Here is a 285,745-nt window from a genome sequence, read left to right on the forward strand (position 1 = left end):
ACTCTGTGTTCTGCCTCACCAAAGTCCCTCTAAACCAGCTAGAGAAAAATGGAAGGAAACCCTTCCTGATAGCATAATTCCAGCTACCTTCTGAACGAGAAGGGCAAGCTGAGCTGTTCTTTGCATGGAGAAAATGGAAGGTGGAAGAGAAGGAGGGAAATATCTGGAACTGCAAAGAAAAACATCATTAATTGAGTCTCAGCATGTGAGTTATACAGCCTCTCTGTGCTCCCTTGCTGTGTGGGTCAGTCTGGATAACACAGGAATCATTCCCTTTTTAAGGCTTTATTAATTACTCTTCTGTGTTTTTTTTGATGTGACAGAATACTTCTGGAGACAAACACCATGAGCATTGGTGTGGTATCACACCGTGCTCTGCCTTGTTCATCTGTGCCCCTTTTCCCTGGCAAGCCTCTCACGATTCATTCACTTTTATTTAAAGCCGAAAAAAAAAGTTCAGAAAACTAGCTCATATGGAATAGAAAAATCAGGTCACTCAGACTGGTCTGCAGATTCAGGTCATATTCAGTGATGAGTTTAAATGGAAAAACTATGGGAGAAGCAGTAAAATGAGGAGTAATTTTCCTATTTTGTCAATGTGAAACCTCCCTGTTCTTTTGTTTCAAAATTATTGGAAAGACATTTTGAGTCCAAAATACTAAACAGGGATTAAACAGAGAAGGAAATATGCCAGAAGCAAACTGAATGCAATCTTTTAACAAGTAAAATGTCCTATTAACCCTCAAATGGCCTTTTGATTTGGGGAGATGAAAGAGATTTTATATTTTTTTGGTTAAAATACAGAACCAGAAGGCAACTATTAGAAATTCTGTCTAAAACTATGGCTGGTTTTAATATGTTTATTAGTTAAATACATTAGACAGGTAATGTTATTCAAATCCTCCTTGTGACTTTTCTTCCTGTATGCATGAATTCCCTTCTGGCACATGAAGCGAACAGGTGTGAGCCAGTGCAAGGTGTCCCACAGGCCATAACCAACAAGTGACTAATTGGCATCTTTGTTGCAATAGGGCAAAGATCCAGCCAAATTATGATGAGGCACTGTGCCATCCTAATAGACTCACATGAAAAAGGATGCCAAGATTCCATAAATTTACATTATTTACATTTAGTTAGAGCAGGATTCCCAGCTGGGAAGTTCCACATGGTTGTCCATCCCTATCATATACAATTATGAGGGAAAAAGATCTCTGTAACTAATCCAGCATCCAGAAATAGTTCTGAGCAAGCATTTAAATAGCCTTAATAATGACTTAATAAAGCTCTTACTCTTTTCCCTCAATAAATTGTTGGGAATTGTATTTTTATTGCCTGTGTCTGTACAAAATTAATAAAAAATTTATAGATCAGATTTTCTGGTTGAAGATGCATAAGCCTTTTCAGCTTTGTAAAAAGGGAGAAGGAGTTGTTTTTTCTTCAGGAGCAGCAAGGTTCCTGACTATGTAGTGGTAAAAAAAAGACAACTTTGAAGTTGCTTTTCTGAAAAATGAATGCAGAAACTGGTAACTTAAACCCTCAGGAAATAATTTGCAAAGACAAAAATGCCAAGAGGGTGTGAATTATTGAGATGAAACACAAGATGATGATATATGCTCTGATTACTCCTCAGGGTAATGAATCTCTGAAGATGTGTCTTTTCTACTGAGAAGATGGTGACCCACATCTGAATCCACCCCTTAATGAGTGCGCTGTGGTGTTGGTGGCACAGCCGGTGACTCTTTCCCTGCAGCTCTCGGAGTTCTGCGGAGGATCTGCCCTGGGATGCTCCACCCGGGCACTGCAGGGCCTGGGGCTTGGATCCCACCGCGCCCTCCTGTAGGAACAGTGTGGCATTTTTCCGATGCTGCCGACTACAGGTGACACCGCCAGCAAGGTCCTGTGCCCACCTGATGTTCTCAGGAGCAATTAAGAGATTATTGATATTGAGTTTGAATGCTGCTGGACAGCTGAGCTGATCCCGGATCACGATGGTGGGGACAGGATGACGCACAGAAGTTCCACCTGAACATGAGGAAGAACTTCTTTGTGCAGGTGACCATTCACAGAATCACAGGACAGAATTGCAGAGCCACAGAGTGACAGGACGGGTCAGGTTGGAAGTGACCACAGCGGGCCATCTGGTCCCATCTCCCCGCTCAGGCAGGACTGTCTCAGAGCACGTGGCACGGGATTGCGTCCAGACGGTTCTGGAACGTCTCCAGTGAGGGAGTCTGACATTCTGTGGGACACAAACGCTGCCCTCACGCTGGGGTGACACCCCCTCACGATGCATCCTCAGCCCACACCTCCGAGGCTCCTCCTGTGAGGCAGCCCAGGCGCGGGCAGGGAGCCTGTGCTTTCCGGAGGCGCCCCTGCCCTGGGCAGCCGGGGGCCGGCGGGCTGTCTGACCCTCGCTGTGCCCGTGGGGTGTGCCCGGCTGTGCCCGCGGGGTGTCCCCGCTGTGCGGCGGCTCCGAGCCCTCCCCGCCCTCCCCGCGTCTCCACCGCCCTCCCCGCGTCTCCACCGCCGTCCTCCCTCCCTCCCTGAGCGCCAAGTCTCGCTCCTCCTCCCGCCGCTCTCGCGATGGCGGCGGGGGCGGTGCCGCGGTGGCGGCGCGCGCTGACAGGCGGCGGGAGCGGGAGCGCGCGGCATGTCCGTGCCCGCGCCCCGCGCGCAGGTGCCCGCGGCCGCCGCGCCGCTCCGGCGCTCCGTGACCGCCGCCCGCCCCGCCATGGGCGCCCCGCCGGGCCGCCGCCGCTGAGCGGGACCTGCGGCAGCAACAACAGCAGTAGCAGCAGCAGCAGCGGGAGAAGCCGCCGCGATGAGGAAGGGCCGCTCTAGGGGGGACAAAGCAGCGCCGCCGCCGCCGGCGGCGCGGAGGGAGCCCGGCCGGGCGGTGTCCGGCAGCGCGGCGGAGCGCAGAGCCGCCCTGCTGGGGGGCGGCGGCAGGAAGGAACCGGAGGATTCCCGGGCCGCTGGGGCACTGGAGCGGGTAAAGCCGGGGCACGGGGCTGGGGGCGCGTTGTTATGGAGACGCGCCCGCGTGGCGGGGCCGCTCTCCCGGGCCGGGGTCCCGGCGGGCGCGGGGCGGGCGCGGCATCCCCCGAGCATCCTCGTGCGCTCCCGCAGGTAGGAGCCCCCGCAGCACGGGGCGGTGGCGTGTCGGTGCTGCCGGCGTGGCGGGAGCGAGCGGTGCGGGAGCCGCCGCGCCGGGAGTCCGGGAAGGAGCGAGAGAGGATGCGGTGAAATCGAGCCTGTGTTACATGCCTGCTGGTGTTAATAATCACAGAATACATCTTGCTGGTTACCCTCTGTAGGTCACTCCTGTTCGTGGCGATAATTACGATGCGTTTTCCAACATTTTTTAGGTCTTAGATTCCAGAAGTGGATTATTTAGGCAACATACCATACCTTTGCAGGTACTTGAAAATGAGTAGGTTGTTAAATGTGACAGTGTGTAAATTCAACATATCCTCTTTTGTGTTTTATGCCCCCAGAAATAAAATCCACTGATTACCGCTTCGGGCTATAAGGGGGAGAGCCTGAAGAGTTCCTGAACCAAAGTTTAGGATCATCAATGCTTTATTTTGATGTGTTTTGATATTCCTAGTTTTACAAGACAAAAATGGGGGATGACACTTAGCAATTTTAAAATATGAGTGACAGCCAATGCTGGTTTTTGGTATTTGAGGAGTAGGAGAAAGTATCACAGGTGTGAATATTCCCAGGATGCAGTAATTCATTGCTTTATTTTGCCATTTTTTGGGCAAAAGCAAAAAAATGGGTTCTTTGTCAAAAAAGTGTTTTATGTCGTTGCAGATGCACAGGTTCATGCTATTTTAAAAATAATTTATTCGGTTTCTTTTCTGGAAATGCTGCATTACATTGCCTTAAATTATAGGAGACTTGTATTTTGGCTTTGAGTAGTATATCTCTTGAATACAGTTTTCTCAGACTGGGCCCTGGAAGAGGAGAGATCTCTTATTTTATTCTCTAGTGCCTTGCTAATCCAGGTGCTTGAGAGGTGCTACTGCTTTTGATGTTTACCCCTTCCTGAAACAATTAATGCTAAGATCCTTATTCAAGAAAAAAAAATCTAAAATCAGAAGAGGTGACTTAGTACCTTCCCAGCTGTCCATTAAATGAAGAGATTTGTAGAACTATTGCTAAATGCAATAGCAAGGTGTTTGTTGTATTGTTGTGCTGCTTTGACATACTGTATATGATATTGACATGGATATTGGCGGAAATTTATTACCATTCTTGGTAGTTGTGAGCTAAACTTCTTAAGAAGTCTTCATAAAGAAGATGCTGGGTATCTTGCAGTGCGCTGAACCCTTGGGAAGCTTCAGCAAAACAGCATCAACATTGCATACAAGGGGAGGCTTCAAATTCAGAAATGTCAGGTTTTGAGATGCACAAGGCTTTTTAATGGGAGATAGTACCAGTTTGTTTTAAGGTTGGGTGCTCTGACTGGCACCTGATGTGCCTTGTAGAAGCACATCTCTCCTTGCTGGCCCGTATTTGGTGTGATGGAGTCTTTGAGGAGTTTTTCAGCAAAAGTTAAGAAAACTTCTACTCAACCTGTGTGACATGCCCTCCAAGCTTTGAGGAGAACCTCCTCATCCACTCTCCCCTTTTTGTCTTTAATTTGAAGGTTTGTAAATATGGTAAAAAACTGGAAATAAAAGAGTATGTTGAACAAATGTAATAAACAGGACAAACTCACAATGCTTCTGTCTTTATTATCAATAATACAGTATTTATTTAATCATCAGTAGTTGGTAGTGTGGATGTGGTAAAAAGGGCCTTCTGAGATGCAAAAGACAGTGTGATACTCCATCTCCACTGATCCAGCTTGTAGCTTGACAAGTGTTTCCTTTGGGGCCACTTCTGATTTAAGTAGCCCAGTTGTTTCCAAGCCTGCCCTCGTCTGTGCCAGTGCAACAGTGTGCACAGCTGCAGGGAACATTCTGAATTAAATCCACATTTCTTTGTTTGCCACACATTTGCACAGGTTTGTGGTTGGGAGAGGCTAAGCTACTGTAGTGTTGGAAAAAAGTCCTTATCAAACTGTGACTGCAGCAGTTAATCGCTCTACTGGCCTTTAGGCCTTTGACAATCTGGTCCTTTGCTGTGCTGTGCTTGTAGGACCAACATACATACAATTTATGTTTTCACTTTTTTATGAGTTACGTAAGAATATAAAAAGTACTGTACTTGGTCACAGTAAAGATCCCTCTCACCCAGTATCCTGCCTGTCTGAGCTGCCAAAAGCAGATGCTTGGAGAAGAGTATAGTGTGTATTGAGGAAATGCCTCTCCCAGCCTCCAGTAATTTGTGGCTCATAGGTTTCCGGAACCAGAGGTGATATTTGTTTTTAGAGCCCCCAGTGTGTTTTTTCTTCTATGAATTTGTCCAATCAGTATTTGAAGCCATGTATACTTGTAGCATCCACAACATCCTGTGGCTGAGTTGCAAGGTTTAAACACATTTTGTGTGGAAAACCCACTTATTTTTGTTTGTTTTTAAATTTTCTGCCTGCTTGGTTTCATGTCTTGTTTGTTATTTCTTGTATCAGAAAAGGCAGTGAAAGAGGGAATCCATGTTATTCTGCATGGCTTGTAGGTGGATGACTTTTTCTTTCATTTGCTATCCCTTGTTTGTTACTATTTCAGAGGTGTTTTAGAAAGAAGTGGTCCTATGCCTTTCATTGCCCTTGCCGTGTTCTTTGCATTTTCTGCAGGTGTGTTCCTGATTAGAGACAGTGATACAGGAATTGGAGGAACAGGGTTGGGTTACAATAACCAGGACTGGCTACAGTATTTCAGGGTATGCTACCCTCTAAACTTATACAGTATAGTAGGTTTTATTCTTTGATTTTCTGCCTGCTTTTTCTTGATGGTCTTTAAGCATTGAGTTGGTACTTCTGTGTAACTGTGGTAACTCCATAATCACTCCTCTAAGTGGTAATAACTAGTTCAGAATTTGTCATGGTTTTTTTGTAGTTGTTCCTCATTTTATATTTATCTACATTTAATCTTATCTGCTATTTTACAGCCCACTTAAACATTATCATTAAGGTCTTCTTCAGATCTTTAGCCATCACTTTTGCAGTCTTGAGTAACTTTAAGCATTGTCAGTTACCTCTGTCACGTAAGTGTTGGGCTTCATTGCTAGATTTTGCTTTAAAACATGCAAGGTATTGATCCCAGAAGATATCCTTGTGGAACTCTACTGGTGAACTTTCTTTTTTGGGAAAAAGGCCTATTGTTATGACTTATTTTCTGTTAATCAATTATTAATTTATAGTTGAATTGTCCTTATCTCGTGACAGTTCAGTGTCATTGAGTTGAGAGCGTCTTTGCCAAACACAGCCCACTTGGATTTCTGCAGGAGATCAGCTTAATCATCAAATGTTTGCTGACTGCATTGAAGGAGGAAAATGGGAAGTTGAGGTGAAAGTGATCATTGCTTATGAATATCACCCTCATCCAGAGGCACATTTGAAGCATTAGGCTGTTTCCAGATTATGCTTACATAATTAGTTTTAGACATTGTGATATTTATAGTGAAAGATTTCACATGGATCATAGCCAGTATTTGTCAGGTGTGCTTTTCTTAGCATTTTTGACTTCAAGTAGAAGAAAAAGTTCTCATAGAAAGGATTCTTCAGTGTCTAGAAGAGATGACTATAAGGGGTTATCATGGAAGTATACAAGACCATGGTTGGTGTATAGAGGGTAGACAGCAAACAGCAACTGAATGTTTCCTCTACTATCAAGTGACAACTCAGGCTGTAAAAGAGGTAGATCTTCGTGCAAAAGGCATACATGTTGTATGTTTGGTTTTGTTTGTTTTGGTTTCGTTTTGTTTTTGTTTTTCCCCCAAAGGGATGTAATAGGCGCAAAAATCAGAGGGGGAGATTAGGACTGAAGATAATTAAATAGGCAGACTGAATCCACCTGAGGAAAACATCTGAATTTAACTACCAGCTAGGAGAACACTGGAATTGGGCAAATGCATGATGCTTCCCTTTACTTGTCTGTAGGGAATGTCTTTGTTATTTTTATAAGTTATTTCCATGAGGAGTGGTTGTTAACCTGTCTATAGCAAATCTAAATCCTGTCTTCCTCTGAGAGCAGGGGAAGGATAAACAGATGCAAGAAGAGCTGAAGTATTGTAGCAGGACAAGGGGTATGGAGGTTGAGAGTAAAAAAGTCAAAATAGCAAATACTGAGCACTGAATATCCCTGAACGTCATTTTCTGCTCTAAAGGCATGCAGGGAGCTGGGGAGTGCTACCCAGGAGTGCCTTGCTCAGAGATGTGGCAGGGTGAGGAAACAGAAACAGACCCCATGCCTGTCAGCATTTTGCCCTCACTTTTGACAAGCTTCCTGCTCCCCTTGCTATGAATGGCGGGGAATGGATTTACGAATAGATTCCATGATTGTGTGGTTTTGTTGGTTAATAAGAGGTGAAGGGGAAAACAGTATCAGAATCTCAACAAGCAGTCCAAAGGGCTGGTAGAGGGACTGCAAGTTACAGAGACCTGAGTTTGGGGTGGATGGACCATTTGTTGTGTATAAAGTTTAGCTCAGCTGCTGCTGCTGAAGAGCTGGATGGAAATCTTGCCAAACCTGGAGGCTCCCCTGCTGCATGTCTGTTTGTTCTATGGGAAATGTCCGGCTGATGCCAACAGACTGTCTCTGGCTGTAAGTTTTGACGTGGCTGAAGAAGGGAGATCTTGTGTGTTCCCCAGATAGTACATCTAGTCATTTCTGCACTGGATAGAAAGTACTTCCTGAGCTTTGAACAAAGTAACTGAGAGTGAGTAACAATCGAATCATTTAACAATTACAGTTCCTTGGAACTGTAGTGCTACAGATTTTCTGAGGGTAGCAAAAGTATTCCTTTTTCTCCACCTGTCTTTGAAACTTTGTAGATCTCTGTGTCCCAAACCAAAATGCAATCCTGAGGTTGAGCCGTGTCATTTCCCTATGTGTGCAGTCTGTGGTGCTTTTGTGAAAAAGAAATTAAAATTATCTCTCTTAGAAACTGATCTTATCTTAGCCTTAGATCATGGTGTGTCTGTCACCTCTTATGAAAGCTCTGCCAATGTTTAATTCTTCCTGAAGTTAGAAAACTAAATGACATCTTATTTCAACACTTGCTTTGTCTAATGTCCAACTTCAGCTGTGGAATATGCCTATGCTAGCACAGGCAGTAAAAATCTTCTACGATCTGATCTCTTTTCCATGTAGAGCTATTTGTATTGTAAAATCGAGCTTCGATTGAAACAGAAGACTCAGAGTCCTTTTGCTTCTAGAACTTTGTGCTTTCCCCCCTGATTGTTCTTGGAGCATGTGCCAAAAATAGGTAGTATTCTGACAGCAACCTGGAATAGTGTGATTGCAGACAAAGTTGCTTCTGCAGTACTGTTTGATACTTGTCTTTTTCCAGTTTTGGGGATTGCATTGCCACAGTTGGGTGTGTCGTACAAGAGAGAGTTTTGTAACATTATGTATATGGGTACATTTCTACTCCACGTATGAGTAAAATCATGCAAATTGGTCCAAGAGTACTTATAAACGATAGGTTAGAAAGCTTATTCCTTCTTTCAAGTTGTCATTATATTTTGATTTTTATTTTTTTATTCTTGGAAGGAATGGCAGAGTATCTTTTCCACTGACTTCTCACCCTATTCCCTTTTTTTTTGGAAACCAGTCAGTGACCAGCAGGGAGAACTGGCCAAACCCCAGAGTGCTTCTCAGATTTATTTTGTCTCCACAGCTGCAAAGAAGCTGTTACCATGCTTTCCTTGCTGCGTGGCAAGTCAGGAAACTGAAGAGATCTTTCTTTTTTCCTAATCAGAACTTCTGAACCTGAGGTGTAATAAGTATTTTCTCCTTTCTCTAGGTGCCATCAGTGCTAATAAAGGCAGTACCACTGGCTTGGTAAGCCCTGTATGTAAACTGCAGAATAGTTTGGTGTTCTCTGGTTATTTCTACCATGAGTCTTCCCTTTTGTTTGATAGTTGAAGAGGAAAGCTTTTGGATTTCAGTTGGCACTTTGCTTCTGGGTTTTCTCTATAGCTCTGTCTCTCAGCTTGCTGAGCAGGGCTGTGTTGCAGCTCCCCCAGCCATGGACCCTGCGAGTCCTGCAACACTCAAAGCTGTTTCTTATAACTTCATATCAAAACCTACAAGCTGGAATGAAACTTAATCTGAAGAAGATGGAAGTTTATTTTCAAAATTCAAGCAAATAAACGGAATCAGATGGACTTACTGCTGGTAATTCAGATTGCATTTGCAATCAAATGTAGTTTTTACTATTCACATTATAGAGTCCATAAAAGCAAGTATAGATTATTCATAGCCACATACATTCTGTAAACATCATTGCCCCTTCTTATTGAAGGAGGGGTGGAGTGCTGCTGCCTTCTTGAAGATCAGGAACCATCTGTTTATGTAGATGCTTCTGGCTGCCTGTGCTGTTGTTGTTTAGGGCTGATTTTAGGGTAATTCTGTCCTGTGCCTATTTTGTCAAAGGAGCTAAAGAACATCTGACTTCTTCATTAGCTCTAGTTCTGCGTTTCTGTATCCTGATCGGGCAGTTATGGCCTGTCTCTGAGTTCACTTGTGTCTTTATACTAATGTTTAAAAGTGTGGGGGACTGAAAAAGTGACCAGGGGAAGTCATCTAAAAGCAGGCAACGGAAAGTAGAGTCAGGTGATCAATTCTGCAGTGTGCTTATTAGATAATAACAGAATTGAGCCAAAAGATTAGTCTAGAAGCAGACAAAAGGGATTTGGAGTCAAATCATGGATTCTGCAATGGGCTTGTTAGATAAGAGCAAAGTGGCACCAAAGGGCTGATGGCATTTCTCTGGCCTGATAGAACAGGAGCATTACTTCTCTCAAAGTTGAATATTAATGGACAAACCTCTTTTGTGTAGATCAATAAGTAGGTGGGCATTGCATCAGCAGCTTATTCAGTTTGCCCATGTGAGATTTTGTTTTCCTGCCACAAATGAAGAGCAAGAGCAAATATTTTGTGTTAGTCACATTCATTTCATATCTTGCATATTAGAATAGCTAAGCAGGCAGTGGAGAGATGCGGTGCACTGCATTTCTTGTCCTAAAAGAGTGTAGAAGTGAAGGAGCTAAGAGAAGTCTTCTATCAGCTTTGGTGCTTATAAGAAATGCAGTGGATTATTGTAGATATGATAATAGGCATTTATTTAAAACAAAAGTTTTTTTTTTTAAGTCTTCTTTAATTGTTATTCATAGAAGCTGAGTAGCTGAAGATAAGGAAGCAGTGAAGACCACCAAGTTAGTGAACACTCTGAGACTAAAACAAAATGCTTTCATCACTCAACAAGACCACAATAGATAAATGGACAGGTCATATGGTCTCAGTGATTTCATTTCCACATCAGATATTGATGTGCTGTGGTTAGTGTATTTTGTAGTGCTGTAGTACTGTTTGAAGCCTGGTCAAAATCGCTCTCTTTGGAAGGAGAACCTGAGTTCATGGACACTCAAAAAACTTCTGTATTTTTGCACCTGTTTCAGATGAGGAAAATGCACTTTTTTTTTTTTCATCTTACATGGATGTCACTCTTGGCCATAGTAGAAAAGTCTGAAGGCTTTGACTGGTGCATAGTGAAGTACCTCTGTTTTGAAATCAGCTTTAAAAATACTCTTTCTTTTTTCACTTGCTCTTCCTCTAAGCTGTGTTTTTGGTGAGTTTTTTAGCTAACTTACAACTTAGCTCCCTGGCAATCTGTCAGAAATTATTTTCTAATGTTTTCTTATAAATACACATTACAGTGCAGTGAGGGAAAGAGGATTCAGGACTGAAACCCTAGCAATAATTTGAAAATGTAGATATCTAGCTTGTCATTTTTTTCCTGTTTGAAATTGCTCTGGTGTTAATGGAGGTCCATTATGTACATGGAAAATAGGATGGTGCTGTTTCTTTCCAGGAAAAAAATCATGTCTTTGCTATTGGAACTGCATCGTAAATATTTTCACTTTTTGTTATACATATAGTAAACACTCTTTAACAATAAAACTTGTTTTAAAACCTTTTAGTTGGTCTGGATTTTCATGAATGTAAAAGCAAGGCAGCACTTCAAAACATTCCATTTACCTATTCAAATGTCCAGAAGCAGATGACAGTGTTGAGGTTGGACTTTGGGGAGTGTAAGAATTTTTGAAATATAATTTGTTATTCAGTTTCAGTTCCCACAGGTTTTTATGAGCTGTCTGTATAGGAAGTTTAGTGTTTTTTGTTATGTGGTGTGACAAATAGTCCATCATAAACATTTTCAGCAGTGTTGGTGTGCACAAATTTCTGTATTGGACTCTACAAATGGTTTAAGCATGTTCTGTGTTTCCTTTGCGTGTTGATTTCTTATAGCAGAGACTTTTGGAGTAGGACAATGGGAAATGGTTTAAACTGAAGGAGGGTTGATTTATATTAGACATAAGAAAGAAATTTTTTACAATGAGGATGCTCACACAGTGCTACTCAGAGAGATGGCTGATGCCCCGTCCCTGGAATTGTTCAGGGTCAGGCTGGATGGGGCTCTGAGCAACCTGATTCAGTTAAAGGGACATTGGATGAGAGGACCTTTAAAGACTATTCCAACCCAAACCATTCTATGATTGCATTATTTCAAGTTATTCCAGGTATTAAACTTGTGGTTTGCTTCTCTTTGCCTTGAAGAGAACCATCAAATTGCATTTCTCTGCATTCTTTCTTAAAATACAGTTTGTCCTTATGAAGCAAGTACAAAAGTGGACAAAACTGCAGAGATACCTTTGTCCTCTATGTGACTTTCACAGAATTCAGCTTCACTATGCAAGCAAAGCGTTAAACTCTAGGAAAGGCAAAACTGAAAAAGAGTTTGTAGTGCAGACTTGTGGCATTACTTAGGGAAAAAATGCACTGGTGGGGAGCGAAATAATTTCATGTCTTGCATTTTTTTATTTTTATGTTGTTCTGTTATCTGGTAGTTGCACTTCCTCTGCTCACTGAGTACGAGCTGAGAGGATGAGGACCAGCTTTTCTTATGACTGTATCCTTTGTCCAGTGTTATTGTAAAGAAGCTTTTGTAATGCCCCAGAGCAGGGAAATGTCATCTCAAAAACTGAAGGACTAGTAATTGAAATGGGTTTATTAATTGCTAAAATCACACCATTCAATTTACAGTGTATTTACAAGTGCTTTATTATAATAAAAATCACACTTTAATGTGGTGTCTTAGAAAAGACCTTTAAAAGGAAATGAGGTGGTCAGAACTGATGTCAATTGTTCTGGACAGCACCCGAAGATCAGAGAACAAATGAATAAATTATAATCACTCTTTTAGAGAAAGCTTATAAATGAGTCATGGGGTTACTGCAGGGACTGTAGGCATTTTGATGTCTAAACATCAGGCATAGATGGATGCAGTGACATATTAGTAGCAACTATGACTTTCTCTGTTTTATTAATTGACTTAAATTGGACCTGTGCAGTGTGAAGATGGCAAAAATACAGGAAAGTTAAATTACACATTTCAGTTGTTTTTATGTTCTTTGACATTTGCATTTATCCCTGGTGTTAGGACAGAGAATCTGTGTACAGTGATGTATTTGTTGAGTTTTCAAAGATTGACTTAACTTTGTTTAGGTCTAAAGCCATTGGTACTTTTATTTACAGTTTTAAAATCAAATGATAAGTTTTTTCCTGTTCCTTATATGCAGCCCTGCTGTTGAGTTTGAGTGAAAATTTGTTCTCAGGAAAACTTCAGTTAAGTGCTTCTTATTTTTTGCTCTGAATCGATCTGCTGATCTCATTTGTGGTAGGAAGGAAGAAAGCTGCAGATGGTTCATGGAAACAAAAATATTGATGCCAAAGGATCTGAACTTTCACAAACAAAAAAATTTTTTTTTCATGCTGCAAATAAAGATCTTCCTCAGTGATTTTTAACCCTGGATTAAGTTGTATCTTGGTTTTTGTCATGTAGATGATCAGTGTTCTAACTCGTAGCAGTCCATTGTGTTTTGTTATATTTTGTTTTGCCACTAATATCTGTCTAGCTACAGATGGTTCCACTACTGCTACTATTCAGGTCATAGCTGTGATACATAAAAGCTTCTGGGAAAAAAGAATTAGTGTGGCTAAAGCAGATTCCTGTAATGTTTTCTGGTTTCATACTTTGTGAAATGTGTGCTATTCAAGTGAGCTTTAAAAATTACAATCAAGCCTTAAACTTGTATTATGTGTCAATAAGTAGTCATTCAATTAGAAAATCCCCTTGAACTCACCTGAATAGTTCTTCACCAAAGTGGAGGTGCCTTTTTCTTTTCTTTGTAGGCAGTTTTATTTGAACCAAAGCCTTGGAACAGCAGTTAGTCTTGGGACCATTTTTAAAGGGCTGTATCTGATCCTGGACCAATAGAGACTTTTATTTTGGATAGTACTTCAAACTTAATTACTCTTTACACTTTTCTTTGGAAAGTGCTTTTTTCCAAACAAGATTAGAACTCTGCCTTATTAGGCTATACATAATTTTTATACAGTATGCAAATTTTAATACATTGTTATTGTTCACTTGCCAAACTTGTATTTTCAGCTAGTATTTTAATTTTAAATATGTTTTACTTGTGCCTTAGACATAGAGAATTCTGTATTGTTTTGGATTGAAAATCAAATGATAATACTTCTCAATTTTTGTAATTTGACCCAGAGATTCCTGTCTGTAATGGGTAAAATCAGGTGAAACTCCTTTCCAGGTCCTATTGCTATGAAGCAATTGTTGGTATGAATTGAATGAGCTTTTAACTTATCACTAGGTCTTGCTCGTTTCTCTCCCTAGGAAAAAAAACTGAGGGGGTTTACATTCCTAATGAAAATGAGTTGCTTGTAACTTTATTTATGGGCATTAAACAGAATTTACACAGGTTTAAGTAGGTATTTTATTTATGTTGTTTTGCTCTTTCTCTGAACGACACAGGCAATGATTGTAAGGTGCACAAAAATAAATACAGTTCGAGATCTGAAAGCTCAGTCAGTGGAAAAAAAAAGGTAAGGATCAGTGTTGCAGGGAATCAAGGTGCCCTGCAGAATGCTCTGGGAACTCTCCTTTTTGTAACCAATGTGAACTCATGGGTGTCTTTGCCTGCGCAGCTCAGAATGCAGCTGTTCCTGCTGGTTCCTGGTTCCAGGTTCCAGAAGCAGCTCCCATTCTAGTCTGTCTCACAGCATAATTGTAATAAAAGGTGTTAAGGTCAGTGTTCTCTGAGTAATAAATATCTCAATAAATTTGGTAGAAAATTAGAAATGAGAAAAGTTAATATTTGCTGATACTGTGAATGACAGTTTTTAGCAAATAAAACTTGTACCTCTATTTAGTTGTAAAATATAATAGACTTGAATAGAGAAGATAAATTAGTATTTGATAGTGGACAGAATGTTCAAGAGAACTTGCAGGAATACTCCTCAGTGGTGTTGGAACACATCACATGCTTGCTACATCTTTTGAGTTTATTGAAAGAAAATCTTCAAAGAGAAGGTGTTATTGATGTCTTATAAACCCAAATTTTATTACAAATCATGTTTTTTGGGTTATATTTCTTTTAATCCTTACAGAATATAAGTAAGGATGATGAATTATAGGGTTGTTCATGTTTTGTTTTATCTGGCCAAGAGTTAATTTCCAGCTCTGTACAACCTTTTAATGTTTGCAGTGCTGATGGTAGAAGAGCAAAGATAAAGGAGTGATATGGCCTTTAATGTGCAGTGTCTTTGTTCAGACGGGTTTTGTTGTCAGTGCAACTGCTGAGCACAGTGTGGGGTTTTGTCTCTTGATACATTGATAGTGGTTTTTTTGAGCTTCTGAGAATTTTGATACAGATTTTAGAGGCTCTGTTGCTCTTTCTTCTCCTGATGAAATTCATTTGGCTTTAGGCATTTACAAGCTGAATTCAGGAACTACTCCACCCTTTTGTCTGTTGGGGAGATTCTGAATTATGATTGAATACTTTGTTTAAGCCATTAGGGTGTTATTTGTGTTTTCATATAAGGACCAAACATTCAAGCTGATATAATTTAATCATCAGTTACCTTGTCTTCTGGACTGTGGTTGCATTAGGAATAAAACGATTCTGCATCTCAGTGGCCCTCAGAAGGGGACTAATAATGTACACAATTGTAAATATTTACTTTTTCTTTTTAATGAACTTTTTAATGCGTTCCTGCAGCTGGGACACTTCACAACAAAGTTAACAAGATGAACTTCCCTGGTGAAACATTAAATTTTCTAAGTGATTACTTACAATCAAGCATGCCTTGGAGTTGTTTCCTGAAGAGTTTAGATGTATAAAATAATCTTCCCTTTGGAAGAACAATATAATGAAGGTGTATCAGATTGTATAAGCTTCTGATATTGGGTCTTCTGGGAAACATTTCTTTTTTTCTTGTTTGTTTGGTGTTAACTGTGGGATTTTTTTGTTTTATGTGAAAGTTTTAAACTTGTAACTTTTCTGTCATCTGTGTTATAACTGCAGATGAAGCCATAGGTGTGCATGTGTGTGCATCTTGTGTTGAAAAATATCACTGTGGCAAATGACACTTGGCTTTGCAGTCATTTTAAAAACTTAATATCGACACTATGTTAAGTTTATATATTTACCTTTGTAGGAATGTTGGGATTTATTGCAAAGTTCTTCAAATTAATCTCTTGAAAAGAAAAATACTGTACAACTCTTCTGTCTTTGAAATGCTGACACTTTTATGTAATGTAATGTTAAGCTTTTCTCTCTTGTTGATATCGCAAACCAATATATTACAGCCCCTAAGAGGCTCTGTTGATTTAATGTAATTTTCCTGCATTCTGCTGTCTCTGACATTTTTCAAGGTGCTGTTGGCAAGTACATGAGTTAAGTAGTACAGTTAAAAAGAGACTTAGTTGCAGATACTTATTTAGCCTCCAATTTTGGTCGCATTTGGGTTCACCTCAACTTCCTGGTAAACTGCTGGCCCTTTTCCCTAAATATGTAACATCCACTCTAGAAAGTTAAAGCAAATTTCAGTGCTAAATACTAAACACTGTGATTCCTTTGCACTAATTGCAGCTTATATAGATAGATACTTGGTTTGTGATCTGTTCTCTAGGCCTTTAATTTTCTTTTTTTTCAGTGTCTTTTAAAGTATATTAGAGCAAACCTAATGACAGGATCAGATTTATGTCTTACTGAGGGTATGCACACGTTATATAAAGTGATGAGGAAAGGTTGAGAAGAAAAAGGATGCTTCTCAGATATGCACACAGCACTGACACAACAAGCTTTCATCTTTTAAAGGACAAACAGTACTGTGTTAAAAAATAGAAATTCAGCTTTCAGTGTTGACTGTTTTTATTCCTTTCAAAAAATTGAGGAAGTAGCAGGTTACCCTGAAGTTACATTGCTCATTGGTTATCTTCCTTACAAGGTGGGCCAATAATAGTGAATCCTTCGTCTATTTATTGTAGTTAAATTGTCATTCCTTCAAACAGTTTGCTAGAATTTATTTCCAGATGATCTGATGTTATTGTACTCATTAGGCTTAAAAAAAAGATTTTTTCTAATTAATGGATTACTTGTTCATAGAAAACTTTTGTGTAGATTCCCCACCCCCTGGCTAACACTTTAACATGTTTTGACCTGTGGACTTGAATATTTGTTAGGTCACAGTTGAGTATTTTTCCTTGTTGTAGAGATTGCTAGGAACTATATGTTTTTAAGTTAGTTATAACACAATTACATGGAAGGAAGTGTCCTTGGGATGGTATTACATCTCAAATATTGACAACAAAGACAGGGCTTAACAAGTTTTTTCCTGACATTGATGTGTTGCTGATGTATCAGACCCACTAACGGGCAGTCCAAGGAAAACACATATCCACATTTGCAGTGTTCACCTGCCATTTGTAGATTAGGGACCTGTGCTGTGCTGCTCTCCTGCAGGACCATTAAATGAACAAGGAAACAAAAGAGCTTCTGAAGATCATTGCCATGGTATATGTGCTTGTTCTTTTATTTCCTGCTCAATTGCTTGGAAGACTCCTTGTGCAATGGAGTGGAAAAAATGACTGGGAAGGGTCCATGGAGCTGTATTTTGAAATTACCAGATGAGGAATTTAACATGGGACACTACTGTGATCTTGCACATCAGGAACCATGTTTGGTTTCTTGTCTTTTAGTCTGCAGCTGTTGTTGCAATCTGTCTGGTTCTCCATCTGGCTGGGTATGATAACCCCAATGGGAGATTTCAGGCAAGAGAGACACATTTGTGTGTTATTCTAGTACTGCAGCTTTTTAAACACTTTTTCTGTGCAAGTGTGGTAAGTGACCAAGCTGAAAAATGCAGAGTCTCTCACTGTTCAAGAAAAGCTTTGGCCATTTTTCTTCATATCCTGCTCTTTCATGTTACATAAGCAAACTTCTGTGTACCTTTGTAGGGACTGATAGGAATAATCTTTGCCTACCAAATCAAGACTGTGATGCTTTTATCTTCAGCCCTAAGCTTTGCAGGATTCAGCTGGCTGTTTGAACCTGATTATTAACTTATAGCCAAAGCCACAAGCCCAAAGTAAATTAAATTCTTTATCACCTTGGAAAAGACATTAATGGAGTGAGGCTCATACTCCTTTTCTCATGATGTGAGCAAAGTGTTTGTTACATGCTTACTCATGCTTTCATCTCTAAAGCTGAAAGAATTTTTACTTTTGAGAAGTGGAAGTGAGTCCTTAAAATTATGTCAGTTTGTGCTATGTAATCTGTTCTTCAATCACTTGCTCTGGTAGTCTAATTTAATAGTTTGAAAGCATGTAAGCAAGATTCTATCAGTGCAAAGGATTTCTTTATTCATCAATTTGCAATGTGTAAGATTTTTGTATTCTTTGTATGCATTGCTTTGGGGCAAGAACAAGGAAAAAAATCTCTTGCTCTAGGTTTTTTTCCTTCCTTGTTTAAGAGTGGTAATGTAATCCACTGCTATTTCTCTGCAATTCATCCATGAACTGCAATATCAAAGCTGAGTTTTGATGGATGAGTGAAATTGCAGTCTTACGAAAGACAACTCTATTGTTGTCAAGCTAAAACTTTCCCTCTTCATTGTTTCGCTGACACAATATGGTCACAGCTCTTAGAAAATGGAATTTTAAACTGGCTGTGATGGACTTAGCATTTTTTAAAACATACCAGACTGTCTCAGAACAGTGCACTGTTTTTTTGTTCTTAATATGTATTTGAAAAGTGAGTTTAACACTATATAAACCTACACAGTGTGGTTGAGTCCTTTTCTTCAACACATTCATCCCGTGTGTAGTTTTTTGAATGTTGCCCAAGTGTTTCATGTGCTTAACAAAGAAAAGGAAATTCCCATATGTAATATTTACCAATTCTATCTTGTGTAGAAGGCAGCCTGGATCCTTTAGTGAGTGTGGGAAGCTGTTACCTTTCTACTGTTCCTTTACTATCTTTGTAGTACAAGTCCTGGTGGGAAGGAGTTGCCTAAGCTGGGGACAGCTGTTGGAAGGAATTCCTTTTGAATGGTTTTTTGAGAAGTAGCATTTGCCATTGGAGGGTGTGTGGTCAGGGTGTTGTAGCTGAGCAGATACTCTGGTGGGAGTAGGTGTGCCCTTCAGTGTTGGTGCTCCATGTGCACCTCCAGTTGGAGAACTTCTGACTTAGGTATTATCACATCCCCAGAACTTATGTACTGTAACTCAAGAAGACATATTAAGAATTTGTAATTATTTTTACCAATCGAAAGACTCTGCATAGAAGGGAAAGGGGAGGGAGCTGGGTACATTCTTTGGCTGGTAGGGGTTATGTGAATGTCTATGTGTTGGGTGGAGAGAGATGTTGAATACAGAAGTTGCTTGTAACATGACTTAGAGTACTTTTGCTTCTGACTTTAGTGCCTTTCTTTACTCTAGTGCCCCAAATGACTGAATGTTCTTATTTAGTTGCAGTTCACTGCTGAGGACTGAGGAGATGTATAAATGTGTGTGTTTGTGGGTGTGTTCAAGGGCAGGTGAATGTGCACCTGAGGGGGACAGGCCAAACCAATGAAACAAATAAAATAACAAATACCCCCAAAACCTTGAACAAAGAAGTCCTAGTTTGAACACTTATTTTCAAATAAATATTGAAATTTTAATTTTAACTGTTGATGGCTATTCCTGTTAATACAATAAACTCAAAATTGTTTTTATACAGTCTTCTTGGGTGCAGATGTATTTTGGGAGTGATGGGCAGCAGCCAGGTGGGCAGATGCCATTTCTAGTGGCACCAGCTCCTACATATTCAGCCCCTGTCCTCTTCCTCCCCCTGCCCCAACTCAGCTGAACAAGGTGGAAGAGCAGCTATGGTTGCTGCATCCCCCTGACTACAGGACTGTGATCCCCCTTCCTCAAGGAACCTACACAAACTGGTGAAGACAAGATAATCATGGCAGTGGCCTGTTCAGGTTGAGAATGGGTGAAAGAGCTGCCTTTGTAGGGATTTATGTAGAACAGGCAGTACTTGGACTGTGGGATGACCAGTAACAGCTTGTGTGTGGAACTTCTTGACCAATGACTAGTTTCAGGGAAGTGACTGGATACTGAAGGATGCTGGGAACATTTGTTAGAATTGAAACATAAAGAGTGTGAGAGGGTAGCTGGATGATGTTTTAAAGTAATTTTTTAGTAACCTGGAGTGCCCATGGTTTTATTTTATTTTTTTTTAGGTACGATTTCAAACTGTCACAGGTGGGAAATGTGCCAGATTTTAGACAGCGTAAGCATTTAGGACATTCTATATTAAAAGTGTGTATATTTCTGTATGTCAGCTTACAGATACGTGTACCTGTGTAACTGTTCTGCCATCCTGGATAGAAACAGCAAAGACTTTCTGCCCTTGCCCTCTGCAGCTTATAGAGGGGTGCTGGGGGACTGCTAATATTGCAATTTAAAATTACTGAGCTTACTCTCAAGTTCAGTCAGAAAGACAGGTCTATGCCCTTTCAGCTCTCCAAATGACAGAAAAGCAGAAGTGCAGGCTGCTGGGAATGAAGGACTTCAGTGCCTTTGTGGGAAAGGTCAGAGGCGTATGAAAATGTGAGGCTCTTTGCTCCAAGATGTGGGTGAGGAACCATAAGATGTAAACAGTTTTCAGCTCGAGCAGTTTTCTCTACCCCAGGTCACTTGTTTCTGAGCTTCTCCCCACTCTTGCACCAACACAACTGTTGGCAGCTGTGTGGTGAACTGGGTAAGTGGACTGACCTATTTTGTTACCCAGGTGTCTCTCTTGGTCTGGTTTAGACACTGTGGCGACTGAAAGTCTGACTGTAACCAGAGGAAGAAATTGTATCCAGAACAGCTTGGGAAAGATGCCCCATTGAAGCCGATGGAGAGCAGAGTTGCTGTCCCTCAAACAAATAACAAAGTTTCTTACTATTTGAGGTGCCAAAAGATTTCCTGATTAGAAGGAGATGAGCTCTAAGAAAGGTTGAGAATGAGTGACTCAGAGCTAAGTGAGAGTTCTGTTTCAAATCCCAAATCTGGTGGGGTTTTTTTTCTTTAAAATCACTTTATTAATCTCCTTCCTTTCCCATCCCCTTCAGGTTTTTAAAGTGTGTACTCCTGGTCTGGATTTTAGAGTGTGAAGCAGAACACTGTAGACTGCATAAATTTGAATTAATGACTTTAGAAAAAGATTTAAACTGGAATCTGCAAAATTTAATTGAAAACTACCACTAGTTTTTGATTTAAACAAGTTTTAAAATTATATTAAACCGTGTGGTGATGTATCATGCAGGGGAAGTTTATTTTCTGCCTCAGATGAGATTTTACGAGGATAAGCATGGCTTGAAGTGCTGTAGGGCTAATGAGAGGCATTTGAAGGGAAATGGAGCAGTCCATTAAGACACGAGGAATGTTTTACTCTACTGCAGAGAAGGGAGAACTTGTGGTTTGCCTGTGTGGGCTGTAGTGGAAAGTGTCACATCTTCAAATCCATGTCTGATAGCAATGCTCGTAATTCTTTGGGTGTGGAATGAGAGTTTGACACCTCCAGAACAATGAAATGCAGGAGGAAAGCACTGTGGTTGTGCTTCACACTGTTCTGCCTACGCTCTTTTGATGGAAATTTTGCTTTATGCTGTGAAAGGAATTCACGTGTGTGGGAGTGTTTCAGACAAATACATGTCTAATTTTGTTTGTAGTAATAACAAAGACACTGCACAAAAGGATGATCTCTATCCTAATTATTATTTAGTTATACATATGGTCTTCATAGAGCTGTAACTTCTAATAGGAGTTTTGGATTGCAGTAGACATTGCAACAGTTTCTTTATAGGTATATTACTCACAGACTGGATGGAAAAAGTATTCAAGAAAATTTGAGAAAGGACTTTTTGCTTTAGCAGGAAATAGCTTTAATCAAAGCTGAGCCTGTTTTTTCAGTAGTCTTTTTTCATACATACTGGAAGAGAAGAGAACTGCTGTGGCATAATTGCCTTTTTCTAACTATTATTAATGATACTCCTTGCAGCTGTAGTGTTCAAGGACCACAACTGACTGGGATCTTGTGATGTGTATTGCACACAGATATGGGGCACAAAAGAGGGCGGTTTACAGTGTTGATTTTTAATTTTTTTTGTTGTTATGTGGGATGGGGTTTGTTTGTGGTTTTTTAAACAGTCTCCTTTATGCTTTGAAGATTGTATGTTTCAGACAAGAGATACTCAGCTGTCACTAACAAACTTCCCCTTGGTTTTTTTTCTACAGGAGATGGTAACAGAGTCCACTCCTCTCCGCTGCAGGAAGCTCAGCAATCCTGACATCTTTTCATCTGCTGGGAAAACCAAGCTCCATCGCCAGCTAAGCCAGGATGACTGCAAGCTACGAAGAGGTAGTTTGGCAAGTTCTTTATCAGGTATGCCATTTTGTACAGACAATATTTGTTAGTATTAAAGATGCAGCATTACGTGTTGGCATAACAATTGTAATAAAAGGTAATGGTAAGTCACTTCTTAAAACTAGAGGTAACCTCTTGCTGGGAGGGCATACAACATTTTATATAAGAGAAAGATGCAAAAAATAAAATAAGTAGAAAAGAGGGGAAAAAGGAGGCCTGGATTTGCACTGAAATTCTGTATATTGCCCAGTGAAATGTTATAAGCTAAGATTTAATGGGAAAATTTTAAAGAATGGAGTGGTGAAACTTTAGGCAATGCATTCTTGCACCTTTTAACATCAGCACTGAGTGTAAGCTTACCTAAGCTTGGCTACTTTGCCATATTGTTTCTTACTGGAAAGCTGACTTTTACATCAGATTCAAATTATTATTTAGTTTCTTTTTAGCTTCAAAAGCACTGTGATTCAAAGTAAAAACCTTGCTTACTAACTAGATGTGTTTGCAGTTTGCAAATACAATATTCAGCCCTGTCAGAGATTTTAGTTTGTCAAGTCTAGAACCATGGAGCAAGCATAGGCAAGTAACTAGAAAAAAAAAATGGACCAAGCTCAGTAGTTTTCTTATCAAAGGCTTTATCTATGGGCTAGAGAATGGTTTTATAGTTGCTTAAAGCTGATAACAAAGTCTGTGATGCTGGAATTAGAGCATAGAGAGTGCATGATTGGTCTAGAATGAAATGGCTGATATGCCTGAATGCCACTGGTTTTGTGTAGGGTGAACTTGCAGCCCATTTCCTCCCTAATTAGGCCTACTGTTTGCTTATTTGCAAGAACTACAAGAGTTAAAAACTCTCAGGTGGTAGGGGAAAGAGGAAGAGGCTAAAACCACCCTTTTTTGCATCAGCATGGACTTACATGATTGTGAAAACACATCTAGTCCTGGTCCTTCTTTTATCAGAGGAAGATAAGTATTTTCATATTTGAGGTGTTAGGTGTAATAGAATTAAATAAGCAGTAAAGTATGTGTGTTCTATTTTAGCTTGGCCTTGGCTTAGTGTTTTATTTGTAATAAGTGGCAGGTTTCTGAAAAAATGGAAACATTCATAATGTTTTGTATTCGTGTAAATTTGCTCTCCAAGGTAGGTTATTCACTAGGGGAAAACAGAAGTTTATGAACTACACAGCTGTTGACTGAATTCAATGGCCCAAGTTAGTACCATAGTTTGCTTTTTTTTATCCTTTGAGTAGAGGAAAGCAAAGTAAATAGCAGAAAGCAGGAAAACTAGAAGTCCTGTTTTTTTTTTAATTAATTTTTCTGTTTGGAGATTCTCATTTCAGAACAAAAAATTCACAAGAATTCTGTATTCTCCAGAACTTGTTGCTTCATCTTAATGACTTCTCAATCTACTACAGCATGATTCAGGACAGGGTAAAGAGCCCCAACAAGATTGATCTGACCCAACTGGATAAAGGGAATGTACATGTTTAGATGTAATGATTCCACCTTATTTTTGCAATAGAATTGAAAAAGTTTAAAGAGTGTAGGTGATTGTGCATGCAAACTTGTTGGCTGAGATTTGTCTTTTGATGGAATTCTGTCCTCCTGAATTCAGGTTTTGTGGAACTGAAAGGAGAGATATTGGTAACTATTATCTTATGGAGTCTTAAATAAAGTTGGTTTTGCCCTCAGGCACAGGCGTTTTGAACTGTTAGATAATTATATTATTTGACTTGCTATTTTAGGATATTTTTGTTAGTGCTGTAGAGAAAAAATACAGCAATGTACATTTCTGTAGCTTTAGAACTCTGTTTTTACAACATTATATTTGGACATTATCTTGAAAATGAACAAACCATGAAAATCATGTTCACAGCTGTACAGCAGGTTGAGTGGGACTAGGAATGTGCTAATATGCTGTGTCTCTGTTTATTAGCCAAAGTTGAGCCTGCACGTCTGTCATACACTTTGAGTCATTCTGTTGGTGTGTATTTGGCCCACTGCTCATAACTGTCACACAAAATTAATGTAAACAAGTTAAAAAAGAAAAAAAACCAAAGCATGACTTCCACTCCCTGTCCCCCTCATCACAGCTAGTCGCATCATATGACAGTCTTCCAAATATTGCAGCCACTTTTATGAAATGAACATAATAATTCACATTTAATTCTAAGGTGAAGATGAATTTGTAACATAGCTTTCTGCCTCTGAGAAAATAAGTGTTTTTCTACAGTACATGTGTGATTAAAGGTGTGGACTTCTTCCTGATACTTATTGCAATAAGTGTCTTAGTACCCTGTGATTTCTGAGCATTTAATAATCCACTGAATGCAACTATCTTTACCATGCTTGGAAGGGGGTGTGTTATTTAGTCCCACAGTCCTAATTTTAAGGAAATGTGGTATTATCCACTCTCATTTTGCAGATGGTGAAACTGAAGTAAAGAGGTTGACTGACCAAGGTTACAGGGCAAGTCATCTGGAAGCCAATAACTGAACCCAAATTCACAGACTTCTTCACTTATGTGTTTTTAACCACAAAAATATCTTTCTTCTCTTTTTTCTTTGTGAATGACATTGTACATAAAAGGAAACTGTCAAGCTCCATGGATTCAAAATATGACCTACTTTGGCTTTGGTTCTTTGTGGAAATTTACAGCTTGGCATTTTTGAAAATGGAGTGTTATATTGACTAGAAAAAATGCATTGAGCAGAAAGTATCCACCCAAGGTTCAAAGCAAGACAAAATTTAAACATACGCTGTATTATGATTACAGCTGCATGAAATGTAGTGCTGGATGTTCCAGTGGTAGGAGAAGGTGGGGATGTCCCAAGGACTAAGCTGTTTAGAGGGGATGATATTTTAGAATTAGGAATGCATTTTCATAAGAATTTTTAAAATGATACTAAAGAGATTTTACCTCTGTGTAAGGCAGGAAATATTGTTTCCTTTTTTAAGCCGTGTAAAATATGGAAAGGTATAAAGCAGTAGAAGTCTGCTTTTACAAGGTTTTTGGATTTTCCCATTATCTCATGATGTAAAGTAGATCTTTTGGAAATCATTAGTTGTCAAACATAAGGAATTTACTAGTAGGGTGTTCTTACAAGTTCTAACCCACCAAAATCTTGATATTGGTTTTGTTGTTAAATGCTTTTCCTTCACATGCAGTATTTGTTCTTAGCTTTGTACTTGAAACTTGCAAACTTGTTTAAAAACAAGCTGATGGTATTTTGATTTTATTTTGAAAGGAAAACAGCTACTTCCCTTATCCAATAGTGTCCACAGTGGAGTGGGACAGCCGATATGGCAACCTCCTGGAGATACCTCAAACCTGGTCCGCATGAGAAATCAGTCTCTGGGACAATCTGCTCCTTCACTTACTGCTGGTTTGGTGAGTCAGTCTGGGAACACTCGTGGTGATTTTGTGCTGTGCAAAGTAATGTGATCCTATGCTTTCTTTGTTTTCCTTGCTCATGCTTATTGAATGCAGCATTTTGTTCCTGTGGGACATTCTATGAAAGAGGGTGAATTAGTGTGAGAATATGTTCATTCCGCTTTTGACAGAAAGCAGGAAAACATGTGTGTGTGAAGAATGATTTCTTCTTGGGGACTCTTTTCAATGCTACTTAAGCTGCCTGATACTTGAAGGAAACATCACTGGAAGTTTAGGGAGACAGGAGCATGAGAACCCAGCTGTTTAAAACAAGTTCAGTTGTAAAGCAGCTTTCTGACTTGCCTGTTTCCCTAGGGAACAGCAAGGGGGATGAATCTGAAAGGGATAACTGTCCCAAGGAATTGAAGATCTAGAAACGACATCTGCTCTTCTACATGGTTTCAGTGAAAAGGTTTTGTTGAAGTGAATGTGTTTTTGAAAAATATTGCATCTGTTAAATTAGAATTTTCTAAGAAGATAGTATCCTGTGTGGGGAGACACACACTCAGATGACTACAGTCAAGCCTGAATTGCACACCGAAAGGAACATACATTTTGTTTGCATACGTTCCTCATTATCTCTAAATATCTAAAATAACTGAAGTGTGAGAAGAAAAATAGAAGAGTAGGAAAAGACAGTTGTGAGCTGACAGAAATTGCTGGTAAAGAGTAGATTAAAAGCAAAGGTAAAATCTTTTTGTCAAACTTTTAGAGAGTTGCTCGAGGAATAAGTTTTACTCAAATGAGGAAATTCTGGTGTGTGCTACTTATAGAGCTACAAGTAAATGGATAAATTTATATTACATTGTAAGACTGTTTAGAAGCAATGACCCCTTAAGTAAAAAGGTGTACCTTGGATATAACCTATAGAATTTTTCTGGGGGACCCTAGAGAGTTTGACACCACCAGGCTATGAAAGGAAGCTTAGATCTTTAAAGTTCAAAAAACCACGTGTTTGCATTACAACTAATTTTGATTTCTCAATGAAGTACTTGTAGTTGTGGCATTTCGGACACGTTACTTTATTGAAATTCTTATGATTTTATTTAATGTTATTGTGCCTTACTTGATGCCTGCTCTGCATTTGCCTTAAATTTATGTTCTTATCAGTGGTTCTAAATTCAGTTGTATCAACAAAAAGAGAAAATGCCCTCATGAACTTGGCATATAATTATTTATCTGATGGAGATTAAAAGAAGGAGTGTGTTAAAATACAAGCCTCTTCTCTAGAGGTAGGCAAATGCCTTGAAGCTTCATGGCTTAAGTTAATGAAAGTAACTGTGCTTTGAAACAAAGCATTAATTCTCAGATATTTAATTGGGCGTGCCAGGTTGTTGCTTAACAGCTGTTTGCTGCTCAGCAAGCTGCAGATGTTTGCATGTTACAATTCTGCATATTACTAATATGATGTGCTTTCAGTTTGTCATGGCAGTGCTTGTGCTGCCTATCAAATGTTTGAATATGAAACACAATACCAATAAGTTATTTTAAAACAACAAAACAGAGTTTTAGATAAGTAAAGCAGAGAAATTAATTGATAAATCTTGTCCCTCTGTGATGATGTTTAGGTGCTGAACTGTCCAGTCACTGTACTATCTCTGTATATTCTATGGTGGACTGTATGTTCATTAAAATTGCAGTTAATTAAGCCCAGAAATGAAAAATTTTTCTACAAAGTGGGCTTCAAAAGCAATGACTAAAGAGCTGGTCACAAGATGAACACCTAATTAAATGCAGTAAGTCCTGGGATTTTGGAGCTAGTTACACATTTGCAGCTGTTTTAATATGCTTGTGGTATTGAAATACATTTCACAAATTAGAATAGCAAAAGGTCTCTTGCCAGGATAATTAATCTTCTTTGAAGAACAGCTCTATTAAGAGATGAGTAGGTTCAGTAATACAGAGTGTCATTTTAATATGCCAGCCTTGACTGCTAGAGAATTTAATTCTTTTATTATTTGTTATAATACAGTAGTTGAATAGCTAGAGAGAAGTGGAGTGTGGTATGGGAAAACCAGAATCCTCAAAGCTCTGTAGCTTGTTTCCATCTTTATGGCACTGCAAGTATCAGTGGATTTCCTTTGCTAAATTGCTTTGCTGGCATTAAGTACTGTGGTTTTTTATTTTCTAAGCTCTACTCATCCTGCAGATTGTTTACTGTGCTTAAATTGCATTATTTTCCACTTTGAAAGTGTTTGCAAAGCAAAAAGGTAAGTTAACAATAGCAAATCTTCAGAATTAGTTTGCAACTTCTGAAACAAGACTGATTTCCGGGCTGCTTATCAACAACAACTCCAGAACTGGAAATACATCAAATTCTATCTTGCTAAACTGTATAAACACAGTTTATTGTTGGGTAGAATCTTTCAGTTCGTACCTGTGTGGTAGTGTGGATTAACATGTCTGCACAGCAGCTGCTGTGAGATCCTTGACTTGAGAAGGAAGCCAGGGCAGAGCGAATGTTGTCTTTGTGGAAGGAGAGGTGTTGATCTCCTCTGTGCGCCTTCTAAATATATGTGAGGATTTCAGAGCATGACCTTCAGCTCATCATCTACCCTTAAGATGAATGGCTCTGATCCAAGGAGATTGAATTCTGGTGGGGAGTGTCCTATTTAAGACTTTTAAATCCCTAAGATAGTGGAGGAAGTAATCAGAGAAAAAGACATAAAGCATCACGGTGGGCACCTCAGTGGTGTTTCCTGCTCTCAAGACCCAAATGTAGTAAAAAAATGTGGGTGAAGGGAATGTATGTAGAGTTTCTGTTTAAGAAATAGAAGGGTAATTTTGTGGAAAATCTTTTGTGGCTTAGTTTGGGGGTTTGTACATATGAAATCTTACCCTGTTCTGAAAAGAGTTAGAACATGCACTGTGTTTTGAAGGGAGCTGATGTGAAAGATCAGGAATATGGATGCATTGTCTTATGAAAAAGGCACAAAGAGCATTAGGGTTTGTAAACTTTAAAAACAAAGAGAAGGTTGTGATTGTTGTGGAGGATGTAGATGGGGAGTGTCTTTCTTGAAACTATTCATTTTGGCAAAACTCTGCAAATGAAATTGATTTCCAGAAGTGATGCTGTGAGCTGTTAGTTATTCCAGAGCTGGAGTATTTATGGGTGGGCAAGGGATGATTTTTCCTTCATGTTTATTAAGGACAAGTAGCTCAACCAGAGCACTTTACTAGTGCTGAATATGTATCTACATTTGTGGATAGAGATGAGAGGTTTTGGTTTTCTTTGTTCGTGTGTGTCCCACCACCTGGGCCCTCACAGAGAGCATTTCAAGCAATGTCTTCAGGGTTTTGTGAAAGAAACATCTGACAGTGTGCAACCCATTAATTAGGACTGTACCTTACATGCATTGCTCACCATCTAATGCCTGGAAAAGCTTGAGATGTTCCAGGAATAAGAAGCCATGCATCTTCCTTCTGCCAACTGTGGCGATAGGATAACATTTGAAGAAGCCTGTCAGTGGAAACTTAGATATGTTTGTGAAAGTGATTTTGAAACCTTTTTTAAAAAATCCTCACGAGCTTCAGTTTTTTGAAGTGCTCCCCATACTGACCTGAAACTTGTGGTACTCCCTGAACTGAAAAACTGAACGTAATTTTTGAAAATGAGGTTGAGGATTCCATCTGGGTGGTTGCAGTTCTCTTTAGTGTAAACTTTCTTCCTTATATTCTGTACCACATGAGATGTGGGCACAGCCATTTCTTCATCTTCAGAGATGAAGGCTGCTGACTAAGCAGTTGGTGCTCCATTAATCCTCTGATGTCAGACTTGCAAGATTTCCTTGTACAGTCAGTCTCATCTCAGAGAATAATTTCAAATGACTTAAGGTTTTACATTTGCTTTCTAAGGTAACAGTTTAAACAAAATGAAACAATTGCATATTCACTCTGGTTGTGCAGAGTGCCAGATGGTTCTCTGGTCTTGTTCTAGAAGAAATGGTTAAAAACTGAAGCCTCTTAGATTTTGAATAATGATCTGGAAGGTTGAAAGGCTCTCATGTGAAGATTTGACATTTCTAACAAGCTGGAGAACTTCCTATGTTGAATAACACTGAGCCAGTTACGCTGCCCGTTCAGTTCAACTGATTTATTGTGCACATTTAGTTCCCCAGAGCTGTGTGGATGAGGCAATACCGAGTGGAATGGGGAGAATGGGTCGTCCTTGTGATGTTGGGTCCTTGGCTTGGCAAGGAACCTGGTAGCTTTGACAGACATCACACAGTGGCAATTTACCTTTGATGTCCAAATTGGGATATGCTTTTTATATGAAAGAGATAATATTGACTATTTATTTTTCCAAACTTTTCCCCCTTTGCTTTTAAAATTTCATATTAGATATATTAGGAATAGAATTCCCCTAATACCATATTTCCCCTGTGCAGGATAGTCTTCATTAAAAAGAAAATTCGAATCTGTGTTGTTCCTGGCTGTGAGGAGGAGTGGCTAGTTGGCTACAGATTTGAGTTGGTGGGCGAGACAATGCCGGTAATTCCCTTTGAATTCACGTGGAAGTGGAATCACGTGTTTTTAATCGAGCCTGCGGATGGGTCTGTGGAGCTGGGTTGCCCTCTGCTGGTGTGCCAGTGGCTGGGGACAGGAATCATGAACTCCACGACCCAAGAGAGCTTTTTTTCAAACGTTTTTAGAGATCCTGGCAGTCGTTAGTAATTTTACAGCATGAACATGTTATTTCTGGGACTGTATCCCACAGGATTCATTTGCTAAGAATTGCCTGACTGCCTTTAGCTGGACTGTGAATTCGCTGTGTATTGTGATGCTGTACCGTGGTTTGCAGCATCATTTTCCTGGCACCAGAGAGGTGACGGTTAGGATAGTTATGAATAAAATGAAATTTATTAAAAAAACCCCAGATTATTTGGAGCCGATTCTGTAAGTGGTTTGCAATTGCCGGGTCGGAAGCTGTGCTGTGTTTCCGCCTCTGGCCTGGCGGTGGCGCTGCAGCCCCGGCGGTGCCCGCTCGGAACGGCACCGGCTCCGGGGCCACCCGGGCTGCGGCCAAGGCTGTTCTGTAGCCACGGGAGACCCCGAGTCTCTGCTGTGCGTCAGTTCAGCACGGGATTAATAATTCAAAAGGTTGCTGAAGTGCAGTGGAACTGGAAGTTCCAGCTTTATGCTCTGATTCAAACCCCCTCCTTTTTATAAAAGCAAATTCTGTGTCTCCTGCTTGGTCCCCAGTGCTTTAATTGATTTACTGTCTCTTACTTAGGATCTCTGCTTTGCTCAGACACCTGAGCAGGGCTGAGGTCTTGGAAGGAATAGAGTTTGTAGGGACCAGCAGGTACCAGGTATGTGACTTGCAAATTAAATATTCATTTACAAGCCACAATATCTGTTCTTCCACCACACTCTCCACCTCCCTCTCTATATGTGTGCTGGCAGTGAGGTGAGCACACAGAGCTTCGATTTCTACCTCCTCACGAAAGAATTAGATGTAATCTCTGTCTTTTTATCGAAAAATACAATACTAGTTGGGGGACAAATCATTAATGCCAGTTGTGCATAGCACTACCTCCTGCTGGTTGCCTGGATACTTACTGTGGAAGCAGACATTTGAATCTGATGGGAAAACTTGGTTTACATTTGTGCCTTCTGAAACCAAAAGCTGCTTTTTTCTCAAAATGTTTTGTCATAGATAACATTACTTTTAGTTTGCATTTTAAGTAGTAGCATGTTGACTGTTCAAATGTTGCTCAATACAGCTGAAAATATTTTTGTTTAAGAATAATGATAGAAGTTATAATTGATAAAGGCCATCAATTGTTTCAGAAAGTAAAAAACTTTCAGTACTTGATTATACAATTAGGATTTCATACTTTTATATTGTTAGAAGGCAGCAGGAACTATGGCTGCATGAATGAATGGATTTTATTACTGTATGAAAGCATGGAAATTGCATTTTAAATTATCAGTTGTAATTGTAATAACCTGAGATGGGAAGTAAGTGGATTTCCAAGGTAAGACCCTGTGTGAAGTCTAAGTTTATGCATACTAATTAGATATTTGCATTTACTTATGCTGCAGAGTCTATTGGTGAATCTTTCAGAGCATGAGTATATTATCAATTTTGGAATTTGGACAGGGCTTGATGAAGAAATAGGGAACAAGTTCTAATCACTGGGCAGTGTTTAGAGTGCTTACAGGGGCTTCCTTTGTCAGAGCTTTTAAGGTGTCTCTGGTAGGAAAACACAAATACATGTGCTACAATCATGTGTTTCCATGATAGACTCAGGACAGATGCTTCACAAGGGCATCCAAAACTGATAGTCTGAATTGGTTTTTCACTAGGAAACTTCATTGTGAATAATTCATGTAAAGAACAAGAAATAATTGTGATAAATTCTGTGCTAAAGTTATATTCACTATATAATGCATATTACTTAAACATAGTCAGCATCTTGCTCTGAAGAAACTTCAGCATATTCCTTAAACACAGTCAGCATCTTTTTACTCACTTCAGTTAAGTGAATTCCATTTTGGAGTGGACTCATTGGCTTAAAGGAGATTTTCATATTTGAAAGAAAATTTGAACACCCTTCTGTGTAACCTGAGGCTTGTCATTGTAGGAAATATGAATTCATAAAGCCTTGTGATAATTGCTAGGGACTAGACTGTCAGTTTGAATGATTGCAGTTCTCATTATCTTCAGATGCTTCATGTTATTTTTTTTTGTCTGTGAATATGTTGAATTGATTTTTGGCACATGCAGTCAGTTCTCTTCCTGTCAGCAGCACTATTGTAGGTGTAAAGTTAGAAATTGCTTCAGTGTGCATGGAAAATTAGTTTTTTTGCTTGGAAAGCTGCAGGGAACTTAAAATATAGTTATTCAGACTGTCTTGCACACACATTGTTGCTGAGTGAGGCTTTGTTTCATGGGTGTTCTGTGGTTCTTAATGATCTGTATATAAAAACATACTGATTTAGACAATAAAAGTTTTGGGTTTTAATTTAAAGCAGTTGAAAATGGACTGTTTTATTTTGGTGATTTTTGTCAGATATTTCCGTAGAAAGGCATTGGGAGATGTCTGTATTTAGTATTTTAGTATGACTGCCTTCTGTGTCTGGTAATACTTCTAGAAAATGTTTCCTAGGATGTGATAATAGAAGGATTGGTCTTAAAACATGAAATAATTTGTTGCCTAAGTTTCAGACTGCTTTCTTCCAGAAATGCAAACTGTTTTGAGCTTAGGACATCTATGATAATCCCCCATAGCATTTTGACTAAACAAAAGCCTTGGAGGTGCTCTGTAAATTAGTAATCCTCTGTATATGGCTTCTGTTTTTTGCTTGGTATGTTTTCCTGTACTGGGTCATTTTGGTTTCTCCATGGCATGCAATGTGTTTTTCCACCCAACCAGTTCCAGCCCCAGAGACAAAGTGATGCTCATTTCCCCACTTGGAGGACAGTGGGAATACATTGGTTTATGTGCATCACCTCTGAAGAGCTGCAGCTCAGAATCTTTCCTAAGAGTTAATCTAAAATCCTTATTACTTTGAGGTTACTAGAGGGGGAGAGGTGAAACCTCTTGGCAGAGATAAGGGAAGCCTTGTAATTGAAACACAGTACTAAAGCCTGAAACTTATGCAACAGTCCTGATATCTGAACTTTGATAAACTAAGATACAGAGAGATTAAGTCCCTTGGTCATCAGTAGAACCAAAAGTAAAGCACAATGCACAGATTTTCTGTAAAAGCTTAGTTTACTAATGTTTGGCAAATGGTTGGAGCTCAAATGGATGGTGCCGTGGAATAACTTGCTGTTGCAGTTGCTGTTTATAGTGTGCTGGTATAATTTTCTTATTTCTGATTGTATTCAAGATATTTAGATTTTCAAGTCAATTTTCAAAAACCTGGGCATACTGTGATCTCTTACCCAGCTTGGCTGTGTTTTATTGCTAACCCAAGCATTTCTGCATTAATTACAATTTTCGAAATCTTCCCTGGTGGGAGCTGCAGACTCTTTGTGCTGTGAGAACATGAGGTATGAAGTCAGAATAAACATTACTTTAGCAAGATTAATTTAGAGTCAATATCTGTTCTCTTTGTGAACAGAAACTGGGATAAATAATGGCCAGGTGTTTTACTTTTTCAAATCATGTGTTGTAAGAATAGATGGGGAGAATTCCTGTATTGTAGCATTTTTGATTGATCAGAAGTTTTTTTACTGAAAGTGCTCACGGCCACCTAAGTACATCTAATGCACAGTTTGCTGAGAGGGGGCTGCATGTTTTCAAAATAAACCAGCTTACCTGAGCTGCTTTATTAGCAAATAGTGTGGAACAATGGAGGGGGTTTTGCTTTTGCTATTTATTGCAATGGCCAAGTTTCCATTAAAAAAAAAAAGATTCTGTGTTCATCATGAATATAAAACACTGTCATGTTGAGACTATAGTGTGAGTATGCAAAAATATGTGTCAGTATGAACTCTGTTATTGGCAAGGAGGAATGTTTATAACAGAGGATTGAAAGATGTGCAGGGTTTCAGATCTGTCATAAAAGGATGTGAAATGTAATTAACCTAAAATAACCTTTAAAATATTTTTTGAGCCTGATAAATTAAATGAACTGTTGAGATAACTTAATAAAAGACTTTAATTTTATACCTTAAATAATATCCTATTAAAATCCTCAAGATTTTGCTTTGTGATGGAATCCACCGAGATTTACATTTTCACAATGACCTCATGATAGAGTAACATTCTTAATATATTTGGTGCTTATTTGAGGGGTAAGGTCTAGGTTAATGGTGACATTTATTCTTTAAGTGCTTGAAGTCACAAAGCCCTAATTGAAGATAGGAATGTTCAAACCTCATTATTTTAATGTGGTCATACAGCATAGTGACACTAAAAGTAGTTATATGATAAACTCCTATGGCAGGGTTCATAATTTGTCCATGAAAACAAATTATTATGTGAAACTTTGAATTAAAATTCTCTGCTTTGGAGTTTAAATAAAACATGAAACTTCAGGTCTAACACGGTTTCTGTACTTGTCCTCACTCAAAATTAGCAATAAGTATTTGCATACCTTTAACACAGAGAATACTGCTGTGAACTGTTTACAAAAAGTTACAATGGATGCACAAAGTCTCTCACACAAACCCATCTTATTGGATACTGTGACCTGTGTTTCTGCAGTGAAGGCTGCAGAGGTACTTTTGGCAAATATACATCTCTAATTTTCTAAATATTGGTAATTGAACTAATTTAATGGATGAGCTGTTGTGAATGAAAATACTTGCAGTGCTTATCACAGTGTCAAGGATCCAAGGGCTGAAGACAAAGGTTGGAGTGTTCATTACTGCTTGCATTTCAGCAGTTGCTGCTAACCTTGGTTGTTTGTTTCAGATTTGCACCCTGTGCTGTCTCTAACATGAGCTGGAATCCCTTTTAGTACCCCTCCTGTCTGTTCGAGGTTCCTAAGCTGTCCTTTCCCTCCTGTGTTTTCACAGAAGTGTTTATTTTTCTCCATGTCTTCCCCTACCCCTAGGAAAACACCTCACCATTTTATTACTTGATGATAGCCAGAAAATTCTGGCTAACTGTGCACAAAGTAGCCTGTTTTCACAAGGGTACTCCTACTGTGACCTCCTTAATCCTTCTCCACTGCCAGTCCTTGGGGCTATGGACTACTGGTCTGGGAATCTTAGTGTGAAAGATCCCTTGCAGTTTTACTGCTGCCCAAAATTTGCACATCTCTTACTGTACAGTTACTAGTTCTGGGACTACCTTTATTTCTTCAGTTTCTTGTTGCTAAATGAATGGTGTTCTGGATCATGGGCTTTTGATCCACAATCTCTTTGACTCTGCTTAAATGACAGATATGGAATGTAAAAAGTCAAATTTGTGGGTATTATTAAATGTATCAATAACTATTAGTTTCATTTTAGGTACGTTTTGCCCTAAAGTTCACATTTCAAATGCTGTCTTTCAAAACAAAGTACAAATGTAGAGTGTTATAAGTTTAAAATGCACGCATTTCTTATTGAAGTTGATTCTTAAATCTTAGAACAAAGATAGCTAATTAGATAGAGAAATTTGGCAAGATAAACTGATGAGGTCTTTGAAAGAAAAGAGGAACAACGTGTTCTGTCACGAACATGCAGAACTATCTCAGTTGGGAGGAAAAATACTTTGTCAGCATTGTCAAACTATATTGATCAGGCATCAACATCAATCCTGATTAAATAGGCAGCTGTTTAAAGTGGTATATTTGACAATGACATCTTTTATTTTCTATATGATTACTTGCCTGCTGACATGTTTACTTTCTTGATATAATTTACATATTGTGTTTAAAATGTTGCTGACTGAGAAACAGTTGAATTATATGAGACAGAGTAGAAAGAAAATCAGACTTTCTGATGGCTGGTATGAACATGTGTGAATATCAGTAACATCTACAAACAAACCAGCTGATTTATGTGCCAACGTAATTCCAAGGGAGCACTCTAATAAATTGAATGGCTTGCTTATCTTCTTACTTTTTATGATAAAAGTTTTTTAGAAATCAGTTTACTATATACATGTGTGTGTCTATGTATATAGATTTAAAAAATGGCAACAAGTCTCTGTAAAAATGAGAGGTGCTGAAGCTGTTGGGAGACCCTGTTCCTTGTGGTTTATTGTCAGACAAATCTGTGGTATCAACTTCCCTGGGAAAGTGTCAAGAATGTATTAAAACCTGTTTAATTGGAAGGGTACTTGGCAATTAAACTTGGCTCTTCAATGAACTGATAGATATCCTTTACCATTCTAATTGCTGATTTTCTCTGTTTTTCTATAAGCAAAAGGTGAACTGCTCCTCTTCCCCCTGGCTTACTATAAATTGCAATAATTTCAAAGGAAAGGTATGGTGGTGCTTGGCTTCTTCAGTGGAGTACATTAATGATGCATGGCCTTCCACCTGATATTGGATTTCTTTTTTGTCCCAAAAGCACAAGGCTTTTTTTGCCTGCATTGTATGAAATCTCCATCAGACAATAGTCATGGACAGCTGCTAGTAATTATTTGTTCCATTTTTCCTTGTATATCAGGAAACTTCCTGAGGTTCAGAAGTAGGGAACCATAATTTCTGACTCTCGACCAAGCGGTGAAAGTTTGGTTAAATTGTGTATTGTTTTATATAAAATGGGTAAAACTGATTTAACTCCATTTCACCTCAGCTACAGGATTGAGCTCATTTTTTTTGCTATAAGCTTCTGTTCTCTGTTGAATCCTTTAGCTCAGAGTAGTGGAAAGCATATAATAATGTTCACTACCCCTAAGTATAATTATTATACTATCTACTGTATGTTTTACAAATAATTACTTTAATCCCACAAAATGCTCAATTTCTGAAATTGCAGTGCTTGAGGAGTGCCTGTCTCATTGATATGCATTTCTGTGTCCCAATACTGTGTCCTCAAATAATATGGTGAAGGGTCAAGAGGCTGGGATTGTGTCTGGGCCGTGCAGCGTGTTTAAAGACCCTCCTCCCTGTTCTCCTTGAAACAGACAAAGCACCATCGAGTAGCACAGACCACCTGAGTGTTGAAGGTTGGATCTAATTAAGAAATGGGTGTGGGGCCTGTATTACCCACTGCATGACAGTGATGCTGACTGCAGTGTGCTGAGGAAGATTGGATCCTGTGGAACGAAATTTTATTGAGAGACTTCAGTTATGTGTAGACGGACACATGCCATGCTGGGACGTGATGAGAGTAGACTTTACATGTTCAGTGACTGTTTCAGAAGGCAGATCAAGCTCCAGCAAAGATCCCATGGGAGGAGAAGTAACATTGTTTGTATCCTTATCAGTGATCTGTCTGGTTGGAAGTGTAAGTCAAAAACCACCCTAAAGGCTGAAACAGAAATTGAGGTACACAGAGGTAAAAATAGTCAAAAACCTGGTAAAGTTTCTTTCAGTTTCAAAAAGAACTAATTTAGAAAGAGTAGGCTTGTTGAAGAGCAAGGAACATCAGCAAAGAGACTTGCATCTTTATAGTCTCCACAGGACCGAGCTGAGTCAGAATGACAGAATGTTCTGAGTTGGAAGGGACCCACAAGGATCAAGTCCAGCTCTTAAGTGAATGGCCCATGCAGGGATCAAACATATGACCTTGGTTAAGGATCTCTTCAAGTAGAGAAATGCAGTGTTTCCCACTCCTACCCTATTAAGAATTACAAGTGGTTAAAAGGTAAGCAGAGTGGTTAGGAACAGAATAAAAGACGTTGATTCTGCGAGTAAAAGGAGATAACGACACAGCTTGAAAATAATTCGAGGATGAAACGTGAACTACTATTTGTGGTGTGTAGCCAATTGCTTAAAACAGTTTGAGGACTGGGAAGAGGCAAATGTGGCACCAATATTTAAAAAAGGGATCCATGAGGATTCTTGTTACAGAATTGCTGATGTTCCCTTCATGCTGTAGTTGCCTGAATCCTAATTCCTATGAATGTAATTTACCAGTTGGTTGCATTAGCATGTATGTACATAGAGCAAGTCATTCAGATCCTCCTGACAGTGCTGACCTCATTGTTTTTACTGTGCTATTACAGGACATTTGTGAATAGTTGTTTTACATTTATTTGTAGGTTACTGGTTAAAATCATGGAATCTTTGAATGGTTTGGATGGGAAGGGATCTTAAAGCTCAAAGCTTCATCCAACCTGGCCTTGAGCTCTTTCAGGGATGTGGCATCTGCAGCCTCTGTGGGCAACCTATTCCAGTGCCTCACCACCCTCACAGTGAATAATTTCTTCCTTATATCTAATGTTATATGCATGGCTGTTCTGTTGACACAGAAAGGTCATAGTCACTAAAAATCCTTCCGACAGCTACTTTTAAAATTGATTGGCAAGTTCTTAACCCAGAAAGTTCTGCTTTCTTGTAGAGATACATTTTCTTTTTGAAATGTAGCTGCGGTCAAGTTAAAATCTCTAAGCACTTTTAATTTTGATGTCTATATGTTTACTTGGTCAGCAGAAGCAGTAATTTAAACACCTCAATCTCTGTCTCCCATCCAAAAGCACAGAGGAACTCTTCTCAGAAACCATAATGATTTATTTGCAATATTTCCTCCCCCCCATAAAAGTCTCAACAGCTGATGTTACTTCTTGTTTTTTGGAGAAGCTGATACAGGACTAAAATAATTATTTTCCCTGGCATTGACATAGCCTTCTCTGAAACCTCCTTGATAATCTGCTTACTTGCTTGGCTAGGTAGGAATGGACTTTGGCTTTTCCCCTGCTTCCTGTTGCAAAAGCAGCTTTGAAGGCAGTACTGAGAAGGAAAGGGAGCTGTTAGTGTGGGAAACTCTGGAGCAGAGGACAGAGAGCAAACTGCTGCAATCAACTGTTAATGCTGATGTCTGAGAACTTTGAGGTATATTTAGAATGCTGCTGTTGTTTGTTTTGTCCATTTTAGCTCACACTTAGATTTAGCTGCTTTCTACTTCAGTGACTTCAGAAGAAAACCTAAGGAGACAGGAGTTTCTTCAGCTTCATTACTTATTCTGCAAAGAGCTTCTTCCCTTGAATTCCACCGTGGCTGTACAGATTCGTGTTCTGCTATGAGATCATTCTGTCAATATAGGCTTGTTTACTTCACAACTTCAGCAATTTTGGAGGGCTCCTTTCAATATTAAAACATCCACTTTTGCATTAGCAGATCTTTTTCATCATGGACCTGTGAATTGCTACTGATGATTGTCAGTGTTTCTTCTGTGAAGACCTAATGTTCTGGTAGAATTGCATTCTCTCTTTTCTAATGTGGTTTCCTGTGTTAATTGATTTCTTGCTGGATCCTCTCACAGTCAGTCTGATACTGGCCTTCTGTAAAGCTTATTTGGTTGATGCATTTAGAAAAGTCTCTACTTCTTTCATGGAAAGAATTTTCTCTAGGTATGCTACCAAGGCTCAGAAGACCAAGAAATCTTAAGACTTTGAGTGTAATCAAACTGGCACTCATCATCATTTTCTCTCTTTCAAGATTTCTAGAACAGATCTGTAGATGAATATGTATTTTTGGCATTGGCTTTAACCAAAAATGAAAGTAATTGTATAAATCATCATGACTGCCAGAAACACTGAGTAGCAGTAGGGAATCAGTTTCTGCAATTGTTCCTTCTTTCCTGCTAACTTCCAAGCCACTAGCCAATTTCATCCAGGCTTGAAAAGAAGAAGAAATGTAAAAAATAACTATAATTGCAATATTGTAAGAATTGGAACCGAGTAGGAGACACCCCCTCACATTCTCTGGGGGACAGTCAGTTCATGGTTTATTTTGGTTTGGCAGGACTGGTTGACACTCGGATAGGACAGTGCTCCGTTAGCTGGGCGGGGGGGGGGCGTGGTGTCCCCAGATGGGTGGAAGTAAAATAGGAGAGCCAGAGTTACCCCTGTCAGGACTATGAGAGAGAGCAAGAGACTAAAAGCCAAACTCAAGTCTGCAAGAAACTGTGTGTCTTTAATTCTCATTGCTTGAGAAGCAGCTTGTTTATATTGCAGTACTGAAAGAATCTGGCATCCTTCTGTTTTCAAAAACATTGGTGTTAGTGACCTAACTCTGGGCAAGGTTGGAAGGGCAGATTTTGAAACGATGCTTGAAATGCTTCCTTGCTATCAGTTTGTCATGTTTCTTTTGCTGCTGGAGGAATGGCAGGATGTTACTCCAGCAAACTGAAGATCTTTCCATGTGGTGCCTTTGCATCTTCCTGTGGCTGTCCCAAGCTGGGACTGCACTGCAGGGTCAGCACAAGCAAGTGATGGATTTCTTCCCTGGACTGCAAATCTGACCTTCCAGAAAAGACAGAGGGGAGCCCTCACATTTCTCTTGTGCATATTGGAGCTGAGCATACTTGTGGCATCATCTGCAGTTTATTTCTTTGCTTTTTGCTACTAAAGACATTAAAAAAATTAGTATTCTACAAGCTTGAAAGACAGACTATTATCTAATTGGCTTTTGGTTAGGAGGATACTGATTTCTAGGTCAATGTAAAACAAATGAGCATTTAAATTGAAGAGGAGCAGCTGTTCCAAAGCCCCTTTCCACAGTGCCTGGTTTTGTTAAGGATAATTATGTCTAATTTTAAATTATGATAGCTTTGAGTATTGAGCTTTGCCTTGTTACATCCACTATCTCATTCTCCTTCATCAGTAAGTATGTTCCATCTTGGAGCTGAGTTTCTGATTGGATTTATTTTTCTGGGCCTTTTGAATTATGAAGAGAAATAAGTCTTTAAAGAGAGTGTGTTCAACACTTTCATGCCAATGTTACCACTCTCCCATTTTATTTTTCAAGGTCTCAAAACTGATATAGTGTGTCTGATTCCTGTGGAAGGATACTGCTGGGAAAATACATATTTATGTAAACGTGTAAGATTTTTGTTCATATTTTTAGCTTGGAAATGGAAATGTCAGACTCTAGTGCTGAAAAATCCAAGAAAGCTCTTGTCAGCCCTTGGAAAGAAACATATGCTAAAGATGTCCTGTGGATTACATACTGCTTGTTTCAATTAACACATTGATATTCTCTGTCAGTTCTAGAGACAAAAGCCCAGGTGACAATCCAAATGATGCATGAAAATCATATTTCAATTTTTTTCTGTTCAGCTCAGGTTTTATTTTTTAAACAGAGAGCAAAAGATTTGAACTGCTTTGGTCAATGTGATATTAGTAATTCAGTAGTATGTCAGAATGCTTTAAAGAGCATATATTGTGAATATATTGCTGCTGCAATGAAGTATGTTTGTTTTTAGGAAATGTTTGTTGCTGGACATGACAGTAATGTAGTGTCATGCATAAGAATTTTGTGTTTGAATTGAAATTGGAGTAAAGTGTAACTGTATCAGGAAATGTAGAATATATATATATTTGCATAATAATTTGAAATCCAAGTGGTTTTTTTACCTGCTAGTTTTATTGAAAGAGGTTGTTTTCATGTGCCTTTTAAAATACTTGAATGTCATAATTTTCCTCTGAGAAATATTCTTAGAGCCTTTAAGTCAACAATTTTACTGTCTTTTGTTTCTTCTCTTGAGTGAATGTAATTGGGTCTGTTAAACAAAACCAAGAAAAGTTTGACAAATTATTATTATGCCTCTACTTTTTTAAAATGAAAAATAGCTTTTAAAGAAAAAAACCTCACATAACAAGAATACTTATAAAAATGTGAGGGTCTGATGAAGATTCTGGGGAGAGGAAGAATTGAAAAAAATATTTATCATTCCACTGTAAATCTTTGAAATCGTGAAAGAATTTATTCTTTTATCTTTCTTACAGTTTTTGTTCTAGTTTAGTGGATAAATGTTGGGAAAAGGGATATCTATAAAAAATGGACAGCTTTTAACTTGTCCAACATTGTGAAGGGATGACAAAATTGTGAGAAATCAATAGCAAAGAGGGAGGAGAAGAATGAAAATCTGTCAGAATCCATCAGTAAAATCTGCTGTGAGATGTCTCCCTAGATATCAGTGTAGATTTAGTCAGGTATAAACAAGGAGAGTAGGGGAGAGTAAAGTCCTCTGGACTCCAAATGTTTTGGCTTATCTTCAATATTTATTTCATAGGCAGTGTTTGAATGTGTGTCATGTGGATCTTAGGCCAGCAAAACCTTATTTAAGCACTTTAATGTCAGCTAGAAATCAAGGTAAAATTCATGGTGTACTGATATGAATTGCATGTGGTAGAAACTGGAAAAATTATTCAGTGCTGTGGACTCTGTTCTGAGCAGAATAATTGATGAAAAATCACTTCTTGACTTTCATGGCATTTTTCTTCATTTTTTTTTTTCTTAATGAGTGTGTATGACAGTGTGAATTGTTATTTGTAAATGTTATGCTGGTGGAATAGAAGAGGTTCCATGTTCTGTGAAGCATCAAGTGTTTGTTCTGAAGAAGTGACTGTCCAAAATGACAAATATTCTACAGATACAAGTGAGAGGAAGATACAGTGAAATACAGCTTGGTAGAGTTTCACACCTTTGCAACTTGTCCTCAAAACTTGTTAACTGTGCAAAGGAAGTGCTGTGTCTATATAAAAATTGTCTAGCTTGTACTTCAAAGTCAAAAGTGACTTTATTGGTGAAGAATCAAGAGCAGAAAAGTTTGGCAAGAGTTACAGGAAAGGGAAGTGTGTATATGCAACGCACTGCTCCGTGGTGAGGCTGCAGGAAGAGTGCTGCTAGCCAAGAGTGTGGACAGTGGAGGAAATGTTTTGCAAATAGTCAAATTTTGGGGGTATTTCTTAGAATGTGCTTGCATTAGATATGAGATCCATCTCTAATTTGTAGCCTTTATCAAACCAGTAAGAGAATCCTAAGATTTTGGTAGTGTCATCAAAATATTTAGGAAACAGAAATTATATTTTCTTCAGGTTTAAATTTACAGCAAAGCTTGTAAGAGGCTTTTCTGCCCATCAAAAGAAATGTTTCTTTTAAGAATGGTATTGTATTTGAAATGTAGCAACAAAGAAGCTGGTTTCTATTGTGTTCCAATGGCAGTTCAGCTCTAGAACTCTATGAATGTTTGTGTAGTGAATTCAACATTTTCTGTAAATATTAAAGTTGAATTGGAGATTCCTTTCTGAAGGTGTCAGCTTTCTGAGGGGCTTGAGCCAAGGAACGTGTTCCTGCCTGGAAGCTGGGCTGGTGTCTCTTCCGAATACCTTCTGTGGTACAGCGTGAAAACAGTCGGTCTGTAGATGAATGAACTCTTCCCTCCACCCTTGCTGGCAGCAAATTTACATTTGCATGGAAGATGAGTGGGAGTGCCGCCTTTCATAAGGCATTGAATGTGGGGGATGGGGCAGTCTGGCCCAGGAACCTAAACCTAACAAACTGGAAACAGAAAATGCATTGTGAAAGCCTGAGGATCGTGTAAACCTTGAGTATTTTAGACATTTTTTCAGCATTTTTTCTTTCTGGGACCAAGCCTCCTAAGTGGTGGTTCAGGATGAGTTCCTGCTATGGTTCATTGCTAATGCACAGCTTTGCCTCAAAGGTCTTAGTTTATCAAACTGAATCTTGTAAATAGGCAAGAAATGCAGAAGAAATTCAGACAAGCTGTCAGGCGAGTTTCCTTAGGTTGGCTGCCAAGTTGTTTTATTTATTTATTTTTTTAAAGGAAGTTACTTCCTCATCCTTCCTTGTTTCAGTAGTCTGTCAGTGTATCTCAAGGAGACACATTTTTAAATCTCCATATAAACATAGCTTGATCAAAATAAATAAAAAAACCCCAAGAACTTAAGTTTCAGATTGACAGGGAAACATTTGGCTCATTGTTTTGGCACAGACTTAGAAAATTTCCTCTGAAAGTGATCTTTTTTCCCAGCTGACAATATGTTATGGAAGGAAGTGTTATATCTTTAAGGTTTGACACAGCTTGATGTTTTGTTGCTTTTAGTTTTGACTAAATAGAATAAGAACTACAATGCATTTTGAATTACGAAAGATGTGAATTTGGAACCTCAGTATTTTAGATCAGGGAAATGGTTCAAAAAGTGCCTTGATAATAAAATATGTAATAGAAAGCAGATGACTGAAAAGCTGTTGGGTTTTTAGCCTGATTTTTACATGGCAGTACTCTTTGTATGGCAAAGCATGAATGGGTTTCTTTACAGGGTCATCCAGTTGTGTAGTGTTGATGTCCTTCACAGCACATGTTCAGTGATGTAGTCCCAGTTGTGTGAGAGACTTACTGGTGTTTTTGTAGTTTAATATGGAATATCAAAAGTTTCTGAGTGGTCAGTGTGAGTGGACTTAGACCCCCAGTGTTATGAGTTTAAGCTATGCAGTTGTTGGATTCACTTAAGCTCTGCTGGAGGGGATACACATTTATTACCCACAGTGTGATGATTTGATTGCTAAGATAACCTTTACTGGTTTTGCTTCTATGGTGATGGTAAGTTTCCATTCTGATGCAACAGTATAAACCACAAAAGATGGCAGGATGCAGTGCCAAAAACCTGAAAGGACTAGGAAATCATAGCAAAATGAATTTCTCCCTTCGTATTTTAGTTAATTCTTAATTTTTTTCATGACTGTTGAGTGATTTCTGAAATACACCTCAAATTTCAATTAGAATTTAAGATGCATAGAAGGTATTTTGTATTCAGCATAGATAGTACAAAAAGCAAACTGAACGCAGCTCAGAGATGAGACATGTGATTCCACACAGATATGTCTTTGTGCATATGTAAATGCACTCTCTAATATAGTAGATTTAGACTCCTTTCTTATTTATCCCACTTTGCAGTTGCTTTGGTGAGTAGGAAATGTGAGTAATAGCATAATAGCTTATTCACAATTTCTCAATTATATTTTAGTAAAACGTATTGAATGCAGGAACAATTGCCCGACTTCACAGAGACTTCCTGTGGTCATTGCTCTCCTAACTGTGAAATTGGTCCGCCCTTGGTCATCTTCCACTGATGCTATTTGAAAACCTGTGGGCTACAGAACAACTGAAAGGCTTGTTGTTTTGGGTATGCTGAAGTTAATGGATGGAAAACTCCAGTCATCTTCAGACTGGAAATGTTCTAACCTCTCAGGAGGTTACAAGACAGACAAGTAATAGATTTTGGTAGCAGGCAGTGGAATGAGGTCTGAATCAGCACGAACAAGAAGAGATTTCTTCTTATAAAAAGAAATGAAATGCTGACTGCAATCTAAGTACAGACCCCTCCTAGAGTTTTGCTCTGAGAGGGAGGGTTTGTTGCTCTCTAGTGTGTAGGGACTAAAATTCCAGGTCCTCTTAATATTCTTCAGTGTCTTGTCATACTTGTGGTCTTTCCTATGATAATTAAAGGAGGTTGAGTTCCTGAAGTCGTTTAACCCCAGTGTTTTTCTACCCTGAAAACATTTATTTTTGATCTCTCATTTTATCAAATTTCATCTTGTAAGATAGGTGACAGACATGATTTTCCAATGATGTCATCAATGTCATGTCCAGAGACAATGCCACTCATTTATGACACATAATTTCTTTTGGTCTATTACTTGAACTCTCATAGGTACTCACTATTTTTAGAATTGTTTTTCAGTTTACAAATTCACTGTTATACCTTGTTCCTTTTTGGAGTTGATGCCTTTTTGGGATGCAAGACACTGTAGTCTTCAACAAACACTACCTTTTGTAATTTCTACTTAGATAAAAACATAGAATGGTTACACTGCCTGAGCCCAGCAGCTTATCTCTGATAACAGCTGATAGCAGGTGTGGAAGGCAGAGTCTTTTCCCAGAACACTTGCAGCTGTTTGTGAATCTGGGTCTTCCTCAGTGTATTTTCTTCTTTTAAGAGTTCTTGGCAGGTTCTTCACTGAGTGTGTCCAAATGCTTTTAGCCATGCTCGTGATTTCCACCCCGCCAGCTTCTTACAGCAAGAAATAGCCCAATGTGACTGTTGTGTGAAGCAGTACCTCCTTTGGTTTCTTTGGAAATTGCTCTTAGCCTCATTTAATTCATCCCAGTATCGGCAAACTGATAAGCTGTCCTTCCCTACTTATCCAGCTAACCCTGGCAGGAACATACTGGAAGATCACAGCTCTTTCCATTTCCCAATGTCTTCAGATCAGGATTGAATAAATAGCTCTTTCAGAACACTGCAGCCAAACAGGGACCTGTTGGATTATGTCCAAGTGATCCAACTACTACACTACCCTTTCTCTTTCCTTGTTACTGCAGAGAAAAGCAAAATTTTCTCCAGATTTGTTAATTTAATGGAGGAAAGAAGGATTGAGTTTAGGAGCATGCTGAAGTTAGTGCTGAACCAACTTTGAATTCTTTTTTTTTCACCTCCCTTCCCATTTTTTAGGGAAGTTGAGTGCTAAGATAGGCACTGTAATTCTTAAAGGATTCAAATATTACACAACCTCTTTATTTTGTATTTTTTCTTCTGATAACCAGGTATTTTATTAGACCTCCTCTAAACACTGACTGCATCTGAAAACTGTGTGAGGAGTTTGTTTTGAATAAGTAAGGATGGCATAATCTCTTGGTAAAATGACGGATAAATTTCTAAAGGTAATATTTTGCAAGAAAAATTTTCCATGTCAGAGAGTTGCTTTTACATTCCATTTGTCCTTTGCTTTATTCGGTTTGCTGCTGAGTGTTTTCTCCCACCCTCTTACATCATGTCTTTTCTGTGGTAGATTTTGTGGAAGGAAGCAAAAGAAAGAGTGAATGAGTCTTACTAGTTAAATAGGAGAGTGTAGAAGGTGGTCACCACATTCAGGATGTTTTTGGTGGTGGTTTTTGGTCTGACACTTAAACATTGTGTGCACTGAAGAAGGTACAGAGAGAGGGAAGCTGGAGGAAAAGCCGTGCCTGCTTTTTTGCAGCAGCCCCGATTGGCCTCTCTACCCCAGAAGCTGGGTAAGTGTGGCAGGCAGCCAATTTGAAAGCATCCTGCCCAAGAAAGCTTGAAATTCAGAAAAGAACAGATGATTCTTATGGTATTTTGAGACTCATGCCAGGCTCAATCAATTACAAGTCACTTGTGCAGACATATTGAGAATTGGCAATGTCTGAATATTGCGGGAAATAATCCGAGAAGGATTAGATATATATGTGCCAATAAGAATGCTTTCAGTTACATTATGGAAATAAGTTTTGGTTATGTACTACTGTTATCTGGCTTTAACATTTTCATTTAGTGGCTGATTTAGGAAGAGGATGCAATGTGAATGGTGTTGCATAATTGTTAAGATTCCTTGATTCCTCTCTCAGAATGTGTGATTTAATGCTGGTGACCTTAGTCAGAAGAGGTAAGATCAGTGATCCGGTTAGTGCATGGACTAGTATAAATATTTCTGAAATGTATTGTAGACTAAAATCAAATGCAAAACTCATGTAATGTGTTTGCGCAGACATGCCAAAATGTTTTGTTTCTATGAGATTTTTTTTTTGAAGTAAAAATAGCATTTGTTTGACAGCAATGTCTGATAGTTGAAGTTAATCTATTTTTCTGAAGAAGCTTATTTGATGGCAAAATGCAGGAAGTTATATTGAAATCCATCGTAAATATTTTCACAGTGAAGAACTATGATCATTTTATGTTTCAATCTGCTTTTAAAAAGAACTTTATCTGTGTCTTTCTGTTGCTGTTCTCCCCTGGTGACATGTTCTCCAGTGCTCATGCAGAGTTTTGTGCATGGCTGGATGTTCACCAGCGATATTTGGAAAAGAAGATGCTGTTCCTTTAAAATCAAGTGGCTCCTGGAGTTGTTTTCGGCAGCGCAGGTTGTTATGTGGTACAGTTATACTCCATGCAAATGAGCTGCCTGCCCTCTCTGGAGCGCACAAAGACGCTGCAGACCTCATTCAGCATTCGCTTGTTTAAACGGCAGATGGAAGGAGGTGCGGCAAGATGAGGATTTATTAGCTACTCACAATAAAAGACCACACTCGCTCCACGGAGGATCAGAAAAAGCCTGGTGAATGGGATTGAGTTGTATCTGCTTTCAGCTGACTTTACAATGATGTGTTTAGCTCATGTGACTTGGTCACTTAGCATGAAGATCAGCTGAAGATTTCCGTGTAAATCTCTATTCCTGCAAGCACCACCAACCTGTGTGCTTGTATCGAGCTTTTTTGGTTTGCAGCTGTCATAGCTGTGGGAACAGGAACACTCCATCACGCTGTGGTAGGCAGCCCACGGTCTGGGCTCTTGTTGCATTTGCACACTTAAGGATGTCTGGCTGAAATCCCCTATAAACACAGCTCTCGATGAAGTTTGATTTCTTTTATATATCTCATGAAATTCTTCAGAGCCTTAAGTTAGGTTCTGTCTACATACGGTATTTATGTTTGGAAGTTATAAATAGACTCATGCTAAGCTTTTATCAGGAGATGAAATCTGTTGCTTTAGCTTTCTACTAAAAAAAATTGAAGGTCATTGCAGCAGTAGGTTGTTTATTTTATTTGTAATATTTTCATTTTTCCTTTCTAGTATAGAAAGGGCATATGTAGGACAAAGGCTTCTTGACATGCTCAGTAATTTAAATAATACTGGGATGAACATATCCAGACTTTTTTTATTGAAATGTTGTTTGGTATAGCTCAAAGCTTTATTGTTGTTTTAGTTTTCAGCATGTGCTATATGCTCATGTTTTAAAATGGGATTGGCATAATGTACCTAAAGGGGCAAAGCCTTTTTTGACCTTGCTGTAGTTGTCTGTGTGAAGGTAGCTGGAAAACAGAAACTGCAGGACAGACTGATAAAGCCTCAGCTGGGCTGTTGGTTTGTTTCATTTTTGAAATAGATGACGATGAGGGAAGGGCTTCTTCAGACAGCTCTGTCAATGATGAATAGATGAATGAATTCTTAAATGTTCAGAACTTGCAACATGTGTTCCAGACCCTGCAGCACATGAGAGTCGCAGGATCACAGCAATGAGCTGAAGAATGTGCCGTGCCTGCTGCATACGGAGGAGCTCAGCATACCTCAGAGATAGCAGAGACAAAAGAATGTGTGACAGTATCTGAAGAATCTGACAGTCGCTTTGTCTTGCAAAGGACTGGAGAAATTTTTCAAAATTTGGAAAAATAAAATTTCTGTTTTTTCATAGTGAGATTTTTCTGTATTTTAGGTACCAGTGTATTCTGTGTGCCCACAATATTGCTTTTTTAGTTAGTGTAACTGTATTTTTTAAAGGAAATGTGACCTGGATTTTGTGAGCTTATTATACACAGTAAATGAAGGCAGCCGTTTTAGTTTACTGATCCCTTATAAGAGCTCAAGCAAATTGAAATAAAGCAAAAATATGTGCGCATGGAATCTGAGTTAAATTCCACTCTTTGGCCTTACATGGAGTTGTGGATTATTATGTATTTGTAGACAGTTGTGTGTATGAGGCGAATGAGACATCCAACCTTGAAAAGATTTAGGAAAGTCAAACAGCTTTTTTCCAATGTGACCTGCTAAATCTGCCACAAAGAGGCAGACAAAATTACATACAGATAGTCAGAGACTGGGGCTGCAGCTCTTCATGACAGGCAAGTGAAAGACCAAGTCCTATTTTTAGCAAGGGGACAGAGGGAGAGTTGGGGAGGGAGAAAAGTTTGAAAATAATGGACTTTTTTAACAGTTAGAGAGCAAAGCCAGCCAGAAGCAAGTGAGCTTTAGTGATCAGCAGTCGAAATATGGATGATTCAAGTATTCTTCGAAGAAGGGGGCTGCAGGTAAGTGTAACTTCAGCCTTCTTGTATTTATTCTTCTGCTTGTAATGTTGACAGTCTCATAAAAATGCTGACAATTGTTTGGAGTAAATCAAGTTGACTGAGTACAAAACAATGATGCTAGAATTTGAGGTTTTCTGTTTTCACCTAGTGTATATTTTATTAACTAAAAGAGGATTTTGTATAAAGTGATAAAATACATTTTTAATGTATTTGTTTATATCCAGTAACTTTGTGAATATTCCTATAGAAAAAGGTGAAGTCTAAACTATGAAGCTTACCTTATCTTTGAAACTTTCCTTTAACAGATATATATAAATATCTGTTAAGTGACTTTTCAGATTTGCCTTAGAGTAGCCATTTTTAGTTGAGCATTATAAAAAAATTAAATGTCAAAGTAGAGTGAGTATTCTCATTTATTTTAGACATAGGATTCTTTATTGTTTCAAATGAACAGTAATCCAGAACCAGAATGCAATTCAACAATGCAAATAATATTTATATTTTACTTTGAACAACTATCATTAAGTTGAAATAAATATTCTAATTTGTTTTGAACTTGAACTAGTGAAGTTTTATATTTTGTACTGGTGCTATGGAAGTTTCATTCAGTTGCAGTTGTATGACAAACATGATGATCTGTGCCAGTGTCAGTGGCGTGTGATGACTGAACTGATGCTTATGGAGTAAAACTGCTGGAATTGAGTGAGCTCCAAAATCTTGTGTGAGCTGGGCATGGAACAGATTAGTGCTTGAAAGCACCGTGTTCTTTTTACCTTCCCTTTGCGTTGTAATAGGATGGGATAGAGCCTATATAGCCTATTACATACTTGCTAGCATAAGTAATTGTTTATAGACCATGAACATTGCCTATTAAATTAACCATGCCTGTCCTTTTGTTTAACTTCCTTTGAGGAAAATAAATCTCCCATTTTAACATACTGCCATTCAAACCTCACTGATGCTTTAAGGCAATCACAGAGTAGTTGTTGCCTTAAGTGAATACATTCTATGTCTCACGTTTTTATATTTTGTGTATATTTTGATTTTTTTTTTGTGGCAGCTTATTAGTATCCCAGAAGAAGCTTGACAGTGTGCTGCACATACCATGGTGACAGTGTGTTATGGTAGTGCATTTCCTCACAAAATTAGCTGTATTTGTGTATAATTGAGTATACAGGAATAAGTAAGATTGTTTTGAGATAAGTTTTTGGATAAATTGATATTTATTTTCAGGTTATTTAATTAGTCATAGTCTCATGACTAAGAATATTGTTTCTGACCACTGTTACTCAAAAAAAATTTTAAGCCATTTTAGAGCTTTCCTGAGCCTAGAATTTCTCTGGGATGTTGTTTCTGTTTGACATGTCTGGGAGTGGTTTTCATGGTGATGCTTCAGGGCACTATTGGAAAAGGAAGGGAGGTTGAAGGAGCCCAAATCTCTGTCAGTGTCAACAGAAGACACTGCTGGGAATGAGAATGTATTGCCCTGGTTTAACTGTATAATATAGTGGAATTTGATCATTCTGGTAGTCTGAAGTATTTACTGTCTATATGTGGTGTTGTGTCTGTGCACAGTTGGGTGGGTATGTATAAATAACCATGCATGCATATAGGTATAATTTATATCTACATCAAAAATGCTTTGGGAACTAAGAAAATATGCTAAAAGAACACCAGGAATTAAGGCAGATGTCCAGTAAGTCTAAAGGAACTTGATGCTGAACCTTCCACCCCCTCCCTTCTGTATCATAGAGAAGACATTTTAGAAGAAATTGTGGCTCAGAAAAGTGACCAATTTGTAGTGAACTTCAACTGTAACAATCAGGAAGAATTAAAAAGCTGTTGGTACTCTGCCAAGGCATTATGTTTATTTACTTCCTGTGGAAAGCTGAGTGACACTAGTTTAGAAAGTCACTGATGAAAAAGATTATTTTCTTAGTTCAAACTGGATGTTGATGGCTTTAAAAATGAGCACTCCAGCCTAAAAATATGGTCTTCTAATCCAACTTCTCCACTTAAAGCAGCACTAATTCCAAAGTTAGATCGGGTTGCTGAGGGACTTGCCCAGTCTGGTTTTGAGTATTTCTAGGGATGGAGATTTTGCAGCCTTTCTTGGCACCTGTTCTAGTATTGAACCACATGCACAGTGAAAATCTTGTTTCCTTTATACTTTGATACAGAATACTTTCCACAGCCTGCTAGTGCTATTTCATGTAGTGTTTAAAAATTGACTACCTAAGATTGATTGAGATGAACAAACTGATTATCTCAGTGTTGTGTTGTCCCTCCCCACAAAGTCTCCTGTCCCCAACACCTCCAACCCGCTTTTTAACACTGTTGATTTAGACATGTTCTCTTGTCAAAACCTGTTCTTTCCTCTCTGGTAAATAAACCACTTGCCATCACCAGCTCTTCCTGTTCTTTAACAAATGTGTGCATATGCTTTCCTTGGGCTTCTTGTACCTTTATTACCCGAAATATACTTGATATCACTACTGTGATACTTTGTCTTCTCTGGGAACTCTCTGCAGTGATCCCTGCAGGCAGCAGGTGTGGAGTAGTGTGAGCAAGTAATCTACAGGAACAGGAACTGTTCCTACGTGCAAAGTCAGTATGTTGGCCCGTGGCCCATCTGTATCATCTACCTCATTTGTTCAGTCTGCTTTTGTTGCATCCTGTTTGGTGTTTTTGTTTAGTGAAATGTATGGAAATTAAGGTCCAGCAGAGGCAAATCAGATTTTCTATGTGCGTGTAACTGTATATATGTATAAGTACAGCCTGATGTAGCTGTGTAGTAGTGATGAGAAAAGACTGAACAAGAGCTTCTAATAGTGGAATATTCTTTTAATTTCTAGGCTTTCATTTTAGAGAGTGAACGTGGACCATTGACATAAATTACTGCCTCGGGACAGGTGCTAATGCAGGTGGTGGAGCTGCTTCTGCTGCAGTCAGCAGAAATCTGTATTTGGCTTTTTGTAGTTATTTGTTGTGATGTAAAATGCATTGTTGCCCACAAATGTTAGGAGGCTACCTAGGTTTGTTATTGTCCCTTGTATGTGTGTGTCATTTGTTGTTGCTGGTATTTTAGTGCAGATGAAAAGCAGTAGTACCAGTGAGTCCCTGTGAAGATGAACTTCTATTTTGGACATCATCTTGTGCTAGAATATTGTTATTTTGTGTGGGGTTTTTTGCATTGCAGGAGCTGACACATGTGTGCTTTTACTTTTCTTATACATGCAAGAAATTGGTGATTCTATCCCCCAAATCCTGATGAGTAAGTGCAAATAAGAAAAGTTATGGAGAGTGTGATATTCCAAATTTCAGGTACTTTCATGGAGCTTTTATTCTACATTTGTGGTACTTGAGCAGTGCTCAGATGTGATTGGACTTTATCAGCACCACCATTTCCTACATTCACCTCTTCCCTACAGAGTGATATCCCCCTTTCATTTTCTGCTAGAATTTGGGCTGGGTTCAGCCAGGTGATTTACTTTTTGGGGCTGTTTCTGTGCTGGTTTCAGTGCAGATCTGAAAGATAAACTGCATAACAGTAGTTGAACGTGTTTATCTTGGCTGGTGTTTTCTACTGCACAGCATGTTTGGCTAAAATATAATATATAAAAAACCCCATACCCCTCTCCCTCCATAGAATGATTTATTAATTTTAAAGATAAATCTAACATTTTCCTCCTGGGGGCAGGGGGAAAATAGGGCATAGAGAATATAATCTCAGAGTATTCGGTGGACTTGTTTTTGAGCTGATTTATTTTACTCTAAGACTGAGCACTTTTTTGTTTTGTTTTATAGGATAAGGGACTCAGAGAATAAGTGGAAACTCTAAGCTTCAATATATTTAACAAGAGAAGGTTTACTGTACTGTACAGTTTAAACCTTCTCTGGTGTATCATTGGCCATAATTTAGAGACCCTGAAACTTGATATGCTCTTCAATTTTGTTTCCTAAAGAGTGTCTTCTAGGATTACTGAAGACATTTTTTGCTGGCTACAAAGTTGATCACAAGATCTGATAAAAATGCTATTAGTAAGAATTGCTTTTTACAATATTTTTATAAGAAGCTAGAAGTAGAAATTGTGCTTTTTTTAAAAAAAAGAAGTTGTTTACAGGGAAGGAAGCTCTGATTGGGACTCAAAATTTGATTTCTCTGTTCTGCTTTAAAAAAACCCTTCTGAAATATGTATTAACTGAGAGGTTAGTGTATAACTTTTAAACTGAAGGTTAAGTCAAGTTTAGCATGAAAATACATGCATACATACACGTGTAAAGATCTTCAAATGTTGTGAGTCTCTTGGGTTTGAATTTTTGGAACAGGATAACCTACTATGGAAAATGTATTAACAAGACTTATTTTATACTGCTCATAGATTTATCAGGAGTATAACTGACTCCGCAGGTCAGGTGTCTGCTGAAAGGCTTCCAACAGGGATGATGTAGGTAGTCACCAGTTATACTGATACCTGAAGAAGAGGTGGTAATACAAGAAGATGTCCAAAAGATAGTCTAAGTTCTTCAGCTTCTGTGAACATGAGCAGCTGACAGAAGGAACAGCATCTGCATTGGTGTTACCAGCGTGGTGAAGGGAAAGGAGCTCATGGGTGTACAGAGATCAAGCTGGGCAGTGGGCACTGTCTTTTGATCAGCAGTGTCTGGAGTGAGGAGAAGGATTGAGGAATGCTGACTACAGATGAATGAATTCATTAACTAGAACAGTCATAAGCAACTTATTTTGACTAAACTCAATCATTGGAAACAAATTGTGAAGTTTTTTTATAGGAGTCTCTTGTAATCTTGTGCTTGGATAAGGGCATTGTAACATGTGAAAATGGGTTGTTATGATGTGTTGTGAGTGTGCAGTATCTCACTGTGGGACTCAGGATTCATGCTTAGGAAGGGATGGAGCCTTGCTGATTTTTGGTGGATGTCTGCCTGGCACGTGAACTTCCACACTGGTTGGATTTTTTTCAAGTTTGGTGTTTGTGGTCCACTCTGCAGTGGAGTAGGAAAGGAGACTGAATTTAGGGAACATTGTGCTTCAGGCATTCACTTTGGACACATTAGAAAATATACCAAGGGAAAAATGTGAAACCTTGTTGGAATAAAAAGTCCTTGAAATATGGACAAGGATAAAAGGTTAAATGGTTTGTTCAGGCAGAAAAGATGGCATTTAGCTGCTGTCTTCGGGGTATTGTTAAATTGCTCTGATAATTTGCTATAGTTATGCTTAAATAAATGCTTTCAGTTTGTCAGTAAGGACGTTGTGAATGCTTGTATGGCTGAACGAAACTTTTTATTTTCAGCTGGTGAGAAAAGATAAAAATGCCAGTAATTAATTCTACTACTTCAGGAAGAAAGGTTTTGTTTACAGGTGACTGCATGAAAGAATGGATGTGTGTGTGTGTATCTGAGTCTAAGGAGATGTTGGATAAAGGGATTCTTTGTGAAGATAAATAGCAATATCTTTTTCATGCGTTTCATTGGCTTGAAAGTGTCTGCTTGATGGACTTGCTTGTTGCCATGAACGGATTTTGCTGCTGCTGGTGGTGACAGGGGTTGCTGTGCAGAGTGGCTTTTGTTTCTCCTCCCTGCCATTAGCCACTTGGCGTGCTTCACTTGTGTTAATATCGCTGCATTTTGTGCTTGCTTAATGCTGGAAATCCCAAACCTTAAAGGAAAACCAGTTTTCTCCAGCCTAGCAACATAACATAATGCTGCCATGCTGCAAGACTAGTGTTTAATCTGCTTATCTTTAATAGTCTTCACTGCTTACACAGACCCACTTACCTCTTTAATGAGAAGAAATGTCCTGCAGTGAGGCAGTGTGTATTTTGCTCCTAGGCTTATGTCATCAGCCTGGAAGTTGAAATTGGTTAGAGCATTTTTTTATTTTCCTTTCAGATCTGCTGGTTATGGTTGCCTCTTCAGTTTCTCAGACGCTGAAAGACAGTGGTTTTTGGAAAAGGAGACCTAATTAAAACATGACAAGTGAAAATTTAATTTTTGAAAACCGTCAGTATTGATTGGGAGCAGGAAGTCCTCTTGTATTTTCAAGGGATAAATATCAAGTATGTTTGTGTTCTGAATATTTGTAGATTGTGGTCACTAGTCACATAAATGACAAAAGTATGTTAGGAGTTGCAGTATTGTCTTACACCTAGAAAAGGCTCTCTAAAATGTCAGGAAACATTGAAAGTCAATTGCAAATATGTAGCAATATTTCCCATATGATTTAGCAGTTGTTCCTCTTTTACTTTGTGTTAAATTGCTTTACTAAAGCCATTAGTATTTCTGACCTGTACAAGGTACAGAATTTTACTGTTTCTGGGATCGAGACAGGATAAGCTTTTCGTGGTTGATCATTGTTGAGTTTGTAGAAGCCACTATAAGGCACAGAGTAATTTGGAGACACCAAAGTGTTTGTGGGCAAAATGTCTGTGTTCTTTTTATGTTACTGTCTGAACTAGATGATATTAAATTTTCAAATGGGGTTTATTTTTAAGAGCTGCATACCCTAGACTTTTTTTTATATGCATTCTTAGCACAACAGGGAGAGGCAAGAATCTGGATTACTTTATTCAGCAGCTACGTGAGCAGCAGAGTCTTTTTGCCCACCAGAGCAGTGTGCAAATGCTATAGCACAAACACATAATACATGCCATTTTACTTAAGTGCCTCCATATGATTAAACCTTGAATTCCTCTTTTTTACTTCATGGATGAAGAATGAGATACAGTAAAAAGTATTGTTTCAGATTTTGATAACTTCATTTTAGCATTCAGCCTCACTGTCCTTAACTGTTCTGTCAACATCAGTTTTACTGATACGTGTAAAAGGTATTAAGATACATTTTTTTCATGCATCCTGATATTATGTTGTGTGGTGTGGGCCTTTGGGTGAAGTGCTCTACTACAGGTGTGTCATAATATAGTGAATTAAGAGTTTAATCCTTCAACATGCTATGTGAAAGGCTTCCTGATGTAGTTGTTGCTGCCCTTTGAATGAATTTCTCTTTTCTTAAATAAATAACTGCATTTATGATTTTATATTGTTTCTCTTTGGAGATGAAATAGATGTATCTATCTTTAAAATCCAGGCTTTGACATTGTCAGCACTTTGTCTATGAACATAGACAAGTAATTCTCTTGATGGAAAGTGGTTCAGCTTTATTTTTACCTGGTCACATCTATACATGACTCATTTTGCTAACAGCAATGCTCCATCTAAATCAAATTGTTTAGGCACAACAGATCCTTTTGTAGCCAAAGGTTTCCCTTTTCAAAATGCTCTTGGATATTACCGTGATAAACTCATGTTTGGAATGAGGATGAATATAATTACTGCCTATTGTATGGCATAGCTTAAACAACTGTAACCTGATATAATTACTTTTAAATTACTTCCATCAAAAGATGAAAGTATTAATTGGCTTTGACATTTATCACTTGTTTTACATCAGCACAGGCTAATAAATGTCATTTGAGCTGCCAGCCAAAAAAAAGGAATGATATCAGATGTTACTGGGGTAGGTTGGTACAGCCTGTGAATAAGGTCCTTTCTGCTCCACTGGTTTGTGAGCTGTGGCTCCTTCATGCTGGGAATGACTCTGGGCTGCAGCTCTGAGATGGAACAAGCAAAACCTGTGGTCATCTCTTCCCAGCAAACCTGTGGCCCAAAGACTGTTATAAAGTGTTTCCAATATTATGCTTTTTCCCCTCTGCCCTTAGATGTACGCAGTGATCTCCCTCTCAGTAAAAAGGACTGTTGCTCAGCTTTATATTTTCAGTCGTAGTGAAGAATTTGGCCAAGGTGGAAGAATGTGTACTGACTGGTAGAGAGATCCCCCATGGGGGTTAATTGTGGGGTGCCTGGTGGAAGGTGGTTAGGATGTTAAAAACCTTAAACAATGGGGATAAATATAAAGGCTGGAGGAATGGATTGTGTTGAACTAGGGCAAGAAAAAGATTGGAGGTGACTTAAACAGGGACATGAGTGATTTTACAATTGAGATTGATTTCAGATTGCAAAGGCTGTAGGCAGACAGTTTATTTTCTCTAATGGTCTCCAGTCATTTGCTATTTGTTTTTCTAGCTTTTATCTTTTCCTTTTTCCAGTGTAAATGTCAGGCAGCCTCGTTCTGAGCTTGTTGACTGTTTTGGTAGGCCCTACCTTAAAACTCTGTGGGCCAAATTTAAACCTGGCAGTTCTGTTACACTTGGTCTCAGAACATTTATTTATGAAATAACATCCCAAACTTCTTGTATTGAAATGGGCAAATAGTATTTTTTTTTAACAATAGTATAATCAGGGGCAGTTTTTATGTGTGCTGGTGAGTGTCTGCTTGTAAGTTTTGAGAGTTTGACAGTGCTGAGCTGATATTTTTCTTCCAAAGTGGCTACAGTGAAGAAGGCCCCTCAGGGACACGACTACTGTAGACTTTCAGAAAGCAATGCTGTGCTTGATTAAGTTTAGACAGATGATGGAGTGATGTAGTAAAATCATTTTTGTTAAGGCATAATATAACATAGAATCCAATGTAGTACCATTGGGACTGATAAAAATGAAATACTAAAGAAAAACCATGCCCTTACATACAGCTTTCAGCAGCAGATGCAATAGATGTAATTTAGTTGTGTGGTGCTGGAAACATAATATTGATTTACCATGAATCAAGAGAAATAGCTTGTACCTTGCCTGGTCATATGGATTGCAGCAATCTTGGGGAAACCAGTTACCTGAAAATGATGCTGTAACAGAATTCCTTCTTTTTGATAGCAATGGGGAGGTGATTGCAGATCGGTGAAAAATCTACTTACATGTCTAAATGGGGAGGTGAGAGGTCCTTATGTGCTGTTGCTGGGAATTGCCAGTTTTCTATGTACTTAACTCATACTTTTTGAAAAGAAAGATTTCTTGAAAGTGAGCCCTTGCATAACTTGCATAGAACTGAAGGCAGTGGAAGGAGAGGGGTTTGGGGTGGACTTCTCACACAAATAACTTCATCTTTTTGTATAGCATTTATGTACCACAAGATAAACATATTTTGTCTCTCTTAAAAATATCAAAGAAAATAGCATTTGAGGTAAAGTTGCTGTGACTTCAGAGAAGGTCAGTCTGGTCACTGTGAAGCATGTGAGTTCTTTGCAAGAGGCAACAGTTCTCTTGGTCTTTACCATGCGAATTACTTGGTGAATTGATTTTTGTTCCTTGCTCGTGTTTTTTGGCAGAGAATATAATGCTAACAAAGAGTTTTACTAACTTCACCTTTCAACCAGAAACAGCTGTGTTATCTTATTGTTTGAGATTGGTGTATGGCTTTCATTCTTTATTCCTTAATCCTCAGGTGACCTAGTTTATCCTGAAGTAAGATGGCTTTAAATACACTTGACATAGACCCTGATATTTGAAACAAAGCTGTCTAGTATTGGTGTCTTGGGTCTCTTTATGTGCTTGTCACATATATCAGGTGAAAGTCAGTATTTCAAGAAACAACTAGTTATTCTTAATTTATTTTTGAACTTACAAAAGTGCTATATTGTAGGCAAATTAAAGCCTTGTCACAAGAGGCTTTGCCTCCCCTCATTATTCCTCATTTATCCCTGTGCCACAGTGTACAGATCCTCGTTGTTCCACAGGTGAAGTCTAACAGAACTGGGCATGTTGCATAATGGGACTCAAAAAGAGGCTTCATGCTGAAGTTTCTTCTGGTTTTGGAGAACTTGGGAGTTTTACAACCATCTTTTTAATATTCTCTTTTTTCAGGAGGTGAGCTTGATTAGAGGACTGCTGAATTAATGGCAGCAGATGAAACCTGACCACTTTAGAGCAGAAGTGATGTTTTAAATGCAATGATTGCTTCCCCCCTCCTCAACAGCAAACTCAATTTCTCCCCAAGTATTTTTTGTGAAGAATTAGTGCTTGTAAACTCCTAGAAGGCAGATTTTAGAAAGCATTAAAATAATTCCTTTTTGTATTTCAAGAGGCCCCCTCTTCTAAAAAATCCCAACCACCCAACAAACCCAAACCAACAAGATGCTTATCTGTAAAAATAGGCCAGCTTTATATATGGGCTGGGCTTTTGAGTCTCTGCTGAGTGTTGTTATGGGACGGGTTGATTTGTTTTTTGTTTATTTTATAAAAAGGAATAAATGAACAAATGCTGTTTGTTTTCAGGAACAAATGACTGTCAGAAATTTACAGGCATCTTCCGTGGAGCAAGTTGTGGTTAGGATGGGGAAGGATGGCTGACAGAAATTACGTGAAAGCTGCAAGCAGTCAAGTAGTTTGGGATGCTGAGTTCAGTTCTGATAGAACTCTCTCTCAAAAAAGAAATACCTGTTTAACAAGCAGGATTAGGGACTGTATGATGCTACACAAAGGCAGGGGAGAAAAACCTCTCTGCCACTTTTTGTCTTGGTTGTGTATCAATTTTAAAAAGCAGAAATAGAGTAAAATCCTTTTATTAGTGTAACAGCTTGTGATTGATATTTGATGTTATGGCTAGAAATTGGTTTTAAGCACTGTATTTTGAAACAGCTTGAGCAACACTATAGACTTTTATTTATCATGCCTCTCTTCTTGGTTCTTCTCTCACAGTTTTTCAGTCATGCAAACAGATATATTTGGGCAAGATATCTTTTTTCATCTGTTTTAAATAACATTCACTTTGTTGTTCTGTAGTCAGTTCTCTTTTTTCCCTTCTGAATCTTCCATTTGGTATTATTGAAGTTTTAAACTGCTTCATATCAGCCAGAAAATCACAGTGAAACAGAAAATGAAAACTGATGCAGACAAAGCATAAAAATATTTGTAAATATATTTTGAATTGTAGTAAAAATCTGTTTAATTCCTTGAATGGAGTAAAGATTCATCCAAATGGAGGGCATCTTAAAGATTTGTACTTAGACAATGTAGCCACGGGAGTCAAAGTAGCTGTAAATATAATAAAATGCAGCTGAGAGAGCAATAAGGTTGAAATAAACATTCGTAGCATTTGAGCATGATATTTGTTTTTAAAGGTTAAAATTTTAAATCAAATTTAGAGGAAATATTTTAAAATTAAAAATAAGCACCCTCGGCAAGTTTGGTGGTGACACTGAGCTGACATGGTAGAGGGACGGGATGGTATCTGGAGGGACCTGGACAGGTGTCAGAGTTTGGGCCTGTGAGAACCTTGGGAAGTTCAGTAAGACAAGGGCAAGGTGCTCCCTCTGTGTTGGGACAATCCTGAACACAAACACAGGCAGAGGGATGAACAGATGGAGAGCAGCCCTGCCGAGAAGGACTTGGGGATGCTGGTGGGTGAGAGGCTGGACAAGCCCCAGCAATGTGCACTCATAGCCCAAAAGGTCAGTTGTGTCCTGGGCTGCATCCAAAGCAGTGTGGGCAGCAGGTCGAGGGAGGGCATTCTGCCCCTGTGCTCTGCTGTGCTGTGCTGAGACCCACCTGGAGCAGCTCTGGGGTCCCCAGCATAGGAGGGACATGGACCTGTTAGTAAAAAACAAGTATTTCTTCAAACCTCCACTTTGGTAGTGACTGGGTAAGAGCTCTATTAAGTGACAGAAAATTAAGGAGGTGGAAGATGAATTCTAAATACCATGGGGCAGACTGTAAAAACTCTTAAGAACTGTGGTAGTTTTGTTGTGGGATCCTTTGACTCTGTATTGGGCAGTTGGCATTTTGCCAAGCTTGACCATAACAAGAACACAGAAGGACAATGAAGATCAGTGTCTTTCAGTGCACATCTGAACCTTTATACACAGTGTTAATTGTTGTTACACTGAAACGAGTCAGGTAGGTAGGTGGTAGGTAAACTGAGCAGTTTGAAATTCCAAGTAAAAGGAGACATCTGTCAATCTGCTAAGCACCTTGATAAATTGAGCAGAAATCAAAATCGGGAAACGAAAGTGAAAAAAAGTAGAAACTTTAGATTTAGCAGCAGAAAGATACTTAGAGGTTATTCACCATTGCTACTGTGAAATAAGATGGTAGGTTATCGAATTGTGTTTGGAAAAAATTACTTTAGAAATAATACACTAACTGCTAAGGTCAGGCAGACTAAACCAAATGTTTTTAGAATTGATTTTTCAAGTAACTGAAGTTCTTAGGGAAAAACATAGAATTAAAAAGAATAGAAAACTCATAGGTGGAAACCAACAAACTGCTACATCCAAATAATTTAATTAGTTTACACGAGAGAAATACTGAAGAGATTGCTTTGGAAATGTGTTTCTTGTGGTTTAATTGCCCTGTCAGAGAGGATAATCTAGTTAATGGTTAAGTTTTGTTTCCCATATTAAAATCCATGTTTGGATTCTCTAAGTGCTTCCATCCACCATCTATTTGAATTCTCTTTTAGTAAATGTCTGAGTTGGTTTCAAATTCATATTATGGACAAAAGGTTGCAGTAAATGTGGAATCTGATCATATGGATATACTGTCTTTTGAACATCTCTGGAGGCAAATCTTATTTTGCTGCTTTAATATGTTTGAAGTCCAAATTAATCTTACACCTAGATTAGCATTACTGGGATGTGATAATGGATTAAGTACTGATCTTTTCTGCCCCCTGTTTCATGAGCTCCTTTCTTCTGCAGGAGTGGTAATTGCTTTGGAATGGAAATCTTCAAATAGTATTTCGGTTGATAAAGATTTGTGCAATATCCATGCAGATATTCTTTTGCATTAGAAAGGATTTTTCTACTATTTATTTTGACACATGTTAAATAGTGTAAGAGATATCAAAATGTGAATCATAATTCCTTAAAGAATTCGTGTAATAGCTATATGAGTCGTCTTGCAGAAATACAAAATCATAACATGGAGATCAGCTCATGAAAAATTTAAACTAAAAATATCTGTATGAAATAAGAAATAGAACATTTATCCTACAATACACCTAATGCCACAGTATTAGCTCAACAAGGACACACAAATGCATTGCACTAACTTAGAAGAAAAGTGCTAATGTTGCTAATGTGAATAAGGTCTCCTACTTTTGATCCAGGTAAAAATTCACCTGTTCTATTTTGATCTGGACCATTAAAGACAAAGCTGCCAATTTGATGGAGTTCCAGCCTCGGAACAAATAGAAATATGTTGGCTTTCAGCATGAGATGAATTCACCAGGGCAGGCAAGTGTTAAGATAGATAATGAAGATAATGTAAATAAGGCTTTTAATAGACTTACAGCTGTGCACATGGTCACCCTCTGCACCTGACATGAGGTGTGGCAGCTCTGATAGTTTGACCATGGCCTGGTTTTCAGGTAGTTGGAGAATTAACTGAGAAATAAGACCATTTATGCTGTTCGTTAAAGACAATCTCAAAATAATGGGAAAGACTTCATTGCAATTTGTAAGGCCAGCCAATATTCCACTGGGATTCCAGTAGTAACTCCTGGTTGCAGGAAAGCAATTAAAACTCCACTAACAGCAAAATATTAAATAAAAACATTCACTAAAAACAATTTGAACTTTCAACAGAGAAAAACATTGCATAGGACAAAAGTGAGAAAAATCTGCCAACCAGTGTCATAATTTTACAAGAAATTAATTTTTGGACCTGGGAGGTTGCCTTCTGATGCACAAGACATGACAACAAGCTAATGCTAAAAGAATAACAAGACAGGCCCCCTTTGCCCCCTGGTGTGGACAAAGTAGAACTTTCTCCAAAGTACATAGAATTTTAATTTTTACAGGTAATACAAGATGCTGATGCATTAACAACATTTCCAGTGATCAGCGTTAGAAGATCTGAAATAATCCTTTCTAAGTTCATAAATTTTGCATCTTCATCTCCAGAAGCTGATCAGGAGAGACCTGTCACTCTCCTTCCATCACAGTATTAATGGTGGAGATCAATCAACCGATGTATTTCCAAAGCCCATATCATAAGTATATGTAATATGAAATCTAATAACCAAGTCAAAATTAATTATTTTCATTCATTAACATAAAGATGCTAATTCCTTGTTCTATGGGGAAAGCCTTATAGTTTAGAGATGCAAAAACCTGAAATAGCAGCTCCTGATAGTTGCTGGTGGAATTGCCGTCAAATGAGAAAGCCTTTGGATTCTCGTTAGCTCTTCTCTCTTCTGGAAAAAACCCTGATCCACACTGACTTCTTCAGCAGTTGGGTTCCTACTCCTGGAGTGCATCCCCTTCTGAAAAGATGTGGTGATTTAGCTCCATCCATCCCAAATGACAGATTTGTGGTTTAAAAAGTATTTCAGCTGAGACTTCTGTGTATCCACAATAGACAGATCCTTCAGTAGTGTTCCTTTGCTGGAAATTGGGGCTGATAGTCTTGCAGCTAATCCCTCAAAAGTAACTTGCAGTGGAGTAGACTAAGAGAGTGGAGTAAAAAGCCATAATGGTTGATTGTAACTAGAGAGGATTCACTGAAGATGGGCCGTAAAACAAACAAAAAAGTGCTCCCACAGAAAACGGCAACGGCAGCCGTAAAATCAGATAATAAAGTGATCCTACCATGAGGACAAAAAAGCAAAAAATTATTAAGCTCCCCCAGAGAATCAAACTAAACAGAAAACACAAAGCAAACAGGCTTAGGGCAGAGAAACACAGACATATAGCAGCAGCCATGTTGCCACTAAAAAAATCCTGTCCCTAAGCAGATTAGGAAAATTCCTCTTGTGCTAAAGCTTTCACAGTTTGCCTGCTATATATATATATCATAGGCTGTTTTTGAATGCCTCCATAAATAGTATATCTAGAAGATGCATTCCAGACACCTGTGGCTTTCAAGCCTTTTTTTTTTCCAAAGAAAGAAGTCAGGTCGGAAAAAAGGTGTTAGAAATAATACTGCAGTCTGTGCTACATCATTGGAACAAAGTTTGCTTGTGTGGTGTCTTTGAAATTTGTTTATGTACAAATGAAAATGTGTGAGCTTTACATTTATCCCAGGAAAACCCAATTTCTTTGTGTCTGTGTATTCATAGAAATTGTGTGTATATATCCATATGTATGAAATAGGATATATACACTGCCCAGTTTTATCTCTTGAGGAGCACAGAGAATGTAGGCACTTCATTGCAACAGTTTGAGATGTGTGGTCTTCTGAAAATGAGAAACTTTATTTTCCATTTTGAGCACACTTACACCTATTTGTATTCATCATTTCTTGTGCCAGCATTGTCCTTTATTCTGAGTAGCTTTTCTCCCATGGGAATTCTCACTTGATTTTACTCAATGAATCCAAGAGACTGTCCTCACTGCAGCCAAACACTTCCTTTGTTGGAATGACTGCTGCCAGTGTTTGAATATTCATTTTAGATGAACTGGAGATGCTCCTTGCTGTGATGTGGAAGGCACTGCTCAATGCCTGTGCTGTCACACTGCAAACATTTGAAGCTACCTCTCTTCTGTTGGCTAGAAAGACAAGTTATTTCCTCTCTTCTGAAATCTTGTTCCTTGGTGCTTGGAGCCTTTTTTTTCTAGTTTCAGGCTCAAGTAAATATTACATAGGAAAATGATTTTCAAGAATAGTAGCGAGCTGTCTTGGCCAGGGGTCTGGAATTTGTCTTTGTGAATGACATGCCCAGAACCAGACATGGCATCATAGCTGCTGATGTGTTTCTGATTGAGCTAATGGCATTATAGTAATTTCCATATTATGTTCCATTCCGTTCTTGATGCTGCCTAACAGCTTGTTTGCCTTTTTTCCTCTTACAGCTGTCTATTGTCTTCACAATTTCTCCTCTGTCCTTTGTATAATTAGTGCTGGTTTGGCTGTGTGGGGGTGTGTTAATAGTTAGTTGTGTACATATTGATTCTGGCATTGTCTTGACCAGTCATGTAATAAATTCTTCACACTGCCAGGGATTCATAGGAAATCTGCATGTTTGGTCTTGTGCAATGTCGACTATTGCAGTGTATGCTGGAATTAATGGAAGACTCAGGGAGACCCTTATGGGATTACATTTTGCTGTAATAAAACAATTTACTTCCGATCCTTCTGCATTTGGTTTTCTTTTTTTTCCTTCCTATTTTTATGTAAGATGTCTGACACACCTAAGACATTAGCCAGTGTCCTGCCTGAGCATCTGCGATGCCCTATCTTATTCAGTGATGCTGGAGTAAAAATAACAACATTTAAAAAATTTGTATAGAGATCAGGGAACAAACAAAAAGGTTGGTTATCATCAGTGAGGGGAGAGAACGCATTTAAAAATAACTCCAGAAATTCAACAAACTAAACTTGGATAGATCTCACCTATTTCTAATTTGTTTAATAGGGTGGGAAGAGAGCAGTCTTAATCACTTAAATGAGAAGTTAATTAACATTACCTTCCAATACCTAACTCATTGTGAAACGTAAGATACAGGTAAAAGTCTGGTGTCTGAGTGAAGGATTCTCCAGTTATTGCAGAGAATGGAAAAAACATGATGATGTAGTCAGGGAGCAGGTCTTCAATGTATGTGTGTGTGTGTGTGTGTGGTTCAAGAAGCTCTCAGCACTAAAGGAACAGATTTGCTCTGTTAAACTGAAAGTAACTGAACTTAAAAAGGCACGACAGGGCTCTCCTGTTTTAACTGTGGCAGCCTCTGCGCTGCTGCTAAGGAGGGACAAGATCCACCTTCCAGCCGGTGTCACTGCATCCTTCTGTACTGAGGAGGCTCCTACAGCAGAGGTGATCCCTAAGGATGAAAAGCTGATTGTGATTCTGTGAGTAAACACAGTTAAACGGATTTCTGTGTAGGATGTTCAGCCATGCTTTGAGGGTAACTTCAGGTTGTGAAGTGGGACACTGAAATACAAGATTTCTGTGATAATGTTGTTGGTATGTGTGGGAATCTGCAGACAAGAGATTAGCAGCCCACATGTGTGGATGATGTAATAGTCTAAAAAGAAGGGATTAGGTGTGATGGGAACTGATCAACCCTTTGGGACTGAAGGCTTCTGCCCAGCAGGAATGCTGCACCTCAGTCAAGACAGAATCATGCTGTGAGCACTAAAAGTTAAAAAGAATGTAGAAGGCTGGAGACAAATCCAAAATAGCATCTCCTGGGATTCAGGCTGGCTTTTCAGGTAGCAATTATTTTATTATGTGCAAAATATTCTTTCTGTTGCTTATCCTAATGAGGCACTGGCCAAACTGAATCTTCCACTCTAGTGACTCGTCCTAACTTTGCAGCTTCCCCAGCCTTATTTAATGTTTCCTGATGTCACTGTCTTGAACTGAGAGTTGGTAGCACAGTCCTGGAACTATATTTTTTTTCTCTTACAGACTGGGATTCCTGCCCAAAGAGATTCTGTGATGCTTTACTTCTGTAATATTTTTATCCTGGTAAATTTAATGCACAGAGCCTCTTCCCTTCCTCTACATCATAATCCATCAGTCCTGAAAAGCAGATACTGAAAATGCTATCCCATAGATATATCCCTGTGGGTAGGTGTGTGGGATGCCTGTTAGAGAAGGTGGATGGTTGGTGCCAAATATACTTCTGTTTTACTTTTCAGGCTTCTAGAATTAATGTGGAAGCACTTGTAATTTCTGCTTTGCTCTATGCTCAGTATTACACATGGCAGCTCCCTGGCATTGCAGCCAGGTTCATGTCCCTTGTCTGTATCTTGCTATTATGTTGTTTCTTTGCCTGTTGGGTTTTTGAACCCTTTTTGCTCCTTGGATTTCTGAGGCTCCAGAGGCTTATTTGCTTTGATAAGCATACCTGAATCTATGAAGCAAAAGCCTGTTAGGCATGAAGGAAACCATAGATGGAGATTTGCAGACAGTACAATAAACTTAATTTCACACTTTTCCCATTGAAATTAATGGAAATTTGTGCAGTGAGGTTCCAATATTGTTTTGAAAATACTATTTTTTTGTCAGCCCTTTGCTTTATCAGTTTCCAGGACTGAACAGGCTCTGAAATGCTCTTTAAGTATATTGAAATTAGCAAAACTTGAAGTATTAAGATTGAAAAAAAGGTTTAGCATTCCTCAGTATAGTTAATTCACAATAATTCTTTCAAGGTTGTTTTACAGTACAGATTCTGCTTCCTAGAACCAGTACACATTTAAGTGCTCTGTGGCCCTCTGCTTTTAATGTTAAACTTGGCTAGAGAGGCTTATAAATATTCAATTAGAATAACTGGTAAAATGAAAAGAATATTTTATTCATCTATAATGTGTATTGATTTTTAAGTAAGTAGGCATAATGTCTATTGATTTTATTTTTTTAAGCAGGTTGTACATTGCAGTTTAAGTACTCTAGACATAAATGCTTACAGCTTCAGGGGAGGGAATATCTCAGTTGCTTTACCTTCAGTTGAAAAATATTCCAACACCATGTTAACAAAGCAGTGTTCTGTCCCAGGGGCTCACCTAGTAAGACAGCAGACCCACTATATCTGAAAAAGTGCTTTTTCTTTTCTCTGAAGATAAATGTTTTCATTGCCAGGTCTCTGGTAATTCCTGTCTCTGTGTAAGCCATCTTAGTGTTTTTCTTAAATAAGTATCAAACTGATTTTTAAATTTGCTTCAAAGATAAATAATTCTATAAAAATAAGTGATGTGCAGAAAAAAATAACATTCATTATTTAAGAAGTTGCTGTAGAATTAATAACAGTGAAATAAAGTCCTAGCTGTGACATTTTTCTTAATCATATAGATGAGAAAAGACCATTTAAGATGTTAAGTCTAAAGTGTCACCACTTAGCCTATATGTCAGTCTGGAGTAACCCAAGAAGCTGGGATTGCTTTGGGTGTGTGTATGTTACATAAATCCCCCTATATTCAGCCATCTGTAATTTTTTGACTGAATAGTGGGTACAAAGTCCATATTAAAAATAAACCCTTAAATCTCAAAAGCTTTTGTTGGAAAGTCTATCTTTCTTCTTAAGTAAACTGAATATGCAGTGATGAATTTGAAGTAATGTTTAGCCCCAAGAACAGAATTTAAGTGGGAATCACTTCTTACCTTTTCTTTTCTATGCTTTTATATTGTGAGAAACAAAAAAGGGAAATATGTTAAAAGAGCTTTGAACTTGTTGCAGTCAGACCATGTTGGACTATTTTATCAGTTCCTGAACTGTTTTATTGAATGGAAAAATATCAATTACTGCAGAATTTTAAATTTAGTGGAGAATGAATGAAATTAATTCACTTTTTATTTAATTCACTTTTTGTGTGTGCAGTGAATGATTTTACAGGATCATTTAAATTCTTTTACTAATCCTTTGTTCTGTCTGCTGTAGTTGCACTTCTCTTGTGAGAATTTGGTGAGCACCAGTACAGCTTGGGGCTATCACTGGCCGAGAGAAAACACTGTGGAAATGGGAATTAATGAGTTAAAGATCTAAAGGAAATAAAGCAAGAATTTTCTTGGTGGAGAAGGCAACTTATCATACGCAACTTATCATACCAAGTTCAGAGGTAGATGGTTGCTATTTGAAAGTTAAATCTTGAGTCATTCTCTGCAAGCTATTTAGGTTGTTTCTTCACAGATAGTAAACTTTCCCCTTTTGAGTTGTTTCTTTGTTGTTTGGTCCCTCTCAAACAAAAACATTAAAAGTTCAGTGAAAGGTTTAATAGGGTTTTTCTTTTAATTACCATCATAAAAATGAAGCATTTTATCATGTACAGCAAACATGCTTTGTATAGAAAGTCCTCTGATGTACATGGCAGCACATGACAATTGTAACTTCAACTCTGAGAAAAGTGATTTAATTGGGGCTGATTGTTAGCAGGGTGGGATTGGCAAAAGGAAATTGCAACAAAACTTGAAAAAAAACAGTGAGAAAGAAAGCTTTTGCAGAGGGGTACTGATGGGGTTTAGGTGCTTGCAGCAGTTTTGTACTTAACTGTTTTGATGTACTGGAAATTTGCCTCTTAGATGGTTGGCAGTTTACATGCTGCTTTTTCTTTCCAGTATGAGTAACTTTTTTTGTGGGTTTTATGAAATGTGTATCAGAGGACCACAGACTTTGATTCTTGTATTCTAGTTCTCTTATAATACATTAAAGTGTTGAGATAAAAACAACATATTGAAGATTTTTGACTCCCCAGAAGCTATTGTGAACTGAGTGCTTTAACCATGCATTGAATTCAGCCTGAAAGTGTGAGCATGGACGTTGATTAGACTGGCTCTTGTGAGATCTGTCAGGTTCAGGAAAAGCCCCTTCCCAAATCCTCTTTGAAAACGAGGACTGTTTAGTGACAATTTGTGATGAATTTTCAAGTCTTGCAAAGTCTTTTTGTACATTTTTTCTTTACCTATAAATACAAACCCTGACTTTAAAGTCAACAGCTGAATGAAACCCCCCCCTGCAGTTTCTTCCAAAAGGAGTAGAGGATGAAGGCTGTACAGAGGTGTAATGGTGCAGATGGTACAGACAATCCTGAGTACCTGGAAGGCTTTTCCTGGTGATGTAATCAGTGTTTGCTCTAATTTTAATTATGGTAAAGGACAGAAGACAAGTTTTACAGATTGAATAATATCTTTTGTCTTCATATATTTTCAAGAGAGTCTCTATTTATAATTTAAATGCAACAGAGAGAGAATCCTCGCCAGAACATGTCCTTGTAATAGAATCAGCTGTGTCTGTCAGTCCATTACAGAGCACTAATCGCCCATCAGAACTTAAAGTCATTAGGCACAGTCTGCAGTTTCTCAAATCTGTACTTTGGGAGTGCCTGCCTGTATTTTACCAGTACTTTAATTTGGGGTGAATTTTCGTTTACTCTGAAACAGATCTCTTGGCACCGAGTAAGCCTGAATTATCCAACTATATTAAACGTAAGGTTGTTCAGAAATAAATCTGTGAAAGATCCTTAGATGTACCCCATGGTTTTTCGTAGAAGAAAGCCTAGTGATCCAAAACTTTAGTTCACTTGACATTTGCAGAATTTGTGATAAACCTGTAGGACAGGACTGGATATGGTTACTTAGAAATATGCCCAGGAATGTGGTTGGTCAGTTCCTATGGTTCCCAGCTTTCCTGTCTTTAATTTTGAAAAAAATAGATTCTGCTTTTGTGAGATGTTCTGCCTCCTCTAAGCATGAATGTTGTCTTGCATACACCAGTATAAAACTTTCCCTATGCTCAGTTTGACCTGTAAATATATCATGGATTTGGCCCAGCACCACTTTGCAGTTTCCCTCTTTCTATTCCACCATAGAGCACTGTCACATGGGAACATGGCAGGCACTGCTGTACCCCGGAATTTAAGATAGTCCAAGATTATAATCTTAAAATTAGGATAAGGTGGGTGATTATTACAGTGCTATCTCACCAAAATTGAGAGGACCATTTCAGTTGTCTTTGTTTGTTTGTTTTTATGGTTAATTTAAATATGCCTAAGCAGATTAAATACTTGCTTGAAAGTCTGTGTGAAAGAGATGATAGGAAAGATGATATCAATTTAATATTTGGGGTTTTTTTTCACTGAAAATATTGTTTTTCAGAACTAATTAAAATTGTTGTAAAAAGGCTTTGTTTAGAGCTCTGAAATGAGTCACTTTAGTCTAATCACCTTATATTTTTAGGGAATAAATGTCACTTCATATACACATAATTCAAATGGAAAACTTCTGTGGCTGTTTGGTTTTTTTGTAAAACAAACATTTATTATCTGTGACTGAAGGAACTGAACCCTGTCTTTCATCACTTCTGTCAGGGGTTTGTGTTCCAGTTTGGAGCCCAGCAGGCGTGTGCAGTATCAGAGACTATTCACTTTTAAGGGCAGAAAGTTAAAATTCTGCTGTCTGCTTACAGAGATGTAAATCCTGGCTGGCTTCTGTTTAGTCCAAATTTTCACATGCTGCTCAGCATGTGGATTTCTTCCTCAAGTGGATGACGGCCTGTAACTATTCCTTTGCAAAAAACATGAGCCCCCACTGCCTGAGCCTCCTTGCCTGTTTCTGTGAGAAATCAGTGATTTCAAAGGGGGAAGCTCAAGTGCCTCATGTAGCCCAGCTAAGCAATGAAAAATTGCATCTGCTTGTTCTGTAAATAATGTCCAGTCAGAGCAGATGTAATTAACTACTGAACTTAATGGATGCCTTGTGAGGTTACAGATGCTATCAGTCATAAACCAGATGAAGGCAAGGGCACTCTATATGCTTGGAATTCCTTTTAGGACTAATTACTAAATATCTTTAACATTGATTCCTTATGCTTTCAATTTCTGAGAGTGTTTTCACATGACCTGTGTGGAATGGACTCGCTGCAGTTTTAGAACAGGGTGGGAGACTCCTTCATTGTTGAGAATTTTTGAGGAACAAAATATTCTCTGTTCCCCAGAACTTTCTCTCAGAGCTTTACTGTTACTTGGTTTTATTTCAGGGCTGGCCAAGCTGTCCAGCTCTCTGACGGGACTGGTCTGACACAGATTTTGGCTAAATTAGTTGAGAAATAGACAACTGCAAAGATAAAATTCTGTTGATGTGTCACAAGCATCAGCCTAACATTGACAAAGCCATTGGAGACATGGGGAATGCTTCTCAAAATCAACAACCAAATTTAATTTCTGCCTGTTTGCTTTCAAACACTTTACAGCTGGTGAGTTGGTGAGAAACCAGCCTGACAGAATAGACAGAATGCTTTGCACTGTTGTAGGAGACCTGCTGCTGATGTTAATATTGAACTGACCATGTACCTTTTCTTTCTTCAGCTACAGTGTTGAAGAACATCCAGTTTATTTCAATATAATATAGTGCCAATGTATTTCAGTGTATTTCATTTTTTTTGTAATCTTTGGTCTTTGTTCACAATCTGTATTAATGCACTGAATAGATGTGAGCTGATCAGTTTGTCCAAGAGTTTTTGTGAGATGCACAATTTTTCATGTTACTTTTACTTAGAATAAACCAGGAGGGTCCCCAAACTCACTGAAATGACATTGGGCTTGATTATTCAGTTTTAAGGGATATTAAAATAGTTTTATGAAAAAAGTTGCTGTTCAGGTAGACTTGATGACAGCTGTTAATTCCTCTAAAAACAACTTTTACTGACTAGATGTATGTATGTAGAAATGTCAACTGACTTAATCATAGATTAATATTAGTATGAGCCAACAAGGGAGAGAATAAAACTGGATTTGTTTATTTGTAATACTCTTGGCATTTTTAGCAGCTGTGACAGTTTCCTTGTGATCGCTGCATGCCCAGTCTTGAAGGAATTTTTGGTGCAAGTCAAGACAGAGTAATTTTAAGAGCAGTTTCTAACAATAGTGTTACAGCTGCAGCCCTGGGTGGCTCCGAGAGGACACTCTTTTCTGCGTTTTATAAAATTTTGGAGAACGTGACCTTTTGACTTAAATTTCTGAAACTGACGCCGTCTGGCAAAATGAAAGAGGATTTTGAACAGTTGCTCCCATTATTTTGGATGACTGTTCAAGGCTGGGCTGCCTCTTTCACACATCAGGAATCTGCTTCATGGCCTTGTAAAACTAGAATTAAGTAATGAGAAAGATTAATGAGCTGTCCAAGCTGTGGGCTTTATTCCTCTCAATATTCCTTCTCCCTTAGGCTAATTTGTGAAAAAATATAATACACATAAGGAAGATTTGCAGCGTTTATTAGGAGTGTTATTTCTCAGGTTTTAAAATATAACCTACTTTTTGTTTACAGAGGATTGCCACACGTCTTGCTTTTTATTTTGTTGATCCACACACACATTTGGGGTAGCTGTTATTGTTTATTTCAGGGAATAAGTTACCATAATAGTCTTCGGGAGCTACTGCTATTGCAATTTATGGGTTATCTGATAGAAGGGCAAATTCACCTTTTTTCTTATGTGCTGTTTTCTGCATCCCACCTAAGGCTCTGTGTTGCAAAATTCAAACTGTAATATTGAAATTGACTTTTTCCTGCAAATGAAATAACATCTTAAAAACATTCTTTTATGTGCTCTTTATCATTTAAGAGTAACTTTGTCAAATGTATTTGAAGAGGGCTGTGCTGTGGTTGGGGTTTTCTTTAACCTTGAGGAAAATATTCAAGTGAATAGTAAATTAGTTTGCTGATGTGTAAGGATTGAACAACTGAGTTACTGTACCCCAGTTCTTGATCTGACCAGGCATCAAGGGTTGTCTTGAATTTTCAGAAACCACTCGGTGCTGAACTTCAGTTGAAAGGCTTGGGATCAAATATGAAATGAGCTTTTGTCTTTATTATGGAAAGAGAAGAGGCTGCTGCTTGACTGATGGCATGAAATTGGAGTGACCTGTGCTCCTGGTCCCCAGTGACGGAGATAGGAATGAATCCTGTGGGGAAAATGAGAGTTGGAGAACGACACATCATTCATTGCTGTGGCTGGCAAGGGGTGTGTGGGTTGCACTCTGCCCTGGGATGTGGGTGCCCAGCCCCATGGAAGCTGTGGCTCAGCTGTGGCAGCTTTTCTGGGGGCTGGGGGGCTCTCCATTCACCCCTTGGGAATGTGGTTTGCAGCCACTGTTCGTTGTCATTGCCTATCCAAGCCATGACATGTGGTTTCAGTGTGGCCCATGGTGTACTGTGTAATGTTGTATTTTGGGCTTGAAAACATGATGTAATGTACAAAAAATGGAACACACACTCCTGCTTACTAAAAAAATATATATAAATATATATATGGGAGTGATCACTGAAAATATTCTGAGGAAAGTGTGAATTCTTGCCAGTTTTGAGATGTATTCTAGCATTATTTTAGGTCAGGTAACCCAACCCCTTAATCTTATGGAAAGCCCTCAGGTTAAGTGATATGAAAGGTTGGTGGGCAGCTTCTGGACCCATATATTCCTGTCAGGTTAATGCACAGATATGACCTGGATCCTTAGCTTTGCTTACAAAGGAATAACTTTCTGTTGCCCAGGCAGAAGAGTTGTGGGGGAGGGAAAGTAATTTGCTGTGTTTGAGAATTTTGCTTAAAGTTTAAAGGGCTTTTAGCTTTATTTCCTTCTGCGGTAACTCTAATTTGAAATAAATCCAAAGGCTTTTTATTTTGCTGACTAGTAAGGGATTTCTAAGCTGAAGAGAAGGGCTGGAAGATCTGAAAACATGAAATGCATCATTGGCTGATTCGTGACCTGTGGATTGGAAGACTGATATATACTGAATATTTAGGAAAATAGGGCTGCCTGTAAGTTAAACAGCTGAGGGTTTTTTCCCATTTGGTTTTATATGTTAATGTATTTTGTAAATGGCATTTTTACTGACATGCAGCTTCTGTTGAGGTAGAGAACTAATCTCCAAAAAAAAAATTTAATTTCCTTTGTACTTGTAATATGTTTAGGGTAGCACTGGCTTGACTAATCTAGTGCCACGCGTGTTGTCCTGAACACTGTGGCACTTTGACACCAGGAAGGTGAGATTTCTTAGGCAAGGCTGATTCCAGGCAGTTTGGCTGGTACTGGGAATATGGAAAGATGCACTGGGAGTAAGCTATCCATGGCAACTCATGAATTTGGGTGGTAGCAGACACAAGTTCAGTAGAGTGCAGAGAAAGGGCTGGGAATTAAACTCCATGTCCTCTGAATATTTTGAATGGTATTGGCAAGAGTCTGGATATTCATTTTCTCTATTTTAAGTATCTCTATAGCTAAGCAGATGATCTAACAGTATGATCCTGAATTTTGTTTCTAAAAAGTCAGTAAATTATAGAAAATATCTGCAGCATATTCCATAGGTTAATCTGACCTTCAATGCAGATATGGTTTCAGTGTTGCTGTTTAAAATTCTTCACTGATGAGTTTGGGAAACAAGTTCAGATGTAATCATTTCTAGAAAGAGAAATTGCGAAGTGCTGTATTTAATAACCATTTACAATGATATGGTGAAAAGAAGGAAATTATTTTTCCTGGCAGATTCTGATAGGAGAAAGAGAAGGTTAGTGTGTGGTGGTTTTTTTTTTTTCTCCTTTCCATTTTTTTTTTAAATCACCATGAAAAATTCCTTCCTCTTAATCTGATGGATGGATTACAGTTTGTCCTTGCACGGCCAGGTTGTGCTTTCCATCAGAACTGGAGATTCCAACCCTCATTATAGCATTTCTGTAATGCAAATGGTTATGTATAGAGGGAGATTTAATTAATCCCCTGCTGGTTGGTAGTATACCCTAAAGCAAACATAGTCAGCAAAGGAAAAGCATTAAAACATGAGTGCACGGTACCAGGTCACTGACTGTCAGTGGAATTTCATCATCTGTGAAATATTAACTTATTAACCAAAATGTGTTTACTCTTATAGGTGTAAAAATATTTGTCTGTTGTCCCAACTGGTATGATAGTGAGCTACCCTGCAAAAACCAAGGTCAAAGGCAATCTCAGGGATCGTGCTGTCTGCTCTGGCAAAGACACGGAACATCCTGTGTGGCGATGGTTCTCACTCTGATTGGTGAGGGCTCCGTTTGCGCTGCCATCAGTGCAGGCTCCGGCATCCAACTTTGCCTGTGGGTCTGTGCCATATGTGCAGCTCCATATTCAAGGACAAATTACAAAACAGAGAGAAAGTGACAAATTTGAGTGATGGGCTCCTGGTTTTTTCACACTTCTGTAACATAACGTATCTGTTTAAATGATGTGGGTTGTATTGTAGGTCATTGAACAAATAGATTTCCGGACTCTATTTCCTTGTGCATACACCTATACAAAAAGCCAACACTCTTTCTGCTGCCTGAAACATTCCTGTTTTCTGATGCAATTTCTGTATATGAGAGCTCACAATTGAATAAATTTTTCAGTGTCTATGCCCTAAACAATGTATTATGTAAACAGAAAAGTGATGTTTGAAATGGTGAGTGTATTTTCTCTTCTGTCTTCCTCGCTGCTTCAAAAAAGAGAATCCAGCCCTATTGTGAACTGTAGAATGACAGTGTCCAACTGACTTTATGTCCTTGTGATCTGAGGTGATAAACTTAAGATAAAAGGAAACAAATATAAGGAACTCTATTGAAGGCATGTATTTGAATCTGCTTTTTATGAATTCCACAATGCTGAATTTCTATCCCAAGATTCATTTTTAACAACTTGACTGAAAATCTGCTGCTTCTTTTGTCATGTAGAGATCAAGTTGCATGTTTAATAATTATGCCTTGAAATATGGAACTGATACAAAAAATTAACTTTCAGAACAGTCTGTTCTTGTCATTTGGGTACTGCAAGATTTAATACATTCTTTATTTTTTAGGATCTCTGTAAGTAGTTCTTTATTTCCCTTTCTGAGAGTTCTGTGTGAATAATGTGCACCAATCTTTTAAAATGTTCTTATGCTATTTAGCACTTCATATAAATCAAATATAAATGTAAGCCTCTATTTTGAGGGTTGTATTGTTGATCTAGAGAGCAGGTGGCAAGGAGGCTGGCTGAAGTAATAATGGTAATATAAATATAGCTACTGGCAGCACAAGTGCTCAGGGAGGCAGATGTGCTGTCGGAAGGGGCAGTTTGGAATCTTGCATGTTCATGTGTTGTTTTCATCAGAAGGGTGGTCTTAAATGAAAAATGTCCTTTAGGGTAAACTACCTTATTGAAAAGATTACAGCTGCACCCTGTAAATAGTGTTTCAGACCAAGCAGTCACAGCTCAGCACTCTTTTATCAGTTATCTCACCTCTTAAATGTGATTTATGTTTTCAGGATACATGGGCATATAATGCAAAACTCTGTTGTTATGTGCATCAAATCACACCACCTCCCTCATAAGTTACTAACTAAAACATTTAATCTGTACTATGAAACTGATTCTGAGTTTAATCTTTGTAGGGTGCTTGTGAAATGCTGTTGGACTTTTCTATTTTGCACAGTTATTGAATTATTGTTTTTGTAGTGCTACTTCATACACTTGAAACTACCCTGTCATTTTAAGATGTAAATTCTCACTTTGTCCCATTGCACACATTAAAGTGTTGAGCCATCTTAAGGTGCAGCTGAGTTACGACCCTGTGAATGTATCCCTAACCCTGGTAGGCATTTCCATTGTCTGCAGCATTCTCCTGACAGTGGGCATCCTCAAAATAGGTGCCCTGAAATAGGTCATCAGTTGTCTGCAGTCTGCTCTTTCCTTCCTTCCATCTCCAGGCGTTTTCTTTCTGGGATGTAACTTTTTCAGACACTCACTGGTGATTTGGGAAAGCAAAGTTTGTAATTACGCTGCTTGTGGTTGTGTAACATCCAACTCTGGTGGCTTTACCTTGGTCTCATTGTTCATGATCTGCTTTGGGGGATTGTAGGTGCTGTTACCAGCCCTGCTTTGGAGAGGAAGAGAAGGGTAAAGAGCTGGGAGGGTGATGCCTTGGCATTCCCCCAGGGGACAGGAAAAGTGCTGTGGAGGTCGGGACACGGCTTGCTGTGTGGTGTTAGGGTTTTTGAAGGGGATTTTAAGACTAACATGAAATAAGGCATAGTGGAACAACAGGTATAAAAATTGATTGTTTGATTGTGCTCTTTGTTGTCAAGACCACAGAGATATTAAATGAGAACTAGTGCCTATTGATTCCACAGCTGCACTGTGTTTGTCAAGGTGGAGGAGCAGAATGAAGACAATTGCTCCATGGATGGGATAATATTTCAATTGCATTGAGATGTCATCTGCTGGGACTTTCTTCCTTCCTTTCTTGTGAACTCAGTTGATCCCAGTTTTCAAGGCACAAAGCTTTCAGGAACAAAGCCCAAGGCAGTCATCCTAATCTAATCCTGAATTACCTATATTATAGGAAGTGTTAAAGGTAATATTGTGTGGGTAAAACAAGTGTTCAGCAGAGGAAAAGATTTGTCCATTTCTGTTCCTGGAGCATGTTTCTTGTGGTGTATGTCTGTTAAGTCACAATTACTGGAGCTGTGTTCTCTCTTTAAGAGAGGGTTCTCTCTTTAAGTGACTTTTCAGGCCTCATGACTAGACCAAAGCTTGTAAAAATGAACACTGAAAGCTGAAAACTAGAAGGTAAATAAAGAGTTTTAAAGGTCACTGTTTTGCTTTTTCAGCCAGTACCATGAAATTCCAGAGCTTTATACATTCATTCTGAAAATTTCCGGGACTGACTGTGTTGGAATAAACAGAAATACATACTTGGAATGGAAAAAGTGCTTTCTGCTAAGAGATGCCATCTTCTTTAAAGAGGATAAATTAAATACAGCTGCTCATATGATGTACGAGATGTATGTGCATGTATAAGTAATATGCTATTTACACAAGCATATAATACCTACATACTACCTATTTATTTATCCATTAGCAGTGGCAAGAAGCTGTGATTCCTGTGTAGGCTTCAGGGCTGTAAAGTAATTCTTTCTAACAAATGAAAGTGGAAGAAATACCTTTTTTAGAATATGAAACACACAACCTGTTATAGATGCTAATGATTTATTATCTTACGCACTTGAAGTGTTTTGATTAGATCTTGACAAGTTTGTCTGATGACAGGAATTTATTTCTCGATGCTGTAAGCTGTCAGCCTTGTGATAATTCACACATGAAATTTGCTTGGTACTGTTAAACTGTAATGAAATTTCAAATTGTGGAGAACTCATACTTGAAAAGGATAACAGAATGTTGAAGTTCAATTTATTTGTTTATTGATCTATTAGTTTCAGTGGCTGTAACTTTTTGGTATCTTTGAAAAAACTTTCAGTCAAGTCCTATGTATTACTGATCAGACCAGTCATTGACTGTCAGTAACACAGTTGGTCATGTCAGTCATGAACACTGTAACTAAAGACAAAAAAGAGATTTTACCAGATTTTATGGATTTATTTTTTTGCCCTGACTATTTTTTTTCAAAATTCAGTGAAAACACTGATTTTTTTTTTTCTTCTAAGAGGAGAGAAAAACACAGCACGTAGCTCAGTAACCTGACAGTTAGTGTTGGCTGTGCGGGCACTTGCTGTGATCAGGCGGGGCGAAGCAGGTCGGGGTCAGCAGGACTCGTCCAAGGTCTCTCCGGCCGGGAATGTTTCAGGGAGCAGGAACAATGACGGGGCGGCGGCGGCCGCTGCTGCCACCTGGCGGCGCCCCGCGGGAGCGCAGGGACCCCCGAGCCGGGAGCGGGCGCTCCCTCCAGAGACGTCCGCGCCTTGGGATGCTGTGGGGCTGCTGACTGAAACAAAAACCTTAAAATCCCCCGTCTGCCTTTCCTTGTGCTGCCGAGGTGCAAAATGCTGCTGATAAGTGGGAGTTGTGTTTGGCCTCGGATTTTTTGTGGTAATACATAACACGAGTAACGTGTTTGTTTAATAAAAAGCCCCAACCAAACCAAACCCTCAAATGACATTCTTTTACATTAATTCTTGCTTTTGGTGAAATGGTGAGATCATACCACACAGCTGCAGGCACACTGCATTCCACACTTCTGGAAGTGGCTCGGTCTGATGCTGATGAGGTATATATAGGACAGCATTAATTACTGCCTTATCTTTGGTTAAACTTGAATTTCAAAGTTATGTTTGCTCTGTTGAGTGCTTATGACTTTTTGATTACAAAGGCAATGACAAAATGAGCAACTTTTATACCCCAGACTGTGCTCTGTGAATGTGCATCATCAGCTCTGTGCAGTTCTACACTGAGCATGCGTTGGGAAATGGCCAGCTCTTTATTAATTTCACCTTAGTCATTTATTGCTAAATAAATTAATAATATGTAATACAAGTAAAATTAACTCAAGATTTTCATTGTTTGTTTTTTTTCCAGAAAGAGCTCAGTCTCCCCAGAAGAGGAAGCTTGTAAGTATAATTATTCTTTATTCCTCCCTTAGTTTGTTTTGAACATATATAGCTGTTCAATTGTGGAAGTAATTTAGATGGACAGATGCTCTGTTTTCTCTGTTAGCATTTTTAAGAATCTGTCATGCGCTTGGAAGCAGCAAGCTTGGATTTCTCTGAGACTGAAGCCTCTAGTCATTTCCTTAAGTGTCGTAGGAGAAGTAGTAGTAGTGTAAGCTTACTTCTAATTACCAGCTTGAGCTGATCCTGATATGGAAGTATCTGTGGTGTTGAGTGTTGTTTCACTGACATTGCTGAAGTGACTCCAGAGAAGTCACTGATTATTTATGTGATATGGTCAACTTTGATCACTGCTCTTCAAACAGTCTGTTGACAGAAATCTAAGCACACAGCTCTGGGCCATGCAGGTCAGGTGTTTGTGGAGCAGGCAGTCTAACAGAGGCATTTCAATAAAGTAGCACATGTTGGGAAAAGTAGGCTTTTAAAAATGTCATTTAAACAAATAGCAATTTTAAAAAAGGCATTATGATGTTTAAAGAGTTTTAGTGAACTAACTTGTGTTATTATGATATTATGAGAGCTTAGTTTCTGCTATGCTTACAGATTTATGGTGGAAGAAATTGCATTATTGATTGCATTATATAAAAGAGAAAGCTTTTGTACTGCCTGCTATTGCATTATGATTTCAAATTGTTTCCCAAAGCTTGTGGACTCCAGATATGAAGCTCACAAAAGCATATAACCTTTCTTCCTCAGGTTTCTGGTTCTAATGAGAAATGATTTCAGCCTTCCAATGTAAGCTATCCCCTTTGTGTAAGAAACAATGTTTGGAAAGTGCTGTGTAGTGCCAGTGATTCAGGGCTGAACAATACAACAGATCAAAAGGTCTTTTTTTTAAAGTGGGGCATGACCAGACCTTTTTGTTTAGTTCATATGACAATGATGAACCAGTCAGGGAGTTATTTAAAGAACATGAAGCACTGCCTGGTTGTGGGTTTTTTTAACCAGTATGCCTCAAAGGCTGGCTTAACGAGATTTGAGGGGTTTCTAAGACAGGTGGTGTTCATCATTTGAAGATCATGAAGGTTCTTTGATCAAATAGTTTACCAGTAAGTTTTTTGTTAATGTAACTTTGATACTTTTGCACAAAATTTTGGAATGGAAATTGAGGATGCCAGAGATATTCCCTTCCCTGATTCCAGTGTGGAGGTGGGTATGACACAAAGCTATTCATGTAGTTTCATTTGAAATATCTGAGATGCAAATGAAGTTCTTCAAATGTGTGTAGTGTTTCAGTTACTAGTAACTAAACCAAATGACTGAATGTTTTATTTCTATATTGACTTAACACCTTCAGTTTTATTACTTCACTTTAGTTTTCTTCCACAAGTGAGTGCCTTTTAAGCTGTTACTATGTGAAGAAATTTAGCAACCTCTGTCAAGAACATCCAGGCCATAAATTTTAAGCACAAGGTTGCAGCTATTAGTGAGACTGAAAATCTATGAAGAATTGAAATGTCTTAAGTTAGTTGTCTGTGTTATCTAATTGATTATTTGATTGTGGTTTCTGGAATTCCAGATTCTGTAATGAAGTCAAGTACCAAATGATTTCTTATTGTTTGAAAAGTATCTATTTAAGAATTCAGTAGTGCATTGGGTTGGTATAAATTCTGTCTATTATCTGTCTATTTATCTGTCTGTCTGTCTTTATAAATTGATATAAATACCAATATATACCATTTGTGTTGTAATATTGGGTTATACTATTAAATGTACTACGAAGTGTGCAGGCTCACTGAAAAGGGACTTGGAGAGGTGTTGTACATGACTTTGCACATCCCAGTATCAGAGTGCTTACTTGGTTTAAAAAAAAATCCACTTAGTCTTTGAATTAGGAATTAGAGAAATTTGTGTCAAGGGAATAATTATAATATATATGTGTATACATATATGGTAAAAATGTACATAGACTATTTATAAATTTGTTCACCCATTCTGTTAAAAAGGATGGCATAACAAGTGTAAGCAGTTTGCAGTTATTCTGGAGGCTTTTCATCTGCTTGAATCAACTTAAGAGGGAACCTCATAAGCAAAAAGAAATTTTGAAAACAAAATTTATTCCGAAAAGCTGTTGTGCTGTGGCTGATGACTGGGGATAGTTATGAATGTACCTACGTCCTGATGCACTGACTGTCAGTCATTTACTTTTGTTCACTGACAGAAGCAGACACAGGAATTGACAGGAGGATGAAGTATCTGGCTTGGAGCCAGAAACCCTCAAGAGGTGCATCCATTTTCTGCACAAACTCCAGCCTTTGTAGCAGTTCAGTAGCATTTGTATTATATACAAACATCATCCATTCAGCATTTTTTGGTGTGCCACCATGGAGGCTGGGGTGCACTTACTACTGTAAAAAAATGATATTTGGGGAGGAAGTAATTATTTTACAGCCAGCCAGAAGCAGAATGAAGACTTGATTATTGTTGCTTTCTTTCTGATTACTTTGGTTGATTGTTGAACTAGAATGGTTTTAGCCTGTGGATTAGCTCAAGTATTTGTCATTGCTGAATGGAGAAAGATGAGCTTTCCTTGGCAATCCTTCTAACTTCTTTTTGTTTGACACTCATTGCTTTGTATTCCCTGCATCAGTACGAGTAGTCTCTATTTTTCTGCAGGGACCAGTTGTAGGCATGGACAACAACAGTTGCTGTGCTTGTTTGTGCTAAGGAAAAGGAGTGCAGTTACATTTCTCAGTATTTTTGTCAGGAGAGCATGAGCAGTTTTCCTAGAGAAGGAAATACACCTAAAGAAGGTCTTGGGTAGAAACCAATGGTGGGATAGAGCCTGTAAAGTCTGTTGATGAGTGACTCTGTTTCTCCATATTAGTGGAAGGGAGCACAGGCACAGTGTAAAGAATGGCTTTGCCCTTGGATATCTTGCAGTCTAATATTGAAATAATCATCACAGAGTGAGCAGACATGTCAAACAGATGGGGGAATTGTATGCAGGGTGACATTAAGAGAAATGCCTGATTATTTAGATACAATTTTGTTGTTAATGTGCTTAAAGTGTTTATGTTTCTATAGGGGAATTATGTTTAATGCACTAAAGGAAATTTGCCTCAACTGAGTTGTAGGCTGTTAAGAGGTTGAATAGTATGAGAACACGAACAAGTAGTTATATTCTGTCTCTGGTGTGGTTCAGTAATCAGTGTTCAAAGTTTTCCTTTAATGAATTATGGATATAAATGTATTGGTTATGTTTTTCCCCATGCTTTGTTCACAAAAAAAATAATTGCCATTCATGAATATTTTCTTTAATTTCAAATAGCGAACGTGGAGTGATAGACCCAAACTTTGATCTCCAGCCTATTAGTGGAAGTGGTTTAATTATTTTCAGCCATTACCCTGTTCTGTTCTTTTGGAGCTACAGTGTCTACAGAGATTAGTTTTTTTGTATTGTTGTCTTCAGCTTTCACATGGTTTTGATGTGCACCTGCACGTGAAGTGCAGTAGAGATGGTCCAGTCCTGAAAGAACAAAGGTGGGGACTGCAACAAGATGAGACTCGTGGTGAAGCACCTCTGTGTGTTCATGTATTTAACAGCAGTTCAGCGCCCAAAAGACCAGGCTGCAAACTTCAGTTTTCATTGTGGCTGCAGATGCACAGTACCAGCCTGCAGCTCACTGTTCTTCTGGTTCCCTCCTTGCCTTATGTGCAGTCACTGAAATCCAGGTGGGGGTTGCATTTGAACCATCTGGTTTCTTGTTCAGTACCCCATTGCTAATAAATTAATAAATAAGTTTAGTTGTTTATAAACATGAACTTTTTTCACCTGTGGGTTTATATTTGAAATCCTCATGGTTTCCACGGCAGGGTTTCTAGTGGGGGGTGCTGTAACTTTTGTGCTATCTAAATGTAAAATTTTCTAAAAAGAAAACGCGGCTTTCCCACATTGTTTCCAAATTTGAAAAGAGTCATTAACTTCAGGTATAAGTTATTTTTGTTAATTTTGTTATTTTTGTTAATTTTGTTAATTCTTTCCTACTATCAAGTCTGTGTGAAATATATTTTAAAGTCTGTGTACAAATGGAAAAAAAAGAACATGGAGGCATAAGACACATGAAAAAATAAGACACCCAGTGAAAATACACATTGATTTAAGTCAAATATTACAGACTACTGTTCATGGTGATAAGTGCTGGTAAAAAGTAGTATTTACTGTAACTTTTTAGTCAATCTCTGTGAAATATGGTAAGCAACATGTTTGCTAAAGACTTGTGTAAGACTTTTATGCTGGCCTTTATTCCTTCTAATTGTTTTTTAAGGCAGTTTATGTCCACTATGGGACCTGTTTTCTCTAGTTCTCTCTCTCCTTCCCTGCACTACTCTTCTACTTATGAACCTATGAAGGATCTTAGTTTCTACATCCCTGGACATTTCCAAGGGTGTTTCATTAAACAAGTCTTCATGATAATTTGTTAAATTTACCCCCATTTTCTTGATAGTAAAATAACACACAAACAAACACAGCAAGGAATTTCTTCGGGAGGATGTGCTGAATTATGTGTATTCTTTTTAACGTTTGGACCTTGGAAACAGCAAGTTTGATGGCAGGAAAGAAAACTTCTGGCTTTTAGTGCTGGTTTATGTCTTGGTGTTGGTGTGCTCAGGTGCTGTGGGAATTTCCTCTGTATCTGCAGAGAAATGGAGTATATAATTCTGTTTCTGTTCATCTTGGCGTGCAAGGGTTTCTCCTGGTGATGGATCGATGCTGTTTCCCTGCCAGGAGCAAGTGCTGTTGTCCCAGGAGTGGAGAAACCAAAGTGTTGGAAATGGATTAAAAATGGTTCTGAAAAGGAGTAGGGAGTTATGCTACTTTTGCACTCTATTCTGATTTGGATCTGAAATAAACTACAAAATAATCCTCCAGTCACTGCTTGTGATGCTTTCTATAGATGGGGAGAGAAAGAGATGGTCTCTTCTGACCACCCCATCCTTCTCTGAGTGTGTAGAAGCAGCTCACAAGCAGTGGATCAAAAATAACCCACTGTTTTAAGCTGATACAGGGAGCTGGCTCTGGGGGCGGAAGATGCCAAATTATTCATGGGGGGCTCCATAGCAGTGTTGCTATTTGTATATTAAGCTTTAAAAAGAATTTAAAGTATTGTTTCTTTAAGAGAATGATTTGGCAAATAAGGGGGATTTTAGCATTCTGTAAAGACTGTAATCTCGGAGACAAAGAATTTCTGGAGGCTTTCATTAAGGATTTAAAAGTGGAAAAGTCTTTTCATGCAGTTTTTATTATCAAGTTTCCACTACTTAATCCAGGTTCTCATTTAATAAATATAATAAAATTATACATAGCATACCAAATTTATACCTTTTGTTGCTTGCTGAGCTCAGTGTGGAGGGCAAGGGCTCTGGTTGTGTAAGGAACAGCCCATCCAGTCCTTAATCCTGAGCCTGGCACTCTGTTTTCCTGACCAGCTGTAGCTGTTGAGGGATTGGGATGTTGTAGTATGGGGCACTCGTGCTGTGATCAGAATCACAGGAGGGTCTGAAGACAGGAATTATCTGGAGTTTGAATGGCAACCTTCACTTGCCTAAATACAGTCTTTAACCCTTTGAAGTCTATCAATGATAGATATTTGGAAATATTTTGGGGGGGGAGGTTGCAGATGTAGAAATACACATTTTAAGAATGTTGGATGTCATTTGGGGCAGTTTTGTTAATAGCATGAAATTGATTCTGAGCCCAGTGAAGGTGCTGTTTGCAAGCCAAACTGCCAGACTTGCACTGTAAGGAAATATTGGCTCTTACTGAAGCTGTACCCACTTGCCCCCCTCAGCATTCGGCTCCCCAGGCTTTGGTTGCTGTTCCTCTGTTTTCAGTGCTAGAATTCAAAAAGTTTGTAGCTGAAACACAGCTGGGGAGTTATGGGAAGATGTTTGAGATTGAAGTTGTGCGTGTCGTTAAGGGGATTGATTTCTGACCGGGCTGGTTCACGTGTTCCCCGCCGGCTGGGAACAGCTGCTCCTCGCACACCGCTGAGGGCTCTGCCAGGGCTTTGGGTGGGAGCAGTGGCTCTATTCCTGTCGCTGTGTGAGTTTTCAAGCTGCTCTGTGAGATTTCTGCCAGAATCCTTTCAAGTGTGCCATCGTTCCCTTTGGCTTTCCGCTTTCCTTTTGGTTTGGTGACAGAGGCTGCTCCTGCTCCTTGAAGCCCAGGAGAAGTTGGTCTGGTTTGTTGTGGGCTCAGCTGGAGCGTGCCAGGACCACATTGCTGCCGTGTGACAGCTCAGATGGCCAGTCTGTGCCCTGGACTTGTCGGCACCTTCCTTTCGTACTGGTGGGCTTCATTTCCTTTTGCTGGATGCTGTGAATAGACTAGTAGGAGATTTTAATTTCTTTTTATTTATAAATAATTAGGTTTTTGACATGAGCTGTGCAATTGATCTGGACCATTACTGAACTCCTGAGGTCTCTCTGATGCTGGGGGTATACGAAGATCTTGGAGTTGCACTGATTGTTCTGTGCCCTGCGTTGGAGTGATAACAGTGGGCTCTCCTTCCCGGCTCTCTAAGCCTCTTACACTGGGAAGAGCCACAGTGTATCAGCACAATGATGAAACGGAGGAAACAGAGGCTTGGAGCCCCATCCCTGCGGATCCAGTAAGGACTGTAGTGAAAAATAAATTGCACTTAAACATTTCCAATTGACTATGAAGAAAAGCCAGCCAGAGTTTTCTGTGGCCAATAGACATTGTTTTAATTTGTTAGAACTTGGTCTGTCGTGGTTATTTGGCTGTACAGGAAATTTAATTTGGAAGCTTTAACATTTTATTTTGTGGAGTATTTACCATAAAGTGTAGCCAAAAAGAGGAACATTTAAATATTTTTAACTGGGGAACATTGAGGTTAGGTTTTTTAGCAAGCATTCATGTAGTAATTTTTGTAACTCTGTTTTTCTAGTCTGATCACTCTTCAAATTAAAAAAGTACTTTTAATCATCTATCAGAAAGGTGTCACAGGGCTCAAATCTTCAGAAACCCTGACTACCATTATTATCTTTTAAAATTAAGAATGGTATGGGAAGCTTTTAGATTTGAAGCACAAAGTCTTTACTGTCTAGAAATATGCTGCTACATGTATTTCTATAAATGGATTTAAACAAGCAATTCCTTTTTAATGCTTATGTCCTTTATAAATGCTTTGAAATCTACTAATGAAAACTGCTGTTTATGATGTTCATAATTATATTTATTATTTCTATTAGATAAAATTAAGGAAATTGTATATTTAATACTACATTTATAAGTAGGAGAGGTTAAATGAATCTGTCATGTAGTCAGTGGAGGGAGGAGCAGAGTAAGAGGAAGGCTTAACCTTTTCTGTCTGTGAACTGTAAAGCTCATCTGCTGTTTAAGCAGAGATAGTGAGTGGAGAGGATTTCCAATATGTAAACGTTACTTGCTGATAAGTATTCGGATTCATTAGGAAATCTAAAACAAGTAACGTGAACAAACATGCTTGACTTCAGGACTTTAAGTGTAAAATATCTGAATTCTAAACAAAACTGAAGTATGCTCCAGATTTCCATTTTGCTCACTTCTATGTTTAAATATGGTAAACAGAAAATTTTTTCATCCCTCAGTCAAAAATCAAATTTGTAGGTGTAACAATAGAGTGGCACTTTTATTCTAACACATAAGAACATTTTGTAATACCAGTATTTGTAAGTTAACTTTTACTTTATTTCTAGTGAAGGACATCTCATCGTGTATAGTTCAATAAAGTAGGTGTTGGAACCTCTGCTCTATGTTTCTGTAGAAGTCTGTTTGCAGCTTTTTGAAAAGCAGCTACTTTGGGACATTTTCTGTGCTCTCTGTATATACATATGCGTGTTGGCTGCTAACCCTGCAAAGGCAGGACAGTGCACAGAGCTGGGCACAGAGCGGGGCATCAGCGTCCGCAGCTGCAGTCCTGATACTGCCAGAGATGTTCTGTGGACATGTCACTTAACCTCTTCGTGCCTCAGTTTTGCCACTGCTAAAATTAGAATAAAGCCCTTTTGCAGTGCTGCTTTCAGGCTTAATTAGTTGTTTTAAAGTACTGTCACTGCTAAGTGTTGTTTTCTAGTTTAATGGTTTGTGTAATTCATATTTTCACAGTTGCATATTTCTGTTATTGCCACAGCCTAGTGTGACCATGGTCCCAAATTGTGCAGGCTGTGATACAAATGGTCCATATTTGTTACTGGTGCCATTATTCTTTTTTCTCAGTTAAATTTTTTAGATAAGTATTGACAGTAGTCAATGTTCCAGAAAGCCTGGAAATCACTACAAAGAAGGATTTGGATAATTCCAGACTGGAAGATTTTTGTAGTGGAAAAATAACATTAAGTAGATATTAAACTGCCTGAAAAATACATTTTGATTTGGATGGTAATGGAAAGCATGACTTTTGACCACTTAGTTTATTGCATTTATTGAGAAGATATAACTTGTATTTTGAAAGTATCTTTTTTTTTATTGAAACAAAAGATGTGATATTGATCCTGATTTTTTTTTCTACCATGATACCTTGTCAGAATCTCCTCTCCTTTGTACTCCCACTGCCGAGGAAATGATGTTCATCAGCACATGTTCTCTTCTACATCAGCTCCAGGTCTACAGCACCTTAAATTCCCATTTAGTGCTGACTGTGCACTTGTTACTTCTCCTCTAGTATTTTACCTGAACTCACAACCCCAGAGCAATCCGTCTAGTCCCTGCTACAGCCATCCTTTTCAGTGGAGGTAAGGAGAGGTGTCAACGAGGAATTGCTAATGGTTTGGTGTTGACATAACCATCTATGAACTTAACAGCTTTGTAGTTTAAGAGAATAACATCTAACAGAAGGGAACAGCCTTGTAGTTGTAATTTACTTACAGCCATGAGTGTTCATGTTGCTTATTGGTACAAGTTCTTTTTAGTTTGTGGAGTTCAAGGCCCTATGTAGGGAAGAAAAAAAAGTAGATAAAGGAGTGGAAACCTGGCTGCTGGTGCGTGCATGTAAACTCCTGGTGGTTCGCCTCTGAGTACGTGTGTGACTGACACCATGCAACAAAGGAGCCCTCACAGGCATGGCTCATGCCGAGAAAACCAATGGAAAAGTAAAACAGCCTAAGTGGTGGAGGTCCTTAAAAAAACCTGTCTAGAATAGTGGTAAAATACTGCACCCTGTTCTATTCCCTGGAAATCCACATCGCTTTCTTACAGAGACTGGCAGGATGAACACTCCAAACACAGGGTCTACAAAAGATAATGAGCAAAATCAAGCCTATTGTTAGCAGGCTTGAATGTGGGATACTGGAATTTGTAAACCAGAAGTAGCCCAAACCACCTCAGTTTGTATTAAAGCATTTGAGAGCTCAACTAATGTATTTCTTCTTCAGGATTAACTCCTTGTTATGCTCTTACAGAACTTGCATGGCCACAAGCAGCCCCAGTGGAAATCTTCAGCTTCTTTAGAAAGAGAAATCTTTACCTAGTGAGATAGTCCCAGGCAAAGGCTAACACAAGCAGGAGATCTTTGTGTGTGTGGTTATGAAATTGGAGCTCAGTGGTACCTGCTTAAAACTTGAGCCAGCATAGCATCAGAGGGCTAGTTTTGAAGTTCACATGTTGCAGGGTGGATGTAGCTGGTCAAATTTCAGTTACTCATCAGGTGGTAATGCAATAGCCCATGAATCTAGAGTGTTATTTCAGAGGGAGATTGCTCCTGCTGGCCAGCTCTGGTGGGAGTAACCAGAAAATGTGAAGTTGAATTATTTTAGGTGTCTGCAGAGTGATGTATACCACATCTGCTGAGTGGAAATCAGGCTGTCAGCAAAGGAAGGAGATGCTGCATGTGTCTGTCCTCCCTGTGCACAGCCATGAAGAGAGGCTTGCCCAGAATGCTGCTGCCTTCCCTGCACGTTGGGCAGCGATTGGTGACAATTCTTAATAAGGTGCTCATTTTGGCAGCACTTGGGGTGAAGTGAAGGGCAGCGACTCCAGAGCAGTCTCCTGACATTTCAATGTCATTGTCATCAATCTAATTTTAAATGGATTTTTATTATTTAAAGGCTGATATTGGGTAATGTTTCTTTAAACAAGAGTGATTAAATACGATTAAATGCTGTTTAGCCTTGGGGCTAATTAACAGACTGGTAAGTGGCAATTAAATATCAAAATTAGATTATTGTTGAAGTCAATTGAGAACTGTTCTTTTTGGAGATGAGATCTGATGATTATTGATTATTTTCAAAAGCCTTTTTGGTACTTACTGCTTTTTTTTTCTCTGAGAAACCTTCAATTTTCAGGCTTCTGACATGGGTCAGTGAATAATTTGCTCTTTGAGAATGGTTTGTATAAAAGTCTTAGTACCAAGTTTTATTCCACTGTTACTATGGACTCTCCTTGATAATATTTTTCACATATGGGGACCTTCCAGCCATCTGCTCTTTAAATACTGAATGGTTGATGATTCACAGATACATGTTCTGTATAAGAGCTTAAGTCTACTATAATAACTTTTTATTTTTGTCATTGTGGCTTTCACCTGTGGAGCCCTTGATCCTGTTCTATCCAGTCTTTCTTTGTTGTAGGTTTGTTTACTTGGTTACGGTGCCAGTGATACCCATTCCTGCTTGCTTAGAGCAAAGGTTCGTCTTGGCAACTTAGTACGGTCATTGATCTACTCAGCTTAGCACCCTCAGTGAGCCAGGCAGCCCTCCCTGTCCGTGGCTGTGCAAGGAACTGCTGGAAAATGTAACAAGAAAAAGTTTGGCCCTCAAGTTAAATCTTTCTCACTCTTTACCTCTCGTATATTGCACTCACAAGAATTTGCACAGGGTTTCCCTTCTTCTCTGTGTTTCACTGTGTCATTGGTACTTTTACGTGGACAGATGAACTACTGTTGGTGCATCTGATGTCAAGACAGGTGGCATGGAAGTTCATGGCTTCTGAAAGAATTAACCTAATTAAGATTGAAAATATTTTATATGTAACCTTTGAACAAATGAAAATAATGTAAACCTTTCAAAAGAGTAAAAGGAAATGTGAAATGGCCTGATTACAATAAAAACAAATTGATAACAGGTGGAATAAGATTGCAATAGCTGATGGAATTGCGGGTTGCAATTAAGGTCATGTATCTTTAGGAGGAAAAGACAATAATATCCAGAATTAAACAAGTACTGAGTCTTGTGTTTGGGATCTGGCTTGCACTCTTCTGGGGGTACCAGGGAAGTCAAATCACTGAAGAAGAAAATGAGGCCATGTTTCACAGCTGGTCCTCTTTATGAGTTGGCAAATCTTTATCCATTCATATTTGTCCTTTAATTTAATCAAAATATGAATTTACAGCATCTTTTGATCTCAGGTTGCTTAAAATATGTCGTGAATTAATTGTTCTAACTTGGAAGTGATGAACCGTGAGATTAAAGGAGGATGCATTTCCCCCCCATTTCAGAAAATGTTACACGCTCTGTAATACTCTCAGCAAGATATAACCCAGTTTCAGTAATTCTTGAAACAGTTTAATTTGTTTGTGATGAGAAAGATGAAAGTGATCAGGTGCCATATTTCTGTCTTCTGTGGGTGCTGTAGGTGAGGTGAAGTCTTAGTGGAAATTTGCTTTATCCTAACAAATCAAGAGAAGAGTTGGCTTCAGCTGGATTATTCAAAGGGTATTTTCTCATACTATTTTGATTTCATGAATTCGTGCCAGTTGTGGAACATGTTCCTATAGAGATGTGTGGTAGAGATTATTTTTATAGGAATGTTTTTCCTAGGAGGTTCTAGCTTTAATAACATCTCTTGATAATAGCTATTATTTTTTTTTTTTAGCTTTGCAGAATACTTTAATGGAATATTTTCCTAGCCTGCACAAAATGTGGTCATCGTTTCTGGGTGTGATGGTGATCAGACCCTTGCTGTCTTATTTAAGTGGAACAAAATGGGAAAACGTAGTGTTGCTCCAAAATACTCTGTGTCTGAGCACAGTACATAATTACTTGATCAGTATGTAATTACGATGTTATGAGTTTTATATAATTAGGATTTTATGGACATCTGTGATATAATTTAAAAATATATTAATTCATTTACATAAAAAGCCCATTCTAGGAAACAAGCCTTTAATCAATAACTGTGGTAAGCAACAAGAATAGTTATACATAAGCATTCAGCAAATGTACTGGGAGGGTTGTCTGCCTTTATTTAAAACCTTTCTTGTACAAGCTGTTGCAATGGGTGAAGGGAGACCTATATTTAGTGCTATGGCTTGTTTGGGTGTGTGAGGGAGGTGCAGTGAGCAGTGTCCTCATTGAGCCTGCCCCATTACAGTAAATCAGATGGACTTCCCAGGTGTTACAGGTGCTGGTCAGCAAACCTTCACCAGAGGGTGGAGGGGATGGAGACATCCACCTTATTGGAATGAGACTCCTGTTACACTGTGGCTCTTTACCTTGTGTGTTGGGATTGCTGGTGTGACTCCATAAGAACCTTGTAACTCCACTCCTGCTTCAAGGCAGGTGCAGAAATCCCTTCCACAGCATAAGGGTGTATCCTTGGTACACTCATCCCCAGATCACTTGTGTTTTGGGTTTTGAAGACTGCATGTATTTTACAGCAGTGCGGCAACACCTGTAAACAGGAGAAGTTCCATATTTTTAGGGAAGATCAAAAACATTTCAGAATTCAGACTTGATGAGGTTCTTTATTTTTATTTTGAATTACCTCAAGGCTTGTCAAAAGCTGGTAAGGATTTCCTGTCTCCACTTAAATTTCATTTAAAGTCACTTGATATGATACAGGTTTTAAGAGGTTTTTTTTTAGTTAGAAATTCCTATTTAGCAAACGCCAGGAGATTAATGAAGACGCCTACATTCAGCTTGAATGACATTTGGAAATTGTTTTGGGTTTACAGGAAGTGTTATCCTCCTGTTTTAGTGCTTGACTTGGTACAGGTTCTCCTTTCTTGAAGGTGCTAAATAATTGGTCAGAGTTGACTGCAAGGCAATGTAATGTCACTTTTGGAAACAATGTAGATCAGCAATTCAGGAATAATGAGTAACAGAACAACTTTGTGGGTATATCATTATGTGTACTGTGAAATGATGAATTTTGAGTAGGAGAGCTTTTGGCAACTGAACTCTAATCTACATCTCACGTTGAATGAATGAGTTTCCCAGAATTCATTTCTTTTTTAATGGAATTTTTTCACCTTATTCCTTTTCTTTTGTACTGGTTATTAGTCTGGGGAATAATTTTTCCCATCTAGGAGACTGCAGGGGAATGACATACTGGTGATACCTAAAACATAACAGGCTCAGATACCTTCTTGTCTGTTTTAGGCTGATCAGAAACTGTTTGTTTACTTTTACATGGTTGGGAATATTGAGGCACAGTGGCCTGAATGGTATGATTTTTTTATGTGAAGGCATCACCTAACTGCAAAAATCCACTGCTTGGGCCTGTGGTAGCAGAAGAGTTAAATCCTGGGGTTTGGAGCCCGAGGTGTGAATTCTTGTCTCAGTCCAGGCTCACCATTTGGCTGCTCTCCACAGGACCACTTGTAAATCATAACCTGGTGGTTTGACCTAAGAAATTGGAGGCTCCCACGGGGGGAGTGTGTACTTGTGATTTCAGAAGTTGAAGGGCTTTACTGTTTGTCAGCCATTTCACCTATAAACCGTGTGGTTCATAGCTGTTTTTTCTATATACTTGTGTTTGAAGGCTGTGATCTGTTGGTTCTGCTGTGTATGAGTTGACTCATTTACTAACCCTGCACTATTCAGAGTTTCAGATGATTGGGGCAAGTTATCAACTTCTAGTGAAGAATGAAAAGCTCAGGAGGTTCTTAAAAGACTGTAGTAAATATTGAAGTCTGCCTTTTTCAGTCCTTATCCTCAAATAACAGTAGTGTGCTCAGTTCTATATAAATTTTTTTCTTCCATGTAGTCTCTCCCTCAAAGGCCTTTTGATCTTGAATACAGATACAGAGACAACCCAAGTGCTGAAAGATTTCTGGCAAGGGAATAATTCTGAGAAAGAAATATATTCTTAACCAGGCAGTCATGTGTTTATTATTGTTGATAGACAGTGCCATGCATTTTCCGAAATTTGTTTTTAATTGGCCTATGAGGCAACCAGGTGCTATTTTTAGTTATGACTTGGAAAATTGGTGAGTGTGTAAACAGGCCCGTTAATGTCCAGTCCTGAAGCACTAAGGGTAGAGATGTGCTACTATTGATTGTGCTACTATTGGTTGTACTACTATTGTACTACCTGGTGTCACCTCCATGGGCTTGAGCTGGGCAGAAGCAGGTTGTGTCACACAAAATTACTGTTTGAAAACATGAGTTGCAATTCTAATTTAGTTACATAAACCATGTAGTGGATCAATATTAACCTCAAAGCTTAAGGAAAATTTAGAATGTAAAGAAAGAAAGAAGATTTCAGGGCAACTTTTCACCAATTTTTGAAGTGGTAACCCATTTCAACTGTGTCTTGCCATCCTGAGCTATGGTGAACTTTTATCTCAAATTTAAGCTCTTGTTTGAATATTCATAACAACCATGCCAGAGGGCCTGCAGCAGAGCTTCATCTTCTGTAATGGACCCATTCGTGCTTTCTTTTCTTCAGGCTTTGTCTGTGCTTCTCTTTTTTTTAGTATCTCTCTATTCCTGATTTTGTTCTTTCATCTCAAATGTGCTTCTAGTTCTCCAAGGTCTCTCCTTGTTTATTTCCCGAAATTTTGCTGCTTTGGCCAGTGGTTATTATTCTGTCATTCAATCCCTTGTGTGGTACTTGAGAGCATAATCTTCTAACCTAGTTTACATTACACTGTCATTATGAATTATTAATGTTCTAAAATAAAATCGTCAAACAGTAATCTTTGCTGTGGTGAAAGAGCTCTGTGTGCTTTTGTTCCCTTCCCGTTCTCCCTGTCCTTTCCTTTCTTTAGACCTTTAGGTCTTTAGAGCAGGAATGTTATTGATCCAGCCATCTGGCAAAGACTTGCTGTGCACTGAGAGTCACATTGTCACATCTCTGGGCTGAGATGGGCATTTATTCATATTAATAGTAAAAAAAAAAGTTTTGAAAGTGATTCTTTTGATTCTAATCTAAGACCTGCAGCACAAGTAGAAATGGTAACATTTGTTTGGGTTATAGCTTGCCTGAGAAGGTGAACACTAATTTTTAAAATCTATTATATTTCTATTTTTGTTCCTGTGATTCTCAGTTTTGTTTGTGAAGAGATGAGAAATTTAAAATAGCAGAACAGGTCAAGCTATAATTCTCAGCAAACTTTTAGGGCAGAATTTTCCACTGAAAGAAGTCTGGTAAAAATGCCTATCAGCTTTCTTCTACACTTCATTTTAATCCAAGTGCCTGTCCATTCTGCTTCTGAGAAACTGAAAGATTCCAAAATCATTAAACGTCCAATTTTCCAACTGAATCAACACACAGATATTGACCAGAAGTGTTCCCTTTTGGTCACGAGTGTCTGCCCTGCCCTTGCAGAGAACTTGCAATTAATTTGAGCAAAATGGAGTTGGTTCCAGCTGCATTTGTCTTTGGCATAGAGGAGCAGCTCATGGGGACGTGTTCCAGCCTGTGCCCCATGCTCGGTGAGCGCAGCCTCGCTCATGGCAGGATGGAGCACAAACCTGGGACCCGGCGCTCCTGCTACTTCCCCCTTCTTATTAAAAACAAGGGCAGCTGCAGACTCCGCCACAGAACGCCACAGTCCGTGTTTTACGTTTTCTTGTTGTAAGTGGTCACTAACGTGAAAATTATTTAATTTTTTTGAGTTCTGTTTTCTCTGCAGAAAGTGTGTTCTCTGGACACGCAGGTGTTGTTCGTTTGCATGCGTGATCTGTGCTCCCAGCTTGTGTTTGTTTAGAAGACAAGTGGATATATTATTTGCTTTTCATACTTAATACATTTTGATAGGTAGTGCAAAAGTCTAAATTTTATTTTATTAAAAATATTTTAAAAAATCATAAATTTTTACCTAAATTTTGATCCCCCCCCAATCTGTAAGATCTGTATAATGCTACATCTACTAATCAAAACTTGTAAGGAAAGAAAGTATAAGACGAATATTCCCATTTATCAGCTTTATCTTATTATCTGAGATGGTTTAAAAGGTCATTGGTGAGGTGGGCTGTGGAAGTGATTTATTCTGGAAACAAGCAATTTTGTTACATATTTTTGTCTCTAGCTATATTATTTAGACTTATTTGTGCCAATTTTAGTGTTACAGTAGAGTGTAGTAAGATTAAACATTACAAACTGTTAAATTTTGTTTTTTAGTATTTCAACATGAATGTTTCTCTGGAGACTGCAGAAATCATTCAGAGCTTCATATCTGCCCATTCTGTACTTTATTTCAAAGCTGAGAATTCAGTTTGGGTCAATTTATCTTAATTTATTAAATCTGCTTCTGTCTTGTGGATCTCTAACATTTATGTCTCCACTTATGTATAAGTAGAAATACATGTTAGAAGTCATATATAAAACAAATGTCTTTGTTAGAAGACCTTCTAAATACCAAGTGTATTTTAGGAAACCTTACTTTTGTAATGGATCACCTTTGTGGGTTGGGTTTCTCAGAATTACTGTAAAACAGTTGATAGAAATGCATCAATCTGTAGTTATTTAAAAATAACTTGGGCTTGTTCTCATGTTCAATCTGTTTGTACATTATGTATTTTTCTGAGGCTCACAACCTGGAGTAGTTTGTTTGCCTGATGGTTGATGTTATGTTATCAAGGCTTTCCCAGACTTTAAGATTAAAAGCTAAGCTTTCACTGTGAATATTTGTAGTATTCCAAAGGAATAGCTAAAATAAGGGCCAATTTCTGTTAAAAGTTCCTGGCCAAATTTGGATGTAATTGTGCCTTTAAAACTGGATAAACTTTTTATCTTTTTTTTTTGTATGTGTGTCTGCCAGCACTCATGACGTTTCCCAAGCATGGTTTTGATTTCTCATGTCTCTTTTGTACCATGGCTTATTTTGTAAAGTCTATTCTTATCCCATGCTCTAACTTCATTAAGAATTTATGCTTGAAAATGTAAAATTCATCCTCTTCGTCTGTTCGTTACATTAGCATTCCCCTTGCTCCCAGAATAACTCTTCTTAGCCAACATCCTACAAAATAAGCTTTTTGTCTTAGAAAAGCTGTGGTAAATGCAAGGGCTTTACAATATCCTTAACATTTCAGCTGAGCCCAAGTGTGTTAACCAGGGAACGGGGAAACAAGCTGTGGAGTGGAATGTCCTGCACCGGAGATTTGGGTTGGAGCAAACAACTTGAATTATACTGAGAAACAAATCAGATGCCAGAGCTTGTTTGAGAGTTCAGGCTTGATTTGGTCTTCTGGGTAATATGCTGTGAAACAGGTGACAGCACTCTCTGTGAGCTGCTTACCACGTGTGCCTGAGCCCGGGGGCACCGTGGTGGTTCTTGGCACAGTGTCTGCACAGGCTGCTGCCTGAGATGGGTGTTGAGGGTTTGAGGTCTTGCATAGATGAGGAGAGCCCCTTTTTGCTTTTGCAGGCTGGTAGTTGTGATCTGACTGACTCAAAGCCCTCTAATTCATACCTTGAAATACATCTCAGATCCCTCACTTTGTTGTTTGCTTTGTTCATTTTACCTTAATTGCTTGTCTGTTGTCTTGGTTTAGTTTTAACCATCCACTGCTAGTTCTTCCTCAGTCCCACTCCCTGCAAATACCCAAAGTCTTTATTGCCTTTGCTGCTGCTTTTACCCTTAATTTGTGCTTCAGGCTCTGCACTGTAGTTTCCCTCTAAAATGAGGGCAATAAACTTGCTTTTTCAAATCTGCTTTCCTGCCATAGTCTTGTTGGAATGGTTATGGACTGCAAAGGACTGTGTGTTACAGCTCTTTGGATGTATAGAAAACTCATGTTACAGGAGAATTAGTATTAGCTTGTTTGCGTTACTTAGTGCTGGGAGCCAGAGGTGGAAGAATTCTGAAAGGAGCTGAAGCTGCTGAAGTGCTGAGCTTGTTCATGGAGAGGCTGCTGGAGGCTGGAGTGGCAGTAGAAGAGATTAAATTATCTTCCTGTTTGCAAATGCAGTTGAACAGTGAATTCAATAACACTGTATTTCAGGTTAGAAAGGAAGTTTTAAGTGCATTAGGATAAATGATACATGGAAAAGATGAGGAAATGTTATATTGGCAAGAGGGGATTCAATCTGTGTTTTCCTTTGGATAATTTTTGCTGATGAAGAGGACAAAGACCTTTGGATGAGGATGTTGAGGTTATGGCAACACTCTGATGCTGTTTCTCGCAAGTGCTACCAAGTGTCTTCAACAACATTTTGGATAAAAAATTAGAGGATTTCTGTATAAACACGAAGTGACATTTTCAGATCTCATGTTCAGTATTGTTATTTTTCAAATAACGTTTCTCATTTTCATGGCGTTTTAATCACATATGGAGCTTACACTTGATTAAATTGGACAAGTGACATTTGAATTACACAGGAAGAAGGAAGGGCTAGGGCAAGAGTACAAGTTCTAGGAACTTATTTAAAGAGGATAATTGACCTTTCCATGGCATCTGAGCCCAACGGTCAGTTTTGTGAGCTTGAAATAATGTTAAACTTATGTTATATTGGAATTGCAAAAATCTTAGTAGAGTTATTTGCAAAGAATATTGTTGCATGGAATATTAGCAGACTGATAAGTGATATTTTTGTAAAAAGAAATACAAAGAAAGAATCTTATTAAATGTGCATAGGATTTGAGACACAACTTTATGTTTTAGTACTGCTCATTTCTTATCACTGTTTAGTAGTGTTTTCACGTAGAAAATACTAATTGTGATGATAGATCTGTAGTTGGCATCCTCTATATATGAGTGAGTACAATTTTGTGAGAGTTGTTTTACACTGAAATCAGAGTAGTTGCTTATGCTTAGCTGTGCAGTGATACTGTGGTGCATCAGATACCATTTCAGGCAGTCCTCTAGGATGGCAACCCCTGTTAGTTCAGTAACTGTGCCTGATTAAAGTTACATGAGGCGCTGGCAGCCCTTGTGCAGGTGTGTGAGTGTGCAGAGCCTGACAGCCACTTCAGTAAATGTTTCTAATCCTTTGACTTGTAAACTGGTGCAGTAACTACAATGTTTGCTACATCGGAAATTCACAGCAAAAGGAAGTTTGGTTGTGCTTCATGCCCCAAAACCTTGGCCACCAGCTCTTAGATTAATCTTATATGAGTATTTCTTTGCCTTTCATGCAGGGCAATTGAAATCTGCGTGAGCCACTGTAGTAAAAGAGTATGGCTCTGGAGTTCTGGGGAAGTGGTTTAGTGATTTCTGCCCAAAAGGGAAGAAATCTGTGGTTGTATAACCTAGCAAATAATAATAGAAAAGTGAACCTTAAAGATACATTCAAGCTAATGTTTTATGTCAGACTGTGACTTACATGTCCTGCCATTGCAGGTGGCTCAGTCTGTTCTTCATCTGCGTAGGTCACTGTTCAAATAATAATGATGCCCCAAATAGCTCAACACACATCTCCCATGTAATTTTTTTTTAAAGGAACCTTCCTTTTTTTTTGTAGAATCATGAAGGAAGAACTTTTTCCTTTCTTTGTATTGAAAGACCAAAGTTTCCTGCTGGAGTTTTTACCCCTTTTCACAGTATTGTAAGTGATACAGAGCAGGTATCTCTTCACCTGTGCTCACTTTTGCTTACTTATCATAGAATAATGTTCTATGCTTGTTGGTAATGTATCTTCTTTTTTGTGACTTCTCCAAACAATTTAGCTTTACTAACAAAATGTTTTTGATTTCTGGATATTTCTAGGGAGTAATCCATGGATTTGAGGCTAATGACTATTTTAAAAAAAAGTTAAGTCTCACAGTATCACATTTTTATGTGAAACTTAATACAATGTAACCATTTGAGTAATTGAATAATTAGGTAGTTTTTTTCTCAATTAGTATTTTAACTGGTTTCCATTATAAGCTTTCCTTTACCATAAGGTAACTCATGAAATTCATCTTTATTTGAGAACTACTAAATTACTTCTTGGGGTTCATACTGTTAGAAGTATTTCAAAATATAGTCAGTATTTTGTGGAAACTTTTTTTGATATATAGTCAACTTAAAATGTAGTCAGTCTCAAGAGTTTTGACCTTTGGGATATTCTTTTACACTTTTTCAAAATTACCTCATTGGTCTGCTTGGTACTGCTTCAAACTTTTCAAGGAGTTCGGCTTACTTTTAAAATGACAGATTTTATTTAAAAGAAGATGGTCTTATACCTAGGGAATTTATTTAATGATGAATGTGGCTGCTGTGAAAAAAGTCCAGAAAGCAATGGGTTTCATGTTTGCCTAATTGCATTCTCATTTAATGTCAGGCTTAATTAATGTCCTACTTGGCTAATGATAAAGATGAGAAATGGGGGAAATCGTTGACATTGACTATTTATAACTGTCCAGTGGATGTGGTGTCATTAGGAGGGCCCTGGAAACTGTACATTTGGCTGACAGAGGAATACTCCATCATCACAGGAGCTGCTGAAAGGTTCTGCAGGTGGTCTTTTTGGAGGACAAGTTGGGCATGAAATGGAGAAGGTGCATTAGGAAGATTGATAGAGACTAAATATCCTGAAAGGCAAGTGGAAGAATTTGATAAGGGAAGAGGTTTCTTCAGGCTTGGAATAACTCAGGATATGGAATTCACAAAGACATATTAACTTTATTATGAGTTAAAGAGAAATCTCAGAACCCATTTATGTGAGGTGCTGTTGACATGCCTTCTCATGTACAGAAGTATATATTTTTGTATTACTGAGTAGGTTCTAGCTCAAATTTTGCAGTGTTTTGCTTTTTGTGCACAACCAGTAATATAGTTCCTTCAAAAGATTTAATTTGTCGTTGTAAATGTGAGAAAATCCTTATGCTTCGTACATTTGTTACAACTAAAAAGAATTCTGCAAATGTTGACACTGTCACATTGTAAGACATGGTTTACTTTAAAAGCTTTTTGACAGTTTCATTGTGTTCTTCCATTTTTATGGCAAAACCACTGCACCTCCAAGTGTGGTGTCCTCACATTTTTTGGGATACTCCCAACTTCTCTGGAGTTAAAGTTTGGGGTTGGTCCCAGAATGAGCGCTTTGCAGGTGCTGATTTGCAAGATTAGAGTTTATTATCAGCATGTGGAACAGGCATTTTGAAAAGCAGGAATATAAAATATTAAAGAAATTTCTGATATTTTTTTGAACCAGTGTTATGTAATTCTCAAAGTGCTTTTTGAACTTCTTGGGTAAAAGCTCTGCAGAATCATGTGAAGTGGCAAGATGGATGGACAGAAGGGTTTCTAGGGATGGCAAACACCCCATTCCCTTCCCTGCTTGGGGTGCCCTGTGTTCTTCAGGAACGGCGGAGGACAGACAGGGTTTAACTGGGTTAGTGTTGCTGTCAGTCACTGATGCCCATGGAGAGTGTTCTCCTAAAATGGCTTCTCCTTTTTATGTCCTTCCTGCAAGAGATGTGAAAGTGCTGCCGAGCACAGTGATACTCTGATCCGCCTTCAGCTAATGAGTTTTCAATTGCTTTTGAAAGAAACATGATTAATATAGATTCAGGGGTTTCAGCTAATTGTGATCTTATTTGTTAACTACAAACAGTCAAGAATTTCTTTTTGTTGTGATGGGTTTATTTTGTTAGTTAACTGATCACTTTTTTTTCCAGCATTAATGCTTGGGAGTTTCAACTCATGTTTTACCTGACAGAGTAAAATTTTCATACCTTTTCAAAACCAGGGTTTATTGGAATTGGAACATCACATAATATCCTGAATATAATTCTAAAATGCTGGTCTTCAGTTTCTACTTGATTGGCATATGTTATTATGTGCACACAAAAATGAATGTGTTTATTCTTTCTCATCAGTAGTAGACAGTGGCAGAGTTTGGTTCAGTTGTACTCTAAATTATCTTTGTGAAAGCAAACCCAATATTTGATTTAGATTACTTTTATAAAAATGTTTAAAAGCACTAGAAGTGATGGTTGTGTTGAGCAGAGATTCCAGAAATCCCATTTCCCTGTTTGGAAGCCCAGATGGAAGGGCATGCTTTGCTCAATCAGATACTGTCATTCTTGATAAACGTATCTATTAAAAATATGCCATTATTTAATGGAAAATTATGAAGACCATCTAATTCTTCTGTGTGATTATGTGGAAAGCTAAAGCGAGCCTTCTGGGATTTCTTTCTCCCAGACAGTTTTTTGTGTATGTTTTAAGGGCTGTATTGTGCGTGGAAGGCTGCGCCAGCTGTTGATTGTCATCTTTCTCATGCCTGTGATAAAAAGCCACTCAAGAAGGCTGAAATATGAGAACATCATTAGCTTTCCTACTGGCAGAAGTGCTTAAAAAAGCCACAATAGAAAGGAAATAGATTGCATATTGAAATAATAATTAAAAAAGGCAGCTCCAGCGAGATTTTGTTGTGAAAAAGCAAAAACATGGTGAGGGGCTTCTGCAGGCACATTGTGGCTGTTGTACAAGGGAGTGTGCGGGAACTCTCTGATGTGCATCACAGAAGTCCTGCTTGCATTTTGTTGTCAGAGTTCAGCCAGTTGAGTTGTATTGTGAGCACCAGGTGCTACGTAGGAGTTTGTGTTTACTGTGACTGATGTGGATATGGTGTGGCTGATTGCAGGGGGAGAATGGATTTCTGTTCTTAAACTGGTCTTAGGAGGCATTGGAGGCTTTTTTTTTTAATTAAAAATCACCCTGGGTTACTAATGATAAAATATGGGATTTGTTTAAAGGTGGAATAATAATTAAAAAATCAGGAAAATGCCCCTGATGTGCCTCATGGAGCTAGGAAACAGAAGGGCCACCATGTCAGAATAAAACACAAACTAGGCAGTCAGTGGTGCTCTCTGTGCAGACACAGCCTTAAAAAAACCCCTCTGTTATTCAGGGTTGCAAACAGCACCCAGTTAAGGTTTTGAAAATATTGAAAATATTTTTATTGTGATTAGATGAACACAGAGAGATGTATATAAAGCACATATGCTGAGTATTTAGCAAACTCCAGGTTTAAAGTGTATATATTACAATGAGAATAAATATCTCATTTTGCACTGCCTCCTGAGGTGGAGGGAGGGAGGCAGGGATGGAGCCGGGAGAAAACAGAGGCAGTGGAAACAGCAGCAATATGTACGCTTGCCTGCCTGTCTCACATTAATGGAACAGCTTGCAAGGTCTACAGGGAATTTGCATTGGCTCTGTCACTGGTATTATTTAGTTCCTTATTTATTGCTAGTGGCTTGATTGTGCTGTATTTTCCCAGCAATGAAAGCTTTTAAAGATCATGTCTGACTCCTTTTGGACAGTGCTGTCCAATTTCTCTCTGCCTGCTACCAGCATGTTGAGACGATCCAAAAGGTAATCTAAGGATTTTGCGAGTAATTCTTACGATGTTTTTCTAAGCTGCTTGTTTTAATACTGTTTAGTCTTGGTTTCCTCTATTTTAACAGATTGAATCATATTCCTAGTATAGTAAGTATGATTTTTTAATTTCTTAATTATTTGTAATTATGTTACTTGTAAAAATCATACTGTGCAAATCCATCGATCGTTCTTTTTAAGGATATTTATTTAAATGCATTGTTCTTTCTCATAGTATGTGGATGTGATAAGGGGTTTGTTTCTACAAAATAATGGAGTGATGGTTACTGGAAACAAGCGGCTTTATTATTTGAAGTAGCAAAACAGTATTATGATGATATAGGCAGCACTGTGCAGGGCGTGCAAATATTTTGACTTACAGGACTTAGAGATATGCATAAAATTAAATTTTAAATAATTCTTAATACATTCAGTGTCTTTTTTTCTTGTAGATGTAAATATGTTCATGTAGTACTTAAGAGGATGGGTGTTTGTATTTACCCTGCTGTCTGGATTTTGATAAAATCACATTGAATTGTGTGAACTAATGAATGGTATCGGATCTGATGCAGTACAGGGGTGTTCCTTCAAGGCTGGGAAATACCAACATAATTATCACTCATCAGGTGCTCCGTGGAGCTTAACATATGTAGCCTGGAAACTTACTGGTGATACTGGTAGGTAGCTAATCCTGACGAAAGCTGTATATTCAGATTTATGAAAAAACAGTTGCAGATAGTATCAGAATTTCTCAGCAGTTCATTTGTTGATACAGTTAATAATCTGTGTAAGATTCAGTATAAGTTTTGCCTTGATTTTTAGGGTGAATTTTGTTCACCAGCTCTCAGAAATGATATTAATCTTTTTTTGGAAGATTGTAGCTTCTACATAGTAATATTTTGGTGGGCTCTTCACTTCCTGTTATTATTCCACATTTGTGATTTAAGATTCATCAAAGTTGTGTACTGTACTGACAGATATTTTTTAGAAATTTTAGTGGCACTTACAAAATAAATAGATATCTTAGTTGCCAGAAAATGCACTTTATTATTTTCAAAACTGTTGTGTAACTTAGTCTGTTTTTTAAAGCAAAAGAGCTTCTTTAGATTCAGGTTGTGTGTTGATCTCTCTGCTCCATGTAGTGACTTCCACACCCACTGAGCAGCAGTAGTTTGATGGAGGAACAGAAGTGGCAGAGGTAAAGCTCAATATTTTCTTACATATTTCTTGAATTTGGCTGGGGAGAGGAAAGGAAGGCAAATTATTGTCCTGTGCCTCCATTTTCAAAGGATAAGGTAGGCTGGACTTGGCTTTCAGGTGCTGCTTGGCCACCAACTGGTGAGCACAGGAGCAGGTGGGGTAATGGGATTTGGCTCACTGGGAGATCCAGGTGAGATAGGCAGTGCCAGGAAGGGAGAAGGAGCTGGTTTGGGGCAGATGAGGGAGGACACTGTTGCTTAAGAAAATAACCAGTTTTAGACCTGCAGATTCTAGATCCATTTATTGCTCCAGCTTGCAGAACTTTGGTGTTCTAAAGCTCCCTCCATTCTGGATGGTGTCCAGCTTGCCTAAAGGTAATATTTTGTGAAACTTCAACAATAATGCACTTCCAAACAGAGTGGACACGCACAGTGTTTCTCATAACAAAACCCCCCTATCTTTATTTTCCAATACCTTGTTAGTGTGCCATTTTGAATTTAAAATTAGACATGAAAGACATAACCAATTTGAGAGATACTAACAAGGTTTCAGGTGCAATATTTTGTCAGAAAACTCCTACTCAAAATTTACAATTTCATTTATTTGTTTGTAATTCAAGTACAAAAAGAAAGAAATTGATCTGTAAATCCGCTGAGCATCTTAATGGAAAAGAGATGACTTTTTATTGATTTAATCACATAAACGAGTATTAGGTATTTCAAAATGATCAACCAGCACTATGAGGATGCCAAGCAGGGAGCTGCTGCATGAAGTCATGTGGTGGAAATCCTATTTCGCAGAGGATGGAAACCGCAGCCTTCAGACAGCCTTAGAAATGAAATATTTGAGCATGTGTGACAGTTTGCTGGGAATATCACCTTCTGCCGTGCTGGGCTGGCAGCCTGCCAGCTCCCTGCCTGCTGTCTTGGGGGAGATGGGTGGGCAGGTTGGGCTGGTCTTATGAGTATTGTGATAAATCAGCTAGTTCAGATGACACACTGTAATGTTGTGATTCTTGCCAGAGCGTTGGTCCTGGAATCATGTGTACATGTGTACAGTAACTTTGCTCCTGAGAGTATCTGGGCTGTGAGAGTGGTCACTGTACTTGTTGTGCGTTGCAGTGCCATGACCTGGGTGTTTCTGTGTGCTGATGTTCTCAGATCGTAACATCTGGGCACTTGGAGGGAAGTACTCTATGACTAAATGCATAAATATTTTTCCATTTTTGATTGGCCCCCTTGCACTTCTTACAACACTTAGTACTTTTAAAAATTATGATTGTAATTTAAATTTCTTCTGTAACTTTACAATCTTGGGCATGTTTAGCAGCAGAGAATTTTTTGCTGTGTCAAATATTTGATACCATTTTCCTCTGCTCTGTTTGTAAAACTTCTGTACAGTCCCACTGTGTTTGTGATAGTTTGTGTGTTCTTAATTCTGGGCATCTCCACCTTCGATTTCTCTCAATTTTAATTTGGTTTCACATTGCAAGAAAGGGTTACTAGTGGTGTTCTGACTATTGAGCTATGGCACATTTCTCTATAATGGCTTCTGATACATACTGAAAATCCTAAAGGGCTTGACTCCCATATGGCTTTTCCTACATTATGAGGCAAATGGGAGGGACTCCTCTCTCTCCTCAGTACATTTGGTTGAAATGAGCTCTCTCCTGCAGCTGGTGGGATTCTTGCTGCAGATAATGGCACTGTAAAAGTGAGCCATCTGCTCCTCCGGTCAAAGTGGCTGGATTGTTTCTTCTTGAACATATTCCCGGAAGGATAGAGAAAGTCAAGAGCAAACTGTAAATACATAAGTTTCTCATGGGAGGGGTGACATAAACATAAATCAGATTTACCTGTCAAACTGGTTCTCTATAAATATTTATGAGTTTGAACTATAGAAGAAATATGAGAACCCCTTCGTTCAAAGGGCATGTGGGGTTGGTATTCTGGTATCAGCTGTACTGAGGCATTGCCTATTGAAATTGGATTATGGAAAGATAAAGCATAATTATGATGTATTTAAATTAAATGTGTCTGGCTTTTAGTCCTTTGGTTTCTTTGCATTTTGGGCATATCTTGAATATACTCTTGCAGTTTGATACTAACATCACTGTGGAATTCTGCAAGTGGGTGTTTGTTAGTCTTGTAAAACTGAGTACTGTTTTCCTCATTTTTTTGTTTTAATCCTCTCTGGGTGGAACAGGCAGTGATTATGGGTTTTAATAATTCCACTTTTGTTTAGTGAATTTCTCTTTACAAAATTAAGATGGAGGAGCTTTGTCTGTTGAACTGACTTGAGAGAATTCTGGAGAATGACAAAGGTGGATTTCTGAGAGGAAGGACATGTTGGATTTGTTGCCATTGATACTCTAATTCTTTCCTCTTCTCCTTTCAGTGAAAGGGCATCATTGATAGAGTAATTTGTTAAAATCACAAGAATTAAGTACCCATAAAGTGTAACACAATCTTTAAGTAACAAGACACCTCTAAAATCAGTAATTCTATGGAAATAATTGTATTTCATTATAAACGGTTCCTTAGTAACTAAGAAAAATACTATTCATGATTGAAATATTCACAAACAATAAGGGAGACTACCTTTCACAGGGATGTAAATGAGCGAGTGAGAAATAATCAGACAGCCAAGAGCACGTAAATGGTGCTTTCTGATGCACTGGTGTATTTGTGTTAACTTTCCAGCTGCCATGACAGGGCCATGTTAGTCAGTGAATCCAAACATATCCCTCCAAATGTATTCAGTGTCTTTTTATGCTGATTCATCTAGATTGACATTAAAAGCTGTGTATGTCAGAAGGATGCCACCTCCTCCATATATACATTGTCACTTTGAAGAAAAACAATTAGTTTGACGCTAGTGGAATAGTTACTTTTTTGTGGTAACATGAAGTTAATGTTAAAAATGTGAGTCTGTACTATAATTAACTTTAAAGTGACAGCTGTCATGCCACACATTTCCTTGCTTAAATGAATAATATAAGAAATATTTCCCTTATTTGGGAAGGATGTGAAAGACCTGGAAATCTGATGCTTTTGATAATACTTAGCTCAGTTTTTTTACCTAGCTCAGCATATTAAATAACCTCCTGACTCTCATAATTGGAAAGGAAATTTCATTCAAATTGCTTGTGCTAGTATTTCAATATGGCCTCAGGACAAAAGCACTGCTTGGGGGAGAAAAAATTTTTACCTCATCTTCTGAAAAACTTTTTATAGAATAGTCTGTTGGATTGCATGGAAACTTAATGGATATTTTGCTCACTAATGAATGAGTTTTGGGGAGCTTCCAATACACTTTCCTTTACAATAGATTTGTGCTATTTAAATACAGTGAAAGAGAATGGTGCAATGAATGGAAGAAAGGTTTTCCTAATATCCCAAAAATATTTGTAATGATTCAGGCAATCCACATGGATTGCTGGTAATTTCTACTTTATTTGGGATTCTGTGTAAATCATATTTTACATTAATTTTGAATACTGTTGGCTCTTTTACTCCTAGAATAAAACCCCCAGAAAGGGTCCTACAGGGTTAACACTGAAGTTTTAAGCCTTGAAAGCTCTTTGTTCCGATTGAAACTCTCCTGTATGAACATTTGGCTATTGCCCAGGACAAACCAGTTTTTCAAGTCAAAACCTTTGTGGAGAGGAAATGAAGCAACACACAAATCGTGGAGGATTTAATGAATTATCTTGATCCTTCAAATGAAAGAGACAGCTGAATGTAAGATAATTTTACGCTGATGTTCTAAGTAAGCTAAATGAAATACTAGGGAAAGAGAGTGGTTTCAGGAGAGGTACGAGGAGAAGGGAGATTCTGAAATTCACAGAGGACACTTGGATTAGATTGGTGCTACTATGGAAAGCAAGGCAGAAAGAGTACAAACTGGCACGTGTTTGGCCTGGAAATGTGCAGTTCTTGTATTTAATTGAAGTCGACACATTTGGGTTTTGGAATCCTTACAAAGTCTGTGCATCTGCTTATTTCAACTGTCGTTTGTCTCTGACAAGTGCCTTTTAAATCTGAGCACCCATCAGCTTAAAGCTGTGAGGTGGCTCTGCCCATGCCATCATGTTACTCTTTACAGGCCCTTGTTCTTTGAGGAGGTGTGGAGTTGTGGTGAGGAGCAAACTGAGAGACACTTCTCTGGTGCGGTTGGATTGCTGTTATTTTACTGGCAGCTGAGTGCTGATGTTAACAAGGAACTGTATGTCTGTATGTATGGCCAAACTTCGCGAACGAAGATTTGGGAAGGGCTCTCCCCACGTGCCCTTCCAGCCTGCGCAGTGGATTTTAGGTGAGGCTCAGCGTGCGCAGAACTGGCCCCACTGTTTAAGTCCTGAGGTTCATCTGCCACGGCCGAGCAAGCTTGGACAGTGCCAGTGAAGTCCTCAGGACTAGAACCTACAGCACCCGGCATTTCCCAGGAGGTCTCCCATCCAACTACTAATCCGGGGCTGACCCTGCTTAGCTTCCGAGATCTGATGGGATCGGATGTCAGGGAGGCATTTAACTGCCCAACAAGGAACTGTACACCTTAGAGAAAAATGGTTTTTATAAAAAGCAGACATTATTTAAGGAATGTAGGGATACAATGTATGGCATGTTCTCTTCTATCACATCCACCTGCCTGGTCACAAATGGCTTAGTTTTCAGCCAGGTGCTGAACACTTTTTATTGGCCACCATCATACTGAGCAAGCAAACATTTCTTCAAAGCATGAAGGAGAACACTTTTGAAGTGATTTGATTCCATTTTTATAGCTAATTATCAGATAATCCCTGAATAGTTTTTCTCACTCAGTAGCCCAATTATCTTTTCACCCCTCTGCTATTATTTCGAGGACTACAGAGGAATACCTAAGTGCTCTTTAGAGTAGATTTGCAGATAAAATAATATGCACTTCTGTAGTGAAATGTCATAGTTTCTTCCAAGCCTTTTTAAAATTCAGTTTTAAAGACTGTTTTGGTGTGTTTGCTTTTGGTTCTATGTCAGCTGAAGGTGGAAGGGTCCAGAGAATTGGGATTCAGAAGGGGGATACTTACAAATCCTGTGCAGCTGGGTCTTTGTGCCAGATGTGAAATCCAAGCCACCTGATACCTGTCTCTCTTGGCTATCATTTTAGGCAATGCTGTGCAGTACATTGGTTATGTTTTGAGATTGTCAGCTTAATGAATCACCATCTTCTCCACAAAAACACCTCAAGTTTGAGGAGTTGGTGTTTGACTGTTGTATTTAATATGAGGACAAAGCTTAGTCAAGTATTGAATTATCTCAGCAAATATTACGCTTATGCAGTGGTATGATGCTTCTATGAGTCTCCCCATATCCATTACTACCTGCTGTGTTTACGTAGTACTGAGCATATAATTTAAACTACTTCAGAATTAATAGAAGATGTAAACGTCACTACTCGTGTTTGATGCTGAAGGAGTTACTTTTGGTGTCGTGTGACACTGCCAGGGAGCATGTGCTGCAGGAGAGCTGCCAGGACTCAAAGCAACCTGAGCCTCTGAAGATTAAAACCTTCTGCAAGCACACATGAGAACAGTCTTTCCCTGAATCTTTGTTTTCTGAGGAAACCAGCTTGAATTCTGCCGTGGCATTTGAAATTACTTATTTCCAGTGTATTGTGTGTTTTCTTGTCCTTTAATTTTGTTCCAGTCTTGATTGCATGGTAAATTGGTATGTTACAATTAGCAGACTTAATTTAAATTGATCATGAATGCTATTTGATTACCTGACTTTGTGTAAGTGTTTGCATTTGTCGTCTTTTGTCTTCATTTTTGTATATTCTGCAATTTTCATGGGTCTCATTTGGTTTCTTGCTGGTTTAACAGAACCATTTCATTTGGTTTCATGTGGTAGAACAGAACTGGTATGGCAAGAAAGTTGGAATGTTACAGTACTCAGCTCCCAGAAATGTATTTTACAACAGTCTTTTACTTATACAGAAATAAACTATTGTTACTGAACAGTCCTTTCTCTGCTGTGTCTCAGAGAAAATTTGGGCTGTGTTTGCCTATGCTTGTGAGTTGGAGCTAAAGTTTTTACATGTCATTTGTAAAAATAATGCTTGCCTGTTCTTAGTTCATTTAGATATGAATAAGTACATAAAGCAGTCAAAAAGCTTTTAGCAGTTTCTTCATTTGTGTTATAATCCAATTTTAAATTAGGTGCTTTATTAAATATCTGCCTTTTTTAATAGCTATGTAAATTATAGCTCTGGTTTTATTAGGTTTTAGGTTTCTTCCCCCAATTTCTTTTATGATTTTTGTTTTGTATCATCCATTTATTTTTGATACATTCATGTACTTCCTGCTGTCTACCATCTTACTGTAAGTGGAATTGATTTTGATTTTGCTTTTCAGCCTTTTTCAGTAGAATAGCTCTTAAAAAAAAAGTTCACTTCCGTAGGTGATGGCAAAGTGCTTCACTGTTTGAATGGACTGCAGAAAGCTTTAGCTGTCAGCTTGTGGCTTCTAATGTTTGTATTTTTCTTCTGCTTAGTTCTGTGAATCGTTGTTCCAGGTTCAGCCCACTAAAATCTCAAAACTCTGCATGTATATCTATTTGTAGTACACATCTGTATAGTTATTAAACTGGAACAGCCATCCTTGTATGAAAAATTGATGACTGTTGGATAATGAACATTTGGCTCAGATAGCAAGTAGGCTTTACACAAAAGAATGGGGTTTAACATGTAATCAGGATTGATTGTTCCAGAAACTTCCCCTTGCTGGAGATCTGAGAGCTGCTCTCTGTGCCAGGGCAGGGTCTGCACCCTGGGCCTCCCCCTCTTCTGCCTTTTTTGGTTTTGTTGTTCCATTAACATGAAATGCATCCTACAGGTGTATTTTCTTATTTAGTTTTAGGTTATTTGATCTGATACACACTGCAATAGAGTTATCTAATGTGTTTTTGTAAATAATTTTTTCATGTCTTTTAAAGTATGTTGTTTTTATCCAAGGCAGTGGTTTATTGACAGACCTGTCTCCATAAATAAGGACCACATAACTGAACATGAATTGCAGCACGTGAATTTATACCAGTTTTACTTGCTACACTGAGCATTTTCAATGTCCACAGAACTTCAGCTCCTGTCTGTTCCCGTCTTTGACATTCAGAGCCAACTCTTACCTAGGTAGCCTTTTGCCTCTCTGCCATTCACTGAGTGTGTTGATTAGAAGGGTCCCAAGCAGCATTCCTTTTCCCATAGCTGAAGGGAACAAGCTGAGCAATATGTATTCTCTCTCTGTTTTGGATTAAAGCACGCACATCTCACCTTTGTCTGGCTCTGATAGGGAACTTCTCTGCTCAGCCCTGGTTGAGTCCTGGCAGGCAGAGATCGCACACTCCTGCCTAAGTAGTCCTGAACAAATGTCAAAAATTTTTTATCCTGCTTGCTGAGATTACAGCTTTCTTTAGCCTGGATATCTTCCTAGTATGTCCATTGGACTACTAGCAGTCTACCTTAGCACACTCATGCACTGCTGCTGTTTATTAGAGACATTTTTGAGGATTTTTCTCCCATCTTTGTGTGTGTGCAAACATAATGAGCAGCAAATTGTTTTCAGTTCTTCTGTTTGAAGTCCTTTGGAGGCTGAACGTTTGTGTGTGCATGTATTTTAATACTTTCACAGGAAAGTGATTTTCACCTCTTGAAAAATGAACCTTTCTTCATTGGACAGACTTTTAGAAATATCCTGCCCTTATAAGAAACTTTGTTAAGCTGGTGCTGGTTTTTTTCCTGATAGTTTTATTTTGTAAGAAGCTGCTAAAAGTTGGGAAATATTATCACTTTAGAAAGAGGAGGATCTTGTTAATGAAAACAGAAAGCACATTCTCGCCTATACGTGTCGAAGCAAAAGTATAAATTTAAATGATCATTATGAGGTAGACAGATTGACACTGAGACTTTGATCTTGTGGATCTACGTTATTATCTACTAGACTTTGCCACTGGGGATGAATTTGAGAATTGTTCACCTATTCAATGAATATTTTTTGATGTTTTGAAACTCTGAAAAATTAAAAAAGGGAGAATGGCAATCCCAGTAAGATAGAAGAGCAAGGTTCTCCTGGCACCAATGGTTAGGGCAGTGCCTGGGTCAGAAAGGTGGGAGGAATGAGAGCATTGATGTATCAGTGGTGCAAAGCATGATGATATATGTTGCAGCTTACCTTAGTGGTTTGGGTTTTTTTCCTTAAAGGTCAGATATTTTGGTCCCTTTAGCTTCTGCAATAAATCCACAATATCTCGAAAGCCTTTCTGTCAAAAGGCATATAGAACTGAAAAGTTGAGGGATGGTGATTTTACACAGAGCTCCCTAAAATGGTAATGAATTAGTTGCAGATCAGGACCCAGGGAGAAGATTTATTGCCTAACATCCTCTCTCTGTTACCTGCTCTTCTGGCACATTTGTCCAGATGTGATGCCATGTTCTGTTCAGGATTTTCTGTAATCTACTGGAAGCAGCTTGCAAGTTAAATATGCTGGAGGTTCTTAAGGAAGTTGATGTCCCTTTTGTCCCTTGGAGAGCTGAAGGCTCATCTGCAAAATAGCAGAGGCAGGAGGGATGGAAGAATGGCTTAGCACCTGACTGAAAGCCAAATCAGAGTTGTAGTTCCAGCTGTTGGAAAGCATATCATAAGCATATCATTCTGCCAAGCAGGCACAAACCCTGAAACTCTTCAGTAAGGTTGTTATTGTTAATCTCTATGGTTGGAAAGATGAGTCTCACCAACAGAGCCAAACCTTTCCAGTGGAGCTGAGGAAAGCACCTTCAGAATATATATTTTTAAAATTTGGCAAGGAATTCTATTGCAAACATCCTAGTCCTGTGTATATTCAGAATGTTCCTACCCTGGTTATTACTCTGTTTGATTGTGTGCAAATCCATGCAGTAAAGGTAACTCCCCTGACAGTCTGATTTGGAGATTATTTCTAAAATATTGTATTGTTAGAATAGATTTAAAATTAGATCAATAATTTATCCTCATGCTGAGGTTTGAAACTGTAGGTAGCTGATAATGAGATAATTTATAACATTTTTTGATTCTTAAACTAAGGAAATGCCCTGAAACAAAAGGAAGAAAACTGTTCACATTGAGTGCTACAAAGCAACCAAATGACTTTTCAGATTATTTTGTGCAAGATTTATATTGAACCTGGAAAACTTTGTTTTCATTTTCAGCTAATTTGCTTGGTTTTCTGGATCCATCTTTGAGGAGAGTGTTTGGATTGTGCTTGTTACGTTCCACACCTGTATATAATTGTACACTACATGGTTAGAAGATTTGAAACAGTATAAAATCATTCTCTCATTTCATTCTCAAATTTGTTTACTTAGATTTTTTGGAGGAAAAGAAATATGACAAACTTTCTTCTGTGAGAATTGCCACGTAGAGACTTATTTAAAAGCAGCTATGCTACATGAAGCATTTAATAATAGATTTGAAGGAAATGGGAAATGAAAGTATGCAGTTATGCTTATCTTTCATTAAATCATCCTTTCGCACTTTGTGATGTAGCTTTGTGGCAGTCTAATGCATAACACAACTGAGGTAGGAGACAGGAATGTTTGAGAAGGTCACTGTATGTTTTTGCCCATTAAGTACTGTTTATATTTATTCTGGGGTCTCTCTTCCATAATCAGAGATCTTTTTCTTGCTTTTTTCCTTTCATATTAGAACAAATATAGGCATGGGCGGGAGGAATATTTCAGATTAAAGTGGCTTCATATGTTTGAGAATGGCTGTACCAGTCATTGTAATTTGTTGTGACATCTCATTTTGTTTGGCTCTGCAGTTGCTCCTATGTTGTTAATAATGCAAAAGGTCTGGACTGTATAGTGTGGTGTAAGCAGGTGTGCAGCAGCCTCAAACATTAGGCAAATTAGACATAAATTTGGTGTTCACTGGCAATTTTAGCCTTTTCTTTTGCAATTTCTCCACTTGAGGTGATGCTGCTGCTTCAATTTGGGCTCTAAATGAAGTAGAAGCATTTATCTAACATACAGCTTGTTTTAGATGAGAGGAAAATGGTCTTTCATACAATAAGGTAATTCCTAAGTACCAAGATGTTAATCTTTCTTAAAACAAAAGAACCGGTCTGCACCCAGTTTGCTCCTTGCTTTGTAAGTCTTGCAGGGCTCAACTCCTTGCTCACCTCCATTACCGTGTTAGCATGAAAGAGGTGTTGTTCCTGTGTTCTACCCCAATGCTCTCTTTTGATATCTGTACAGAAATGCAACCCACACTTCACAAGTTGACTCTCTCTTTTACTTCTGTGCTCCTTGTCTCACAGAATCCACATCTTTCCACAGTCATCCACACAGGGACTCAAATTTACTGGTGCCAGCATGAGGCGTGGGAACACCCCTTAGCATGTATCTTACTTTAGAAGATACGGAAGGGAAAGGCTTCAACTCGGACTTCTCACTTGTTTCCCGACAAAGTGAAATTGCCTTTGCTTTCCAAGAGACTTTCTCATACATAATAGATGACTGTGCAAAATGTCTTCCTCTGAAGAAGCTCATACATTGCATGTATGGAAATTAATATGGAACAGGCATTCAAAAAAAAGGGAGGGGCGATGAAGCTTTTCATCCTTCATGAAACAAACACCCCCGAACACAGAATAAGTCTCCAGTACCCTGGCGCAGATGTCAGCTACAGCAAGCCAGAGAGCTGTGCAGTGTTCAGTTATGAAAAAAATACTTTTTTGTCCAGTTTGTTTTGTCTCATGAGCTTCAAACCAACAGGCAATGGAAGTTTGAGTAGAGCCTGGCTTGCTTAGCAACTTGCATCTGTTTCTGTGGTTGCAGTAACTACTCCATGAAATCTTCTTGTGGAAGAGGATCCTGCACTGAGGCAGTTGGTTTTCAGTGTTGTTTTTTTTTCTTTAAGGTTAAATTCTTTAAGTTCCAGAGTTCAATCATATTTGATGTTCTTCAATAAGGTAGGCAAAACAAGAATACTGCAGTCCAGTCTCATAAAGGAAGAATGGCAGGGAAAGACTGTCTAGAAACACACTGAAAAAAAGGTTCCTCAGTTGATTAGTCTTGGCAAGGTAAGGGAAGGGATCCAAATTCAGGATGTTTTCTTGCTCACGAGACTTTAATGGCATGAAATAAGTGCAGTTTTCTTGGATGATGTTGGGAAGAAGATAGTTTTGTGTCTGTTGTGATGGAGACTCTGCCTGCAACCTTTAAGAAGTTGTTTGTTGGACTTGTGCTTCCATCATTCATGTCATAAGTGTGTGTAACTGTATTTCTTTATGACAAAATAAGTGTTTATTGTAGGAATATGCAATCTACCAAACCTACACCATGAATAATAACACTTCCCTCCCCACTTATTCTAGGATGAATAACTTTTAAACTATTCTTGAATGTGAAAAAAAGAATCACTTGAACCAGATGCTTACTTTTCTATTTTCGAGAACTAATTATCCCTGTTGTTGGTAGTGCTAAAGCTTACAAAATTGCTTCCATCTTTGAATTACTATAATTAAGACAATAACTTCCACATCTAGTTAACGTTTCTGCGCAGCTGGTGCATTCATTGACATGCAGATTTTGGATTTTGTAAATTTTCTGCCATTGTGAATAAAAATTTTAAATACTTATTTTCATTTCCAAAATGTCTGTTTCTCGTAAAGAATTCTTTGTAAAGCAAATCAGCTGAAACCAAACTTCGGTAACATTAGAGGAGAATCTGGGGAAGTTTGGTTAGGTGATACTTCGTTGTCGGAAAATATTTAACCACAAATAACTTTTGTAGATATGATCACTCTGAATTTCAGATCCCAGTTTGTAGGGATTTTGGATCAGTGAATTGAATGTCAAATCTGGAACAGGTCTGATGTTGAACTTGTGAAGTGTTATTTTGAAAGAGGTTATTAGTTAAAGTAAGAGTTAATCTGGCACTCTGACAGACTGAGGTGGTTTGTAAAGCTAAAACTGTATAATAAAAATTTTCGTTTGAGAGTTGGACTTGATGATCTTGGATGGACTTTTCCAACCTTAGTAATTCTATGATAAATCACTAATATGAATTAAATGCATTCATGAACATTAACCAAAATGTAATTTAAGCTATATTTTTTTCATCTTATTTCTTCAATTTGATTTCTGTCAAAGTCAATGAGAAGACTTGTGCAATCAGTGCTAACCTTGTTTACTTACATATTCAGCAGCTTCAATATGAGAAGTTCTATAAATTCAGATATATTTTGAGAAACTTCCTTGTCATTCATTTCTAATAACCAGCAACACTATGAAATTACTTGATAGTGGTGGCTGGTTATGTATTTTTGAATTGTTTCTTTCTGTGGCTCTTGCTTTCATTGCTTCATGGACATTAATGAGTTTTGCTCAGTGAGTTGAAGATGTCCCATGAGTAAACTGGTAAAATAAAGAATCAAATATTGATTTATGCTGAAACTGAAACATTGATTTCCTTTTCAGACTAAATATGCATATGAAACAAGGTGCACTCTGGTGCTCAATTTGTGTGTGGGGGCAGAGAAGTTTAGTTGGGGTGTAGCTGAGGAGCCCCTGGGCTGTGTGCAGCTCACAGGTACGCTGCTAAATGTGCTCATAAATAACTCTGGCCAAGGGTGCTGGCTCCCAGGCACATTTCAGTGGGTCCAAAACCAGTGTCCAGTTACCAGACCCCTGTCCTACGTCCTGCAGTGTTCAGTTTCAAGAACGCGCTGGGAGCCCTTCAGAACATGTAACAAATATTTTTACTGCAGGCAGAGAAGTTCACTCTAGAAATAGTAAAAGCTCTATTTCCATAGTGATGCAAAGGCATTGTTTCAACTATTCTGGTATTAACTATGTGTCTTGCTGTGTGTGTTCAGAACTAAATCAAGTTGCTCCTGTGCTCTCACAGATTTCTGGGCTGGGGTTTGTCTGGGGGTGTGGGGCCGCAGGGGCACAGAGGGCGCAGCACCTCCAGATCACTTTGCTGGTGGAGCTCGACCCTACAGCTCTGGGCTGTGCAGAAACTCTGTGTTATTAAAATCGTGTTGTGCCCTACCTGGAAGACATAGAGGGGATTTGTTCTCTGAAATTATGAAGTGGGGTCTGAGGGGAAAAAAGAGTTAACAAGACCCATGGCAAATTGTGAGAGGAAAGGTGGGTCAGGGTACGGGTCACTCCGCATTTAATGAAAAGCAGAACTTTGGCTTATAAACAAACAATAATACTTAGAATCTCTCTGGACTGGTTAAGGACTTTATTTTTCCTAGTTAAAAAACTTGGAGATGTCTAGTCAACCTTTTCTTCTTCTGCTTTCTCCTATTACTTCTGTTTTCTTATGTAGATTGAATTCATTTGTTGAGCAAGAAAACACAGAGTATTGCTTCGAGAATTTGAGAACAGCAATAAACAGTAATTAATGCAATTTAAAGGATTAACAATATGATCTCCTCATTATCACTGGCCTGGTAGCTCAGGTTTGAACCCAGACTGGCTGGCTAAAATGCATCTTCCAGGAAATAATTTTTTCTTCATTGAAACTGTTCCTGCCAACACTTAAATTGACAAGTTTGAATTTCTTTGGCACAAAGCCCTGGTTAAAGCCAGCTTTGCTTCTTTCATATGTAGCTGTTCTTCTTTAGGAAGTACTCAAATGCTATCATAGTGACTTTTTTGGGGAGAAGCTGAAGTCACAGACTCACAGAATATGCTGAGTTGGAAAGAATCCACAAGGATCATTGAGTCCAGCGCTCAGCCCTGCACAGGACCATGCCCAAGAGTGACACCATGTGCCTGAGAATATCATCCAAATGCTTCCTGAACTTGGTGCTGTGGTCACTGCCCTGGGGAGCCTGTTCAGTGCCCAACCATCCTCTGGATGAGGAACCTTTCTCTAAATATCCAACCTAAACCTCACCTGACACAACTTCAGGCCATTCCCTTGGGTTCTGTCACTCGTCACCACAGAGATCAGTGCCTGCCCCTCCTCTGCATGTTACCTCCTCCCTTCCCCATGTGTTTTTTTTGTGTTTTAGTGATTCCCAGAACTTCACCACTCTTGTTCTGCATTTTCTCTAGGATTCCTAGATCTGTTAAAGTGTTGTATCTGTATCTGCAGAGCTCTCTTCAACCAGTACAGTGTATGATTGTATATTTTCTCAACATGCAACATGAATTTGAGAAGTTAGGAGTTCTGTTTTGTTTTTAGTCTCTGTGTTTAAGCTTTGCCTTATTACCAACACACATAGGTCATAAAAATGGCTAAACAGGCCTGAGTGGTGTTTCCCCTTTGCAGATGAGAGATCCAGGGAAATTGAAAGTTATCCAATTTTGAGGGTGTAAAGAGAATAATGTTTTATTCCCAACTTGGGGATAGGCTTTCTCTTCAAACCATTTTCTCCTCTGGATACATTTGTGTAAACCTGACCTATTTTAAGGAGTCTCAGCTGTACTTGCTCTCCAGCCACTTAACCCTTTCTCTTCTGGTTTCTTATCTTTGCAAAGAGAGCAGAGAAAATGGGTTCATAAAACTCTGTTCAATTTGGCAAGCGCAGTCAAGCAGTTAGAAAATTCTGAGTTTGGTTTCACTTTCCCTGTTATGCTGTGGTTTAAAATATACCAAGTTTCCATAGCCATCTCCAGACATTGCTGGGGTAAAAGTGTGCTTTAAGAACTCTCTTTAGCAAAGAGATATGACCACAGAGAATGGAGCTCTGTTTTCTTACTGTAGTAGTGTATTATGCTGAGCAAGATCTTAAATTTTTATGTTACATTTTATAGTATAATATCCAGGATTTTTAAAATTTCTTACGTAGTATAGAATATATCTTATGGTAGAACACTCAGGAATTTCACATTGTGAGAAAGATTTTCTGGTAATATAAACAATGATTATCTGGTATTAGTGTTGGAATTGAGTATTCGGGTTTTTTTCATTGGTTACTGGAATAGTGTAACTGAAAACATGTTAAAAATATCCATGAACTGAGATTTTAAGCTTCTTAAAATCAGGCTGTTAGTTTTTCCATATGATGTGCACAATGGCAATCAGGTTTTGGATGGACCGTTTTTGAATAATACATGAATGTAAATGGAGATTGTATGGAATCAGTTGGGTAATTTTGAGGAATGCTTTAAGTACACTAAAGAGCCTGAATAGCAGTTAATGGTGCTTCAACTTTATTACTGTTTATTATAGTTGGCAGTTCAGTTGTATTTTTTTCTGCATCAAGTTCTCTAGTTTCCTATAGAACAGCAATAAAAAAAGCTTACAAATAATAGTAGTCAGATGCACTGTATCCTGTGGCAGCAAAATAGTTTTGCATTAAATTGTAGTTCTTGGCAGTCTGGGTGTGTTTATTGTTGGGCAGCTCCAGCAGATCAGCCGGTGCAGGAAGGACCCAGCAGATGTCAACATTTGGGGCTCTACAAGCAGAGGTTTTCCCTGTGCCTGGGGAACCCAATGTGGAGCTTCACAGGGCACTCCTGGGGTGGGGTCAAGGAGCTCCTTGTTGTCTCTACTCAACCTTTCCGGCTCCTGGCTATTGTTCCACCTCCATATCAAGACCAATGTGATTTTAGTTACCTGTTTGGAGAACTTGTGAAGGAAGCAGAAATGTTTCTGCCATCTAGAAAGCAAGCTGGAGGTACAGTGAGCAAATGTAGGTAGCAATAATACTTGCTCAGTTGTGAGATATTTTTGGGAACTTCAACTGTTTGCTCTGTTTAAACAATAGGAAAAGTGGATATCACAAAGTGATTTAAATATCTAGTTGCTTTTGTTCACAGCTCCCATGGTTTAAAAATGTTTCTCGTGCCCATTGCAATTTCTTTTATTATCTTTAAAGCTAACTGCTACTAGCAATCACAAGCTGGGAAGCAAATGGAGGAAAACATACTTCTCTTAATTTGGCTCAGTTCTGAAACTCTACTGGGAAAAAATTAAATCTGAACTGCCCTAGAAGTGTCACTTTCCTTGCTCGAAAAAAAGTCACGTCAGCGAGGGGAGTTCTTGTGGCAGAGGAGTGTCTGAAACTTGCTTTGCAGGGTTTTCCATCAGTGTTGCCACATGCATTCACATAGACATTTGAATCCTAAGTTTAGTTACTAATCCTGCTGAATTGTGCTAACAACTTTGCTTTGTAATTTCAACTCTGTCTTAAGGAATATGCTTTAGTTCCTTACAGTAACAGTCAATAATTGTAATGGATTTATTTGTTAGGTTGGATATTAGTAAGAATATTGGCAGCACTCGGGTATTTTACATATTTTTGCTTTTTGTGATATTTGTAAAGCATGAGTTGCACATACTCTGTGAATCAGGACTGAGTTATCACCTATCTCTAGTGGCCTGTGCATCATGTGCTTCCAGAGTATTGAAACACCTGTTGCTGCTTTTGGTCCTGTACATTTACTTCTTTGCAGGGTCACTTCTGAGCTTGAGAGCACAAGGAAATACAAACCGAAACACTGAGATTGCTTCTTAGCTGAAAGATATTCTGCAGGACTTGCCTGCAGGTGCTGTTGTTCATCTGACCATCCCTTAGCGTTTGTGTTTGTTTCTTTCAGCTGTCGGACAAGCAACAGAAAGAGTTTGATTGTAACATCCAGCACGTCTCCGACTCTCCCACGACCACATTCCCCTCTTCATGGACATGCAGGTAACTGTAGGACTGCTCTGCCTGGGAATCATTAAGGAAAAACATCAGTAGTCATTGTAGTGAGTTTGAACATATTGATACTCAACTTAAAATATGCCTTTTGGAACTCATTTTGACAATAGTTTTCCACCTTCTCTAACTTGTAAGAAGGTCCTTTGAGTTTCAAGATAAATGTTTTATGTTCTGTGCTTTCTAGTTTGCTTCCGTATCCATTCCGCACTCTTCCTTGGGAATTCAATCCTCTTACGTCCTGCAAAAGAGCCTGAGATGGGAAATGAAGTAAAATAAAATTGGATAAATACATTTAATTAAATATCTTGCTTTGAGTCTCTGAGCATGGTTAATCTGTGCCAGTGATTTAACTGGTTCTCATGAGAAGGAACATCCTGCTTGTTTCTGTATGCCTCTGGCAGCTGTGCAGTGTGCCATTTATGGTCTCTGTCTGCTGCTTAGAGCAACATGAGGTGTTTGAGATTGCTTGCTTTTTTTCCTTTTTTATTTTTTAGTATTGCTGCCAATTGTACGATGGCAGCAACTGTGAAATGCTCATTTCAGAGCACATGGGCAGGTGCTTGTTATTCATTGACATGGAGTGTGTGGAGATGTTCTTCCTCTAAAGAAAGCAGGGATGATTCTTCAGAAAGGGTCACACATGCAGATTCAACAGCTTGCCTGAACAGCATGTTCCCTTGATGTTTCTCTTGCTCAGGGAGGTAGGGGATGTGTGACTGCAATGTTTTTGCTATTCCAAAATGCCAGAAAGGATGGTTGGGCTCCAGGTATGGCCCTTACGGGCACCAATCAGGAGCATGAAGCATCTTGAACATTTGTGTCACATCATGCACAGTGGAGCCTGTCTGGAAGCACATCACTGTTGCATGTAAGACAAGTAACACTGTTGTTTTCATTATAATCAGACTTTCTTCCTCCTACGTGGCAGTATGTTCTGTAAATGCTTTCTGGAGATTGAAACTAAGGAAATGCTGAGAAAGAACAGCAAACTGATAGTAGCTCAGCTAGAAGGACCATCTGCTTCTGTTTGCATCTCGAGAGGTGACATCCAGCCTGTTGAAAGGAAAAAGAAGGCCAAAGTTATTGTTCAGGGATACCCATGAAAGCCTCATTCACTCTTAAGTTGTCGTGAAAATCTGTAACATTTGCTTGGGATGCTATAAAAAGTGCAGTCCTGGAAGGACAGGAATTTGCTTTAATTTTATTGTTTTTGAAAAATAATCCATGATTGTCAACTTAAAATGTTAACAAAATCTTATAAGTGATATATTAAAATGATTTTCTTTTTGCTTCAGAATCTGAAATAGAATGCAGGGCAAAAAATGTGTATAGGGCCATCCCTTTTCACCTCAAACTCCCTTGGTTCTCTTGTATGTGATTATGACAGTCATAGCTTTGTAAAGTTTGGTTTCAACAAAGCATTTTTCTTGGTAGAGATTCCCCAAGTTTTTATATTGTGCTTTTTACTTTGAGTTAATATATATGTTGGTTTTACAAACTCTGAATTAGCTGTACAGGTGTTAAACCGAAGAAAAGAAGTGTCCTTGCTTGGCAGATTGCAACAAAATGTTGACATGATCATTGCTCAGGAAACAAATACAGAAATTTCCATGATAGACATTTACATTTTATTTTTTTTATTTGCTTTTCTGTCTATTTCAAAACCAAAAAGTTTCTCCTGGTGGTTTGGATGTTGTTTCAGACTTCACAAGCTTATAATTTATTAGAAGTGTGTGAGTCTCTTCTAAAAAGAAGAATAATGATTCAATGGAGTGCCACCTTACTTTGACATTAATTGTCAAATATCTCTATTTTTCTGTTTTGGTGTTGCATATGGCATTTAAAATTCTTCATTAAAAGGACATCTCTTGTGACCTCAAAGAGTAGCCAGTAGAGCATAGGAAGGTAAATTAATTGTAGTTTGAGTTCTTTACCAGTACTATATTTAGGAGTCTTCCCTGGGAAAAAATAATTTATTCAAGAGACAAATGCAGATGAAATTTAGAATAGAGTTACAAATATTTTCTTAAGAAATATCATATATGAGATGTGAATTTGAGAACAGGCTGTGATATTTGTTTAGTATTTGAAGAGAATCTTATAAATCTGTTTGTTCAGGCTATGCAGTGGTAAGTTACTAAAAAATGCTGCAACCTCTTTTGTCTTGAACTTTTGTCTTGTCTTCTTAATGCCCATTCTGAAGCTCTCTTACAAATTAAAGGAACAACAAACATGCAGAGAAATCAGGGAGGCTTTCTAAAATGTTTCTATTCAGAAACCACACTAAAATAAAGTCCTGTATGGCACAAATCCCAGGAGATATTCCTCTGTGTGTACTGTAAAAGTCAGTGGGTGAGATATAGCACAGTTGTCTTTGTCAGGCAAACCTGTCTCCTAATGAACATTGATCCAGGCAAATGCACTTACTATCTGAAATAGCATCCCTGCAAGATGCCAGGCAATTTCATATCCTAGGAGATTTGGAGGAAAGGTATTACTTAAGAGATCTCAATATTTGAAACAGAGGTATATCCAAACAATTTTAACTCTGCCATGAAATCACCTCTGAATGAAGTACACTTAAGTGTGCTAGTTCAGTTTTCAAACTGTATGAAATAGCATTTTCTAAAATGAGACAGTACCTTGGTATAAAGAGCCTACAGATTGCCAGCTTTGCAGGGAAGTTACTCTGCTTGTTTAGTGCCCAGTTTTAGGAAATCAAGTTTGAAAATTTTGCCTTTATTCTAAATTCTTTTACTTTCCAAATGAGAGAGGAGAAGAGGTACATTTGTTTCCATTTCTTTCAATCCATTTTTTAAAATCTGAAAATTGCAGAGAGGTTACACTGTGAAGGTGAGAACTGAAAAGCTTAAAATCAAAGAAGTATTGCCTTTATAATTCAGTAGTAAAGAGAGAGGTTCTTACAGATGGAAAATTGAAGTTCGGGCTTTTTTAAAATTCACTTTCCGCAGCTGTAAGGTAGCCAGGTTGCTCATTGGCTTCCATTGGAGATACTTGTCACTGCTGGGACTTTTGCCATCTGTAATGGAGGCAGAGGGAGCTGCCCACAGGCAGTACTTGCTGCTGAATGGAATGATTCTGCTCTTGCACTGCAAGTTCAGTTCAGTTCAGCCTTCTGGCAGAAAAGTGGCTATTACTGAGATCTCTATTGATTTATTATTTTTTGAGTGGACAGAGTACATGACATACCACTATATTCTGCCCTGGTTATCAAAGCTGTGGTTTATCAGTGTGTCATGTGTGCGATCCTCAGATGGTGTGAGAGTGCCGTGGCATTCATTGTTTGTGAGACCAGTGGCATGCAGGGTGCTTGAAATTTTTTTGAGCATTTTGAGATATGTGTGTGCTGGAAGGCAGCTAATTCTGTAGCATGCAGTATGACCTCTAGCTGCTTGCATTAATATTCACCAAATAATATTTGTATATAATACATGGAAGACCATGAAAACTTTGTCTTTTGTACTCATTTATTTTTGTGAGTCTCAGGAGCAGATTTTACAACATGGCTCTGTTGTAAGTTTTTGGGCTCATAACCTACCTGATGAATGGCATGTTTGTAGGTGATAACTGAGACTTTCATGTATCTATTGCCCGTAAGGTCTGGTTTCATATTTCCAGGATAGTGGGTATATAAATGCTTTTGGCTGCATCCTTCTTCCTGTGTCCGGAAGATGTAAAGGTTCCTGCCTGAATTATTGGCATTTGTGTAACTGTGTTGATTTACCTAATGGGCAATCATTTTGTGTAACAGCCTCCCTTGAGACAGAGTCATTTCAGGTTCTGTAGTAGCCAACTATAACCCTCGAGCAACAGGGCAATCTACCTTTGCTCCAGAATAAACGGGGTTTCGATTGGCCTTGGTGAACGAGACCATTGCACTGAGGCTTCTCTTATTAAAATGCCTACATGTAGAGCATATTCAGCAGTACTGGGAAATTTTAGGGGAAGTAGTAATTCCCTTTATCCCTGTTGTTGTTTTTAAAAGCTTCACCCAGACTTGAATTGAGTAGAAAAACTAATTGCTTTTCATTTTAACACTAGAAGCAAATCACAGGGGATCTAATTAAAATTCCGGTGTCTGGAAGGAAATATGCCATATACATCTGAAAAAGTAGTTGCTTAAAAATTAGTAGTATCTCTGTACCACATTGTGTAGGCTCAGAAGAGTTTGAACACCCACAGATTTAATTTTGAAATTTAAAAACTGTCATTACCCAATTTGCTCAGTTATTCTGAAGATATAAAAAGGCAACGACAGTTCATTGCTTGTTTATAACAACGTTGGGCAATGAGCTTTTTATTCAAAAGGATCATCTTGACACAGTAGGGTTCATTGTTAATAAAGCCTGAAAACTGGGAAGGCAAAGACCAGGGTTCCCACCAAAGCTGACAGCCTTGCTTGCTGCATTAGGTCACCTACGTAACCATGGAACGGCCTCACTCCTGCAGCATTTCCTCGTGATCAGAAATGCTCTTTTAGCTTTCTGCTAGAAAGTAATAGGTGACCCTCACCCTTTAGACTGTGCTGCCACCAGGACGTGTGTGTTCGTGCATGACTCACTTGGTGTCTATTGTGACCTCCTTGAATCCTTCTTACAAGCTTGCAGTGCCAGCTAGACTGTGACTGTCAGACCCCTGTCAGAAGCAGCATAATACTTGTTTTCCACTGTGACCATAAGAATTAAAATGAGTACATGCTTAATAAATGAAGCACCAGAAATTATTTAGTTACTGATTTCTGATCATTCTTTTCCCTGTTCATTCAGGATATACTGGGAATGGCTTAAACAGTATCCACTTTTGGATGAGGACTTGCATTGTGTTATATTACAGTGGGAACTCATTGTTAGTCTCAAATAATAGTAGAGAAGAAAAGCAAGCCAGAGGAAAACAAACCAGTTGCTCAAACCCTTTGTTTTTAATTTAATTTGCTCTTGATGAAGGAGATTGTGGAGTGCTCTGGTGTTCTCTTACCTCTTCAGTTCTCTCATAACCCTATGACACGTGTTAGCTCAGTCTGTGGCTGCTTTAATCTCAACCAGCTGCTATTTTCTCTCCCATAGACTTGTAGTCCAGATGGAGTTTGCGGCCCTGTGCCGCAGTGTGACCATCCTTGCACCCCAGGAGGTATCAGCCTGTTCCCCCTCTCCTCGTCCCTGCCTGCCCAGGTGTGGGTGACAGGTGTGCACACCTTGTGCACAGGCAGTTGTGCAGAGATGCTACTGCAGACTTCTGTGAACCGCTTGTGTTGCTCAAGTGTGAGGGAATGTTGCCTTCAACTAAGCACTGTGCCTGTGTTCTGCTTCTGCTCAGTGTAATAGTTAAGGTGTGTGGACAACTCGGGTTGAAATTAAAGTGATTTAATTAAAGCTTCAGTATGTTGCTGGTTGGTCCCGTAACCTCACAAGCAGTGCTGGCCTGAGGGGCATAGAGTGCTGCTCTTGAAACAGAGACAACTCCTTTGCAGTGACTCATAATTGGTTTGACTTTTTTATGTGGGATCTAAATTGAAAAACATTTGAGAGTTATGTACCTTTCAGTGTATTGCTTGTCTAGAATGTATTTCCTTTTCCTGGACTTATTTTAATGTTATCTTATTGTCTGTGCACAAAGAAATTGCTGTTGACATATATTTACTATGTATAGTTTCTCTTATGTGCTTGTTTTTAATGATCAGAAAGAGCAAACCTCTTAAGCATATACCCAACAGAAAGCACACTCACTGACATGAAGCAATCTAATTCATCCATAACTTCAAAGGTTCCTGCAGGTAGTTTGTAAATGATCCTGTATTTCAGAAGGGCTTTCTGCAAAGAGGTTGCTTTTTACTTAGAAATAAAATACATTACAATAAACCTCTTACCAACCATGTGCTTACACGTCATTATGACAAAGCCCAGAGAAAAAACACTTGTTCCAAGAGAAAACTAACGTTATTTTTTCTTTGCCGTATAATTTCACTGGTACTTTCATTTCATGGTGGAAGTATTTCAGAAATGTGGTAGTTAGGGTGAATACCAATAGATTTTAGCCCAATCATCTTACATGTGTATAGTGCTTTTATTGTCTTGTGCAGTTCTTTTGGTATGTCTTTTTTTTTCCCCTCCTTGGTGAATTTTACACTTAGCCTTGATGTATTGTGAAGAAATATTTATTATTTATTTACTATTTATTGTTCCTGAAACTGCCAATGGCATTTCTAATTCAGGTTTTTCACTGACAAGTGGTAGAAAAAACTTGTATATAAAAATTATTGTAAGATATTAAAAGCCTGTTATCTATGGATATTACATTTCTTATCTGAAAACAGGAAATAAGACATACTCCTTAAGTTATTGTAAAAGGAGCAAACACACCAGTACACCTGCATCAGAACATTTCTTTAGCAAACTAGTGCTCAAATGATCAAAGATTCAAAGCTCCACATTTCCAATTATTTATAACTAGAAAGTCTTTCTGCACAGTGAAAACTTAATCTGTTTGATGCAAATGTGAATGAAATGGTCTTGGACTGTTTATTTTGGCTTTCTCAAACAGGTAGCAGCCCTTTGGACAGTCCCAGGAACTTCTCTCCAAATGCACCTGCTCATTTTTCCTTTGTTCCTGCCCGAAGGTAAGGCAGGATCTGTTCTCTTTGGTCTAGGGAGCATGTAGTCTATACACTTTTATTTAGAAATGGACTATGGGTTAGAAGATTTTTTGAGTGTGTTTTACTTTCGCTGATGTAAAAATTTTATTTTAATCTTTATGGACTGCATCTTGGCAGCACCCAGAATTTCATTTTCAGAGCTCGAAGAAGATAAAGTAAATTAAACAGTTAATGCTGCCTAGGGAGGAGACGATGCTCTCCTTAAAGGATGACATGCAGGGCATGTGATATGACAAATAATTTAGTCATAGTGACATTAAAGCCAGTCATGATTAGGATAATAATAACTTGGTTGTAGTCCTAGATGTTGCTCTCAGTGGGGTATATTCGGAGTGTACTGATCTTTACTGTGTCTGCAAAAAGATGTAAACATACCTACAATTAGGCATGCACCACTCTGCATGCCTGCATTCCCTGCCTTCTGGTACTGACTCTTGAGTTTTCTCTGCTGTCTTGGGTTTTGGTGTCAAGAGAACATTATTGCCTTAATGAGGAAAACAGCTGATGATTGAAATTACAAGTCTACAGGAACCTCTAGAAGAGCAGCACTGACTGTGAAGGTGTCATCTGCCCTGCAGTGAATGCTGGACAGGTGCTGGTCATGCTGTGTATCAAACTGGTGGAAAGAAATCCGATACTTTAGTGATGACTTTAGTGTAAGGAGTAGGATAGAAAGAATAGAGACAGCTGGGAAAATGGTGATTTGACTGTTGTATCCCAGCAGGTAGGCAGAAATAGATAATGCTAGAGAAAGTTAAATTTTGTGAGAAATAAAGAACAGGGAAAATAGACAAAGCCCAAGTAGCTGGATTAGTAGACTCAGGTGTGGAGAAGATATTTTGGGTTTGTTATACTCTGCCTTGGCTGAAAAAACCCTAGTCCATGTTAAAATGATCTGAGAATGGGGAATGTGTAATCATCCTGAGAGAAAGTCAGTTTTCTGGGAATGACAGATTTAGCTTGAGGACTAGTTAGAAAAAAGGATAGGTCTCAAAACTTCAAAGAAGAATAAAGGGTTAGGATTTGATGGAATAAGGTGCACCCTTTATCTGAATGGCAGGAAAATCCTGGAGCGTTTCTTCATTGAGGTGATTTGCTAGAAGACCTGATGTCCTTGAATACTGTTTGAAGTAGACTTTGCTCTTCAGGTCTTAAGTAAGAAAAAACTTTTTAATAGCATGTGAAATGTAAGAGACTGGGTATGTGTTTTCCCATCACCTCAGAGGGAAAAATTAGTGTTTTACCTGCTGGTAAAACAATTCAGATGGATTCACAGCATCCACTTTTGTTTTTAAAGAGGTGTCTGACCTTGATCTGAGTGTATTTAATAAGCTGTGTTGAATTCCACTGATTTATCAGTTTTCACAGTACTGGACTTCTGGACCCTGGAACAGAGGAGAGAAGTGACTTCAGAAAACATTGTCAAAACTTAACATAATTTTTCACATCATGTTTCACAACTTGATGCTTCAGTATCATGGATTTCTAAAAGTTCAGACAGCAAATAAATGTTTTAATAATAAACTTCTGACAAGTTCCTTTGCATACTTTCCCACCTTTTAAATCTAAATTTAAAGAAATAGATGAATAAAGATTAAGCCTGTCCTAATAAATACAGTGATTCGTTTTACAATATACATGTTTCTCTCTATACTTTTCCTGTCAGTGAAAAAAATATTTAAGCACAGCTTGTTTTAGCAACTTGTTTCTATTTTCTGCTTGCACTATATCCTGAATAGCTATGCCAGCAGTAACAACAGATACAGATTAGATTATCACATGGTGGTATCAGAATTGCAAGTGTGGTGCCAGACAAATGGATATTTCATAGTACCCTTTTCATTGATGTTCTGTGGGTCTTAAGAGATGTCTCTTACCTGGTTCCTTGCCATTGCAATCACAGAATTATTTGTTGCTGATTTTCTGCCTTTTATTTGTGGTGTAATTCTGTTTGGACATCATTGATGATTTTCATTCTTTCATGATAGCTCTGCGATGAGTTCTTCCTTGAGACAGAGTAGGAAAAGACATTTTTGAAAAGCGCATGTTATTGTAAAGCCACTACGCTAAAATGCAACATTGTCCTTGGTCTGACTTGTGCTCAATCATAAACCTCTCGTTAGACACTCTTTCAATGATTATGTCCTAGCCACAAAGTTGAAATAGTCAGGAATCCTCCTGCTGGAATGAGTAGATGTATGTTAATTCTGCTCATATTTATTAAAACCGATCTTGGAGAAATACCAACAGGAGATGAAGCTTTTTTCAGAAATCATGTACATCTTTTACTTCTCCCTCTCATAATTATTGTACAATTTTTTCCATACAGCCACGGACACAGAGCAGACAGGTAATGTGTATCCTATTGCTGCTGTTTGTGTGTGTGTATGAACTGTGCTTCTGTGCAGCTGAGCCCATGTCCTAGCAAGTTCCTGCTGTAACAACCCCATTTAGGCATCCAGCTTCTATTATTTGGTAATTGAGACACAAAATTTTTGCATTTTGTCTTAAAATCATAAACAGGTAATGCTCTGGAGAAATACATTGTTTTTCTAACACCTTATTGTTTGAAATTCATTCCGCTGTTCATTAAATAGCATTTAGCTGCCATAAAAATACTTCCTTAATTAACTTACTAAAATGTCATTTTAATGGCAAAGTTTGTTGTTTGCATGTTTTTTTGTGCTAGCAAAGGGTCTAAAATAAAAAAAATATAAAACCTAAAGATTTCTTTCCACGTGTCTTTTCCCGAAGCAATATTTATTGCATGTTGTATCTCTAAAATATGTTTATTAAGACAACACTGAAATAAAGTTGAAATGTTTTGCATAAATGAAGGAGGAATTTTCTTTAAAAGTCTTTTTCCCTTTTGTTGATTTGGAAGATTTCTAGTCTTGTCCCACTTCTTTCTGCTAGAGTAGAGCTGACATGTGTGTCCTGACTGCTTAGCACGTTGCTTGCCTCAATTGCATCAGCAGAAAATAGCCCAACCATGAAGGAGTGTCTGTAATTTCCTAATTGAGGAATATATTTCCTTTTAACTTTGTCAAAATGAAGATTCTGAAGTTATTTCAGCACACAGTTTAGGTAATTCAGTTAGAAAGCAATTGGGCTTTCCTTTTGCAAAACACTGAATGGCTGATGCATTCCTGTGAACAGACTGTCTTGCTTTGGGATTGAGAGTCAAAGCTGAGGTTGAGTTGTTGACCTAAAGGTTTCCCCAGTACTCCTGTGTGTTACAAGAAGCCGAATAAAGTTCTCTGAAGTTGGGTGTTCAGTCACTTACCCCAGAAAGCAACTCCTTTGTAGTTCCAGTAATTGTTATTTTTCAGGGTTAAGAAAGGAATTCTGTTTCTTGTGGAATTATATTGAGATTGTTCTTTTACATCTAACTTCTTCCTAAAGAAAATATAATCTGTGGCTAAATAGTGTTTAGCTAAAGGTACACATGCAATAAAAATCTGCGTTACAGCCTTATTATTTTTTTCTTAATGCATGAAGCATGTGTTGTTTTAAAACTCTTGACGTAATATTCTTTCAGTGATGTGGAACAGAGAGTTTATTTCCCTCTCGTTCTAAGGCAGATGGCAAAGACTGGTGTTCATCAGCGCCTGAAAATAAAAGGGCCTAGATCTGGAAAAATTGTAGACAGGAGTTTATGTCTAGGTGGGCTCTGAGGCTGCATGGATGTGGATAGTGGGATGAGGAATATTACAATGATGAGAACAGTTGAGTTTTATAAGCACTGCTTCAGGCCTGTATCAAACATCCTATTTTATAATGCCCTTGTATAAATGTACTGTATCTGTGTGTACCAAAAAGTCCCAAATCTTTTCAAAGCAGGTTAGAACAATGAGCTATTTGAATTCAGCTTCATGTTATGACCAGTAATTGATTATCTGCTGCAAGAAAAGAAACAAGTAAATGGAAATTGATGTGAGGAAGAAACTTTTTTAATGTCCATTCCATCATGCCACAGGACATGATAAGACACAAAATGAGTGAAATGAGGTCAGAAAAAGCACTGTGAGACTGAGCTGAATCTGCTTCAGTTTCCATCCTTACCGAGGGAGGGGTTTGGGTGGAGATGGACGTTTCAGGGAGGGCAATACTAATTCTTCTGAAAGCAGTTGTGTAGTTCCTCAGTTTTGACACTGATAAAACAAGACCTTTTTTGCAATATCTTCACCATGTTTTGGCTATTTTCCCTGAGAATCAGGTTTCTTTGGCTAGAATAGGAGGAAAGCTGCTAATATATTAACCCAAGGAGAAAGAGAGACTCTGGGTGAGAGTTCTGTGATTTCTATCTCAGTATTTTGAGTGGACCCCTTATTTCTGTTTATATCTGCTGTTGTGGGTTTAACTCCTCAGCTGTGCCAGGCAATAGTTTCTAACTAGGTAGACAAATGAATCCACTTTCAGTTGATTCTTGATCTAATGTGATTCTTTTGTCCTCAACTTTAATCTTCATTTGAAAGACCAGAAACTGCATAAGTAATTATCTAAAGTGTGACTGTTGTTTTGTCAAAGAAGTTTGCAGAGACCTGTTTCCATTTGTCTGTTTGAGAAACTCCAATTTTTGTACAAGTGGTAACATGTACAGAGTTTCTACTTAATGCAAGAATCTGATGTCCCTTGGCTTTATCTTTTCCAAGGTCACCCAATTTTACTTTTAAAATTTAGTCTAGTTGCTTTTTCACAAATGTCATTGTATTTAGGATACCTGATTTATCTGAATAACTCGAGTTTAATAAAAGTGTGAGTTTAAGAGATCTGGGGGAGAAAATTGCTTATTTCTCCCAAGAATTAGCCACAATGTATCCCCGACCATAATTTCCCTTACATCTTTTCCCCAGAACGGATGGACGCCGCTGGTCTTTGGCCTCCCTTCCTTCATCTGGCTATGGAACAAACACGCCCAGTTCAACAGTTTCAGTAAGTGACACAGACTTTTCTGAGCAGTTCAGTTTGTACAAATACACCCTAACAAATCAGCTTTTGAGTCTCTACTAAAATATCTGATCTTTCTTCATTGTTTTGCTAACATTATTTAATATACTAATGATTTTTTAAAAATTTATATTATTGCTTCTGCTGCTTTTTTCCTCCATTTCCCAGCTCTATCATCTTGCACTTTGCCTTTAGCATTGGTGAAATCCCAGTGCAGCACTTGGCTTGACCAATCATTTGAGAGGCTCAATGTCTCTGAAGTGGCAGGACTCAGAGATAGTGCATAAATACCCTCAAAACTCTCAGCTTTTTATAACTGGGAAATGAAATTCTTGTCTGCTTTCAAGTTCTTAGTGTGAAAACCTCTGCTACCAGGCTAGCAGAAAGAAAAACTGATAAGCCACATCTGTTTCTCAACTCCAGTAATTTCAACCTCCTAATAAAGCGTTTCTGTTCTTACACCCATCATTGGAAAGGCTGCAGTTTGCTTGAGTTCTGTCAGTAACACCACTAAGACAACAGCACCATGTTAACCCTTGTTACTCTCACATGCTTCCTAAAATGAGTCTTACTTTTTAAGTGAACAAGGTGTTGTGGTTATCCACATAACAGGCTAAGCACAGAAAAAAGAGAAATGTTAAGGCTGCCTGTACAGAGTTAAAGTAACATGCTTTTGAATGTGTGTTATGGTGAGTGTCTTCAACTGTGTGGAAACATCACTGCCTCTTTCCATAGTATTTCTACTGATCATATGGTTTTGTATGAATCAGAGTACATTTCTAATAATTATAATTACATACTTCATTATTTAAGACTCAATACTCCACATTACACTGTATCATTGTTTTCCTTGTGAGCTGTTCTGCTAAGTTCATCCATAAACTTTCTAGTGCCTCAAACACAAATTTATCACACAGCTGCTTAGGAGGTCAGTGTTAAATTCCATCTATATAGCAAGAGAAGATATTGGGATCCAAAGTTTTCTTTTAGTATAAATTCATATGATTAAAATTTGATTTTCAATGTTAATCTTATATCTATAGCTTCATTTATCCAGACACATTCCTGCAGACTCTACTTTGCACAATTTCCACAATTTATTATCTTTTGAACTTCATGACAGTTATTTTTTTGTTGACTTTGGGGCTGTTTTTTGGTCTCCTTAGAAGGCAGGTGACTTGATTTCAGTGTCTTGTTAAAGTCTCTGTGTGTGTGTACAGATGTGTGGGCAGGAGCACAGAAAAATGCAGAAGAATTCATTATCAACATGAAAAAGATGTCATGCTTTCACTGCCAAACATTATTATATATTCAAGCACCTGAGAGCAGCTGTTAAAAGGGAGCTTTGCTTCAGCCCTTACAGTCTTAGGTTAAATCTTTCTGGGCATAAGCCATGCCCAAGTCCTCTTCTGGGAGCAAGCCATGAGATTGTGGAGCAAGTACGGTTACTTTCCTGTGTGGACAACATCCAAATAGTTTGAACAATGGTAGTCACTGTGACAACTTCCAAGATGGCTCTGAAGATGACACTTTTGGAAGCCAAATTTCCTGTGGAAGTTCTTATCTGCAGGTGTGATCAGCAGTTGTCCAAGAGTTTATAGTTTGACCAGACTTTGAGTAGATGTCTGGGAAGAAAGCAAAAGTAACAACAAGAAAAATCTGTTGGAAGTATCAGTTCTTGCTTTGAAATAGGAACATAAGGACTACTTATAAAGAGTTCTCAGCTTTCTGGCATGGGAAAGAAAGTGTATTTGTCTCTTGTCATGTTCCCTGAAACAGCTAAATAATTTTGATTGAAGTTTTCCTTTGAAAAAAGCACAAAACAACCCCAAATCATCTGATAGAGATGTGTCACATAGAAAGCATCTGTTCAAATCGTGTAATTTTTCAAAACATTGTAAGTAACAGAAAATAGGGAGGTGTAGAGAGAATCATGAAGTGATAATCATAGGTAGACCTGAATTCACCTTCCTGCAGGAAATAGATTAAGACATGTAACTCCAAGACTTCTTTTTTTTTCCCTAAATGGCTAAGTCTCTCATCTCTTGTCCTTTTGCTGGTTTTCTTTGCAGTCTTAGTAAGACATTGTAATGGGATGGCTAGTTAGTAGTGATCCAATTGTTGGGGCTATTAAACCTGATACTGCATTTCTAAGCCAATCCTACTTACGACTTGTCTATGACAATACTATTATCGTAGTATTTCACAGATTAAAATTAATTTGAATTGATGTGAATAACACCTCTAAAGTTGATAAGTGGTATTTATTCCTGCATAGACTTTAAAACTGAAGTAAGAAGTAGTCAAGGATCTTGTCAAAAGGGCACAATGAATTAATGTTGCAGATACAAATTTTACAGAATTTTGGGCTTCCATTTGGTCTGATCAGTCCTCAAGATTGTTTCTTTTTCAAGCAAGATAGAAGGAAAACAATAGACTTTCCTTCTTATGTACGTGTCAGTAGGAAATGAAATAGCAAGAAGGGCAATGTCTGTTCTGTGTCCTGCTGGCCTGAGCTGCTGATTGAGAGCAAGAGCTGACCTGCATGTCTGTGGTCATAGATCAGCTGTTCTACCAACCTACTGAACAAACCAAGGCCTTTATGTAGCCTAAGGTCACTGACAACCTGTAGGTTCTGTTTAATTTTTTGCTTTTGAATGAGTTATAACACTTAAAAAAAACAAACAAAAAAGCAAACCACATTTACCCTTTCCATAGAAACCTTGAAGAAGCAGACCAATATTGGGAAAGCTGGAGAAGACCTTCTTTCAGCTTAGATGAACATAAAATAATCAGTTGAATGGGCCAACATACAGCTATTTTTAAGCAACTAATGTGCTCTTCATTTTCTAGATGCAAAGTTAGTTTATAAGCTACTGTAGTATTAGCTTGATTTTTTTTTTAAATTGGAGAAGGGTTGGCTGATTCTGCATCTGTAATTAAGACAGCAGGGGGGTGTTTGTGTTAGTCTGCTTCAAGTATTGAATACTGTGATGTGATTACTTAAAAATCAATACTTCAGAAGGGTTTCACTTTGCTTTCATGGTTTTTCATTAAAAGGTTGCACACCTTAACAATGCTAGAGAACCCCTTGGCAAAGAAAAGTCTGTGATCTGCGTCTTCAGGGCTTTCATTAATTATTCTTTGGAATTCTAAACTTTGTGATCTGATTGCTTTAAAGGAGAGAAAGCTGAGGGAGGGTTCTGTTGAGTCATCCTTGGGCCAACTAGCACTGCTTCCCCAGTGATTTTGCTGTTGGGAAACATAAAATTCTTAATGATTTTTCTGGTCTGTAGGTATTGATTTTTTTAATTCTAGTAGCTATGTGCTAACACTTTATTAATTTGTTTTGAATAAGACTTGTATTTGTAATACCAGAACCTGGGTATCTGCTAATGCAGATTTGTAAGACAGTATCTTTGCAGGATCCATGTTATTCATCATGAATGGGATGTCAACTGCCACATACCTTTTCTTTGAGGCTTTTTCAAGGGCAGGTAATCTCTTTCTGCTCCTTGTTTTGTGTGAGACACAAAGAAAGACTTCAAAGAAATCTCTGAAAATCAAAACAGGACCTGCATAATTCTGTACTGCAGAGGGAGAACATTCTCTGTAGTTGGCATAAGCAGTGTGAGTGCAGAATAACTGTGAGCAAGGGGCACACACCCAGACTCTGCATCTTGGCTTCAGTGTGGATTGCACCAGTGTAAACTGATACACCATCTGGGGTGATTATCGCTGTGTGGACACTGAGCTGGAGGTGATCCCTGCACAGTGTTAGGAGTGGTGTCTTCCAGTTCCATACACGCTTGGGGAGTTCATGCACATCCCAAGGCTTTCAGGGAATGTTCTTTTCTGTAAATGTATCTGTGCAGTGCAGAGAGGGTAGATCTGTGGACTTGAGCCAATTATATTTTTATCAAAGGATAGGACCTTTATAAGTTTTTGTATCACCCCATTTTCTGTTGCTTGCAATAATTGCACCATTTGAACTGATATTTTCTTTATGACTTGTTTATCTCTAATTTGTTGGTGAATTTTGTGGTTTTCCTCAGAAAATGTCAATCAAATGATTTAGCTATGTGACAAGAGATAAATATGCTTTTTTTCCTATATTAGGTGAGTTAAAGCTTCAGTCATATGAGTTACATCATGTATAATTCTCTCCTAACAGTAATTCTGGTACTAGGATGAAGTGCTTCCAGTTTGAGTGAGGGTTATTGTAGCAAAAGTACAAACTTTTCTACTGGATCAATGTACATAAGGAATTTCATCAGATAATAATGAGCTTAGGAACCTGGGTTGGGATGATGTTATTCAGCACTTCCCCCCCCTTTGTTTTTAAGAGAATTTTTAATTTGTCCTTACATAAAATATATTCTTACTTCTGTAAAATGGAAAGGGGCATTGAAAAATCACGCACACACAAATACATTTGTTATCTGACTTACAGCTTTTCCCCCTGAACACCCAACATTTGATATAATTAGCATTACCCACAAATATTTGTTTTAATCTCTGTTTTCATGAGGTTCAAGAATTAAAACAGTTTCATGACTATGATTATCACAGGACATGTGTCATATAAATGCATCAACTTATTTTCAGATGAATAATCTGTTCAACTCTAGAACAAGAAACTCAATGTTAGAAAAAAGTCAGTGACTTTCATTTTATTATTTTCTCCTTGGTTAGAGAAGAATCCTTTTGGGTAAAGGAAAAGAGAAATAAAGTCCTGACCATTTACAGTAGCAATTTCCAATGAGAGAAAATACTCAGCAAAAAACTCTGATGTCTACACAGCTCCATAGCATTCTGCATGCCAGTGAAACTCCTGAGCTAAGAGAGCATGAGGGAAAAGGAAAGAAAGTTGCTCACCACTCCAGGAACCTCCTTGTCCTTCCCAGAGTAGCGCTGGTACTCATGTACCTTCCTTTCTGTCTCTGATAGTAAATTATCTGTATGATCAGATGTAATGGTTCCAGAAATGGATGCAGCGGTTCCTTAGCCCTCTCCCAAAGTTTTCCTGATCTCACCAGCTCTGTCATTGTATGTAAGGGTTGGCTTAGCATAATGAGAGCAATAAAAAGAGGCACCTGGTCTGATAAATAGCTTTCTTTTCTGTGTAGTGTCTGGCAGAATCCGTTCCTCTTCCATTCATTAGCTGACCCCTATGCATGCGTTTAGTGCATTTCTTTTCTGTATTTTTTTCTGTACTCAGTCATCATGCTCATCTCAGGAGAAGCTGCACCAGCTGCCCTTTCAGCCCACGGCAGATGAACTTCATTTCCTGACAAAGCATTTCAGTACTGAGAGCATCACTGATGAGGAAGGGCGCCATTCTCCAGCCTTGAGGCCTCGATCCCGCAGTCTCAGGTGAGCTTTGGGTCGTTTGTTGAATTTTTAAGATGTTGGGCACATGTGTTGCATTTCTATATGTGCTTTCAAATCTAAGAATAGTCATTTGTAGTTGCTTTGTTACATGTTTTTGAAACTATTTTAAACAGCATTTAGCTCATCTCACCTAATCAGAAAAGACTTTTTTTCCATATCTGATGCTGAGACTTTGAATTGCAAAATGGTTGGTATAATCTGCTTTTGTATCTTCACAGTAACTGCATGAAAATATGATCTATAAATGTCTCACACTGAATCTATAGGATGTAGATTTCCTGTAGTCTAGTTTCTTCTCAGAATTTTGCTACAATAACATAAGGATGTGGTTACAGCCACTGTTAATAACTTTTCTGGCAGTGTTTCTGAAGGGGTATGAAAACTAGAGTAGATAAAGTCAAGCCTTAAATGGAATTGCACCCCAGAGCTGTTTTGTAATGGCACTGAAAACGCTTCTCCTGCATGAGTAGTTGAATAATTTTTACTGTTGCTTCAGAGAACTGGTTATTCAAAGATAACTGTCCAGGGGTTATTTCCTTGTGCAGCTGATTTTTCCATACATAAAGTCAGAAGCACCTATAATTTAATCTTTCTCAGAATTACAAAATGGATGAGGTTGGAAAGGAGCTCTGGTGGTCATCCTGTCCAAACCCCTGTTCCAGCAGACTGCCCAGGACCATGTCCATATGGCCTTTGAATATCTCCAAGGACAGAGATTCCACAAAGTCTATGAGCAATCTTTCTTACAGGTCTCTAGCAATTATGTGGAATAAATCCACAAACACTTTGTATCTTGGCCAAACCCTCAATTTTTGCTATGCCTTTAGTGATGGACCAAGTGAATGAAAGTCTAGGGATGAGTGCTGTAGACACAGGTTCCTCTGAAAGAAAAAGGATTTATACAAGCAGGGTTCAAGGAGGTGAAGTCTCCATTTTGCTTCTCATCTGAGGGTGTCAAAGGTGGATATCACCTTTAAATTAATGGACAATATTCAAAAACTCTGCCAACTGGAAATGCTTAATCAGTGTGCCCAGATCAGGACCCGCCTGGGGGTTTGTAAAAGAAGGAAGTAAATCAAGCCAGGATAATAAAAGAAAATCCATGGTAAGTACCATGTCATGGCAGAGCTGACCTTTGATGATTATTTGTAATTATTTGTATGTTCTAAACTTCAGTGCAGACTGCATGGTAATTGCATATGGATCTACTAAGTGTAGTTACACAGTAATCTACAGGAGCAGGTAAGTGCTGTGGGCAGTAGCACACTTAGGCTGTGACCTCCGCAAATTACCCTGTAGTAAGAGACTAGTTATATGATTTATACTAAGTCTCTTTGAACAAGAGTTCTACTTCAGTCCTCTTGTTGTCACTCTTAACACTGAGTACAACTGAGTAGTGTAACTGTACTAATACTAGTTCTCCATAGCTAAGACAGCTACTGTAGGTAGACAACACATTGCTAAAGCAATTATTACCCTTTCTAACTTCAGTGTGTTTCTGTTGTAGAAGACAGTTTTGCTAATGCAAGAGTGATACATGCAACAAGTATGAAGAGCCCAGTTTTATTTTCTCCTTGTTAATATAGGTTATTGACTTGCTGAGAATTTTACCTCTGTGAGCCTATTTAAAGCAGAGTTATGTAGTAGGTTTGTAATTTGTGATGAGATGAGATTAATTCAGTGTGTCATATAACTGATTAAGCTGCTTCCTCTCTTGAATACTTTCTCAAGCTCTCTCTGGTTTTCAGTGTGGTAATGGCCAGTGCTATTGGTATTCAAAGCTTTGAATGAAGTAATTTAATTTTTCAGCTCACTGTGCCTCATTTGTTTTTCATTTTGCTTATTGCCAGTACTTTGATGCTGAGTGACTCTAAAGCACCCTTGCCACTACCAGTATTCATGCTGGCCCTTATACCTCCAAGGAAAATTGATATGCCAATTCAACCAATTGGAGCAATGTTTGCAGGAGCAAATACACTCTTTGACAAGGGGTAGCCTGTCCTTGTAAACTAGCAAGTACTGAAATAGGTATAGACCAGACTTTATTCACTGCACAAAGCTTGCTCATTTATTTGCCCACACCTTAGAATTAGCTCACTTGGTAAGAGGCTATTTTCACTTACTTAAGAAATAATAGCTGAACAGTTAATGTGTTGAAAATTTAGCAGGAATTTCCTAAAAATCTGTATTTTCATAAGCATTCAATGGTCTTGTTTGGTGAAAAACTTTAATGAAAAGCAGATGAACATAATATATCAGATGTTTTCCTTAATTGACAGCCATGGCTTTGTGATTTAGGAGATGGTCTGATTACTAACATGTTTTCATTTTTCATCCTATATGACTGCAGCCTTACATCTCTTTTTGTGAAAGGATCTCGCATTTGGAGATGTCACTGTCAAGTCTTAGGACTGGTTTTTTTTCTCTCGAACCCTAGAATTTTTTAAAGTGTCAAATGATCCTTTTACGCTCCTAGATAGAGAGTATTGCCTAGATGTATCTCTTAGGAAAAAATACTTCTTTGGCTAGAAAATTACAATTTTCTTGTACTTAGCTGCAAATGTTCTGTTTGTACAGAACATTCCTAATGATCAGACTGGATGAAAAAAGTAAAGAAGTGCAGTCGTGGAGGGCAGAGTTGGCTGCCCTACATTGATGGGTCGGTAGTGGTTTGTTTGAAGTGTTCTGCCAGTGTGTCTCAAAGATGCTCATCTTTTAACTAATTGTGTGTTATTGAAATGCCCTGAATTTCTACACTGAAGAAATGGCACTGGTTCTTTCCCAGCTGCTTTCCAGTGCAGGGGTAAGGAGAGATCCTGAGACCAGTGCTGGGATGCAAAAGAGTGACGTGCTTATAGACCTGCTTGCAAAATCCAGGAGCATGTACTCTCATCCATCTCTAAAACATCCAGTACTCATGTACTAAGTGAAAGAACATATTTCCATGTGCCCCACCTGTTTTTGTATTAAGGACTTTGTATGTCTTTAGTTAAACGCCACCCTGTCACCCGATCCTGTCAGATCTCGGAAGTTCAGCCGAGTCAGCCCTGAATTAGTACTTGGATGGGAGACCTCCTGGCCATACTGGGAGCTGTAGATTCTAGTTCCGAGGTCTTCACTGTCACCATCCAAGCTTGCTCAGCCGTGGCAGATGAACTTCAGGAGTTAAAAGGGTGGGGCCAGTTCTGTGCACGCTGTGCCTGACCTAAAAAGTCCACTGTGCAGGCTCAAAGGACACACCCACGTGGGTAGAGCCCTTCCCAAATCTTTGTTTGCAAAGCGGAGCCACCGTCATCAGTAGAAGAGAATATTTAATTATTATCTACAGAATCAATTCCTAAATAATGATCTCTCAACTGTTTACTTTTTCTTATAATGCAGCCTTCAAATCCTTCAGGTTATTGATCAACAGAGAGATTTCCAGGCTACGTTTGCTTTGTTTTGAACAAACCTTGGCTTTACCTGAAGATTTCTTCTCCCTGGAGTAAAATGCATGAAGAGTTGTGAATTCTTGCACTTAACTTGGCATCATTACTCTTTTTAAGTTAGAGAGTCGCTGCCCTCCATCTTTTCCCACTTCTCTTGTCATCTTTAGCAGTTTCTAACATGCGGGAATGTGTGGAGAATGCCAGAGATAAAAGTGGAGTTAACTAATAACGACTTCTTCAGGAGCTGCCTTTGTGCAGTCACTCAGCCCACCAATCTGCCCATTTTTCTTGATCTCTTTTTGTATTTCAGGATCACGTTGTCTAGGGAAAAAGGGCTGAAGATTGTTGCAATGAGTTTTTTTATAGTTGAAGTAGATGAGATCATCCTTAATCAAATATGCTCCTTCATCTCTTTGCTGGGTAGTGCTTTTTAAATGCAGTCCTCCAACCTGACTTTTGACATGCTGGAACTCTCCATTAACAATATGCAGAGAAAACTCCTAAAAATTGCCAGTTGCCAAAAGAGATTTCTGGCAATAAAGTACCCAAGATGGGAAGAAGGAATGGGTGGTGTGAAACTGCACAAGTGGGCCTGCATAGTCCCTTTTTATCTTTGACATTGATTCTGCAGGTTGTGGAGCATTCTTGTCTCACTGCACTTAAGTGTCAGCTTTAACCACTTGAGTAATCTTGGTGGTTTCATCACTTCATGCTGCAGCACTCAGGATGTGCCATCCACCACAAGCTGCAGAACGGGGATTCACACAGCCATGGATTCGCTGAAGGATAATTGTTTTATATTCTGAAGCGTAAAGCATCTGTTCTTATGAAAATACATCCTAACTGCATTACAGATAATGTTGGTCTCTTTGTTTCTCTCTCAAGACAGTGAATTAGGTGAACCTGATCTGAAAAGGTTCTTCAAAGTGATTGGTTTTAAATTTATTAACTTTTGTATTCACTCACTATTTTCGTGGTATTCTATTATGAGGAAAACTGGCTATTCTTATTTGCCCTTTGTACTGCTAATTACTCTGACTTTCTATTTTTGTTCTAAAACAGTCTCAATCTTTGTTGGCATCCATAAAAAACCCGAAGCATTGGAAAGAGCAAGTTGCAGCCCTTACTGCTTGTGGAGTTTTCTGACTTGTAGTACTAATGTAATTTCATTAGGTCCAAGATTTAAGTATTGATTTCTTGGGAGAAGAGGAAGGTTTTCCTTCAGCATTAAATTTACTTTAGTGTCTACTTCATTCAACTTTAGGTCTCTAGTTTTAAAATTCCATATTTTTCCTGTCTGGAAATGACAGAAAATTAAGTCCTATGATTTTAAATTTCTTATGGATGCTGACTTTTGTCTTGTACTGTAAATACAGCCTAATTAAACCTTTATGTACAGGATGAAATCAGAGGGAAGCACAGTGCTTTCAGCTTCTCTGCTTTTTTCCTAATAAATGCAGCTGTCACAGTGAAGGAAAAATTAGGTATTCATAAACATTTCAGTTTTATTTAGTCACACTTAAACTAGATTTTGTAAGATTTCAGTTATTACTGTAAATGCTACTCCTTGAAATAGCTGTCTATAAGCTATTTTCACTTTATAGCATCAGATAAGGACACATGAGTTTTGACAAGTTGAAGGCTATAGAAATCTTTCTGGGAGATAGATATCACTGAAAGTCTACCACCACATCTTTCATAAAGTGAAGGGAGGGTGAAGAAGGGGAAAAGAGAGAGTAGTTTTTCAATCTGCTGTTAAGCTTAAGGGGACAGATATTATTCTTCTAATGTCTGCTCTGCTGAAATGAAAAACTCACTGACAGTAATCATTTCTTTGACCTACCTATCTGCACCAAGAAAAGAGAAGCAGCCTGCTTTTTGTCTTAAAATGTTATGCACGTGCACAGCATGTGTCCTCTGTTTTGCAGAAAATAATCTGTTCCTTTGTGAGCCTTGAAATGTTCGACTGCTTTAGTTCTGTATGTGAAATTTTTGGTGCTGGATAGATGTGTGAAGCTTTTGCATCTGAAAACCTGCCATGCCAGTAAAATGTATTAAACTCAGTTATCTGCCCGGTCCTTGTTCTGTTTTCACCTCGTCGTGTCTCAGAGGTGCTGTAACATACCCAGCAGTGCCAGGCAGACAGTCTTTGGTTAGTTAGTCAGTTATCCAGCTAATTATTTCCTTAGCTTCCCAAGCTAACTATCAACACTACAAAGTACGGTGCAGTATATTGTGTTACAGTCTTGCTATGGCCAGCTAGACATTTGAGTTGGCCTGGTATATGGAGCAAATTTTATTTTGAATGGCCATGTGAACCTTGATCTGAGGCTTTATCCAGAGTTTTACGTGTGCTCTGTTGTTTTAGGTGGTAAAAAATGGCATTGATGAGGTCACAAATGTGAGAGACAAAACTGCCAATGTCCAGGGAAGCAGAGGGATTTTAAGTGTTTACTTTCTTGCCAGTCGGTGTGCACAGAAATTGTTTCAGAATCGTAAAAAACAAAAGCAAACCCAATAAATTCTCCTGTCATTGTGCTTCTCCCTAAGGAAACGCCACATCTGCTGGCAGGACAGCTTAAGTAGCTTGATTTCTGCATAGCTCTTAATTTCCTGTATCATAAAGTGCCTTGAAAGCAAAAGGCGAAGTCCCTCACGTTTTATTGTAGCCCTAAGATAGCAAATACTTAACCATGTGCAAATTTTACTGTTCAAATGAAGTATGTGCCTCCATATTTCTGTAGGTAGTATCAAAACCCTTATATATCCCTGTAATTTATACCTCACTTAAATCACACAGTGAAAAATTACATTAGAGAAAAATAAATTCTTCAATAACTTCACCAAGTCCTTCAGCTCCATATGAAGTACCAGTAAACAAGTGTGGTGTTTGTGTCAGCCTTTGGTCTTGGAGAAAAAAGGATAAGGAAAGCTGGCAGCATGTGTGGGGGAATTTGCTTATAATCCTGAAATTTAAATGTTCTTACCCTTCTGTTTAGTTATGTCATACATTATGTATGAATATTAATGTAAGTTTCTTCTTAAAGAATTTTTCCTTGATTAAAAATAGCTATCTACCCAGCTAAGGGTAGTTGATGAAAATGTGTTTTTACTTCAGATTCCAAACATTCAAATCAGTTTTTTCTCCTTTAAGGTAAGGATTCAGTGAGAGATTTAATCTGAAGTGCTTTTCCCAAGCAAAGGGATAAACAGTAATAAAACCAAGACACAATGTAATTCATAGAATTTCAGCACAAGGCATGAAAAGAGACTGGTATTGCTATAGTTGGTGAGACAGTGAGTTAAATTTTCTTTGAATTGTTAAGATATATTGCCAAAAGAATATTTTTCCCTTAAATAGATTAGCGACAAGGTAGTAACTGTAATGCATTCCAAGTTTAAAATGCATTTATTCCATTTAGAAAGATTAATTTCATCCTTCACTAGCAAATTTGAAATGTTTGAGCTCATTCAAGATAAAACACTATTTTTTAACATAGAATAATTTTAGCAGTATTTAGTACTCTTAAAATCATAAAGACAATGATCATATAAGATGCCAAATAATTGAAGCCCTTACTTGTCTTTAACATTAAAACAAGGTAACCAGAGAAATGAGATGCTGCAGGTGATCCTGTGACTGGGGATTATCTGCATTACCTCATCTGCCTGTCCTCGGTGGCAGGATGAGTCAGAGCACTGCATGCCATCAGATGTGATGAAACAAGATGCAATTCTTTAAAAAACCCCACCCAAACAGTAATATAAATGCAGCTTGTCAAGATTGAGTGTCCTGGTTTTTTGGTGTGCTTGAAGTTTCTTGCTAACCTGTGCATAGAAGCATCCGTGGTGTAACACACCTCAAAAGGGAGTGCAGTTTTCATAAAAGTGTTTTATTCCTGTTGCTTGTGGTATTTATATATAAGATTTAGCTGAATAACATCACATATGCATCCCTCCTGTTGTGTGGTATCCTTCAGACTAAGGAAAGCAAGGAATTTCAACTCCTTTGCTTCCTATTGCTCTGCTCCCTTCTGGCACTGGAGACTCCAGAGGTCGTGGTTTGTTTTAGAGCAGGGCGGCTGCTGCTGCTGCTGCTGCCATGGAGGGCAGTAACAGAACAAGGGAAATAACAAATCTACCTGCAACAAATGCACCTTTTACATGCTTCTGTGCTAGGGCTTGCATTCACCAAAAATAGGTGGGTTTCTTCCTGAGTCCATCTGGAGACAGGGGTGTTGGCAGTTGCCAGATGACTGCAGACTGCCATAGCTTGTGAGGATTTTCTCTCAAGTTAAGCATCTGCTCATTATTGAAGGGAACTCAAAGCTTTGGGAGGGCTACAGTCACTGTGATGTTCTTATGACCAGCCCTGGATTTTAAAAGGTTTTGATGTGATATCTGTAAATGATAACATAATTTCTTTTCTCCTCTAGCCCGGGTCGCTCTCCAGTTTCCTTTGACAGTGAAATAATAATGATGAATCATGTGTACAAAGAAAGGTTTCCAAAGGTAAAAAATCACTTTTTGCATTCAATGAACCTGTGGCCAAGCTCAGAATTAATTTGTAGTGCTTGTTGGAGGAGCCCTGCTCTTGTTTCATTTCCAAGCAGTGCAGTTTGCTGAGAGTTTGAAGCTCCTTTCTCAGCTTCATATGTTAATTCTACGGTAGAAGAAATAAATTTAATATACATAGAGATTCAGATGGAAAAGGCAGTAAAGTTTTCTGTATGTATTTCATATTTACTAAATTTCTGATGTCTTTTATTGGCATGACAGATGCTCATGGGAGTAAGAACAAGGCCCTGCTTTGGCTTTCCATATATTTTTAATTAATCCTTGTATTTTTCTTTAAATTTCAAATCAGATCAAGTCTGGAAGAGGAGTATTTTGTTTATTTTCATATGTATTTTAAACAGCTATTTTAAAGAGTAAGTTCAAAATGAACTGAATAATATTGTCTTTATTCCCTGTATAACTGCATTAAATTTACTTTCCACTGATCCAAACTTCTTTGGTTTGGTAGGTTTTCCATTTACATATTGGAAATGCAAAGTTTTATTTTAAAGTCATTTCAGATTCTACTGGAGGTTTTGACAAAACCCAAGTTTGCCACTGAGGCTTTTGGTACTAGAGAAGTAATAAGGATAGATTTGTGCTTTTAGAAAAAGCAAACTGAACGTTTCAGTTACACTGAAACGTGCTGAAGTGATCTGCAGTGAAAGTAAATATGTTTGCTCTTTAAAAAGGTGAATACTGAGATCTATGGAAACAAACCTGGGGGGTTAACAGCTCATTGAAATGAGTGTAGATGATTGTGTATCCCACAGCTGTTGATATGGCCATTCCTTCCTGTTCCACCACCAACAAAAATAGATGTTTCTCTGGAGACAGGATATCAGGGCTTAGAGGGATAGAAATGCTGTGTGTCTATTGCTTGGGGCAATGATTTTTTTCAGCTTCCACAGTCTTGTCTAAAAGTTCTGAAATCTGCCTCATATCTTAAATCCTTACTCTGGAGACCAGAGAGAAATACAGCCTCAGGACCAAGATATTTATACCGTCATTTGCATTTTCAGAGAGCGTGTTTTGATTAATTTCCGTTGTTTGCTCATGTGAGCATAACTTTTGTGTAAGATATGCTATTTTTATTCTCAGCAAAATGCTATTGTATTTTGGAATATTTCTCCTGCAATTTGGAATTGCGAATGTTAACACCCTACTTGTTTATGTTTTAAGATCTATGTTAGTAAAATTCAGGAGTAATCTCTCTCCATTCTGTACTCTTAGGCCACGGCACAGATGGAAGAACGGCTGGCTGAGTTTATTGCCTCGAATGCTCCGGAGAACGTGCTGCAATTAGCAGATGGGGTCCTAAGTTTCATTCATCATCAAGTTATTGAACTGGCCAGAGATTGCCTAGATAAATCACGTGAAGGTCTTATTACTTCTCGGTACTTTTATGAGCTGCAGGAAAACTTGGAGAAACTTCTCCAGGATGTAAGTGCACTCTGGAAAGTAGAATATATAATTTTAATTGAAACTTTAACCAATAAGCCAGAGGTTTGATTTTAAGAGAGAAGATATGGATTCTAAGGGAGGGGCAGCAGGTGGGAGTGTCAGGAGATCTGAGTTGTTCCAGTCTGCTGTTAATCTACTATGGGTGAATTTGAGTGAATCATTTCATCTGTGAACTTTGTAGAAAAATTAAATATGCATATCAGTAAGTCAAAGGCAGTCTTTGCCATTTATGAGAATTGGGTTTATTCAGATGAAGGAAATTACTGAACTTTTCTTTCATGAACTTCAAGACTCTGAATGACTTGTTAATTTAAATAGTGCCTTCAAGGAGTAAAAATGCCATATTTTTTAATGTTGTTGTACATTTTTCATAAAAGATTTTCTTGAGCTGAACTCAGTCCATTTGTGAGTTTTTAGTACTTCAGTGTGTTTTGTGGTGTTCAAAACACATGAAAATACACAAGGGGGCACAATTTTAATGCATGCTCAATGTGCTTCAGCTGCTTATTAAAAATGGCTCTTTTCCTTTTAAATGACAATGACATTAAATTTAAATAAGTCTCTTAGAATTTATGCTGTAACTGTTGTGAAGAGTGAAGAGTCAGGACTATTACCAGTTCCTGGGTCCAGACCTCTCTTTGGGAATGTCTTCCTAATCCTCTGCTTTGATTTAGTAAGATAATCAGACTGAAGAAGCAGGATTTATAGAGACTGCAGTCTCAGATAACAAGCATCACAGAGGCACCTAGAAACAGAACACCTGAAATAATTTGTTTTCTGTGATGATTTTTATAGTCATTGATCTGTTTCCCAACCTACTGGCATGAATTGCCTATCCCATTTATATGAGTGTGATGGTAATTTTCCAAGTATTTATTTTATGTGAGAAAAAAATGACCCATATTTAGATTTCTGATGTTCAACTTGGATGGGGAATATAGTTTTGACAGATCAAGAGAAGTAGGGAATATCTTTTAAGGGCCTATATGGTTGTCTGCCTGTGGGATATCAGTAACCACTTGTGGATGCATGTGGGTCCCCCGGTATCTCTGTCTGGAAGCAGAGTATTTGCACATGTCGGCTGTGAAATAAGGGGTCAGGCCACTTTGGTGTGGCTTTGAAGTTGGAAAGGTTTCATTAAAAGTAGGTGTATGCACTCAGTGACATCTCCCACATTTCAGGGGTGCAGGGAGGCTACAGTGTGTTTTACTGCTACTGGTAGCAGATCCTTGGAGCCTGAAATTCTCCCTCTCCCAGACTTTCCTTCTCTGTCTGTGGACAGAGATTTGTCATACCATAAGGAATTAAGAGAGCCTTAAACTAGGGCTGGCCACTTCCAGTCTGTGTTTTCAGTCCTGTCTTCTGACCTGAAGAGGTTAATCATTGTCTCAGAGGAGGTGGGGGTCAGGTAAATCAGCTTTTTCTCCCCTCTCCCTCAGAACAAATCTTCAAAACACACTTCTTAAATGTCCTTTTCCCCTTGATCCTGTGGGAATTATACTGCTGCTCTGAAGCACAGGGAAAGGTGGCATCGAATGGTTATTATAGAAGATACAATGGTCATCTCTGAGCTTGTTCAGGAATTGAGGTTGACCCCTTCCTCCTTAACGTCTTCTGCAGAGCAGGGGTGAGAGAAGAGTCAGCTCTAAAGTTTAATTGATTTGCTGTAGAAAGTAAGGTGGGCTAGAGGTGATTAGAAGGAAAGTTTATAGAGACAAGGGAGGCAGAACAGGATGGGAAGGAAGGGGACAAAGACATTAAAGACAGCAAAGGAATGCCAGAGGCTTCATTCCACATCTTTCTCATTTATTTTTTATTCTGTCCTATCATAGTCCCTTGGCTTATCTTTTTTATTTTAATATTTAAAGCTACTTGTTTCCTCTACTCACTACTCTGTGCTTTGCCTTCAGACTGCATTCTACAAGGAAATAATTGGGACCTTTCAGTTGAAATATATAGAAATTGGTGATAAGATTTCTTTTGGATGGCTCACCTGAAACACAAGAAGTTTAGATTATTCCAAATTTGATGGCAGGGTCTTAACCTTTGCTTAGCTTGTAAGGTATCACAGAGTTACACACTACATAAATAATACCAATTGCAAGGTCGTCCAAAAAGCTCTTTCACTTAGGCAGTTGTATGGTCTGTGCAGCAGGATATGTAGTTTTATGGTATATTTTTATAACATACTGAAAGATTGGGAAGATACTTTATTGGTGAATAATGAGGTCAGCAAGAGGCAGGAATACTCACAGATTTCCTTTATTGTGAACGACTGAATTCTTCTGATATTCTTTAAGGTGCTGATTCTGACACCTGGTAACCAATTAAACTTGCACAGCATTTCAAACCATAGAAAGGAAACTTGATTTAATATGTTGCCATTTGAGTCTACTTTATATTGTAAAAATGTAAAACAGAGTAATTTGGTATATAAATAATGAGCATTTTAAATACACCAGACCAGAAAGCTTTTAGAAGGTTTTTAGATCCTGGCTTTTGTAATAACGTGCCAACAAATCTCATTAGTTATGGCAAATGAGATCTTTTCCCTTGTTTGGAGCGTGAAATATTGTCTTTTAGCCAGAAAACTTATTGCTTATTGCATCATTGAAGTTATCATGAAGTGAAAATAAACTTAAGATATTTTCTTTATTTTTGAAAATACGATCTTGGATGTCACACTTCACACTCCCAGTAAAAATACTGAAAAATGAGACAAAGCACTTATATAAAAAAGAACATATGATACTCAGTTCTTTTTCTGTTACCATTGGTTAGAAGATGGGACAGGACCTCAGGTTACTGGGGAATATAAGATCTGTTATTGCTTGGCTGAATTGATGAGGTAAAACTGGCCAAAAGAAGTCTAATGACTGTTGCGTAGGTGTAGCCACTTGGCCAGGAAAGTGAAGGATTACAGGTGTTTCTGTGCATGGAACAAAAGAAGTGGGAGAGTATGAGTATTACACTGTGGTGACTGATGTTGCGCATTGGCAAATGGATATTCTGATTGGGATTGCTTTCTTAATGGGAGCCTGAGTGTAAATATATTAGTTATTGGTTTTGCAGGTCTATTGTTTTGGTTTCCATCAGTATATTAGCTCAATTACAGCGCTGTGACTTGCATATATCCCAACAATTGGCCCTGCTGAACCCCAGGGGAGGACAGTGATTTTAATTTCATGCCCCAGTAGCTACAGTTAGTGACGGATGGGTCTTTCAGATAAGGCAATCGGTTTGTAAATTACCCCTCGCTGCCTCCTGTACACGTGTCACTGGCAATGTGTGCAGGAATGGCATCAGCCTCTACCCACAGTCCCATCAGCTTCTCCCTCCTCCCCTTGGGAGGCAGAGCAGGGGGAAACCCTGAAATGCCACCAGCATCCTTCAGGCAAGCGTGTTGTCATGGGGGCTGTGGATAAGATGGCACGTCTGGTACCCGGCACATGGAAGTGGCAGGCAGAGCTTGGCCGTGTAACCCTCCGGATCCCAGGTCCTGGGTTCAGGCTACAAACAAGACGTCGGTAGGAATGTCTGGGCTGTCCTGTGCGAGAAGGAAAGAAGAAGAGGCAGTTTTACTGAGGATCTTGGAAGAACAGTGCTGTGCAGAGATGATGGCTGAGTGGCTGTTACAAGTTGTGTTTGGTTTTTCTAATCAATTTTTCTCTTTTCCTTTTTCTTTTTTTTTTTTCCTTTTCTACAGCATTTGGCAGTCATGGTCTGGCTTTTCATTTTCCAGACACCTGATTAAATTAGTTACATTTTTAAATTATTTTGTCTGAATTGTCATAGATAAGAAAGGGAGAAAACAAAAGGGCTTGATTTAAAAGCCTAAGTTCGCTTTAAAACTATAAATGGATACAAAATGATGAATTATACCTATTATATCTTTTTGCATAATATAACCTATGTAGAGAGGAAGAAAAGGACTTTCCAATCGCATGGCTCTTATTTCAAATAATACAAAATTGTTGATGTTTTATTTATTCATTTCAACGCAACTAACCCCTGGTGATCTGGAATGGCTTTTTAAATATGAAAGCATTCATTTTTTTATAGAATTCATATTTTAACTCATAAGTTTGCATAATGCATTAGGGGACACAAAGTGAATACCGATCGTCTTCACTGTGATTGTTTTCTGGTTTATAATTAGAAAATACCTTTCAGGTAAAAAAAAAAGGCAACTAGTTTTAATACTTTCAAAATAATCTTCCTTTTAAGGCTCTATAGCCAGGAAGGATCTCTGATGTTGTTTTTACATAATGAACTAGCAGGTACATAATTCTTTTCAAGGTTAGAAATCTAGCCCCAGCTATTTAGTGCAGGAGACAGTCAACATTTCTATTCTGACCTCTGTCAGAATCAGAAATAATGAACCTTTAAAATTCTTTTTTGTTTAGTAGCAAAGCATCAGAGATATATTATTTAAAATGCTGCTTGTGTATTTATAGCTCTGAATTTCTGCTTCCCTGTGTTTTTATTGTTCTTTTAAGGTGATCACAACTGGTGATTTGACTTCTTAGACATATATGTCTTTTTCTTAGATGTTGCTAATGAATAATGCTAAATGAAGCTTCTAGTTTATTGGTGCTTGCATCCTTGTTGATAAAATATCATTCCTATAAGCACCTGGCTCATTGCCAACAAAAACTCGCTGGTTAAGTTCTTAACTCTGTATTTGTGGCTGTGTTAAAATGTAATTGGGGAACCTTGGGGGAAAAATAACTATACATTAAGAGTTTGTGCATGTCATTGGAGCCAAGTTTTTATCACTCTGCAATGAAATACAATTTTATTTCTGCTCCAGGGCTTATAATGTAACCATTGTGTGCTTCAGCAACAGAAGAGTAATTTGGGAACGTTGTTCAAATTTGTCTTTGGGGTGGGATTTTTTGTGGTTTGGGTGGGGGGTTTTTTAATATTATTTTAGTATGTTTACTGTTATAAAAAGACACCCTTTCAGACACACACACATGTATTTTGGAACTAAGCCTTGAATTTTTACTGGAATCTGGTAAAGTAATAGACAGGAATAAATCCTCTTTATTAAGTTTCTGTATGCTCTTTGCTTTGTTTGTCTGCTTGGTCCTGCACAGCATACAATGTAATGCTGGGGTTGTTCAGCAGGACTGATAAAAAAAGAGAAACTGAAGTTAAGTTTTCCTTGATGGTGAACAGAAGTAGTTCAAATTCTATCTGACAATAAAGCCTAGAAATATGTGTGGCTGTTAGTCATTATCTAGATGTCAATGTTGTGTGGAAGGTAAAATTGAAAAAATCAGTACTCCTCTTTTCATTTTAAAAAATAAACTAAAACCACATTGTATCTAATATAATTGATAGATGATATAACACAAATAGAGCCTTTGAAATATCTCTTGCATGACAATAAGAGTCAGTTGTAATGGAAAAGCTGTAAGTAACTTGGCTGAGCTGAGCTCATTGCGTGCCCTGACACAGTCATGCTTTTGCTGCTGAATTATGGTCACTGAGCTGGTGATTGCTCTGTGTTCAGCAGATGATGTAGAGAAATGAAGGGTTCAGTGCTAGGACCATAATGTGATGTTCTGCTCTCCACAGGCCCACGAGCGATCCGAGAGCTCCGAGGTTGCCTTCGTTACGCAGCTTGTGAGGAAGCTGATGATCATCATCGCGCGGCCGGCTCGGCTGCTGGAGTGCCTGGTGAGTGGGGTCCTCAGGAGGGTGTGCAGGATCTACAGAGTGGTGTGTGCTTGAGGAGATAAGGAGCACACAGCCTTCATGAGAAGCTTTAAATTCTCATTAAAACATTGATGAAAAATAAATTGATACTTTAAAAAAAAAAGAAGTACTAAAGTGTCTTTTGACTTAATATAGAAGTGTCTCTCCACTGGACTGTCAGCTGCAACTGGAGCTAAATTATATTTTAGTATGAAGTTTGTGGAGGGGCCAGATGTAGCCGTGGATGTTATTCCATGCTGCTTGATTCCACTGAATTTTGTTTGTATTGTTAGTAGCTACAGTAAGGAGCCTGTAAACATATGTATGATGTGAGCACAGTGTCCAAAGCACCGTGCTGAGGAAGATTTGTCACTAAGGGAGAAGTTCTCTACCATGATATAAATGGTGTTTGGGCCTTTGGACTCAAGCCCTTACTGTAGATCCAGCAAATTGCAGCGAAATCTGGTGTCAGGTTTTCCAGCTGTGATTACACAGTGGGATAGACCAATGAGAGATCCAAGGAGATCTGGGAGCCTAGGTTTGAAATCCTATTTGGTGCTATTGGGATACCTGCAAAAGCAAGTCTCACTGCTTTTTTAACAACTTAATTTGGTTGAGAAGGATATATTCTTTAATTTAATTCTAGAGAATGGTGAAAAGTGTTTAGGCAATCTCAGTGAAATAGGCCATTGTGTCCTGAAGTCCTGCAACTCCAAAAGTATTTTCTTACAGTAGAGAAGCAGCCTGAACACGCATTCTTACTGTCATGCCACGGTGGGGGGGTTAGTATAAACCTTGAATATATACAGGAGGAGGTGATCAGGCCTCTTGTGCACACAACTATGTGGTGGTTATTGGTTATAGGAGTCAGTTCAGTGACTGCACTTCAAAAGGATGTTGAAAAAGTGGTGAGAGTGTAGGGAAGGGTTGTGAGAGTGCTAGAGAAGATGTCACAAACCTACGGTGGAAACTTATTTAATGACGGCATGAAATTCTCTGGTGTGTCAAAGCACACACATGGTGGTTCTTTCTGGACATAAAAGTGACAGGATGCTACATGTGTTGGAGATATTAGAGACGTTGGCTAGGTTAGGAATTGGTGGCTGGGTATAGATGCACAGTTAACCTGTGAAGAATGTTGAGGGCAGTGTGTCCATGGCAAATTTATCCTCGGAGTCACTAGAAAATGGATGACTTTTCTAGAGCTTTCTTTGACAAAAGACAAGAGTAGTCCAATCTTTCCAATGGTACCAGTTTTTGAAAACAACCTGCAGAGGATTTAAGAGCCAGTAGACTTTGGAGGGTTCCTTTATTCCTCCTCCATGCCCATCAGGTGGATTGCTTTGCTTGGAACCCTATGCTGCAAGGAAGACCACTGTCAGTGATGGAGTAGGTGGCACAACCAGCAAGATAGATACCTACGCTTAAGCATTCAAGAAGTCTCTATCAGATTACATTGAAAAACCTGGGCTTAACTCCATTCAGACTGAGAGTTCTTTGGTTTGCAAAGCCATTTTTGTGTTTTAGAGAAGTTTTTGTGATTCTAGTTATCTTCCAGCACTTCAATTTTTTTTTTACGTGAAGACAAAGAAGAAAGAGATAAATTTAAACTTACTGTGTTTGTATTTGCTGCATTCACCATTGCTATTTATACTTGTGTACACTCTTATTAGTAACACATCATCTAGGAAAACATGGAACCTCAGGAAGTTGTGTGCACCCATCTCTATACCTGCAAAGAGCTCCAAACTCAAGGCAGCTCTGAGCTGCAAATCAATGTCTTCAGGTTCCTCCATGTCTCATACACCTGATGTTCTGCAAAGTGAGTGGGACCAGGTAGAAGCAGCGAAATCACTGAGATATGAGTAATGAATTCCAAAGTATGTGGTGACAACCTTGACAATGAAGTGGCTAGACTCCAAAGCATAAAAATAATATTTGCATCTGTGTGTTAGTCTTCACTGTTTTAACCTGCCTTTCTAGTAATTTTTTTCCCAAATATGTATTTTAATCCAGTGACACGAACAATTAAATATTAATGTTCCTTTTATTCCCATAAAACCCTGAGAAATATAATAATGGATCAACCATTCAAATAGCTTTTGAGAACTACATTTCATTTTTATTTTTACATACTTTTGTAATTTAACCATTAGCTTCAATTATGTGTGAATTTATACAATTTTTCTACAATTTAATATTAAGGTTAATTTTAGTAACACAGCTCATTCTTCTTTCTTTTTTGTAAATAAATGACCATATAGGCAGTGCTTGTGATGGTTGGGATTTTTTTAATGCAGTTGAAGGCATTTAAGTATTCTAAACTTCAGCTATTTGGCTTCAGTCTTTGTATTACCTGTTGGACTGTGAAACGTTTGTTGACAGAGTGAATCTCTGGGGCTTCAAGAAAACAATAATGTGTTTTATGCATCTGTGAAACTCTCTTTGGGGAAAGGTATCTGATTTATTCTTTTATTCCAGTTTATTTTTCCATAGCACCTGCCTCCTCATCATTCTTCTGCATTTAAATTATTAATCTACTACAAAGAAGCTAGAACTGGGATTTTTTTAGTTTTTAAATTTTTGTATGTTTTACTTTCTGTCACCAAGTTATTGTTTTTTTAATTCTGTTCTTTACTTGACAATAAATGACCTGCAGCTGTACCTTGAAGAGTCCATCCTTGTCCCTTTCACCTTGCTCTCTGTATTACACTAAATTCTTTTGACCTTTTCTCTCTGGTCTGGCTCCTGCTCTCTGCCAATTCTGAGACTGTTGATTAATCCTTTTCCAGAGGATTTAGGAAGGAACTGTGTCTCTTGCATTGTTACTCTCTTTGGTGACGGCATCTACCCAAGCACCATAACTTGGAGCAATCATGGAAAAGTGCATATTTTCCTTGCTTCTCTAACCATTCAAATATCTTTACATCATTATGATCTTTTATTTCCTTTTCTTGTTTGCAGTTTTGTGCTCTCTTTTCTCTTATGCTGCTGACCACACTCACATCAATTCTTTACTGATGCCCTCACAGCTGTGTGTGTAACTCTTCCCCTTTTACCTCCCATTTCACTGGAAAATTTTTGAAGAATTGGTGAAGCTGCTCATTGCTGATGAATGATGAGGTTTGTGGGGGAAAGATAAAGTTAACTAGTGAACTTGCTTCTAAGCAGAGTGGTCCTGCTGCCCAAAGCTTTCTTTTATTTCCTTGTGTATTTGTTAGTTCAGTAAAAGAGATCACACCTTCCATAACTTTTTCTGGCCTTAGAGATCACATGCACCAAGACTGAGTTCCTAAGGTGATCCTGCACTGTATTAAAATAGCAATTGTTGTTTTATTAATAATTTTATTAGCAATTGCTAAACTTGGGACAGTTAAAGGTTTGGGTGGGTGTATGATTTGATGAGAAGTGACATCTGACTGTAGGAAAGGTTTATATTGGGTTAGGTCACCTGTCAAATAGAGGTGACAAAAGAAGGTGTCTCAGTCCTCATCACAGACCTTTCCCTGGCACATCTCAGTGTGGCAACACTGGAAGGTGTGTCCACACAGATGCTTATATTACCAAGACCATTTTATCTGATAGTTTGGGCTCCGTTTGTAAAAAGTCCCTACAGTCCTTGTCCTGTTTTGGTTTGCAGATCTAAGCCAGTGGACATCCAGCAGAATGTAACTATCTTGTTTTTACAGAGTGGGATGCATTGACTTGTGTCTTGTAAATGTAAATGTTTTGCCTCACTGCTGAGCCTAGAATTAACTTAGGATGTTTCTGAGGACTCTTCTCTTTGGGGGAGAAACCTTCACCTTTGTAATTGTAAAGCCGCATCATTTACCTCTCCCTGTCTCTCTCACTGCTTTGCTGTAGGAGTTTGATCCTGAAGAGTTCTATCATTTGCTAGAAGCTGCAGAAGGCCATGCCAAGGAAGGGCAAGGAATTAAATGTGACATTCCTCGTTATATTATCAGCCAGCTGGGACTCACCAGGGATCCCCTGGAGGGTGAGAACTCTTGTTTTGTTCTTTCCAAACTGTTGAGGATAGCCAGATCTCCTGGTCACTACATAACTGAAGGACGGTTTTATTTTATTGCTTTAATTTACAGGCCATTTTTCTTTATTTTCCTGTTTGCTGTCCAATTGTAGACTGTCCTTTCCAGCCCCATGTCTCAAAGGAATATTGCAGGAGTAAGGATTGCACATCAACAGTGACAGTTCTTTACTTATGATGTTAATAATGTCTCCTTATAGCTGAAACAATGTTAGAAAATGGCTTTATGATATAACTGTTTTCCCTGTGCTGTTGGACAGTAAAAGTAAATTTACCTGTTATTTTTCTGATCTGCTTGCCTGATAGTGGCCTGGTTGGAAAGTATCTTGTCATCCCCCTTGATCGTCCTCTCTGGGAAAAGCATATTTGCTGTGATTTTCCATGAGAAACCAAGATTAATATGAATTTTTAGGTGCAGATGAGGTTGTATTTTTACGTCCTGCATAACAGCCAAACCAAAGGGAGTAATGTAAGGACGGAAACAGCTTTTCTGCTCTGTCCCAGAATTGCATATGGTGAATTTAGTATAAGCATGCATTGACCCAAAAGACCTTAACTTTAGAATTTAGTGAGTTAATATTTCTGCCTGGCACTTTGCTCACTGAAATGACAACTTTTCTGAGCATGTACAGCTTGTTCAGCAACAATAAAAAGTGTGACAGAGACTGGAAGTTACTGCGGAATATTTCAGCAATCTAACCATACTTTTTGCTATCTCAGGAGAGCATAATTTTAACATAAATTAGTAGTCTGGCTAGGACTAGTTTAACTTCTGCAGTGTTTACTGGAATGACAATGACAGGTTGACTTCAAGTGAAGAGCTCTTCGGGAAAATTTCTACCAAAGATTGCTAAATGCAATTTAATAGCATTTGTTGAAATCTGACATTAAAGGGAAATTTCCTTTGATCCCTGTCATGGGAGAGAACCTTTCCATTGCTAATTCCCCTTACTAAAGTCAAATTTTCTTTAGAACTGTGTGGAGATGTCAAGGTGCCTTATTTCCTTTCTGTAAGGAGGGCACCCAGAAATGTCAGTGATGTCTGTTCAGAGACTAGTAGTTAACATAGGATTTGGTTTTGCAAAGTTTACAGCATCTCCTACGACAGCTGAGTAGCCTAAACTAACTGACTTTCTCCCACTTTGCTGCTGCTCAGCATTTTGCAGAATCACAGACGTCTCATGGAGGGAACCTGTTTGAAATGTGTTGCTTTTTCTTCTTGGAGCACAGAGGTGCCACCAGGCTATATGCAGACATATATGTATGGAATAAGTTTTAATATTAACTAGACAGCAGTTTCCCCAAACACGCCTTTATTGCTTCTACTTATTATAGAAGCCATCTAGAATAAGTCAGGCTAAAATTAAAGCAATTAATTATATTCATCTTTATATAAAATACTGCCTGCAGTGTACAAGATGTTAAAGGTTATCACTGTATAATTGGGGTGACTTTTTACAGAGGGGGAAAATGTCCTTCATCATCTCCAGCCACCTCTTAAAATCCTGTTTTTCTTGTATAAACAAAGAGAATAGTGTTTGATTGAGATCATTAGGAATAATCTTCCCTCTTTCTTTTCAGAAATGGCCCAGCTGAATAGCTATGACAGCCCAGACACTCCTGAGACAGATGATTCAGTTGAGGTAAAGCAATAATACACTCACTCTGTCTAGCACTTTTTTTTCCTCTGAAAAGAAGTAGTCTACAGTAAAGAATTAATTATAATGCAGAGTAATTTTAATTAAAAAAAAGTGCTGACATTTAAAAGCACATATTACAACTAGAATATGCACTTATAAAAATGTGGGAATTTTAGACAGTGGTGGTGAAATGCTTAAAAGATGCAAACAGGCATTATCACCAAGTTTTGTTGGATTTTTTTTTTAATTTTCACAAACAAAAATCATCTGGAGGAATTCTTTGTATCTGCATTTGTAAAGTGTGATGGGTGTTAAAGAGAGTTGACTTAAGTAAGAAGCACTGGAACCATTTAATTGTGTAACTTGCTAGGTTTCTTAGTTCATTTTATTGTTTTTTTTAAAAATTTGATATTGAGGAAAGGCCTGAATCTTGTAGTCCACTGCCTTTTTGTGCTAATTGTGGAGGGAATCTGCAAGTACCCTAAGGACACAGGCAGTTGCCCTAAAACTGAGGACTCCAGAAGTTTAGAAGTCGGTTGAGTTCAAGTTAATGGTACTATAAGGAAGAAAAGAACAAAAAAAATTATATTTAGAATTAAGTCATTCCTGCTCGTGATTTCTGTTTTTTGTCATCTTTCCCAGAGCCGTGGGGCCTCTGTCCAGTCAAAGAAAACTCCATCTGAAGAAGAGTTTGAAACTATTAAACTGATCAGTAATGGTGCTTATGGGTAAGGCTTTTAGACTTTGCATTAGTAGAAGCTGCTTTTATTGTCCTACCCAGCAAAGGGCTATAGCAAAGTTTGATAAGTGTCTGGGTTTTATTGAGTCCAAAACATAGATTCATTTTTCTCAGGTGTTACAGAGCTTCCACACTTGTCATATCTTCTGCATTCTTCTCGGAGATGCCATTTCTTGAGGGTTACTGGGGTTTCTTAGACAACAGCCTCTGTACCTGGGCACAGCTCCTGGCTCTGAAGTCCTTGCATTGTGCTGAACTGACACAGGAACCTTTTGCAAAAATCAAAGCTTTCAGAGTATGGTGTTCCTGTCCCTGAGTGGCACAAGTTTTCTGAAGCCCTTCCTAGCTGTGACATTAGGCCCACTTTTCCATTAACTATTTCTGCATATTTCTGTATGACAGGTAGGTAATTTACAGACACTTCAATGCCTTAACTCAAGATGACAAAAACATTTTCCTTAAACATTATCTCTAGGAAAATTATTGCCTCTTAGTTTATTGTGAGATTTCCTAAGTAATAGTATAGTTCCCTGAGTTAGAAAATTGTTTTGCCTCTGTTTCCTTATTGCTTATCAGGGCAGTGTGTATTTCCTTTCATTCTGTCTGGTTAAGTCCTGTGACTTGTATTTTGTTAAAGGCTAAATGAGTGAGGGTAAAATTCTCTACCTGCAAATATTATTGATGATTCACTGAAACAGCAAGAATATTGAGGGAGAATTAGTTTATTCTTTTCCATTCTTCCCTGTCTTCAGATTATATATATAACATATGTAGCTGTTTGTGAACACTTGAAATGCTAAAAGAAATGCTAGAATTACATTGGGGAAAATGTACTGTGAGGAGCAACGCACTAAAAAAGTGATTTGGTTTTTATTGTCCATTGAAGAATCAAGTATGAATTCAGTCAGTTAAAACTTTAACTACTCATACAAACCTATCCAGAATTTTAAAAGACGGTTCCTGACCCTTTGCAGTTCATAAATCCTTACCAGTGAGGTCATTAGGCTGAAAAGCAGTGATACTCAGTAGGTTATAACAACAAAACCTGAGTATGTGCTTTAGTGTTTTGTGGAAGTGGGTGTTGAGTTAACAATCACTCACTTCTTTAAAATTATATGTGGAAAAAGTGTAAGCATGTTTTTAGTCAGTGAAGACACAATAGAGTATGTTGAAGAGCCATTTTATTAGACAAGAAGATTTTATCTTTTCAGTCATATTTCTGCACAAGCCCCATGTAACTTTGCAAAAAGGCAAGAGAGAAGATGTTACTCACATCTGTCTTTATCCTGGGTGTATTTTATAGTCAGCTGCTGGTGAAGCACAATACTATGTTAAATGTAATGTACTCCAGAGAAAAGGAAACAAGTACTGATTCAATAAGGCAGGCAAACTGGATGAAAATTTTATTTGCAAACTGTATTATTAATGTGCAGGAATCTAATGATCTGCAAATGATAGAAATGTAAGAGATACTTTACTGAAGAAAATCCCTGGTGACAATGCTGCATCAAATTAATTTTATGGGGCCTGGAAAGAAATCGTGCTGATTCCATATGTTTTGGACCATTTTTTTAAGAGAAGTGATGACTGTGGTGTTGAAAAATACATGCTTCTCTGCAGTAGTGCTTCAGGAAGTTTGTGACATTTGTGCTTGAAATATCTCCTTGTTATTCACATCAGCAAAAATGGTGCTTTATTCAAGAAGGCAGAGTAGCTTTGGGAAAGAAGCATCACAGGGTTCCTTGTTTTCTAGGGAAGCTTGCCACTGAAATGGGGTTTTATGGAGTCATGGATAACTCTGTCAGCATCCATTCAAAACAGTTGCAATCCTTGTTTAAAAAAAAAAAAGGCAACAAACCCACAAAGAGCACCAAACCTAAACCCACAGCAAACCAGTTTGAACTGAAAATGGAACTTTTCCTCTTGGTATGTGCTTTTCTAGGGCAGTGTATTTGGTGCGGCACAAGACCACCCGTCAGCGTTTTGCCATGAAGAAGATCAACAAACAGAACCTAATGCTGAGAAACCAGATCCAGCAGGCCTTTGTGGAGAGAGATATCCTGACGTTTGCTGAGAACCCCTTTGTGGTCAGCATGTTCTGCTCCTTTGAGACCAAGCGGCACCTGTGCATGGTTATGGAGTATGTGGAAGGTATGGCTGTCCATGTCCACACCTGCCAAGGGACCTTGGATAGGATGGGTGCATAGTGTGAATCCCTGTGACTGATACTACATGATTGTAGTGGAGCTCAGCAAACATAAAGTCACACGTAGAAAACTACTGAGGGCAGAAATCAGCATAAACTTCCCAGTCCTGGAAAGCAATCCTCCTGCTCTCCTATGGGATGGCATGACAAGATCCATAATGTGTTTGCTTGGCATTGCAGTTAGAAAAAGACATGTAAGAAACATAGTTCTTTAGCAGCTGTGGTTGGGTTTTTCTTTTGTTTGTTTTGCTTATCCTTTGGAATATAATTTGTTTTTGTTTTATCACTATATCTTATTGCAAGCAATATATTTCCACTGGTGGATAAGATTAATTTCTCATGCCTCACTTGCTTGGCTGAATGTTTATGAGAAATAAGCTTATACTTATTGTATCGGTGCTCTTTCAGATAAATTAGTGGATTGAAACCAGATGTATTGACAATAGCAAATTTCAATATTAATTCCTCTTTGCAAGTTGAGATGAAGGTTGAATGAAATGTGTGGCCAAAGCTCCTCAAGAAGCTTGAATCAGGGGTCCACAGACTTATTTTCATGTCTACTGCTGTGTCCAAAGGCATGGCTGCCTCTGCATGTGTTGGGAGAGCCAGTTAGGAGTCATAGAGGTGTTTACTTACTATTTTAAGAAGGTTCCATATCAGAAATAGTATATTACTATATTATACATGAATATTGCTACATTACTGTATGTAATATATACACACCTGACACATAACGAATCACTGTATTACTGTATTAATAACTCTATATTGCTGTATTGCGAGTAATAGCCCAGTGGTGGGAGGGAAAGGAGTTTATAGAGAGGCCAAGCAGTCATGAGCTGCCCTTTCTTCAAGGCTTGTTTACAGTTTGCAAATCGCATCTGTACAGTTCTTGGACAAGTCAGCCCGACATATATGGATCTTAAGTTTCCTAACACTTCAATATTTGGTTTAAGTTCAAGATGGAGCATAGAGAGAGATTCAGAATTCATACTAAGAGGGTTGCGAGCGACAGCCTTTAGAAAACTTAGTCTAATCCAGTTTTGTAGACCCATAGCTGTTTTTTCTTACTGATATTTGCCATTTCACTGTGCCATATGCATAACTCTTTTTCTAGGAGGTGATTGTGCTACGCTTCTCAAGAACATCGGTGCGCTCCCTGTTGATATGGCAAGGATGTATTTTGCAGAGACTGTTCTGGCATTGGAGTACCTACACAACTATGGGATTGTTCACCGTGACCTAAAACCTGATAAGTAAGTCTTTAGCCCCCCAGAAGCTGGAGGGACAGAGCCAGTCCTTGAGGGGTTTTCTCTATTGGCAACAGGACATGGGGCCCAGAGACAGTAGAGATCTTCAATGCTGTCCAACATGTAGGATATTTTATTTTATTTATCTTGCTACTGTTGTAGAACCAGATAGGCACTGAGATATGGTGGGAAGAATGTCTTCAGACATTATCTCAAAGCTGTTACTGCACTGATGAAATTATGTCAGAAAGTTGTCTCATTCCTAGTTGCCTTGGCTGCTCTATGATACTTGGTTATATAGGAGGTTTCTTCCAGGTGTTTAATGGGGATATAACACTGAGATCTTGCTTAGCACTATTTGGGGTTTTTTTTGCTTTTTTTTAATTGCTTTTGGGAAACAATTAATTGAATGTTGGATTATTTTATTTCTCTTTCTTCTAGTCTCCTCATAACTTCCATGGGTCACATTAAACTAACAGACTTTGGACTGTCCAAAATTGGGTTAATGAGTCTTACAACCAATCTTTATGAGGGACACATTGAGAAGGATACCAGGGAATTCCTGGACAAGCAGGTAAGCTGAAAAATCCTGTCTGTTGTTGTGAAATCAGATGCAGGATTCTGTCTTGGGATGGAATCAGAGTTTGTAGCACTCCTCTGCTTCCATGCAGTGCTGTGTGCTGTAGAATGGGAGGAAAAGATGTAAGTTCATTCTCATGTTTGCGCATAAATTGTCGTTGTTTGTTATTTCAGCTTCTTGTTTTGGAGTGATGCACTTTAGCTCTTACTTTAGAATGTTGAAAGGGTGGCCCAGGCAGCAGTGCAGGGGTAAACAGAAGTTGGTTTAAGGATGTAACATGTATTTTGCTGGAAGGTTGTTCCACGATCTCCCCCTTCTGGTGCTTAGAAAGTTCATGGCAAGTTTCTGTATGTTTCTTGTAATTTTATCTAATGACTCAGACACTGATTTTTATCCCCATGATATTTTTTAAAGGTAATTTTTCTCTTTAGCCTTTCTTTTGCTAGGCTTAGCCAACTACATTCTTCTAGCTAACAAGACAGATTTTCCTTTGATGAATGAAGAGCTCTTCCATGTGTCTCTTTCAGTTTGAGTTGATATTTCCTGGGCATAGTTGTTGGAAACTGTTCTGGATGAAGGCTCACTAGTGCCTTGTATAACAGGATTAACAAATACTTCACTCCTCTAAAAACACCGAGGAGCAGAGCTGAATTTCTCTTTTTTAGCTGTGCCAAGTGTTAATTCATAATGATCCTGTGGTATTGTCTTCCCTTGCTTCTCAATAAGGATGCTTTTTCTAGCAGAACTCTCTTTGGTCACTAGATCATGGTCTTGCACTTTGCAGTGTTGTATTTTTTTACAACTATTTTGTTATTCTTGTTGCTGCTTCTAAGCCTGAGGCAACTTAGATCTTCCACTGTGATTTCTTTTGCTGTTGTCCATGCCAGCTGTACCTCCCAAGTTTAAGGCTGAAGTGTGTAATCATGCTGTGCTGCGAATTCTGCATCTGTGAAACTGAATTCTGCTAGCACAGAAATGTGAGAGGTTTGTCAAAACTCAATTCCTCATAGCTGTTGCTGTGCCAGCAGACATCCATCAAGCAGACAGACCTAACACACGGAAAATGCGTTTTCCCCATATGCTTTACTTTACAAAAAACTACTTAGCTGGCATGTCCACACTAGGAACATTTCATTTCATGTGATGTTATTCCTGTGCAGGTAATGTGTTCTTCAAATATGGACTCTTGCTCCATGGAAATAGTTCACAGCATAAAGTGGTTAATGGCAAAATATTAATTGCTTCCTTGTTAAAGCTCTGAGGGGAGAAAAAAAAAGACAAAAATAAGCTTTGACATGAATTTGGCAATTTGTAAATTTATTGCTTTCGCATGTGTTTCTCTTGAGGTCTGTGGGACTCCAGAATACATTGCACCAGAAGTGATCCTGCGCCAGGGCTATGGGAAGCCTGTGGACTGGTGGGCCATGGGAATTATCCTCTATGAGTTTCTGGTTGGCTGCGTTCCTTTCTTTGGGGATACACCTGAAGAACTGTTTGGACAAGTGATCAGTGGTATGTTCTGCTCCGACTCTGAAGGGATTTCAAAATGTGCTGTGAAGTAAAACTGTGGAAATATCAAGGATACACAGTTTAGTCAAGAAGGACTAAGTATAAAATAATGAGGTTTAATTTTTAGTATTTATAACTTTCTGTGTCAAAGTAGCATCCATCTGATTTCAGCTATGGAAAGTTGTTGAGCTGCTTAACATTTTGGTATATAGTCATTGTGCATGGTGTGAGTCACACAGATCCTTGTGGGATTGAGGAAAAATATTTGAGGATTTTTCTGTTCTGTTTTTTAACTTAAATGATGGACAATATGAAAGGAGCAGCCTCCAACTGGTCTAATTCTGTCTGATTTTGGTTATTATTTCTGTAGGTCCAAATGCCAGTCAATTAGTAATTTTGTATAAATTAAATAAAAGGAAATTCTAAGTACAATACATTGAAGCTGTTGTACTTGTTACCTTCACGTCTTGTGGCTTTTAAAACCTGTCTCCTGCTTGCTTTGTGGTGATTGCTTTGTGTTCACTCAGAGAATGTGCCAGTGAAAACATATCCTGTTGAGAATGCTTTCTGAAACAGTAAATTTTTAACACACTTGGCAAATGTCTTCTGTAAAAAGCAAATTTCAGCAAAGAACTAAATATGATGCATGAAATCATTACCTGTGAATTGTTCTCTCTGTTTCAAGTATAACAGCTGTGGAATGTGCAGGCATGAGATACAGCCACAGTATTGTCACTGTCATTGTTTATGGGTTGTCATGGAAGTCCCATTTCATACTTTATTAATAGAGTCATTAATGTTTTTTTTCTCCACAAGCACTGCTTGGATTGACAGCAGCTTTAACTGATGCTAAATTTTACGCATTTTGGAAAATGTCAATGCTTGAATTATATTAAGTATGCAAGCTGCTGAATTGAAGGTATTTACGCTTCTGGGGCAGTTCTGAACACTCCACTTTGCATTATAGGAATGTGAATGGTTATTCAAATTAGTCAGGAAACTGGTGGAAAATGTCAAGTCTCTTTTTGTCCCCAGATGAAATTGCCTGGCCAGAAGGTGATGATGCACTGCCACCAGATGCCCAGGACCTCATTTCTAAGCTTCTTCGCCAAAATCCTCTGGAAAGAATGGGAACAGGTACAATCCTTAGGATTGTGTAGGGAAGTGCGTAGCAAAGGGGGGCCAGAAGAAGGAGAAGCAGTGACCTTAGCAGTGATGCACACCCACCAGTACTGAAGAATGCTCATCTGGAGCTGGGTGGCAGTTGATACTGGCTTCGGTGAATCTTGTGTGATGAAGCTCTGAGAATTAGTGTCAAATGTCCATGAATCAGACAGATATTACTGTCTTGTTTGGGAAACAAGAAAGGGGCACTGTCAGCTTGGCAACATAACTTCTCAGATTTGTGCTGTTCCATTATAGGCTTAAAGGTTGGATCTCCATTTAAACAGTGTATAATCAGATTTCTTTGAAGTTCTCTTTGACTTGGGGCTTAATCCCCACCATGGATGTGAATTCCTGGGTGTAATAAAGGCAATGAAAACTTTCCCATTCCTAGAGGCCTGTACTGTAGAATTCTCCAAACACACTGCAAAGTCTGATAATCTTTTCGGCTAACTCAGATATGTATGTCTGTCTTTCTGTATTACAATGTCAGATATAAAGTTTTACAAGTGAACTTCTCACTTCCTCATAGTAGATACACATAAATAATCTCTAGCTACACTCTTGTTTTAAAATAATTTGTGCACAGCTCATCTTTCTTTGATTTATTAGTTTGATTTAAACTAGGATTTTCAATTTGAAACTCTAAGGATAAAAACTCATTTATTTATATATTTTTACATATATATATTTTTTTACATATATATATCTTTGAATATAGATAGATATATATAAAATTCCAAAAGGCACATGTATTCAGCAGGCCTAGCACATGTGCACACAAGGGTGATGAATAGATCATGAATTAGTAATTATATCAGATGGTTTTCACATGTTCTTCTCTACTTAAAATCCATGTATTTGAAAGATGTTGCTGTCATGGAGAAGATGTAGAGTTTCTTGCCTTATAAAATGAGTTGATGGACTGATTTCTTTGATTTCTTATATACCTCTAATGCTGAGAGTGCTGTTTCACTTGGCATGTTGTAGTGCCACTGGCACTCAGCAGACCTTTTATCTCTTTTCCTCTGCTCTTTCTTCTCTTTTTTTAAAAGACAGTAACATCTTTTATGAATATTAATTTCATTTGAAAAAAGTGCATATACTGGTAGACAGTCTTTAGTTTTGCCTTCTGGGTACTCAAGCTTCTGAGGTTAAAAAAACAAAAGATACTAATTCAGGAATGTGTATAAGCCCCTGTCTTGTTCTAAGCACATGAATGAGTTTATTCACAACAGTGAAGTCACTCACATGCTAAGTACCTTTCTGAGTTTGCTCTCTTTATTCACTTATGAACAAGATGATATTTAGAGTTGAAGTTTTAAATTAAGATGTCAGTCATTCTATATCTTGCACCTTTCTGTGGAATATAATAGCAGATGCTATCTTCCACACAGTTTAGTCATGTGTTGTTGTTAAACAGGAAATCTTGTTCAGATTTTATCCTGCATGACCACTTTGGTAAAGTGATGAGTTGCTTCTCAAAATTCCTGGAAAATATGTGACTTAAATGTACTGGAGTACATTCTCTTAGGCTCTTGATACTTTTAGGGTTTGTTTTTCATGTTATCCAAATGCTGAAAGAAATACTCTGCAATAAAAGGTGCTTATTTCAGGTAGTGCCTTTGAAGTGAAACAGCATCGGTTCTTTAAAGATTTGGACTGGAATGGATTACTTCGGCAGAAAGCTGAATTCATCCCACAGTTGGAATCTGAGGATGACACAAGCTATTTTGACAGTAAGACTAAAGATTTAACCTAAATGGCTTCATATTTCTTGTGCATATTTCATTTTTGAAATTGCTAGAGATAAGTCATTGTTAGAAATTGAATGAAACCGTTGATGGAAATTGCGTTTAAAAGTTTCTGTTGAATGCCAAGTAAGGTTTCTTTGAAGGAAAATTAATTTTAAATGAAAAACTGTTGCTGCTGAAGTCAGTTGGCCATTCACTGGTGCCTGTAGTCCTGCCAGCCATGGCCCTTCAGGAAGAGGTGCTGCCGTTGTCATGCTGGGTTTATTACACTTCTTCCAAAGCATTTGGTAAATCCAAATTCCTTGAGTTTTTGAGCAATGTGATCTTTCCCCAGTGATTGTTTTCAGCCAAAAAATGTTTTTAAGAAAAACCAAAACAAACCTTAAACCCTGAAGACAAGTATGTATGGAAAATTCTTACGAGATTTAAAGTAGTTTACATTATTTTCACTGCAAGTGTATCACTTTATTTTAGAGTTATTAAGTCTAATGTGATATGAAGTGAAGTGTCTGTCTGGTGTGTATAAATGTCTGGGAACTGCCATGGTATCAATGCTGTGTAAGATTCCTGGTATTTCAAGATAAACACCAGACAGAGTCAGTGCTCTTGGGAGAGAAGGGAGGAGCGTCATGAGAGGGATGGAGATCTCTCTGTTCCCAGAGCCTCTGCTCCCTGGGGTTTCTCATTTGGCATGAGGAGCTGCGCAGGTGGAAAGGGCTTGGACTTGTCACTGGTCAAGGGGTCTTTCCCCCACTCCAGCTGCAGAACAGAATGATACTGGGCTATTTCAGTTCCCCAAGCTATGGAAATTTCTGCTCCACTTCAATGGAATCTCTTCCATCCTTGAGCCATAAGCCTGGCTGAATCTGTATGAAGTAGATTTTTGTTCAGTTCCTGCGCTTTGCTGAGGAGGAAGGTAGGGGGGAGCAGCCTGTCTGCAGCCTCTTGTCTGCCACTCTGCAAGAGCAGTGGTCCCGTTTAGGCAGTGCTATTCCATTTTGGGGAAGAGGCTTTTAGGTTAGGGGTTACATGGAGATGTAGGATGGGAGAGAGAGAAAGACTCAGACATCTCTGTGTGGTTGCTGCAGAGAGAAATTTGAGTCAAGCTGTGCAGAGGGGCCAAAAGTGGGTTTTGCCTGTATTGAGCTTGCATTTGTACAACATACACGTGGAAACTGAGGTGGCAGGGCGATCCCACCACTAACTGGATTTACTGGACATGGTAACTTGAGCTCTGGTCACTGAGTTGGATCAGTGAGTGGAAGAGGTCCACTGCAGCCATGAGCAGATCCTGGTGGGTAAAAGCTCCACATTGTATTCAGGGCTGCAAATCCGTGGGTCTGTCAAATAGGAATGATGGCAAACCCCCAGTGTGTCCAGGCACACTCAACAGGTTATTGAGGTGACTTTGATGTGAGTCCCTTATAAAGGCTGGAATTCGCCCATCAGGAAATATCTCACAAAGACACTGATAAGAATTGGTTTTGCTTTTATAAACCCTAATCCAAAAAATCGTAGAATTTATAAAAGTAGCTTTCTGGCTGATATGGTGCAGCAAATTTGGCTCAGTGTAGCTATCAGCTTTCTGTCACCAAACTTATTAACGCCCACCCTACAAAATCCAGTGTGGCTGGCTTGGAAATCCAGTGCTGCAAATCTCAAAGCACAAAATCTCTTTGGAGGCAGTTTAGATTTTTGCATTTAAAATAGCTTTGCATATTGGCTGTTTGCCCATTTTCTTTCACAAAACCTAATCCTTTTTCTAGTTCTAGGAGGGAGAGGAGGAAATATTTTCAGGGATAAATGCTTTTATTTTTTAAAGTAGACTTATATATATGTATACAGGACAGACTTTGTGCAACCAAAAAGCTGTTTATTGGAAACTGAGACAGTGAATTGTTTCCATGTGTCCTTCCATGTAATTGTTTGCTGTAGAAAAGAAATATCCCTCCTATGAAGTGTCTGCAGGATGAGACACCTTCTGAGTATCAGCTGCTTTCAGAATGTAATACAGCTGATGGTATAAGATAAATATAGTGCCAAGGAGATAATCTCCACTGGTAACTGCACAGGATAAGCAAAACTGGCTGTGTATGTTTCAATATTAAGGAAAATACCCAGCATGATGTATGAGCACTCAAAGTTCTTCAAGCAGACCAGTAGGAATGCTTGAGGTGTGAGTTATACCACTCCCTGCACTGATGCAACGTGCCATGTCTGCTTCACAGCCCGCTCAGAACGGTACCAGCACCTCGATTCGGAAGAAGAGGAGGACACTAATGATGATGATCACGTGGAAATTCGGCAATTTTCTTCATGTTCCCCAAGGTTCAGCAAGGTAGGAGCATGCTGACTTGATGAAAGAAAAAGGTCCAGATTTTCACTGCTTTGTGTGGGGTAGATTTTAATCATGTGAATGGTATATGGAATCACATGGCGAGTAGTGTTCCCTGAGGAGAGAAAAAACTGTGTGTGTGGTTTATTCTGTGGTAGTTTGGGGCCTATTAGAAGGTGAGTACCAGAATAATTGGAGAATGACATTTTATACTTCTTAATATTTCACTAATATAAGCAGGGCACTGTGGAGGTCTCTTCTGCATCTGTTACAGTTTGATGTTTTTACTAATGACTTGCATGCTGGCATAGGGAGTATCCAAAGCTTACTTGCTTTAAATAGTGTCATTCTGAAAGGTGACATTGTCATTCCAGTAGGTGACAAGATGATATTGGGATGAAAATGGATTCTGACATTTGGAATAATGATCTAAAATCAAAAGGGGGTAAGAGCAAGGATGAAGTTTATGTCTCTGGTGTTGTTCATTGTCTCAAATGCTGTCTGAAGAACAAAAAGCAGGGTGACAATTTCAAAGAGAAAGGTATGCCCAGTGCATCATGCGTTAAATGTGCCAAATTATTGAAGGAAAAGGTAGTTTCCATACTGGTCTTAGCAGTAGGAAGGCCATAGCTGGGGTGTTCTGGCCTGTTCTGGTCAGTGTTCTTGAAATTAAACATGGACCAGTAAAAGAGTCCGGAGGAAAGAAACAAGAATGACTTGAGATCTACAAACCATAAAATCCAGCCATACATAACTGCTAGAAGGAAAGGATGACATTGGTCTTCCTGTTCTACCCTGAACTGTTATGAAATGATGGGTGCAAAGAAGGTATAGGGTAAATGGTAAGAAAAAGCTTCCAATAATTAAGCACTGGCACATGTTGCCTGGGGAATATGTAGTTTCCATCTCTGGAAATTTTTAAGAACAGGTTGGAGAAACATCAGTCAGGTGTCAGAAGAGAGTGAGTTCTTCTCTGATGTGGGGAAATGGGCAGGAAGCCCTGAGGAGGTCCCCTCTAGTCACATGTTCTGGATTCAGGGCTGTACAGGTCTCTCATTCTTACTTAGGTGTTCTGAAATAAAAAATTGAAATTACAGACATCTCAAAATAGTCCAACTCCACTGTTAGCTTGGATAAAATATAGTATATTTGGGAGAGGAATAAGGGAGAAGAAATGCTTTTTTAAGGCTGGCTACCCTTTGCATTGTATTTCCTTCTTAGTGAGGTGAGAGTAGGAATTTTACTTAGGAGCTCTGAAAGATACTTCATTTTTTCATGATAGTTCCTCCAGTTTTCCACTACTGAAAGAAGTTTTTAAAGACCAGTTTGTTCTTCTTTGTCCTCAACTAGGCTACAGTGGTTTAAATAACAGTTACTCTTAATTTTATGGAGTTGCTCCTGATTTGCATGATCAAACATATGTTTAAAATTGGACCTGAGGATTAGCTAGTGTTTTGAAAAGTTCTCATGAGTACATAAGGGTTTCTTTCATCTGCCTTTTCTCACCATGAGTATTATTCATTTGTTAGACTGAAGCTTTTCTTCAGGGTTCAGTGTTTTTGCCACAAAGAGAAAAAGTTCACTTTTAATGAATTTATTTTAAGACCTGGAAAATTATACAGCATTTGTAATGTGGGAGGCATAAAAGGCTCATTATATTTTGAAATTCTTGTCTGACAATTCAGCCATATGATTTATTAATAGTTATCTTGTTGATGCTCTGAATTTTTAATAACATTATTTTCATTAATCTCTTCTTATGTAAATTAGGTCCACAGTCAAGTGTAGTTTTAAAAGGATGGATTTTTTTGCTTAATCATTTAATTATTTAAAGACGGCTGTAAAAGCAAGAAAGGCACTTTCATTAAGCTGTCAGCATTATAGTAGATTCCTTGAGGAGGGCAGGACTTTTTTGTTCTGAAATAAGCTTGGGGCAATGCTGATAGACTGATGATAATGAAATGGGGTCATGAGTGTGATGCCTATCACTGAAGTGAATTTGTATTGTAAGATTTCAAGATTCAGATGCCAGCCCTAAAGAGTTGTGGAGCTGTCTTTAGTAACAGTTTCTCTAAGATTTGAGAACTGTTAAAACCAAAAATCAAGTAATTTCCAGAAGTTTTATTATCTCTGTTGTGTTTTCAGAGAAGAGGTGTTGGGTGCTATTATGAAAAGCACATTTAATGTTCCTGAAGCTCACCTCCCTGGCACACCTCACCTGTGTCACATCTGCACTGTGTTACTTGGTCAAAGAACATTACCAAGTTCATGCTTTCAGGGAGTATATTCCATTTTGAGTAGAAATTTTGCCCCTTGATCAGAAAAGACCATGTAAGTTTGTTTGTTCTGTACAGAAGGATCTTTTCCTATACACAGGTGTACAGCAGCATGGAACGTCTTTCCATCCATGAAGAGAGGAAGACTCCACCACCAACTAAGCGGAGCCTGAGCGAAGAAAAGGACGACAGACTGGACAGCCTCGGTGGCCTGAAGAGCCGAGACCGCAGCTGGGTGATTGGGTCTCCTGAAATGTAAGTTCCGTAGAACTAAGTCATCTGGTTTCTCATAGCATCTAAGAAAGGCTGACCTGTGTCAAAACTTTGTGACCATTGTTGGATCAGGAATGCTTCATATGTTGTATTTCCACAGGAGAAGCATGGAATGAATAGCTAAAAGTGAATGTATAGAAGTGATATACTCCTTAAATGTATCTAATGCAGTACCAACATCTGAATTTGTAGCAAATACTTTTAATGATTTTAAAGGTATTCTAACCTTAAGTACAAGTTTCATTAGTGGAAAGACCAGCTACATCAGAGAAGAGAGATACCAACATCAGGTTTTTTCTTAAATTATTCTGAAGTCTAGTATTGTCAGACTTTTACCATTTGTTACAAAGTAGGGAAACCATTAGAAAAGTTCAAAGTTTCAAAAGTTCAGAATATGCCCAAAAAATCTTGTGCTCTAATAAAAAATGTATGTAACATATATGAATACCCAGAATTTGGATACTGACCTTGTTTCTAGCATTACTGAAATAATTGTCAAACTTACCTTAAAAATGGGATAGCTCTCATTTTGTGAACTCCGGTAAAGCTTTTACACTAATGTTTGGCATTAAAAGAGCATAAAATGTGACTGTGACCTAGATTGTATAACTCCATTAAAACCAAAACATTTTATAGATTACATTCTTAACTGAGGTGCACTTCATCTTGCATCAGGCCTTCTTGACTTCAAATTTACAGGAATGTTGAAAGAAAAATTCATCTAATTCCAAAAGGAACATGATGATGATTTGCATTTTGTCATGTGATTTTTATAGTGTTTAATATCATCATGGTCATTGTACTGTATTTTTCTTTGGTTTTATTAATTCCTTTCTTAGAAGCTTAACGATGGAATCTTTGGAAATCTAAACTCATGTGATGCCCTAAGCCTTTGTTCTTTAAAGTCCCAAAGAGGTAGCTTGGTCATCAAACTTCACCTTGAATTGGCTTCAGATGAGTGAAAGTTTATTATCCTCCGGATTTAATTGAGGGACTCTGTCTTGGTTCTTCTCTTAGATTGCGTAAGCGCTTGTCCATGTCTGAATCCTCCCACACGGAGAGTGACTCCAGCCCACCCCTGACAGTGCGGCGACGCTGCTCAGGGCTCCTCGACATGCCCCGTTTTGCCATCTCCGCAGAGGATGAGGGAACTGCCCTCAAGAGGCCACAGTCTGAGGGGATGCTCTTATCCACTGTGCAGCCGCGGGAGGGGCTGCCGGTGCCCATTCCAGAACAGCCTGTGGAGCACGAGCTGCAGCTGGAAGGTGATGCTGGACCCACCACCCCCTCCACAGCCGTCAGCAGCGCCTCAACACTGACAGGTATGTGCCCAGTGCGATGGTGTGGTGGTCCCCAAGAGGGCCATGTTAGCCTGCAGAGGTTAACTCAGTAAAATGACCTGAATGTCGGTGATGTGACTGTCTTGTGCTAAGTGGCTATTCTAGAGTAGTTTCGTGGATGTACTTGCCTTTGAAATAATAGCAGTTTCATCTCTCCAAAGTTACATCTTAGATTTCAGTCCTGTCACTTCAAACTGATTTAGGTCTTCTCATGCTTGAGACCCATACGATCTATGCCTACTTACAAACACTGGATGCCTGCCTGAGGCAGCATTAATATAAGCATTAGTCAGAACAGATCACTGTTGGAGCTGGAGGACATGAGTGTCAGCTGTACCAACAGATCCCTGCTTCATATGGTTTTATTCATCCCAGGAGTTTAGAGTAGCGACTTGAAACATGGTGGGGAAGTGGGGCTTGTGTCAGGGACATGCTGCTTGCTGTCACAGGCAAATGCGATGAAATTTAGCCAGTTTCAGGCTAGAAAAACGCAGCCTAAATTTAGTATAGTGGATCTTAGAAGTCAGTGTTTGACTTCTCAGCAGCTTTGACTGTCCTGGGGCTGTTCTTCAGCATTGGGCTGAGCTGCAGCTTCCCTGCAATGGTGCCCTAGGCTGCAGCAGTGCAGGACTGGGCCCTGGGTGCTGGAGTGTCCCCAGCTCCTGCCCCTTTCAGGGCACAGGGAAGGCAGAGAGTGAAGCTGCCTGTTCCTTTGAACAGAGGAGGCCAGAGCTGGGAACTGTTGGGAAGTAATAAGCAGGAATAAAAAGGGAAGTTTGGACCAGTGGAAGAGAATGAGGAAGTTGAACTGAAGGTTGTCACGATAATAGTTGAGAAAGAAGGCATATTTAGGGAAAGGACTTGATTGTAGTGTTGAATAACAATGACTACCTAGGTAAGAAACTAAGTTGCTGGGAGAAACTGGCAGCAAGCAGGCAAAGCAATTGTGGATGCATTGGGGATAGAGAAGAAAGGAATACTGAGCAAGGACTCAGAGTGGCAGCAGGAATGGACAATGTGGAGGGCACTGGGAAGATGTGGTGGTGAATTGATAGCAGAAGGTAGAAATCCTTAGAGGATATTTGCTCCAGATTAAAGCCAAAGATCCCCATATCTCATTATTCTTCTTCTTCAATCCAGGCTGTGAAATTCAGAGTTTTCCCATTCCCCTCTATGGCCCATTCTCCCAAAAGAGTCCTGGTGCTGTTGTCATGCACTCCATTAAGCCCATGGGAAAATCTGCAGGAGTGAAGGAAGTAAGCTACCTCATGCTTGGATGACATAGGTGCCAGAAGTGGAACCTTAGGCTCTTCATTTCATACTAGGAGCCTAGAAACATGCCATTAAAAATGGCAAGAACACTTTCATTGCTAATTTGAGTATCTACAAGTTGAAGCAGGCAAGAGTGAAGCTCCCCTGGGCAGCCTCCTCCCATGAGCCTAATACATTAGAGCAGTCTTTAGTGTGTGAGATTCAGGGATACCATTGCTTTAGTGTCCCCAAGTTAGAGGCGTGGAAGGAGTTGGGTTCCTGTCACCATCTTGGAGTGCTCTTCTAACGTATATGGCACCTTTTCACACACGGCCTCTGAATCCAAGTTCTTCACTGTCTGGGAGCCTGATTTGAAACTAAGGCTGTTAAGTGTTGATCAGGCATCTGGTACTGAGATCTGTGGGAATGGTGCTTTGAATTTTTATTTTCATGGTACTTCCTGCTTCACTTAGTATGCAGAGCAGTGGTGCCCACTTAAATAACGATGATCAATGTTTTGTTCTGTCCTCATTGTTCAAGATGTGGCCCTTAGGCTTTATTTATTGCATGCTGCTTAAAATTTGCTTTAGAAGACAGAATGATTAATTTCCCTTGTGGACTTGCTGTGATGCTCACCACTTTGATTTCAAAGCACCTTGTAAATTCTAATTACTGTATTTTCACTGTGCCCCTTTAAGGTGTCACATGGGGGACTGAGGCACTGGGCTTGAGTACAGAACCTCCAGCTCCTCACATCTGCCGTTGTTACATGTCCAGTCTGATCTTCAAGATTAGTTTGCATTCTATATACAATTATAGCAGTTAAGCAATTCAAGACTAAATTAAAATGGTGCACAGGAGGAGGAAAATCAAGATTGTCTTTGCAAACCACATTTTTACTTTCCCTGACTTTAGTACCTTAGTATTCTCCTAAAGTGGATTTTTTTATGTGCAATTCCAATAGAACCTGGCTCTTCTATTACAGGCAGTTTAAACTTAAAGATTGACAGTTCTTGCTGGTTGTAAAAATGGAGCACTTTCCATAAACCTGTTTTCATCTGTGAACAATCCCATTGAAATGGCATGCAGAAGTGCACCACAGCTTCAGGATTCATGGAACTGCCACTGAGAAATGTGATTTCATTAGCGAGCTTTTCCACAGAATAGAAGCCACTAATTTTCTGTATTCAAAATAGCACCATTTCTGTAAATAAAAATTCAAGCCATGGGGTTTCTTCTTAGAAAAATTTACTCTTGGACTTCATGTAAACATGACTTTGATTTAATGTATTTTGCCTGTAGGGGAATAGACTGTTAGGAATTCCCTGTGGTTCTAATCTGTTTTAATTTAAACTGTAGCTGGGAGCACTGCAGATTTCTCTGATCCACGAGCTCGCAGTAATAGCAATGAAGGCCCAGACTTTACCACTCCAAAAGCCATCAGCGATTTGGCAGTGCGGCGGGCACGACACAGGTTGCTCTCTGGGGAATCAGGGGAGAAACGTACCTCGAGACCTGTCAATAAAGTGATTAAATCAGCATCCGCTACTGCCTTGTCTCTCCTGATTCCCTCAGGTAAGAAATGCCTTGAGTGAGGCATTGTTAGAATCTGCAAGCACTAAACAAAAGGTCTGCAGACAGATCCTCCCCCTTCGCTTTCCTAGAATAATGCCTTGCCTGGTAGGAGGGGAGATATCTAACTTTTACGATGGGTTTAATATTTACTGCTCACAGGTTGATGAACACTGCTGTGCCACACACAAGAGTGCTGTGTGTGGTCTGACAGCAGCTTCTTCAAATGGCAGCTGAACCCTGTTCTTTCCCTGGTTTTGTTTAAATTGGCTCCTAGCTGGTCTGTAGATAGTGGTGCAGCAAGGAGGTATAGAAGCAGAGAATTATTTTAACGTCAAGGTACTATTTTTTGGGGTCACATGCAAACTATGGCACTGTTTGGGAACAAAATGTGGCTGGTACATTTCTGGGGCATGCACCAGGAGCTTTCAGAATCTCCCGATAACTATAACTTGGTTGGGATTGTGTTCAAGAATTGAATAGTGTAAGTAACTCACTAAGAAAGTCAAAGCTGAACCACTTACATTGTTGGCCCAGCTTCGTCTACAAGCAGAGCCAGACTTTTACAATTCCCAGTGCCAGGTGGTAATGCCTAGAGAACAGCTCAAACTGAGCTATGACAGACTGGTTCAGCAGGAGGAGGCGTGCCGCACAGGGACTTGGTCCCTCTTTCCAGAGGGTAAGACCATGCTGTATTTCCAGGGTTGTACCTGTTCCTGCCTAGATGGGAGCAGGGAATGCATCTGGACCAACCCAGCAGAACCTGCTGGCAGAGCAATGCCCACCGGCCTCTTTCAGCCACTGAGCTGGAGGCAGGGATGTACCTGCTCTTGGCACCCTCATGGTGACGCACATCACATTTCTTGTGTTTTGGGCATCCGTTGCTTTTCAGACTACCAACTGCCTCATGAAAATCTCTAAAATGTGTATTTAATCACCCAGCAAAGGTTCTTCCAGAGCTGCTCTCATCTGCCATGTAAATATGTGCGGAGTGATTCAGCATGTGTTTCTTAATGGATTAGAGATTACCTTCTACAACTGTGTTTAATATTCCTACTCTTTGGGTTTATTTTACTGATGTCGACCAGCCTCACTTCAAAATGAGAGTTTTGTATTCTTTGCTTTGTATTTTAAAAAGTGGATGTTGTACCACTAGCAAGCAGAGTCAGATGGTTTATCTGATAGTGCAGACATGGCTGTTCTTTTAGGAAACTAACTCTAAAATACACTTATGATGTTGTTCTTCAGTAGCAAAGTGCCTGCAGTAGCTAATTTTTTAGGGTTAAATATGTGAATTTAAAACACTACCAAAACTGCCTAGATGTAGTTGTTGTCTGCTTGCCTACTGATTTCTTTGTGTTAATATTAACTGATTTTGATTTATCTCAGTACCACTGTGTAACTTGCACCAAAATATAGAGACATCTGATCTTTTCTTGGAGAATATTATGTCATAATCTGGAAACAGAGTGTTCCAGGATTGTGCTGAGAGTAAATGCTTATGGTGAGTTGTAAATCCAGGAAAGAGAAGTAGTAAACACTGTGACCCAACCATAATCCAGTATGAGCACTGCTACTGTATTAAATACTCATTTCCAAATGTGTCTTTTTGAAGACTCTACTCATTTTTGTATTATGAAGCATGAGTTAGGCAAAGCTGCAGACAAACCCAGTTCTGGTGAAGAAACCACAAGCTCTAAGAGCACTGGGAGAGATGGTTTGGTAGCTGTTCTCTGACAAGAATTTCCTCTCTTTTGAAGGCCTGGTTTCCTAATTTTTCCCACCTTTGTGTCATCACTGTAGATCACCACACGTGTTCTCCATTGGCCAGTCCAATGTCACCTCATTCTCTATCCTCCAACCCATCTTCGAGGGACTCCTCACCCAGCCGCGACTTTTCTCCTGCTATTGCAAACCTGAAACCACCAATCATCATCCATCGGGCTGGAAAGAAATACGGTTTCACTCTCCGTGCCATTCGCGTCTATATGGGTGACAGTGATATCTACACTGTGCATCACATGGTCTGGGTATGTCTCTGCTTTTCTAAAAAGAGTACCCTTGGGGCCAGAAGTGCATCTAGACAGGGTTGTGTGATTTAGTTTTATAAATTGTGTTTTGCCATCCTGTTTCCTCTCTCCTCGTTCAGACCTAGAGTTATCTTTTTGGGGTGGGGGAAACCCTTTATAAAGAAATGAATAAATAACAGCATTTGGGGTTTTCCTGTAGGAGTTTTCAAGCCCATCACAGAACCACAGCAACCTTTCTTCCTTCTTTTTTGCCTGGTTACATGAATCCACCTTCTTTCACCTGCAGTACATACTTTAAAGCATGTTTCTGTGTACATACCCTCTTTCTTTTTATTGTGGTTGTTGCAGGAGGACCCATTGTGGCTAATTTATTCAGACTTGTGCTAGTGATTATAACCTGCTTCTGATCAGTTCAGTCTGCTGGGGTTTTCCAAGCAGTCACTTGGAATCGATTACAAGCCTTAAAGCATCACTGCTGCTATGCTGATTGCCGTGGGATTTAGCTCTTGGCTTAGTTGTGAGCTGTGCTAAAAGGTTTGGTTTCCATGTCTGTATCGCTTCCCTCCCATTACTTCTGGTACCTGATCTCTGTGTTCCTTTTTTTGTTAATGTAGATGACTTCTAGGAATGATCCATTTCCTGAAGCAGGGTTGTTAGGATTGTGTGATTAGGGGTAATGCAGTCAGGGTAAAGGCGGTTCAATTTGTTCCCTGTATTTTTGTGTTCATCAGACATTTTGGATTTCATATGCTTTGGTAATTTCTTAGCACTTATTCTTACTTAGAGAAATAACCTGAGGCTGCGTTTTTTCCCTTGCCCCTCTCTTGCTTTTCTTGAAAAATGCTGAGTTTACCAAGATACTCATTTGGAGTTTTTTCTGGCTAGAGGGAGAGTTGCTGCACTCTCTAGTGCATCTGTCTCCTCATGGTGAGGGAGGCTTATCTGTCTGACCAGCGACAGAGGAAAGGCAGTGTGTTCACAGGGAAAGAGGTCTGGTGTTGGATGGGTTAATAAAGGGTGGAAAGTGGAAAAAGAAACTCTGGGAAATGAGATGCAATATAGGCACCTTAAACATATGGCACAGAGTATTCATTAAAAATCTGTTGGCCACCTTGGACCATGCACATGGAAGGATGCTGGATTTGAGATGGCAAAGAAATTGAAAAAGCTTGAATGTTTGTCTGGAAATCAAGAGTATCTTGTTAACATTCCTCAGTGCTGAAAATTTTTGAAAGTATATTAAACCTTTTGCTTCAGAAGAGCTGGTCTCTTTATCAGCATAACCATGCTGGTTGTCTTGGATCAGCGTAAGACTGGCAGGATGTTGGGGAAGAGTGGAAGAGCACAGGGTTTTGTGCTTGACTCTGTCCGTCAGTGGTTTCTCTCACCCTTCCCTGAAGCAGCTGGCACTGGCTGCAACAGGAGGTGAGATGGATAGGCTTTGAGTCTGACCTGAGCCAATGATCTTGCTCATTCCCCCTCTCAAATCAGTCATGCCCTTCTCGTTGCCAGCACGTGGAGGAAGGTGGCCCAGCGAATGAAGCAGGTCTGCGGGAAGGGGATCTGATAACCCACGTCAATGGGGAGCCGGTCCATGGGCTGGTGCACACGGAAGTGGTGGAGCTGATTCTGAAGGTAGGGACTCAGCCCTGCCACATTTTGGAAAATGTGGACCAGCTTATTTAAAATGCCATAGGTATGTAATTGGCATTGTCTGAATACAAGTATGTACATAGCACCTGGTGGTATTTAAGAGCAGCTTTGTAATGGTTGGTCTTAACATTATCCAGTGAAAGGACTTGTGTTTGATACCTCCTCTGAGCAGAGTCCATTGACAGGAAAAAACCCCCCAAAGTTCTGGACTGTTCCAAGAGGCAGAAGTCTTTGGGATTGCAAATAGAGGAGCAATCAGGATTATTATTTTTTTAAGATGAGTGAGACAAGCCATGCTCTGTGTTGCAGATTCATCATGATAGATGCCTGATATTCTCACATCTGCCATCAGTCAGAGCACTGGGAATAGGATTGGTGACAGAATATCACTTTGTTCAAGTTCTCAAGTATTACAAGTATTAAATTGAGTCATTTGGGATCTCAATGGGAGAGGTCAGATGCTGTGTTCTGTCTGCTCTGGGAAGCTTTACCTACCAGCTGGGGTCTGAGCTAATCATTTGTGAAAGCCTGACTAACGAGGGCTCTCTCTCAGCAATTCCTTAATAAATGATAGGTGGAAATACTGAGGGGAAAAATGGAGTTTGACAAAGGATTATAAAATGGCAGGCAGCACTGAACTAGCAGCCTACCTGCTTAGCCTGCAGATCTGCTTCAAATAACCACATTTTAAGCAATGCCTCTGTGTCTTGTGTCTGACAGAGTGGAAATAAAGTGTCCATCTCCACCACACCATTTGAGAACACGTCCATCAAAGTTGGTCCAGCTCGAAAAGCCAGCTACAAATCCAAGATGGCTCGTAGGAATAAGAAGAGCAAAACAAAGGATGGTCAGGAAAGGTTTGTTTTGATGTTTCTCTGTCAAAATGAAAGAGTAACCAAGGGTAATATAAGAGAGATCTTCTCAAATCCATTTTCAGACAATGTGTATCAGCAGGTACATAATTGAGTTATTCTTTTCTTTTTGTTTTTGTTTTTTTTTCTCTTTAACTGTGACATAAAATTGACTGAAATTTGCTAATAAGGTAAATAAATCATTTGGACTTGTAAACACCATGTGAATGCTCTTCCACAGTAAGAAGAAGAGTTCTCTGTTGAGGAAGATTACTAAACAAGCATCACTACTTCACACCAGCCGGAGTTTATCGTCTCTGAACCGGTCTCTGTCCTCTGGAGAAAGTGTGCCTGGCTCTCCAACTCACAACCTGTCTCCTCGGTCACCAACCCAGAGTTACAGATCCACTCCCGAGTCTGTGCACTCAGGTAAAAAAAGAAACAAAGCAAAACTATCCAGTCAAACAGAAAAAAAAAAAAGCTTGGAGATGACTTTTGCTGATTGATTAATTTTAGAAATAAAATACACAGCAGCAGGTAGAAGGTCTGCTTGTGAAGTAAATGACAGCTATGATGTCAATAACCTTAAGGATGGATGTATTCTCATTCATTGATTCATTTAAAAATGAAAACCCATACATCCTTTTAAGAATGCATTTGCTGTACTAGAGCATCCTTTCACTTTGATGCAAATGTGTATTGTAAGTTGCAATCTTTCCATAGCAGTTTGACACATTTTATATGTTCAGGGAAAAGAAATCAAAACAGTGTCACCAAGTCATATTTGAAAATTGAATCAGCTACTGGAATAAAGAGATTTATATCTGGAGAATAGCAATCAAACACATGGCTTGTCTGCTCAAAGATTTTTTTCAGAAAAGTGTTCTGATAGCCAAGTGTTTCATACTCTACTCTGGTGTTGGGTGCTAATAATGAGAATTTCCATCAGAAGCCTGGCAATATTACTGCTGGGTTTTGGATAATATGGCATTGTGTCTTGGCTTTGCATATCTTATTTTCAATAACTTGTTGTAATGGCCAAATATATATTAATCTTCTTAGTATTTTTTTATTTCTTCTTTGTTTTTTTTTCTTTTAAGTTGGTGGCAATTCTTCCCAGAGCAGCTCTCCCAGTTCCAGTGTTCCCAATTCTCCAGCCAGTTCTGGACACATCCGACCCAGCTCTCTGCATGGACTGGCACCAAAGCTCCAAAGGCAGTACAGATCTCCAAGGCGTAAATCTGCAGGAAACATCCCTCTGTCACCACTGGCTCACACTCCATCACCAACCCCACAGTCCACATCACCACAGCGCTCCCCATCTCCTCTACCAGGACACTCAGTTGGCAGCTCCAGTATTATTCAGTCTTTCCCAGTAAAACTACACTCCTCTCCTCCACTGGTGAGACAAATTTCTCGCCCCAAAAGTGCTGAGCCCCCTCGGTCTCCTTTGCTAAAGAGAGTGCAGTCAGCTGAGAAACTGGCTGCCTCACTGTCCTCCTCTGAGAAGAAGTTGGGTTCCTCACGTAAGCACAGCTTGGATATCTCTCACTCTGAATTTAAGAAGGAGATGTTGCAGCGGGATCCCAGTCTCCAGAGCTTACAAGAATCTGCCAATGAAATGACAGGTGGCAAACTTGGGCTAGCAGAGAAAGGGATGCTGCAGAAACCGGGTTCACGGAAGTTGGGTGCCATTCGACAGGACAGGGTGGAGAGGAGGGAGTCTCTGCAAAAGCAAGAGGCCATCAGGGAAGTAGATTCTTCTGAAGATGAAACAGATGATGGTTCAGAAGATAGTCAGGATGGGAGAAGGCTGGACAAGCCCCATGGCAGTGGAGACCAAGGCTCAGATTCTTTTAATGAGGATAGTAAGTTTTCATCTAAATTGGAAAGCAAGGATAGTATTGAAGATGATGCTTTTCTACCTGAAGATCCAAAAGGTACAGAAGACTTGCAGAAGGGAAATACTCAACAAGCCAAGCCTGTTTCAGAGCCTCTGCAAGTCAGTGTGCACCCTTCCCCACCAGAACTCCTCTCAAGAACTTCTCCAGAAAAATCAGCTAATTCAGAAAAGCCATTTCTAAAATCAGAAACAACTACAAAGGAACATAAATTAACAGAAAACAAAACTTTTGAATGTTTTGGTCCAAAAGACAGGTCTTCCGAAGCAATCAAAGACCTGGGGAGAACTACAGGTACTCAAAAAACAATAGATCGCACAGAACATATGCAGTGCCCATCTATCAAACTTCTGGAACTTGAAGAAGGTGATTCCTCTGGGGCATCCTGTGGTAAACTTGGTGTGAAAGAGCCTGTGCTAACAGAAAGCAGTCAGAAAAAACAGGATTCCAAACCTCTGCTGGCACTTTCCCCATGGTGCACAGCAAACATGAGCACTCCTGTCTCAGTGAGTCCCCCAGAACATGGTGAGAAGGGTCACAAGGAGACACTTCAGTCTGCAGAGCAGCACAGCACCTCATTCCTGTCTCCTGGAAGCACCAGTGAAATGTCCCAAAGAAGTCCTAGTACTGAAAAGCAGCAACCCAGCTCATCCCAGGCAGAGAGTGCTTTAACCTCCAGCAAAACGAGCCCAGCGGGACCCGTATCCTCCCCCCCTCTCATCCCTGGTGCCATCGAACGCGCCCTCTCTGTGTCTCAGTTGGTGCCCCTGGCTCAGAGCGTGTTAGGCCCTTTGAAGCTCAGTATGTCTGGTTCTGGAGAGGTGGAAAAGAGAAAGGATTTGGGTGCCTCCTGTAAAGAAGAGAGAGATTTGAAACTAAAAAGGCAGGAAATTTCACAGGTAGGAGAACATCAAGAGAAAGCCAAACTATCTAGCACAGAAGGTCTGACCACGAGAAGCAGGTCCTGTGCAGAGTCCTTACACTCAGCAAAGCCCCGGGAGGCAACATGTCCTGTGGTGGCCAAAAAGGAGGCAACATGTCCTGTGGTGGTAAAGAAGGATGCAACTTTTTGCAGTGCTAAAGCATCTGAAGCGGTGGCAGGTAGCTGCAAAATCACTCCATCGAAAGAGCTGTCTCGTGCTCTTGGACAAGCAGCTCTGAGAGCCTCTCCTCTGCCAGATGGCAGCACGAGGCCCTGTAAAGAAGGGACTCTGGCACAAGCAAAAAGCAAAGAAGTTGAAAATCAGTTAAAAATACAAGACTTTCCCCTGTCACATGATGATGCTGTAAAGAAAACATAGCAGCATCACTGGTACTCATGGACTGGAGCATTCTACATTCAAAATAGAGACTGCATGTTTGAATTTTGTAATATACACTAATATAAAATAGAACTTGTGTACATCTATTTTTGGGAGGGTTTTTTCATACTGTTTTTTTGTGTTTTTTCATCCTTGCTATTCTATTTTTGTACACAGTAATGCTTGCTGTTTGAGGTCTCTTTAGAACAGGGTATCTTTAAAGCAGGGCTTGAGAAACAGTTTGTTTATTTTTTTCCCCTTGCAGACCTTCTATTTTGCCTGATTTTAGGGCCTGGTGTGCTCTTCCCTCTAATTCTGCATTTATCTGAGATCACAAAAATTCTGAGTACAAAAAAGGCAGCTTGTTTTTAAATTTCTGCTTTTCAGCATTCTCTTTGAAATTCCATTGAAATTAACAGATATCAAGTTTTTGCTTTGATTTTATAATCTGATGTCCTTTGACAAAAATAAGAAACTGCTCTCTTGTCTGCAAGTTATTCTGAAACTACAAACCCTCTTCAGTGCAAGTACAACCTCTTTGTCACCGCGTGTCTTCACAGTCCTGTGTCCTTAGAGGATATGGAGACAAGGGACTTGGCTGAGAGGCTGGACAGAGAGAGATCACTGTCTTGTCTTTAAAACAAATAAGAGCATTTTTCAATGGAATTATCAGAAAGAGAAGTCTCCAATCCGTAAGCTGGCTTGTTGGGGGATTGTTTTTACTTATCTTTTATGGGACATGTGGCAACTTTTCCCTCTGTTTTTAAAATTTTAGTGATGTTTTATCTTCCTTCCTCTGGCTTCAGTTCATAACTTGCCCTGACTCAGAGTAAGTGACTCCAGGAAAGGGATGCCTGTAGGTTGGTTTTAAAGTAGAGAAATTTGTAGTCATAAGTTCTCCAGTATGTCTTGGGCAAAGTTATCTCAATGATAAATTACCTTTGGAGACTTTCCCTCTTGGTGAGTCTAAATAGGTAGGATTTTAAGGTGTTCCTTAACATTTCTGAATTGGGGCTTGGGAAACTTGCTGAGTTTTCTGAATCTGCCCAGTTTAAAAAAAAAGCAAACCTATGAAGAGTTCGGACTCCTCAAGTTCTGTGGACAAGCTGCAAGCAGACTTCAAAACACATGTGATATTTTCAGATTTTGGCTTTAGATCATTTCCACTGCTGAGGTCACTTTCCATTAAAAACTTACTCTTTGCTCTTAGGTTTAGACATGGCTTTGCTTTGTGTGACCGACTCTGGGTAACGGTGCTCCTTGCTGAGGAGTAGCTCGATAATAATGCACCAATATATGTGTTAAGTGGTGATAACCTATAGCACTGTAAGCCATTTTTTCATCCAGTTAAAGATTTCTCTCAATGAACACTCCCGTTATTTGTCCCAGTTTGTGCTCAGCCTGTGTTCTAGTCTTGTCTGAGTGTATCTCCCTGTGGATCACCCACGGGGGACAGTATCCTGCTCACTGGCTTACTCTGTTAGAAGCAGAATGACTGTGCAACAGTATTCCAAGCTAAAAACCACCTCTGTAGGTCTGGTTTCCTTACACTGCTGCTTCCTTTGCCGTCTTGGCTTTTTCTGAGCTTGAAGTTTTGATTTACTTCCTCTAAATGCAAATATGCTTTTATATAGGAATATATTTTCTCCATATCTTTCAACCTGATTTCAGTTCAATTCACAACTCGCAAAAAGTCTCTGGAATCTCACCCTGCTTCCTTCTGTGTAACCATTGCTTCCCCCCATTATATACTTGATTTTGGCTGCTTGAATTTCGTTTCTGGACCAAGGTTTGGTTTGGTTTGGTCTTTTTTTTATTTTTAACATGTTTACTCCATGAGTCTGTGTGAACATGTATGGTGTTGCTACTACACTAACCAAAGCCTCAGCGCTCCCAGGTAACATGTTAATAAACCTTGCTGTGATGGTGTTGAGAGCAGAGCCTGCTGTGCTGTCTGTCCACTCTTTTTCCTTGGAATTCATAAGCTGCTCGTATACACTTCGTTTGTATAAACCACAACATTTCCACTGCCTTGCCAGGGTCTTGAATGTCTCCAGCCTCTCAAAGTGCTCTTGGTTGTGAGCATCACTCAGTGCTGATTTGGAGCAATAGCAAGTAAGTAACAGACTTGGCAGGATCTGGTGCTTAATCTGGCTGTTTTTCTCCCTGATGGGTTGATCAACTAAAAAATTGCTGAGAAACAGTGCAGGATATTATGGCATGGACAGGAGTAGTGAAAAATGGATTTGGCATCCTGAGTCTCTGGTAATTACAAAGACAAGCCTCAGGCTGATCTCCTGAGAGAACCTGACCTTAGCGAGATTGAAGTGTCTGTGTAAATTAGGGAGTGAGCCCAGAGTTGCATGAGGACACAGTCTGACCTGGCTGGTCCCTGGGTGGCAGGTCCTCTATTTCCTTCTGTGTTTAAAACACTGAAGGGGAAAACCAACCACTGCTCCTAGGAGGTTAGCATGGGATGAGCCAGGCAGGGTAACCTGGCTCATTCCACATTGACAGGGATGGGATGGTACCAGCTGTAAGCTGCTGACTCCCTGCCTTCGCAGCCAGTACTTCCCATGTTGAATTGCAGAGCTATCCTTTCTTAGGCATAAAGAGGAGCAAAAACCCCTTGCTATGTCACAGCTTACGCTACTTTTGCCAGCATTGGCCAAAGAAGAGGTGAGGTATGCCTTTCCTTGCCTTTTTTGTAGCTATGGTACGGACAGTGATCAATGCAATTAAAAATCCCTGGGTTTTTTGGAAGCCAAAGCTAAACAGTGTTGCCAGGAAAGCATTCTGGTGGAGCCCTGTATCCCCTGCTCTTGCTCAGTCCTGTAGTTTCTTTCCACGTGCCAGGTCCTCCATCATCCCATTTCTACCCTCTGTCAAGTTTGTATGGTGCACCTTAGCAGAAAGTTTGGGCAAAAAGCCTTTTTCTTTTAAATTTTGATGATAAGCCAGGTAGATATACCAACACTTACTCCTTACTCTGCTATGAATTCCTTAAGTACCTTCTCAAATAAGCTTGTAAAATGCATTGAGGAGGAACAAGATGTTGGAAAAGCTGTATCTGAGGAGTGAGAGCATGTTCCCAGCACTGCCGTGGCCCTGCAGTGCCTGAGGGAAGCACTTGGCAAGGCCAGACCTCGGCCTCTGTAGGGGCCCTGCGTTAGGCAGGCAGGAGGTGGAAGTCACAAGCTAGCGTGAGGTGTGTGTTTGGTGAATGAGCCGTGCATGTCACCATTCAAATATGCAGCTTTCCTGCTTTGTTTCCCTCTTTCCTTCTGTCAGCTTGGATGTGTCTCCTGCTCCTCATCCATGTTGGGATGGCGGCATCTAAGCTGGTTCAGCCCCCACAGCTCCTCTGTGCTCCTGCATCCAGCTGGCGCATCCTTGCCCCATGCCTTATTTCAGTGGATTTTTTTCCCTTTGTCTCTTACTGTTGCAAACTAAGAGAAATGGATGATATTTATTGTAAATATTAGACTTTAGTGTTGTACTGGCCACTCCTGGGTCCGAATGTGAGGCTTTTGGCTGCTACTGTACTTAAGAGCGCTTGTGGGGAAGGGGTAGGAGTGACCAATGGGTTTGTTTGCCACACTTGCATTAAGGTGTGATTTGGAGTTGGGGTTTTTTTTTTATATTTTTGTTTTTCTTCCGAAGAGGGGAGGATAATGTCTTTCTCTGGTTTCTCTTACTGGATGTGAAGGATAATTCTGTACTTCTAGTAGAAGATTTGACAGAAGTGTGTGTTTACGTTGTGTTCGATTACCATATCCAGATGGCTGTGAGAGCACCTCATGCGCTGGGCTCTGCCAAGCCGTGTCACTCAGCACTTAGCTAGATAAGAGGAAGTGTGGAATTTCTGTGTTTTTAGAAACTTGAACAATTGCCACATAATAGCGGTGCAATAATTTTTATTCATGTTGTACCTGCATGTCGATGTTCAAATCCTCCTCCAAAATAAAAAAAGTTTTTTTTTTTACTTAAATCCAAACCTGTGTCTGTCTCTTGTTTGGTCTTTAGTCTCCCCCCACTTTCCTTCAGTGCCAGGGGTGGCTGTGCCTCCAACCCACCTGCTTAACCAGCTGCTTGATGGGGCAGAAAATGGCCTGTGGAGTGTCTGGGTGTTGGAGTAACTCTGCCAGGCTCTTTGGGATTTTTTGCTCCCCTGGCCAGGTGTGTGGGTAAGTCAAAGCTTTCCACTCTGAAACTCAAGCCCAGGAATTCACCATCCACCACTGAGTCCGTAAGTATAGAGTATCTTGTGTCCCTGCTAATGCAGAGTCCTGATGCTTGGTCCTTACTAAAGGGGGAATAAAAACATGTAAGACATGAAGCTTGGCTGAGCAGGATGAGGGTGTGACTGTCCGCAAGGGAACACCATGGCTGATGGGTGTAGGAATTAGGTGCACAATAAAATCTGAAGGGCAGGGGCTGCCAGTGGCACCAGTAAGGCACTGGCTGGGGTTAGCCAAATGGCATGAGGCAGCAGGTGCTACGTAGCCCTGTTGTGCACACACTTACTTAGGGTGCCTTGATGATGCACCACCTAAAACCTTTCCAGAAACAGCCGTTTGCTTTTAACATTTGCAGGTGTAGACTCTGCACATGGAAAGGCCTTCAGAGGCTATTCCTGTCCTTGGAAATAGAGCTGGGGAGACATTCATGTCTGGGGGGATTGGACTCATCCTCATTCGCTGCTGCCAAGGATGCTCAAAATATCCCATGTCTCCGTGCTCCAGAGTTGCTGCCGAGCAGAAATCAGGGGCGAAGCGCAGCTCCGTCCGCAGGAGATTTGCAGTGCCCCCGCCGGCAGCCGCTCGCCGCGTCGTTGGGCGTCATCGCTGACGCCGGCTCATGGAAGAGAGATGCTCCTGCCCACGCGGGGAGGGCCCGCACGGCCCGCAGGGACGCGGTGGAAGGACACGGGTGCCGCTGCTGCAGCGCTGAACGAAGCGGCCTCTCTGGCACGGCAAAGGCTCCCGGTGCCGGCTGCAGTCGCCGGCTACGTGCAGGGACCTGGCATGGAGCAGGAGCTGGCCGTGCCCGCAGCCCGAGTCCAGAGCATCATCCCCATCGACACGGGAGCATCTCCTCTACCCTTCCTGCGCGGATGAGCAGAGATGTGGCAGCAAGGGATTTTCAAACCACAACTTCATAGAAACATACATTTTTTCCCCTCCTTTTTCAAGACTTACTAGCTGGAGTTTAATTAGGGTTAAATTTAACATCCACAACCCTTCTTGAGAGGTTCTCCCAGTCAGGAATAAATTACTCTTAGTCCACAGCAGTTTATTCTTCCAGAGGAATAAGCCACAACAAATAAAGGCCATTTTCCTCCCGAATGATGGATGATGTGCACGTGGGCAGCACAGCATGCTTTGGCACTCACTTACCAACACCAGGATTGGACTCTTTCCCCCAGGATCAGAGGGTGTGAATAAGTCTCCTAGGCAAAGTCCCACTGCTACAGACAGGCTGGAATTTTGAAGAGAAAAACTGGGGACAGCCAAATCTGCATGGGAGCTTGGTTCCCCACTGCTGACAGCCTGCCCTGGCTGGAAGCTACAGCTGGAATTGCTGTTGGGACTCGAGAGGACATTGCACCCACATGATGCTGCCTGTACCCAGTGTGCATCAAAGTTGAGTACTGAGTGCAGGGGGATGAGATCCGGGGGATTTGCAGATGTCCATGGCTTTGCAGGGTTTAACCCTTCATATCCAGCTCTGCCCTGTGCAGCCTCATTCCCTCTGGCCATGGAAACCCTCAGGGCTGGCCTGCAGCCACCCCCTGTCCTGCCTCCATCACGTGCTAGTGAGCTTTATATTTTAAATGCTGATTAGGGCTGACCTCATATTTCAGAGCTTACTTCATAGTCACTAATGAGGGATTAGGAATGTTAAGCTAATTAGCAATCAGCAAACGAGGGCTCAGTCAGTCTTCTCAGCCTGGACATGCTGTCAATGAACAAGTTATTTGATGATTATCGTAAACCCGCTCAAACTGCTGCCTAATTCTGATGGGCAGCAGGGAACTGGGGCGAGCTGCAGTCCCGGTGATGGGAGCCCATGGCCCCACATGGCCCTTCTGCTCTCTGCAGACTGGAGGGTGCAGGACATCTGCTCCTGGAGTCCAAAGGATTTAAATAAATAAATAAATTGTGGGGTTTTTTCCCCAGTTCAAATTTGTTGAGTCATAGTCTAAACTGCCCAGCCTCACTGCTCTGGGAGAGGCTTTACCTGATGGGCCACTGAAGGAGGGAATTTGGCCATCCCTAGATACTGTTTGTCTCCAAAAATACTCTCAAACCAAACCTTCCCTGTTGGGAAGCCTCCTTAGAGCAGTTTGACTTTCAGCTGGGTTTAAATGCTCTGAGTCATTAATTATCTCATTATTTTGATTTATTCCCCCACTCCAACCTCTGCTCCACCAGGGAAGCATGTCAGCCAGGAGGCATGGGAGATGGGGAGAAGTAAGCTTAGTAGTGACCTGATCAATATTTCACACAGCAAAAGGGAAAAAAACCCCAAAATATAAAACTCCAAAGTGCTTTTGTGAAGGAATCAAACAGAGAAGTGAATGGGACTAACGGGCCATCCCGGGGAGGTGGAGGGTGCGCTGGGCTCTGTCCTACCTGCTGTTTTCCCACTCTTTTCAGTGTATTCTAGACCTGAGGAAGTTCCACACCTGATGATGTCTCATGTGGACAGGGGACTCAGCCATGTGCAAGGAATACACTACTTTTGTGCTGAGGGGCAGTGTGGGAACAAAACAAGGGATGGAGACCAGTAGCCAGGTCAGTGCCACTGTGGTAGAATGTTTCTCCAAGGCTGGGGAACTGCCTCTGCTCTGGGCAGAGCTGTGATTTTTTCTGGATGATGCCAAAAAAGGCCATTTTCAGCCCTGAATATGGGGGTCAGGGTGGTAGCAAAGGCTTGTGGATGGATCTGGGACAGGGACTTAGCAGGGATGCTTCTATTCCTTCCTGAAACCCATTTTTCTGCATTTTTGGGAAAGCAAATAAAGCTATCTCCTCCTTTGCAGCCAGTTTGGAAAGAGATTTTCTTCCCACTGGGGCTCAGTGCTGCCCAGAACATGGGATCATGACCTCCCTTCCTCCCCACTAGCCCTTGGCTGGGGATGGATCCATCCTGCCTGGTGTCTGTGCCCTTCCTCATGTGCCACCCCAGCTCGGCAGCCTGGGAGCTAAAAATAAGTGAAATGCAGGGGATAACCGAGTGCCTAAATATATTCCTTCTTTAATTAGCACCAGGCGACTGCCTCGCAGTCACGTCCGTCTGCCCACTAATCCCACTAAGCTGTGCCCACGTCACAGGACTCCCCTGAAGAGCCTTCCCTGAGCTTGGGCATGGAGCATCATTGCTGGTGGCTTATTCCCACTGACCCTGCCTGTGGCCTCAGGGTGACAGGAGGCTGCTGGGGATGGCTTGGCGTGGGAGGGCAGTGTGACACAAGGGTTAAATTAGTGTGAGGAGGGAGCATCTGTGTCCTTCCAGTCTGGAAATGAGCAAGATGGGGGTCAGGGTTCTGTGTGCTGGGAATGGTGATGCCATGGAGTGGGAATGTCTCTAGCAGTGGGGTGGTTTCCCATGTCGCTGCCTGGAGGGCTCCTACATGCAGGGCTGTCACTGAACTCAGCCAGGTCGGGCTGGGAGAGTACCCTCCTCCCCCAGATCTCACTGGGAGCATCCCTGGCTCTCCCTGGTGCTCACCTGAGGCAGTGGGTCAGGCAATACTTAACCCATTGCAGCTTCATTGGGCTCTGAGGTCCTTCCAGGGGGAATAGCTTTAAAGTTGGAGTTGCACCATAGCTGATGGTTTTAGCATCCTTTTCTATTTCTAATATAGACATATAAATAAATATTTCTGGTTTGCCCCTTTGCAAGAGCGCTGAGTGCCAGCAGTAAGGGATGCAGGGCAGGATGGGCTAAACCCACAGGCCTGGTGGCTGCAGACTCCTGTCTCGTCAGCAGCTGGCTCTTCCTCTTTACTAAAAGGCTGGATTTCCCCCAAAACTGGCTTCTAGGAGGTTCTGAGAGCAGCACAATGTGGGGCAGCATCCCAGAGTGTTTTCACTTGGGTTCCTTCAGAGTATATGACCAAGCCACCCCTGCTGCTGTCAGTGAGGACATGGGTCTCCCTGATCTGGGAGTAAGTCTGGGCTTTGCTCTGGCAACTCCTATTAATCCTGGAGGAAAAGGTCTCTGGGAAAGGTGCTGCCCTCCCAGGTCACTGGCAGAAGAAGGTTGGATTCCCTGACAAACGAGCCCAGCTTGCTGCCTTTAATCTCCCAGCCTGAGCCGAGTCCCTGGGACTGAGCCAGGAGCCAACCCTCTAAGCTGGCTCTTTTCTGCAGCAGCTGTCCCCTTGCTGGGCTCCTGAGCACATGGCATTTCTGGGGCCAGATCCTGACACTCAGACGGTTGCACTCCTTTTCCCATTGCCTGCTTCAGTTTCTCTTTAGCAATGTGGTCCTGATGGGCACTATTCCCTGGACCTCCTCACTCTGCTGCATGTGTGAGGCTCTCCTGAGACTGCTGGACTGGCTGGGGAAGGGAGCTGCACTGGGGGTGTAGAGCCCTACATCTGCTGCAGATGTTTGTTGAGGCTCTTGGTGGGTTGCACAGCACCCTGGAGCATTGTCCTGTGGTTTGCCCCATGGTAAGCAGCTCAGCTGCCCATGGTGATGCTGGGATGACACCAACAGCATAGACATGGCTGTGCATCTCTGTGGGGACCATTTAGCCAAAGTTTTCCAGCCAGAAGATAAAATGTCATGTCATTTCCCCTGCTTGCCTCCATAGGAAACCCCTGGATGGTGAGTGGAGAATTTTGGATTTTCTTGGACAGGACGGAGAAGCATCAAATGAGCCAAGGGATGTTGCCATTTGTGAATCCTCAACCAATCCTCATTCCAGCTCTTGGTGCCACCTGCAGAACAGGGAACAAGTGCCTGTCCCTGCTCAGATGCTCTCTCCTTGCAGAGCAGCAGCCAGGGCTGTTCTGCTGCCTTCCAGCCCCTGCTGTTCCTGCACTGCACCCTCACATGGTTTTGGGTCCAGCTCATGGGTGGCAGCTGAGGAAAAGGTTGTGCTGATCCTTAGTGCCTGGGGTGGTTTTGGGAAAGGGCTGCCCCAGCCTTTTCCAGTTACTGGTGAAGGAGAGAAGCAGCTTCACAGGGAGTGAGGTTGGGGGATGGAGCAGGGGCTTGGTCTCTGCCTTTGCCTCCAACAGGGAAGAGTAAGAGATGGATTCAGGACCCTGAAAAGATGGATGGTGCCAGTGTTCATGAATAAAAATTGCAGGAGCAGCATTCCCAAGAGGAGGCAGCTGCCAGGAATTGCCATCCACATGCAGCATTGTCCTGAGCTTGGAGCTGAGCTGGTGCTGGAGCTTCTTCTCATGCTCCTGCATCCTCCAAAGTTACTCCCTCCCACCACTGGTGCTAAGGCAATGCTTTTCCCTGACCCTCAGCTGTGATTTTTGGCTTTACAGGCTGACACCTGAAGTGGAATCTCACTGGGGTCGGCATTCCCTGGCCCTTATTCCTACTCACCACCCCGCTGGCTGTGCTGAGGATGTTTGAACATTTCCAATCAGTCCTCAAGAAAAACAGACCGAGGCAGCGTGGGTACCTTCTGCAAACAGGGTGACATCAAAACCCCATTTCCTCCCCATCCTCATCCTCTCATCTTCTGATGGCCAAGGCTGCTTTGCTGGAGATGAAAAGGAGAAGATTAAAATGGGATTTAAAAGTTTCCAGCCCCAGGTAGCTTCTGTGCCCCCCTGCGCTGCTTTCCTGCTTTGCTGCTCACCAGTGATCTTATAAGAAAATGGGCTCCTGTTACCTCCCTCCTGCCATCACTCAACTTTGTGGAAGTTGGTGTGGATGGTGGAGCCAGATTATTAATTTTGGAGCTGTCATTAATTAGGGTACTCCTTAACCCTGCTGGTGCTGTTAGGTTTGTCTGTGGGGCTGCTGAGGGGTGCACAGTCCCATAGAAGTGGGGGATACTCGTCTGGGGCAGGGTGACCACACTGCTCCCTAGCACTGCCCATTTTCTCTCTCACTTAATAAGATGAGGATGTTAAGAGGATGAGGAGGGGAGCAGATCTTCCTCCCTGTTCCCTCAGCCCTTTCACTTCCATGCACTGACTTTCCCTCTTGCTTTAGACATGAAATGCTTTGGGCCAGGATGAATTTCCCCCTCCTTGAATTATTCCTAAGCCTTCAGCTGAATGCAACAATATCCAGAAGAAATTCATGGGGCCATGGCTGCTGTTACAAGATGGAAAACTCGTGGATGTGAGGCTCCAAATGCAAGGGAATGGTGGTGGAGCAGTGCCACGGAGGAGCTGAGCCCCAGCCCTGCCTGTACTGTAATACATGGGCAGCCCACCCATCTGTTTTGCAGCTGGATGAAGGCCCCACTTTTCCCCAGGAAAATCTCCAGCTGCAGGAGTCAGGCCAGTGCTGCCCATGTAGCCAGTGCCATGAGACTTTCTGGTTTTTATTAAATCCACCACCCAGGAAAACCTCTTCTCCTCAAGGGATGCACACATTCCAACCCTGCTTCTCTGTCCTTGTGCTGGAGAAGCAGGCACTGGGACAGGAATCTGTTCAATTGATTGGGAGACAAAATTTGAATTTTTGGGCTCCTTTGGGATTTAGTAGTTTGAGCTGGTGTGAGATTGCATCTGGAGCTGGGCTGGCATTCCTTTGTCTGCCTGCCTACTGGGGCCTTCCTGCACAGGGGAAGGACACGCACATATGTGTGCAGGCATATCCCAGATTCAGGGAAATCTGGCTCATCCTTCCTCAATTCCCATTCTCTAGGGACCGAGGCTGGAGCTCCACCAGAACTGTTGCAGACCCCCAGGGGTGCTCTGGCTGGGTGTTGGTGAAGCTCCAGGACTGGCCTATCCTGATGGGGGTGTGAATATCCTAAGGGATGAACACCAGGGACATTTTGGGCAGGTCCTGCACCCATGAGAACAGGGGGATGATACTCCTTTGGGGTCTGTTTGCCAGATGGATCATTTGCTACTCAGGGAGACAGAGAGGGAGCCCCAAACAGTGTTGAGTCTTGTGGACACTGGGATGTGCCCGAGGATTTCTGCGAACACAGTGGCAGAGCCAGAAAATGTCCTGTGGCACCTGCAGCCTTGTTGCATGGCCCAGCACGTCAGGGCTGACAATGGACATCCGACATGGCCCCTTCATGCTTCAGAGATACCAACCCATAACTTGGCAGGGGTCAAAAAAAGCACCATTCCTCTAACATGGGGCTGGTCCCCCACCAGCTGCTGTGATTTGGGGTTCCCATGCTCTTGTGGGGTAGCCACTCCCCTTTCCAGTCTTGGTGGCACAGTGGGGTCTCCAGCTGAATGCCATTGCTGGGAAGTGGGAGGACCCCTTGGCACCCACAGGTGTTCCCCTGGAAAGCCAAGTGCTGCCGACAGCAGGCAGGAGCAGGGTTTGGCTGGTGTCCCTGTGCACAGACAGTGATGGATTCCAGATGGCCCACGGGTGCATGGGGCTCACCACAGCATTTTTTCAGCAGCTGAGCTGCAAGAGAGTCTGATCCAAAGGCAACATCCATCAGAAGGCGGCTGGCAGGACCAGGAAGAGGAGGAGGACAAAGAGGAGGAGAAGGAGGAACAGGAGGGGGGTATATTTAATCCCTTGGCCACTGGCTCACAGTGTGGTGGTGAACTCTCAGGGTTGACTCCATTTCTCCATCCAATCTGTCTCTTCCCATCCCTGCACCAGAGACTGGCAGTGGTGAAGGCATGTTTCCAGCTGCCTAAAAATATTTGGGATGTGGGCAGTGGGCAAGGGAGGCTTGGCCTGCCCTGCCAGAAGTGTCAGGTGTGCCTCACACTGTGTGGGTTTATGGGCTTGTGGGGAACCATTCCCTGTGCTCAGCAGGGGAGAGCTCTGGACTGGGCATGGCTTCAGCTTGAGGTGGGTTGGTGCATACCCTCCCTCTGCATTTGGGGTGGAGTAGCAGATTTTAGAGAAGTGACAGATGAACTGGCTGGAAGCCATCAGGTTTGGGGGTGGTTAGGAGGAAGATGCTTGTCCTCATCACCTGGGGAGTCTGAAAGGCCACCTGACTGTGCAAGACCCTGGGTCCCCTGGAAGGGACATGGTTTGGGAAGAAGATGCACAGCTGTGGAGTTATTCTCTTTCCCAGCCTGAGTGAGTCTGGGATTTATCAGACATGTTCAGAAACCAACCTTGGAGCCAAAAATTACGGTGATGGACACCTGCACCTTCAGTGAACTGAGGAGGAGGGGGTTCTCGCCTTGGGAGGACCCCTGGGGGTACAAAGGAGGAGTGCTGTGTCCTCAGAGGTGTGGCAGCAGCCACATGAGGTGCTGTACCCAAAATCCCTGGCAGAAAGAGCAGTTGAAGCCTCACCCCATGAGGGAAAGCTGTGACAAGTGAAAGGGCTGTACAGCACCTGTACTTTGCTCCCAGCAGAACATTTTTCTTCCTGAAGCAGCAAGAAATTTCTCCTAGAAATTACAGACACTCACAGAAATTATGCCTTGAAGTAGGAAGAAAAAAAATAAGAGCAACAGTAAGAGGGAAAGAAAAAACACCAAAAGCCCGCCCTGTGCCCAGGATCAAAGCTAGGAGCCGTTTGGAAGCCCTTGGCCAGGAATATTCCCCGCTTCCTTTGGCCAAGCCGCTGCCCTGAAAGGCTGCTTTGTTCCTGGAGCGTCGGCCCTGCGTTTGCCCCCACGGACTTTGCTCCCGCCGGTGGCTGGGCAGGCTGAGCTCTGCCGAGGGCAGCCCTGCCAGGGGCACCGCCGGCTGTGCCTCAGCGGCAGCGCTTTGATGGGCACGGAGGAACAGGATGAAGAGCTTTGGCTGCTTCTCTCCCCATCCGCCACTGAGGGTACGTATAAAATACCTGGAGCTATTTATTCCATGAGTGATGTGTGTCCAAATGCCCTTACATTCCTTCTCATTCCCTCTTCTGCCCTGAGTCCTGTCTTCTCCTCAGGTCTTCCTAAACTTTAGGCCAAAGTTAACACTTGTCTTTTTATTTTTTTTTAATTTATTTTGTAAAAATAACCTATTTGTGTTGTCCTGGCCTATTTCACAAGCTGCCTCACTTCATGATACTGGAATTTCCCTCCAACAGCTCCTTCTAGCTTACTGATTGACTCTGCAGGGCTAGGGACAGCCAGGTTTGGCAAAAGTTCCCCTTACCAGAAGTGGAGAGAAGCAGGGTCCCACAGCCTCTAGGTCTCAAATCAGCAAGGTCCTACATCCCCAAACGCCACCATCCCAAGGTCCCCCACCCTCAGCTTCCACCCCAAGTACACAAAGAACTCTGAGGCTGACTAAGGCCCTTTGACTCTGAGGTGTCTCACACCAGGCCAGCTTAAATCCCCTCCAGGTGCCGGACGTGGTCACATTGACTGGTTTTAGTGGATCTAATGCGGGGCAGGAAGGGCGGCTCTGGCCAAAGCCCAGCCCGGGAAGCTCAGCCCGGCTCTTGCTCAGCCCGGCAGTGTGGTGGGGAGAGCTGCCCGGAACAGACCAGCCCTCTGCAAAAATGGGAACCTGTATTGCTGATGAAAAGTTCTTTCTTTGGGTAGGATGTTTTTGTTTCCTTTGGCAGAGCAGCTGTGGGAGCGTGCACAGCACCTGCCCAGGGCAGGCTGGCCCTGCTCTTGGTGCGCCCTTCCTGCCCCTTCCCTTGGAACTGTGAGCAAAGGAAAAAAAGTTTGGGAAGTGCTTCAGTGACAGTACTGCTTGAAGCAGGCTTGTGGCTAGCGAGTGCCTCTCCTGGGCACAGACCTATGACAGCAGCCCAAAAAGCCAGGAACTCTTCCAGAAGCCCACACAGGAGCCCAGGGAGAGGTTTTTGGGATGGAGGGGCACATCCTGGCCCCTGCCCTCCTGCCACTCCAGTCTGCCCCATATGCTCAGTCGTGGGATGTGCCTTAGCTTGCCCCTGGAGCTCTGAGACAGCTCATATTCTTCTTCCTGCTCTTTATCCCTCTTCTGGGAACCAGTCCCTGGGTTGCTCTGGTTTGCATTAGGGCTGCGAGGCTGAGGGAGCTGGGCATGAGCAGCTGTGTCCTCTCAGAGGAAGAGGTCAAGGCTCTGCCCTGTGGCAGGGGGAGATGGGTTGGGTCTGGTAGGGAATGGGGAAAGGAAGGATTCTGGGCAGATGGCTGTGCAAAGGAGAGCAGGAGCCCAGGGGAATCTGCAGTGAGTTTTGCCATTCAATGCACCACAGTGACTGGGTAGCAGTGGCCAAATGTTTCCCAGGAGCCACCACAGCCATCAAGACTCTGCAGCCTTTTCTGCCCTGCTCTGCCACTCCCCCCAGATTTTGTTTCCCATGAGCATAAATCTCCCACTTACAACAGGCTCCTGCTCTGGGGGGGGAAGAGAAATGCCATGAAGGGAGCCTGGGGATGTCTGTCCATCCATCCCACATCCCTCCTCTGCGGTGCTGTGCCTGGGGGAGCTGAGCCATTGACTGTCCTCAGGAAGGGTCCTGTGTGTGTCTGGGGGGAGAACCCACAGGGCTTGCAGGAAGCACTGTGGCATTGCTGAGGATGGAAAAATCCCCAGGATCTGCCCTTTCTCTGCAAAGACATCTGAGCTGGGAGGTGTTTTTCTTTCCATCCAGTCAGCACGGCCGCTTGGAAATTTCCTGCACCAGCTCCTGGCTGTAATGTTTTCATAACAGAACGAACTGTCTGGCAAAGCCCTAAAAATGATTCGCCAATTAGTGACTTACATCTTTCCTGCAATTTCACCTCATTAGTCTTTATTAAAAATAAATAAATTAAAAAATAATAAAAAGGAGCCAGGCCCCAGGAGTGCCTTGCAGTCCTCCCAGTTTCTTGCTAATGTTTTCCCTTCACTCTCCTCCCACTTGGGTGCCTGGTGGTGCCAATGCAGTGGACACTGGCCCACAATGTCCATGGTCTCATCCGTTTGGAGCCACATGGCTCCTGCTGCTCTGCGTGATGTTTCTGAGTGGCTGCATCCCTCCAGCGCTGTGTCCCTTCCCAGGCTGGACAACAGGGAGCAGGAGCACCCAAAGGTGCTGTAACATAGGGCGAGATTTTCGCCGGGTGCAATGAGAGATGCCTAAGGGAGCCTTCGAGTCCATGTAGGTGCTCTCTGCTCTCCCGCACCATCAGGGACTTTTCTGCCATTTTGGGTGCTCTCTGCCTGGTGGTGGAGGGTCCCATGGCACCCGTGATAGAGGGAATGCTGACTTAGCAGCCGAAAAGGCTTACTTGGCAGAGTGAGAAATGCTGATGCAGCATTTTTTAAATGGTTGACTCAGGAGGCTGGAAAAATGTTGCTCAGCAGTCTGCAAAAATGTCAACTCATGGGGCTGCAAAAACACCGAGCCCTGCACAGCCACAGCCACAGCCCCTGCCCTAATTTTCCAGTGATGCTGCTCTGGTGTCCCATCCAAGCCCCAAATTAAAGAAGCAAAACATCCCCCCAAGTCTGCCCTCCTGCCATCGCCAGTGTTTGGAATGAAAGAGGATCAGCAGGATCACCCCTAAACTCACTCACTCATTTTTCAGTGGTTCCAGTGCCTGGTGCTCAGGTAGGAATTGGGAAAGCAAACAGTAATTTCCCAAACACCTGCCAAATCTAGGCAAATGGACGCAGCCAAGCTGGGTCTTTGGGAAGCTTGCTCAATGCTGCAGCCTCCATCCCCTCTCCCCAAAGCACCAGGAGCAGCATCGCCAAATGTGGTGCTCCCTGATGGCAGAGGAAGCAGCAGGGCATGCAAGAACACTGCTCATGGCTCCCGCTCTCTTCGAAGAGGATGTAAAAGGAATGCAGGAAAGGCTCCCTTAAGGAATGCACTTGTGCTACATGTATTCCTCCCTTGTCCCAGCCTCAAGAGGGATTTTCTCACCAGCTGAGAAGAAATCAGACCTCTGCAAAACTTTTTTCAAAGTCTCTGTTGAAGATGATGCCCATGGCCATGGCTGGGAGACAGACACAGCTAACACCACGATAGCCTGACCACGCTGCAGTTGTGAATTTATTAGAAACAGCTGTCAGTACATCCTTCTAAAACATTACATGTCAATGTGCTTTATTGCAATTTTTTTATTGCATTTTTTTTGATCTAGAGCAAGTAGGCCCAGGATGCTTAGTGTCTGGGAGTTAAAAGCCCAACCATCTAGTAAATCAAAGTACAGCAAAATTGTAACACACCTGGTGACAAGTACAGTGTTGCATTACTGAGCTAGAAACTACAGGATGACTTGTCAGAAAACACTAACATACACTTGGTTTCCTTATGAAGCAGTTTGTTTCTTTTCTTTAAAAGTTAAAACTACATGAATTCCTTTTTTTTTCTTTTCTTCCCCCCCACCCCCCTCCCCAACTACACCATAAACGACAGAAGAACAGATTTTACACAAGTAACAAACAAGAGTACCAAAGTTACATGCTGGAATTCATTTGGAAAACAAAATAATTCTATAGCTTCTGGAGAAGCAGGTTCTTAACAGATGCAGTTTCCCTTAAAGAAAATAGAAGTCAAAGAAAAGCAGAAACATTGATGCAAAGGTTGTACAAAGGAGTGTGCTGTTATTTCAGCCCTCGACACAAGATCAAACACCCACTCATGCTTTACATTGAACCACACCTTGTACAAAGAGTCCACTCACAAAGGGACACGCACCAACACCACCCATTGCACATCAGCTCTGGACAGGGGGCACTGAGGGGCGACTGAAATGTGCAAACAATCACTGCATCTTGCAGGAGAGCGAGAGGGGTTTCTTTTGCTAAACCTTTTCTTGGGACAAAGTTGAATGCTTTGTCCCAGGGTAAGTAACACCCCAAATCAATCTAGTTTACAAATAAAGTAGCAACCCCCAAGGAAATCCAGAGTTCAGCATTTCAGAAGCACATATGCAAGATGAACACAATAAACTCCTTTTCATTTGACAAAAACCAACCCAATTCTGCCTAAACAAATGGCAGAATGTGCTAACAGTGAATTTTGTTTTATTTTCAAGGGGCAGTGCCACTTACAGCTAATGCATATACATGTGTACGTAAATATATTTTACATATATCTATATACATACAGTACATATACACACACGCACGCGCACACACACATATGATGCAGACCATTACAATCCCAGGATGCAATAAACAGCCAGATATACAAAATTAACAGGTTTTATCAAACATATCTTTGCTGGATGTAGAAGTCACTCACAAAAACAAAACAGACCAAAACCCCAACCAGCCAACTGAACATGAACTCCCCAAGGCAGCCAACAGAGACCCAGGGGCAGCTCATGGCTGGCCCCAGCAACCTACAAGCCCCCTGAAGCAACAAGACTGATGTCAGGGGGTTTATATTCACCCTTAGAGACTTTTTTTGTCTTTGGATGCAATAACTTTCTCCAAATGATCCTGAGCCTCTTGCTACAAGCACTTGGAAAGCTCATGGGCATGGCATTGCTGAATACAGGGGGAATTTCCCTCCCGTTGTTTGCCAATGCCAATCTCACAGAAGCAATCCCAGGGGAAGATGGTGGAGGAGGGGCATTAAATTAAAGCCGCTTTTTCTAATACAGGTTAATTAACGATGCATTTTTTCTATCAATAAGGACCTGTCTCATTTTTTTTCTTGCCTCTGATGCTCATATTACATTTTTTAAAGGCAAACTTTGAAACAAATGGTGAGTGTAGTCATGAAATACGGTGAGTCTATGCCAATAGCAATTTAAAAGATGCAAATTCTGCATTAATTGTATGGAACCAGCCCCAAAGACCAGCACTTCAAGCACTGTCATCATCTAAACAGTTAACAAGCTACAGCTCCTGATCTGCCCCTTTGAACAAACAGGAAGGAATTGAAAAGATTTCAAGAGACATTTTTTTTCCCTTCCCATTCAGTGGAAAGTATTTCTGCCCACAGAATGTAAGATTCACAAAAATGTTGGACAAATTTCATGTAACCCCATCCAAAGCTGCTCTTCACCCAGTACTTAACCAGCACTTATTTGGGCTGATGACTTGGTTTCCGTCTCCTTGCTGCACACTTTGTGCCAAAGGAAGCAAAGGGATCAGCAAGGCAAGTTCCCTTCCAATACAGAAAGGGGAGCAATTCCTTAAGGACTGATATTAATTCCCTCACTCTCTCCAGGTAAGCACATTTAGGAAGAGTACAGCTGATTATTCCAAAGGGAAGGGTCTGCTCTGGCATCTTCTCTCATTTTGTGGTTCCAGGTGGAGGTCCTGCTTCACGGTCTGTCTCCCGCTTCATCGAACTACAACCAGAGGGACGCTTTAGGGTGCTGATCCTTCCTCTTCATTAAAGCTATTTGCTTTGAACGCTGAATTTGAGCAAGCCTGACCCCCCCCCCCCCCACCTCCCCTCACAGCATCTTTGTTCTCTGGGAATGTTATTTTGATTTTGCTGTTCCAAAAGCAGAGGTTGCAAATCAACGTAAGGAAACTACACATAAGAAAATTGGATTTTAAACATGATCTAAACAAAACAACCCCCAACCCATCATAGTGCTTTGTAAAACTGCATTTTGAACCTGTCTCTTAGCCCTATTGATTCACAAGCAGTACCTGTTTCATGTCTGCACAATGCAGCAAGCATACAAGACTCACTAACATTTCAGATTTTTATTCCCTGTTAGTGTAACAAAAATAAAAAATAAACAGACATTCAAAAACAGAAGCAAGATTGTTCAAGTACCAAGTAAGGGGCTTTTCCAAACTTAAAGTGTGACACTCCTATAGCAATTCTGCTGCTTTAAACAGCCACAGCATTCAGTTACAGACATGGTGCCACCTAAGCCTGCAGAGAGCTCAGGATTTGGGGCAACCAAGACACTCCTTCTCTTGTCCTCCCCAAAACAGCACTAAGTGTCAACATTCATTTCCACAGTCCCATTACAGTTGCCTGGCTTTGCGAAGGAAAAAATTTGATTTTTGCCCTGCTGTGGCAAGAATTCAGGTGTGATTAAAGATAAGTTCTTTTCCTGGGAATGGCTTTTGGTTGTGGAAGTGTTGCTAACACTAATGTCAGCAAGAAAAGAATCAGGCCCATCATATTAAATGGAAAACTTCTTGACCATCTGCCACATCAAGAGAGATGAGTGTGAAAAGGGCATTTTATTTTTGGCATAAGACAGAGGGCTGTACTGGATATAACTCTAGATTGCAACTACCAACAGTGCAAAGCAGTGACCCAAATTCACTGTTGATGAGAATTAAATAAAAACCAAAATACAACCCCTAAAACTAGAGCACTCCAGTATCAGAAGGTGGACAATTGTGTATTACTGCTTCACACACTGTGAAGCATCTGTTGGGACATCCCTCTATTTCTAGGTTGGTTCTTCCCATGCTCACATTACTTGTAATCAATAAAGAAACTAGTGGGAAAAGATTTATAACTTACTAACTTCAAAAAATATGGCACTCGTGGCTGACACAATGGGGCCAATGGCAACTGTGAAAGCAGACTTGATTTCCATCCATACCAATACAAAATATTGAATCACCCCTAATCCCTGCAAATATACTTCAAAACAGATTAGAAGAAACTGTGCATATTTTAGTTTCAGCATTCCCCCCTGCCCCATTTAACACTGTGCAAAAGTTACTTATTTACCTCTACATATATATTTAATACAATATGGGTCAATGAGATCAATGCTTCTCTAACTGCAGTCTGGCACCAGATGGCTGATACAACAGTGAGACTATTTCCCCCCTTTCCTCCTGATGTTCTGACTCTTAAAATTAAAACCTTCTCACATCTTACTGTTTTAAAAGAACTTGAGTTCCTTTGTTTTGCCTTTATGTTCGTATTTCCTGTATTTGTTTTAAGTTTAACAGCTGCTTTTTGTCTTGCACCTCACAGGCTCATTGCTGATTTCTCAGCCATGCAAGCATAGAACAGCTCCTGGAAGCTGTGGGTTTTCTCACAGGTCTAATGACACTAAGCAAACAAAATTAGGTCAAGCACAATGAGAGGTGCAGGACCAAGTCCTTGCCTCGTGGATCACACCAGCTACATGTGTCAGTTTTATACCCATTTTCATTTGCTCTGTGAGTGCAAGATGGATGTAAAAGAATCTGCACAACAGCATGTGAGAGTCAAAGGGGAACAATCGCAGTAGCCATGGGACTTCAGGTGCCTAAACCAAACACAGAGGTACAATGGCAAAACAGCCTCAGGGAGACTGCTCAGGATAATGGAGTCCATTGGTTTGCCCATGGCCCTGGTCTCAAGGTTGGGGCAAAATAGAACTTCAAAGAATGCTTCGAGATGGCTTATTGGCTCCAAGTGCATCATTCACACCAAATACATCACCTGTGATCAGGGAAAAGATCTCAGAGAGCAAAGGGCCAAGAATCCCAACTCACTCACACCACGATAAAACCAAGCTACCTTCACAGACATTAATGGAATTACATTGTATTTACCTTGGCAGAGCTGGGGCTGGAGCCTGGACCAAGACCTCACAGGATCAGTTAGATTTCACTACAGGGAAACTTCAGACAGCCCCGTTCTGCTACCTCACTGCTGTCAGTACTGCAAGGGTGTGCCAGGATTTATGAGCCTGGAAGTAGATCTGTGCTTGTTTAACACAAAACTAAGCCCTATGTGAAAACAGGGTAGAGGTGAAACACTTCAGCCAGGTTATCTCTGTCACAAAAGCAGAGATCAGAAATATCAGCCTTGAATGTTAAAACTGTTGTCAGTAAGAAGGAAGTCCAGAGAGATCACAAGGGCAGAGAAAACAACCAGACACTCCTCTCACACAGATTTCTCCACAGGCATGAGGCACCTGGCTATCCTTTGTGCCTTTGAACTGATTTCCCTCATCAGGCATTTGGTCTCAGGCCAGCATCAAGGGAATGCTAGATGCTCAAGAGGTGTGAGAATGACAGCTTTACAGCTACCAGATTAGAACTACAAATTATCCAAAAAGTAGGGCAAGTTTCTTTAAAAAGAAAGAAATTCCATGTCCACATACCACTGAGGAATCCATTCAAGATTTCCACTGACAGAAAGGCTATGTCTCATTTTAGCTTTTCCTGGGGAAGTAGGAGAGTAAGGACACATGAGCAAATGTGGTTCACTTTGACAGAGCAGCTTATGTGAATTTTATTCTTCTCTCACACAGTCTTGGTTAAGTTTTGAAGGGTTTTATTTAATGAGAAAAGTGACATCTACAGAATTCTTTGCCTGAAGATTGCACTCTGGCCAATTAGAAAGTGCCTGGGATGCATCAGGGTCATAGTGCAAAGTAAAACATTTCATGGCATGTCAGGCAATCAGACTACCCTTCCTTCAATGGCTGTCAGTGCTCAAGCCTTGTCACTTCCCTACTTGCAAATTCAAGACATTCAGTAAAATAATACTTCTAGTGTAAACATTATACATCAACAAGCCTGGCACTACTGCCCAGGCATTATAGAAAAAAGCCATTTGAACAGGAAATCAGCGCCAGGGTCAGAAACGGGTCTCCAGCATTCTCAGACCTGCATGACTGTCTGCTTCCTGTTCTGCACAATGGGTGCATTGCAAGGGAAACGCTTCCAGTAATGGGAACAAAAGTAACTTTCAAGGTTGCACACTGAACAATTACTTTGCCAGTTGTGCTTTGATGCCAAGTGGTTCAGTTTGCCAAACTTAGCTCTTTTTCATTTTAGAAGCTTAAGGAATGGAAATAAGCTGCTCTGTACACTTTCCAGGGAGAGGATTTATTTGATGATTGCTGTACTTGATGAAGCCCAAGACTACCCACTCCAGTATTTGACAGCAGCCCTTGCCAAAGGATGGTACCAAACTGAGAAGTATGGCTCTCTTCCCTTCCAGTGTTTTGCATCATGTCCAAAATAACTACAGGGGAATTTAGATTATACCAGTGTAAAGTCTGGCTTGGCTGCAGTGGTGTGAGAGTTCAGAACCAAGCTTGCAAAGAACAGATCAGAAGAGACCGACAGTTGGCATGGTCACCTCTCTACAACTGGGAGTGACTACACCTCACCAAAAAATCTGGTACAATAAGCCATCCAGAAGCATTTGATTACACCAACCTCTTCTGTACCAAAATCAAGCATTGCGACAGTCTGTCATTGTTCAGCAAGAGACCTGCAGCAGGCGAGTGCAAGCTTCCTTCTGGTTTACATTCTGAAGCACAGTATCATTAAAAACTGAAAACAGAATCCCAAGCTGAGGAAGGGGAGGAAGGGGCAGGGGTGAAGAAAGAGGAGAGTGAGCAATTACATCAGATCAGACAAATATAGTGTTTTGAAACCACACAATATTTAGCTTTTCCTTTTATTTGTTTCAAGTTTTGGTGCAGAAAGTATGTGTGGATGCTAATGCAACCTCCCCTGTAAGCGCTCAATCTATCAACGAACAAAGTTTTGGCATGTTCAGTTTGGTTATGTTTCCTTTAAGTGAAGACCTATAGTGCCATTGAAACCAAAACTTTGTTACCATTGGCAAAAAAATAAAGCAACTTTCCTTTTACAAGCATTTTTCCATTTAAATAAAAACCTGAAGCTTTCCCATAATTCCTTTGGTCTTCTCTCACCAAATTCCATGCTACCTCAAGACAAACTCTCTTTTGGAAGTCCGGCTGAACCGCAGTGAAGCTGCTAAAATTGACAGAGAAGAATTGCTGTGGTAGAGTTTCCCTCTAGTTTGTTGGGAGTTTAAGACTGAAAGACATAACTGATGCCTTGAGTAGAGGATTCAAATTGTCTCTACTAGAACAAGAGAAAACAAAATCCAATTAGAAGTTCCACTGAAGGTGCCTGGCAAGAAATTTTCTCCGTAAGATGATGCTTTGCTTCCAGTACTTTCGTATGCATTGTGTTGAGTTTATTCCCCTCATAAGGAAACAAAAGTATTGGTGTAAAAGCACAGCTGAGCTTTTAAGGTAGCACCAGGACACCTACACCCAAGTTGTCGTCTTGTTGCTGCTAGGCCTCTTTTTGATTCACATTCACAGAATCACTTCTTGTGCAAAACAAGCAGTCTAAGGAGAAAGAATGCCCTCCAAGTTCTAATAAAAATTGTAGAAAAGAATCCAAGATAGCCAACATTTTCCTCCTCCTCCCCAAAATTTACCTGCAGAGAGAGGGGGGCATCTGTGCGTAGACAGGATAGGCAAGCCTGACATTTAGGGAATCATTGTGTTGGACAAGGGATGTCTGCTGGTAATGAAGAACCAAATCCTTAAGTGTGCTGTACAGGTTGTACGGTTCTGCAAACCCGTAACCTCTTGGGGTGCTGTAGATCACACAGTGTTTCACCTCTCCATCAGCTCTGCATGGAAAGAAAAGAGGAGAGTTTGACACCAAAGGACAAACCCAAAGTGACAGTCTATTAACAACTAACTAATGCAGCAACCCTTCCAGTCACTAAATTACATAATGGAGGACCCAGTAGATGCAAGTAGAAGAGATTAATGTAGTCTGTGGAGAAACAGTGCTTCAGGGCATGCGATTAAACACTCTTGCATAATAATCCCCATAAGAGGCCTCTTCCATTCCAGCAGTATTATTCCCTACTGCATTGTTCTCCAAATGTTCCTTGGAAAAATAGTCAAGAGCTTAACCAAGAAGATAAGCACCCAAAGTCAGCAACGACTTTGTGCTCAACTTACCTAGAGACCCTTTCCACTGAGCAAATAAGCCAAACCCCACAAATTCTCAGGACCTACAAAGTATTCTATGAAATACAGCACTAACCTTCAGTGTGCATTTTTTAGTGTTAAGCATGGGATGGATTCAAGCTGATTCATTATCTGAAGCCATAGCGACCGAGTCTCTAACTTGGCAAAGCAGCTACTGGAACACAGCATTTCTAAAGCTGCTAGAAAAACTTATCTGCCAGAAAGATCGAGTATTATGTAACCCCTGTACTGGAGCCTATTCCAAACCCAGTCACATGTAGGAACAGGTTACATTATGTCATCACTTTGCGAGCTTGTAGCAGGACACCAACGAAGCGAAAGCATCTGATGAGCCCATCACTTCAGTGACTATGATAAACAGTACACTGAACACAGCAGATACTATAATATTCAGCTACCTTGAGGTGCTATACCTTCATACATTCATTTGCTGGACTTGTGTTCAGAAGCAATTAACCTCATGTGAAAGAAATCAGTGAAAGTCATTTGGTACTCCAGAACAGGCTTGAAGGATTTTTAGATAATGGCATCAGTATTTTTGACCTCCATTACACCAGCACAAAATAAAGTGAAATACAAGAAATCAATGCAAGGCTATGTGAATGTCATAAAAACTACTGCTCACAAATAACTGTGTCCTCTGAAGCATCACCATTAACTTAAACATGCACAAGAAAGATCTAGAGTTGAGCATGTCTGAAAATGAGAATGGAAGATGTCATGCCTTCACAGCTATGTTTTATTTCTTCCCATGTGTTCTTTGGCAGGGAAGGCCATGGTAGAATTTAGCCTTAAGTTACTTATAGACTGTAGATCTTCAAGTTGGGATACTTCACAATTTTGTATTAACTACTGTGGCAAACAGAGACTGCAGGACTCAAGTTACTACACATTCAAAGCACATTTTTGTTACAAAGCTTTTACCATGCTGGTCTTCCTGCAAACATACAATATATTCTCATGGGTAGACCTAAGCTAGGCCTGCCTTTTACTGACCAAAATAAAGAACTCTGGTAGAGATTTATGAATTGAAGAGTTAGAACAAAAATGAAAACAGACTTACACCACAGAACAAGCATAACATCCTTTCTTGCTACTCTCGCGAATTAAAAATGCTCCATCAGGTTTCCCACAGAGCAAGTCTTCTGCTTGGATACGGTTGAGGTCTCCAACAAACCAAGTTTTCTCATCATGATGTGGCAGATTTTCATCTTCTTCATTCACAAAGTATGTGCTGAAGGAGAGGATAAATTTGTCAACCAGTGATCAGTACAGCAGTTAGTAAGCAGTCATTTATTTTTGCAGAAATCATACAAAGAAGTACCAGAATTGCCCAAAGTGGGAGGTCAGGCTCCTAATGGACATATATTAAAGGCTTCCACTTAGAACTTAATTGTTTCAACTTTGTTTAATCCTAAGGGTTTCAGCAGAGTTGCTGTCTCACATGACATCAAGTTCCCCTAGAGACTTTCTCCTTTTTTTCTCCAATCCTATACTGAAGAACTGGTAGCTTTTGCCACCCCACAAGAGAAAACACTTATTGATGGAACACTTCTGAACAAAATCATATGCATAGTGACACTTACTCATCAATATTTTCATTTTTGATCCCCAGCCAGTCATTTATTCGCTTCTGTCTCACCCCTTTGTGATTGAGCCATCTGCCAGAAGAAGAGAGCATTAATACATTACTTCAGACAACGTGTATGGATTCTCTTACTGAGCAAGCTGAAGCTCAGACACAAGCTACCACAGAGAAACAGTCAGTGTCCAGCCCAAGGACATTAGAAGCTGGATGAAATCAAGTGTAGGTACAACACACTTAACAAAAAAAGGTACTAATCTCTGTTGTATTAGCAGGCACAGGTGTTGTTTATAACTCATTTACCTTAAATTTTTTATTTACAGAAGTTGCAGAATGTGCACCTGCTTGTGGCTGGCTCTTTAAATAATGAAGCCACAAAGAGGGCAACCAATACTCAAATACCCCATGTCAGAAAGTAGCACCTTAGCACACTCATAGAACTTTGGTTATGAAAAGAAAATTAAATTCTCATTATCCTAGTGGAGACAGTCATTAATCAGGTTCATCAGAGACACTATTCTGAGGTACGGGTCAGGCTTACTTACACAAGATACTGATCTCTGATTTTGCGGAGCTGAATTAGGTCAGGCTTGATACTATTCATTTTCTTATCAGTCTCCCTGTTGTCCAGAGCTTGTTTCTTCAAGTCTTGTTCCAGGCGCATTTTACTGTCATGGATCTCACCCAGGCGGGATTTTAATTTCTCATAGTTCATCATTATCCTGAAATCAAGTACAATATTTGAGAGGTCAAGTTCAGTCTACTGGCAGCACTTACACAAGAATATCACAAGAACTACTGTAACAGCAGTTCCTCCCTTTGACCATGTCATCTTAACATGAAAATTACTCTAAGAGTGACTGAAAAGAACACTTGCCAGAAGGCCTACAACCTTCAGCTCACCTTAATACATTTCCTTCTGGCAGAGATGTAGGAACACATTGTCTGTAGGAGAATAAGCAAGAACAGATTCTTCCTTCACTGTCAGATTCCCTTTGTTGTATGAATTGTGTGATCCCACCATAGGTATCAATACTAGCAAGATTTCAAATGCAAACTTCAATTACTATCAGAGCTACCAGTAAGTAATGCTGCCTGTCTCTTCATTCAAGACTAGTTGGAAGGTTTGGTATAATTCAGGAAAATTACATATTTCCCCTGTTAATTGATCTTTATTCAGAATGAAGCACCACAATTGTAGAGTAAGATTGTTACACATAATTATTTTTAGTCTAAAAATCTTTGTAAGGTTACCCTACATGGTTCAAAAAGCACTATGAATAGTTAGGCATTACATCTGGTATTTCTTCAAAGGTCCAGATACAGCTTTTTCTGCTAGTAGCCTCACAGAAAGACAGTTTCAAATGAGGTCCTGACTGAATTTATTAGATGACAGCTATTAAATACTAATCTTCTTTGAAAGTGACTAAAACTGATTACAGACTATGAGATTTACCAGATCTATGTACATTTCATAGTTTAAAAGTAAAGATTTTTCTGAATTACATTCTGAGCAAATCCACACAGAAGTGGGATAAGCAAATTAAATTATTATTTCCAGATTCTTTCCAGGTTCTCATCATAGTAGTGAAGTTAAGAGCAAGAATAATCCAGTGTTCTCCCATCTCTGCTATCTACAATGCAATTCCTTGACAGAAGAGCACTTTACTGAAGGCTGAGACACCTTGAGGGATGGTCTCAGAGAAAATCCTGAGCTTACAAAATGGTTCGTGTGATGCTTTAATGAGAGTGTCCATATGGGTACTAATTTTTCCAGGGAAGCAAACACATCCTGAGCTTACCGTTCAATTTCTGTGTCATTCCCCTCCCTCCGGAATCGCTCAATGTATTCTTTGCTGTATCGCTCTTGTGAGTGGCACTGCTCCTCAAAGATCTTAATGGTTTCATTAAATGCTTCAATTGCAGTCCTCTTCATCTGAATTTCCTATGTAAGCAAAGAGTCCTTCACCATTTGTTCATAATATAGACAACAAAGGAAGACTTGAGTATGTTTCCTAAACTGACTGAGAAGATGATCTTTTCTCTCCCTCCTAAGTTAAAACGAGATAAATCAGCTTTCAATTTAGTCAAATGTCAAAGTAGTGTCAAGGAAGAACAGGGCAGAGGCACTCCCTATAAGTCTACCCTCCTCCTCTACACGATGCTCTCCATTAGGCTGCAAAGACCTCAAATATTTTAGTCATATTTTCCATCTTAGTTTGCAGGAAGACTGCCAGCAAACCTCCTCCCCATATATGAACTATCTTATTTTACAAGAAGCAATCCAAATATCATATTCACACTTTCTTAGTGCATAATATCTGGTAACTGACTTGCACACGACTTCACAGAAAAACTGGACAAACCCCTCTACAATTCTCACTGCAGTATATGGCAGCTGGAAATACTCAGCAGCCAAGGAAGAAGTTTGCAGTGTAAAGCTTCTGGGTGTTGGCCTTTGCCACAGCTTTACCTTATACCAGGAAGCTCAGCTCCTCTTTTTCCCTTGCCCCACACCATACCTCTAGGACTATCAGCAAAAAGCCATATTCACTGTTTCCATCAACTCTGAAACCACCTTGCTCTATTCCACAGTTTACTAAGTTTTTTCCTTGTATTTTCTGACTATGGATTGCCTTTATTATCCATGACAGGTTAAAATAATTTCCTTTACTTTTTAAACAAGAAACAGACTCTATAAGCAGCCAAAGTAGAACCAACCTGTGATGTTCTGGTATATTCTTCATACAGTTTGTCGTACTCTTTGCTCTTTTCCTGATACTGAGCATGGTACTCTTGAAGCTTTTTACCTACTGCATCTATATTATCTTCTTTCACCAACTGATCCTGTACATACAAAGAGCTATTAAGTCTTCAAGCAAAACAGCTTTTCCTTAAGAGTATTCATTTGTCCACTTATGCACATTTGCATTTTAGAGATATTAGCATCATGTTTTTATAATCCAGTTTCTAGAGAACGCTGCCTCTAAAACCCCCTCCCTTTGTGTAACATGTTCCACAGTTTACAGACAGTAAAGAACTGGAACTATGGGACACCAAGAACTATGCCAAAATACTAAGCTTTCAAAACCACACCACACCTTCTTTCTTGAATAGGGCAAAGCAATTCTGAAAGTAAGTAAATTGCTTGGAATCTGAAGTTAGAGATTAGAGGTGTTACTTTTTTTTCCAAGAAGCTCAGCAGTTCTTTTTCCTTAATGCAGGAAAATATCTTGGGCTACTGAATAAAAGTATAAAATATGTTCTTGAAAAATTTAGATTTGTATGCACAGAGTGAGCATCTGCACAGCTCATATGCACTTCAAGGGTAACACTGCCTAGAACATTGCCCAGTGGGTCGACAAGGGTCCAAGGGGAAATACAAAAGCTTCTCAAGAGGTTCAACTGCTACATGCCAGGGTTTCCCTTCTCTACTGCCTGATGGCTGTTCAGATGGAGAGTGGAAACTTGATAAAATGAAGCAGCTTAAATGGCTAGACAATTCAAAAGACCCAAGTGAGGTCAAATGTGAACACTCCATCTTTTAATTCCATATTCAAAACAAAGAAAATAGGTTATTCATAGAAAGAAAAAAATTATATACACATTTGCAATTTTTTTTTCTTGTCTGCTCTGATAGATATTGGGGTCTGATGGAGATCTTACCTGCTGGTACCGGGACACTGGATACATCAACTTCACATCAAGCTTCGGGTTATACTGAGCAAGAGATTCGTTGCGGTAGTGGTTAATGAGTTCCACAACTGAATTAAATGTCAGTGGATCAGAAAAGCCATATTTTCCATCCCGATGATAGATCTTTATCAGTTTATTGTTGCCACCCTTCCTGTAAAGTACAGAGATTTTACTGTGTCACTGCCATCCCTCTTCAATGCTATGGCTGCTAACAAAGACACCAGTGAAATTCCGGGGCAAGTGGCCTTCACACTGTACACCTTCATAGTGATCCTTTACACAGTTGCACTATTAAGTAGTTTAAGAGTCAATACACACAGAATTATCATCAAATTATTTGAACAGGAGCAAAGCCCAAAGTAAATCTCTTATGTGTTCATTCAGGAGCCAGCTTATGGTATTTAAGTTGTAGCTTTTGCCAGTTTTCCAAGGAAAAAAAGAGGATGCTGAAGGCTGAATAAAGGAGCCATAAGAAAACCTAAACCCACAGTTTCCTGTAATTTGGGGTCACTAATTGTATATAACTGTATATACAATTATCAACAAGTCTTTTGAGTTGTGGAAGTTAATGTAGGATACATGAACCTAAACAAAATCCTTTCAGGATTACAAGATGGTGTAAATTCAGGACTTTATGTTTTTCAGATTTATATGTTCCAGGGGTTTCCACAAATATAGCATTTAATTCTTCCTTTTTTTGCCACCAACAGACTGTTTAGACACTATCCTGTTCTTCCTGCACTCAGTTTTGGTTCCTAAAGACATCTGCATTCGGCAAAATAACAAAATCACGCCAAACCTTAGTGCACATGCTGTGAACTTTAAGGCAGAAGTTAAAGTAGAATTTTAACTACACCCTTGGGGTCAAACCTGCCATTAAGGCAACGGAATTTCATGGCAAGATCAAATATCTGTATCACAGTAATTCCCAAAGGTGTGCTACAGAGGCAGTGGCTTACGTGCCTCGCCTGCTGGCCTCTAACAACGCACCTTGGGAGCCTGGCAGAGGCAAGTGGCTGGGCAAGCTGGGCAAGGCACCAGGGTCAGTCACATGAGGTCTGCTGCCTAACTGCAGTAGACAGGACTGGGGCAGCTCTGGGAAACCTGCCACTTGCAGACAATTTTAATGAAGAAAAGAACATGGCTCCAATTCAGTATTTTCCAAACTAGATCAGAAAGCACAAGACACTCCGTTTACAAAGACACTGTGTACCGTTTTCCAGAGCTGCACGCTGATGAGACATTCAACACTATCCCATTTTTCAAAGCCTTAGCTTACACATACCTTTACCTTATGAAGCACTCCTGAGCAGCTCTTCTCCCCAAGTACCATTTCACCTACATGCAGAACCTTACCATAGTGTTTAGTGAGGGACAGGACTCAATGCCCAGAACAGAATTGACTGTCAGACCTGGTTATTTATCTGCTTATTCTGTGATGTGCAGTACTGAGAACATCTCCCAACTTGAGCCATTTGAGCTTTACGCAGGCATGGCAGTCACTAGTATAGCAACAGCTACTCAGGGTTTTACTGTGTGGAGTACAAGTGCTCAGAGCTCACCGTAATGTCAGAGTGTAGTCTCCCTGCATCTTGGTCGATGCGTCGCGCACCAGGAATGTTCCGTCTGGCATGTCTCGTAATTTGTCATTTACTTCTTCCCTGGAGAATGGAAAGGAAGGCAAAATTAGAAGCATTCAGGACATGATTATCTTTGCCACAGGTAAAACATTGGAGTCAGTAACACCAGCATGCATAAGTTCAACCTTCTTTGATGCCCAGGCCACCTAAAGCATGTCTCAAATTGTGTAGCTGTACTAAAGAAAAGCAGGTACAGTCAACTGCCACTTGGGAAAAAGTCTCTGTTTAAACAACAGTAGCAGCTGTGACTCAGTTCACAACCTTTCCCTGTAATCTGCTCAGGTCTTTAAAGTCCATGCTGCAACAGGTGCCCTTTGAGAAGCCAGTCCTGACCTCTTAAGAGATGGTCTCTAACATCACAGCTCAAAGGTGCCCAGAGTTTAGCACAGTTTTAGTCTCAAGAGGCTCTTTATTGGCTTAACTCTGATCTTATTTACAGCCGTTTTAAAGCACTATAACCCTTCTAGCTTCAGTGCAACGTTTCCTTATTTACAACTGAGGCAAAAGGATAGTCAGTCCAGAGCTTTAAGCTAAACCAAGAAATCTTTTAGTGAAAGTGAGTACCTGTAAGCATTAAGAAAATTATTTCAGCTGAAGAGATAAGCATCTTGCCAGGTTTGAGCGTTTCACCCAGATTATGTATCTGACTTTATAACAGCGCTCTCAAAGCTTTTAGAAGCACTAAGCACATTTTAATACAATCATTTGGAAATGAAAATTTCTCAGGTAGCCTCAACATTCTCTAAATGCTGTAGGAAGCTTAGTTGAACCTTACAAAGCAAAATCAGCAGCAGCTTTTTTGCTCAAGTACTAAGGAACAAAAGTATTCATACAGAATAGCCTTAGCTTTGATTTAGCTACTTGAAAACCATTCTGTTAGTAAAACTGACTCCTAAGGAAGTCTCATATGCGTATCTGCTTACTCTTCTCTGACCATTTTACAGATTGGACCCAGTTAACCCAAACACCTTTCTTTTTTGGAATTTGTAGATATGATCTATGGATTTGGGCTTATGCCTGCAAGTTGCACCCTGGAGCTCATGACAAAATTTCCAGCACAAGTTATTGACTGAAGAACACTGCTCCTGCCCTGATAGTCCAATGCAGCCCATACCTGTTGGCTGCCAAATCAAGGTCATAAACAATCCATCTTTACATGCATGTGTGTCATGTTTTAATTTAATAAAGCCACTCCAATATGATTTGTAGTGCAAGCTCCTGCCATCATGTAAACTGATACCAATATCAAGCAGTTTTAAACAAACTGTGGCTAGTGGGCTTTGTGATCAGTTTTTGACACTCTGCTTCAATTTAAAATTAACAGAAAAATATCTCTGCTGAGGCCCTTCAAATCAAGATCTATATGGGTTTACTTTATAAAAAGATAAGGGTCGTAAAATGAAGATGTGAAAAGCTTTATTTCTCTTCTCAGAACGTCAATAAGCCAGTGTGGCAAACATGCTTTTCTTGCCTTTATCTGCCAAAGTGCTTCACAGTATTATATGGACAAGTTTGAGCAATTTCTGATCACACTCCCAAGCACACTCGCCTTTCCTTTTACAGTTCCAAATTTCAGACTCTTCAGAAGTGCCTTAAGAGGGAAAGAGATGACTGAACACTTCAGTTCTTTTATGCAAGTATGTAAAAACTGGTCCTTCATTTTCTGAACCTAACTCAAGCCATCTATTTTCTCAAGTGCATAGAAAAGTGTTTTCTTAAGAGGTAAAGCTTAATTTATTTAGTATATGTCTCTATCATCTGCTCAGTATAGCTGGCGATGGTTAGCATTTTTAAGAGCTATTTTTTATACCATCATTTAATATACATATATACACACACATATACAGATGCAGTTTTAAATGAATGTCAAAGAAAATTAGAATGCAAATCCTTGTATTCTGAAATTTTGTTTTTATACTGAAACTTTGCTGACCTGCATGCATTCTGGCACTGCATGCTTACAATACCTTATTAAGATAGCAGATTCAGATTTTAATTCTTTTGCAATACTGTGTATCTGGACAAATTTAGAAACCCAAAATACCTGTCACGAACACTGGCAATATCTGCACCAGAAGAGCAACAACTTAAATGTCCTGAATCCAATTGAATGCTTTGTCAAGAATAGTCTTTAAGTGTTCCCCTCCAGTAAAATGCTGCCTGAAATAGGCATCTTCTTTTTATCTTGAATTGTGGCAGGCTTAATCTCTTTTAACAACATATATTAATACATTTTAATTAATATATTCTAGCACTATTGCTTACCTTGAGATGTCCCCCCAGTACCATTCTGCTTCCTGCAGAGAGAAGCTGGAATTGTCCTTTATTCCATTCGTGTTGACTGGAGTCATTGGTTTGGGGGGCTTTGGAGGAAGAGCTGAAAATGAAAAACAGATTAATAAAAGGGAAACAGGAGAAAATAATCACTAAACTGTTAATGAAATCTGACAGTAAAAAAGTAAGAGAAAATATGCATTTCAAACTTGGCTTTCAAGCTCTCTCAAACCAAATGGAATTTGTAATTTTAAAGGAATTCTGAAGTAAACAGTTCCACTGTGACCCGAGATTTCCTAGTCTCAAACTGAACACTAGCTTGAGGGAGGAGAAAAGGAAAGAGTATGAGGAAACATGCGTTTTTGTTAAAAGGAAGACTGGCGCAGGCACAGCTACAAGGGCAGGTGCCGCCTAAATCTCCAAACAAATGACAAAGGTGTATTGTGTTTGAAAGCCACAGCCCGGAGAGCACTGGGCACCACTGTGGAAAAACTCCAGTTGCTCAAGCATCACTAGTCCTTATGCCAACTCACAAGAGCAAACAGGTGTACTCTTCTTCAGAGGGAAAAACACTGGCACATCCACCAAAGACCAAAGGTTCATGTTTCATACTAGGTTTGTCATTTAGGCCCCTGCTTTGCAGGGACTGAATGCTTCATCATGAACATTGACACTGAAACTGAATACTTTTTAGGCATTTCATGGGACTGTTTTAGAGTGAGACAGATCACATTTGAATTCAGAGTAAGAAAGCAGCTACAAACATTGATCTGCTACTAGCACGTTTTTAAGCCAGACCCTGAACATCTGTGCTCCCAAGCCCTGTGCCCTCGCCATCAGATTACACAAACATCAGCGAGCAGGCCTGACACACTGACAGCAGCCATCTTTCAGATGCACAATCCAGTGTACATGCAGAAATACAAATAAAGGAGCAGAAAGAAGATTTTGATCTGTAGCTTCAGCACGGAATGGCTTAGTGCTGAGAGGTGTGCTACTTGGCACCATCCATCTGCTCACCTCTGAGCCACACCTCCCACATTAAAGAAGAGAAAACAGGCTTCCAACTGCAGTTCTAAACACCATTTCATGTTGCATATCCAACACAGTAACTTCACTGTTCTCAGACAAACCAGTAGATGCTTTAATTGAGCCAATCTAAACTAAATCTGAACCTTGACCCAGACGTTTGCACCCTGGGGTTGCTGACCAAACACCTGACTCAGATAGCAGCATTCATTCTGTGAGACTGAGCATTAAAGTGTAGCATACACGTTCTTTTTATGGGGTGAGCTGGGAACTTTCAGGTGTGCACACATCTAGTGAGGCAATTACAGGTCTTGTTGTAAAAGAAAGGTGAAAACCTTCGGATTCAGTGAAGTAGCTTCCTGGTTAGGAAGCTTCAGTTATTCCTAGATCAACTACTACAGTTGTTTCTGTAGCACACAAGTGTTTGTACAAAGCACCATTGAGAGTAAGACTTAGTTCTAACCCTGCTTTGCTTGAAGCTCCCAGCCCCATCCAAGGTCATAGGAACATACATCCAGGCTAAGCCTGTAGAGTCAATTGTATTCATTGTGTTGTTCTCTCTCTCCCATTCAAAGTTCCTGAATTCAAAAATGTCTTCAGGTCCTCCCTCCTGACATCTGGGATATGAGACTCACAGCAGTTCCAAATCTCATCAGTGTTTGCACAAGGCAGTAAATCCAAGTTCAGAAAGTCTGTAGATGTTCTGATCTACTTCAGAATCTTTTGTAGATTCTGAGTCATCAACAAACACATGAAGATTCATCTAAAAACATATAACAGTGAAGAGAGTTCTTAGAAAACTGTACCAGCACCAGCAACTATTTCACTGGGTCTTTCAAATAAGGCTTGGCCATATCAAAAACTTCAAGGTATTTTACAGTATAAAAGCCTGTTTTACACTGGTAATAGGGGCTTTCCAGAAGAGGCTTTCAAGTATCCTCTAGAGTACTTGAATACTTCTCTAGCCCTCCTTGTGAGATTAAGTCTTGCTCCTTTGTATACTGTGGAATTATTTAGCAGCTTTCTTAGGGCTCACTCCAAAGCACTGGGTACAGAAAAGCAAACTAACAAAGAGCAGAAAGGTAAGGAACAGGTATTTGGACACAGAGCACTAGACATTACACCAAGTGTCCCTGCTATAGGTGGGAGTTTCTCCTTTGCCCTAATAGGCAGACACCAGGTCTCACTATCGGGGGGCGATGTCTGCAGAACTTTATTTTGCATGAGAAAATTGGAAGGAAATTCTTTCAGGGAAAAGAATAAGACTTGGACCAGTTCCTGTAAAACCTGACTCATGGAAGCCAGTCCTTTACACAATAGACTTTTGAAAAATGCTTTTTAATAGCTTGCACATTTCAAAAATACAAAACTATTTGCAACGGTGGATCCTGTTTCCAGAGAGCTATGTATCTAATTCTTGACTTTCAATACTTTGAGGTCTTTGAGATTTTCCCCTGTATTGCATATAGAACCAGACCCCTGCTATTGCTTTACCCTGTAGCCCAACGTGCCCATCCATTTCAGCATTTCATGGCTACCCTCTCAGCCCATGCACTGTAGGCTGCACAAATGGAGAACTGACACAAAGGTAGTTTAAACCTCACAGCCCAGACCCTGCGATGACACAAGGGGAATATTTTGTAATAGCATGGCAAGTCTACTGCAACAGAGCAGCATCCACTGCATTGCTGCTCTCATAACACTGGACCAACAGGTTGCTAGAAGAGGCATCCTAAAATTGTTTTTACTAGTACCTAGACAGTACTAACAACCCTGCTGGGAGAAATCTTGTGATGTTTCTAGAAGCTACAGAGAGCCTCAAAGAGTCCACAGATTTTGATTTAAATTCAAAATAATCCAGTTTTATATACTTTACTCGATGAACATTAAAGAGCTAAAATCCTAGAGTAAAGTAAAATAAAGCTGGCTTGAAGTCAACAGAAATGCTTTCAAGAGAAGCCGTGTTTCTTTCCATGTCACTGAGCCCAATTCTGATCTAGCCACAGGCACAATCTTACTTTATCTCAAAACAAGCTCTGATTAAAGTGAACGATCCTGATGGTTTCTTGCCTCCTTTTTCCTGGGAGAGAAAGAACATTGATCACAAGTGATTAACAGCACAACAGATCTATCTGTTCTCATAACTTGCTGTTAGCAGCAGATACAGAAGCATCTCTGCCCTGTCTCCAAGACACCTTTACAGTACAGATCTTCCCAAACCCCAAAAGGTGACAGCTTAGCTGGACCCTTCTACTCTGTTATAAGCACATTCCAAAGATCAGGTTTAGCCTTCAGTGAGCGCCTGGCATGTAGCAATGAGAACGGACTGTCTCTCCCTCATGCATTCATGGGCATATCTGGTTTTAATTTCTTTTGCAACTCTAGTTCCCTCTTCCCCAGGCAGCCCAGCTTGAGCTAAATCCCAATCCCAGCTCAGTGCCATTTCGAAGGGGGAAATGAAAAGGAGCTGGCGATGGAGTGGAGGCGACGGCAGCCAATGTGCTCGGGGCGCGGATCGGATGTTGCTGACGTCAGGAACCGAGGGCTGCCGTGCCGGCTCCGGCAGGTACCTCTGGCCGAGGAGCTCCGCAGAGCGGCTGCACAGGTCCCCTGACAGAAAAGCCTTTGACCAGGCTCTGCCCAGTTTTGTGATGCTTTCTTGGTGGCATAGAACTCTCTTTTGAAAAGACAACTCAAGACTCAACTAGCTTGATTCCCTGAAATTCAAACCACCTCCAACACCAAAGACAACCAAGAAAGCTGGCAAATGTCTTAAGTTTAGCACTGCTGTATTTCTTTTAAAGTCTCTTGTAAAAAATTGTAGGCTATATTAAACACAAATTTAACTTTGGCAAAGTAGACTGTGACTTCCATGAGATTCAGGTTTTGAATAAAAAATTTTACAAGTTTACATGATAGGAGAGCCACTGAGCCCTATGTGTGAGTGATTTCAATGGCACTCATTCAGGAATGAAAAAAGAAGAATGCCTCGAATCACCAAGTGCTACAACCCACACAGCATCCACTCAGGCAACCTGTTTCTTCTCTGGCTGCAATATTTGCATACAAGATCAACCTGCCAGTTAATTAAACTCTAATTTTCAGTTTTAAGGTGGATGCCACTTAGTCTAAGAACAACTCCACAACTTCTTCCAGTATTTTCCAAAAGCTGCAGGCCAGATACAAGAATAGCAGGTTTAAATGCAGCATTAGTTCTACCTTACTGTTACAAATAATCACAACTACCAAGTACTCTAATAAAGTCAATTTTAAGTCCCTCAGCACTTCTATGAGCTTGTTTACTACCCTTCTTTCTGATGCTCTCAATCTACTCTCCCTCCACATTGTGACAAGCAGAAAAGAGATCAGAGGATTTCCATGACTGTTACACAGCTTCAAAAAGGCCAGTGTACAGTAGATACCCTGCAAACTGTAATATAAAGCTCTACAAAGTGTCATTACTATGGAAACATGCAAGTTATCTGTGGTTAGGCCAGCTAACATTTTAGTGACATAGTCCTTGAGGAGAGAAGGGTTTTCCCTTTGGAGATATAGATGCAGACTTGGAATGAAAGTGTAGGCTAGCTTTACTGAAAATAAAAAATCTCTCCAATCTTTAATTGCTCTCTGTAGTCTTACTCAATTTCTAAAACGTTCGTCTCAACTTCTCTAACACTTTTCAGGCAAAGCCTCAAAATCTTTCCCTCCCTTGGGAGTCCTATCCTTGTCCCTGCTGCACAAGAACTGCTCAAAGACAGCTGAGAAAAAAGCATATGCTGAACAAAGGTTCTTTTTGCACACCATCTCCATGAAACTGCACTGTGTGCCCACCAGCACAGTGAGGCACCATGGAGAGGTTTTCCAGCTGACAATGAGGAGGGTCATGTGCACCTGCTGACAGCAGCTTATTCCTCACCGCTGGCAGGTAAATTATCTTGGCAGCTCCACATCTCAGCTTGTCAGTTCTCTTGCCAAGACCCCTCTTGCAGAGCACTGAGCACCGATGCCCTTCGAGGCTGCCCTTCCTTCAAAGGAGAGCTCAGGCACCCAGAGCGCTCCGCCACGGACGGAGGAGGAAGCCACTCAGCTGTGTTACTGCTGGCCACAGAACCTCCAGCATCCTCACATTTTCGCTCTCCTCCCCCAAAACAGGCAAGATGCCAAAGAGTAAGACATATTCAAAGAATTGAAGTCTTTCAATATCTCATTACAGAAAACAGCAGACAAGTTGGCAGAAAGCCAGACAGGCTTCCAATGAAAACACTCCCATTATAGCTTTGCTTGTGTTTCTGTGAACTTTCATAAAAAACAACACCTTTAAGAAATATTTCAGTTTTGATTAATTGGCTTTTTTGATAAAGATCTGTTTTGTTTGAAAACTCCCCAGCTATCCAGCCCTCTCCCACACCTCCCAATCACTGTTTCACCTCCTAAAGCCTGCTAGGCTTCTGCAGCACTCTCTTCCTCACTAGCATCCACAGCTACTGCACAGGTTAAAAAATTATCTGCTGTGGGACACCTGCAGAACACTGGACAACAACAGTGTCTGAAGAGGCTGGCTCAAATTCAGCATTCTTTTGGGCCTTTCAAAGCATCCCTCGCTACTTTGCAAGGCCTGTTACTTTATTGGTCGAGACAGAAGAAGTGGAAGATGCTCAGTTAGATGAAATGGGGATCTTTGACTTCTGGTCTATAAGACAGCTCTTCCCCTCCATTTCAGCTTTCACATAAAGTTGCAAAGCCAAGAAATTCAGCTTTCCATTTATTTTCACTGCCCTTTGAGAAATGGTTTTCCTTCCAATCCAGACCACACTGTAACAGCTGCAAAGCTACAGCAGTGTCAAAGGTTCCGTGATCAACAGGGTTGAGGTGACTGTCCAAAAATTAACATGAGAAGGATAAAAAGGATAAGCCCTCTTTTACCTACCAAGGATAATTAGCATACTCTCAATAAACTGGACAGCTTTTAGAACTTTTGCCATGTACCATCACTCAGAGATTGTCACTACTCAGCATCACATGCCCAGCTCACTTCAGGAAGGAATAGCTTTGTCACATAGACAGTTGGTCCAGGCTTTTATCAGCTCTGGATGAAAGTCCATGACAGACATTTTATTGCCATGAAAATATGACATTCTATAAGAACATTGTACTTCACAGTATCCAACGTCAGGTCTGGAAGACTGTATGATAAAAGAAAATATAAAGTGCAAGGAGCCAGTAGATTCTTTTTGCTTACTAAAGCAGCTTCTCATCTGTCTGCACAGAAAAAAATACCACAGTGTGCTTTCTATCCCTTCCACAGGCAGAGTCTTCAAACTGCTAATAAAGTACTACTCTTTGGTCAATACATGGGAATAGATTTTTGGGTAAGAGCAAAGAAAACAGAAAATTCAGAATAAGCAGAGAATTATAGTGATTAAGAACTAAGAACTGGCTTTTCACTGTGAAAGAAACAGAACCAAGCAGTGACACACTATGGCTTGGAGACATACGAGAGCCAAAAGAAAAAGCCATTTTAAATAATAACTAATTTAAAATAATAAATAATTTAAATAAAAACAGCCCAGGGCTTTTCTCCCCAAAATATTTCAAAGGCTAACTATCCATCCAGATGTCAGGTACAAACCTCATAGGAGAACCAATTCATAGAAATAATTGGTGCTATGGAGAAGTTTGCTGTATAAGAGACTACTTAAAAATAATAAAAATACAGCTGCAAATACATATGATTCTTGCTGCTCTAAGCAGCATTTTATTTCAACTTACCACTAGCTCCAATCTTTCAGAGTAGTATGTAAAATTGTTCCTCATACAGTACCTGTCCTTGAGCTACGTGAAACCCTTTTCTAGTTACCAAAATACAAGTATTTCAACACCACCTAAATTACTAACAGGATCAAAAGGTGTGTTTTTAAATCAACACTCCAGAAGTAATCTGAAGGTGAAAAAGCATTCAGAGGAAATCAGTTGTACATTTTGTCACACATCATCTTTAAGAACAGTGATGTTGAAGGAAGCTCCACTGAGGCAGAAGTCCCAATCCATGTGTTCCTACACAGCGCCCACAAGGAGAAGGGAGATAGAAAGCAGACATGGAGTAGTCAAGCCTGGGCATTGCTCATGCTCACATCTCAAGGTTTAACACAAGAGGATTCAATCTCCTTACTCAGTACATGGTGATCTTCAAAATATTTTAATAAAATCCATTTCACAGCAGCCCCTTGACTTCTTTCACTGTCCAAGAACTCATCAGTGAGGCTGTACTGCACCCTTCGAAATGGAAAGGATCTTAAACATTCATCTCATTGATTCAAGCGTTCTTGTATCCTTCAAGAGACACTTTTGGAAAGTGATGAATCAGAGTAAAGAGGCCACAAACACCAAAGACTTCTGATTTGACACTTGGGAGCAGTTCCTTGAGGGCCAACGATGTGGATTCCGCCAATGTCCCCAAGGTAACTACACAAGACAGTGCAGCAGGAATGCTGACAGCTTAGGAAGTTCCACTGCAATGTACAAATTCAGGTTGTAACAGACAACAGAATACAGACACAACGGTGCCAATGAAGGTCTCATCCATTTCACCTCTAAAATCTTTTCCTAGGGCAGGTGTTGTGAGTACAAACCCTACTGCCCACACACCAACAACCCCACACCTCGACAGTGGGCCATATTCCCTCATTACAGCAATTTTTCTAGAACTCCATCACAGTAGCTCTAGTTTCAAGGGGTTTGTTTGGGGTTTTTTGAGGGGAGGTGTGTAAGGAAGGAAAGAATTCCTCCAAAAGAAAAGATGATTGTGTGCAGCATCAAATTTGAGGGACTAGAGAGACTGGAAGTTAGGATAAGGCTTCAGAAGGTAAAAACCTGAAAAAATGGCTCCAGTGAATTTTCTTCATTCAAGGGTTAGAGGAGGAAAGGAACAGAGAGTAAAGAGTAGCTAATAAAAGGAAACAAGAGGTTTATGCTTGGAAGATAAAAACTGACCTGAAGTACAAGAGTCCCAACGTGAGACAACCAAAAGCCAAGCTTTTCCATAGCAAAAGAACAAACAATATTAATGGGACAAGGAACTGATTTATATTTTTTTAATTCTTCCAAACCCACAAATTTTTGCGCTGAGAAACATGATGGTTTTCAAGCCTTTTCTAGATAACCACATCAACTTCAGGGATACCTGATTATAGAAGTAACATTCCTATGAACTATCACTAAAGTAACATTTTTCCAGTTCACAAAAACTGGTAGAGTCAAGGTGAATGCTGGAAGCTGTCACAGGCTGAAGCAGTTGAAGTATTTCATCTCCTTTTTCAAAATGCTCTGAATGGAAGGTATCCATCTTGAGTGTGCTGCTGGACTCAAAGCCAGAGGAGAGCCTGGATCCTCCTGTTCAGCCACAGGAAAGCTTCAGAGCGCATTGTGCTCCTGCATCAGGATTCACCAGGCAGCTGGTCAGTGTCCAGCAGGGCAGCTGGAGTCCTTTTTGGAAAGGGATACAAGAGGCTCTTTGCCTTTTTTGAACTGTATGAATCCTTGTAAAACGCCCTTTATAAAGACACTTCTCTTCAAAACTAATAGAACTTAAGGTACTGAAGTATATTCACTGAAACATTGCAAAATCTTTGTCTATTGAGTGGAGGAGACAGCAAAGATGAAGTACAATGAAAATATCTTCTAAAGAAGTTGCATCCTCTCACACTGTTTGGAGACTCAGCACCAGCTCATATGCTGTAGTTTAGATTACGTGGAGAAGTGAATTCTTGCTTACTTAGCTATTGTACAGACTTTAACCTGTCAGAAGAAATGAGATAAAAAAGCAGCAGAAAAAAGACAATCTGACTCATTTCCATAGGGGTATTTAGTACATGAGCAAGACTGTTCTTTAAGCATTACTCAGCAACCTACTTTACAAAAATGAGTTTCCAAAAAATTCAGCTAGAACACACCCCTTGCTTTAATGGGGCCAAAGTTTTATAGCAACCTGTTTCAACACAGTTAACAGTCTTTTTGACAATAATAAAGCCTAAGCTTTAAAACACACAGAGCATGCTGATAAAAGTATTCTTTATGCTTCTCTATTTCTCTGCCCAAAAGGTGACTCACTAAACAACCAAATGAGGTGATGTAAGGCACCCAACTGCTTTCAGTCCTGGGCGCAGATGTGTATAACCAGCTATGCCTCTGTTTTCCCGAGCTGTAGAGCAAAGATAAGCCCGAATAGCTTCAGTCCGGAATAAGATATCATGCAGGCAAAGGCAAAGACAGGAGTCAACTCTGCTGCTTGGGAAAGCAATAGTCTGCAGAGCAAACTGCAGGAAGAGTTTTCTCCTTTTAAAGGGGTGAGACAGAAGGAACACCACAATTAGCTCCTGTCAGGTACAGGCATCATACAAGATACACAATTGTTTGGAACAACGCCTGCAGAAATAACATTTGCTGCAAGTTTTGTCTTCAAACACGTGTTGAAGAGCTTGGTTTCTTCTCATAATTTCCCCCCATGTTTTAGTTTGCCTAAGCCTATAGCTTTACAGAATACAGAACACAGAACTGAACAATTTCCTTCAGCAAGCGTTCCCTCCTCAACTATTTCTACATCCTCTGAAAGCCTATTGATAAACATAAATGTCAGCCTTTTAAAGCAGGCTCCCTCATCTCAAGCAAAACATCATTTCACTTTATATCAATGATTGTATTTCTTGTGTTCATGTATTTAATTGAAAGTTGATGAGTGATATTCTTTAACAGTTAGAGCCATCAAAATGAAAACGAAATGCAAGGAATGCAAAGGCAGGCCTGAAGTGCGATCAAAAATAAAAAATGGTTACAGCAGTCATTAAGCAAAAAGGTCAGTAGAGAAATCTAGGTATAACAAGAGCAGAAGATAAGCATTTCACATCACTGCCCTCACAGGAGCTGAGACTCCAATTCAAACCATTTTCCAGGATGTGCAGAATACAAGTGACTAAGCCTTATTTACTACCCCCTCACAAACTTTTCTCAACTCTAAACATGTAATTTTTGGAAATGTGATTTTCAGCAAGACTTAAATTTGCAAAAAAGATAGTTGCAGCTACAGTGCTGTTGTCTTGATTACATGCACTAGCAGATCTACATTTTTTTTCCTCTCCTTAAGACGTGCAAGAGCAGAACCTTTCTTTGATAAGCTTCTGGAGTCAGCTCAGATAAGCTGAAGGACAATACTGACAATGCTATTAAAATTTGCATCTGTTCTCCCACTGGAGAACTAGTCAGGCATAGACATGCAGTGTTCACCTACATCTGGCTACTGTACCACACACCCTAATTGAGAAGCCACATTCAGCTTCCACTCTAATATTGATAATGATACAGCATGCCTGGTATCCCAGTAAACACTGCCCTTGAGCTCAGAACCCTGTGTTTTCCGAATTACAATTATAGTATCACTCCCCTAAAATAAGGGTTGTCAAATTATATATGAGAAGAAAATAGAACCTACAATGAATAAATACAGTTTTTCCCTTGAATACCCAGCTCACTTATACACTGGCTGTGCTGCTTTTACAAAGTAGACTAAACTAAGCAGCCCATACATTATTGTTGCCCCCCCCCCACTAATTATCAAAAGATTTTGCAGCAACAGCATTGTTACAGCAGCACATCAGGCAAGCCAAAGCAATGTTCTTGAAAAGGACAGCTGGATCAAGTTATAAACATACTTGGTCATATTTGGGCCTAATAGGCTTTGAAAAGGCAACGTTCTGATAGTTTTAGGTCAAACAGTTATTGTACTATCTAGTCATAGACAGAGCCCATTCTGCATTAGGAAGCCTCCTTTAAACTTGTGGTTTTCTTCATAATCCACACAATTGAAACTAACCTCTAATTTGTAGTTGAGCCAAATATCTTTGCTGACATCTGTATCAGAAATCCCAGTGGAGCACTCGTACTGATTTTCATCCAACTGTGACAAAATGTATTCAGTGATTACACATTTTATCATCAACACAACTGATAATATATCCCAGATCTACAGAGGGAAAGACATTACTTAGTCCTGCTAATTAGAAGGGAGACAATACATAGGTAGTGGTGCTTTAGGTGCCTGGTAACTTTTGCAGTCAATTTGACATCCTCTGTTCAAAAACTTAACTTTGGCAGTAACAACTTTTTGCAGCCCTAAAACAAAAACTAAATGCAATCCAGTAAGCTATTTTCCTGTCTTTTCAGACAGCAAGACGCATAGGAAGGACAAACATACACGTGAATCCCTGACAGACAGTTTCCTAATGCCAGAACCAGCACATGATGCTCCTATGGCCATAATACTTAATCCACCATCAGAAAGTTGAGGAGCTATAGCTATGTTAGCTACACGCAACTGATGATTCCAATTGTGTCTTTACATACTGAGCATTATTTGTTGCACATAGTTTTATTTGCCACAAAGAGGTCCTACCTCATGCCAGAGATGAATATATAAATGCAAAATAAAACGTAAGCAGAAGGAAAAACCATTAGGTCACAGGAGTCACCCTGCTGGCTTTCATCACCATAGCTCCAGTGTTAGTTGTACTGCTTTAAGTTTTGCTTTGTGCAACTGCCACAGCTGAATCCCTAGTTCCACCATTCTCTTTGGGGGAAAACAGTCCCACTCCTATGTTTAGGATGGATTACAGGCTAGCAGAGAGCTTGCAACCCCTTGTTGCCCTGGCCCTGCCTCTGACAGAGTTGAGGAAAACTTGTGAGAGGCATTGCTATTATTTTTGAACTTTCAAGCAAGCCTTCCAGCAGGGAGGCTTCAGGCCTTGCTCTGAACATCCATTTACACCTACAGCCCCGAACAGCAAACACAAGCACACTGATAAGCTGGTGCAGGTGCACTGAGGCCTGACAGAAGCTCCGGCTGCGCTGCAGGCTGCCTGCCATCACCAGATTTTATTTCTGCATTATTATTGGGCAACGCTAAGGTGGGTATTAAGAGAGCCTGCCAAGAAAAATTAAAGGTCTACTGGCCCTTAACGAGAAACAGTATCCCCACCCTTGACTTGGAGGTTACGGGTGACACCACACATTATGTTCACCTTGCTTTTGTCTTCTGCCTGAAGTTTAGACGCAGTAAAATGCAATCATGAGCAGTCATGCGTGATCCCAGACACTTGGCTCCCGGAATCCGCCAGTGCCCAGTGCTGCGGCATAAAGCCCAACCAGGGATCTCTCCAACGCAAGTTCTGGGAACAAAAGAGCTGTGCTGCAGCTCGCTGGTTCCAGTGCTGCTGAGGGAACATCTTGCCACTGCTCAGCTGCTCCAGAGCTCTGGCCGCCGCGTGGGGGAAGGCTAACTGAAAACCTCCACAAATTTTTGTTGGAAGTGGGCCAAATGGAGCTGTGGTTGTTACCCAGTGAAAACGCAGCAACTCCATCCCAAGGCATGCCGAATGTTTAAGCCTTCCAAATAAATTCCTCCATGCTCCCCTTAGGGATGACCTATCATCCCAGATCAGAAAATGTTTTCCTATCCCGCCTCTGGACAGGGGAAAAGCAGACCCCCCTCTGCCACACTCTCCCTCCCTCCCCCAGTTTAAAAGTTGTAGATCTATGAAATCAGGACACACACATGGGGATTATCGCCTGCATCATTTCCAGCTCTGGCTCTTCCACTTTAAAAATATGAAAGATAAAGTTACTGAACACTCCAGGGATCAGCCGGTAACATTAAGTCCTTTTGCTAACTGGTGTTTGGACTGTGCAGAGCCTTGATCCCTGACAAGAGCTTCAATGATGGAAGTACCGGCATTATTAATGATAGAACTGCTTCCTAATATAAACTTTGTAAGGCTTCCTAAGAATTTTGCATGGCCAAATTCCTACAGAAAACATTGGAAAGTTGTTTTCTGACCAGTTTGGTTAGGCCAGACCTTTTTAGCAGCTCTTTGCACTAAACCATTCAAGAGGCTTTATGTTTTTTTAATAAAAAATCCACACCAATTGCTTTAAATCACCTACAATGGGACTTGGGTATTTGTTCTCTTGATAGAAGCACACAGAAATACCAACCTCAGAATCTAAAGCATTTACAAGAAAGATATCCTTTGAAACTCACGGAAGCCAATGCTTTGACTGAACTTTAGACGTTCAGGAGTAACATCTAAAAATAGGTAGAGTCAGCTATGCAAGAATTTAATGAGTAGTGGCCAGCATTGTGTTTCTGAGAGATCTGTCCAATTTTTAAAGGATTAGAGTTACCAGAGGAAGCAAGTCCTTGAGATCCAAAAATCTCAGGATGATCACCTCCTCTTTTTAGTTAAAGTACTACATACCTCCAGAGAGAAAAATATAGTTCACTGTGGTGAAACAAAGAGATACATGCCACGATTCAGGCACAGGTTGAAAAGAACATTTTGAAAGTACATGCCCCACAGAAGACACCACTTACAAGTACTTATTGCTATCAATTTCTCTGCAGGCTAAGATTTTTGGTGCATATTTTACTGTACCTTCTGGCTGTACAGATCAGAGACCTGAGAAGATAAAGGCCCTTCAATTACCTTACTGCTTTCAGCCTGTTTGACTCTTACAGGTATAGATACAGTTTCACCAGTACCCGTTTATGTTTACTTTAATTCCTTACCAAAGAAAGATTCAACCGCATAAGTCTTCCCTCACTCTTCAGATACAAAAGAAACTTTCGGTCCCATCTAAAAACTTCAGACAAGAGAGGGACAATCCACTTCCCCATTTTCAGCACTGGTAATTCATGGGGGGGGGGGGGAAGTTGCATCAAACCTCTTTGAAGAAGGTTATTAAGTGTTATCAAAGTAACAGTGCCTCCAGGGATGGATTCCAACCTGTTCCCAAGTATTATCCTCTCAGCACCAAACCCCAGCGACAGCACACACCTCATCTGTCAATGCTGGAAGAGAGCCGGGGAGAAAGGGGTCTCGGAGAGTGTAAAAGCGATTAAACTGGAACTGAATGGAGGTGGGTAAATCACCACCATCAAAGTGTTACAGGCACATAAAGGCACACAGGTGAAGAGGATAATAAAAGCCCTCCTCTAGGAGCGAATACAGCCGAAATATACGCTTTTCAATAAAGGCTTTAAAAAAAGGAGACTCGGGAAAGGGGCTGCGAGCAGCTCTCCTCCTCCTGCCTCCTTCCATCTCCCAAAAGACACCATAAATTGCTGTTATCCTCCCACCTCCCCCACAAAAAGCCCCAAACCCCAGTATTAAAATACTTTTGCCCAGGAGACAGCGAGCTCAAGTCCCTGGAAAGTTTACGCAAAGTTTAACTACCGATATTAATTTTTCTCCCCCACCCTCTCTCCTTTTATTTGAAAAGGGAAAAGTCTGCCGGAGGAGGGAGGGAGGGCAGGGATGGACGGCAGGGATGCGGGGGAAGCACCCAGGCTTCGGCTCCCTACCTGGAGGGTCCATTTCAATATAAAATATCAGCTCAGTGGAATAGGGCATCATCACTTCCCTCCAGTCCGAGTCATCGCGGTCCATATCCCACACCGTGTTGTACATCGCGACAGCCAAGTCCCGGCAGGGTTGGGAATAAGAGGTTGGATAGCTCGGCTTTTAACCGGAGGGAGAAAATAAAAACCAAGAGGGAGACAAACAAACAAACAAAAAAAAAGCCGAGGAGAACGCACCTCGCTCTAAAATAACACTTTTAGAAAAAAACCAAATTTTTTTTAAAAAACGCAAAATTAAACTAAAAAAAAAAAAGCCTGTACGCAAGTCACCTCAGCAGCTGCCCTGCAGGAACTAAGATAGGTAGTTATATATGTAATATATAGAGAGACAGTGCTTCTTTTTGTTTAAAAGGACACCTTTCCATAGAAAAGCCACTTTCCTGAATTCTAACAAAAAAAAAAATCGCCGTTTTCGGGGTATTTTTAAAACGCGAGCAGAACAAGCCGCCCCACAGAAAAGCGCGGGGGGATGGTGGGAAGCAGCGGATAAAAAGGGGTGACTTCAGTCTCTGGATGAATTCTTCCCGCCGGCGGAGGACGAGAAAGGAGGCGGCGGCGGGCAACAATACGGGCGGGCGCGGAGCCCGAGCGGCGCTGTGCCCGCCGGCTGCGCGGGGTGCGCGGGGCTCAGCGGCGGGCGGGCGGCCCGCGGCAGGGCCCGCCGTGCCGTGCTGGCGGCGCGGGGCGGCGGGCGGCGGTGGCGGCGGCGGGCGGCGGTGCCGGGCTTGGGGCGGCCGCGCTCGGTGACATTTTAAGCGGCTCTGAGGGGCCCGGCGCCGCCGCCCGCCTCTTGCCGGGGACGAGGCCACGCCCCCGCGCCAGGAGGGGCGGGGCTTCGCGCCGGCTTTTTAACCCCTTGGAGGCGAATCGGGGTGTGTGTGAGCGGGCGCTTCCACAAGGCGGAGGAGAGGGTGGGCCAAAAAGAACATAAAGGCGAAACGTCGCTTCTCGTGCTGGCGGAGCACGCCCAGACACAAATCTTGGCAAAATAAACAAATCTGTTTTTTCCCTTTTCCAACTGTTACCCGGCTCGCTTTCGCCACTTTTCTCGACGCTTTTTCCTAGCGATTCCCCCCCGGTCTAAGGCGCGCAGCAGAGGTGGTATTGCCCCGCTGGCCGGGCGCCAGGGGCCGCTGCCGCGGAGCACGCGCGGGGGGCGGGGGGAGCGCAGCGCCGTTGCCAGAGCTGCTGCCTTTGTCTGAGGGAGCAGCGAGCGCCGCCATTGGCAAAGGGCTGCAGGCGGCCCAGCCAATCGGCGAGCGGCGGGGCCGGCCGGCTCGATGGCGATTGGCTGGAAGCGCCGGTTACTAAGCGGGACAAAGGAAGGCGAGCGCTGGGGCGAGAGCGGGGACGGGGCGCGGGGGGACCCGGCCCTGGTTCTGGACCCCGGGCCGGCAGCCCCGCAGCAGACCCCCAACACTGGCGGCCCCAGCGCTACCCGTGGGGAAACGCCTTCTGCCCGCACCGCCGGCGGTGCTGCGCCCCGCCGAGCCGGTGCGCCAGGCCTTCCACCCCCCAGCACTGCCCGCCCGCCCTGTGGGGATGGGGTGTGCGGGACAAAACCGCGGGCACAGGGGGCCCTTTGCAGGTGGAACCGCTGTCGTCGTCCCATCCCCATGTGGCTGACTCCTCAGCCGCTCTCCTGCCACAAACGGGGCTCTTCTCCCTGCCCCGCCTGTGCAAGACCCTGGCAGCTGCCTGCTGCGTGATCCACGGAATAACCTGACCATTTCAGAGGCCACCATAGCTAATGGAAGTGTGACCCCTGAGAAAAACCCAGCGCGCTTTCTAGTGAATATCCAGCGCGGAAAAAACAACAACAAAAAAAACCCAAACCCCAAAGTTAAAAAAAAAAACCCACAGGAAAAGGCACCAAACTGGATGTCTGCCTCATAAGCTTTGGGATAAATCTGAGCTGCAAACACACCCGAAACGAAACCTCAGCCTGCCTGGCAGCCACATCCCAATGGGCAGCCACAGCCCGCAGGCACCGGCGGGAGGCAGAAGCGCTGCCAAGCTCGACAGTCGGCCTCGGTTTTAGCGCGGCAAAGCATCCTTAAAGAAAGGCTAAATGAAGTTAAGAAATTCAAGAAAAGTCCATTCCAGAAACCTCCAACCAGTGTCGCAGGCACAAGGATGGACAACACCTTGATCTGCAGAGATGTCAGGGAATGTTGGAAAACCCAGCGCTGAAGTTGTCTGCTTTATTTGCACTTCAAAGCGTGGAAGAGCAAGTGACGAATAATTTCTCCTGCTCCAGCAGCTCCTGAGAACACTTTCCTGGCTTGGGTGAACTGGAGGGTGACTACAACGCTGAATAACTGAAAGGTTGTACCCGATGTAAGAGTATGAGGGAAGATCTGAAGTTTGCTGATGTATCACAACTTCCACAGCAAGCAATTGAGAGCAGGCTGCTCCAGTAACAGAGCTCCTTGAGGGACGGACAGCTGCAGAGGAGCATAGGGCTTTGATTCAAATCACTCACTGTATATAAATTAATTTTATAGCCCCATCCACAAACTCTGATTAATCCACGATAGCCAGATAGGATTCCTTTTTCTAATTTTTAAATTAAATTCCTTGGGCTGATACAATATATTGGCTCCAGCTTGTTCAAAGGGAAATGGAAGCACAGCCCACTTCCCCAGAGAAATTTAAGTTGGTGCTGTGGGTACAAGAAATTGGGTTCCCAGCGACAGGGTGCGGGGCATCCCACAAGGGTTGGGCATGGGTGCAGGTGGAGAGGTGGATGCTGCTTTACAGACCTTGCAGAGCTAAAAATGGGGCTGCAGTCCCTATGGCAGCCCCCAAACCTAGATTAGCAGCTCTGGCAGAGGTGGGGGAGGAGGCAGACTCGGGTTGAAATTCATTTTTCCCCCTTCCTGCACCTCATTATAAGTTCCACCCACATAAGACCTAATTACTTGGCTTTTATGCTGGCAAAGTGGATTTCATCCTTGCTGTTTCCCATGGTGGTTCCCTTCATTTTCATGGCGGCACTGATGGTTACAGCTTATTGATGTTTTCACTTTAGTGATTTAAAGCAGAATACATTTTGTTATTAGTGCTGGTTTCTCTCATTGCTGCTTTAATCAAAGACTCAATTTAAGGCAAAGGATTGTGTGCAGTGGTAAACAGTAGGATAATGCCTTCAGAGAACAGAATATTAATGTGTTTTTATTTCTCAAAACTGTACTTATAATATATGTAGGATTTCTTGGCTCCCAGAATGCACGTATGGGGTGCTCCCTTTCCTATCACAGCACCTGCCTTGCACCAGGGGTGAGCATGGTGTGCATGTGTGTGCTGATGGGGGAGAGGGAAGCACATGTGCTGCCTTACACACTGCTAAATCCACCCTGCCTGTGCCTGTCCTCCACAGGCATGAAGTCTGACCATCAAGCATCATGGCAGTGCCCACAGAGAACAGAGAAAAACCTGGAAGGTGCCAAGTGCTCAGAGATTCTGAAGATCTGGTTGAGCACTGGATCACCCCAGCTCAGGAGAAGCTACATTCAAACAGTGAAATAAAATAATGGTGATTATGGCAATGCTTGAGCAGGGGGCACAGGGCTGGAGGAGGGAACCTGGTGCCCCACACTAAGACTGAAAGACAAGCAGTGAGCCCAGTGCCTGCTGCCTTCCTGACATCCCGTGTCGATGTCAATGCACTCATTTGCTTTCCTCTCCATGGATCTGACAATTTGCATTTCAAGGCAAGATTAAATATTGAAGTTTTGAGCACTTCCATGTGCTTCAGGAGGAGCCGAACGGACCCGCGCTGGAACAGGCTGAACACAGAAAAGCCATTTGTGCCAAACTGCTTGGTTTCCTCTTTGCCGAGCCATGATAATGTGATATCTGACAGCTGAATGTAGGCCACAACAGGCTTTTATAGTTGGAGAGGTGGAGGATGGAGGGGGCTGAATCCACAGTGCTGCCAGCCAAATGCACGAAAATAATGAGAGATTTTTGGGGTAGGCTGGAGACTCCTGGCCACTCCCAAGATCCACCTATTAGCTTCACTGTTAGCACAAGCTCAAGGCCTGCTGGAGGGGAGCTTTGGGAAGGCAGAGCTGTGTTCAACATCAGAAAGGACAACTCCCTGGCCGTCAGTAAATGCTACATTAAATTGCTGGCCCTGTGCTGCACAGACACCGGGATTTGTGGAGGATGGGCCATGACTGGTGCCCAGCTTCCCATGGAGACAGCTGCGCCTTGCAAGGAACAACCAGTTGCAGCACTTTGGTTTAGTTATTGGGTTATTCCTGCCTATTTCTCAGCTTCTTGTAATGAAAAGAAAAGTCAGGAGTGTTCGTCTGCTTTGGCTCAGACATTGCCACTGGGGTCTTGTCAGTGTACTGTGAGCTAAACCTGGGGCTTGTTGGCAAGAGAATAGGTGTTGGGAAAGTCAGAGGGTCATGCTACCTTCTTGAACTAGAGTGGTGTGGTGGCATGGAGATAGTGTAAGCACTGTCTTCCCCTTCATTTGTACAGTCTGAGCCCCAAAAGTACTACAGAGACCACAAAGCATTTGCTACCAGATTTAGAGTATTAATCTCTGCAGGGAAGAAGTAGCAGCAGTTTCCCTCCATGCATTCTGCAGCACCTTCATGTGAAATGTAATGGGGGTTTTTAACAAGGATTGTGCTTTTTCCTCTCTGCTTTATAGTCATTTTATGTCCTAATAGGCTGCAAAACTGTTGCCTCACTCCACCCCAGATGCAGCCACATTTCTGTGGTGAGGAAAAACTCTGGCAAGTGTGCTGAAGTCGGGTGCTTTGGTTTGAAAATTATACATTGCGTTAAAAACCTGTATTAAAGAATAATATGTGGTCTGCAAAAACATTCAAACAAAACACTTCAGTGTTAGGAAGTGTCTTATTTACAGTGGTGGGAGCCGCTTGTGCTCTTTTCCCTCCCCTGTCCACAGGGTAAGTATAGAGGTTGAAACAGGGGCTCACATACGTGAAGGTCAGAGCACAATGTGTGCACACAGAGCTGAACTTGCAAGGAATCATACATTAGGCATTTCCTAACTTAAAAGCACTTGGCTTTGCATTGTAAACAACATTCTTTTAACATAGGAAATAACTTTAAAAATAATAAAAAGATCTTTTAAATAAATGTCTACAACATAGGTTGTTGCAGCTGAACCCAAGGTGTTCCTCAGCAAGGTTTAGACTGGCCTTTCTGTGCTGCTCCAAAGGCTTCTGCCCAAAAAACTGCAGGAGTAACGGTCCAGGATGGAAGCAGAAAGCTGCTCTCCTGTGAGGGGAGGGGAGGTGTGTGTGGCTTTTGCAGCTGAACAGTGTATGCCAACCCTGTGGTCTGCACACTGGTGTCTGGAGTGGACACATCTACACCAGAGGGTGTCCAGGGATGGGTGTGCAAGAGGTGGGCACGGGGGGGGTGAGGGAAAGGACACGCAGCGCTGAGCTGTGCTGAGTTGCTGCTTTGGCAGACAGCACCGGGCCAGCTCTTTAGAAAGTTCACATTCAGTTATTGTTTTGACAGGCTGCCAAAGTTTTCCTGAGGAATGCAGGCAGCAGAAGGGAAATGGTGATTTTCAAACTTTTTTTTTTATAACTCAGCCAAACCAGAATGGAATTTCATGGGAAAAGTGAAAGGTACATCTCTAGCCTCGGGGCATCGTTGCTGCCAAGTTTCAGGGTCTGGCTGAGAACAATGAAGGTGTCGGAGCATCTCCAAAGCAGTGCACCCTTGCACACACTCACATGTGCTCACGCACACTCACTCACACAGAAGCATCTTCTGGTCCCACCCTCCATACAGTGCTCCCAGACTGACATTAATCCATAGCGCTTTAAAAAAGAGTATCTATAGTGTAAAAACAGACGACAAAGGCAATTTGCTGGTGCTGAAAGGTTTGCAACTTGCTAGGCCACTTAGGTGCTCTCCCCACCGCAATCCTGGCCTGCCGCCAGCTGCGCACGGTGCTCCAGGGACACCCCAACACCCCCTCTGCTCCCCACATGCCCTTCCCCAGGTCAGTTCCAGAGCCACAGGGTATGTTTTGCGGGTCTTCCTATCCCTAGGAAGGGTAAGAAGTTGCAAGCTCCCCTCCTCCTCCACAGAGGCAGGAGAGCAGCCGGTGAGCTGGGCTCTGGCTCTGCAGCACCCCGGGGTCTGCAGGGCTGTGGAACCGGGCTGGGGAACTGCCAGTTACCTTATATTTTCCAGTACACTAATTTCTCTTGTCATCTTGCCAGTGACAAACAGAGAGAGTTAAACAGAGCAATCCATTAAAGAAGCAGCCTGACAGACCGATTGTTAAGGGTTTCAGCGATCCCCATTTACACTGGCTTGAAAAAGATTTTGCCTCGAGCAGCTCCAATTACAGAATTATCGGACCACACTCTGGTCCCTTTGTGCACTTCGCATCTCTGTCATCGTTCCAGGCCTCTCTTTATTTAGTTGCTTGGAAATGGTGAGCAAAATGGAAGGAAACTTGTAACAAGTTCAGATAAATTAGAAGGGGAAAAAAGAGAGAGAAAAAAGCCACCTCCCCAGTTCCAATGTCCTAAACCAGAACACTTTTAAAATGTAACACTGTATAGGAATTTAAAATATTTTTCACTTCCTCTATTCATTGCTTTAATGCACTGGAATTACTTGCTTAGATTTTTTTTTCCCAAGGAATGTACAATAACCACTCTGTAAATTCCTCAGGTCTGTTTTTAAGAGGAACTGTAGAACTTTATTCATGAAGGAAAGAAATAATCCCAATACTTTCCTGCAGTAACTCCTTCTTTTTAATAAACATAGCAGTGCATGTTTTGATCCTAGCCAGTGATGCAAGTGGCAGGAAGAGGAAATCAATGGCACCTCTAGGAAAAGTGAGGTCTCATTCCTGCTCTGCTGCCATCCAGCTTGGTGACCTTCAGGCTGGATTGCCAGCATGGGTTTGAAGGTGGCACCATTCCCAGCAGAAGGATTTCTGGAAAGGCCCAGAGGAGTGGTCACTTCTGCAAATGCAAAGCTCAGACTCTGTAGATTTGTTATTGTTCTGATAAAACCCCCAACACAATAGTATTCCTACTCTAAGATGGAAAGCTGAAGGGTTCCCTAACCCTTCACCCACAGCTGAGCCAGACACGGTCTGCCATAATACAGCAGCTGCATGATGTGGACGTTATGTCTCCAACCCAATGTGATCTCACCTATTTATCTTCAGCAAATTCTCCTGTTACTGGCTTTCTGAATGATTTTACTGTCCCATAGCTAGCGTTATCCTAGTACTAGTACCCTCATATATCCATAACATGTTACCCCATAGTAAGAAAGCTCCCAATCCCATCTTTCCTTACAGTGGAGATTATCTCGTTTCACAAGGAGGGAGAGTGAACAAAGCCACCCGTTGGTACTGTTGAAGGAGGCTGAGGTCAAACTTCAGAGCTAATGCATGAGGGAATGCTGGCTTCCCTCTGCCCCATAACAGAAGTTTCTCATGGTTGAGTCCCCAGTCCTGCCATGCAATTCCCTTGGCCCCTGCCCTTTCCCTGGGATGTGGTGGAGCTGCCCAATCACTCTTGGTGTCCAGGGAACCTTGCTGCAATGTGTTCATACTCGAAGCTCTGCCTAGCCCCAGTAAGGGAGACTCCTTACCCCAGGTTTTGGGTGGAGATGGAAAGCAGGAGAAAAAACCCCAAAACAGCGCAGGGAGCTCTCAGAGGTATTAAAAAGTCCTGTCATTTTTTATTAATCACTTACGCCAAGAATTCAAACGTCGGCAGTATGTTGGCTGGGATTGTTTTCCTTGCAGTTATCCACATGCAATTCATGCCTTGGAAAATGACCCATTTACCATCATGCATTGTTGCTTAGCTACACACGCTTTCCCTCTAAGTTTTCCCAAATGGAAACATGGCTCTGTTTGCTTTGGAGATCATTTTCCCTGGCTTTCTCTGCTTTACAGTAAATAAGCACAAGAAGAACAGCCTCTGAACGTTAAGCAGGGAAATAAAACAAACAGCACGGTGTAGGGTGATTGTTTAAAATCCAGCACATGAATGCGATGCCTGCCTTGTCCAGCTAAGGGAGGGTTTGAGCAAAGGCAACTTGCAGGTCAGCTTCTTTAAGACCTTTTTTTGTCTGTCCTTTGCATTAAGGTTCTTTCCCTGCTGAAGATTTCTGAACTTGAACTGGGAATTTGATTGAATGGTGCTGGATTTCCAAGAGAATATTATTTCCATGGAGGGCAGGTGAGACTTCAGTGCACCGGGAACTCACTCTGTGTCTCTGCTACCATACTTGCCTTGTGGAGTCCTAGGTATCCTCTAGAAACATGCAGGAAAACACCTGCCTTATACCTGCAAACCACCACACTACTGTGCACCGTTAGAAAAGACTTTATCCATCAAACCCCCAAATTTCACAGATTCACTAAGTCCTGGTTGCAGTGGCATAGCTGGAGGTGGGCACAAGTTGGCAGATCAGCCTCTGCAGCATGAAGTTCAGCTTCGCAGCACAGCAGGTAAATCTTTTGGCTGCTTGCTGGAATCCTGAGCCCAGCAGTGCCTGTGCTGCACAGATGTCCTCAAAACATGCAACAAATCCAGAGCATTTGGAAAGCATCAGCTTTACAGCCTGTGCATGGAGGAACTGCACATCACGTGTGTGACTGGTCCCCTGTGTCCTGGGAACACTGGTCTTGCTAAGCATGTTGCCTTTGGGCTGAGCTGTGCTTGTGTCCAGGATTTCCATATGTCCAGCAGTTCATCTGTTCCTCAAGGATCAGGCAAAACTTGCAACATCTTCAGATTTTACTGAGGACAAAGCTTTCGGGTAAAGTGCAGCTAAGTCTCTCTGACAATACATAGGTTGCTAGAGAACACAGGGGGAAAACTTTTGTTTCCTGGTGCTGTGAACATGCACTGGACATGAGCTCTTCGTGGAGCGTAGACACAGCCGTCAGCTGCCAGAGCACTGTGTGCCTGCAGCTCCCAGGAATGGGATGCCCCCAAGGGTGAACTCTTGTTCTGCCTTCTGCTGACAAGGCATAAAATGTGTATTGTCTCCAAAAAGAAAAAGGGGAGAGACAGAGTAAATCGTGCAATGCTGACTGCCAGGCCAATACACTGGTCTAAGGTTTAATACAACAGTTTCCAGGCCAAGAACCTGCCAGAAAATGAAGAGGGATATTGTACCCATGCAAATCTCGGTCGGTGGGTTGACACATCCCAAACACTGCAGCTCTGTGAGAGCTGCCAGCACCTGAAGAAGCATCTTTACTGCCCTGCTGCTTATCTTGCTTTGAGCAAATGTACACAATATAGCTTTGTTTGGGGTGATACCTCCCAGATGAATGGCCCCTTAAAAGTGCTTTGAGGAATGAAATGAGTGAAAACAGTATGAGAAGGAGAGGCAGAGTGAGGGAAGAAAAACTTGCTGCTGCACTACAGGAGGCAAAGTTGGTGGATACTAAACCCACTAAATAAGGAGTTAAGAGCTAGCTATGTCAGACTGAAAGAAGCAAACGTGTGACCAAGCTTCCTGCCATCAGAAGCACCCCAAGACAGTGGCTTGGTCCCAGAGCGAGAATCTGCTTCACTGTCCCCTGTGTCCCTGCAGCAAGGACAGGGATGCTGTTGCTTGTGGATGCTGTCCGGTTCTGTGGTGCTCCAGCTAACCTGCCCTCACCTTTTCACACATCAAGCTCAGGCACATCCTCATAGCACGGCCACATGGCCCCATCTCCCTGCAGTGATTGTGTTTCAGCGAAGGCATTTTGGGGAGCCAGAGCAGGTGATGGGATCAGCCTCCCATGCATCCTCTCCTTCCCTTTGCCATTGCATCCCTGCAGCTGAGGGCAAATCCTCCTTCTTGCTTTCACCTCTGGTCTTTGAGGTTGATGGGAAATGCCAGGTCTCTCTTGTCCTGGGCAAAGGATCACTCTGGCTCATTGCAGACCGAGCACCTGCCTTGGGGCCTGGAGCTGAGTCAGGCCAAGGGCAGCTTTAATGAACGGAAATCTTCCTAGTTTTATTGTTTTTGGAAGTCTGGAAACACCTGTCTATTGCTCAAAGAAACAAGGCAGGCAGGATAAATGTCTGGCAGCACCTCTCTTTCACTCTGTGTCCTTCCTGGGCAGTCTTTGGAGCCCAGCTCTGCCAGCACCCTGTGCCCCCCATGATTTGCTTGGAGTTGGCCCTGTGAAAAATGAACATCAAAAGGCTTGTTTTAGTAAGGGCTATTTCTGCATCAAATGCCTACCTCCAGTCCTGAGCCATCAGGGAGAGAGCTCTTCATAAAAGGAGAGGGAAGATTAATATTATTTTTCAAAAGTATAATGGGAGGTTTCCACTCCCCAAGCACTTCAGAGTTGGTTTTTGCACAAAGCCATAATAATTTCAATCCCAAAGGACAAAGAAAAATACATTGGAGAAGGTTACAAATGCCCGAAAAAAATAGTTGGTCTGAATAGAAATGTTCAGGTCATCATCACTTCAGGGGCTGGATGAGGCTTCTGCTGGGAAAGCCTGACTTTCCCCTAGGAGTGCATGTCCTCTATCCTCCCTCAGAGCAGCAGGGTTGTTCCAGATGTCTGTTTGAGCATGGGGAGGTGGGACAACCAAAGATGGGCTGTCAGAACTGCAAACTGGTGGGAGGGGGAGAGGACAAGGGGTGGAGAAGATTCTGGAAGCACCCTGTTTGGCAAGTGGAACAGGGAAAAATATTGTCAAGTACAACCCTCTTGAAACTCTATGAGAGAGGCAGCACGAATCTGGCCCAGAGACTGGCTGGCAGCGTGCCTGGCCCGTGAGATGGCTCTGCCTTCGAAAGGCACCTGCGGCCTCAGCGTCTTCCTCTTACAATCAGCATCATGGGGGAAACACAGTCCTGCAGCTTGACAGCAAGTTTCTGCTCTGTGAGCATGAGCCATTGGGCCAGACAAGTGTATGAACAATTATTTGATCACTTCCACTGCAAGAACCAACTTGACAAATACCTCCGATTCACAAGCTTGCAGTCTGCTTCTGAAAAACCAGACTAGGAACAAGCTCTCACCCTGGAAAATCCCTTGCCTGTGTCTGCTGTGCATCCTTTCCCATGCTGGGAAAGGCTGGGACAAATGCAGAAGATGCTGTGGAGCTGGCAGAGCTGCTCTGAGGCAAATGTCCCCAGGCTGGTGGGTCAGGGGTCAGCACCTAGGAGGTGGTCTGTCCTCAGCTGACTTAATGCCTTGCTTGCTTTCTGTTTCTTGGTTATTCAACAGAATGAATCTTTTGCTAATATGTACCTCACCTTTCTCTGAATGTGGGGTGCAGATGTGAAGTGAAGCATGGGACAGTCCTTGCAGCCCCAAGCCTAATAGCCACTAGTGGCATAAACTCCTAAGTGATTTTCACTTAAAAAGTGGGTAAGGAGAGAATACTTGTGGGTAAGAAAATACAAAATGTGATCCTGAAGGCTTAGAGAAACTCTGCTGGTTAAGTAAGATCTTGCCTTTTCCAATGCTTGGAGTTACTCATCTGCGAAGAGGGCTGGAGCCCTCACTATGTTAATCCCGCTTAAGCCCTAAAGAAAATGCTTCATTGGCACTTCAGATTCATCCACTGGCTACCACAGGGACAAAGGTTTCACGTTCTCCAAGAAAGCCAAAAAATCCCCCAGTTCCTCTGCCGGAGATTGGAGCTGATGGTCAGAGAGCAGTGATGGGAGAAAGCAGCAGCAAGAGAGTGGTTGGGCAGCAGTTTGTGGGACTGAGCTGACATCACTGGGGCCTCAGTATCTTTCCTCGCCAGCTCTCCTGTGCACCTGAAGCCAAAGCAGGGGGGTGACAGCAGATGCTGGTCCTCTCCCTGAGACATCTGCTGTCTCCAAGAAGGTGGGGGAACCCTGGGAAAGTGGCTTCATGCTGATGATGGGGTTTGACACGCGTCAGGTCAGTGCTGGGAAAGCCAAGGGGCACGCTGGAAACAGGAGATGCCTGCGGCAGATGACGGTGCCAGTAGGACATGGCCGGTTTGCTGCCTGCAGGACTGCAAATGCTCTGCCCAAAACAACTTACTCAGATTTACTGTAAGCAGCAGCCAGGCCATCCATAGCTTGTGGTGAACATACCAGCCCTGCCTGCAGAAAGGGCTGCGGAAGCCAAGCTGGCCCCTTGCCCGGCAGGCTGCAGGAGGGGAGCAGGGGGGCTGTGCAGTCCTGCCCGCCTGTCCCGGCACAGCATCCTCAGCCCAGCACCCTCTGCCTGCCACAGGTCCCAGTGCCAAGTTCAGAAACACACGAGGTGGATTTTGTCTTGCCAGGTGCTTTTTGCACCCAGTGCAAGGAGAGGGTGATACTGTGAATGGAACCCCCCATGCTGACTCTGCTGCGGCAGCACTGGAGTAGCTGGCTGTGCCAGAGGAGAAAAGGTTGGGAATTCCCCAGTTGTGGCAGAAACCCCTTGAGCAGCACGGCAATGGGACTCAGAGGCCAGGCTGGGTGCTGCTGGCTGGAAGCCAGCTCATCTCTGGGGCACCCGGGGCCACGGCTGAGCCGGGAAACCCCCCTGGCTGCACCATCTTCCGGCCTTTGTGTGAGTAGGAGCCAGTGGTGGGGCGGTGGCAGTGGGATGGCTGCCATCGTGTCACCCTGGCCTGGGCTGCACTGGAGCCTCGTGTGTCCTCTCGCCCTGAGAGGTGCTGCCGGATGGAAAGAGACTGTGCAAGCAAGGTCTGGCTGAGAGGACTCGCCGTCCCCTCCCACGCAGCCATGCTGGGAGGGAAATTTCCGATCCTGCCGGCTTCCCAGCAGTCAAGGGGAGGTTTCATCCCTGGCTCTGCTGTCTCAGCTCACGCATCCTTCCTGGCTCAGCTGTGAACCTGGCACACGAGGCTTAGCGCCAGTGGCGTGTGGTGAGACTGAGGGTGGGCAGCCCTTCAGGCCAGGCTCTGCAGAGCTGAGCCAGGCTCATGGCAGTACTGGTGGCCGCTCCAGCACTTCTCCTGGCCCCTCTCCCAGCCAGACCATCTTCACTGGCGGGTTGCACTGGTGGGCTGCGTGCTGCCACAGAGGCGCGCGTGGCAGAAGTGTTACCAGAGCAGCATGCTGCCCAACACCAGCCAGCTTGGTGACATCAGCCTGAGCCATGTCTCTGTCCCTCTGCCCCAAGGCATCATGCTGAAATCCCTTATTGAGGCAGTGTTGATGTCACTGTGCTGTGGAGTGCCATAGGGATGTGCTGCAAGGCCAAGGAACAGGATTTTTGTCTCTCCCCTCCCTGGTATGGAGGCAAAGCGTCCTACAAGGGAATGCTCATAAAGGGTGGGATTCTGCTGGCATGAACCACAGTGCTGGTGCCCACCACTGGGCATCAGTGGCCTGAGCTCTGAGGACAGATGGGCCTCATCCTGTGCAGGTGGTGGAGGATGTGGCTGCTCTGCGGTGGCATGGGGGAGTCAGGGAACACCGGCCACAGGTGTCAAGAGCATGGTCATATCCTACATCAGCCCTCCCCTGCCTTCCCCAGCCACCCAGCACTGGCTACAGATGTTTTCTGTTCTTACAAGAAATCCAGCTGAAAACAAGAGGGACTGTGCTGGCCAGGTGGCTTCTCCAGAGCTTTTGCTTCTGCTCTGCATTTAAGCAGCAGTGATTATTGCTCAGAAATGTCCAAATTTTTGCTCTGCACAAGCTCGGATTTCGCAGCCACAAGCATGGACTCAGGGACTGAGGGGCTACTGGTACATGCTCATCTCCCACCTGTCTTGACTGCAGGACTGGTTAACAGAAAAAAGTCGAGTCTGGGGCTCAAATGTCCAGCCTAAACCCTATGTGCCTGCGGGGAGGAGTGCTGACCCTGACCTGCACTCCATCACCAGCCCAGGGTTAACTCTCTCCTCTGCAGAAAGCTTTGAAGCCTTCCAGTTAAATCCGGGAAGGAGTTAGCAAGTCTTTGTGGCAGACGAATTAGAGGCAGAGGTAAATGCTCCTGCTAAGTGTAATCTGGCTGGTTAAAAGCTCAGCTCAGCCTCTATCCCAGCATTGCCCTTGCTTCTTATAAGAGACAATTCTGCAAGCACAGATTTTTCCTATTGCCTTCTTAGCAACACAAGAGACTGGGGAGAGCCTGTTGCCCTCCCCCTCTCCTCAGGGTATCGTTTGGGTTTATTATCACTCCCCCACAGTGCCCTCCTTTCTCTGGGATAGGCTTGACACTGGCAGCCTCTGATCATGCGGGTGCAGCAGTAGGGGGATTACAGCTCGTGGGGCTGCAGGTCAGGGTAGGTGAAGGCAGCAGAAGCTCCCAATGTTGGGGAAATGGAACTTTGGGCAAGAGCCAGGACCTTCTTTGTGCCTGCAAGCCAGGAGTTCCTCCAATCCCATGCCCTGGAGAGCCCTCGGGATGGGAGGGAGCAGGACAAATAGGGACTGAAAATATCTATTCTGAAACTGGTGGCACTAAGGGGGCACAGGAGGATGGCAGCTCCATCTGTGACCCTCCCAACTCTGGCCATCCCACCCTGTGGCAGAAGCACCTCTATCTGCACTGTCCTCCACAGGTGACAAGACTGCCTGGGCAGTGCTAACTAGGACCTGTGTGCTGACCCGAGGAGTTTATGGATGCCCTGGAGAGGGTTTCTTGTTGCCACAACTGGAGGGTGCATAGATGACCTCTCCTAAGGGATTATGGCCGTAATGGGGGACTTTCACAGGGAGCATGAGCAGACAGGGATCAGGGTCTTACTGGGATTAAGGTATTTTCCATGCATTTAAACTTGTCACGAACCCAGAACTACCTAGGAGTGAGTGACCCAGACCACGGCACCAAAGGGACAAGGGAGCTGAGGGGGGAGAACCTAATACCCACCCTGACCCCCACCCCAGGGCTTGCAGGGAGCAAGGGGAAGATGCTCACAGAGACTTGGAAGCTCCCATAGCCCCAGAGAAGATCTGTGGGTCCTAATTCCAGGAAGGATGAACAGGTGCTGTACAACCCCAGTGAGATACCTGCTAATGGAGGAGAGCTTGAAGGGGCCCAGGGGGGACAGCAGCAAGCCCCCAGGGAGACAGCAGAGCATCGTGCCCTCTCTGGAATCAGGACAGAGGGGTCCATTCTGGGAGGCATGAGAGCTAGGTGGCTACAGGAGCTTGGTAACCTTAATCCTCCCTTGGATTAATGCTCAGGGGAGCTGGGGACAGTGTTTAAACCTGCCGGAGTGAGCCCTCGCATTGGGCGCAGCACTGTAGTGAGGTTGGAGAGGGACAGAAGGCACAGGTTAAGGACAAGAAGAGGGGCAGGCAGTCCCCTGGCCTGATCTGACATGCAGCTTCAGATTTTGTGGCCATATTGCTGGGCCCTGCCCCCCTGGAACTAAAGGGGTGGGCAGCATGATGACCAGCTCTATGCTGGGGTCATGTCCAGCATTACAGTTGAGTTCCAAGAGGCTGCTGCTGGTCTGGCTCTGCAGGGCCACTGCAGGCTGCACCCCTTGAGCCAGCCCAAGCTGGAAACTATCTGCCCTTGGAATGATGCTCTTCTGGGAGAATGTTCTGCCCATGATAAATCTCTGGGGTGAAATCCCTCTCTCAGGATAAATTGGCTTCCCTGAGGCTGAGCTCAGAGAAGTAGTGAAAGGATGCTCAGGAATGCTTAGATAGCCCATGTTCCTACGCGCACAGCCCCCAGACTGACCCCAGACCTCAACAGAGAACTGCTTAGCTCATGGCATTCAGAGCCACTTCTTTTTGCAGCCACTGGCCATGCTGTGGATCTTGCAAGCTCATGCAGGGCCAGAGAAGACTGGCTGGCAGACCTGCAGAGCAGCCTGAGTCCCAGCTCCTCCCCTAAACCAGGTAGCAAGAGCCCCATGCAATCCTCTGTGACACCCAGTTCCAGCCTACCAGGGAACCCACACCGTGTCCCCAGCCCCATCTGAGCAGGAAATGCCCCATGGTTGCCATCAGAGGAGGTTCTCATCCCTTGGCAGTGCAGGTGCAGCTCTGTCCTGAGCATCCCCTGGTCCAAGCTGTTTTGCCAGCTAGTGCCTGAAGATGCCACTGAGATACACCATTGTCCCCTGAACTCCAAGCACCAGTTACACCTCCTTCACCCCTCCATAGCCTTGGGCCCTCATGGGCTTCTCCTGTTTCATGCCCAATCCAGCCCATGGCTTCATGCTCCCCAGCCCTGCTACCTGTCTCAGGGAGACGCCACAGGTTATTGTTACCCATCCAATGGGCCAATGTCACCTTAGGTGCCTCCCTGGTGGGATGGGAGTGGCCTTGCAGGGGCTGCAAGTGCTGTGTGCCTGTCCCCTGGGGCAGCGAGGCAGGATGGGATGTACTGTCCTAAGTGGTGTCTTAACTAGATCTGATCCAGCCTTGCAAAGCCACAGCGCCTTCAATTCCCTTAGCACTCCAAATCTGCTACTGTGCATCTAAGCGGATTATTTTAAATACCCCATGATGGACTGCTCCTTTGTAATATAAACCAGCCTTGTGTGTCCCATTCCCCTCCTATTTGCTGTGATCTAGCTACAGCTGTGACAGCTAGAAGTCTTCCTAGCTCCCTCTGCTCCCTAGGAAACATCCCTCGTACCATCACCTTCCCAAAATCCTCTCTTCCCTGTGTTGCCAGATCACAGGGATGCTCCCCTCCACACAGCCTTTCACATCTTGGGGTGAGTGATGGCTGTGGGATGTGCTGCCACAGAGCTATTTCTTCTCTACCCAGAGCTGAGCCCCTGCACCAGCATCAGTCCTACCTGCACCTCAGGGCCAGATCCTGCCTTGGCTGCTTTCACCCAGAGAGGGGCCATGAAGGAGCCCTTTTGGGTGAGTTTTGCCAGATTTCAGGTTTTTTGCTCGAGCTGACTGGCTCTGAAACCTCAGCCCTGCCATGAAGAAAAGCATCCTACCTCCTGCTCCCACTGGAGGTGAGGATTGGAGGAGCATGGGGGCCCGTGTGGAGCCTACTGAGCCCTGCTCTCAGCAATGGCAAAGAAGCCACCACTTTTCCAAGCACTTCCCTTTGGGGCTTGTCTGATTAATGAGGGCTTGTTATTTCCAAACTGTTTGAAATCGTGTTTATTTTATCTGCCGCTGGATTCCTGTGACTCAGGGCTCATCGTTAACTGCCAAAGATGAGTGACAGATCCTGCTAATTACAGCTAATGATGGCCTTAAAGGATCTCTGTGTGCACACGTGTGTTTGTGTGCACACATGCCAACGGCCATTTATAATTTAAAGTGGGGAGAGTCATTAGCATAAACCATGCCCAGATTAATTGCAGAGAGTGGCCTCTCCAGGGAGGATGCTCACGAAGAGGCTGATGTTTCAAGCACTGGATGCTGAGGGCGACACAGGCTGCTTGGGCAGGGGCAGTGTGGTCCTGAGCTGGGTGTCAGCCTGGGAGACACCAAATCAAAGTTACCGCATAGGAAATGTTTGGTGTAGAGTAGCTGGTAGGGAGCAGGGGACCAGAATATGTGACACAGACATGAGAGGCTCAGAGCCATGTAGGAGCTGATGTCCATCCCCTGGCAGAGCTCTGTGGACTGTTTTCCAAGTGGGAGGAGCACCATGCCCAAGAGACCCAGTTCTCCCCCAGTTTCTGTGGGAACAGGCAGCTGCAGGAATGGGAGATATTTTTTTTTGGCCTCCCTGAGGACAATGTAGCTGCAGGAGCACAATACCGTGGTAGACACCATGGACATCTCACCTGGAGGGCTGTGGTTAGCAGTGCTCCCTGCCTTGGGGACAGCTCTCCCCTCTGTAGTCCCTGGGTAATCCAGCCAAAAGACTTTGCTTTTACTATTATTCCCAGAAAGGAAAGAAAGAGGATGGAGATGATGAGGCTTTCCTAAACCCTGGGCTGGAGGACATGGAGTGAGAAGCAGCGGCTGCAGGAGGTCATGGCCACCACCCCAGCAAGGGGATGGGCAGGTGGCAGCTCAGACAGAGCGAACACATGGACAGGCTGACTGGGGGACTTGCATGACCTTCTACAGTGAGGTTTGCTCCAAACCCTTCCCTGAACCAGCTCTCCACTTGCCTGGGCTGACTTTGACCCACCCCTGAAAAGAAGGTGCACAGGGATAGATCCATATATCCCTTTGTTCCATCATCTCATCCTTCCTCTCCTTGGGGGTGCGAGTCATGCCCTTGCCCCATTCCCAGTCCTGCCGTCTCAGGTCATAGAAGTATCCAGAAGGAAACCAAAAGCTTTTCCAGATGGCAGAAGGCTCAGCAGAGCACAACAACTGTTCCCTAGCCGTTATCTTTCTGCAAACCAAATCCACCTTTCTTGTAAAAAGTAATTCAAGCTCCTCGGTCTTCCTCAGAGCTGGTGAGTGGCAAGAGCGAAGCACCAGCACTGGCTCCCCAGGGAGGGGAATTGCCATCCTGCAAAGTGCTTCTATATTGGTCTCTGCCACAAGAAGGTCTAAATTGGAAATGATGGCAGCAGCAAGCGCCAGGATGCTGAGATGGACTCTGGGACCTGCACAAAGTGATTTCAGGGCCTGGATGTGCTTGGCCCAGGTGACGCCTGCCAGCACAGGCCACTGCAGTTCTAATCCCACTAAAAGCTAGGTGGAAGTGACTTGGATGAGGGCTTTTGACTTCCTTCCTGAAAAGACAAGATTCAGGTCAAGACTGATGGCTCATGAATTTGTCTTGGGTCTTTCGAATTGTTCTAGTCCCCAAAACACTCAGATTTCTCTTTCTGAAACAGTCTAAATGTTTCAGTTTAATGCTCTTGCAGAAACAGCTGTTGGAGGCTGGGGAGCAGAGCTCCCCTTAGATATGCAGCCACTCAGTGGTTGTGACTGCTCCCCAAACAGCCCAGTGGGGTTGGTCCTTTTTGCATCACCCTGCTGTCACTGAGGGTTTCAGTCCTCCAAACCCTGTTCACAGAGAGGTCCTGGGTGCTCGGGCTCTCCTACCCCTACTCACACCCTGGTATAGCATTCTTTACCATGGTTCCCTTCTGGCATCTTACAAAGCCTTCTCCAGGTCACCTTCCCCACAGCTTTAAATCCCACTGTAGCAGGATCAGGAGGCAACAGGAGAGATGCTCTGGAGAAGCCAGAGGCTGAGAGCAGGAGGACTGTTGTTTAAAGTGAGAGCAGTGCCAGCAATGCTGGGCACCCACTTGAGCATGCTCAGCACTGTCACACTGTGGACCAAGAGCTCTGATGGCATTTGTGGCCTTGGGGACATCAGTCTGGGCAGTCTGTGTCTGTGATACATGGAGCTTTACAGCCTATGAGAAATGGGTGGCTTTGAGATCCCAGGGTAACTTTAAGGTGTGCAAAGCTGAGCGTTCTCTCCCAAGTCCAGGTGATATGTTTTTTGTCCTATGCCATGGCCAGGGAGGGTCAGAGCCATGCCAGGTGTGGGTGCATGACAGGGCAGGCCACCAGAGGGTCCTGAATCTGGGCACCACGCTGCAAGCTGCTTGCTCAGCAGCGTGTTGAATTCTCCCCAAATAGTCCCTGAGATCACCATCACCCAGTGAAAAGAGCCCAATTGCAAAGAAAACAGGGAAGCAGCTGAAAAAATAAAGGCGCTGCCATGGCACTGTGCATGCCAGGTCGGAAATTTGGGATGATGCCGAACCACAGCCCCGGATGCTCCTCCCGCCCCAGGGCAAGAAGAGCCAACATAGAATAGAGAAATAAGAGGTACCAAAGGCCAGAGGGAAGGCACTCTGTTGATGGCACAAGGGATGGGCAGTCAGGACTTGTGGTTTCTCCAAGTACTTGGAAAAAGTCAAGGATGCTGCAGCCACATTTGTGTGGTGTGAAGTGGAATGATCTAGCCCTAGCTCTATGTGTCCTGGGGACAACACGATGCCAGGCTACTCAGTAAGATGCCAGCCTCTGTGGGTACCTCAGCTCCTTCATCACCTGCAACCTTTCCCAAATGCCAGAAGTATCCAAGAGATGAACAAAGCATTCAAAGAAGAGCCATAAGCTCCCAGAGACTTGGTGTAGCCCTGGCCATGAAGCAGTAACTTTCTGAGCTAAAGAATAAATAGAGAAGAGCTGGGCAAACACAGCTTTGCTGGGAGAACTGGAAGGTCTTGCAGCTTTGAGGTCAGGATAAAAGGCAGTGCACTACTGCCAGACTGAGACAACCAAACTCATTGCATCTCTGCCCTGGGCCTCTGGTTATCTCCAGCCTCAGCTGGCCTGGAGGCAGGAGCAGGTCATGGCACAGCTCTGTGCCCCGGCCCTGCCAGAGCAGGCAGGGTGTGGGTGGAGGTAGCGGTCCCTGCCCTACCTGCCAGCCTGTGGGATTAGCTGTGCATCATCGGGAGCAGCTCTAGCAGTGGCTGGGTAAGAACAGATAGACACAGATAAGGCAACCTGAATCCTAGGGACAGCGAGCCAGCTTCATTAATCCCTGTGCATCCAGTGCTGACGAAGATGCTATCATCCCATTTCCCTCCCCAGCAGCTTGCGTGTGGCTGTCAGTTCTGGCTCATGCAAGGACAAAACCTGGGCCTTGCATGGGTGGCCCCTCTCTCCCAGAGTTGCTAAGGGGCTCTCATGTTCTCCTGGGGACACTTCTGGTACAGGGATGCAGCCATGGCAGGGATGTACAACCTGCACAGGTATAGAGCTGGTATAAGCATTCACAGCCTGTGTGGGCCTCCACAGCTTGTACAGAGAGCTATGGATGTGGTAGGGACATGCAGCCAGGATGTAGACCAGGAAGAGGATGGGGACATAGAGCCAGAATGGAGACCCAGAATGGAACACAATACCAGGTTGTGGACCCTGCCCATCCATGGACACAATGCAAAGGATGGAGACACACGGACACTGTGGAGACATGCAGCCAGGATGGGGACCCAGCTGGCATGAGAACACATGCAGGAGGACCCTGTAGAACCTTGGGGCATATTGATGCTGCAGGGCAGAGGATGACCAGCAGTATCACTCATCCTTGTAATGGCCTGGGCCTCATTCACACACCCCTCCCCAGGCTCTGGCTCTCCAGCTGCAACAGCAGGAGGTTTCAGCACTGTGTGGGCACATGGAGGGAGGGAAGTACCACCAGGGCCCTGCTGTATCCCCATCATTGCCATGCTGCAGGCTGCTCAGGGGACGGGTGCAGCATGGCACTCCCTATCCCGTTACCTCTGGCATGAAAGCACCCGCCGCTGCGGCAGCGGGACCTGGCCACAATCCCCACTTCCAGGTAAACAGATGAAACAAGCAGCTCGCCTTCCCTCCCTGCCCGGCATTCCTGGCTGCACAGACCCACCATTCAGCACCGCCACCCCACACAAACCCCCAGTGTTTGGGAGAGGGCTTGTGCTCCCGGCAGAGCAGCGGGGGGGACAGCTGTGGCTGGGCAGTTGACATTCAGCCAGGCTGGAGCAGGGCCAGTGGGTGCAGAAAGAGAAGCTGTGTTTTGGCCAGATTCTGCTATGCTGGGACAGGGGCATGGGCAGAAAGGACCCCTTGTGTGCACAGGACCCAGGGGTGCCCCCACCACTCAGCTGCAGACAGGGTCCCATGAGGTTGTGGCAGTGGTCACCAGTGGCTCCGTGGGGTGGGAGCTTGAAGGGGCAAGGGCATCAGAGGTAGGGAATGCCCTATGGCCATCTGGAAGATTTTCAAACCCAGACTATGGGAGACAAGAGCAACAGAGGGGGTTGACCAGGGTGACAAGTGGTGGCAGAGGCAGTAGCAGGAGGCAGCTTTCCCTGGGCATCATCCTGCCTCTTGTAAGGATGAAAGAGGAGAGTGCCAGCTCCTGCCCTTTGGGCTCTTCTCCTTCTCGAAACTCCTTACTGTATCCCCAGACATTCCTGGGCACTGTTGGGGGTCTGTCCTGCAGCACAGCCTGGGATGCTCTGGCCACAGCAGGGCTCAGAGGATGGCCCATCCCTTCGAGGAGCCTAGCACCAAAATGAGCATATCCCTGCCTCAACCATGAGCATCCCTGTGGGGTCAGGCTGAAATGGAGAGGGGAAAGCAGGAGGCAGAGCTTTGATGCTCCAGCATCCCAGTGGTTCCATCATGCTCCATCATCCAAAAGCAGCCATCAGTGCTGTCGCTGGGGACATTGTCCTCCCCTCCATGCCTGGCACATTCCTCCTTTGCTCTCCCTGAAAAGGTGGCTTTCCTCCCCAAGGAGTGCAGGGAAAGCATTTTCCACCACAGCAGATAAAAATGGATTCCAATCCAATTTTACCCGAGTGCCACTTCAGTGATTTTGATGGAGCTGCTCTGGATGGGTGCCGGTTGGAGCCAGAGGACAGCTGTCATGGCTCCACAGACCAGGGGTTTCTTATCTGTGTCACCTTTGATTACTGTAATTGAAATCCTGCTCTGATCTGAGCCATGCCTGAACGTTTCTGCTGCCTGTGCGGCTCTCGGCTCGAACAGCAAAATGACGTTAATAGATTTTAAAGCCAGGCAAGGCCTGTAAGAGCATTTCTGCCTGACCTCCCGGATAGCAGCCGACAGCCACCACTTACCCCAGTCCCACTCTCAGCTGCTGGCATAGCCCTGTCACACCTCCTATGACTCATTTTCCCTCCTCAAAGCACAAATCCTGTCTTTCCCAAGAGCCACTCGTGTCTGCCGGGCAGCCTGTCTCCTCCCACCCCTGCAGGGCAGAGCTGGCATGCTCACAAGGGAGGCAGGGTCGAGAGGTGCTGGTGGGATTACAGAGGATCAGTTTTCCTGCTCCAGCATGAAATTCCTGATGGGAAGCATTGCCCTTTTCTGGCATCTCCTGGCCAAAAGGGCAGCAGGGCGACATGCTGCTGCCTATCCGCTGCCAGGCAGGAGGCAGGGGATGGAAATGCCACCACACAGGAGAGGATGCTCCTGGATTTGGTGCCAAACTGAAAAATCAGCTGTAGCTGGCAGTGTGACTGATACTTTGTCACCCTCCCCATCTTCTTTTTGTGAATCAGCCCGTGGTGTTTAGCTAGAGCCACTGCAGCAGAAAGAGTGACTCCAGCCCAGACAGTGTCTGAGGGCAGGAGCTGGGAGGACACATGCACTGGCAGACACAGTCCTGCAGTTTGGCTTGGTGAGCAGCCGGCACGAGAACTGAGCCAGCCCTGGATGGTGTGGGGCAGCAAAGCTGGTGGCTCTGTCTGGGTTGGGGAGGTTTTGCTCAGCCAGTCTGGCCTCCAGGAGCTGCCCTGTGGAGTAGGCAGGGGTGTCCCAGGTTCAAAGCTCCATCTGAAAAGCTCTGCAAATCCCAAGGGCCAAACCCTGACTGCACCAGACAACCACCCTGAACTCCCAGGTTTTCCAGGCTGGCAGCTTTCATGGCCATACAGCCAAGAGCCAGCTGGCATGAGCTGGCACAGCAACCTGGGCTTGCATCAATGAGGATCTGACAGAGCCATTCCAAAACTTCATATGATGTCAAAAAGGAACTCAGGCAGGCTGGCCAGACAGCAGGGTACACCACCAGCCTGTCACCAGCACACACAGAACATCCCGCTGAATCCTGGCTGGCCGAGCAGCAGCATTTCCTCTCACACTGGCGGGTCATGGGCCGACAGCACACACAATGCTTGGGGTTATCCAGGCCTTATCAGCTCCAGCCATGCAGTGTGGGCAGGAAAAGAGTTTCAATCCCAGCCGAGCCCTGTTTCCGTCAGGAGCCATTCCCCCTGTCACGAGGGAAGGCTGGACCATGCCATGGTTTCAACACTGGTACCGGTGAAGCTGAGCTGTGGGGAGAGGGGACCAAGGGGCTGTTGCCCTGTATCCCAAAAGCACTGCCAGGGTCCCTCCTTGTGCCAGGGAAGCTGCCGATCTCTGCAGCTGCTCCTGCCCCAGCTTTGCCTGGCAGCACTGGACATGGCCACTAACAAAGCCTGGGGGTAGGAAAGGGCCAGAGCTGGTGAGTCCCAGGAAAGGGACTGCCATCACAGTGTGCAGCAGAGGTCTGGGCTGGCTGAAACATCCCTTGGTGGGTGTCACTGCTCTTCACCTCAGGGAGACGTTCCATAGCCCTTGCATGCCAGGAAAACTGCTGCTCAGAGCTCTACAGGCAACCTGAGAAACCCCATAGCAAAGGCCACCACTGCCACTGACATCAGGAAACTGAGGCATGAGGAGATACTGAGGAAGTCTTGCTTCCCACTTGTCCTTATGCTGCCATGGGACATCCTTCCTGGGGCTGCACCAGCCTCTTAAAGCCAGCTGGAAGAAGAGCAGTGCAGCACAGGGTCTCTTAGTTCCTCAGCCCAAAATCATGGAGTGGGGTTATGCCTGGCTCCTGCTCCTCCAAATGCTCTAGCAGTGCACTTGGGGTTGAAAGAGGAGCTGGCAGAGGCACTAGCAAAGGCTGGGCCTGCTGAGATCCCCTCCCGTTCCATGATTAATTGAATACAGGCTAAAATTAGCTGCAGAGACAGCACCCCTGGGGTCTCCCAGCAGCATCCCACTGCCCGCCGGCTGCCTGCAAGTGGGTCAGGCAGCAGCTGCCTCCCAGCTTGGCACCCTGGGTGCTTGGGGGACCCCTATTCTCTGCTGAATGTGGGAACATGACTCCTTGCTCCATGGCTCAAGGGAAGAAGCCTCCCCACTGCTGCCATTCTTGGAGGCTTTTCCATCTCTGGACTCATCAGGCAGGGCTACATTATGAGGAGCAGCTGGGAAGGCACAAGGCCACCTTATGGGATGGCAAGAGTGCAGATCCCTGTCATATTCTTCCTTGTGCCTTCAGGGATCTATTATATTTAGCTGCTCTCCCTACCTCATGTTGCTGGCTCGGCTCTGGTTCTTTTCCCTCTCCTTCCCCACTGTTAATTTGTTTTCTCTGTATTATTTGCAGATTCAGGGAGGCAGAATGAGGTGTTTCGGCACAGGGGACTACTCAGCCATGGCCTCCGCATGCTGCTTTCCACCTGAGGGTTTTTGGTTGGATTTTCTCCTGGCTATTTTTAACTCACATCAGCAGCTCCGAAGGGATGAAACACTGAGGGGCAAATTGGAGGCACCGTGTAGCTGATGTGCCAGGCCAAATGGGAGGATGCTCACGTCTATGCCCGGATGCTCCCATGGAGGCAGGGCAGGTCCTGGACAGACTACCCCCACATCTTGGGCAGGCAAGGGGCTGGACCCCCTGGGTTGGCTGCTCTTGGCAAGCCCTCTACTCCCTCCTGACCCCCTGCACATCCAAGTCTGCAACCTCCACTGTAACACGCAGACATGCAAGCTGAGGAGAGCAGGAGGCTGGGTTTTTGCCTTGGATCCAGAAGAAAGCAAACAAGGGAAAAGTTAATCAAAAACTTCAAAGCCAGATCATTCTAATTTGGTTTAACACAGCAGTCCTGCTCAGCAGCAATGCTTTCCCAGAGGTCCCTGCATGGGGCACAGGCTGGGAAGTGCCCATGTCTCACATCATGAGACGTTCATGGCATGTCACTGCCCACCAGCACCACTGCCAACCTCCATCCCTGCTGAGCACTGGGATGTGGGGTGCAATGGAACTGGGCTTTGGGCTGGACATCTGGTGACCAAACCTCCCAGGGACAGGATTTTGGAGCCACTGGAAACGTGACTCCATCAGGAGGCTGTGCCTTAGTTTCCCCATGGCCCAGGGATGCCAAACCTTCTTGCTGGGAAGGTGTTTTTTCAAGGCACTTGGGCTGGGCCTGATTCCCATCTCCTAGCATGATACCAATGTCCTGCATAAAGCAGGGCAGGGCTGAAGGTCCTGGGGGGGGGGAGAGGGGGAGCAGTGGGTGCCTGCCTCAGCAGGGTTCAGCAAAACAGGGGACCTCATCCTGGGCTGAGGAGGGGACCCTGGCACCACTGGTCCTGTCCCCTCCCGCCACTGCTCTGAAGGAAGGGGTCATTTTCCTTGCCCAATTATCACTCTTTTCTCCAAAAGGAGCCAAAAATCCTCTTGTTTTCTCCAGAAAGCTACATCACAGGACAGTGATACTCCTGCCTAAGCACTCTGCCACCTTACCCTGCCTCTTCCCTTTGCTTTTGGGGTTTTTCTGGTGGTGGACTGTGGGAGTTTTTTTGCAGAACTTTGGGCTGGATGGTGACTAAAGACATCCTGCTGTCTGAGGGCTAACGGCTTGTTGGAGAGATAATAAAGCAAAGGGGAGTAAATTAAAGTGACTATAAATAGCATCAGGAGAGGAAAAGGAGATGAAGTCATCTTCCTTCAGCTGAGCTGGTATTTGCATCACTTCTTCCCTTTGCCTTACCCTGCCCCCTCACCTTGCTCAGGAGACAGCCCTCCCTGGACTCTGGGGTCCTGTTGTGGGCTCTGTGTGTCCTTCTGGGTCCTCATGGGGCTGGGCAATGTCACTCTGGGATGTCTGTTCAGTGCAGGGGGCTTGCTGGAGAGCACAGCAAGGTGGCCTGGATGCGGTTGCTCAGCCCAGCTTTGCCATGGATCTGTGGCATTGCATGTGCAAACCAGTGGATGGTCCTATGTAAACCAGTGCCTCCAGCATGACCCCAATGCTGCAACCCATGGCCACCAGAAAGATGTTTCAGGAGCCCTCACAGACCCATTTTACCCTTTGCAGCCCATCCACAGGTGGCTAAAGAGATCCTGCAGGAGCAATGCCTTTGGGAGGGCATTCTGCAAACTCAACAACAGTGAATCCACCCAGAGAAGCCCCTCCAGGAACCAAATACCAAAATTTACATTTTTATTCTTGATGATTTTAACATCCAAGAACTCCACTATTAGTCCCAGGACACATGGGGGAAGAAGGATCCTGACTTTGCAGGAACCTCCCTGGAGTTAGACAGCTTCAGCTCTCACTCAAAACATGACCCTCGCTGCCAAAGAGGCCACTGCCCCTGCAGCCCCCAAGCAGCCCCAAAACCCCCCAGCTGCCCCCTCTCATGAGGTATATTTACATCTGAGTCAGAATGAGGTCACACCGCGGTTTCCTTATGTCAGCTACCGACTCCTATTCCCGTGCTATGTGCACACACCCACCGTGTTATTGCAGGGTATTTATAGCTATTTTACATGTATAATTATAAAACCACAACTCCACACACACACACAAAAATAATCACGGTGCCGGGAGGCAGGGGAGCAGGGCCAGGGTGATGGGAATGGGGCCGGGGCATGGACCCACCGCTAATAATAATTCTTTGCACTTTATATATAGCCCCTTTCATCCGCAGCTCTCAAAATCGCTTTGCAGACATTTAATTAAGCTTCCCAACATCCTAATGTGATGACAGCCAAGTAATAATATCTTCGCTTTTAGGTACAAAGAGTGGGGAGGTGGCAGGACTTATCTGAAGCCCCACAGCGAGCCCAGATGTCCCATGTCTTGCCACACACTTGTGGGATGCCCACAGGGGAGATTTTGACCCAGAAAGGGCATGAGGACCCCAGGATCCCGCCCAAGCCCTCTGCTCAGCTTAGGGTGGGACAACTGATGCCAGCACAAGGTCTGAGGAGGGCAGTGGTAACCTTGGTGACTGCTGGGCTGCAGCTGCCTAGCATCTGGATCAGCAGGTGGAAGAGAGACATATGTATCTCAACAAACTCATGGGCAAGAGCTTGGGGTAGAGCAATAAATAAGATGACAAGTCTGAAAGGGCTGATATATGAGGAATATTAAGAGTCATAATACTGCCTGGCCCAGCCATTCCCCAGGGAGGCAGGGTGATAACAGGGATCCAGAGACATCACAGAGAGACAAGATTCACTGGGGTCAGTGCCAGCGTATCTCCAAGCAGGAGGCTTGGAAGAAGTTGTGTCTCCCAGGCATTGGGGCAGCTCGGTGAGGGTGAACAGATGGGTCTCAGTGGCAAGCTGGGGATGACATCCCCTAAGGATGCATCTCTGTGGTCCTCAAGGTTTGTGGTTTGTGCTCCCCTGAGCACCCTTTCTCCCTCCCATGTACATGTTTGCCTGGATGGGCCACCTGCCTCCCCATCCTTGGAATGCTGCAGAGTGTACAAGGGGCATGTGCTTCTGTTTTGGACACTGATGGGACATGAGATGCCACCCACTAAGAAGGACCTGACAAGAGAAGTGGCAGGCAGAGCAAAAGAGCAAAGAGATACTGGAGACAAACACTGGTGTTGGTAATGAAAGAGGCAGGACTGCAGCCCCAGGGGGTGAGGCTGGGTGGGCTCATTAACATCTGCAGAAAAACCAACACTCCTGGCTCCTTTCCCATGCATAGAGAGGTGGGGGATAAGTGCCCATTCTTGTCCTCCCCCTGGGGATGCCCCATGGGGGAAGCAAAAGTGTGTTGGTGGATGCAGTGCAATTCTGCATACATGGGAACTAAATGCAAGTCAAAAATCATACACCTTGATTTGATCCTTTAGTAAGTACCATCCTGCTATTTATGGTCATGCTCGTATTTTTTTCCTCACAGACTGTATCCAGCTCCCTGCTCACTAAAACAAGCTGCACAGCAGCCCTCTACTGAGAGCCCCCATGCATAACAAACCCCTAAAATGGGGGAGCAGAACCTGCTTGCACTGCACTGGGACCAAATAGCAGTGGCACAGTCATTAAACAAGAAAACAGCTTCAAATCATCTGAGGGTCTGCCAAGAAATGCCCCTAAATCATTATCTGTGAAGAGAAAGAAGGGAGGGAAATAGGAACAGTTTGCCTATACAGGAAGCCAGCATAGCCTGGGTACTGCCACAGGGACATGGGTGCCTTCATTCTACTACATTGGCCACCAAAACTGCCCTGTGATCATCTGCTATGAGTTCCCTGAATTTCATACCCATTGCACCCCCTCCACCTCCAGCCAGACATCTCTTACCAGGAGCTGCCGGCAGCTCTGCCATCTCACTGGCCATGATGAAGGACTCGAGGATCCTTGCACGGAGCTCAGGGCTTGCGTCGGTGCTGTAGGGAGAAGGAGGGGGTTGTTGAGATGCCAGCACCTCAACATCCCTGGAGACCCCCAGCCCTCGTGGGACAGCAGCCAGCTGCCCTGATGGATCTCCTGTGGGACTGAGGCAATGCTGTGTATCTGAGTCCCGTGTGTGCATCATGCTTGGTCATTTTGGGAATGGGTGTGATGTCTGAGCATCACAGCTGAAATGGGAGCTCCCAGATCCGGGTCCCCCTTTGAAGAACCATGGGGCTGAGCCACTGGTGGGCTGGGCGAGCATGTCCATGCCTGGCTACGGGCACCCTCCTCTTACCCGCCCTGTCATGGCAGGGGCACCTCACCTGGCTGCCACAGGGCGGAGAAGCAGTTCCCCGAAGAGCTCCCCGAGGAGCCGGGGTGAGAAGCGGCTGCGGTGGGTGCCCTGGCAGAGGTGGCAGAAGTGGCGGGTGAGCTGGCGCAGGAGCAGTGCCTGGGGCTGTGGCAGGGCTGGAGGGGCCAGCAGGGCTCTGGCTCGCTGACCACATTCCTCCAGGCCTGGAGTCTCTGCAGCAGAGTGGCACAGGAGAAAAACAGTGAGTTCAGGAGGTCAGGGTGTTGCTTTGCCTCTCATGAGAGCCCTATACCTACCAGCACCCATGGCCTGAGCTGTGGCAGTTCTTTACTCCCCCCAGAGACTCAAAAAATCCTGACCTTAACTTCTTTCACAAAATTGATGTAGTCTGTCTCTTCCCAGCCAGACTGTGGGACACATGGATATCCCAGAGGTGTCTTCAGGGTCTTGGCCTTCTCTTACTGGGGACCACCAACGCCATTTACCGACTCACACCACCCCAGATCAGGTTGTCAGGTGCCTTAGCACATCCCCCTTCTCAGTACAGCCAGGACGGGAGCTGCTCACCTGGCATGGGCTGCACCTAAACACCCCTCACTGCTGCTCCAACAGAGAACAGTGAGAGCTTTGCCCTAGTGCACAGCAAAGGCAGAACAAAGCAGAGGTGGAGAAATAGGCATCAGGTGGAAAATCTGCTGAATTTAAGGGCTCAGCCCTCCCTTGCAGAAAAAGCAAGCTTGGGTGGGAAAAGACTTTTTAGGAGGAAAAAACAAATGTATACCTAGGCTGTAGGCATGGCTGTAGAGAGGCCCCTGCAGCCTCTGCATCATGGTCTCACACCCCATAAAATGCAGCACAGGAAGGGTTGACTGGGGCACAGCTACTTCCAGCCTAACTCAAATTGCCCACATGAATAAAATCAGGCACCTAATGGTGTTATACATCATGGAAGTGGTGCCAGAATCCCCATCACTGGTGCCTTGAGCAGCCCATAGCCTATGGCATTCCCACCAGTGTCCTATTCCATGTGCTCACTGCCCTCTGTCAGCCTTGGCTGGGGCTTCCCGGTCTTGTGAGCTGTGAGATCAGTGCTTTGAGACTGCAGTCCTGCCCCAGGCACAGGAAACAGTCACTGTCCAGCCATCATCCATCCCTTCCTTGTCCCAACCCTTTTATCTGCGGGGGACAGGGAGGTCCCCAGGGTTGGGTTGTTCTCAGCTTCAAAGCCTGGCTCAGCCAGAGGCTGACTCAGCTCCCTACAGCTCTTTGCTCCAGGACTGAGGCTTGGCCAGTGCCCAGTCAGCTCTCAGCATCCATTCTTGGGGCCAGGGCCCACCAGAGCTGGGTGGGCAGGGGGTCTAGGATCTCCTCCAATCCCAGCTGGGATGACAATGGGGTGTTTGTGACTCCTTGCATCCAGTAAGATGCTCCTGAGGGATGTTTGGCTTTGCTCCAGGCCCCCCTATCCCAATCTCTGCTTTTGTTTGCACCTTTTTGCACCCAGAGGATCCTGCAGGAGAAAGCCCACAGCCAAAGGGGGAATTTGGGGATGTTTTCCCCCTCCTTTTGCAGGTGGTCATCTTGCTGCTTTTCCAGCCCTCAGACTCAAGTGGGGCAAAAGGAGCCTTACAGGGCAGGCTGCCAAAATCCAGCACCGTCTCCTCAAAGACTTAGATTTTCATTTTTTCTTTTAAGCCCCAGAGAAATCCCACTTCCATCGGTTTCTCCTCCTCCTGCCCCCTCCTCCTCCTCCTCCTGCCCCTGTTGTGCCAGGAGCAGAGCCCAGTGCAGCACAGGCTGCAGGGAAAGGCACTTTCCTTTGAAGTTGCTTAACGAGGCAACCCAGCTAATTGCTTTCTAATTGCGTTTTTATCCTTGGAAGGGAAGCAGCCTTTGATTTCTGCTCTGACGGGTGAGGGGAAGGCAGCTTCTCTGTGCCACCAGCCCCAGGGGTATTTCTTCTGGCTCTGTCTTGGCACAGGGCAAGGAGGATGGGCTGTGAGTTATCCCTTGCCTTGTCCATGTGTCCCTCCTGCCGTGCTGGAGGCCACAAAGAGCCTATGGCCTTTAGGAAAAGGCCACACTGCTCTGGCCGTGAGTGATCTTTTAGTGCCTCTTAAGGCAGCCAAGAAAATGATCTGCCCAAGCACTAATCTGGCTTAGGATGGGGAGGTGATGCTCAGGGATAGAGGATACTGCAGCAACTGACAGCGAGGTGAGAGCGGCTGTGAAAGAGGAAATCCTGGTTTCACAGGCAGCAAGGGGTTCAGGTGCTGACTAACACAGTGGGCAAGGGCTTCATGTGTGCCTGGTGATGCCCACAGGGTCTCAGGCTGGGAGGGTCTGAGTGGCTCTGTGAGGACTCACTTGAAATGGGTTTTGGTCCAGGCTCACTGTTGAAATGGAGCATGGGCTCTGCTGGCCTGGGTATGAGCTCTTCTCTGTTCATTTGAAAAAAAACAACAAATAAAACCAAAACCTTGATGGTCTCATACATTTGCACAGGGGTGGAAAAGCTTGGAGGGATCTAAAGGCACTTCCTAATGGCACTAAGCTGAAAAAGCAGAGAATTTCCTGTGCCCATATAAAGCCAAGAGTTAATGAGATTACAGGAAAAAAATCCCAGGCAGCAGAGCCAAAATATTATAATAACGCTTTCTTCTGGGGCCAGCATCACCCAGCCTTGGCAGCCACCCATCCTGGCAGACAGCACCTCCTCCTCTGGGCACCACAGCAGGGGAAGACCATGCTGTGGTGGGGCAAAAGCAGCCCACTGGGTCTCCCCTTGCTTTCCTGGATCATCTTCAACATGCTGTGGCGCTGCTCTGGCAAGGTGATGTCCCCAGTGGTGCTTCTCAGAATCTGCCCTTAGTGCAGCATCGGTCAAGGGATGGCATCAGAGCCACCCTGGAGATGCTGAAGAGCCTTTCTAGGGTCTACCAAAAGCTTCTGCAGCCCTCCAAAGGCCCCAGGTGTGTGGGGGAGTCCAGGTGTGCTTACCTTGAGCCATGTGGACCAAGTCGCTGTAGAGAGCTGGAGGGATGAGGGGTGATGGAAGCTCCTGGAGGTACCACTTCAGGGCATCTGCCAGTGTCTGGGCCTCATACAGGTCCAGGTCCACGGCCGAGGCATCTGCAAGGAGAGAATCAGCAGGAATCATAAGCCTGTGGTTCTGCCCCTCTGGTACAGAGCTTGGAGCTCTTCCATCCCTGTGGGCCTTCCTCCAGACACAGGGGCTGATTTCTTCGCCCTTGCCCCCATCTCGCTCCCCAGAGTGGCAGCCCAGGATTTCACTGCCACCACCACCCCCACCCTCCCCAGCAAATATTACTGTCCCAATTTCCACTGACCCCGAGTTTCACGTGCCCATGGAGAGCACGAGGCTGCAGGTCTGCTTTGTGTGAACTGTACATCCAGTGCATGGGGCAGGGGATTCCACCATTCCACTGGGGTCCCACTGCAAGACAGCACCCATGGGAAGGACTGAGCAGCTGCCCTAAGCATCCTGTGGTCATCAGGGCCAGGTACCATATGCTGACCCTGGCCCAGGAGAGACTGCTTGGAAAATGCCTTCATGGAATGGGGTTATGGTCCCCAGGCAATTCATGTTGCTAAAGGCCCATGCCACCCCCAGTGATCCTGAGACACTGTGAATGTGCCCCAGTTGGCATCACTTCTCCCAGCCCTGAAAGGCAGCTGCCCTGGGGAGGTGGTGAAGGATGCCACGGGAATGGGGGAGAGCACACAGGGTGGGTCACATAGCCTGGGCTCAGGACAGGGGCAGCACTACGAGCAGAAATGTCCCACTGTCTGACAGCAGTCAAAGGGTGGGATGTGGCTGACTGAGCCCTGTGGCTGGGCCAGCACAGGGACATTGCTTCACCAGGGTCCAGGGGGAAGAGCCCTTTCAGCATCCTTTAGTATTGCCTCATGCATTTGTTTTGGAGGGCTCTCAGCCTAGCTGGGCTGAGTGGTGGCTGTCCAGAGGATGAGAGTGCCTTTTGCAAAGATCTAGTGGTTTCAAAATCTGGCTTTGATTTGAACTGGAACCAAATGCAATGTTTTGAAATTCTCCTTGTAGGAGAAACTGGAGGATGTCTGAGGTGGTCTGGAATAATAAAAAAGCACAAGATATTTGGGATGGTTTGAAATAGTTAATTTTTTTAACAAAAAAGCAAATTTGACACTTTCTTAAAGATGCTATGTTAGACCCCAAATGGCCTGGTGTAACTGAGAAGACAGGGGGCTTTCCATGCTCTGAGCCCCTTTCCCCTTCCACCACTGGGTCTTTACCCCTAAATGCAGCAATACTGAAACTGGTACCATTTTGGGAGATGCTCCATCTCCCAACCCAGCATTTTCCAGGAGAAAATGTAACGAGCTATTCCAGCCACTTCCTTCTGGGGCAATAAACCCAAAGGAGAGGAGAAATGGTATTTCCTGGGACAAGGTTTTAGAGACACATCAGCAGCAGAGCTGGGATGGGGAGCAGCTGGGAACAGCTTGGGCACCTTGACCTTGATCTCCCCTTGTTGGAGTGTCCCCAGTGTGGGCCAAGGCAGTGTGGGAGCCTGCCTGCCTACTCAGGGTCAAGAAGCCTTAGTGAGTCCCTTATGGCCAGTGCCTTCCATTTGGCTTCCAGACCAAAGAGAAAACAGATTGACCAATGCCTGAAGTGAAGCCTTTAACCCAGCCATGGGAGACGCTACCTCATTCTCAGGAGCAAGCACACAGCCAGCTGGGAACTGTGCCCCAGGGCAGTGTGGGAACAGCTGGGAGAGATGCAACCACACTGGGGTGGGTAGCCATCCAGCGTGGCCAGACATGACCTAGGGCAAAGATGGGTGCTGCCTTTCTGGCACCCCACGAAGTCACAGTATCATCCCATGGACCACTGCCCTCAGCATCTTCGAGGTGAACAGAGCTGTGCCAGCTGCACCCTGGCCCCACTGTGGTCTATGTTAATGCTGCCATCTCCCAGCCACACTTCTGGACCTTTTTGGCTGGCTAAAAGAGTCATTTCTGCCAGGGTTTGTGGGGGGTGAGTCAATTCCCCATTTTTGCTAGCACTTGCCCTGGATAAGTGAGCTGGCAGGTTGTCTCGAGCTGGGCAGGTGGAGGAGAGGGGGGTCAGAGATGCCACAAGATGCTCCAACACCTGTTTGTGGCTGAATCCTTGCAGTGCATGGCTAAAACCCAAGGATGCTGCTGGTGAGTCTCGTTGCATTGCAGAGAGCTTCTCCCATCAGTGGAATGCAAACTCCAAAACCCTTCTCACCCACCACAGAGATTTTTGCAGGGACCTGTCACTCACCTTAAGGATGATGGAGAGAATTGAGAAGAGCAGCCACAAGCTGTTCCTATGCAGGGAAGGGGCTGCTGCCGGGTGCTGGCCCCAGGCGACCAGCCCTGGGCTCCACTGTGGCCTAATTAACTTGTTTGCCTTGTTAGGCGTTGGCCTGGGGGGTTGTTCAAAGGGAAGGCTCAGCCGGTTTCAAAGCGAGAGTCAAAAACATCTTTACACCCAGAGAGAGGTGTGATGGAGAGACCAGGGGGATTCACACCCCGCTGACAGGGACTGATTGCTGGTGGCACCATTCTCTGTGGCACATCGACTAGAAATAGCCCTTAAGCCTGTTGCCCCCATCCTCCTGAAGATGCTTTGGCATCCTCCTGCCCCAGCTCCCCTCCTTCCCCAGGAGCCGTTGAGCTGGTCTCCCCTTTAGGTGGAGAACACAACTAGGAGATGCTCCGAGCTGCTCCCTGGCACCAGCTGTGCCCCGGCAACTCAGGGAGGCTCAGCTGGCAGCTGGCGAAGGGTTAACCTTGGAGCCTAACAGTTACTACAGACCTGACCCCACGGATGCTGCTCTCTTCTTATCAGAGGGAGATGATAACCAGCTATAAGAAGTTAATGAAGCTGCAGGATGAGTCAATGCTCTCCCGCTGCTCTCCAGATGTTCCCTTCCTTTCCCCAGGGGAATGACGGAGGAATGACGGAGGGATTCCATCTGCCTGCCATAAATAGAAGGAACACACCCCAAACCCCCAAACTTAACCCCATACCAATCCCCTCCAGCACACAACCTACTTGCTGACCGCTTGTCAGAGTAAGCATCCAGGGACCAGTGGAGAGCATGCCTTGCCCATGGAGGGGTGTAAAGCAGCCATAAATTTGGGACTGAGGAAAGAGGGTGCACAGGACGACCACTGGCCCAGAGGGAAAGACAATGGGTGCTCCCAGCCTCCTCCCACTGGGATGCCAGAGCCCACATCCCAGCAGAGGCGGAAGGGTGCCGGGGTTTTGGGCTGAGTCAGGCTGGGCAGGAAACTCCAGGACCTCTCCCGCAGCTGCAGCCAGCTGGGGAGGTGTGAGTAAGCCTGGAGTTTCAGTAAATGCGGAGGATGTTTAGCCAAGAAGTGTCATGGAGGAGGTGGGGGCTGTTTTGGAGGAGAGGTTTGAGCAGGTCCTGGTAACCAGCTGCCCCTTGCATGTGGCCACAGGTGATGGCTACATCAACATCCCTGGCCAGCACCCATAGCCCCTCTCCCAGCTGGCTGCAGCAGGGAGTCCAACAGGCTAAGCTGGACCACGGCCACCAAGTGCTGCTGCAGTGTGATGCTCTTGGTGCATGATACCTGTCACAGAGGGGCACTGAAACCACCTGTACCTGGGGCTGACTGATATACTGACTTGGAATTTTCCCTGCCCCTTCCACACCTTTTGATTTTGATTGTCAGTGGGTGCTGGAAGGATGTCCTTGCTGTCTGGCCCTGGGGGCTATGACTTCTCTTCCACGTGGATACTGCCTGCCCAAGGACCTGTACATCCCCTGGACCTGACCAGGCATTTGAGTCTCCTGGGTATCCTGCAGTGGGGGTTTACTAGGCTACTGAGCACTGAATCAGGGAATATTTCCCAGTTTTGATTCAGCACCATTGTAATATCTCCCAGCCAGCTTGCTGCTATCTTGTGCTGGGGACTTGGCAGCTTCCAGTGCATCCCATGCACAGGAGCTCCTGGCAGCCCCAAACTCCCTCACAGATTGGTTTCATCTCAGCATACCCCTGGCTTGCACTCGGCCAGGGCAGGGGTACTGGAATCCTTTTTGAAGGTGCCCAGTGAGGCTTCCTTCTCCCACCTCAGCTTCCCAAGGGCAGTTTCTTTCCTCAGTTTCCCCAGCAGCTATGGGAGGGCATGACAAAAACTGACACCAAATTTTCCCTGATGGGTCTGGCAGGGACGTCTCTGCTGCTGTCGTTTATTTACCCTTCTTTCATCACCACCAAATATAAGAGATGAGCTCATGCCTCTCGCCAGGCTCTGATGACACGGGGTTTATTTCCACTGCAGGTATAAATAAAAAGCAGTGCGGCAGGCACCGGGACGCCTCATGTTCGGGAGGAAACTCATCGTGGTGGAGTTAATAGCTTGGCCAGGGGAAAACAGCCCGTGGGGACCTCGAACTCTCTCTGGCATCCCAGGGATGAGGACGGGGATGCGCTCCCACCCTGGGATGTTGTAGGGAGCAGTGTGAGGCCCCCCAAGCTGCTCTTCACGTCCCAACCCTCTCTGCCTAGCAGCAGCTCCTGACAGCCCCAGTGAAACCCCGGGACCCACCATTGCTTGCTAATCCCCACCGAGACCTGACCTAATTCCCGGGCACGTGAGCGTGTCTCCAGGCAGACTGCTCTGCGCCGGGGCCCCAGATCAAAGCGCGCAGGATGGCAGCGCAGCCACGGCACGCCTGGAGACACCAGCTCCAATCCGCCTCGCGCTGCCGCCAGATTCTCCCTGGCACCCCGACTTGCAGGCAGCTCCTGCCTGGCCTTGACAACAGCAGAAGCTTCTCTCAGTGCTGTCCTTGTATCCGGGGAAGGGTCTTGGTATTTACATCTGCAGGCCAGAGCCCAAATCAGGGTAGAGTTTATTCAAAGTGTGGGGAGGCTTCAGTGCTTTGCCACCATCCCGGATGGGTTCAGCCCCATCTGAACCATATAGGGTACCCAGGGACCTATGGGGTGGGGGGCCCTACAGGATATCTGTGCACTGTCCCCCACCAGGGAGAAGGGATGAGGATGCGGACCATCCCTACTCAGTAGTGGGAAAACACTGCCTGGCCATTACACACAGGACTTTGCAGCCATCCCCAAGCCAAAACTCCCCCAGCTTGGGCCCCTCAGCTCTGAAGGTCTCCAGCACCCACCAGCCCATCCACATGTCTGCTGCCACTGGCCAGAGAAGGTCCCAAGTTCCAGGTTCAGCAGCAGCTGTAAGAAGGCTGCCTGGCACATCCCAGAGGGAGAGGAATGCAGACAGAACTCTGAGCAAATATGGGGGGAGAAGACATCAGCTGCTGTACACTTCATGTCCCTAGGCACTGAGGAATTAGCAGATGATTTGCCCCATCCCTTGTGCTTCAAACAGCCCATAAGGGGCACACAGGGGACAGCAGGAGTTCTGGTGGCTTAAAACCCTCTGGGTCAGGATGTGGCCCCAGGTATAACAAGCACAGAAGCAGCCCCACAGCTGGGCACTGCAGGGAGTGCTGGGTGCCAGGTGCCAGGGTGATTGCTGTACCATGATGCTGCTGTTTAAAGCTCTGCCTTATTCCTCTTTTTCTGCCCATACTCTTTCCCAACCACTGCAGTGGGGCTCCTGGCTGACTGATCACCTACCGCCCTTTGGTGAGTTCTCCTCAGTCCCCTCTGGAACTGTAGCTTTTCTTTAAGTCCCTTTTTGATGCCACCATGTTACTCTGACTCCCATGTTCAGTGGTGTTCCATGGCCCCTCTTGCCTCTCTTAAGGGGCATAAGAGTCCAAATCAAGCGCCAAGTGTCCTAAAACAATTCATTCTCCTCTGAAACCAGGATAAGCTGACTGTGAGCCCAACCACCCTTTGAGTCCGTGCTTCACTCACCAGCCCTGCTGTTACCTGAGCTGGGGGGCAGCAAAGGCACTCAGTTCACTGACCTCCCTTCATCAATGAGTTATGTCTTTGAATACTTTTTTTTTCACCTATAAATAATTTTTCTTGTATCATCCAACATGGAACTATCAATTTTGGGACCAAGGCTCTAGCCAGCAGTCAGATGCCACTGACCTGCTGTATGTCACCAGTGCCAGATGGGGACAGGCTCAGGTCAGACTGCAGAGCCATGTGGAGCAATGCTGCATCCAAGTCCACCCTCAACAACACTGCTGCAGCCTCATGAGGATGGAAAATCTTAGTCTGAAAGCCTGGGTGATTTTTGGCTCCAGAGGCTGGAGGTCCCCAAAGGGTAAAGGCTCCAAAAGGGCCCATGACAGGAAGAGAGTTTGATCAACACAACTCAGATGAGTGCCTGTGCTGCCGGGCCCAGGGACACAATGCCCATGGGCTCCCTGGGACAGCCAGGGCTGCTCTGACCTGCATGATATCTTGCCCCCAGACAACCATCCTCCTCCTTCCCACTGGAAGTTCAGATGCCCTTTCAGTTTAGAAAACACTCTATCTTCTCTGACACATTAAGATCTGGGCGTTAGAAAACCAACACCTGAACTTTTCCAGCCCGTACTCCATTTTCCTTGCACTCTCTAGCAGTTTTCCTGCCACCACTGCCAAACACCAGCGTGATTTGGGTATTTGCAGAGAAGCTAAAACCCCCAGTGGGAAGCCTGTTTTCTCCCCAGCTGAGATGTGGTTTGGTTCCAGCCACCACCAACCCCGGCTTCAATTTCTCCCAATTCTCCAAGATGCAGCTTGACTTTTGCAGGCAAGCTGCTGGCGGAGATGGGACACTAGAGAAACAAACCATCAGGAGTGCAGGAGGAAGAGAAATGTGACACTCGCCTCTGGCTTCTTATGTGCAGGGCCAAGAAACTAATATTTTGGCAGGGATGTTTTACTCCACCAAAGGCAATGAAAGGGCTTGTATGGCAGAAAAAGCAGAGATGCTCTCCTGCCCTCTCCAGCCCAGTCTGAGCTCCAGCAGGGTCCTGGGGGAAGACTACTGGGCCTCTCCTCTGCAGGAGGCTGCAGGGAGAACAGGCTGCCAAGCCTGGCCTCTGCTGGGATGTTTGACCCTGGCAGGAACATCATACCCATCCTGTTTGCAGAGCATGCCTTTGGCAGGGCTGAGCATCAGCTCCTTCAGCTGAGAGCTAGTAAGTGTTAGACGTGTCCTAACACATACAGCTAGCTCCGGGGAGCTCTGGCTTTGCCCAGCTCAGTGTTGCTGAGCACACAGGGCAGCCCCTTTAAGTGCCAAATAAAAGATTTAAGTCCCAGAGGAGCTGGGGTCTTGGGAGTATCAAGTCTCCCTGAGCTGTTCATGATTTTTAAGGGCTTTCAAATGGTTTGAAAACAACGATGGCATTTCTGTGCCTGGTGCTGGGCCCTGCAGTGGGAGATGGACAGACCTGGACAGATGCAGCAGCAGCTCAGAGTTCCAACCCAGGCTCTTGCCCCTGGGGTTTGCCTCTGGGCTGTGGGAGACTCCTAAGGCTGGGCAGGATTTTGGCAGTCACTACTATGGTGCAGTGGCTCCCTGTGGGTAGTCCTGGGCCTGCCTGGGATGCTGTAGCGGCTGTATGGGAAGAATGGAGGACACTCCTGTGTGCTCAGAAAGCAAAACACCCTTCACATGCTGCCCCTGCCCAGCCTAGGCACCAGTGCCCAGACTAGCTGAGGGGATTGCTCCTGAATACCTTCACCTCCTCCAGAGCTCAGCCAGGAAATCTGGGCCAGGGGACAAGGCTGTCAAGAAAAGCACTCCCTGCTCTGAGCTTCCTTAGCCCACATCTGACAGAGTGGGGTGGCGGTGTGCCCTGTACCCCCATCACCTCCGGGGGAGCGCAGCTCTTCTCGGGCAGTGGGGATGGAGCAGCCCCGGGAGCTCTAGCATCTCCTCTCTTGCACCACTCCTTCCCCGCACGACGGGACTCGGCTCCCGGTGCGCGGGAAGCGATGAGGTCATGCTGCTTAATATAGCGATTTCATCACAGCCTTTCTCCCCAGCAACACGGCCCGGCTCCCGCCGCCCCCTGGCCGGCAGCGCCCGGGATGCGGTGGGATGCGGGGCCAGCCCGGGGCTGTGCGGGGCCGCCCGTGCCTTGTGTCACAGTGCCGCCCTCTGGGCACCGTTGCCGGACAATGGGGATGGTTGACACAGCCCCCCCCCCCCCTCCCCCCCAAATACCCAGATTTGAGCGGCATACTGGATCCACCGCGTGTCCCCCTCCCCTTTATCTCCTCGCTGCTCCTTGCCATCCTGTATCAGCCGCGGATTTAGAAGCAGGGGTCGGGAAGATGTTTTTCCCTCCTCCCCACCCGGCTCATGCCCCACGGTCCTGCAAATTGCGTCCCATTCTCCTAAATAATAAGCTATTCCTTTCCTCTTTCCCTATTGCACCCACAGGGGCTTTCTGCCTGCCCTACTTCTGAGATACAAACCTTAGATGTCTGGAAAAAAAAAAAGTGTTTTTCTCCCTAAAAGAACCCCCAGAGCTTCTAGTGAAGTTCCTCAGCCCTGCACCTGAACCCTCTTGGCTGCATCACTCAGGGTATTGGGAGAACAGAGAGGGGTCCATGTGCAGGCGGAGCCTCACAGAGATGGGATTAAGGCCCTAATGGTGTTGGAGACGTAACCCCTCCCTGCTGGGCCAGGGCAGCATCACCTCCACAGCCCCCTTCCCTCCTGGGAATACAGGGAAAGATGTGGCTCTGGAACTTACCAGCCAGAAGGGCCTGCTTCAGCTCAGCATCCCCCAGTGCACTGGGGCCGGATCTGTAGAGCACCTCATTGTCGAGACCTGGGGGACAGGCAGGAGAGAGGGGTTAGTGCTAAGCTCATCTTCCTCTCCAGTGTAATGGAAGCAGGCAAGGACTGAGAACACCAAGCGCCCATGCTGCATGGGTACTGTGGTGAGTGGGGAGAGTCTTGGCTCTGGCAATGCTGTCAGGGCCTCTGTGAGCACAACAAAAATGATAGCTGTGTATGTGCACCTGTGTGTGCCCTGTGGATGGATGGGCACTGCAGGTCTCCCTTCATACCTTGTTTTTCCAGCGCCTCTATGAGCCCGGCCACAGTCTGCAGTGCCTGCTCAGGAAGAGTGGGATGCTCAGCGAGCTCTGCCTGCCCAGGGAGCCCTGTGATGGAAAGAAGGGGAAAAGAGGTTTGGAAACTCCTACCTGCAGGAATTCCAGACTTTTTCCTCAGCTGCCCCAGGACAGGATCAAGCTGCTGCTTCGGCAGAGCCAGAACAAATACTTTGGCTCACGCATGTCCAGTTTTAGAGCACTACTCCCTTATTTTATCTTCTTTTTGCAGTAAGAGTCACTGTTGGGGGCTCAGCTGCTTGCTGAGATGCAAAGGCCTGCTTGGGCACATGCCCTGCCTGTGGGGAGCATCCCATCCTGGGCATGGACACTCTTCAGGCCAAAACCCCTTCCCTATCTCTCCTCCCATGGCACTGGAACTGCCCCTCTCATCACTCACAGCCCATAGTGACACCAGGCAGAAGCTGGGGAGCCAGACCCGTACCCACCACTGACATGGCTCTCTGTAGCTCTCACATACTTGGCTTCTCTGGTGTCTACTACAAGATTGAGCACAGACCCAGGGAGGACTCGGTCCCGCCTTGGCTGGCAGAGATCTCCCTCAGCCCTCGAAGAGAACCCTTCAGCCTAACATGGGTCAGGCTTCCCACAGCCCAAATCCCCATGTACTGCTGACTTCTGGGTTTTATACCAGGTCCACCTAACCCTAGACCATGACAGAGAAGAGCAAACCCCTCAGCAGTCAGGAGAGCAGCTGTCCTTACCACAGGGCATGTTGTATCCATTCATCCCTTTTTAACACCCCAGATGATAAACCCCCCCTCTGTGGGTTATACCAGAGGGAGACTCTAGCAGTGCAGTTCTGGGCTTTCTCCCTACTCTTTCTCTTTAGTGGTCTTTAGTAGACCCCAGTAGGCAGGGGGCTGGCAGGGGCAGGGGCTGCCACAGTGTGCAGCACATCAGAGCCCTGTGTGACTGCTGCAGTACAGACAGCATGTGGAAAGGCTGGGGTGGAGAAAAAAGGGACTTCGAGCAGGGCCACACTGCCTTCAATCTTTTGTAAAAACACAACCTGGATGCAACAGGTGGATCCAGGTTCTGATCCTAACCACAGTGATGCCCTGGTGCTCCCCAGAGAACAGGGAGAAATGTAACCTCCTGCTCATGGGTGGCTGATCCAGCACCCAGGCATGGCTGCAATCCCCCAAGCCCAGTAAGGGGGTCTCCCCTATCACCCAAAGAGGATGTGTGAGTTCCTTGGGTGGGAATAGGGAAGATTTCAGAGTTTAAAGCAAAGAACATTGTTGGGAGCTCATATAAAAATGTCCCTACCACATGAGTGGTTTTGTCATTAAGGAAAACTGGGCTTTTCCTCCAAACCAATGGCTTAGGGATAAGGTGGTGACTGTAAAATGTAACTATCTGTTACTCCTTGCTGGGAACAGCAGGAATGGGCCCAAGCTGTTCCAAGCTGGACCCAGCATCTTGATACCCTACTCAGCTCCAGCCCCAGATGAAGTGAAGGTGATGCTTCTCGGCAGTGCTGTCACACAGGACAACTAGTCAGGGGCAAAACACCCACTGAGCTCCTGGGAAATCCCTTGGGATCTGCTGCAGTCATCTTCAGGATGTTATTTAATTTTTTAAAAAAAGACCCTTTCTCCCTACAGAGTCAGCCCTGACTGGAAGGCATGCCTGGTATGTGCAGTCTCTCTCTGTCATTCAGGGTTTCAGCCAGTTCAGGGCCCCATGTGGCACTGGGGACAAGTGGGCACAGAGGGTACTCAGGATGGTATGCTGCTGTCACAGAAAAATAAACTAGGGCTAACCAAAAAAAATATCCCTCAAACCTCCATCTGGGAATGGAAACATTATGTGAATAATTAAAAAATAATACTAAAACAAAAGCACTTTCTCTTCCAAGAGGATGTTGGAGATTTTTACTCTAAGGGAATTCTTGCCAGCCAGGAGGTTTGGGTTTAAACTGACGTAAAATGGCACACAGTGCTCCCGTGCTGCAGAAAGACATGGTTGTGGGACATGAATGTTGTCCCCTGTTGAGGTGCCTGCACATCCTGGCATTGCCTCAGAAAAGGTACCTGATGGAGGGGCACCTCATGGCACAGTACTGAGGAGGCAGCACCCAACATCCCCCTGGACAATGGGGCTGGACACCTGTCTTCCAGAGCATGTCCTGCAGATATAGCATCCTCCCCAACCCACCCTCAAAACCTGCTATTAGGTCTTTTTCCTATTAAAAAATATGAATTTTATATTTTTAAAAATTTTATTATCCTCTTGCCCAAGCACAGGCATGGCTGAAGCCTCTGCACTGAGACCTTCCACATGGGCCAGGCTCTCCAGGCAGATGAGCTGCCTTGACTTGCAGGGCATCACTACATCCCCAGAATTTACGGGCAGGGGCCCCTGGGCACATCTCCAAGACCCTTGGAGAGGAGCACATGCCAGCCCTGTGTGAAACAGACGTGAGGTAATGATGATGGGCAGCAAGGGCCGAAGCAAGAGGGTGGCTTCATTCTTTTTCCTGGTGAATGAGACTGGAGACCCCCAGGGTCTGGTCCTGTCTGACCCGAGCTGTCCACACTACAGCATCGAGTTTGTCAGGGGTCTGCCTGCTGAACAGCCAGGGCAGAAGGCTCCTCTCATATCACTGAGCTTGTCTGGGAAAGAGGCTCAAGCCCCTCATCTGGTAGGGTAAGCACCCCAAGAAGTGACCTCCACCCTCCTCCAAAGCCAGCACGTAGCTGCTCACAGAGCCTCACCAGTGCTGCTGGGACTGCGGCTGCCTTGGCGCACTCAGAGCACTGGTCAGGGAGGAGCGCCTGCATTTCAGTGAGGGGAAGCAGAGGGGGGGCCCAGTATCCTTTCAAATGGTGTGGAGGGCTGCCCATCAGGAACTGCGTGAAAACCCCACACATGAACATGGACAGTGCCATGCTCAGCCCAGGAGCCAGATGGTCTCTACCTCTTAAATAATGGTGGGAAGAGGGTCCTGAACCATATTTGGAATGGAGATTAGTGGACGCCCCTCTAACCCTGGGACCGAGGTACCTCCAATGCTCAGTCAGCCCAGAGGGGAAGCAGGTACTTTGATTACCACACCTGTGCCATGGTCCCAGCCTAGGTAAGGAGGGTCCCCAGGGTGCTAGACCTGCAACTAGGAAAGTTTTAGGCAGCCACAGCTGAAGGTGATGCCTCTCTCCCAGACCCACAGAGACAGCCGTTTTTCCTTCATCACATCCTGGAGCAGGAGAGCACCATGACTTTGCCTGAGGTTGACAGGACATGCCTGGCTGGAAGAAGGGTTTCTTACTTTTATTTTTTTCAGGTTGTGTATATTATATAACTGCTGTGAAATCCCTCCTGGCCCCAAGGCCCTTAGCCATGGTGAGTGGTGAGGGCAGAGCTAGCTGCATGAGCTTGGCAGAGAAATGGCCAGAGGCCCCTGTGTCAGGAAGGGTCCTGCCAAATATTACTCCCAGTGCTGTGCTGTAGCCCCCAGGGATAGAGAAGCCCCCCAAGGGCCAATTCCACTGCCTGCCAAGATTGTTCCCTGTCCCAGCTTGCACAAAGTGACAATGAAGCTGAGAGCTGGCTGAGGGCCAGAGCTTGCCCAGGCACTGAGAGCAGCCTGAGTCAGGTGCCGCAGTGGTGGGGAGAAGAGCACTTGGAAAAAAGGTCTCCAAGGACCACCGTGGGTCTTTCTGCTCCTCTCTGGGGGGTCTGCATCTTCTCCTGTGCTTTCACAGACTTGGATCCCCTTGGACACCCCATGCCAGCACAGCAGCCAACCTGGGATGCTGGTGAGGAGCAATCCCTGCAGCATGTTTGCCCCGGGGGGTAGCGACACTGGGCACTCCCTGCCTCTCCTGAGGCTGCCTTGATGCACCAGGGCAGAAAATTCCTGGGACAGCTCTCCTACTGTGTCTGGATCCCCATCCTGAGGATGGAGCAGGAGAGCAAGATTCCCACCAAGCCACCTAAATTGCAAGCATCCACTCCGGCTCCACGCCACCCTCGCCACCTTGCAGGGGACACCCACCCGTGGGCTCCCACCTTCCTGCTCCCCTAGCACTTACCCCAGGATGTGGGGGTCCCAGCGGGTGGCACGGGCAAGGGCCGTGGCCTGGCCTTGATGGTGGTGGTGGTGATGCGTGTGGGCCCCAGGTACTCCACGTAGGTGCCGGGGAAGTCTCCGCGCTCCTTGGTGCGCTCGTTGATGCCGTGCAGCCAACCCTGGGGGTTGCGCTCGTCCCCGTCCTTGTAGTTGGGGCTGCTGAGCAGCGCGGCCCTGCTGACCGTCAGCACGTCCCCAGGGCACAGTGCCAGGTCCTCCTCCCGGTCCTTCTGGTACTCATAGAGAGCCCGATACTGCAGCCCGTCTGAGGAGGCCATAGCAACAGTGTGGCGTGGGTCACACTGCCCCGATCCAGCTGGGCATTGGGGTGCCAACACAGGCAAGGATGGCTGGGCTCGGGCACTGAGGTGGGGTGGGGAGTGCTCCTTTCCCTGCACACGCAGAATGAAAATCTCAGTGTTGGAAAATGTCCGAGATGAAGAGCAGCTCCTGGCCTTCCAACCCCAAAATTGCTGTGGAGCCACACCAATGCCTGGGACTCATCAGGGCTGGCTCAGGTGTGGGAAAGGAGCTATTTCTTTACCAGGCCAAATGGAGGGGAGCGAATGAGGCTAACTGGGGTAGTGGGAACAAACGTGAGTCCTCTTCTCAGCCTGGCCTCATCTGCAGGATGCTGGGGACCTCCCTCTCTCTGCCAGAGAGAAAGGCAGTGTGTTAGCGACCAAACCACTGTCTTGACCTCAACCTGGTGCTCTGTTCCCCCATCCCAGCCTCCCAGCACCAGGGAGAGCCCAGCAGCTTGCTCAGCTCCTGCTTCTCAGGGAGCTCCCACCAGCAGGACTCGGCCACTGCACGCAAGGAAAGTACCGGCAAGAGTCTGGAAAGTAGGGCAAGAGATCACGCCATGGGTTTTTAAAATAGACATATGTGCTGAGAAACCTCCTGCTGCACGCAGCTCCCCTCAGGCAGCTCCAGCCTGGCAATGCTGCACGGAGCTGGCAGATGAAGATGTAGGATTTTCATGTGGGTTTGGGTTTTTTTTCCTTTCTTTTTTTGTAAAAAAAATTTTTCGATGCATTTTTATATATTCCTCTAAGAGTGACATCATCCCTAGGGGGAAAGACTGTGCTGCTGCCGACCCACTGTCCCCCAGCTTCCCGCAGGACCCCGTGCAAGAGGGATGGAGGCACGATGAACAGCAGCTGTCTGTCTGTCCATCCATCCACCCACCTGCCTCCCAGAGCCCTCCCGCCGCCCCTCCAGCCTTACCGGGCGCGGTGGCTCCACCGGCGGGAGCGGCGAGCGGGAGCGGAGCCGGCTCCCGGCCCCGCCGAGCCGCGCTCCGGCGGTGATGTCAGCGTCCCTCCTCCTCCTCCTCCTCCTCGGTAGCCGGGCGCACCCCCCCGCCGCAGCGCGGCGGGGGGGTGCGCCCGGCTACCGAGGAGGAGGAGGGAAAATTGTAGGAGTAGGTGGATGACTTCATCCCTAGATGCAGCATCTCTGCTCCCAAATTGCATCCTCTGTAGGATGAAGATCTCCCATCTGTGGGTCTCCATCCATCCTAAGGGATGCTAAAGGACAGGGGAGGACCAGCACCCCATGGACAGCCCCCTCACGCCAGCCAGCTCTCCCTGTGCACCCACACAGGATCCCTTCCCTTAGCCAGGCTAGAAAACACTCACAGGACAGGCAGGAGACGCCATGGAGAATCCCAGCCCCGGGATGCTCCAGTTCCTCACTCTCCTTCTGAGCTTGGACAAGATGTCCCAATATTTGAGTGTTCATGAGGCACAGAGAGGTTGGTGTGATGTTCCCAGAGGCACTAAGGTTTGTTTTATTTGGTTTTTTTAACAATTCTTGCTTCCCTGATTCTGACTTATCTGAAATGGTCGTGGCTCCTTGTCTTTGCTGCAGGTTGGACATCCTAAAAATAGATGGTACCTAAAGCACGGGCTCTGGGAAATGCACACTGGCTGAATCCAGGCCACTGCAGGGAGCAGTGCAGGGGTGGCATGAAGTCCAAGAAGGAATGACAAGTGCTGGGAAAACTGAGGAAACTCAGACAGAGAGGCCAGCAAAGCAACACAGATGTATGACCCTTCTCACCCATAATTTCATCAAACTCCCCCCTCCTTTCCCTGCAGCACACGGCCTGATGGTGCAGAGCAGCAGCATCGTGGGGAATTCTCCCCAGCTGCATTTCCTTGGGCAGCATGCAGTCTCCACTACCCCACTGCCCAGCTGGATCCAGCCCAGCTGCTGGTCTTTGGGGATTAAAAGGGATTTTTCTCTCCCTTGTCCCATTTCTGCTGGCATCGTGCTGCTGTTGCAGTTGCCAGGACAGAGTCAGAGTTGTTTGTGAACAGCCCACACACTGTCCTCCCCTGAGTTGTGCTTCCCCAGTCACATTCCCTGTGCCCCATCGGGGATGAAGAGATTTTGCCAACTGTCTAAAGCTCTGCTTGGTCTCCCCAGAGTGTCCCACTGGGGTTGTCAAGTTAACCAGGCTGAGCGTGGTGCCAGTGCTCTAGGGGCTGCCTGGAGAAAGGCAAGGAGGTGTTTTCCTCCTGGGAGAGATTAGAGCTGGGAAGGCTGGTGAGTACATCACGATTCAATGTTACCACCCATGCTATCCTAGTATCAGTCCTATATAACAGGCCAGAAATTAACACCATTCTGGTGGCTGTGAAGCAGGGAAACAACCTGGCATGATATCCATCATTGCCCCTTTCCACAATGCTGAGTGGGATCTCTCCTTTCCAGCAGTAGATATATTTCCCTTCTGTTGTACCTCAAGGTCTCCAAACACAAATGCAGCATCTCCTGCTGGAGCCTAGTTCCACTGCCCACCACCCTGCCACCAGGGCTTTGCATCACCCTGGTCCTCTCTGACTCCCAGGGACCCTCAGAGCACCCCTTACATCCCATTCCAGCTGTACTGCAGCAGGATCATTCCCAAAACTTTGCACCTTGGACTGCCCTTCAGCCTGTATCACCCCACACAGTTAATTCAAACTCTCACTCCACTCCATTCCAGAGCTGGATGTATACCCCGAGGTAGGCAGAGAGCCCTCAGGGAGCACCCTGTGGAGATGCAAAAGGTGCTTCAGACCTTCACTACTATTTATTGAGACAGAGGAGCTGTCTGTCAGGCTTTGATTAACTACAGATCCATCCTCATTGGCTTAATGAGCAGCACTCATGGTGATAAGAGGTTTACCTTGCCTCGCCTTGACTGTTCTGTGGAGTGTGAAGGAGGAGCCCTCTATGCTCCTTGCACTCCATGGTCCCCTTCAAGCACCCCTTTGCTCAATCTCTGTCTAGCCCAGGATGGGGCTATGGGGAGGAGAGTGAGGTGTCTTCTCACTGGGGTCTCAGTGCCCTGCTGTAGCCTCTCTCCTCTCCTGGCTGGAGGGACAACCCTTTGTGGGAGCATCTCCAGGGGATGCTCAGCATCTGCCATGACTGCCTGTCCTGGCCTTCCCAAAGTGACATGGGTCTCGTTGCTCCCCTCTTTGCTTTGGGAGCTGCCTAGTGCCATCCTGGACGTGCTGGCCATGCTCATGCCCAGAGCAGTTAGCCACTGTGAATAAATAGAGCATAAATAGAGTTGTTAACGTGCCTGGGTGGAGAAAATGAGGCTACAGAACTGGGCTGAGCCCTTCCCAGCTGGGGAAAACAGAGAGAAAAGGTTTAGGTTTCCATTGATAGTGCAGAATTGGCTTTTTTAATTTCACCTCTCTTTCCCCTCTTCAGAGGGGTCCATGCCTTGCTTTCTCTTCTCCTTAGGAGCAGCAAAACTCCCTCTTGCTTTTCTCTCAGGGTACCCAGGGGTGAGGTCTGGCCTCTGTGGGTTTCCCGTTTAGGAAGAGCCAAGTGCTTCTTCAAACTACCTCCCAGCGTGGCACCCACGGACAGCTGGGAGCCGCTCAGCTCTACAGCCGTGCTCTGCCACCACCACCGAGCTGCCTATTGGGCTGGGGCTACCGCAGATGTGGGCAGGGAGGTGCTGGAGAAAACCCAAGAAACATAAGGAAAGGCTGGGGGCGCTGCCGGGGCTCTTTCCTGCGCCTCTCTGCAAGACTGAAGCTTCACAGGTGCTAGGAGCTGTCGGAGCGGATGCTGCCCGGGTATCCCAGCATGGCACTGGGGACCCGTGGCCCCTCACTGCCACCTCCCTGGGCAGCAGGCACTCCCACATCCCGGCACCGAGCCCCGAGCTGGGCTAGGTCCCACACCCCGGCCCTGCAGGAGAAAGGGTCTCCCTGGTGGGAGAAAGCTCCATCCTCGCTGGCGAGACAGCGGCGAAGGCTTCGCAGCCCGGCTCTCGCCTGCAGGAGCCCCCAGAGCGTCGGCGCTCAGACATGGAGCTGTCCTGATGTGACCCTGCAGCGCAGCCCTCTCCATCCCTGAAGCTGCCCGGCCTGGCTTTACGGCAGCTGCCGCCCCGGCACGGCCCTCGTTAATTAATTCGGGACGGATTTGCCGTCCTGAACACATATGTGAGAAACAAGGAAACGTTATTTGGAGGGGTGTGTGCAGGTAGCCAGGGCAGGCACGGGAGGAGTCACTGCGGGTGATACATGCACGGGAAGAAGCTCAGCCTGATACAAAGGAAGGGAGATGCCATGGAGCCCCTCTTTAATTGCGTTTTTAACACACAGCTGGAAACAACGTAATGACACATCAAATACGTAAGGCATAGGGCCAGATCCTTGCACTGAGGGATGCACTCCAGGGGGATGCAGTGCTCGGACACATTTTCAGTCCCCCTTTATCACCCCTGTATTTACACCCCGGGGCCTGCATGGCAGAGCTCATGGTATCAGATGGGACAGCTCCTGTGTTTTGGGCTCAAGTTGTGGTTTTGAACATAGCCACGGAAATGGGAAGGATTCCCCTGAAACGGGAGCTGCAGCTGCAGGGAAATTGGTGTGGTCCTGCTGCCCAGTCCCTCCTAAGGTGGAGCAATCGGTGATTTCCTCAGTTCTGTGGCCAAAATTCTTTGAATTTTTGGAGCTGAGAGCTGAAATACTTCATTTTCATGACATCAAAAACTTTTGGCTGCTGTAGATATTAATTTCTCTGCATCAGGAGTTGGGAAGTGATGAATTCAGCACAAATTTGCAACATTCAGTAACTTCCATCTGCAAATCCAAAGTCAGGTCCATCTGTGGCACGTTGCAATGTGTCCTTGCATTCAGACGCTCCAGATGACTGGATGCTGGACAGACAGCTGGATAGATGCTGCCAGCCCAAAACAGGCACGTGAAAGCCCTTTGCAAGGGACTTAGCTGGCTGGGGCTACCTCAAAATCCTGGAGACCTGGCTGGTCTCCATGGCTGGTGGTGTTTGGGGCTTCTTACCCACTGCTTTACCAAGAGGGGAACAGAGGCATGAGGGGGATGTTCCCTGTGCCCAATTGAGCCCCAGTGTGTTGCATTAAGCCCAGTGAGCCTAACAGCACCCACCGGGGTTCCTCACTGTCAGCTTGCTCTGGATCACTAGCATTTGCTAATCCATGAAGGGGCTGAGTAGTGGGGCTTGTTGAGGGCTGGTAGGGCGCCTTATGTCCTGCTGGGTGAGGGATGCCAGTTTAGGTTTCCCCCCACCTATTCCCAAGCAGATGCTTTGTTAACCTTGATGTCTCATTTGCTGTGGAGAGGGATGGATGGCTGCTTCAAAATGCCTCCTTGGAGCACACCCAGTAGCCTTGTTGGAGCCCTGGGTACGAGTGTGCCAGTGAAGGGAGGCCGGGCCCATTGTGTGCCTGGAGATTAACCAGAGGATGCAAAAGGTTCATCAGCAGTGTTGAAATTCAGCACTTTAGAGCTCAAAATACAAACACGAGCTGGAAGAAGAATGAGGCTGGAGCAGAGCTTGCAGCTTTTTCTTGAGGAAGAGAGCAGGAAGGGGGGCTTGGTGCAGACACCATGGCCAGATCCTGACACATGCCTGGCTCCTGCACTCCCCCAGGCATGGGCTAGTTGCCAGGCTGGGGACAGAGGACCTCAGGGGTGACCACTTATGGCCATTTCTCTGCTCTCATCCTCCTGGGGCCAGGTTGCTTGGAACAGCCTTGCTACCCATGCCTTGGTGAGAGGCATCCCATGCTCCAGGGAAGGGGATGCTCAGCATCCAGCTGGGCTATGTGAAGGGATGGGGACAGCAGGGAGATGGTGTGGGACAGCTGGTCATGACGGATGTGAGAATGTCACTGGGCTTGTCCTTGTGTGGCCAGGTCAGGCCTTCCTGGAGATCCAGAAAATCAAGCCCTGACTCCCCAGTGAGGTGACACTGGGGAGTGGCCAAACCCTGGGCTGCAGCACCAGGCACTGGGGAGGTGAGGGGAGCAGCCCATAGCTTGTCGTTTGGTTTTCCTTGTGGCTGGGAACAATTGAGAAGGAGAACAAGTATCTTCATAGTTGCCAAAAATTATTTTTGGGTTGGGGAATTTGCATGCAAAGGGAATGGGGCAACTTTTGGGAGAGGGGCAATGTGATAGTCTTCATTTGAATTTAGGAGCAGCAGTGCCTCTTTGGGAGTGGGATCCCTCACCCTGAACAGCTTCATGACAGCTGCTTCAGGGGAGGGCTGAAGCTGCAGACAGGGAGGGGGAAGAGAGCTAAAGCCCCAAGCTGCAACATAGGTTGCTTTAATACTCAGGGTGCCTGAGAGGGATAGAGACTTCCCTGAAATCCCACCGGGATTTGGCTGGGGCCCATCGGGGCTGACTTCATCCTACTGAAATGTATCATTATGGCCAGGCAGGGAATGTGCTGTGGGGTTCGGGGTTGCTGGGCGTGGGCTCTCCACCAAGCACACAGAGCCTGGTTTCCTGCCTGCTTTTGCAGGATAAGGTCTCTCTCGCCTCCCTCCTGCGTTGATCCTCGGTCTGATGACACACTGAAGAGATGCACTGTGGGTGCTGGGAGGGGACCAGCACAAGCTCCTGTCCCAAAGGTGCACTGGACCAGCAAGGACCACCGTGAGGGTCAGGCCTGTGGGGGCAGCTTCCCGCTGTGTGCTGTGTTGCTCTCTTGCAGCCCTCCTCTGTGGGAAACCAGCCCTGTTTCAAAGGACCTTTCCAGAAAATCACTTTTGGCAGCCCTTAGGCAATGGCAGGTCTCCGATGACCTGCTCCAGCCCTGGCATCTGTTATGGCTATCACTGTCCTCTTCTGCCATCACCCTGCTGTGTTCCCGCACGTAAAAATCCACTTCCCAGTGCAGCAGTTGGTGACGGTCTGTACAGCTTTGGCTTTTCATTTGCAAACCGGCTTGTATGACTGTTCCCCCTGTGCTTTGCCTGCTTCCTTTTTCACCCAGGGTGTTGGAGGTTTGGGTTTTGGAGAGTTTCCTGCTCGAGTGCTCCCAGGAATGGGGACCAGCAGTGCACCCACAGAATCAGCCTTGGAAAATAGGTTGCCTCAACCATGGGTGACAGAGGGAGGCTGTGACCTGGGGGCTGACTGGGGAACTGTGACTGCTGGAACTGTCCACAGCTGGAAAATCCCAAGCACAGTGCTCAGCACAGCTGCTGAGTGCCTGCGGAGTGCAGTGGGGTGGTACCCCCACAGCTGCAGCATCCGACATGGGGTG

At 42.4% G+C, this 285,745-nt stretch overlaps 2 protein-coding genes across 6 annotated transcripts; one reads left to right on the forward strand and one right to left on the reverse strand.

Moving 5' to 3' along the window:
- Window positions 1–2,637: 2,637 nt before the first annotated feature.
- On the forward strand, window positions 2,638–189,421 carry MAST2 (microtubule associated serine/threonine kinase 2). Of its 3 annotated transcripts, XM_071565756.1 has the most exons (30): window positions 2,638–2,992; window positions 21,814–21,961; window positions 25,189–25,331; window positions 80,194–80,225; window positions 121,488–121,579; window positions 128,150–128,225; window positions 130,591–130,611; window positions 133,118–133,196; window positions 138,433–138,587; window positions 146,470–146,545; window positions 147,824–148,033; window positions 153,641–153,742; window positions 157,625–157,757; window positions 159,387–159,448; window positions 160,088–160,173; window positions 162,127–162,335; window positions 163,508–163,646; window positions 164,082–164,214; window positions 165,567–165,732; window positions 166,765–166,866; window positions 168,510–168,632; window positions 170,876–170,985; window positions 173,359–173,513; window positions 174,549–174,853; window positions 177,482–177,697; window positions 179,498–179,724; window positions 181,237–181,359; window positions 182,098–182,234; window positions 182,470–182,657; window positions 183,329–189,421. In XM_071565756.1, the coding sequence occupies exons 1-30, from the start codon at window positions 2,822–2,824 to the stop codon at window positions 185,428–185,430; spliced, it is 6,021 nt and encodes a 2,006-aa protein (XP_071421857.1). In that variant the 5' UTR covers window positions 2,638–2,821; the 3' UTR covers window positions 185,431–189,421. The 3 variants fall into 3 exon arrangements, with proteins under 3 accessions (XP_071421857.1, XP_071421858.1, XP_071421859.1); XM_071565757.1 differs by lacking the exon at window positions 130,591–130,611; XM_071565758.1 differs by lacking the exons at window positions 2,638–2,992; window positions 21,814–21,961; window positions 25,189–25,331; window positions 80,194–80,225 and adding an exon at window positions 103,440–103,706.
- A 12,071-nt stretch (window positions 189,422–201,492) lies between these two features.
- On the reverse strand, window positions 201,493–279,518 carry PIK3R3 (phosphoinositide-3-kinase regulatory subunit 3). Of its 3 annotated transcripts, none has more exons than XM_071564745.1 (17): window positions 279,414–279,518; window positions 278,146–278,575; window positions 274,040–274,135; window positions 273,721–273,798; window positions 265,004–265,135; window positions 262,014–262,215; window positions 261,598–261,683; window positions 218,363–218,474; window positions 216,020–216,118; window positions 214,428–214,608; window positions 213,483–213,608; window positions 212,564–212,706; window positions 211,307–211,483; window positions 210,763–210,837; window positions 210,240–210,410; window positions 208,609–208,806; window positions 201,493–203,767 (listed from the first exon to the last, which is right to left on the reverse strand). In XM_071564745.1, exons 2-17 carry the CDS (start codon window positions 278,459–278,461, stop codon window positions 203,710–203,712), a joined length of 2,250 nt encoding a protein of 749 aa, XP_071420846.1. In that variant the 5' UTR covers window positions 278,462–278,575; window positions 279,414–279,518; the 3' UTR covers window positions 201,493–203,709. The 3 variants fall into 3 exon arrangements, with proteins under 3 accessions (XP_071420846.1, XP_071420845.1, XP_071420847.1); XM_071564744.1 differs by having other exon boundaries at window positions 278,146–278,835; XM_071564746.1 differs by lacking the exons at window positions 261,598–261,683; window positions 262,014–262,215; window positions 265,004–265,135; ... (2 more) ...; window positions 278,146–278,575; window positions 279,414–279,518 and adding an exon at window positions 232,809–233,608.
- Window positions 279,519–285,745: the final 6,227 nt, after the last annotated feature.

The sequence above is a fragment of the Pithys albifrons genome, chromosome 10 (genome assembly GCF_047495875.1).
Source record: "Pithys albifrons albifrons isolate INPA30051 chromosome 10, PitAlb_v1, whole genome shotgun sequence".
In the NCBI taxonomy this organism is placed as follows: domain Eukaryota; kingdom Metazoa; phylum Chordata; class Aves; order Passeriformes; family Thamnophilidae; genus Pithys; species Pithys albifrons.

What these genes read in the sequence shown, in the direction of transcription:
- MAST2 (XM_071565756.1), top strand. Translation starts at nt 2,822, where the DNA reads ATGAGGAAGGGCCGCTCTAGGGGGGACAAAGCAGCGCCGCCGCCGCCG. An exon ending in CCGCTGGGGCACTGGAGCGG is followed by an intron (nt 2,993 to 21,813) that starts GTAAAGCCGGGG and finishes TTTTTTCTACAG; the next exon opens with GAGATGGTAACAGAGTCCAC. An exon ending in CTTCACTTACTGCTGGTTTG is followed by an intron (nt 25,332 to 80,193) that starts GTGAGTCAGTCT and finishes TTTTTTTTCCAG; the next exon opens with AAAGAGCTCAGTCTCCCCAG.
- PIK3R3 (XM_071564745.1), bottom strand. Translation starts at nt 278,461, where the DNA reads ATGGCCTCCTCAGACGGGCTGCAGTATCGGGCTCTCTATGAGTACCAG. An exon ending in CTTGGTCCACATGGCTCAAG is followed by an intron (nt 262,216 to 265,003) that starts GTAAGCACACCT and finishes ACTCTGCTGCAG; the next exon opens with AGACTCCAGGCCTGGAGGAA. An exon ending in GACTACACTCTGACATTACG is followed by an intron (nt 214,609 to 216,019) that starts GTGAGCTCTGAG and finishes TGTACTTTACAG; the next exon opens with GAAGGGTGGCAACAATAAAC.